Genomic DNA, 288,358 nt, shown 5'->3' with positions numbered 1-288,358 from the left:
ACTATGTAATGATCGAGTCGCCCGCCAGACGCACACAAACTCTACCATAAATGCACATACCACGCGCCTGAGCGCACGACCGTGGAGGCGCCGTCACGCAACTGCGAATATGTGCACGCACGGGAGAGAATGTGCACGTGCAGCGGGCAAGCGCATGGGGTTAGTACAAGGCATCATAGGTCGCTATATTTTTCGACTTTGACAGTCCACCCTTTGGCAGTCACCAATAACTGCCACTTCCTAAACAGTTCAAACAGAAAAATATATGTCATCATGTAAATACCTTTTTATGATTGGGTAAAGGGAGGAGAGGAGAAGGTGGGAAAAGTATGACCTAGTGAGACAGTAAAAGCATCTGTGTATGAAATCCATGTTTGAGGGGTCATGTATCATCGTGCCGTACGTGTTTTAAATCAAGCTTCGAGGTATTGCGAAGTATACATTTGAATCCTTCTTATCCCGTATTACGGGTCTGTGGATGGGCTGTCAAACTCTACCGAGCTCTTATCGGCTTTTGGTTGTAACAAATGGGGTGCACATTAGTTGATGATACATGAAGGGGGAGAATATGTGGATGCTAATATGTGAGAATCACCTGTCGACTTTGTGAGATACTACCTGGAGGTTGTAGAGATGAAGATAAGAAACAATCGTTATAAATGCAGTCGTAAACTATGTGAGTTTAAATAAACAGTCGCCGATTGAGGTCTTGTCTGATGTCTTGTCTGATGTACATGTTGTCTGATGTCTCTCGGTGCTTTTGTTGTAAATGGCGAACAAAAGTTGTTCCATTGTCCATAAAATTACAGTCTCTAAAGTATTGGGCTTTCGTAAAAAGTTAAAGTCACTAGGGATATTGGGGCTTGTGGCATAGTTCATCAATGGTCTGTATAAAAGAGGTTGTCAAATTCTTCTTCCAAGCGGATGTCTTTGTACCTTGGAGGAAAACAAAGGAGAAACGGGTGAAAGAAACGGACCGTGGAATCACATTTTCATCACAACATTGTCTCTATCGTTGGGTCATAAATCAAATTAGTTGTTGTTTTTACAGTGTCCTCGCTCCTCAGACTCATCACTCTAGTACTACCTTTATACTTTGTTAAAGGCCGAATGCATCTAAATATCAGTCCAACCAATATGACGACTCCCAGAATACACAAGAGAAATTTCCCTACATCCATTATAATACCTTGGGCCCATTCCCCTAAACCGGAGAACCAATTTCGTGGGTTCAACCATGACACCCAACTGGTCAGCCCATTACCCACAGCAGCGAGTGTGAGATTGTGTTTCCTTCGAAACTCCCACTTCAATTGCAAAATGTCATCCATCTTTTGGTCTATGACCTCGGCCGGGTCCTCAGTGCTGTTTGTAATATACGTGCAGCACTTTACTCCATATTGAGTTGCTAGGGTGACACAATACCCGCCTGTCACTGCTGTGAGATAATTGAGAATCATCCTATGCTTAACCAGCTCTGTTTTGTAGGCTTGTAACTCTTTCCCAGTGTACCTGAACGTGTCGTCATACATTTCGGTGATATTGTCTAACAAGTTTGCTAGCGCAGATATATATCTATAATTTATCACTCCTCTAGCGGTACGAGTGATATCTAACGCGAGTAGGAATTGAATCCCGGTGGATTCATGGATCAGATCAGAGGCCAGATGCTCTGTCCTCTCAATCAGGTGCCGTTTAACGACGTGCTCGTAATGAGTGTGAGTATAAGGAGCTTGGGCACCGCGGTGAATGTCTTTCATTTTGATATGGGATACAGTCATTACTTCAGGCAGTACTTTTCCAATGCAACACAATCCCTCTGAGTTTGGGGCAAGGAACCTATACGCCTTCCTCCCACATATGAAATATGAATAATCGGGGAGAACATATGGGACGGAGTATGACATAACCATGTTACAAATTTTCCATGTGAAATCTCCTAACCCTAACTCTCCCATCTGTCTAGTACACGTATCTGGTTGTACGATATGTGCACAGTATCCTGGTGATACTTCTCCAACTCGCATGGTCCTACTTCCTAGAGTGTACCTATACTGGAAATATTTTCCACTGTCGGCTATCTGGCGTATAAGCTCTGTGTCTATAGGCATTCTATCGGCTCTGTATGAAAATGTCATGGTTTGATTACTCCATGACACTTCCCAATTTCCCGGCTTTCGGGGATTGGAAATGTTAAAGCATACTAAGGACTTATCCACATGATACTGGTGGAGCTTCAAACTAGGAGGACTAGAGATATTAAACCTCTTGTCCACCGGCCTCCCACCACTTAACTCAAGTACCTCTCCTACAGTTAAAGGGAATGGTACTAGTCCTGATTTGCTATGACCTTGAGGTACTTGAGAGCATACCCAACAGTCTGTCTGGTTTAACACTTTACCCACTAAGGAGTGATAGTCACTCAATGGATGCCGGTCCATGTGGATATTAAAACTGGACTGACATTTCTTCTTTCTACAGATGCAGTTCTCTTCAGCTAACAATCCTTCACAATTCCTTCTATTGTCAATGCTACCAGATCGTTTTCTGATACTCGCCTTTACTCTGTGATTATGTTGCTCTTGGAAAACTACGCCTCCATCCTGGTCATCAGAACCCATTCCAGATCCTTTCTCGACCTCCATGGTACTCTCACCGAAAACAGACTGCTCTGGTCAACATCATGGTCAACAGGAAAATCCGGATCACAGTCTCTTGGGGCAAGTCCATCTTATAGGAGGAAAAGGAGAAATTTGTAATGGGGGTACAAAAAAATAATTTTAGGGGAAAGAAAAATGTTACGATGCTTTTGTCCTCTAGTCTTGTTGTTCTTCTTGCTCTGTTGTCATCTCAAAGGTGCTGTCTCTCAGTCTTCCAAACGAACATTCTGGTGATACAATATTCCTTCCAAATCTGCGATCTTTCTGTAAGGAGCAAAAATCTTGCATTGCCATTTGTCTAACTGATGTGTGACATACCATCTGTAAAGCATGAGAACATGAGAGAGAAGAGGGAAAAAACAAACAAACGAGAGAGAGAACAATTCATATATATGTTACCTAAAACAACAAACAAACAAAAACATTGTCAGATCTTCCGCTCACCATCAGGCTGTCACACCATCACATCCATTGGTATCTTTGCGCAGTCTCCCCCACCAGTATTTCCACACTGCACCCTTTTGTGCCTGGCCAGGACACACCGATGTCGGTAGGTCACACTGGGGTTAGGTAGACTTCTGCAAAGACCAAGTAGCTATGTGATGTTTGAGTTCTGCCGATGAACGTCAGAGATGGGGAAAAAGAAACATTTACAGATAAATTACAAAGTTTACCCGGCCATTCCTGTGTCTACAAGGAACTGACCTCCCAATATCATTAGCTGTAACCTCAGGCTTACTATCAAGGCTACTGATTTACTGGCTGCAAATTACAGGTGCGGCCCAAAATTCTTCTTATATGATCCCTGATTACAATTTCGTGTATCATGACTCTGCTCATGTTCTTGTCTAGGGGGTCTGACTTTATGTGGGCTGTTACAGTTGCTGGCATAATGCTCTTCTCTTTTACAAAGATAACAAACCCTTGGCTTCCTCCATGTGCCAGGGGCCTGGGGTTTTGGTCAATTTGATGCCTCCTCTAGTGCTTGGATGCTCATCACCATCAACCGCTCTCCCTGTGCTTCCCTGGTTCTTTGGACATTACGGTCATGCTCGATAGCGGACTCTCTTAATGCAGCCACCGAGATACCTCTCCAGTTAGGTAGAGAGGTCTGTACCCTGATTCTTAGTGTGTCTTTTAAGCCGTCCATTAATACGGACACAGCTACCTCCCTATGATGTACATTTGTTTTGATGTCCGTGATCCCAGTGTATCTAGATATTTCCTGCAGTGCTCGATGGAAATATTCTGCTGCCATTTCACCTTCTTTTTGTCTAATGGAGAAAATTTTGTTCCACTCGACAATAGTTGGGAAATATACTCCTAATTGCAGATTGATTCTTTTCACATTATCTTGGTTGTACACATCCGTAAGGGGTACCTCTTCGTCTAATTTACAGTCAGCGATAAATTTCACTGAGTCGACATTGGAGGGTAAACATGCCCTCAGCAATGTCCGCCAATCTTTGTTTGTGGGTTCTGCGGCGTTACCTAATTCTTTAATAAACCTCTGACATGTGGCTAGATCTCTCCTGGGATCAGGAAATTCAGACATAATTGTCCTCAATTCCATCCGGGACCAGGGACAATGCATAGCAATGTCTCTGACGGGAGTGACTCCCTGAGCGTCAGTCTGTCCATTTGGGACTGTGATCACCCTGACAGGGTTAAGTTCAACTACATCATCTTGTGTTGGCTCTACAATATGAGGTACATTTGTTTGTGCGTGATATATAACACCGTACGTACCTGTGGACACGACCTCACCTGACCCTCCGTTAGGGGGTTCGACTACTGCCTTTACCGATTGGGTCGCGTCCACCTGGATGTCTTGTATGATGGCTGCTGGAAAAGGTGCCGACATCGTGCTGGGCTCACTTTCTTGCTTGTAATCCTGAGGGAAGTTTAACATGGGGTGGAACTTGCACGGGTTAACAGTTGTACATTTAACAGTTTTACTTTTATCATTATTACATTTGTTACAATTATTCTTATCATCAATACAGTTGCTAAGTGCATGTTTATCATACACCAGTGTGCCATTCTCTATAACCACTTTCTCTCTTGTTGCCATATTTTTCTTACCAAAGTGAGAGTCAGCTGTGTAAGCTAATTCCCTTTGTATCTCACCTTCTTGTTGCCATATCTGTAAACAATCATAATGTCTAATCCGTTGCTTCCCGGATTTTATGAGACAGATCCTTCTCCTTAAATTATGCAATACCTCTGAGTCAAAACTACCTATCCCAGGAAATGGTGCTTTATCCCCCACAGTCATTCGTGTCCATTCATCACAAAAGGTCTCAGTGTGGGGACCATACTTCCCCCACATTACTAACCGAGCAGACCCTCGGGGTCTGCAAGCCTCTTCAGTCTGAACCCTGACTGCTAAACGTCCCTGTGTTGTGCACTTGGCTTCCATTGTGGACCTTTTTAACACAGAAAAGCTTCCTAAAATGCACCAAACACAGAAGTCTACGATGGAAGTTTTCCAAGCTCTTCCACCAGCTTCTTCTGCTCCGAGTACAACGAATCCGCCCCTTTTAGCAGACCCACGTAATCGTTGCAGGCCCTACCAGCAAAAATTCCTTACCTTTATATTTTACACAAATCACGCTTGCATGTGCTTCCTACAACACGCATGAGGGCAATTTAAATATACGACCTCATATCACGTTGCGTTATTGGTCACACATACAACCGTGCGGTCCAATCGTACCACTTATAGACACTTGTTGCCTATAAATGGTAGGATCATTGGAGTCTCCCTATTGTGCTCCAAAACAGCCGGAGCGTAATACCACGAATACTTTATCACACTTCGTCGCACTTGTTCACCAAGACCGTGCACGCACGTTTTCACCTAGACCGTGCTCATCACGTATTCACCTAGACCGTGATTCACCAAGACTTACTTCACCAAGATTTACTTCACCAAGATTTACTTCACCAAGACTTACTTCACCAAGACTTCACCAAGATTTCACCAAGACTTCACCAAGAGGAGTTCAATACACTCATACCGTTTTCAACCCACTATCATTCTATAGTTTTCTGATCAGAAAAAAAAAAAATTTCCCGTAATCTGATAGCTCTCCCCAGAGGTATTACAGTAAAGTAAGGTATTTAAACTAAATTTTGGAAACTGAAATCAATTTGTGCTATTATCGTGTTGCTTCCGTATCGCCTACTAAAACAATACTATTGTGTGATTTGTGTTATGTGGGCGTACCCATACGCTCCGTTGCGTAATATACGCTACGTGTGTAAGCCCTTGCGTCGCGTACGCTTGTCCCACCCCTTGTTAGGGACACGTGTACACAGGCCAGGCACGTCCACAGTAACACAAGTAACACGTTTATATCAATGCAAATTATTTTTAACTGTAATCATCTACCGAGCACCACACAGCCCTCCCTTGTATCTTAGACAAAGCCATGTGCGTGTTTTACAAATTACTCCCTTACGTATTATTTTTACTTTTAACTACCAATAGCAACAAATCTTTCTCAGCACGTTATCAATTATAAATGGCAAACAGGAAAGTGAGATATGTGAAAATACACAGATGAAAATGCAATTCTAAATTAATCTATTAACATACATTGATGTAAGCACGCACATATAGATATTACATCTATGAGACCCTATTCAGTGCTTCTAATTTGCATATGAATGTGCTTTTTAACTATCTGTGAAGGCGATTTCTTTCACTGCTGGGAGAGAGAAAAAAACCAAAACCCAGTTACACAGGTTCATTTGTATTTCAATGGCCCATCTCACAAGTAGCAGAGTTAAACAGGCTCTTGAAGGGAGAAAGAGAAAAAAAAAAAAACAACAACTTTGTTTTATTTGTGTATTTCCTAAATCAAATATTCATTTTACTATTAACTTATATTAAACTCTATCTGAACCACTTATGATTGACTATGATATGGATTAAATAAATGCATTAAAAACTCATTAAATGGTGATTTCTTTTTGACAGTGGATGGCTGATTATTTCCCGAGTCAACTGAAAATCAGCCTTTCAGAATTTTTTTTGACCTTCCCAAAATGGCCGCTGCTCCTCCCCCTTCCACATCCATGAGGTTTACACAAAATGGAGGACAGACCATGCGGCTTCTTTTGTCACAAAGAAAATCATCATGCCAGCCCCTAAAGTTATTCTAGGCCTGAGCTAAAAATAAAACTATCAAGCCATGCAGAGCGACCAAAAATACTTTTAAACCTATTTAAACAGACAAGCAATCCAATCTGCGTGTGCAGTTGGCACCAAATAGAAATTAAAACCAGATTTAAAAAGACAATAGCTTATTGTTCTTACCTTCTTCGGATTCCACCAGCATCCCTACAAACCAAGAGAATCAGACGCAGACTCTCATCTGATCAGCACTACAAGACACTACCTACCCACCCTTTGGTGATCGATAAAGTCTGCGTTTTTTTCCGCCTGACTGCGGATATGAGGTGGACCGGACTATGAGCCCCCAATTGATAGAGTCATTTTTCTACCTTTTAACATTAGCTATATACTAATACCGTGTAGCCGTAATGGCCGCTAAACCTCGTGCACGTGCTACTCACTCCGTACGCTATTTGCGTATGAAGACCTCACACGTGGTACGCAAGTAACGTACACACTGCGCTGGGTGTATGGAATACACACAGCGAGCGTACACACAGACAGTACTTTTATAAACTTTAAACACAGAGCCTGATTATACTGTAAGTCTTAGTATTGAGATACTGCAATGATATACCACTGGTTAACCTGGATATTTAAGCAAGCTGTTTGAGTGATTGAGATACTCAGAAACCCTTTGTACTAGCTAAAGAAACACAGACACCCTGCTGAGGTTCCAACACCTTTACTAACGAGATTTAGCTATGTGAAAAGGGAAAAATAGAGTTTACAGCTTATACACTACAGCACTAACATGAAACACCTAAGCAGGATAACTAGACATAAATATACAATAGCGTCTTAATCCTATATAATAACAGAGAGAGAGAGAGACTATGGCAAATACAAACAGAGAATTAGTTGGTTACAGAGAAAAACTTACACACTGGGGAATGATCGCTGCGCAGTCCTGGTCACCAGCTCTCAAGTTAGTCAGTGATGAAAACCTTTTGTGGAGAGTAAACTGAGCTGGTCCAGCCTGGCTGTTTCTTATATACACAACATACAGTACACTACAAAGGGCCCTACAATCTCATTGTTCATTGGACACAGGAATCTGTCTTCACATTATAACAAAAGGTCATAGGTTTGTTTGAACAGGTGGGCTGTGACTATTCCAGACTGCTCAGGTGGGAGGGAATCTCAGGTTTCCCCCCACATGTGTAATAAAACAGCAAATACTTTTAAAGTCCATAAACTTCTTTTAAACATAACTATTCGCTGGAGCGACCGATCTTTTTCAAACCAACACCGGAATGTTACTAATAAAATACTCTTCGGTTAGGTACTAAACACCACTGTTCAGACCCTGTCTGACCCTTCGTATCATGCAAAGAGGAATTCCTTTGTTCATGAACCAGTTACACTAAACATACTTACAGATATTATTAAAGGGACCATAACCTATAAAATATACTATTTGGATTAACTATGTAATGATCGAGTCGCCCGCCAGACGCACACAAACTCTACCATAAATGCACATAGCACGCGCCTGAGCGCACGACCGTGGAGGCGCCGTCACGCAACTGCGAATATGTGCACGCACGGGAGAGAATGTGCACGTGCAGCGGGCAAGCGCATGGGGTTAGTACAAGGCATCATAGGTCGCTATATTTTTCGACTTTGACACCATGGCCCCTAGATTTTGATGCCTGGCTACCAGATTTTGGAGGGAGGAAGCAGATCCTCTTTAACCCCAACAGCCCCAACGTAGATTTTTGGAGGCATGCCTGTATTGCGGTGGCCATTTCTTGCACAGGAGTGAAAGAAATAGGGCTAGGAATCTCTATATGCACTTAGGTCAAGAATTGGTTAGTTAATAGAGAGCAGCGCGTTCTGGTTAATGGATCTCTTTCAAATTGGACTGAAGTTTTAAGTGGTGTGCCACAAGGCTCGGTATTAGGACCGCTATTGTTCAACATTTTCATTAATGACCTAACAGAAGGTCTAGAGAGCATGGTGTCAATTTTTGCAGATGATACCAAATTGTGTAGGACTATAAATACAAAGGAGGATGCTGAGTCTCTTCAGAACGACTTAGTTAAATCAGAAGCATGGGCCGCCAAATGGAGAATGCGCTTCAACACAGACAAGTGTAAGGTAATGCACTGTGGTAGCAAGAACAAAAATAACACCTACATACTGAATGGGGTAAAATTAGGGGATACTGTACTGGAAAAAGACTTAGGTGTTCTCATAGATAGCAAACTAAGCAGCAGTTCCCAAAGTAGGATGGCAGTAAAGAAGGCTAATAAGATACTAGCATGCATAAAACGGAGAATTGATGCAAGGGACGAGAGTATTATACTCCCATTATATAAATCACTAGTGAGGCCACATCTTGAATACTGTGTACAATTCTGGGCACCGTAGTACAAAAAGGATATCCTGGAGCTAGAAAAGGTTCAGAGGAGGGCAACCAAACTAATTAAGGGCATGGAGAGGATGGAATACAATGAAAGGCTTGAAAGACTAGGAATGTTTACATTAGAAAAGAGGAGACAGAGAGGGGACATGATCAACATCTACAAATATATAAGGGGACAATACACAGAGCTAGCGTGGGACCTGTTTTTGGCCAGATCAACACATAGGACTCGTGGACATCCGCTCAGGCTAGAAGAGAGGAGATTCCGCACAATACGTCGTTAAGGCTTTTTCACGGTAAGGACAAAACGTGTTTGGAATTCCCTGCCTGAGGGAGTTGTAATGGCGGACTCTGTCAACACCTTTAAGAATGGGTTAGATAAATTCCTCATGGATAAGGATATCCAGGGTTATGGTGCATAGTCACGCACTATAGTTACTATAAAAAGGGATAAAATCAGCATCAGTCATAATTTTAGACAAATCATCGTGCATAGGAGACCACAAATAGGTTGAACTCGATGGACAAATGTCTTTTTTCAACCTCAGATACTATGTTACTATGTTACTATGTGCTGAGTTTCTGTCCCGGCCTGCACTGACTGCTGTGCTTGTCTGTCCCATCCTGCTCTGTCTTCTGTCTCCAAACTCTAGCTGCATGGTGATCTTTACCTGGACAGGAATAGCGGCTTCGTGGGGGGGGGGGGGGGGTAGTGATGAGGCCACAGGGCAGGAGGGATTGTTTGCCCGGGGAGAGACTGCGGAGTTCTTGTTTGCCTGGAGGTACCCCTTTATTTGTGTGGCCGTGGGGGTTGCTTGCCTGTGGGGTTAGCAGCTCATTATTGTGGCCGTGGGGAGGGGGGTCGGGGGGGGGGATAGCTGCACTGCAGTGTGGATGGAGAGGGCTGTTATGCCAAGGGGTATCCCCTTGGTTGTGTTGCCGTGGGGTTTTGCTTGTTTGAGGGTTGACGGGAGAAGCTGCTTAGTAATGTGGCTGCGGTGGGGGGAGTATCAATTAGGGTTTTTTTTTTTGAGGGGGGTGTAGGTCGTCTGGTTACTACACTTTCTTACTGGCTCCTAGATTTTAGATACATTTGTCAAGCCCTGTCATAGAGTGATAGAGTAACAACCATTATTATGGTTCTTTTTAGACCAGTCAGCAGCTAGAGGCTTGGAGCACTAGACTTTTTGGTCTGGAAAGAAGGAATGGCACAGGGAGGATCTTCAATTTAGTTCGAGTCTTGTTCTTGTTGAAAAGTTTTATCATATAAACTTGACTTGAAAAGAGAACCCCAATGATATTTGAATAATTTTGGTTAAGAATTCTAGTAATGAATCTCTGTTGCCACGGACAAAGGTCCTATCCAGCAGGGGAGATTTCCCTCTCATTTATCTAATTCCCTGAAGTTTTGCAATATGTTGAAATCGTCCTGGACTGAATATAAGAACAACAACTTAGATTATACAACTGCTCAACTATCATTGTTTTGTCAGGCTGCAAAGCCTGTCATAAGGGGTCAAATTATTTCATATTGCAAGCATAATGATAAAAAAATCAGGGGCACCTTACTTGGAGGTGCAAAGGAAACTTACAGAGGTTTTTCAGGAATTTAAATGTCATCCTACTAGTGCCACCAAAGCAGCTTATTACCAGCAAAAAGGCCTAGTTGATAATGTAATGTCTAACATGGACGCTAAATATACCTATTATAAGAACGCTATGTTCCATAGGCATGGCAACAAATCCAGTAAGATTTTATCCAATGTACTGAGGGTCTGTTGGTCTCCTATTGCAATTCAGGCTCTACGTACTGATAATGGTAGTCTCGGTCCAATAAGTGCGTTACTGATACTTTTAGGTCTTTTTATTTCCAATTGTACTCTAAACTAGTCATAGATGAGTAGAAGAAGGCGGATTTCTGGTCTAAAATCCAGCTACCACAACCGTCTGAGGATCAGGCTACCTCCTTACTATCTCCCAAAACAGCCAAGGAAGTGGGAGCTCTCATTTCAAAACTAAAGTGTAATAAAGCTCTGAGCCTGGACGATTTTTCCAATAAATCCTATTCTCTACCATCAGTGACTCTTTACTGCCGTGTTTAATATCATTCTCACTGGAGGCCCTCCCCCACAACATTTAAATTCTGCTATCATAAGAGCTTTACCTAAGCTGGGACGTGATCCTGAATTCCCTAGCTCCTATCGTCCTATCTCACTTCTGAATACGGACTATAAAATATTTACTAAAATACTGTCCCATAGATTAAAAGTGCTTTTGCCTCATATCATACATCCTGATCAATCAGGCTTTATTTACGGCCGACAGTCCGTGGTTAACATTAGAAAAGTTTTCTCAATAATGCAATATATTTTAATCCAGCCACACAAATTATAGGTAATGATAATCTATGCCCGCCTTTTTACATCCAAAGTGGCACTCGTCAGGGATGCCCTCTATCTCCATTACTTTTTGCAATAGCATTAGAGCCCCTGGCGATAGCCCTCAGGGATTTCCCTTTATACATTTTGGCACACAGGTAGGCAGATTGGAAGCGAGCTTGCGTTGTTCACCTATAACATGTTATTATTTGTGTCCAATCCTGGAATTTCTATCCCAGCCATAGTTGATTTGATTGATCAATTTGGCTCCTTCACAGGTTTTCAGGTGAATTATTCTAAATCAGAACTACTGCCTTTCACTGGCAATATTTAACAATATAGTACCCATCCCATTTGACACAATTTCCCTTAGTATCGTCACCACTCAAATATTTGGGAATTAAGATCCCTAGAACATTGAATAAGTTATATAAGATTAACTTTGAACCGGTATTTACCTACATCTCTAAACTTCTGCTGTGTTGGATGAATTTACTTTTTTCTTTGACTTGTACAGCTGCTTTAATCAAAAGCATTGTTTTTCCTAAACTCTCATATTTACTGCAAATTCTTCCAATGGGTCTTTTGAAGAAAGACATTCAGCAAGTAAACTCTCTATTCTCCAAATTTCTCTGGGCTGGTTAAAAACCTAATATAACCTACCCCAAATTGCAATTACCATGCTCAGAGGGTGGTCTGAATATGCCTTTAATAGATCCGTCTTTTTCAGATACATCATTGACTGCTTTTGGGGCCGTTCCAACCTTGTGAATTTGTAATTAGAAGTGGAGTTGATGGCTTCCTTTTCCCCTCGCGCATTACTACATTCCCCAAAAAAAGATATACCCGTTAACATATTGTCCAATGTTTTATTTAAGGAAATGTATACTGCTTGGTTGTTTACAAATAAAAAACTGAAGAGGAACCCGCGCTCTTCACAATTCACTACTTTCTGGGGTAAACCAGCATTTACGCCTAGTCTAGACAACCCAGGGATTCAATTGTGAAGAGAACTGGGAATCGCCTCCATTCGAGACGTTTTTGACCCAGGGGGCACCTTGATGTCCTTCTCGAAACTGAAAAATAAATGTAGTATACATGATAAACAATTTTATATGTATCTCTAGGCTCATCACTTCATTCAAACATTGCAGGAGGCTATAACCTCCGGGGAGACGCTTGATCCATTATGCTCTCTTTTCTTATTTACACGTACTAATCTATACCGATAGAAATTTTATAATCCTGATCTCAAGGTCAACAATAATAGTAAGATGTGGTAGCATTCTTTGCATTGCTAGAGGAATGATCTTATAGATATATGTTGGCACATATACCAATGTTATACAAACATCACCATTCTGCCTCTTTACAAGAGGCCTATTTTAAAATGATACATAGAGCCTATGTTTCGCCTGCTCTGAGGCGTCATATGTCATATGTTACCCGATAATGCTGGACAATATCCAAAATGTATTATTCATGGCGCTACCTTTTTTCATAGTGTTTTTGCTAACTGCAAACCATGGAAAAATAACAAAGTTCGGTCTCTGTTAAGAGCCCAGGACATTGCATTTAAATCTGGGGACATCGATACCTATAGAAATGCCAGGTCTAGGCTACGATCTGGTATTAGGAGGGCTTAGGCTGTATATTCAGCTAGGATTGAGGCAGAATGTTACCAATTGAGGAATCCAAGGTGGATGTGGCAGTGGATAAAAGAGGCCACTGGTTGCTGCTCTAATTCTGATGCAATGATGGCTAATACTCCTGAGTTAGTGGAAAATCTAAATTTGTTTTACTGCAGGTTTGATAGGGACAATAGAGAACTGTCTAACCTTTTAATTACGGGCTCTGATGATCCCACCTTAGTGCTTACAGAAGGTGAAGTTTTAGATTGTCTACGACGAGTGGATTCAAAGACATCTGCTGGTCCAGACGGGATCCCTGGTAAGGTCCTTAGGGGATGCGCTAACCAGTTAAGATGGATACTGATGTTATTATTTAATCTCTCTCTGACAAATTGTAGTGTCCCTACGTGTTTAAAACCCATCACAATTGTCCCTATTCCCAAGAAAGGTCCAGCGAAATGCTGTAATGATTATCCTCCCATTGTGCTAACCTCTCATTATGAAATGTTTCAAACGTCTCGTACTGAAGCATATGAAGTCCCTTATCCCTAGAACATTCGACCCCTTTCAATCTGCTTATCGAGAAAACCGATGTACTGAGGATGCAGTTCTTACAGTTTTACTCTCATCTCTCAGTCATTTGGAGTGGTGAGGGTGTTATATAAGGTAGAGATGAGCGCCTGAAATTTTTCGGGTTTTGTGTTTTGGTTTTGGGTTCGGTTCCGCGGCCGTGTTTTGGGTTCGAACGCGTTTTGGCAAAACCTCACCGAATTTTTTTTGTCGGATTCGGGTGTGTTTTGGATTCGGGTGTTTTTTTCAAAAAACACTAAAAAACAGCTTAAATCATAGAATTTGGGGGTCATTTTGATCCCAAAGTATTATTAACCTCAAAAACCATAATTTACACTCATTTTCAGTCTATTCTGAATACCTCACACCTCACAATATTATTTTTAGTCCTAAAATTTGCACCGAGGTCGCTGTGTGAGTAAGATAAGCGACCCTAGTGGCCGACACAAACACCGGGCCCATCTAGGAGTGGCACTGCAGTGTCACGCAGGATGTCCCTTCCAAAAAACCCTCCCCAAACAGCACATGACGCAAAGAAAAAAAGAGGCGCAATGAGGTAGCTGTGTGAGTAAGATTAGCGACCCTAGTGGCCGACACAAACACCGGGCCCATCTAGGAGTGGCACTGCAGTGTCACGCAGGATGGCCCTTCCAAAAAACCCTCCCCAAACAGCACATGACGCAAAGAAAAAAAGAGGCGCAATGAGGTAGCTGTGTGAGTAAGATTAGCGACCCTAGTGGCCGACACAAACACCGGGCCCATCTAGGAGTGGCACTGCAGTGTCACGCAGGATGTCCCTTCCAAAAAACCCTCCCCAAACAGCACATGACGCAAAGAAAAAAAGAGGCGCAATGAGGTAGCTGTGTGAGTAAGATTAGCGACCCTAGTGGCCGACACAAACACCGGGCCCATCTAGGAGTGGCACTGCAGTGTCACGCAGGATGTCCCTTCCAAAAAACCCTCCCCAAACAGCACATGACGCAAAGAAAAAAAGAGGCGCAATGTGGTAGCTGACTGTGTGAGTAAGATTAGCGACCCTAGTGGCCGACACAAACACCGGGCCCATCTAGGAGTGGCACTGCAGTGTCACGCAGGATGTCCCTTCCAAAAAACCCTCCCCAATCAGCACATGATGCAAAGAAAAAGAAAAGAAAAAAGAGGTGCAAGATGGAATTGTCCTTGGGCCCTCCCACCCACCCTTATGTTGTATAAACAAAACAGGACATGCACACTTTAACCAACCCATCATTTCAGTGACAGGGTCTGCCACACGACTGTGACTGATATGACGGGTTGGTTTGGACCCCCCCCAAAAAAGAAGCAATTAATCTCTCCTTGCACAAACTGGCTCTACAGAGGCAAGATGTCCACCTCATCTTCACCCTCTGATATATCACCGTGTACATCCCCCTCCTCACAGATTATCAATTCGTCCCCACTGGAATCCACCATCTCAGCTCCCTGTGTACTTTGTGGAGGCAATTGCTGCTGGTCAATGTCTCCGCGGAGGAATTGATTATAATTCATTTTAATGAACATCATCTTCTCCACATTTTCTGGATGTAACCTCGTACGCCGATTGCTGACAAGGTGAGCGGCGGCACTAAACACTCTTTCGGAGTACACACTTGTGGGAGGGCAACTTAGGTAGAATAAAGCCAGTTTGTGCAAGGGCCTCCAAATTGCCTCTTTTTCCTGCCAGTATAAGTACGGACTGTGTGACGTGCCTACTTGGATGCGGTCACTCATATAATCCTCCACCATTCTATCAATGTTGAGAGAATCATATGCAGTGACAGTAGACGACATGTCCGTAATCGTTGTCAGGTCCTTCAGTCCGGACCAGATGTCAGCATCAGCAGTCGCTCTAGACTGCCCTGCATCACCGCCAGCGGGTGGGCTCGGAATTCTGAGCCTTTTCCTCGCACCCCCAGTTGCGGGAGAATGTGAAGGAGGAGATGTTGACAGGTCGCGTTCCGCTTGACTTGACAATTTTGTCACCAGCAGGTCTTTCAACCCCAGCAGACTTGTGTCTGCCGGAAAGAGAGATCCAAGGTAGGCTTTAAATCTAGGATCGAGCACGGTGGCCAAAATGTAGTGCTCTGATTTCAACAGATTGACCACCCGTGAATCCTTGTTAAGCGAATTAAGGGCTGCATCCACAAGTCCCACATGCCTAGCGGAATCGCTCCCTTTTAGCTCCTTCTTCAATGCCTCCAGCTTCTTCTGCAAAAGCCTGATGAGGGGAATGACCTGACTCAGGCTGGCAGTGTCTGAACTGACTTCACGTGTGGCAAGTTCAAAGGGCATCAGAACCTTGCACAACGTTGAAATCATTCTCCACTGCACTTGAGACAGGTGCATTCCACCTCCTATATCGTGCTCAATTGTATAGGCTTGAATGGCCTTTTGCTGCTCCTCCAACCTCTGAAGCATATAGAGGGTTGAATTCCACCTCGTTACCACTTCTTGCTTCAGATGATGGCAGGGCAGGTTCAGTAGTTTTTGGTGGTGCTCCAGTCTTCTGTACATGGTGCCTGTACGCCGAAAGTGTCCCGCAATTCTTCTGCCACCGACAGCATCTCTTGCACGCCCCTGTAGTTTTTTAAAAAATTCTGCACCACCAAATTCAAGGTATGTGCAAAACATGGGACGTGCTGGAATTTGCCCATATTTAATGCACACACAATATTGCTGGCGTTGTCCGATGCCACAAATCCACAGGAGAGTCCAATTGGGGTAAGCCATTCCGCGATGATCTTCCTCAGTTGCCGTAAGAGGTTTTCAGCTGTGTGCGTATTCTGGAAAGCGGTGATACAAAGCGTAGCCTGCCTAGGAAAGAGTTGGCGTTTGCGAGATGCTGCTACTGGTGCCGCCGCTGCTGTTCTTGCGGCGGGAGTCCATACATCTACCCAGTGGGCTGTCACAGTCATATAGTCCTGACCCTGCCCTGCTCCACTTGTCCACATGTCCGTGGTTAAGTGGACATTGGGTACAACTGCATTTTTTAGGACACTGGTGAGTCTTTTTCTGACGTCCGTGTACATTCTCGGTATCGCCTGCCTAGAGAAGTGGAACCTAGATGGTATTTGGTAACGGGGGCACACTGCCTCAATAAATTGTCTAGTTCCCTGTGAACTAACGGCGGATACCGGACGCACGTCTAACACCAACATAGTTGTCAAGGCCTCAGTTATCCGCTTTGCAGTAGGATGACTGCTGTGATATTTCATCTTCCTCGCAAAGGACTGTTGAACAGTCAATTGCTTACTGGAAGTAGTACAAGTGGGCTTACGACATCCCCTCTGGGATGACCATCGACTCCCAGCGGCAACAACAGCAGCGCCAGCAGCAGTAGGCGTTACACGCAAGGATGCATCGGAGGAATCCCAGGCAGGAGAGGACTCGTCAGAATTGCCAGTGACATGGCCTGCAGGACTATTGGCATTCCTGGGGAAGGAGGAAATTGACACTGAGGGAGTTGGTGGGGTGGTTTGCGTGAGCTTGGTTACAAGAGGAAGGGATTTACTGGTCAGTGGACTGCTTCCGCTGTCACCCAAAGTTTTTGAACTTGTCACTGACTTATTATGAATGCGCTGCAGGTGACGTATAAGGGAGGATGTTCCGAGGTGGTTAACGTCCTTACCCCTACTTATTACAGCTTGACAAAGGGAACACACGGCTTGACACCTGTTGTCCGCATTTCTGGTGAAATACCTCCACACCGAAGAGCTGATTTTTTTGGTATTTTCACCTGGCATGTCAACGGCCATATTCCTCCCACGGACAACAGGTGTCTCCCCGGGTGCCTGACTTAAACAAACCACCTCACCATCAGAATCCTCCTGGTCAATTTCCTCCCCAGCGCCAGCAACACCCATATCCTCCTCATCCTGGTGTACTTCAACACTGACATCTTCAATCTGACTATCAGGAACTGGACTGCGGGTGCTCCTTCCAGCACTTGCAGGGGGCGTGCAAATGGTGGAAGGCGCATGCTCTTCACGTCCAGTGTTGGGAAGGTCAGGCATCGCAACCGACACAATTGGACTCTCCTTGTGGATTTGGGATTTCGAAGAATGCACAGTTCTTTGCTGTGCTGCTTTTGCCAGCTTGAGTCTTTTCATTTTTCTAGCGAGAGGCTGAGTGCTTCCATCCTCATGTGAAGCTGAACCACTAGCCATGAACATAGGCCAGGGCCTCAGCCGTTCCTTGCCACTCCGTGTGGTAAATGGCATATTGGCAAGTTTACGCTTCTCCTCCGACAATTTTATTTTAGGTTTTGGAGTCCTTTTTTTTCTGATATTTGGTGTTTTGGATTTGACATGCTCTGTACTATGACATTGGGCATCGGCCTTGGCAGACGACGTTGCTGGCATTTCATCGTCTCGGCCATGACTAGTGGCAGCAGCTTCAGCACGAGGTGGAAGTGGATCTTGATCTTTCCCTAATTTTGGAACCTCAACATTTTTGTTCTCCATATTTTAATAGGCACAACTAAAAGGCACCTCAGGTAAACAATGGAGATGGATACTAGTATACAATTATGGACTGCCTGCCGACTGCAGACACAGAGGTAGCCACAGCCGTGAACTACCGTACTGTACTGTGTCTGCAGCTAATATAGACTGGTTGATAAAGAGAAGATGTCTATGTAACTATGTATGTATAAAGAAGACTGAAAAAAATCCACGGTTAGGTGGTATACAATTATGGACGGACTGCCTGCCGAGTGCAGACACAGAGGTAGCCACAGCCGTGAACTACCGTACTGTACTGTGTCTGCAGCTAATATAGACTGGTTGATAAAGAGAAGATGTCTATGTAACTATGTATGTATAAAGAAGAATGAAAAAAAACCACGGTTAGGTGGTATACAATTATGGACGGACTGCCTGCCGAGTGCAGACACAGAGGTAGCCACAGCCGTGAACTACCGTACTGTACTGTGTCTGCAGCTAATATAGACTGGTTGATAAAGAGAAGAGGTCTATGTAACTATGTATGTATAAAGAAGAATGAAAAAAATCCACGGTTAGGTGGTATTACAATTATGGACGGACTGCCTGCCGAGTGCAGAGACACAGAGGTAGCCACAGCCGTGAACTACCGTACTGTGTCTGCTGCGACTGGATGATAAATGATATAAAAAATATATATATATCACTACTGCAGCCGGACAGGTATATATTATATAATGACGGACCTGCTGGACACTGTCTGTCAGCAGAATGAGTTTTATTTTTATAGAATAAAAAAAAAAAAAACACACAAGTGAAGTCACACGACGAGTGTTTAACTTTTTCAGGCAATCACAATATAAGTATACTACTAACTATACTGGTGGTCAGTGTGGTCAGGTCACTGGTCAGTCACACTGGCAGTGGCACTCCTGCAGCAAAAGTGTGCACTGTTTAATTTTAATATAATATGTACTCCTGGCTCCTGCTATAACCTATAACTGGCACTGCAGTAGTGCTCCCCAGTCTCCCCCACAATTATAAGCTGTGTGAGCTGAGCAGTCAGACAGATATATAATATATATAGATGATGCAGCACACTGGCCTGAGCCTGAGCAGTGCACACAGATATGGTATGTGACTGACTGAGTCACTGTGTGTATCGCTTTTTTCAGGCAGAGAACGGATATATTAAATAAACTGCACTGTGTGTCTGGTGGTCACTCACTATATAATATATTATGTACTCCTGGCTCCTGCTATAACCTATAACTGGCACTGCAGTAGTGCTCCCCAGTCTCCCCCACAATTATAAGCTGTGTGAGCTGAGCAGTCAGACAGATATATATAATATTATATATAGATAATAGATGATGCAGCACACTGGCCTGAGCCTGAGCAGTGCACACAGATATGGTATGTGACTGACTGAGTCACTGTGTGTATCGCTTTTTTCAGGCAGAGAACGGATATATTAAATAAACTGCACTGTGTGTCTGGTGGTCACTCACTATATAATATATTATGTACTCCTGGCTCCTGCTATAACCTATAACTGGCACTGCAGTAGTGCTCCCCAGTCTCCCCCACAATTATAAGCTGTGTGAGCTGAGCAGTCAGACAGATATATATAATATTATATATAGATAATAGATGATGCAGCACACTGGCCTGAGCCTGAGCAGTGCACACAGATATGGTATGTGACTGAGTCACTGTGTGCTGTGTATCGCTTTTTTCAGGCAGAGAACGGATTATAAAGTAAACTGCACTGTCCTCACTAGTAAACTCTCTCCACTCAGTCTCTACACTTCTACAGTAACAGTACTCCTCCTAGTCAGCTCCAGTAAATCTCTCTCAGTCTCTTATAATCTAAATGGAGAGGACGCCAGCCACGTCCTCTCCCTATCAATCTCAATGCACGTGTGAAAATGGCGGCGACGCGCGGCTCCTTATATAGAATCCGAGTCTCGCGATAGAATCCGAGCCTCGCGAGAATCCGACAGCGTCATGATGACGTTCGGGCGCGCTCGGGTTAACCGAGCAAGGCGGGAAGATCCGAGTCGCTCGGACCCGTGAAAAAAAACATGAAGTTCTGGCGGGTTCGGATTCAGAGAAACCGAACCCGCTCATCTCTAATATAAGGATTCTTATTATTGATTTTAGCCCAGCTGTTAATACTGTAATTCCCCGGTCGCTTATAGGTAAGCTATCTGATTTAGGTATTGGCACACCCACTTGCAATTGGTTACTAGATTTTTTATCAAAAAGACCTCAGCAGGTAAAATTAGGTAGCCTTTTGTCTAAGATTGTAACTATTAGTACAGGAGTCCCACAAGGTTGTGTTCTAAGCCCTCTTCTTTACTCGCTATTTACCCATGATTGCGTGTCTTCCTCTGATAGTGTGCAAATTATTAAATTTGCAGATGACATAGCAGTAATTGGATTACCTTCTGGCGAGAATGAGGCGAGTTATGGTAGGGAAATTGAGAGTTTGGTGGCCTGGAGTGAGGTTAATCACCTTCTGTTAAATGTGGGTAAAACCAAGGAACTAGTGATGGATGTTAGTCGTAGTAGTGACTTTTCACTACTCCCAGTATCTATAAACGGGTAAAATATTGGCAAAACCTGCCTCTTTCTCTTCTGGGTAGAGTGGAGGTCATTAGGTCCATGATATTACCAAAACTCCCTTTCGAGTATTACTGAAGCCACAACATTGTTTAGGAAGTTTATCTGACAAACCAAAAAACCCAGAATTTCGAAGATTAGACTTTAACTACCCAGATGTGAGGGTGGATTGAGTTTTCCAGATCTCTTAAAATATTCCTGAGCACTCCTCTTCCGATATATTACGGATTGGTTCATGGAGAGTAGTGTTTTTACAATGTACAATATAGATTGCACCTTATTTTATCCCTATGTGCCGAGTGCGCTGTTACACACCCCTAAATCCTACCTTCCAGTAAACCTTTACCTCCATACTTTTCTCAGATACCTATGATACATGGTGGGCAGTAAAGAAATCCCTCCATCGAGACCCGACCTATTCGGCCTGGTTACCCCTGTGGGGCAACCCTATGTTCACACCTAGCTTAGAGAACTCTTTTTTATATAGACTTCAACATAAAGGTCTCAGAAAAGTGACACAAGTATTTGACCTGGGAGGTTTGATACTGTCTTTTCAGATTTTGAAGGATACTTATGATCTCTCCCATCAATACTTCTTCACCTATCTTCATCGAGAGCTGACTCAATCTCAGATCCTCTGTCACCTTTGTTTAATTGTTTATCCAGGTCCTCTATTAAAGGCTAGGACTCTTTATAGTTTGCTTATAAAATCTCAGACATTGAGTACGTGGCAATCGATCACCCTAATGTGGCAGAAGGATATACCTACCGATATCCGGTCTCTAGGTCGACAAGACTTAGGTCAACAGTGTCTAGATCAACCACTATTGGTCGACAGTAACTAGGTTGACTGGGTTTCTAGGTCGACAGGGTCTCTAGGTTGACATGTTCTAGGTTGACAGGTCAAGAGGTCAACATGAGTTTTTTACATTTTTTTATTTTTTTCATACTTTATGATCCACGTGGACTACGATTGGAAATGGTAACCAGCCCGAAGCATGGCGACAGAAGCGAGCCATGCGAGGAGATGCGGTGTACTAATTGGGGTTCTCGGTCACTGTACAGTGAAAATTACACCAAAAAAGATTAAAAATCTAATGTCGACCTTTTGACCTGTCGACCTAGACAATGTCGACCTAGAGACCCTGTCGACCTAGAATCCATGTTGACCTAGTTACTGTAGACCAATAGTGGTCGACCTAGACACTGTCGACCTAGACACTGTCGACCTTAGTGTGGTCGACCTTCAATACCACACCCATACCTACTTTACTATTTGATAACACACTGAATATTTTGAGAAGATAATGAGAAAGGTTAGATCAACTGCATTGCAAGAGGTCCATTTCAAACCACTTACAGGGCTTACATTTCTCAAAAATAAAGAAGCTTCTATGTGCCTGACGAATCTGAATTATGTTTGAAATGTTCGCATTCTTCAGCTACTGTTTCATAATTTCTGGTCGTGTAGATATGTACAACATTTCTGGAACAAAATACTTGTATTTATAAATGTATCCTTCTCCCTCAGAGTTCCCTTGGACCCTGTTCCCCTTCTGTTTGCAGATTTTGATAATTGGCAGATTCCCCAGTCACACTGCCCTTTACTCCCCTTTTTAACAAATCTTGTGACAGTTGCCAAAAAGGTTATCTTACAGTCATGGACCCCCAAATCTTCTCCCACCCTTTCTAAGGTACATGGTTTACTAATGAAAAACATATACTTTGATCGATTTTCAACTTTGCCAAATGCACAAGAAGGGGGTACGAAGTTTTTTAGAAAATGGGGACCATATATTGCTACTAGACCTTATTCACAGCAATTGCAAACTGAAACTATGTTCACATGAGGACTCTTTCCCACTTCTGATGTACCCTTTCATAGGGTGTAGTATGGTATGCCGGCGGCCGGGAGCCCGACCGCCGGCATACCGACAGCGTGGCGAGCGCAAATGAGCTCCACGCTATTTTATTCTCCCTCCAGGGGGGTCGTGTACCCCCACGAGGGAGAAAAAGTGTCAGTATGTCGGCTGTCGGGATTCCGGCACCGGTTTACGGTGCGCCGGGATCCCGACAGTCGGCATACTGAAGACCACCCCTATTATATACACGCAGTAAATGTTATATGATTGTAGAGTTCCACTACGCTATAGCAGATTATCGCCTACCTTGGGCCATGCATGTCTACTGCCCCGATGCTAGATGTTCTTTATTATTATTCTTTTTACCCAATTTGATATTTCCGAGTTGTCTATTCAAACAAATACTTGATGTCAGAATGTCTCCCCCCTCCCTCCCCGCTCCCTCACTTCTCTTCACTTTACTGTTTTTGACTTGTGTTTATGTTTGATTTTGACTTGTATTATATTGGCTGGTCTGTTGTTGTAACGACTTGCCTTTCTTCAATTGTCACATGTCACACTCGACTCAGTTTCATGGCTCAAAATGTTTTATTAATGTGTGAAATTCCATGATATACACTGCTCAAAAAAAGAAAGGGAACACTTAAACAACACATCCTAGATCTGAATGAATGAAATATTCTTATTCAATACTTTGTTCTTTACATAGTTGAATGGCTGACAACAAAATCACACAAAAATTATCAATGGAAATCAAATTTATTAACCCATGAAGGTCTGGATTTGGAGTCACACTCAAAATTAAAGTGGAAAAACACACTACAGGCTGATCCAACTTTGATGTAATGTCCTTAAAACAAGTCAAAATGAGGCTCAGTACTGTGTGTGGCCTCCACGTGCCTCTATGACCTCCCTACAACGCCTGGGCATGCTCCTGATGAGGTGGCGGATGGTCTCCTGAGGGATCTCCTCACAGACCTGGACTAATGCATCCACCAACTTCTGGACAATCTGTGGTGTAACGTGGCGTTGGTGGATGGAGCGAGACATGATGTCCCAGATGTGCTCAATTGGATTCAGGTCTGGGGAACGGGCGGGCCAGTCCATAGCATCAATGCCTTCATCTTGCAGGAACTGCTGACACACTCCTGCCACATGAGGTCTAGCATTGTCCTGCATTAGGAGGAACCCAGGGCCAACCGCACCAGCATATGGTCTCACAAGGGGTCTGAGGATCTCATCTCGGTATCTAATGGCCATCAGGATACCTCTGGTGAGCACATGGAGGGCTGTGCGGCCCCCCAAAGAAATGCCACCCCATACCATTACTGACCCACTGCCAAACCGGTCATGCTGGAGGATGTTGCAGGCAGCAGAACGTGCTCCTTGACGTCTCCAGACTCTGTCACGTCTGTCACATGTGCTCAGTGAGAACCTGCTTTCATCTGTGAAGAGCACAGGGCGCCAGTGGCAAATTTGCCAATCTTGGTGTTCTCTTGCAAATGCCAAACATCCTGCATGGTATTGAGCTGTAAGCACAACCCCCACCTGTGGACGTTGGGGCCTCATACCACCCTCATGGAGTCTGTTTCTGATCGTTTGAGTAGACACATGCACATTCGTGGCTTGCTGGAGGTCATTTTGCAGGGCTCTTGCAGTGCTCCTCCTGTTCCTCCTTGCACAAAGGCAGAGGTAGCGGTCCTGCTGCTGGGTTGTTGCCCTCCTACGGCCTCCTCCACGTCTCCTGATGTACTGGCCTGTCTCCTGGTAGCGCCTCCATGCTCTGGACACTACGCTGACAGACATAGCAAACCTTCTTGCCACAGCTCGCATTGATGTGCCATCCTGGATGAGCTGCACTACCTGAGCCACTTGTGTGGGTTGTAGACTCCGTCTCATGCTACCACTAGAGTGAAAGCACCGCCAGCTTTCAAAGTGACCAAAACATCAGCCAGAAAGCATAGGAGCTGAGAAGTGGTCTGTGGTCACCACCTGCAGAACACCTCCTTTATTGGGGTGTCTTGATAATTGCCTATAATTTCCACCTGTTGTCTATTCCATTTGCACAATAGCATGTGAAATTGATTGTCAATCAGTGTTGCTTCCTAAGTGGACAGTTTGATTTCACAGAAGTGTGATTGACTTGGAGATACATTGTGTTGTTTAAGTGTTCCCTTTATTTTTTTTGAGCAGTGTATGTCATCTACCATTATTAATGACGTTTGACACTTTCGTCTTTTGGAAATTCATCTCATGGTAGCGATTGATTTCTTATACTTGCCTTTATATGTACGCATGTACACCTGCTGTGTTTTTTCACAATGCCATTTCCTTTTGTAAAAATTCTGGAAATCTTCAATAAATATATATATTTTTTAAAACAAATGGATTAAATATTGAGGCTGTTCATTACTTTAAATTCTCAAATCCATGTTCCTCCAGTTTATCGTGGGTGGTTAATACTCAGGCAATAGTTAAAAAGATACACCAACGCTTATTTTTCCTTCGCCATATTAAGATTTTAGGTGTGGGCGTTGGTACGGTAATTAATTTTTATAGATGCGCTATTGAGAGTGTTTTAACTTATGGAATTATAGTGTGGTATGAAAATTGTATCATCTGTGAGCAAGGAGAGTTTAGAGCGCTTGGTTCACAAAGCTGGTAACATTTTTGGGGTCCAGCTGCAGAATGTTAAAGATCTCTTTGCAGCAAGATTGATAAATAGAGCTAGGAGTATACTGTCTGATTCTAGCTTATCTTTTTACTAAGTTACCCTCTGGTAAGCGTTTTAGATCATTGAAGGCACGCACAAATCGTCTACGAAACAGCTTCTTTCCAGCTGCTGTGCGCATGCTAAACACTCATTGTGAATAATGTGTCATCTTTCTAATGGGTGTTATTGTATGCTCTTTTATACCCATGTCCTACTTTTTTATCATCGCTTGGTGTGTTGTACAAATTGAATTTCGTTGTCAACTGTTGTTTGATAATGACAATAAATGTATCATATCGTAATTGCTGTGGCGAAAAAAATAATTTTAAAATACTGGATTAAATGTACTTCCCCTTCTCGGACAGAAGCCAAAAATCTGCTCCTTCGTATTACTGTATATATTTTGAGGGAAGAGCAACCCTCCCTGATAATGAAAAGGGAGTTCTCTGGGGTTTTTTTAATTGAAGCCTATATTTTGAAATGTAGCCTACACTATGTTTTGGGACTACACGTTACAGTCAGGCTATATTATATATATTGTCTTTCCCTCTCCTGTCTGCGTCTAATGTTTGTCCCCTTTGTGTCTGCTGTACTCTTCATCCCTCCTTAATCTGCTTATTTTTTCCATCCATTTAGAAGGTTATCGGTGTGGTCAGTGCGTTTCTCAGAAGTAATATAGTCCGAGTCTATATTGTGATTATACTATACTGTATATTATTACTGTATACCTACTCAGACATGTAATTCATTTGTTAACTCCTCACTATTGTAAATACCTTTTCGCACTTAAGGGGTGATTCAGAAAAGATCACTGCTGTGCGTTTTTGCATACCGGGCGATCAGGTACTAACTGCGCATGCTTATGTACCGCATTGTGCACGTGCGTCAGAATGCAACGAAGGGCATCTCTGGTAAGCGACGAGATGGACTTGTTCGCACGGGCGTTCGATAAGGTGATTTACAGGAGCAAGCCTCTAGTAATAGGTTACAGTGTATATAGCTCAACACTTCTGTATAACTAAGTAGCCAGGTCTTGATAAATGTAAAGTTGCACATCTCTGAACTCAATCATGGTGAAACCCCTGTTAAAAAGTATATGCTTTTTTTTTTTGGATCTTTTAAAACTGGAGCCTTAAAATTAGTGATGTGCACCGGAAATTTTTCGCGTTTTGTGTTTTGGTTTTGGGTTCGGTTCCGCGGCCGTGTTTTGGATTCGGACGCGTTTTGGCAAAACCTCACCGAAAATTTTTTGTCGGATTCGGGTGTGTTTTGGATTCGGGTGTTTTTTTTCAAAAAACCCTAAAAAACAGCTTAAATCATAGAATTTGGGGGTCATTTTGATCCCATAGTATTATTGACCTCAATAACCATAATTTCCACTCATTTCCAGTCTATTCTGAACACCTCACACCTCACAATATTATTTTTAGTCCTAAAATTTGCACCAAGGTCGCTGGATGGCTAAGCTAAGCGACACAAGTGGCCGACACAAACACCTGGCCCATCTAGCAGTGGCACTGCAGTATCGGGCAGGATGGCCCTTCAAAAAAATAGTCCCCAAACAGCACATGATGCAAAGAAAAAAAGAGGCGCACCAAGGTGGCTGTGTGACTAAGCTAAGCGACACAAGTGGCCGACACAAACACCTGGCCCATCTAGGAGTGGCACTGCAGTGTCAATCAAGACAGGATGGCCCTTCCAAAAAATTGTCCCCAAACAGCACATGATGCAAAGAAAAAAAGAGGCGCACCAAGGTGGCTGTGTGACTAAGCTAAGCGACACAAGTGGCCGATACAAACACCTGGCCCATCTAGGAGTGGCACTGCAGTGTCAATCAAGACAGGATGGCCCTTCCAAAAAATTGTCCCCAACCAGCACATGATGCAAAGAAAAAAAGAGGCGCACCAAGGTGGCTGTGTGACTAAGCTAAGCGACACAAGTGGCCGACACAAACACCTGGCCCATCTAGGAGTGGCACTGCAGTGTCAATCAAGACAGGATGGCCCTTCCAAAAAATTGTCCCCAAACAGCACATGATGCAAAGAAAAAAAGAGGCGCACCAAGGTGGCTGTGTGACTAAGCTAAGCGACACAAGTGGCCGACACAAACACCTGGCCCATCTAGGAGTGGCACTGCAGTGTCAGGCAGGATGGCCCTTCCAAAAAATTGTCCCCAAACAGCACATGATGCAAAGAAAAATGGAAGAAAAAAGAGGTGCAAGATGGAATTGTCCTTGGGCCCTCCCACCCACCCTTATGTTGTATAAACAGGACATGCACACTTTAACGAACCCATCATTTCAGCAACAGGGTCTGCCACATGACTGTGACTGAAATGACTGGTTGGTTTGGGCCCCCACCAAAAAAGAAGCAATCAATCTCTCCTTGCACAAACTGGCTCTACAGAGGCAAGATGTCCACCTCATCATCATCCTCCGATTCCTCACCCCTTTCACTGTGTACATCCCCCTCCTCACAGATTATTAATTCGTCCCCACTGGAATCCACCATCTCAGGTCCCTGTGTACATTCTGGAGGCAATTGCTGCTGGTGAATGTCTCCACGGAGGAATTGATTATAATTCATTTTAATGAACATCATCTTCTCCACATTTTCTGGAAGTAACCTTGTACGCCGATTGCTGACAAGGTGAGCGGCTGCACTAAACACTCTTTCGGAGTACACACTGGAGGGAGGGCAACTTAGGTAGAATAAAGCCAGTTTCTGCAAGGGCCTCCAAATTGCCTCTTTTTCCTGCCAGTATACGTACGGACTGTCTGACGTGCCTACTTGGATGCGGTCACTCATATAATCCTTCACCATTCTTTCAATGGTGAGAGAATCATATGCAGTGACAGTAGACGACATGTCAGTAATCGTTGCCAGGTCCTTCAGTCCGGACCAGATGTCAGCACTCGCTCCAGACTGCCCTGCATCACCGCCAGTGGGTGGGCTTGGAATTCTTAGCCTTTTCCTCGCACCCCCAGTTGCGGGAGAATGTGAAGGAGGAGATGGTGACGGGTCACGTTCCGCTTGACTTGACAATTTTCTCACCAGCAGGTCTTTGAACCTCTGCAGACTTGTGTCTGCCGGAAAGAGAGATACAACGTAGGTTTTAAATCTAGGATTGAGCACGGTGGCCAAAATGTAGTGCTCTGATTTCAACAGATTGACCACTCGTGAATCCTGGTTAAGCGAATTAAGGGCTCCATCCACAAGTCCCACATGCCTAGCGGAATCGCTCTGTTTTAGCTCCTCCTTCAATGTCTCCAGCTTCTTCTGCAAAAGCCTGATGAGGGGAATGACTTGACTCAGGCTGGCAGTGTCTGAACTGACTTCACGTGTGGCAATTTCAAAGGGTTGCAGAACCTTGCACAACGTTGAAATCATTCTCCACTGCGCTTGAGTCAGGTGCATTCCACCTCCTTTGCCTATATCGTGGCCAGATGTATAGGCTTGAATGGCCTTTTGCTGCTCCTCCATCCTCTGAAGCATATAGAGGGTTGAATTCCACCTCGTTACCACCTCTTGCTTCAGATGATGGCAGGGTAGGTTCAGGAATGTTTGGTGGTGCTCCAGTCTTCTGTACGCGGTGCCTGAATGCCGAAAGTGGCCCGCAATTCTTCTGGCCACCGACAGCATCTCTTGCACGCCCCTGTCGTTTTTTAAATAATTCTGCACCACCAAATTCAAGGTATGTGCAAAACATGGGACGTGATGGAATTTGCCCATATGTAATGCACGCACAATATTGCTGGCGTTGTCCGATGTCACAAATCCCCAGGAGAGTCCAATTGGGGTAAGCCATTCTGCGATGATGTTCCTCAGTTGCCGTAAGAGGTTTTCAGCTGTGTGTCTATTCTGGAAAGCGGTGATACAAAGCGTAGCCTGCCTAGGAACGAGTTGGCGTTTGCGAGATGCTGCTACTGGTGCCGCCGCTGCTGTTCTTGCTGCGGGAGGCATGCTGTTCTTGCTGCGGGAGGCAATACATCTACCCAGTGGGCTGTCACAGTCATATAGTCCTGAGTCTGCCCTGCTCCACTTGTCCACATGTCCGTGGTTAAATGGACATTGGGTACAACTGCATTTTTTAGGACACTGGTGAGTCTTTTTCTGAGGTCTGTGTACATTTTCGGTATCGCCTGCCTAGAGAAATGGAACCTAGATGGTATTTGGTACCGGGGACACAGTACCTCAATCAAGTCTATAGTTGCCTCTGAATTAACGATGGATACCGGAACCACGTGTCTCACCGCCCAGGCTGCCAAGGCCTCAGTTATCCGCTTTGCAGCAGGATGACTGCTGTGATATTTCATCTTCCTCGCAAAGGACTGTTGGACAGTCAATTGCTTACTGGAAGTAGTACAAGTGGTCTTCCGACTTCCCCTCTGGGATGACGATCGACGTTACACTCAAGGATGCATCGGAGGAATCCCAGGCAGGAGAGGACTCGTCAGACTTGACAGTGACATGGCCTGCAGGACTATTGGCTTTCTTGGGTAAGGAGGAAATTGACACTGAGGGAGTTGGTAGTGTGGTTTGCAGGAGCTTGGTTACAAGAGGAAGGGATTTAGTGGTCAGTGGACTGCTTCCGCTGTCACCCAAAGTTTTTGAACTTGTCACTGACTTATGATTAATGCGCTGCAGGTGACGTATAAGGGAGGATGTTCCGAGGTGGTTAACGTCCTTACCCCTACTTATTACAGCTTGACAAAGGCAACACACGGCTTGACACCTGTTGTCCGCATTTGTGTTGAAATAATTCCACACCGAAGAGCTGATTTTTTTTGTATTTTGACCAGGCATGTCAAGGGCCATATTCCTCCCACGGACAACAGGTGTCTCCCCGGGTGCCTGACTTAAACAAACCACCTAACCATCAGAATCCTCCTTGTCAATTTCCTCCCCAGCGCCAGCAACACCCATATCCTCATCCTGGTGTACTTCAACAGTGACATCTTCAATTTGACTATCAGGAACTGGACTGCGGGTGCTCCTTCCAGCACTTGCAGGGGGCGTGCAAATGGTGGAAGGCGCAAGCTCTTCCCGTCCAGTGTTGGGAAGGTCAGGCATCGCAACCGACACAATTGGACTCTCCTTGGGGATTTGTGATTTTGAAGAACGCACAGTTCTTTGCTGTGCTTTAGCCAGCTTAAGTCTTTTCATTTTTCTAGCGAGAGGATGCGTGCTTCCATCCTCATTTGAAGCTGAACCACTAGCCATGAACATAGGCCAGGGCCTCAGCCGTTCCTTGCCACTCCGTGTCGTAAATGGCATATTGGCAAGTTTACGCTTCTCCTCAGACGCTTTTAATTTTGATTTTTGGGTCATTTTACTGAACTTTTGTGTTTTGGATTTTACATGCTCTCTACTATGACATTGGGCATCGGCCTTGACAGACAACGTTGATGGCATTTCATCATCTCGGCCATGACTAGTGGCAGCAGCTTCAGCACGAGGTGGAAGTGGATCTTGATCTTTCCCTTTAACCTCCACATTTTTGTTCTCCATTTTTTAATGTGTGGAATTATATGCCAGTATCAATAGCAATGGCCTACTACTATATTTACTGCGCAAAACTAAAATGCACCACAGGTATAGAATGTAGATGGATAGTATACTTAATGGATGACGAGTGACGACACAGAGGTAGGTACACAGCAGTGGCCTACCGTACTGCTATATATAGTATACTGGTGGACACTGTCAGCAAACTGCAAAACTGTCTAAAATGCACCACAGGTATAGAATGTAGATGGATAGTATACTTAATGGATGACGAGTGACGACACAGAGGTAGGTACACAGCAGTGGCCTACCGTACTGCTATATATAGTATACTGGTGGACACTGTCAGCAAACTGCAAAACTTTCTAAAATGCACCACAGGTATAGAATGTAGATGGATAGTATACTTAATGGATGACGAGTGACGACACAGAGGTAGGTACACAGCAGTGGCCTACCGTACTGCTATATATAGTATACTGGTGGACACTGTCAGCAAACTGCAAAACTGTCTAAAATGCACCACAGGTATACAATGTAGATGGATAGTATACTTAATGGATGACGAGTGACAACACAGAGGTAGGTACACAGCAGTGGCCTACCGTACTGCTATATATAGTATACTGGTGGACACTGTCAGCAAACTGCTAAACTAGTCTAAAATGCACCACAGGTATACAATGTAGATGGATAGTATACTTAATGGATGACGAGTGACGACGCAGAGGTAGGTACAGCAGTGGCCTACCGTACTGCTATATATAGTATACTGGTGGACACTGTCAGCAAACTGCTAAACTAGTCTAAAATGCACCACAGGTATACAATGTAGATGGATAGTATACTTAATGGATGACGAGTGACGACACAGAGGTAGGTACAGCAGTGGCCTACCGTACTGCTATATATAGTATACTGGTGGACACTGTCAGCAAACTGCTAAACTAGTCTAAAATGCACCACAGGTATACAATGTAGATGGATAGTATACTTAATGGATGACGAGTGACGACACAGAGGTAGGTACAGCAGTGCACTCTGCACTGTACTACTCCTATATAATATTAATTATATTGGTGGTCCCCAGTCCCCACAATAAAGCAGCACACTGTGAGCACAGATATGGAGTGTTTTTCAGGCAGACAACGTATACAAAACTCTGCACTGTACTCCTGCTATAGCTGCTCCCCAGTCCCCACAATTAAGCAGTGTGAGCACTCAGCACAGATATATCATGCAGCACACTGAGCACAGATATGGTATGGAGCGTTTTTTTCAGGCAGAGAACGGATAAAAACTGGTGGTCACTTATCAGCAAAACTCTGCACTGTACTCCTCCTAACAGCTGTTCCCCAATCCTCCCCACAAATAAGAAATAAAGTAAACCAATCAACTTCTACAATAAACGGAGAGGACGCCAGCCACGTCCTCTCCCTATCATTTCCAATGCACGAGTGAAAATGGCGGCGACGCGCGGCTGCTTATATAGAATCCGAATCTCGCGAGAATCCGACAGCGGGATGATGACGTTCGGGCGCGCTCGGGTTAGCCGAGCAAGGCGGGAAGGTTCTAACCTGCCTCGGACCCGTGTGAAAAAGGTGAAGTTCGGGGGGGTTCGGTTTCGGAGAAACCGAACCCGCTCATAACTACTTAAAATGACATCTCTGGGGTTTTGATCAGTGACCATCCTTGCTCTAAGGACACAGTGGGCTCTATATATTAGCAACTCACTGTCCGTCAAGTTTGGTAAAATGTGTTTGAAGAGGTTATGGAGGAAAGGCTACAGGGTAGAACCTGAGATAGACTCTTGGATATTTTGGATCCAGAGTTAGTTTCTGCAGGATCTGTTCTCCTAACCCTCTTACGTCCCCTTAATGGTGTCAATCATGGATCGATAAATAGACTGTTCTCTAACCAGGGTACTTTTTGAGCAACAGAGATCATCAGCTTTGGACTTTTGTGAGTTGTTTCTGGCACCCAGCAAGGAAAACTCTGTTTTAAATTTGTTGACTGCTTTTTTGAGTTACATAGAAACATCAGAAACATAGAATTTGATGGCAGATAAGAGCCACTTGGCCCATCCTTTAGACAATCTCAACCATTTTTGAACCTTAGTTCTCCATAAGGATATTTATATGCCTATCCCAAGCATGTTTAACTTGCTCTACTGTCTTAGCCTCTACCACCTCTAATGGGAGGCTATTCCACTTATCCACTACCCTTTCTGTGAAGTAATTTTTCTTACATTCCCCCTGAACCTACCTCCCTCCATTTTCAGTGTATGTCCTCGAATTCTAATACTTATCTTCCTTTGAAGAATGTTTCCCTCCTGTACTTTGTTAAAACCCTTGGTATATTTGAAAGTTTCTATCATGTCCCCCCTTTCCCTTCTCTGCTCCAAACTATACATGTTAAGATCTTTTAGTCTTTCCAGGTAAGTTTTGTGATGTAGGCCATGCACCATTTTAGTTGCCCTTCTTTGTACACTATCTAATGTATTTATATCCTTCTGAAGATATGGCCTCCAGAGCTGGACACAGTATTTCAGATGAGGCCGTACCAATGACCTACAGTGCATCCGGAAAGTATTCACAGCGCTTCACTTTTTCCACATTTTGTTATGTTGCAGCCTTATTCCAAAATGGAATGCATTAATTTTTTCCCTCAAAATTCTACAAACAATACCCCATAATGACAACGTGGAAAAAGTTTTTTTGAGATTTTTGCAAATTTATTAAGAATAAAAAACTAACAAATCACATGTACATAAGTATTCACAGCCTTTTCCGTGAAGCTCAAAATTGAGCTCAGGTGCATCCTGTTTCCACTGATCATCCATGAGATGTTCCTACAGCTTAATTAGAGTCCACCTGTGATAAATTCAGTTGATTGGACATGATTTGGAAAGGCACACACCTGTCTATATAAGGCCCCACACTTGACACTGCATGTCTGAGCACAAACCAAGCATAAAGTCAAAGGAATTGTCTGTAGACCTCCGAGACAGGATTGTCTCGAGGCACAAATCTGGGGAAGGGTACAGAAAAATATCTGCTGCTTTGAAGGCCCCAATGAGCACAGTGGCCTCCATCATCCATAAATGGAAGAAGTTCGGAATCACCAGGACTCTTCCTAGAGATGGCTGGCCGTCTAAACTGAGTAATCAGGGAAGACGGGCTCTAGTCAGGGAGGTGACCAAGAACCCAATGGTCACTCTGTCAGAGCTACAGCATTCCTCTTTGAAGAGAGGAGAACCTTCCAGAAGGACAACTATCTTTGCAGCAATCCACCAATCAGGCCTGTATAGTAGAGTGGCAAGACGGAAGCCACTCCCAAGTAGAAAGCACATGGCAGCCCACCTGGAGTTTGTCAAAATGCACCTGAAGGACTCTCAGACCATAAGAAACGAAATTCTCTGGTCTAATGAGACAAAGATTGAACTCTTTGGTGTGAATGCCTGGAGTCATGTTTGGAGCAAACCAGGCACCGCTCATCACCAGGCCAAGACCATCCCTACAGTGAAGCATGGTGGTGGCAGCATCATGCTGTGGGGATGTTTTTCAGCAGCAGGAACTGGGAGACTAGTCAGGATAGAAGGAAAGATGAATGCAACAATGTACAGAGACACCCTGGATGAAAACCTGCTCCAGAGCTCTCTTGACCGCAGACTGGGGCGACAGTTCATCTTTCAGCAGGATAACGACCCTAAGCAAACAGCCAAGATATCAAAGGACTGGCTTAAGGACAACTCTGTGAATTCCTTGAGTGGCCCAGCCAGAGCCCAGACTTGAATGCACATTGAACACCTCTGGAGACATCTGAAAATGGCTGTGCACCGACGCACCCCATCCAACTTGATGGAGCTTGAGAGGTACTGCAAAGAGGAAATGGTGAAACTTCCCAAAGATAGGCGTGCCAAGCTTGTGGCATCATATTCAAAAAGACTTGAGGCTGTAATTGCTGCCAAAGGTGCATCAACAAAGTATTGAGCAAAGGCTGCAAATACTTATGTACATGTGATGTCTTAGTTTTTTATTTTTAAAAAATTAGCAAAAATCTCAAAAACACTTTTTTTCATGTTGTCATTGAATTTATTCTAGTTTGGAATAAGGCTGTAACATAACAAAATGTGGAAAAAGTAAAGTGCTGTGAATACTTTCAAGATGCACTGCATACAGTGGCATTATTCTTTTTTTCTGCTACTGATTCCTCTTCATATACAACCAAACATCTGACTTGCCTTCCTCACTGCTTTGTCACATTGTTTTCCTGCCTTTAACCCATTTGAAATACTGACTCCTAAAGCCTTTTCCTCTTCAGTAGTTTCCAATATTGTACTCTTGATACTATATTGAGCCTTTGGGTTTTTGAGACCCAAGTGCATGATTTTGAATTTTTTTGCATTAAACTGTAGTTGCAGTGTTTTTGACCATTTCTCAAGTCTACCTAGATCATCAATCATTTGTTTTAACCCTCCTGGTGTGTCTACCCTGTTGCATATCTTTGTGTAATCTCAAAAAGGCATTCTTTCCCTTCAATACCATTTACAATGTCACCAACAAAGATATTAAAGAGCACTGGTCCAAGTACAGATCCCTGGGGTACTCCACTGTTAACATTTCCCTTGATAGAATGCACTCCATTTACTACAACTGTTTGTTTCCTATCTTGCAACTAGGTTCTTATCCAGTTAACTGTTTTATAATCCAATCCCACAATCTCTTGTTTATTTAGCAGTCTGTGTTGTGGGACAGTGTCAAATGCCTTACTAATGTCTAGATATGCTATATCTACAGTCCCTTCTTGATCTATTATTTTGGTCATGGAGTCAAAAAAGTCAATAATATTTATTCGACATGCTCTCCCTGCAGTAAATCCATGCTGTTTTGGATCCTGCTAGGTGTTTAATATAAGATATTCCACTAATCTTTCTTTTAATAGTGTTTCCCTTACTTTCCTTACTACTGTTGTAAGGCTTACTGGTCTGTAGATACTTGCACCTTCCTTGCTTCCACCTTTGTGCAGTGGAACTACATTCGCTCTTTTCCAATCCTCTGGAATTGCACGTGTATCTAGTGACTGGTTTAATAAATCTGTTAATTGCACTACCAGCACACCTTTTAGGTCTTTTACTATCCTTGGATGTATCCCATCTGGCTCCATTGATTTATCCACTTTCAGTTTTCAGAGTTCTGTTAGGACTTTCTCCTCTGTAAATGTACTTTCATCTACCTTATTTTTATGAATATCCTTGCAACTTATCTGTGGCCCCACCCCTACTCCTTCTGTAGTGAATACAGAGCAAAAATAATTATTTAGATGATCTGGTATTGCCTTGTTCCCACCAAATTTGCACTCTTTGTCCTAAGTCTTTTTCGTTTGCCGGGGGGATACCGGGGGGGGGGGGGGGGGGCACCCCCTCTCTTTCTGCTGTTTGATTGTGACCACTACACCTTTCTAGCACCTGATATATAATTATCTCCAGGAAAGATTGAGCAACTGCCACTGTTTGTCTGTATGTGTGAGAAGGCATTGAATGGGAGCAGCCTTTGGAAGGCATGCTGTTCCTTGTAGTGCTAATGGGAGATCCTGGTGGTGGCTCCCAGGTAAGTTAGCCATCTCTCTGGATGCATTTTAGTATGAGCCTTTATCATGAGGCCTTACTGTAGACAAATCACATGGCCCTATGTGGGCACTGCGCTTCCCTCATCCCAGCATTCACAGCGGCGGCGGCCAGCCAATGCGGAAGGAGAGGGACAGCTGCAGCGACACTGCCGGCAATTACAGTGCACTGCTGCGCCTCCCTCCCCCTTCCTCCTCTTCCTTCTCCCTCCTCTTCCTTCTCCCCTGCCCCCGAAGCTGCCAGCACCGAGGAGCCTGACTGACTGAGACAGCGGAGAACTGGTAAGTATAATCTATTCTATCTATCTATCTATCTATCTAATGTGTAAAAGGGGGACCACGTCTGCCATAATGTGTGAAAAGGAGACATTGTCTGCCGTAATGTGTAAAAAGGGGGACTCTGTTTGCCGTAATATGTAAATAGGGGACGCTGTCTGCCATAATGTACAAAAGGGGGACTCTGTCTGCCGTAATGTGTAAAAAGGGGACACTGTCTGCCGTAATGTGTAAATAGGGGACGATGTCTGCCATAATGTGTAAAAAGGGTATGCTGTCTGCCATAATGTGTAAAAAGGGGACGCTGTCTGCCGTAATGTGTAAATAGGGGACGATATCTGCCATAATCTGTAAAAAGGGGATTCTGTCTGCCATAATGTGTAAAAAGGGGATGCTGTCTACCATAATTTGTAAAAAGGGGGACTGTCTGCTGTAATGTGTAAAAAGGGGACACTGTCTGCCGTAATGTGTAAGAAGGGGACGCTGTCTGCCGTAATATGTAAAAAGGGGATACTGTCTGCCGTAATGTGTAAAAGGGTCTCTACCTGGTGTAGTGGTGCTACTGTGCGGTGTAATTTGAATAATGGAGACTAGCGTGCACCATAATATGAATTGGTATCATTTTGTGGCCACACCCCCTTCCCCATGAAGCCATGCCACTATATTTTTTGTGTGCGCCTAAGGTATGCACTGCCCCTATTTTACATAAAGGGGGGGCGCCGATGCCCTATCTTGTACACAGCGCTAAAATGTCTAGTTACGGCATTGGCGGTGGGCATTGGGGGCCGGCATAGTGGTTACGAAAGGGGGTTGAAGCTTTTTTGGGGTGACTACGTGACATCACATGCGCCCACTGCAGCCCAAAAATTGGCAGTGCACCGACTGCATACGCAGCCTAGCTACATCTCCAGGGGGTCATCCTTAGTTTCTGCTTCAGCGATGGGATCTCAATTATTTAGCGATCGCATCGCTGGATGCCAATTAGCATGCTGGATGGCCCCCACCATGCTACAGAAATTATTGCAGATTCTGCTTTTTAGCAGAATATGCAAACCAACCTGAATAGGGTCCTATGTCACTACTATTGCCATTGCATTCAGTGATATACAGGAATTATGATTTACAAGTAAAACTAGTACGAAAACATTACTAAGGATTCCGTGTGGTGTGATATGGGAGGAGGTCCATGGGGGGGTGACACCATGAGTTACCACACCGGGTGACACCAACCCTAGTGACGCCTCTGATGAGTACTGTATTAATACAATTTTTGTTTTCCCTCAGGAAAGTGGTTCCCAAACCGTGTGTCATACCAAAGGTGACAGGGGTGAACCAGCCCCAAATCAACTGATTTGGGCCAGCATGTTTGTAGGCTGAATCCCATGCTGCCTCTCTAAGGCTCAACAGGAAGTGCAGGGCTCAGTCAAACAAACATGCTGGTGACCACCCTCCACTTATTTATGTTTCCCCCCCCTACTCCACAGGTACGCACTCCTGTTCTGACCACGCAGCCAATATCCTCCAGCACCCATGGCCTGCTGCATATGACAGGCAAGCTCTTCCTGGCGGTGGACTTTTCTAGGTGGCTGGACACAATGGAAGGACGCTCGGATGCTACGGACTCAGTGAGTATGAGTTCTACAGTAGATCTGATTAGTAATTTAATAAGACTGAAGCCACCTTAATTCCATAGCTGCAAGCATGTAGCCAACAAGTGTTAATCTGTGCTGTTTTTCTTTACATGGGCTCTTGTAGTGTATGTATAGTGAAATAAAATACTGGATAACTTGTTGAAAGAGGTGTGTGCTACTGCGCAAAATCCAGTCTCCCTGTTCACCATGGAGGCTTCATGCCTTATTATTCACATTATTATTAACAGTTTGTTATGTAGCACAGCAAATTCCATTGCGCTTTACAATTGGAAACTATAGTGATAGAACAAAATGGGTAATAACAGTCAGAGGTAGGAAGACCCTGGTCGCAAGCTTAGTCTATAGGGCATTGATAAGAATAGGTGCTATAGCATAATGGTTCATCTCAATGTAAAGTTTCTTGGTGGGCTTTATGATATAGTCACATAGCAATGTTGGCCAGTGGTCAGGAGGATGTGATAGTGAAGTAAGAGAATATATGTGAGGATATGTACAGAGGGGATGTAATTGGATTGGAAAGTTTATGAGGGATGGGTGGATTCAGAATTTGATAAGCTTGCCTGATGTGAGTTTTCAGGATGGCCAAGATATCACAAGATGTCCTCCGAGTTCACTGCTGAGCATGTGCAGGGGACATCTTTTTCTTTACGATGTATAGTGACATAATGGGAGACAGAAGTCTCCCGCTTAGCTCCTATAAAAGACCTGGTTAATACCTGATGCTGTTCCAGCATTCCGCACTGCTATCCGTTTGCAGCGTACACACAGCGGTATGGAATTCCGCTCCACTCCATCACCAGTGTATATGTGACATCTGCTATGTGAGTACATCTGTATCTGCTGTCTATCAACAAAGCGGTGTGGTATACAAGTTAGACATTTAAAAGATAGACAGTCATTAGGTCAACACCATACGGTCGTCAGACAAAAGTCCGACAGGGTCAAAATTCTGACAGTCAAAAGTCTGACAGGGTCAAAAGGTCGTCACAAAAAAGTTGTGTGTAGTTAAACATTTTTTTCCAAAATTGTTGAAATTCGGCTGCCTGCCACGCTTTGGGCTCGGTAGCTCGCTCCGCTTCGCTCGCCACAAGGTTACTAAAGGTAATAGTTTGTGACATGGATAGTAAATGAAAAAAAAAAGAAGTTGTAAAAGCATGTAAACCCCCTTCCCCCCCAAAACAAAGTGTCAACCTTTTGACCCTGTTGATTCTTTGACTGTCGGACTTTTGACCCTATCGACTTTTTGACTGTCAGACTTTTGACCCCGTCGACCTTTTGAGTGTTGGACTTTTGATCCTGTCGGATGTTTGACTCGACCAAATGGTGTCGACCTAATGGCTGTCTATCTGTTAAATGTCTATATATCAATCGCATCCCCAATAAACCAACACCGCTGGATAAGTAATATCGACATCTGCACATACATAATTTCCGACATCATTGTCAGCCTAACTCGCTGACCCATAGCACACCATCTGCTATGATCCTGTCACACTAATGAGTGGAGGAGGGATTCATCTCAGTATAGTATATTTATTATACAATCTTGCCTGAAACAAATGCATGAAAGATGTTTTTCCTGCCAGATGACCAGCATCCCCCCTAAATGACTATTCCCCCGGCCTAGGGTTGCTGCAAATAAAGTAGTTAAGGCCATACTAGCAACATGCAGTGGTTTAGGAAGTACTGTTTAGTGAAGTGGTTCTCAAACTTTTTGGAATCACTGCGCCCTAGAGTATCAGAATTTTTTTTCACGCACCCCTAGGCCAAAAGTATGTTTTTGAGAAATTTAGAAAAATATTTAATTAAGTAAATTATGTTTATGTCATCCTTAGGTTTAATTGTGTGGTGAGAGACAGGATTTGCTTCTGTTTGTCCACATATTCTATGATTGACCGTCACTAGCACATATTTTGCCTATTACATTGACCATAAATAATTTTAATTGTTCCTGGAGCACCAATCCAGGGCTTCCCTGCACGTGTCCTGAGGAACCCCAGGGTGCCACGGCACACAGTTTGAGAACCACTGCTTTAGCGCATTAAATTGTATAATAGTTAATACAGAGTAGCCTTTATGTTTAATCTTTAACCAGCCACTAGATGCCACTATTGCTCTTTTCACAAATATTTTGCAGCAAATATTTTTGCAACTTTCCAGATATATTATTTCTTACATCTCATTCTTTATCCTAGGAAACCAGTAATTCACTCATGTGTTTCTTTTGACTTTTATGGTTATTTCTGTAAAATGCCATTATGCACTGGTTTGTGATTATATTCTGGAGTATAGCCTGAGATGGACAGTAGTTTACCAAAATACATAGAGGTGAAACTCAGAAAATTAGGATATCATGCAAAAGTTCATTTATTTCAGTAATTAAACTTAAAAGGTGAAACTAATATATTATATAGACTCATTACATGCAAAGTGAGATATTTCAAGCCTTTATTTGTTATAATTTTGATGATTATGGTTTACAGTTTAAGAAAACCCCAAATCCAAAATCTCAGGAAATTAAATTATTACATAAAATCAATAAAAAAAGGATTTTAAATACAGAAATGTCGGCCCTCTGAAAAGTATAATCATGCACATGTACTCAGCCCCTTTTGCATGAATTACTGCCTCAATGCGGCGTGGCATGGATTCTATCAGCCTGTGGCACTGCTGAGGTGTTATGGAAGACCAGAATGCTTCAGTAGTGGCCTTCAGCTCTTCTGCATTGTTCAGTCTCATGTCTCTCAGCTTTCTTTTGGCAATGGGGGTCATTCCGAGTTGTTCGCTCTGTATTTTTTTCTCGCAACGGAGCGATTAGTCGCTAATGCGCATGCGTAATGTCCGCAGTGCGACTGCGCCAAGTAAATTTGCTATGCAGTTAGGAATTTTACTCACGGCATTACGAGGTTTTTTCTTCGTTCTGGTGATCGGAGTGTGATTGACAGGAAGTGGGTGTTTCTGGGCGGAAACAGGCCGTTTTATGGGAGTGTGCGAAAAAACGCTACCGTTTCCGGGAAAAACGCGGGAGTGGCTGGAGAAACGGGGGAGTGTCTGGGCGAACGCTGGGTGTGTTTGTGACATCAAACCAGGAACGACAAGCACTGAACTGATCGCAGTTGCCGAGTAAGTCTGAAGCTACTCAGAAACTGCTAAGAAGTGTCTTTTCGCAATTCTGCTAATCTTTCGTTCGCAATTTTGATATGCTAAGATTCACTCCCAGTAGGCGGCGGCTTAGCGTGTGCAAAGCTGCTAAAAGCAGCTTGCGAGCGAACAACTCGGAATGACCCCCAATACCCCATAGATGAGCAGCAATCACATGGCTAATGCTTACTGAGATGCTAGTCTTTGTCTGGTTCAGTAAAGCTGGGTACACATTAGTTGATAATGTATACCCAGCGAGATCGGGAGCGGGGGACACGGCAGAGGTTCTGGCATCGGCAAATGCATACACATTGCCAATGCGGGGGGATGGGGGGCATGTTGCATTTGGCACTTTATTCCATTTTTACGAAAGGATGATCTTAGTTTGTAAATTAGGGGATTCCTAGTGAAATTCCCAGTTAACTTTTTTATAGTTAACAATTGTTTTAAGCATCATAATTGTTATTTTTTGTCTTCAAACTTCCTTTCTTGTGTAGTGTACTCAGCACCTTAGTGGGTCTCCCTCAGCGTACAGGACCCAGGAGGAGCAAGCTCGTCGGTGGGGGCATGCATTCATGTAGTTGGGTATCTCCCTAGGCACTTCAAGCTGGACTAATGGGCCATTGGTGCAGCAACCCTGCCATCCCTGGACCTTGGCACCGGCTGAAGATTCTTCATTACTGCTCTGAGTGTTTTTATGAGAAATTTTTGGTTGTTATTATATTCTGCACCATATTACAAGATGATGACCCCACCTATTTTCCTGTACAACAGTAAGCACAGCTGTCATTGTGGTTGTCATTCCTCTTCCTGCATTGGTTATCTCCTCTGCCTCCTTGATGACAGAAGCTGCTGCCAGATACAAGATACTTTTGTCATGGCTCTGTGCCCAGCAGTGAGCATGATGCCCAACAAAAATACAGATGTGATCTAAATATCATAATATACTACATCGAAAGTTGTATGAGTATAAAGCAATACAAAAAATACAAAAAACATGGTTACAACATGGAGCAGGCATTGGCATGCTATTTTGACTCAAACAAAATATTGAAAACTACACAAACAAAAAGGAACTTTAAACCTGGCACTACTAGAGAAGTTGGTAAGCTGTTGTTCAAGGACATACAAGGACATCAGAAGGACAACTGTCCAGTGTAGCACCATTGTGCTACACTGGACAGTTGTCCTTCTGATGTCCTTGTATGATGACCTGAAGAAGGTCATGTGATGACCGAAACGTTGACACACCGTCAATATGTCATTGTGAGTTATCATTAAAAAAATACCTGTTGGAATTTATTGGTGAGTGCCTGCATTTCCAAATTATATATATATATATATATATATATATATATATATATATATATATACATATATTGTATATATATATATATATATATATATATTTCTATTTATATATATATATATATATATATATATATATATATATTTTAATCCAGCATGTCCGGCACTCCTAATATTCAAAATCAACTTGACCCAGTGCCCTCACCAAATGGGGTTACATACAGTTTGGTAGGTGGGTGCGGCACTCAATCAACGTTTCAGTCTGTAATGATTGTCTTCAGGTATCCTGAAGACAATTCTTACAGATTGAAACGTTGATTGAGACTGTGGTGGTCTATGTGATTTATTGCATCATCCGTCAGCCGCGAGTGCTGCACCCACCTACCAAACTGTATATATATAAGGACCCTGACGAATCGGTCGAAATAAATGATCCTGAAACGTTGAAATAATCCAGAGTGGTGTTTTAAATACTTGAAGAAGTCGTCGCTGAGTGCTGCTATTGCGAACAGTACATGATTTATCCTTTAGGGGATTAGGGGATTAGATTTCACCTGGACGCAATTATCAAATTAACAGAGGAGTGCTGGTCTATTGAACATAATATATATATATATATATATATATATACACGGTCAAATCACATTATTGTTATGACCACCAGCTAGGTTCAGTGACCATCCATTTGCTTCGGAGTCCCATAAGCAGCAGGGTTTGCTGAACTGTCATTAAAGACACTCGTCTGGTAGCTCCCAGGGTTATTTTAACAGTGAGCTGCTCCACCGTAGCATTTTGGTCGGCCCTCACGCACTTTCGTAGCAGACGTTCACCTCTCACATCAATGGCACATGGTGCTCTGCAGTTTCCACGTCAATGGTGCCATTTGTCAAGGTACAATATACCTTCACCACAGCAGCATGCGAACAGTTCACAAGCTGCTCTGTTGAAGAAATACTACAACCCTTGGCCCGAAAGTCGATAATCATCCCTTTTTGCAACACTGATAAATCAGAATGCAGATGGCCTATCGCACACCACATACCTACCAAGCCAGCACATGACACGTGATGTACTTTATGGGCTATGCGCTGCCAACGTCAAAATTAGTAGTTTGTCAAAATAATGTGACTAAACCGTTTGTGTGTGTGTGTGTGTGTGTGTGTGTGTGTGTGTGTATATATATGTTGAAAAAACGTGACATCTTGACAACGGGGCTAGATACCCCGAAACGTTGGTGTTTTATTTTGTGATGTAAATACATTTTAACTATTTCACAAGACCCTGAGTGCCGCAGCCGTTTTTTCAACATGTCCATTTTTCCTGAGGGCACCGGGGCAGGTACTTATTAGGAGGAGTGCCGGGCTATTCTTTTGATATATATATATATATATATTAGAGATGTGCACCGGAAATTTTTCGGGTTTTGTGTTTTTTGGTTTTTGATTCGGTCCCGCGGCCGTGTTTTGGATTCGGACACGTTTTGGCAAAACCTCCCTGAAATTTTTTTGTCGGATTCAGGTGTGTTTTGGATTCGGGTGTTTTTTTTTCAAAAACCCCTCAAAAACAGCGTAAATCATAGAATTTGGGGGTAATTTTGATCCTATAGTATTATTAACCTCAATAACCATAATTTCCACTCATTTCCAGTCTATTCTGAACACCTCACACCTCACAATATTATTTTTAGTCCTAAAATTTGCACCAAGGTCGCTGGATGACTAAGCTAAGTGACCCAAGAGGGCGGCACAAACACCTGGCCCATCTAGGAGTGGCACTGCAGTGTCAGACAGGATGGCACTGTGGACATTTGTGGAACGCTATCCCTGACGATGGGGCTAGCCCCCGAAACGACGTAGGATGCATTAAACAAGACATTTTTTCATTATAACAGTCTGTGGAGTGCCGCTGATTTCCCGCTGTCTATATATATATATATATATATATATATATATATAAAATTTGAAACTGTAGGCTTGCAGATAGGTGAAGCAGCAATATAATCAGATTGCATACGGGACTGCACATGAGTCCACTATTACAAGAAATACTAATGACAAGAGACACTGGTGGAACTGCCACCTAAATAGAGAGTTTTCATAATAGCTGAATAAAGCTGACAATTTATCAGGTCATGATAGTTTAGGCCCCCATCCACTAGTGAGACTTATCTTAACTGAAAGTCTGATCCGATTTTTCCCTGACTTTAAGGGCCCCATACACTAGAACGATAATGGGCGATTTCATCCAATTTTTACCTTTCAGGCCGATAAATCAGATGAAAAGTGGCAAATTGGATGTGTTTTACATCCAATCTGATGCGCGTTCCCGTGTGCATCGTATTGGAGCCCCTAGATCGTTAATGCTGCACTCGTGATATGTCGGGTTGACGGTCGTTAGGTCGACACAACTTAGGTCGACACTCATTAGGTCGACCACTGAAGGTCGACAATGCCATTAGGTCGACATGCATTAGGTAGACATGTACTAGGTCGACAGGTCAAAAGGTTGAGTTTTTCACTTTTTGTCTTAATTTTTTGGATTTTTTTCATACTTAACGATACACGTGGACTACGATTGGAACGGTAATCTGTGCCGAGTGAAGCGGTAGCAGAGAGAGGCACCTTGCCTGAAGCAAGGGGACACGGCGCACTAATTTGGGTTCCTCGTCACTTTACGGAGAAAACGACACCAAAAACAGTCAAAAACCTCATGTCGACCTTTTGACCTGTCAACCTAGTACATGTCGACCTAACGCCCATGTCAACCTAATGCATTTCGACCTAATGGCAATGTCGACCTAATGAGTGTCGACCTAAGTTGGGTCGACCCAATGACCCATACCCGATATGTCGTATCCCTCAGGCAGTGCCGGCGTTACCCACTCAGCGAAGGGATGCGAAGCAGGTAGGCGCCAGGACTGGAGAGGCGCTCTCCCTGCTCTGCATACCCGCTGAGTGACGCGCTTTGAAAACAGTGCCCGGTCCCTGAAACAGCACATAAGCGCGTGCATTTAGTTAGGCGGAGAGCCTCAGACTGCAGCGCTGGGAAGCGATGCCTGCGCCCTAACAAGTTACATAGGACAAGTCTCCCACTCTCCTTCCAGAGTTTACAGCCGCAGCACTGCCAGCTATCAAGCAAGGAGGGGTTGGGCACAGAGCCAGTTAATTCCCAGGTGGGTTGTACTGCTGCTTTAAAAGCCACGCCCCTTTCTGTGAGGGGGCAGGGCGTAGCGGGCCACGATCGTGTGGGGATGCACCACAGCCAAAGGTGAAAGACTCACCACTGTTACTCCCCTGATCCCCGGCCTGAGTCCTCTCCTCCTATTGGTGTGTGTCACTGACACTAGGCTATGAGAGTCTCACACCCAGCAGCCTGAGCCAGCACGTTAGACACTCGCAGCCAGCCAGTGAGGAGCAGCTCAGAGTGAAGACAGGAAACGTAAAGAGCAGTAGGTAACAAGAGATTGGGGGGAGGGGGTGTTGATTCTGTGCTATTTGTTGGAGGATGAGGACTGTACTACATATTTGAACATTGAGGCTGTAATATTATCTGTATACGGTCACATATTAGATAATTTATTATAGTATGGGGACTTCAGGGTCAGGTTATAGGTGGGTGAAAGGGGTGGTTGTTGTCCAGGGGTCTCCACACATTGAGTGCCCCCACACTGCTTCAAACATTGCCCCAACTGGCGCGCTCTGCACATGCCGCTGTGCCAATCGATTGCAGGCAGCCACAGGGACAGCTAAGGTATAATGGCTCAGTATCATCTGGAACAGGTGGCAGCAGAGAGAGCAGTCTCTTATACGTGCTGGGGAGCAGCAGCAGAGCACAGTCTCTGTGCTACCCGCCATCCACTCCTCACTCTGTATACAGGAAGTGGGGGAGTTTTGTTTAGCAACTTGGGTGGCATCGCTTCTCCCACCTGTGACTGGTGTGTGTGTGTGTGTGTGTGTGTGTGTGTGTGTGTGTGTGTGTGTGTTGGTTGATGTGTGTAGCCAAGGCGGCAGCTTCTGTCCCAGTATCGGTCTCATGGTGAGTTTTACGGTACCTGGCATCTTCTAATAGCGATTATCATTACCGTGCACATTATCCCTTCATGTAGAAATGGGAGAGAAGGCGCAAATTTATAGTTTGCAGGGAGGCGCCGAACACCCCAACACCGGCCCTGCCCTCAAGCATGGCTGGGATTGCATACGATACATTGTATGCAAAAGGACTGCATATGATGTATCGTATGTGATCCTGCCGCCCGGGAAGCAGCCGGGCGGTTCAAGGGAAATCGTATGCAACATGAGGGTCCGACTTGTCGCTGTAGTGTATGGGGCCCTTTCCCGGCAGTTTCCCGGGAGTCTTGCGATTACGATTTACAACTAAGTGTTTTTTTTTACATCTGATGTATTGCATCCGATTTATCAAGCGGGAAACTATCTGATGCGATATATCTGAAGGGACATTTTTAAGTAACATACGATTTACCCATCAGATTTATCTGGTGGGATGGGCTAAATAAGCACATGTAATAAGCAGCCATTTCTAACTCTGGGCACACTCTGCTTTGTGATTAGTGAGGCTGGTTTACCTACTGAGCGTTTCACATTGCAACCGTGCACTGCTTTGTTTGGCTTGTCTCAACAAAGTGCTATTCTGTGATAGATCCCTTTCGCTATAAACTCCTGCTAGCCTATGGATTTCTGAAGGGGAGATGTGACAGGGCTCAGAAAAGGAGGAGGGTAATGTCCTGCTGGACAAAGGACTGGCTGAAGAAGAGGGACACTCTCTCTCCACATTACAATAAAAAATGACAGAGAATATCACACCTCAGGCGCTAGAGCTGCTGAACTGCAGTACCCACTAGGAAGCTTCACCCAGCTTCATAAGATAAACAGATAACAAACACAAGGAAGTGGATACATTCAAGTCACAAGCACTAAACACATAGAACTTCCCTCTTGAGTGGTGGAAGTAATGTCTTTCTTAACTCTTTGTTACATGTCTCTCCTGACTGAAATTTAGGAGAACAACCCAGAGGAATATCGTAACTATTGTACTTGCGTATGGATGACGCTACCTTCCATGAGTTATTGGTTCTGGTGACTCCCTATATTCAGAGGTAGGATACCAAGATGCGGAGGGCCATATCGCCTGAGGAGACACTGGTGGCTACCTTGAAGTATCTGGCTACCGGACGTTCACTGGAAGATCTAAAGTTTGGGACCCTCATCTCTGCCCAAACTTTGGGGTGGATCATTCCTGACACCTGCAAGGCCATCGTGAAGGTGCTGCAGAACCAGTATTTAAAGGTAAAAGAACAACATGACAACTTGTTTACTTACAGTAAGTAGTAAACATTTTTTTATCGTATGATAAAACATTTAAGTACAGTATTTGTTTTTAAGTCAAAACCGAAAAAGTGCAGTTTTTTGCCAACATATATTTTCAGTGTTGCCAACATGGCTTAAGTAGTTAAAAAGTATGCGACAACTGCGCTGTATGTGACTTAAAGCTGCTCAGTTTAAAAATAATGCTAATAAGAACATGTAACGAGTGCTAACATATCTATAATCTGAGGTTTAAAATTAGTAATTATGTGTAAAAAGTGGCACCTGTGGAAAAGAGTTTTTGGTTATTTAGGCAGTATGTTTACAACTCCTTTATGGAGTAAATGGTTTAGAGCTCAGTCCGTGCCAATTCACAAAGTGTTTTGTGAATTTACTAACTGTCCCTACCTCCTAGTCGATCCCGTACACAAGTTGATGTTAAAGTTCTCCAGTCTCACTCCGCTGCGTCCAGCGGTAAAGGATCGCGGCATGATGTCGGGTCGTAAATCGATGACATCACACTGCGGCTAGGCGTCGGGAAGTTCGCGCCGGAAAGATGGTGTGCTGTAGCTCTATGCCTCCAACGCGTTTTGTGCATCTCCGCGTACTTAATCATCGCGGAGACGCACAAAACACGTTGGCGGCATAGAGCTACAATAACCAAAAAATCTTTTTCCACAGGTGCCACTTTTTACACATAATTACTAATTTTAAACCTCAGATAAATTATAGATATGTTAGCGCTCGTTACATGTTCTTCTTAATGGCTTAAGTAGTAAAAATTTTTGCTAAAGTAGCATACAACAATTTTAAGCGAAAAAGTGCAGTTTTTTTGCCAACATGGCATATATTTTCAATGTAGCCCAATTGGCTTTCAACAAGCATAAATACACCCTTATAAACAGTATAAAATACTAAAAGTTTAATATTTGTGGGATTGGGTAAAAGCCAGAACCGTCCGGAGCCCCCAATGCCACACCAAACCGGATCCCTGCACCAATCCCAGGAATTTTGAAGATAATACTGCGCAACCCCATATGTCCCGGTCTATGGGGTCTCCAGCCCGGTGGCGTGTATATGTCAGTGGTCATTGCGGAACACGGAGAGATTACAGCATCTCTGTTCGGTCTAGGTTGTTCCGGTCTTTAAGAACACCCCCTAGATCATGCAGAACAGCTGTAATCTCTCCCTCCTATTCTTCCTGATAACTGCTGTCACATAAACATCCCAGGCCAAGACACCCCCCTGCAGTACTTTTTCCAAAAAGTTGCCAAGATTAGTGTGGGGATTCAGTACGGTCCGGCATTCGGGGATCTGGCCCTGTCTGGTTTTACCCAGTCCTTCTAATTCACAATAAATATGGTGCGGTATGTATATTAGGAGGGATATATGGTGTTTTGGCTGCAGATTTGAACAGGAGAATTTACACATGCTGTAAAGTGCAGAACCAATGGTCCGGGCCCCATGCACTTGCAGCATGTATGTATCCTTCCCAAAAGTTTGCATCCAAAGCACAATGTAGCACCATACAGTGCCATATTCATTGTGAATTAAAAAGTAATAATATGAAAGATATCTAAAAGTCAGAATAATTGGGCACATCATCATCTTCTGCCTCCAGCATAGCCGTTTAAATAGCTGAAGAATAGGTGTGTGGGGGTGTAGGCTGGGCTTGGGTGTGAGGAATAGCCTGGGGTTCGGTGTGAGGAATAGGCTGGAGTTGAGTGGGAGAAATAGGCTGGAGTTGGGTGGCATAAGCAGATAGGATAGAAGAACGGCGACCAATCACCATGTCATCATCTAAACGGCCTCTCCTCAGCATAAAGAGCATTTCATTGGCCAGTCTCTCAAAGTGGTCCACTTGATCAAGAGGGGAAGGGTGTATAGTCATGGCAATGTATGCCCCAAACTGGTCAAACCGGTCAGGGGGATTTGACAATGCCCTTTTCACCTGTTGAAAGCACAGGGCCTCCTCCTCCTCGTCCTGGGTATGCTTTCTCTTCCTGCCTCTCTCCCGTGAGCTTGGGGAAGAGTTGCTGGAGGCACAGGTGCAGTGCTTTCTTGCAGTGTTGAAGTCACTTGAGATGAGTCTTCAGGGTCTGCAAGAAAGCTGTGGTCTGAGGTGTAAGTCACATCGTGCTCAGAGGTGGAAATCTGTGGGTCAAAAACACAAACATTTAACACGTGTTAATAATTTTTTTTCTATTTTTTTTTCCGTTTCCTGCAAGTGTGGAAGAGTGGCAAGCCATTGCAGAGGAGTTTGAAACCAGGTGGCATTTCCCTAATTGCGGTGGAGCCATTGATGGTTAACAAATCCGCATTAACACCTGTCAACAGCGGTTTGTTGTATTACAACTACAAGGAGTACTTCAGCATTGTTCTGATGGCGGTGGTCAGTACCAACTACAAGTTTATCTTTATAGATGTTGGGAAAAATGGTTGGGCCTCGGATGGTGGCTCCCTGAAGAATAATGCCTTCTATAAAAGACTCACTACAAACACTATGGGGTAAATTTACTAAGATTCGTATTTTCCCGTTTCAGGTCAAAGTTCAATCACGAATGACATCGAAAGTGTAAAACTGCAACTTTTTGAATTGATTACGACTAATTTACTAAGCTGTCGTATTCGGGTTTTTCTTTTGTTCCGATGTCGATGTCATTCGTGGTTTTTTTTCTATTTTTACGGCAGTGATTAGCAAAACACTGCCGACTTTTTTACAATGAATCTCGGCCGGATCTGTGTGATCCGTGCTGGGGTTCATTTTTTTTGTTTTTTTTAAATTAAACACTGTCAAATATTTAAATAAAAATTGCGTGGGGTCCCCCCTCCTAAGCATAACCAGCCTCGGGCTCTTTGAGCCGATCCTGGTTGCCGAAATATGGGGAAAAAAATGACAGGGGTTCCCCCATATTTAAGCAACCAGCATCGGGCTCTGCGCCTGGTCCTGGTTCCAAAAATACGGGGGACAAAAAGAGTAGGGGTCCCCCGTATTTTTAAAACCAGCACCGGGCTCCACTAGCTGGACAGATAATGCCACAGCCGGGGGTCACTTTTATATAGTGCCCTGCGGCCGTGGCATCAAAAATCCAACTAGTCACCCCTGGCCGGGGTACCCTGGGGGAGTGGGGACCCCTTCAATCAAGGGGTCCCCCCCCAGCCACCCAAGGGCCAGGGGTGAAGCCCGAGGCTGTCCCCCCCCATCCAATGGGCTGCGGATGGGGGGGCTGATAGCCTTTGTTGTAAAAGAAAAGATATTGTTTTTAGTAGCAGTACTACAAGTCCCAGCAAGCCTCCCACGCATGCTGGTACTTGGAGAACCACAAGTACCAGCATGCGGCGAAAAAACGGGCCCGCTGGTACCTGTAGTACTACTACTAAAAAAATACCCAAAAAAACACAAGACACACACACCGTGAAAGTATAATTTTATTACATACATACACACATACATACATACTTACCTTATGTTCCCACGCAGGTCGGTCCTCTTCTCCAGTAGAATCCAAGGGGTACCTGTTGAAGAAATTATACTCACGAGATCCAGGGGTCCAGGGTCCTCGGGGAATCCAGGTGTAATCCACGTACTTGAAAAAAATAACAAAACGGACACCCGAGCCACGCACTAAAAGGGGACCCATGTTTGCACATGGATCCCCTTTTCCCGACTGCCAGAAACCCACTCTGACTGATGTCTAAGTGGGTTTCTTCAGCCAATCAGGGAGTGCCACGTTGTAGCACTCTCCTGATCGGCTGTGTGCTCCTGTACTGAGTGACAGGCGGCACACGGCAGTGTTACAATGTAGCGCCTATGCGCTCCATTGTAACCAATGCTGGGAACTTTCTGCCCTGCGGTTGACCTAAAGTGACGTCACCGCTGAGCAGAAAGTTCCCAGCATTGGTTACAATGGAGCGCATAGGCGCAACATTGTAACACTGCCGTGTGCCGCCTGTCACTCAGTACAGGAGCACACAGCCGATCAGGAGAGTGCTACAACGTGGCACTCCCTGATTGGCTGAAGAAACCCACTTAGACATCAGTCAGAGTGGGTTTCTGGCAGTCGGGAAAAGGGGATCCATGTGCAAACATGGGTCCCCTTTTAGTGCGTGGCTCGGGTGTCCGTTTTGTTATTTTTTTCAAGTACGTGGATTACACCTGGATTCCCCGAGGACCCTGGACCCCTGGATCTCGTGAGTATAATTTCTTCAACAGGTACCCCTTGGATTCTACTGGAGAAGAGGACCGACCTGCGTGGGAACATAAGGTAAGTATGTATGTATGTGTGTATGTATGTAATAAAATTATACTTTCACGGTGTGTGTGTCTTGTGTTTTTTTGGGTATTTTTTTAGTAGTAGTACGACAGGTACCAGCGGGCCCGTTTTTTCGCCGCATGCTGGTACTTGTGGTTCTCCAAGTACCAGCATGCGGGGGAGGCTTGCTGGGACTTGTAGTACTGCTACTAAAAACAATATCTTTTCTTTTACAACAAAGGCTATCAGCCCCCCCATCCGCAGCCCATTGGATGGGGGGGGACAGCCTCGGGCTTCACACCTGGCCCTTGGGTGGCTGGGGGGGGGGGACCCCTTGATTGAAGGGGTCCCCACTCCCCCAGGGTACCCCGGCCAGGGGTGACTAGTTGGATTTTTGATGCCACGGCCGCAGGGCACTATATAAAAGTGACCCCCGGCTGTGGCATTATCTGTCCAGCTAGTGGAGCCCGGTGCTGGTTTTAAAAATACGGGGGACCCCTACTCTTTTTGTCCCCCGTATTTTTGGAACCAGGACCAGGCGCAGAGCCCGATGCTGGTTGCTTAAATATGGGGGAACCCCTGTCAATTTTTTCCCCATATTTCTGCAACCAGGATCGGCTCAAAGAGCCCGAGGCTGGTTATGCTTAGGAGGGGGGACCCCACGCAATTTTTTTTAATAAAATAACAACTTTCCCACCCCTTCCCACTGATATACATGCACGGATCTCATGGATCCCTGCATGCCTATCCAATCACGGAAAAAAAAGCAGGTCTGTTTTTTTTTAGCACTTTTTTACGAGTTGTAATTTTTCACGGCAGTGTTATTTTTTTTTTTGCTTTGCACTTCTTAGTAAATGACCGAGATTCATACTTAAACAGCCACGTTTTGACCGATGGTGTATTCATTCGTAATTTTTTTCTTGGACTTGCAAAAAATTACGAATGCCCTCATCACTGCCGTGATTATTGCTTAGTAAATTACCGAGATGACACTTTGATGAAAAAACGCCATCTCGGTCAAAATCGGGAGCTTAGTAAATTTCCCCCTATGCATTTGCCTTCGACGGGGGAAATGAGGAATGAGCTAAATTTTGTTTTCGTGGCGGATGAAGCCTTCGCACTTCAAGAAAACATAATGAAACCCTATCCGCAAAGAAGGCTATCAAAGGAGAGGAGGATTTACAATTACAGTCTATCCAGGGCACGCCGTATTGTGGAAAACGCTTTTGGGATACTGTCCAACCACTTGCGCATTTTCTTTATGGCTATCAACCTCCTTGTAGAAAAAATAGACTAGGTGGTGACTGCATGCTGTGTCCTCCATAACTTTTTGCACAGGAAAGCCAGCCAGCATAGGACATTGGGCACAGCAGCACCGGAGGAGCCAGACCAACTGGAGGAGGTTACACATTGTTGTCCCTGCAAGTACCTCCTCTCCACGGGGACTGCACACGCAAACCAGGTCAGGGTGGAGTACCTGGCCTATTTTAATGGAGTAGGTGCGGTCCCGTGGCAGGAGAATACCATTATTTAAAGTGGAGTTGAGTGTGAGTGAAGCGGACTGGTGTGGACTGTGGGACATTTAAAAAAAATTAAAATGACAAAGACAATATACTTACAGATGTAGCCTGCAACACTTCACCCACTTCAGGCTCTGCTGCATCAGGCCATGGGAGGGAGGAGAATCCACCTCTTGCTGGTTCTTTTTCGACAAGGAAGGTCATCATGTTAAAATACAATAGACTAGGCTTGTACACCTCGTCTGTGTCTGCACCGGACCACTTTGAGTCCTCCATCTTTTTGTGCTCTTTAATGAACACGGGTTCTGATACTTCTTTTTCACCCACTCAACATTGGCGGCCGCACAAAAAGGCTTATAATACTCGACCAGCTCTTCATTGGCCGCAAGATGCTTGTTCTTGTTTGCATAGTCCTTGGACTTTGCCTTCCAAAGACACTCCTTGGACTGGAAGAGTTCAATTAAGCCTCTAATAAAATCAAGGTTCTTATCTAAAGACATATCTAAGGACAAAACAAAGGATAAAAAAAGTAAAATGTATTGTTTTAGTTATGGTTAAATGTTTTTATTTATGTTAATTAACCACTTAACTGATGATTTATTTTGCCAAAAACTGCTCAGAAATTGTTGTTTTTTTTATGAGTGAATTAGGTGAAGAACATGAATTTAACCCTAGCCAAAATGATTTTAGTTAAAAAAATAAAAATAAAAATATTTTTTATTTTGTTTTTAATATTTTTCAAACATCGAAACATTGCGACCATCGGAAACATCGTGACAATTGCGGCTTTCATTTTGAAAGTTGGGACAGTCTCCAGGTATACAGGGGGGTCTGGGGGTGGCTTGGGAGGGTTAATTTACACTCACCAGCGGCTGCCATTGTCTGCAGCCGCTGTAGGGGGGGGATCCTGCTGTGCTGACCGATCAGCAGTGATCGGCAGTACGGCAATCAGTAAGGGAGAGTGCAAGGAGGCAGAGGGACCTTCCGGTCCCTCTGACAACAGCAGCGGAGGGAAGTTTCTCTTCCCTGCCGCTGCTAACACTGTTTATCTGACTGGTCGCATCCTGTGCACCAGGTCAGATAGAGTACTTGCAGGCATGGTCGCATCTGATGCCACCATTCCAGGCAAGTGATTAAGTTAGATGTTATATGTTTTAATTTATGTTTGATTAGTGTTGTTTTATTAGGGTTCTAAAATGTTTTTTAGGGTCGAAAATTTTTAAAGAAATATATTTGGTTTGGAAAGCAATGTGTCATCATGAAGCATCAATAGGTTAAACCCACTTTGGGACAGCAGTAAGCAATGGGACGCAATAGGGGTACGGTGGTGGGTAGTCAAGATGGGCATCAACAGGTTAAACCCACTTTGGGACAGCAGTAAGCAATGGGACACAATAGGTGTACGGTGGTGGGTAATCAAGAAGGGCATCAACAGGTTAAACCCACTTTGTGAAAGCAGTGAGGGATATGGGTGGTGGAGGGCAGAGTGCAGTGATATAAACATGGTGGACAGTGTGTTACATTGGTGGGCAGTGTTTTAAAACATGTACATGCAGCTAATATGTATATGGTTGTGATGTGTGCTAGTACCTACTTGTAATCCGATTTGCACAAATGCAGAAATACAAGCCGCCGATGGGTGCTGCGCTGCTGCTGCTGATCCTCTGCTGCTGATGCTGCTGGGCATGTGGATGGGTGTGTCCAGGTACCAGTCAAGTGATTCCTCTGAGTTATCACCTGCGATAGGATCGCAGGTGTACAAATGCATTCCGATGTGCACCTTTTTACCTCCGATTGCGATAAATAATCATGGCAGCCATGACGATCCGCGACTCCAATCTGAGTAGCACGGGAACACACCTCGGATCGGAGTCGGAGGAAAATGACATGCAATGTGACACTTTTCATCCGAACCATCAAACAGAAAGCTCAGAATCGGATGAAAATTGGTCATATTGCACTAGTGGATGGGGGCCTATAGATATATCCAGTCAACTGCCCAGGAATGAAATTCATGGTGTTCAGAATCCTAACCAGGGTAATATGGGGGGGGGGGGGGGGGGAATCTTTATCTAATAGGATAACCCTGATTTTATATTCCGATGATCACAAGAAGGTCCAAATGAAATGCATGACAATTTGTAATAGGTCTAAATGGACAACCTCTAAGGATTTGATTAATACAAAGTTAGATCATTGGGTTAATCTAATGGTGATAAATATTTAATCAATGTGCTACTAAATTGTGAGTGAAAGTGAGTTTGAGTTTATCAATAACCTATCTGATCATGAGTGGGGTTTAAAAAGAGAAATCTATATTGAGAAGAAATTGATTCCGGAACTAAAGTTACAGAAGATTGGCCATGTTGAAACTCATCATTTCCAGTAAACTGAAGAAACAGTGAGTGATGTCTGTTGAGATTATATTTAGCATACAAAACATGGCAAATGTTCCAAGAGACATCAATAAAGTATTCTCAAGAACTTCAGTGGGAAGTTCTTGTTTATATGCATAAATACACTACTATTACACTAATACTTTCTTAGAAATAGTTTTTCCAAAGAAGTATTGGCATAATTATCTCTAGCATTTTAAAAGTCTCTTTTGAGTCTTAGGGGCCTATTAATTATAGGGAGCGGCATATCCCCTGATGATTCGATATCCAACTTGCCATGAGGCAGCGTATACTAAAGTACTGGAGCAATTCAATATTGCTCCTGTGCAGGGACAGCTGTTTCGTAAAGCAGCTTATCCCCTTGATCAGTATCACTGCTACAGAAGTCTTTATCTTGACAAAGAAACCTTATTGGTTTTGAAACGCGTTGGTGAGGAGGAATGGGGACCCAGTGGACTCTTGCTGTGACACTTACCATCTATTCCGTGTACGCCTGTGGATTATCAATTGTGTGTTTTTTGTCTGCTTGCATGTAGACAAAAACCTTTGGTCTGGCTGAACATTGGTGGATATCGAGGCTGGCATTGACCGCCCCTTTATGAATGCGTTAAAGTCTACATTTATGGTAGACCACTTTTGAGGGTAAGAGTCAATATATCTGGATTATGTGAATTAAACAAAGGTGGAGATTACAGGGTTACACTATTGGACTGTTTCCTTCTCTTGTATGACACATTGGAATCACATTGGCGGACCGTAGTTGGATCAAATTGGAATCGGCAGTGTCCGTCCCCATATAATTGAATAGTCTACGTTTGGTAGAAATCCTAGTGGTAAGAGTCCAAGAGTAGACATCTATTCTGATAAAAAAAAGGACTAAACATAACTACACTATGATGTTTTTTTTAATGTATTTATGTCTTTGAATTAGAGAATTACTCCGTTGGGATTCCTAAATTGTATAGCGCCTGAAGTACTTAGTGTCTTTGTTTGTCAAAAGTTTCTTGGAGGTAAAAGGTGATACCTATTCACTGGGTGTGGCTGCTTAAATACACTAGCGCTATTGGTTCTAACTAAACATCTCTCTATAATGGAGAAGAGTACCAAAACCAAAAATAAATCCGGGTCTATATCAGAGAATATGGGAACAAGCATTAGAACAAAATGGTGTAAGTGGTCATTTAAACAGTGATTCATCTAAAGAACAATGTACCCACTGTTGCAATGAAAGGGAAAACACTGATTGATGTGCCGACTGGTAAGAAACCTGACATATGTCGTTAAAGAGTACTGTATTTGGTTGTAAAGCTTATGTACATATTACAAAAGAAAGAAGATACAGGTTGGACTACAAATAACAAGACTTTATTTTTCTTGGATATTATCTTGAGAGCAAGGAATATAGACATTGGGACATTAGTAACAAAAAACTTGTTAAAGCCTATGATGTCATATTTCATGAGTGAAATTGTAAAGTGCCTTAGAAATGTGTAATGCTTGAACTACCTGTGAATACCAATATTTTTAACCAATACTTTGAACCTAGAAAGCCAACAGCAAACAAGAATCTCAACAATCCTGTCACTGTTATTGGAGCGTCACATTGCTGTAGGACTGGGGCCTTAATTCAGCCCTGGCAATCCGGGGGTGTGGACTCGCGGCACGCCCCCATTTCCATGGAGACGATGGAACCAGAGAGCCGGAGGCTGTGATGTGCGCGGCCTTCCCGGCTCTCTGAGTGACCGATTCGGCCCACCTGCCCATCGGCCCTTCTGGCATTTGCCAGAAGTGCCAGATGGCCAGTCCGGCCATGTGTACGGCTGTACAATACTTAGGACCCTATTCAGGTTGGATCGCAAAACTTGAGAAACGCAATCCGGCTGATTATCGAACGACTGCGCATGCGCACCCGCGATTAGCAATTGTTTCTGAGAACGCATTGTTCTTCAATGCAATTACATTTTGATTTACAGTAAGCCAGCGTTTAAGAGAGGAAACATGGCATTACGTGGGTGTGTTTGTAAATACACAGGCGTGACAAGGCATTTTTTAGGTGTGTCTCTGACATCAGCAATGACCACTTCCAGCCTCTTGCGTATGCTAAATTGTGGACAACCATGCATGGCGTAGATGGAAAAACTCTTTGATGTTCCGGTATTTGCATATGGTTATGCATTCACATCGTGCATTGCAATGTGTTCACAATTTTTGAAATGGGCGGTTTTTCTCTATTTCTGGGTGGCAAGTGTTAACTATTTGATCGCAGCAACTGCTTCTTAACCCAGGAAATATTGATACCATGTCATATTGACTGCTGTTTATCTTTTATCACCTGTGTCCTGTTATTTTCAATAAAATCTACTCTGGAGTCAACTTGCGGACTGTCCTCCTTGCTCACACCTGCTAGGCAACTACCAACTTGTAGGTAGGTGCATAGAAAAAAACAGTCACATATACAGCAAAAAGTAAAGGTGTTCCAAAGAAGGGCACCCGGTGATGGTCATATTAAAAATATCCAAATTCACTAGAATAATCTTTACATATGTAAAGATGGTAAAACATACTTTTTATTAGGTATTAAAATAATTTATGTGAACTGTGTATGTTAACGCACTGAAAAATGAAAACAAATACTGTACTATGTAAAAGTGGGTATACACTAGGCGATGTGCTCTATGAGAAACGTCGCCTAGTGTTTCTCCTCTTGGGCCGGGCTGCCCAACGATGGGCATAGACACTGTGCGATATCATTAATGATTAATGATATCGCACAGTGACATCATGCCACGGCCGTCCGGTGCCTACAGTTATGGCTGATGAGTCCAAATTGAGCTGCATGCACGGCCGACACCGAGGGTCATTAATAACCCACGGGGCCGTGCATCTCTCGGCAGCGGCGGCCTATATACTTAGCGATAAAGTAAACGGCATCACTCAGGAAGAGTCAAAATGAGCAACGTCGTTTCATTTATCACTGGCGCTTTTAAAATATCAAAGCCTGTTTCCAATGTCACGCTCATATATTGTATAAAGTCCAAAACACTTCTCTTTTCTTCTCCCTACTATTCTGTTAACCAACATGTGAATTCTTCAGTATATGAATACTACCCACCTAAGGTCCTTTTTATACCACAATCTTTTTATACCGCTATTTTTAAGTGACTTTGCTTCACCTCTTCTCTGGTCTAATGCCTTAAGAGTTAACATGCTGAGCCACGGTGTCAGACTCAGACTAGTTATTTGTGCCATAGCCATTACCAAAACTAGAGGTTCCAATCCTCTCATTTTTGCTTGTATTCCTATAAATATATTTGTGATGCCTGCAATACCTATAAATGGGCAATGATATAATGTGGACCATAAATCCTGTAAGGACACCAGTGGCGGCTCCAGAGAAGGGGCTGCAGGTCAGTTCAAATTTCAAATAGGGGAGCCACACCAACTGCCTACAACTGTCATTTGAAAGTGGATCCCTGGCAGTTGGTGTGGCTCCCCTATTTGAATTTTGAACTGACCTGCAGTCCCACCTCTGGAGCTGCCCCTGAAGGACACCATTCATCATCCCCTACAGACAAGCCTTTTGCCTCAGACCCTAAATAATCTCTACTCACTATGGACTCCATTGCATCTGTTCCATCAGTCAGGACACCCCATATGATGCAAGGAACCCTGTATCTTATGCTGAGGTGGTACATGCTCTTATCTTAATGAACCTATGGAACTATTATGTAAGATCAATTTAATTAAAACAAGATACTAAGTTGCCAAATAATTATAAGAGAATTGGCAATAACATGTACATTGTTGAACAGTGCAGCAAAATACACCTTCTTACTAAAGTCACATCTTTATTTCTAAGCAAGATACTGTAGATGATTTGGAGATACACTGCCTCCATAATAATCTCTGTTTAGCACAGTATGATTACTGGAACTCATTAAAGGATCAGGCCTTAGAAAAATTCTCATGGCTGACCTTCCTGCAGTACTGAGAGTTCTGAAGCACCAAAACATTTTGGAAAGTGAAAGAGCCCATAATAGATAGTGGCCCATACAAGATGTCTCCACTGCCCTACCATGCACTGGGATCTTAATTTATCTAATTACTCACATAAACTTATCCAGTGGACAGTGGCATAAAAACATGGAAAGACTGACAAACAACTTCTCTTCCAAGATTATTCCATGGAAATATGATGCTGGCATATTTCCTTTCTGTAAGGGGTATTCATTTTCTGCTCTCTTGCAGCATGAGCCGAGTCACTGTCAGACAACCTTGAGGTGGGGAGCCGGTGTGCTGTGGAAGAGGAGAGACTGTGATGTCCGGGCAGCTGCCAGTGAGAGCTGTGAGGGGACAGAGGTGGCGGGGCCTTCCTGCAACTCTCTACTAGGCCTCCAAATACTAAATAACTTTTAACAATGAAAACAAGGTTTCAGAGTTTATTTTGGTCAAAAAAAATATGTAAGAGTTGTATAAACCTGGTTTGGCTACAATTTCTATGGCTGAGTAAATGTAGTTTGCTACTATGTGAGGACCTTAAATCTCAAGGTACAATAATACTGGCTGCTTTCACGTTGAACACAGCATAAATTCTTGTTTCTTATTTGCGAGCATTGAAAGAGCAGAAACCCTGCATGAGGAAATGCCATTGATTCCTTGCTAAAAATAGGTTTTTCAATAAATGTAGATGTGTAGCCCAGGGGATAATATCTGCAGCACCCTTTGTGACATTATGTCATTGTAAAATATTTATATAGATCTTTGGGCCTGTTCACGTAATCCTAACTGTCATGGGGTACTTTACTGTTTTGTGGTTTATGGGCATCGTAACAACACATTATTATTTTTTATTATCTGTCTGTTATTATATAGATCTATCACCTATTTTTTAAATGGATCCACAAGAGTTCTATAACCTACACATAAGATACAACAAGGTTATAAGAGTATAGAACTAACAGTAAAATTAATGTGAACAATAATTTGACATAACTACGAGCAGAAACTATAGCATCCATGTTTATTCTGCAATCAAATATTATTAATAATGAGCAATGAATAGACAGCAAAGAAAACTGAAAATCATAGAATATATTACCAGAAAAAAAGGAATGCTGCCAGTTTTAAGACGTAAGCAAGAAAATGACAGAAAAGGTTAAGGCAAACAAAGGCCATAACAATGGCAAAAATTACAAAGAAGAAAAGAGAAAAAGAAATAAACAAAGCAGCTAAAGATTGACTGAGGAAATGTAGACCTGCTATGAAGTTTGGATAATAATTTGTCATAGTTATCAGGTGTGTCTTTATCTTCTCCCACTACTTGTACTCTCTGACTTCACTCTATAGAATTCCACAAATTGTTGGTAAGGCAATAAAGAAAACTTTGAAAGACCCCAGAATATCAACCCCCCATAATATGGGCAAACAAGAGAGAGTAGGATTAGGGGGAAATGGGAGAGAGAGGAGTAGGCGAGGGGGAGACGGGAAAGAGATGTCATGACTGTGGTTTTGTGAACCCGGTGTTAGTGAAGTCTGTGCGGGCGACTGGAGGACTATGTGAATACTTTCACTGACCTGGTTTGGGAGTGTTGTGGGCTCGGGGTTTCTTCCGGTGACCGGGAAGAGGAACCGCAGCAGAAATGGCCGAATCTAGGTTTTCCTCATGCAGGATTTGGTCGGCAGACAGGAAGCACGTATGGATGCTGGAGGTCTCCTGAAAGACAGGACTTGAAAAGGTGCTGAGGAATGAATTAAGGAGTACCGGATGCTGGAGACACCAACTACGCTTGTGAGCACTGGGTGTTTGGAGGCACTGAGGTGCTTGGAGGCACTGAGGTGCTTGTAGGTGCAGAAGTGCCTGGAGACACGGAGGTGTTTGGAGGCACTGAGGTGCTTGTAGGTGCAGAAGTGCCTGGAGACACTGAGGTGCTTGGAGGCACGGAGGTGCTGAGGCACGGAGATGCTGAGGCATGGAGGTGCTGAGGCGCGGAGGTGCTGAGGCGTGGGGGTGCTGAGGCATGGAGATGCTGAGGCACGGAGGTGCTGAGGCACGGTGGTGCTGAGGCACGGTGGTGCTGAGGCACAGAGATGCTGAGGCACGGAGGTGCTGAGGCACGGAGGTGCTGAGGCACGGAGGTGCTTAGGCACGGAGATGCTGAGGCACGGAGGTGCTTGGAGGCACGGAAGCCACAGGGATACGGGAGCTCTGGAGATCACAACTACAACAGCAGTAAAGATGAAACACGGCAGCTGTGGTTTTCAGTTGAGACTATGGAATACAGTACTGTGCCTTTAAGATGAACCACTGCAGCTGTGCCTTTACATTGAGACTCGTGGAAATAGTGAATATCAGTGGCAACACAAAAATAAACCAAACGGGGTAACAAGGGAACAGAGTTTCCACAGGAACTAAAGTACAAAGGTTACCTTAAGGGAGCTCAGCTTTAAGACTCACACAGAGCTGTGTGTGACACGAGGAACTGGCCCAGTTTCCAACTCAGCCTCCCGACTTATACTTCCTGGTCCTTGGTGATTGGTGAGCAAGATTAGGTGATGCAGAGAGTCTCAGGCTGGCAGAGGATTGGACAACTCTGGGTCAGGTGAACAGTCACTGTCATGTGAGTACTCTAGACTAGGCTGTGATGTAGAATGAGGCCTAGCAGGCCGAGAGAACACTGAAGCCTGAACTTCTGCAAAACATAGGATGCTTGCTTTTAGGCCTAAACTTCAGATTACTGAATTCAGCCTCACACAGAAGATCACCACAGGTGGAGCTAATTAACTATTACCTTTCAGGCAGAGAACTCAGGAAAACTCATAGTGCTGACAAGCTGTTTAACTCAGTGAGTAAAAAGACACAGGATCCGGGACAGATGGCAGGGGTAAATCACCAAATAAGAAACCTACAGTCAGGATTGTGACAGTACCCCCCTCTTCAAGGGTGGACTCCGGACACCCATCTTGAATCTTAGAGGAACTTGAGAAATTCATACAGAAGAATTTAGGACCTACGTTGATGCCTCTTCTTCTTATGGGAACATTTGGTTTTGACCAAGGAGAGCGGAATCTCCTGTAAAGAAAAACCTTCTTTAGAAAACATGGGACCTCCCATGAAAGGAGTAGCATCATGAACTGGATCAAATTCAGAGTCTGAGTCCAAGTCTAATGGAAGATATGAATCCCCCTTAGATACACAGTTTGCAGATGAAAAGGAGGTGCACTGGAGTTTTAAATTCTCTTGGCTAGGAGAGACTCCTACATGAGCAATTTTAATGGTCAGATTCTCACCGAAGGAGATTCTTAGATTATCCCTGGGAGGACAGCACAAACTTCCTTCTGCATTCCCTTTAGAGCATGATTCTTTTACCGAGTCAGATTCCAAAGGTTTAGGACTAAATTCTTTAACCACAGCATTACTAAAAGTCTGTAAATCATGGAACACAGGATTATTACTCTCAAAAAGCATGTTGGCCCACTCCAAAGCTCTTCCTCTGAATGCCAGGAACAGATATTGAGTAACGTTGGAAGGAGTTACTGCACCTGAAGGATCAGACTCCATCAGAGAGAGAAATTGTTCAACCAGAGCGGCATAATGCAATAAATCTCCATCAAAGTAAATAGGTGGTAAACCATCAGACGAAAGCTTAGAGGCTGAAACTGGAGAAATCTTTGGCTGGACGAGTAGGACTGGATTGGATCCGAGGATACTTGAATTGGCTGGAGCCAACGGAGACTGACCAGGCTGGTCCTGGAGTATCGCTGGACCGGATGGAACCGGGACGGACTGACCAGGCAGAGCCTGGAATATTGCTGGACCGGCAGGAGCCCCCTCTTCACGGGGCTGGGCTGAGGCAAGAGCCCCCTCTTCACGGGGCTGGGCTGAGGCAAGAGCCCCCTCTTCATGGGGCTGGGCTGAGGCAAGAGCCCCCTCTTCACGGGGCTGGGCTGAGGCAAGAGCCCCCTCTTCACGGGGCTGGGCTGAGGCAAGAGCCCCCTCTTCACGGGGCTGGGCTGAGGCAGGAGCCCCCACTTCACGGGGCTGGGCTGAGGCAAGAGCCCCCACTTCACGGGGCTGGGCTGAGGCAAGATCCCCCACTTCACGGGGCTGGGCTGAGGCAAGAGCCCCCACTTCACGGGGCTGGGCTGAGGCAAGAGCCCCCACTTCACGGGGCTGGGCTGAGGCAAGAGCCCCCACTTCACGGGGCTGGGCTGAGGCAAGAGCCCCCACTTCACGGGGCTGGGCTGAGGCAAGAGCCCCCACTTCACGGGGCTGGGCTGCACTCTGTAGACTCTCTGGCTGGGCAGCACTCTGTAGACTCTCTGGCTGGGCAGCACTGTGTAGACTCTCTGGCTGGGCAGCACTGTGTAGACTCTCTGGCTGGGCAGCGCTCTGTAGACTCTCTGGCTGGGCAGCGCTCTGTAGACTCTCTGGCTGGGCAGCGCTCTGTAGACTCTCTGGCTGGGCAGCGCTCTGTAGTCTCTCTGGCTGGGCAGCGCTCTGAAGACTCTCTGGCTCTGGACACTCTGAAGAACCCCCTCCTGGGGCTGGACACTCTGAAGAACCCCCTCCTGGGGCTGGACACTCTGAAGAACCCCCTCCTGGGGCTGGACACTCTGAAGACCTCACTGGGGCTGAAGACACAGACGCCCCTCCTTGGGCTGTAGACACGGACGCCCCTCCTTGGGCTGTAGACACGGACGCCCCTCCTTGAGCTGTAGACACGGACGCCCCTCCTTGGGCTGTAGACACGGACGCCCCTCCTTGGGCTGTAGACACGGACTCCTCTGTGACTCTAAATGGCTTGAACATTCTTCTCTGGACACCCAACTTGGGATAAGGTCTTTTAATCACCGGACCCCAGTCATAAATTTGAGTCTCTTTTAGAGTAGCCTTCTTGATACCCCCGTCAGCAGTAGCAGGATCGGCTACTGTGAACGGCTTGTAGACATGAGCACCATGATACTGAGATTTGTCACCATTCCCTGGCTTGCGAAGAATGCAGTCTTTAACAAAATGACCGGAATTTCCACAGTAAAAACAGAGGTGTAGCTCCCTACACCGCTGACGTTCAGCTTCAGAGAGCTTGGGCCGTGGATAGCTCTGATGAACAACTTTTCCTTGCACAGAGAAAGAGACTTTATTAACTGGATGGGACAAAACAGGTTCAACAACGTTGGTAGTATTCCTGAAGAGATCAGGCATCACAGAAAGAATACTAGACAAAAGTTCTTGTAACTGTAATAACATCTGGTAGAAAACCTGCAGTTGGTCAGGAGTCTTAGTGCAGAAGGTCTGAGAAACTCTGGAGAACGAATTCCGCTGCAGACACTGTGCCAATTGATGCTGAGTCGACTCCAAACCCTCCAAGCGTCCTGCAATATTGCTTAGGAGGTCCTGCGTTAGACAAACACTTTCGGCCGGGTCCATGTGGCCAGTTCCTACTGTCATGACTGTGGTTTTGTGAACCCGGTGTTAGTGAAGTCTGTGCGGGCGACTGGAGGACTATGTGAATACTTTCACTGACCTGGTTTGGGAGTGTTGTGGGCTCGGGGTTTCTTCCGGTGACCGGGAAGAGGAACCGCAGCAGAGATGGCCGAATCTAGGTTTTCCTCATGCAGGATTTGGTCGGCAGACAGGAAGCACGTATGGATGCTGGAGGTCTCCTGAAAGACAGAACTTGAAAAGGTGCTGAGGAATGAATTAAGGAGTACCGGATGCTGGAGACACCAACTATGCTTGTGAGCATTGGGTGTTTGGAGGCACTGAGGTGCTTGGAGGCACTGAGGTGCTTGTAGGTGCAGAAGTGCCTGGAGACACTGAGGTGCTTGGAGGCATGGAAGTGCTGAGGCATGGAGATGCTGAGGCATGGAGGTGCTGAGGCATGGAGGTGCTGAGGCACGGTGGTGCTGAGGCACGGAGGTGCTGAGGCACGGAGATGCTGAGGCACGGAGGTGCTGAGGCACGGAGGTGCTTAGGCACGGAGGTGCTTAGGCACGGAGGTGCTTGGAGGCACGGAAGCCACAGGGATACGGAGCTCTGGAGATCACAACTACAACAGCAGTAAAGATGAAACACGGCAGCTGTGGTTTTCAGTTGAGACTATGGAATACAGTACTGTGCCTTTAAGATGAACCACTGCAGCTGTGCCTTTACATTGAGACTCGTGGAAATAGTGAATATCAGTGGCAACACAAAAATAAACCAAACGGGGTAACAAGGGAACAGAGTTTCCACAGGAACTAAAGAACAAAGGTTACCTTAAGGGAGCTCAGCTTTAAGACTCATACAGAGCTGTGTGTGACACGAGGAACTGGCCCAGTTTCCAACTCAGCCTCCCGACTTATACTTCCTGGTCCTTGGTGATTGGTGAGCAAGATTAGGTGATGCAGAGAGTCTCAGGCTGGCAGAGGATTGGACAACTCTGGGTCAGGTGAACAGTCACTGTCATGTGAGTACTCTAGACTAGGCTGTGATGTAGAATGAGGCCTAGCAGGCCAAAAGAACACTGAAGCCTGAACTTCTGCAAAACATAGGATGCTGGCTTTTAGGCCTAAACTTCAGATTACTGAATTCAGCCTCACACAGAAGATCACCACAGGTGGAGCTAATTAACTATTACCTTTCAGGCAGAGAACTCAGGAAAACTCATAGTGCTGACAAGCTGTTTAACTCAGTGAGTAAAAAGACACAGGATCCGGGACAGATGGCAGGGGTAAGTCACCAAATAAGAAACCTACAGTCAGGATTGTGACAAGAGAGAGAGGAAGAATAGGGGCAGACGGGAGTGAGAGGAGGAATAGGGGCAGATGTGACAGAAGAGAGAGCAGGAGGAATAGGGGCAGACAGAAGAGAGAGAGGAGGAATAGGGGCAGACAGAAGAGAGAGAGGAGAAATAGGGGCAGACAGAAGAGAGAGAGGAGAAATAGGGACAGACAGAAGAGAGAGGGGAGGAATAGGGGCAGAATGGAGAGCAACAAAGGAGGAATATGGGCAGATGAGAAAGAAAGAAAGAAGAGAGAGAGAGAGAGAGAGAGAGAGAGAGAGAGAAAGAAAGAAAGAAAGAAAGAAAGAAAGAAAGAAAGAAAGAAAGAAAGAAAGAAAGAAAGAAAGAAAGAAAGAAAGAGAAAGAAAAAGAAAGGAGGAACAGTGGCAGATGGGAATCAAAGGAAGAATAGGGGAGATGGAAGAGAGAGGAGGAATAGGGGCAGATCGGAGAGAGAGAGGAAGAATAGGAGCAAATTGGAGAGAAAGAAAGGAGGAATAGGGGCAGAAGGGAAAGAAAGGAGGAACAGGGGCAGATGGAAAAGAGAAAGAAAGAGAGAAGGAATAGGGGCAGATCGGAGAGAGAGGAGGAATAGGCAAACATGGGAGGGAGAGAGAAAGGGAGAGGAGGAATAAGGGAAGATGGGAATGAGAAAAGAGAAATAGAGGCAGCTGGGAGAGAGATAGAGGGACTAAAGAGATATTAGATTACCCCCCCCCCCCAATATGTCACATAGATAGGGCCACCACCAGGCCTAGTACAAATGGATCATGCAGGACCCCCCTTCCAAGTTCCAACCTAAACTCCCAAGGCACGGAGGATGCAAAAGTGTAATGTGGAGAGGCACATATGGGAAGTGGAGCAGGGTTCAGAGGCACACATGGGGGATAGAAGGGCACAGAGGCACATATGACAAGTGGAAAGGTGCAATAACACATATGGGAAGTGAAGGAGGGGCAATAACTAGAGCTGTGCGGCTGGCACTTTTCGTGTTTTGGTTCTAATTCCACTTTCGTGTTTTGGTTTTGGCTCGGTTTTGCCAAAACCACACTTTTGGGTTTTGGTTTTTGGTATTGGATCTGGATGATTTTTGAAAAAAACCCCTAAAAACAGCTAAAATCACAGAATTTGGGGGTAATTTTGCTCCTACGGTATTATTAACCTCAATAACAATAATTTCCACTCATTTCCAGTCTATTCTGAACACCTCATAATATTGTTTTTAGGCCAAAAGGTTGCACCGAGTTTGCTGGATGACTAAGCTAAGCGACACAAGTGGACAACACAAACACCTGGCCCATCTAGGAGTGGCACTGCAGTGGCAGACAGGAGGGCAGATATATAAAAAAAGGCCCCAAACAGCACATCATGCAAAGAAGAAAAATAATTTCAATGAGGTAGTTATATGACTAAGCCAAGTGACACACACAATTGGCCCATCTAGGCATGGCACTGCAGTGGCAGACAGGAGGGCAGATATCAAAAAAGGCCCCTAACAGCACATGATGTAAAGAAGAAAAAAGGTACACCATGGTAGCTGTATGACTAAGCTAAGCGACACAACCACCTGGCCAATCTAGTAGTGTCATGCAGTGGCTGAATGTCGAGAGTGGGCCACAATTGTTCAGTCCACTGACAGCATCTCCAGCACGTTCCAGTCATTTAAAAAGAAGAAATCTGCAATTGGTGGACTTATACAGCAGTACCCCAGGACTAATACAGCAGTACCCCTGGACTCATACGGCAGTGTCAGACAGGATGGCACTTTTCAAAAACTAGGCCCCAAACAGCACCTCATGCAAAGATGTCGACGAGGTGCAATGAGGTAGCTGTATGACTAAGCCAAGCGACACAAACAATTCCAACTGGAATTATACGTCCAAATCACTGGAATTAATTGGCAAAATCACTGGAATTATACGTCCAAATCACTGGAATTAATTGGCAAGATCACTGTAATTATATGTCCAAATCACTGGAATTAATTGGCAAGATCACTGTAATTAATAATTATACGTCCAAATCACTGGAATTATACTGCAAAATCACTGTAATTATACGTCCAAATCACTGTAATTAATTGGTAAAATCACTGTAATTAATAATTATATGTCCAAATCACTGGAATTATACTGCAAAATCACTGTAATTATACGTCCCAATCACTGGAATTAATTGGCAAAATCACTGTAATTAATAATTATACGTCCAAATCACTGGAATTAAATGGCAAAATATTGGTATCGCCTACCTAGTGAAGTGGAATCTAGATGGGATTGGTACTGGGGACACAATACCTCCATCAATTGTCTAAATCCCACTGCACTAATGGCGGATACCGGACGCACGTCTAACACCAACATAAGTGTCACTGCCTCAGTTATGAGGGCTTCCATCGTCAGGTGAAGCTGAACCACTAATCATGAACATAGGCCAGGGCCTCAGCCGTTCCTTGCCACTCCGTGTCATAAATGGCATATTGGCAAGATTACGTTTCTCCTCAGACCATTTAGATTTCTTTTTTTGGGTCTTTTTACTGAACTTTGGCTTTTTGGCTTTTACATGTCCTCTACTATCACATTGGACATCGGCCTTGGTAGACGACTATGGCATTTCATCGTCTGTGTCATGGCTAGTGGCAGCAGCTTCAGCACTAGGAGGAAGTGGTTCTTGATCTTTCCCTATTTTATCCTCAAATTTTTGTTCTCCATTATGTTTCTGGAGTTATATAACACAATATGCGGCACAGGAATGACTGATGGCTGATGGCCAGGACACTACCACTGGTCTGATGCAGCACAACACAGCAACACTGTAAGGGACTTGTTATTATTATTATACGGCAGCAGTGGACATATAGCAGCAGCGTATACCACTGTGACTGCCTGGTCACTGGAATGACTGATGGCCAGGACACTACCACTGGTCTGATGAAGCACAACACAGCAATACTGTGAGGGACTTGTGGTTGTTATTATTATTATTATTATTATTATTATTATTATTATTCTGTAGCAGTGGACATATAGCAGCAGCATTTACCACTGTGACTGCCTGGTAACTGCAATGACTGATGGCCAGGACACTACCACTGGTCTGATGCAGGACAACACAGCACCACTGAAAGGGACTTATACAGCTACACTAGATATATGGCAGCAAGGACACCACCACTGTGACTGGTCACTGGACCGATTCTGCACAAGACACTACCCCTGGTCTGATGCAAGACAACACAGCAAAAATGCAAGGGACTTATACAGCAGCCAGCAGCACTAGGGACAAATAACAGCAGAGGACACCAACACTGACTGGCTGGACTGATGCAGCACAATACACTGCCTACACTGGACTGGACTGAGCAGCACAACACAGCACAAGACTCGCCACCCCACTTTCCCGCCCCCACACAGACACTGAGGACGGAGACACATCCTCTCACTACACTCCCGAGACTGGCGTGAAAATGGGCGCGACGCGCGGCTCCTTATATGGAATCCAAATCCCGTGAGAATCCGACAGCGGGGTGATGACGTTTTGCCTTGTTCGGTTTTCTGAGTCAGGCGGGAAAACCTGAGCCAGGCTCGGAACCAGACTCGAATGGTGAAGTTCGGTACGGTTTGGTTCTCTGAGAACCGAACCCGCTCATCTCTAGCAATAACACACATGAGGTGTGCACTGAGAGGCAGAGTCAATCATGGTGAGGGAAAGATGCAAAGTAGAAATGGGAAGGGAAAGGGGGCAGAGGCAATCATGAGGAGGGGAGAGAGGCAGATGCACTAATGTAGAGGGGAGGGGCAGGTGGCTCTCATGGGAAGGGAATGATTCAGAGGCACTCCTAGGGAGAGGAGGAGGTCAGAGACAATCTTGAGGAGGGGAGGGGGTAAAAGGCACACATGAGAAGTGGAAGAGCGACAGAGGTACACATGGAGTGTGGAATGGGATGCAGAGGCACATGTTGTGGGGGGAGGTGGACAGAGGCACTCAAGGGGAGTGTCTCACACCTCATGGAGGTGTAAAGCAGAATGTGGAGGCAGGGGAAAACATAGGATATGTAAAGATGGGAATCCAGATATATATATATATATATATATATATATATATATATTTATTTATTTATTTATTGTAACAGGAGACTTGCTAGAATGTGCTCTGCTACAAAAATCCACTAACGACCGACTCCAGGCTTGTGCAAAAACAATGAATACCTTTTACTCAGGTAGCTCAAAACAAAGATATACATAAAACAAAGGTCACTGTCTTTAGTATAAACTACCAGGGAGGTTAGGCCCTGCCTCACTCCCACTTACTTAATAAGGAGCCCTCCAAGTCTCGGCATCCTAACACCATACTTGCCTACCTGACCCTCTCCATGAGGGAGAAAATGCTCTGTTCCTGGACTTTCCTGATAATGTATGATTGCCATCACCTCTGGTGAAACACCTTTCTTATCAATTAACTAGCTCACCACAGGTGATGGCAATCATACATTACCAGGAAAGTCCAGGAACAGAGCATTTTCTCCCTCATGGAGAGGGTCAGGTAGGCAAGTATGCCTAACACTAGTGCCCAGCCCTCCGGATCCCACTGTCCCTAGCAGGCCTATCACCTGGACAACTAACTGCCTTCAGGAGCCCTGAATCATGGGAGAGACTCTGCTTTAAAGCCAGCAGCCAGGTGCTGGCTGATGAAGCAGCTTCTTGGGCTAAGAAGCCTATAAGACCTGGTCTGGGACAAATGGATGGGAACCTGGTCCATCCACACTTCCCATCCACCCCCAGGACCCTGTGTGTAGCTTACAGGTGGCAAAGTACCTCTCCTGCCACAATATATATATATATATATATATATATATATATATATATATATATACTGCTCAAAAAAATAATGGGAAGACTAAAATAACACATCCTAGATCTGAATGAATGAAATATTCTTATTAAATACTTTGTTCTTTTACATAGTTGAATGTGATGACAACAAAATCACACAAAAATTATCAATGGAAATCAAATTTATTAACCCATGGAGGTCTGGATTTGGAATCACACTCAAAATGAAAGTGGAAAAACACACTACAGGCTTATCCAACTTTGATGTAATGTCCTTAAAACAAGTCAAAATGAGGCTCAGTAGTGTGTGTGGCCTCCACGTGCCTGTATGACCTCCCTACAACGCCTGGGCATGCTCCAGATGAGGTGGCGGATGGTCTTCTGAGGGATCTCCTCCCAGACCTGGACTAAAGCATCCGCCAACTCCTGGACAGTCTGTGGGGCAACGTGGCATTGGTGGATGGAGCGAGACATGATGTCCCAGATGTGCTCAATTGGATTCAGGTCTGTGGAATGGGCGGGCCAGTCCATAGCATCAATGCCTTCGTCTTGCAGGAACTGCTGACACACTCCAGCCACATGAGGTCTAGCATTGTCTTGCATTAGGAGGAACCCAGGGCCAACCGCACCAGCATATGGTCTCACAAGGGGTCTGAGGATCTCATCTCGGTACCTAATGGCAGTCAGGCTACCTCTGGTGAGCACATGGATGGCTGTGCGGCCCCCCCCAGAGAAATGCCACCCCAAACCATTACTGACCCACTGCCAAACCGGTCATGCTGGAGGATGTTGCAGGCAGCAGAACGTTCTCCTTGGCGTCTCCAGACTCTGTCACGTCTGTCACATGTGCTCAGTGAGAACCTGCTTTCATCTGTGAAGAGCACAGGGCGCCAGTGGCGAATTTGCCAATCTTAATGTTCTCTGGCAAATGCCAAACATCCTGCACGGTGTTGGGCTGTAAGCACAACCCCCACCTGTGGACGTCGGGCCCTCATACCACCCTCATGGAGTCTGTTTCTGATTGTTTGAGTAGACACATGCACATTTGTGGCTTGCTGGAGGTCATTTTGTAGGGCTCTGGCAGTGCTCCTCCTGTTCCTCCTTGCACAAAGGCGGAGGTAGCGGTCCTGCTGCTGTGTTGTTGCCCTCCTACGGCCTCCTCCACGTCTCTAGATGTACTGACCTATCTCCTGGTAGCGCCTCCATGCTCTGGACACTACGCTGACAGACACAGCAAACCTTCTTGCCACAGCTCGCATTGATGTGCCATCCTGGATGAGCTGCACTACCTGAGCCACTTGTGTGGGTTGTAGACTCCGTCTCATGCTACCACTAGTGTGAAAAGTGACCAAAACATCAGCCAGAAAGCATAGGAGCTGAGAAGTGGTCTGTGGTCACCACCTGCTGAACAACTCCTTTATTGGGGGTGTCTTGCTAATTGCCTATAATTTCCACCTGTTGTCTATTCCATTTGCACAACAGCATGTGAAATTGATTGTCAATCAGTGTTGCTTCCTAAGTGGACAGTTTGATTGCACAGAAGTGTGATTGACTTGGAGTTACATTGTGTTGTTTAATTGTTCTCTTTATTTTTTTGAAGAGTGTATATATATATATATATATATATATATATATAAATATATATATATATATATATGAATCTATATCAGTAATGGCACTTGGACTTGACATGATGCAAATAAGATATGTATAAGACAAGTGTTTTCAGGGCATACATCCTGTCATCAGGACAGCACAAATAACAATTGTTTCCTTATTTTCATCATGATGACTCCAAGTGTCGTTACTGATATCGATTCATGTTGGTTATGCTTTCTGTGCACCGGAGCAAGTTGGACTATTGAGGAGTGCCAGCATACTGTGGACAGATCTCTCTCTCTCTCTCTCTCTCTCTATCTATCTATCTCTATCATATATTTCTGTGTATATATACAGATATAGTATATATAGATATAAAATATATAGAACAGGAGGGAGCAGGTAACCTGATGTCAGCGCCGCTGCTGCAAGGGTCTCCTGATCTGCACAGCCTCCATTGAGCCGGAGAGCCTGGCCCTTGAAGTCCTGTAAAGAGAATACTGAAAAAGGAGGTGGAACTGGGAGCACAGCAGAGTGTAGAAGTCGGCACCGGTGAGGAGAGGGTAAAGCCAGACTAGCAGCAGACAGTCCAGAGTGCAATGCTGTGAAATGCATGGCCCTCCTGCCGCTTCCGAGTGACAAAACTCCCCGCAGCCATCTCCTGTGCATTTCAAAGCACAGAGAGCTTTGTTGAGCAGCTCCGATCATGGTTGCAAGTGTCACCGAGGAGACGGAGACAGAGGTGTCTCTGTCTCCCCCCAAAAAATCAGGGTCGGGTTCTGGGTATACAGAAACCCCCCTGCATGCACCCCTAGTGGGTGGACAGAGACAAAGACAGGGGTAAGACTGGGGCAGACATTCAAGCAGTTAGGCAGGGAACATAAAGCTATAGACATAGGAGGTGAGTTCCGTGGCTGTGTGTGTCTGACCTCCAGGCTCCAGCATTGATTTGGGAATCCAGCATCTCACAGTGCTAGCTCTGTGTGCTGTGGAAGCATAAAGATTTAACTGCCCCTCAGCTGCCCGGGCCAGTACTGACTGTACCCCTTGATGGTGGCCCTGACTATGGGCCACTTTTCCATTCAGCCATAGTAGTCTACATACTTCCTTATGCTAATGCGAGAAACTGCCCGTAAATGCAGAAGATCTATGCGCCTACACATCAAGGCCTATCCCACCATTTTCACGTCTGCAGGTGCAAGCATCATGTTTACTATATAGACTTGTACCCACCTTATGCTAATTGCAAAAGATACGTCTAAACAGGCATCACATCTCTGTCCGCATAGTGCAATCGATCTTGAATTAGTGAAAACAAGTTTCTTGCTCTAAAAATGAATCATTTTGATTTAAAGAATGCCTAATGAAACCACACAATAAAAACGCAAAAACATGCTCGCTCCCAGTAATCACCCAGAAACGCCCTTTTCACAGAACGCCAGGTCAAACTTTTTCACTATTTTCCTGCTATAAATGCATTGTTTAAGCAAATCCATTTCAGTTTGTCTTTTATCTTGTTGACATCATATAACATCTTCTCGGCATTACCTCTCATAGAAAGTTTATTTTTCCTGCCTGAGGCAAATTCTGGAAACTCTCTAATCCGGACCTGGCCACCCAGTGACTGCATTTTATTATAAACACAAGAACATAAATCAAATGTTGTGTTTAAAAGATCTATCCTCTATCTGATTTGCTGAAAGCGTGTATCTTCAAATCTAGTCTGGGACTTTGAGAGACCCTGGGCATTATAGTTATGTGATGTTTGGTAACAATTGATGAGGGGATGCATTTCTATATTTACAGTAGGCTTAAAAAAGTCAAGTGTTCTTCCAGAGGTAAAAAAAGGCATCAGTAAGCTGGTACACTAGTTCACTGACAAACCTACAGTATACTGTTTTACCTATTTAAGGCAAAAATGATCAACCTGAATATGGTTGATAATATTAGCATCATAGTGGTGAAAAAACACATTTATTTTCTTATACACGTTCAGCAGCAGCCTATACAAACAACCCTGCTAAGGGGTATATTCAATTGCTGTCAGGTTCTTTCCGACGGAAAGGACCCGACAGCTCTCTATTCAATGCCAGGTCAAACCCGTCAGGTTTGGCCCGTTCCCGACAGTGTCAATCCGACTTGTTTTAAAGTCAGATTGACATTGTCGGAAACTGTAGGAAAAAAGAAAAAAGAAGAAAAATACTCTGCGCTTGAAACAATGTATCTAAAAGGTATATGTGCAGTCCGACACAGGAGAAAGATTGACTCAGTGAGGCTTGGATGTATTATAAAACAATTTATATAGTATCTCTTAAGAAAAACATTTATAACACACAATTCAACAGACAATTAATGACAATTAATATGTTCTCTCACACATACTGTAATGAATGAGAATTAGGATAGCATGCAACATGCAATAAAAATAATTAATATAAACTCTTTCAAGTGGTGATAATAAAAGTCAGAACACTGGCGTCCCAGTGTGTTATTATATATTTGTAGCTCCCGCAATGAAATTTTCACAGTCTCAATTTTTATATGAATAACTGAAGAAAGGATGCAACCTGTAATCAATGCTCCCGTGCTGGTTCCTGTGTTAGTATGCAATCAGGGTCCTTTATAAAGGTAGAATACACGTGGAGCAGAAATATATCATTCAGTCACTGTTTTAGTAACAACGGATGACTGCCACCTTTCCCAGAGTAACATTCGTTGGTTTGAATGCAAATAGCACTGTTCATAGACGGTAAGTGTAGCCGCCGTAAGAGTGGCTCCTGGTAACAGGTGTTAGGCCCCACAGCGGGGGTCAGACGGAACTCACCCGACCAGTATTGAAGAGACGTGCGGCAATGTTGGATCCGACGTGCGGCAATGGGCTGCGGCTAAGGCAGTCACGGCTGTGCTGAGCCGTAAACTGTGTCAGTACAGCGGGTATCACCAAATGGAGATCGTAGCAGAGAGTGGGCGTCAACGCGTTTCGTTTCCTATCAACCGGAGACTTCCTCAAGACGAATACTTCCCCTCTCCATACTCACGAATATATACCTGTCTAATGACTCTCAGACCAATCAGTTGTGACCTATTTATAATTAATAGTATTCTAACCATTTAAACTCAAAAATAAACATACTAACAATATTATAAGTTAAATAATATATGAATAAAACAATCTTTTAATGCGCAAACCATATACACTGAGTCAATCTTATATGATATAATAAAATGTAGACATAATAATTTAATTGATATCAATTTGGACTTAATATGTAGAAACCCTCCTAGGTATTTTCCTCACTTAGTATCTAGATACTTTGTATCTCTAACATTAATCCACGGCTTGTATTTAACTGCTTGTTATATAATCGTACAAATGCTACCTAATGATTTTATTTTAAATAAGACAGCGGCCACAATTAGATCTAATCCAATGGACCAAACGTGAGTTAGTATAGTGAGTAGTAAACGTATATATAGGTATATATCCATAAATATTCAAAGAATATGCATAGATACATAAGAGTATATACAAGAAAAAAAATATATGAACAATATATATATATTAATTAATACTGAACCTAAAACAATATAAATAAAATACATAAACTATCTAATTCCCTATAGGTTATTTTCAGGGACATAGTATATAAAAATAAAATGCAAATAAGAAAGAGATAATATTGAATAAAATTCGAAAAATATATAAAGTAACAAAGAAAAAGAAAAAGAAATAGTATGTAAAATAATAATGCTAAAAAAATAATAACAGAGAAGTTTGTATCTGGCGCCCTGCTTGTCTGGATATCTTTTGTGGCAGCAAGGTTGTGAAAGAGGTAAACCCACACCTCTAAGGGTATACACAATAGAAATAAACAACCGCGCCTGACTAAGTTACGAGATGCATACCCAAATACTTATCATAAATATATTGTCAATTCTGAATATTTAGTATATAGCCCAGTTGTCAATGAAATGATATCTTACACAATGTGTTCTTTATGGGGATTTTAATCAGAAATTATGTATTAAAATCTTTTTGGTTATTGCATACATATAAAAGTATGATGCAAAGTATAAGAGAGAAGAAGGGGGGGGGGAATGGAGGAGGGAGACAAACACGGGAAACGAATAACTGAGAGGATGAAAACAGTTGCTGCAGTGTTCAGGGGGAGAGAAATCTAGATGTTCTGATTTGTTTGGGAAAATTATAAACACTGCAGTGATCAGTCTGTGATGCACTCAGAACGGTGGCGTCCCACCTCTGTAGTACTAATGTCCTTCTGGATGTCTTGTGAGCTCAGTGCCGATGAAGTAGTGTGTACAAGTGTCCTTTTGAGGTTGCAGAATATGGGGTACCCCTGGTGACCTGCTGGCAATTTGGGATAAGATTGGGGCTGGTACTATGGTAATTAGGACTCCGGACGCACCGTTATCCCTTGCGCCCCGATCAGCCGCGGTGTCGCTCTGAAAAGCGCACCGTGGTTCTCAGGGCAGCTGGGATGCAGTCACCGTCTTGGAGAGAGAGAGAAGGGAAATGCTTCCAGCCCTGTTGGTCTGTCCGCCTTGCCTTCTCCTCTCCTACGGGGTCCCTTACCTCGTTCCCTCAGCTCCGTCTGTCCTCTTCTTGCCCGCAGCGTCTCGCTTCTCCTTGGTAACCTCTCTTCCTTCCGGGTCGGTCCGGTCACGTGACCACAGCAGCGGCTCTCTCGGTATGCTGTCCCCTCGCTCGTTCTCTGCTTCCTTTCCTTCTCCACGGCTGTCTGTGAATAGTGATTGATATGGGATGTGATACAATTTGAATGCACAGTCTGCTCCTACGCGTGTCGACCCTTCTGGGTCTTCCTCAGGGACTCCCTGAGGAAGACCCAGAAGGGTCGACACGCGTAGGAGCAGACTGTGCATTCAAATTGTATCACATCCCATATCAATCACTATTCACAGACAGCCGTGGAGAAGGAAAGGAAGCAGAGAACGAGCGAGGGGACAGCATACCGAGAGAGCCGCTGCTGTGGTCACGTGACCGGACCGACCCGGAAGGAAGAGAGGTTACCAAGGAGAAGCGAGACGCTGCGGGCAAGAAGAGGACAGACGGAGCTGAGGGAACGAGGTAAGGGACCCCGTAGGAGAGGAGAAGGCAAGGCGGACAGACCAACAGGGCTGGAAGCATTTCCCTTCTCTCTCTCTCCAAGACGGTGACTGCATCCCAGCTGCCCTGAGAACCACGGTGCGCTTTTCAGAGCGACACCGCGGCTGATCGGGGCGCAAGGGATAACGGTGCGTCCGGAGTCCTAATTACCATAGTACCAGCCCCAATCTTATCCCAAATTGCCAGCAGGTCACCAGGGGTACCCCATATTCTGCAACCTCAAAAGGACACTTGTACACACTACTTCATCGGCACTGAGCTCACAAGACATCCAGAAGGACATTAGTACTACAGAGGTGGGACGCCACCGTTCTGAGTGCATCACAGACTGATCACTGCAGTGTTTATAATTTTCCCAAACAAATCAGAACATCTAGATTTCTCTCCCCCTGAACACTGCAGCAACTGTTTTCATCCTCTCAGTTATTCGTTTCCCGTGTTTGTCTCCCTCCTCCATTCCCCCCCCCCCCCCCCTTCTTCTCTCTTATACTTTGCATCATACTTTTATATGTATGCAATAACCAAAAAGATTTTAATACATAATTTTTCTGATTAAAATCCCCATAAAGAACACATTGTGTAAGATATAATTTCATTGACAACTGGGCTATATACTAAATATTCAGAATTGACAATATATTTATGATAAGTATTTGGGTATGCATCTCGTAACTTAGTCAGGCGTGGTTGTTTATTTCTATTGTAAAAAAATAATAAAACAAACACAAGACCAGATAACCAGCATCTATCTAAGGATTATCTAACTTTAATATTCTAAAGGCATTCTATATTACTTAAACTATAATAAATTTCTCAGGACAGACAAGCTGGTCTATTTTATTTATAATGTATAGATACATATGGTATAATTTGTTTTTTATTTGTTGTAAATAAACATGCACTGATCTCTATACTATTAGAACTAAAAGCAGACCTTTCTGTAGATTTAATCCAGGCAAGAATAATCTAAAGCTTCGTTAAAGCCGTTTGGATAAAGAGTGTCCAATTTAAAAATCCACGAGGATTCCCTCAAGCAGAGTTTCCGAAACCTGCCCCCCCCCTCTTTTTGTACTAACAAACTGTTCTAACCCAAGAATAGAGGGGGATGATGGATCACCATTGTGTACTCTAGAGAAATGACGGGACACACTATGAGTCTGGAGTTTTTTAATGATATTAAGCCTATGTTCTCTGAATCTCGATTTAATCGATCTAGTGGTTCTCCCCACATACTGGAGAGAACATGAACATTGTAATAAGTACACACAATATTCTGAGTCACAGTTAATAAATTGTTTAATCTGAAATGTGGTACCATTAGTTTTGGAGGTTACACATGATACTTTATTATTCATATATTTACATGTTAGACACACTTTTTATTACATCGAAAACTGCCTAACGGTTTCTTTGATAACCAAGTGGGATTTATGTCCGTATCTATTGGTCTCAGGTAGATAGGAGCCAGCAACTCTTTTAAATTAGTGTTTCTTCTAAAGATAATCAATGGTTTATCCGATAGATTTTTATTCAGGATTGGATCTTGTTTAACTATCTCATAATTATTTTGTATTATCTTTTTTATGGCACTTGATTTGTGGTTAAATTTAGAGATGAATTTAACAGAGTCTCCTGTCGAAAAACTACTCAATTTACTCTTAGATTTTCTTGTTTCATAAATGAAATTCTGAGAATTATCTGACAAATCAGGACTGACCTTCAGAAGTGAATTGGCAAACACCTGTGAATCCTCTAGGAGATGAGGTGGATAGCCTCTTTCGCCAAACTGTTCCAAGAGAACTTTAACTTGAGAGAGAAATGCAGAATCCTCAGAACAATTTCGTCTTATTCTAGTAATTTGTTTTTTTGGAATATTTTTTATCCATGGTTTATAATGACTACTTGAGTAGTGAAGATAATTACCTGTACCTACCGGTTTAATGTAATTGGTGGATATAATTTTGTTATTATCAATTGAAAACGTGATATCCAGAAAGTGAGTAGTAAGTAAATCAAAATTATAAGTGAACTTTAAATTATAAGTGTTATCATTCAAAAAATTTTACAAAATTAAGTGCTTGTTGGTGTCCCCCATTCCAAATAATAAACAGGTCGTCTATGTAACGGCCATAGAGGACCAGGTTCTCTCTATATGGGCCGCTCCAGATGTACTCCTCCTCGAAGCGGCCCATATAGAGGTTGGCAAAACTAGGTGCAAACCTGGTCCCCATGGCCGTCCCAAGGCGCTGTAAATAATAACGGGTGTCAAACAAAAAATAATTGTGAGTTAAAATAAAAAGAATGGCTTCCAGTACAAAGTCACGTCGACCTGGTTTAATGGTAGGGTCTCTGTCTAAATAGTATTTGACTGCATTGATCCCTTTTTGATGAGGTATGTTGGTGTAAAGAGATTGGACATCTAGGGTTAAAAAACCCCAGTCAGTAGTCCAACTTTTTCCTACTGTTTGTTGTAATATCTGTTGGGCTAAAACCTGTCGGGTTTGGCCTCGCTCCCGACAATACACGTGGCTCGGCGGCTGAAGCTGCCAATCCACGAGTATTCCGACAGCATTCCGACAAGCCGGAAAAACTGAGCCCGGATTGAATAGGTCGGAATCCCTTCGACCTATTCCAGTCAGAAACTGACGTCTTTCCAACAAGACAGCAGTTTCCGACTCTAATTGAATATACCCCCAGATAGTAAAAGTACATGCTACAGAATAGGCCTGGCCAACCTGTGGCTCTCCAGCTGTTGTTCAACTACTAGTCCCAGCATGCTCTGGCACAGTTTTGCTATTAGGGAATAGTACAACTGTGGTATAGCATGCTGGGATGTGTAGTTTCACAACAGCTGGAGAGCCACAGGTTGGCCAGACCTGCTATAGAAAATAGATCAGGAAAATATATAAGCAACCAGGGGTGTAACTAAAACTTTGTGGGTCCCATAGCAAAATCTTGAAAGGGAGCTTCCCCCCACATTGGCACCAAGAGATAAAAGAAAACACATATTGGCCCTCACAAGAATAAAACACACACATTGGCCCCCACAGGCAAAAAAATACATATCTTGGCTACCACATGTACTGTAAATAGTGATGTGCACCGGAAATTTTTCGGGTTTTCTGTTTTGGTTTTGAATTCGGTTCCGCGGCTGTGTTTTGGATTCGGACGCGTTTTGGCAAAACCTCCCTGAAATTTTTTTGTCGGATTCGGGTGTTTTTTTTACAAAAAACCCTCAAAAACAGCTTAAATCATAGAATTTGGGGGTCATTTTGATCCCATAGTATTATTAACCTCAATAACCATAATTTCCACTCAATTTCAGTCTATTCTGAACACCTCACACCTCACAATATTATTTTTAGTCCTAAAATTTGCACCGAGGTCGCTGGATGGCTAAGCTAAGCGACCCAAGTGGCCGACACAAACACCTGGCCCATCTAGGAGTGGCACTGCAGTGTCAGACAGGATGGCACTTCAAAAAAATAGTCCCCAAACAGCACATGATGCAAAGAAATAAAGAGGCGCACCAAGGTCGCTGTGTGACTAAGCTAAGCGACACAAGTGGCCGACACAAACACCTGGCCCATCTAGGAGTGGCACTGCAGTGTCAGACAGGATGGCACTTCCAAAAAATTGTCCCCAAACAGCACATGATGCAAAGAAAAAAAGAGGCGCACCAAGGTCGCTGTGTGACTAAGCTAAGCGACACAAGTGGCCGACACAAACACCTGGCCCATCTAGGAGTGGCACTGCAGTGTCAGGCAGGATGGCACTTCAAAAAAATTGTCCCCAAACAGCACATGATGCAAAGAAAAATGAAAGAAAAAAGAGGTGCAAGATGGAATTGTCCTTGGGCCCTCCCACCAACCCTTATGTTGTATAAACAGGACATGCACACTTTAACGAACCCATCATTTCAGCGACAGGGTCTGCCACATGACTGTGACTGAAATGACTGGTTGGTTTGGGCCCCCACCAAAAAAGAAGCAATCAAACTGGCTCTACAGAGGCAAGATGTCCACCTCATCATCATCCTCCGATTCCTCACCCCTTTCACTGTGTACATCCCCCTCCTCACAGATTATTGATTCGTCCCCACTGGAATCCACCATCTCAGGTCCCTGTGTACTTTCAGGAGGCAATTGCTGGTGAATGTCTCCACGGAGGAATTGATTATAATTCATTTTGATGAACATCATCTTCGCCACATTTTCTGGAAGTAACCTCGTACGCCGATTGCTGACAAGGTGAGCGGCTGCACTAAACACTCTTTCGGAGTAAACACTGGAGGGTGGGCAACTTAGGTAAAATACAGCCAGTTTGTGCAAGGGCCTCCAAATTGCCTCTTTTTCCTGCCAGTATACGTACAGATTGTTTGACGTGCCTAATTGGATGCGGTCACTCATATAATCCTCCACCATTCTTTCAATGGTGACAGAATCATATGCAGTGACAGTAGACGATATGTCAGTAATCGTTGGCAGGTCCTTCAGTCCGGACCAGATGTCAGCACTCACTCCAGACTGCCTTGCATCACCGCCAGCGGGTGGGCTCGGAATTCTTAGCCTTTTCCTCGCACCCCCAGTTGCGGGAGAATGTGAAGGAGGACCTGTTGACGGGTCACGTTCCGCTTGACTTGACAATTTTCTCACCAGCAGGTCTTTGAACCTCTGCAGACTTGTGTCTGCCGGAAAGAGAGATCCAACATAGGTTTTAAATCTAGGATCGAGCACGGTGGCCAAAACATAGTGCTCTGATTTCAACAGATTGACCACCCGTGAATCCTGGTTAAGCGAATGAAGGGCTCCATCCACAAGTCCCACATGCCTAGTGGAATCGCTCTGTTTTAGCTCCTCCTTCAATGTCTCCAGCTTCTTCTGCAAAAGCCTGATGAGGGGAATGACCTGACTCAGGCTGGCAGTGTCTGAACTGACTTCACATGTGGCAAGTTCAAAGGGTTGCAGAACCTTGCACAACGTTGAAATCATTCTCCACTGCGCTTGAGTCAGGTGCATTCCCCCTCCTTTGCCTATATCGTGGGCAGATGTATAGGCTTGAATGGCCTTTTGCTGCTCCTCCATCCTCTGAAGCATATAGAGGGTTGAATTCCACCTCGTTACCACCTCTTGCTTCAGATGATGGCAGGGCAGGTTCAGGAGTGTTTGGTGGTGCTCCAGTCTTCTGTACGCGGTGGCTGAATGCCGAAAGTGGCCCGCAATTCTTTGGGCCACCGACAGCATCTCTTGCACGCCCCTGTCGTTTTTTTAAATAATTCTGCACCACCAAATTCAATGTATGTGCAAAACATGGGACGTGCTGGAATTTGCCCAGATGTAATGCACGCACAATATTGCTGGCGTTGTCCGATGTCACAAATCCCCAGGAGAGTCCATTTGGGGTAAGCCATTCTGCGATGATGTTCCTCAGTTTCCGTAAGAGGTTGTCAGCTGTGTGCCTCTTCTGGAAAGCGGTGATACAAAGCGTAGCCTGCCTAGGAACGAGTTGGTGTTTGCGAGATGCTGCTACTGGTGCCGCCGCTGCTGTTCTTGCTGCGGGAGGCAATACATCTACCCAGTGGGCTGTCACAGTCATATAGTCCTGAGTCTGCCCTGCTCCACTTGTCCACATGTCCGTGGTTAAGTGGACATTGGGTACAACTGCATTTTTTAGGACACTGGTGACTCTTTTTCAGACGTCTGTGTACATTTTCGGTATCGCCTGCCTAGAGAAATGGAACCTAGATGATATTTGGTACCGGGGACACAGTACCTCAATCAAGTCTCTAGTTGCCTCTGAATTAACGGTGGATACCGGAACCACGTTTCTCACCACCCAGGCTGCCAAGACCTGAGTTATCCGCTTTGCAGCAGGATGACTGCTGTGATATTTCATCTTCCTCGCAAAGGACTGTTGGACAGTCAATTGCTTACTGGAAGTAGTAAAAGTGGTCTTCCGACTTCCCCTCTGGGATGACGATCGACTCCCAGCAGCAACAACAGCAGCGCCAGCAGAAGTAGGCGTTACACTCAAGGATGCATCGGAGGAATCCCAGGCAGGAGAGGACTCGCCAGAATTGACAGTGACATGGCCTGCAGGACTATTGGCTTTCCTGTGTAAGGTGGAAATTGACACTGAGGGAGTTGGTGGTGTGGTTTGCAGGAGCTTGGTTACAAGAGGAAGGGATTTAGTGGTCAGTGTACTGCTTCTGCTGTCATCCAAAGTTTTTGAACTTGTCACTGACTTCTGATGAATGCGGACCAGGTGACGTATAAGGGAGGATGTTCCTAGGTGGTTAACGTCCTTACCCCTACTTATTACAGCTTGACAAAGGTAACACACGGCTTGACACCTGTTGTCCGCATTTGTGTTGAAATAATTCCACACCGAAGAGGTGATTTTTTTTGTATTTTGACCAGGCATGTCAATGGCCATATTCGTCCCACGGACAACAGGTGTCTCCCCGGGTGCCTGACTTAAACAAACCACCTCACCATCAGAATCCTGCTTGTCAATTTCCTCCCCAGCGCCAGCAACACCCATATCCTCATCCTGGTGTACTTCAACAGTGACATCTTCAATTTGACTATCAGGAACTGGACTGCGGGTGCTCCTTCCAGCACTTGCAGGGGGCGTGCAAATGGTGGAAGGCGCAAGCTCTTCCTGTCCAGTTTTGGGAAGGTCAGGTATCGCAACCGACACAATTGGACTCTCCTTGGGGATTTGTGATTTAGAAGAACGCACAGTTCTTTGCTGTGCTTTTGCCAGCTTAAGTCTTTTCATTTTTCTAGCGAGAGGATGAGTGCTTCCATCCTCATGTGAATCTGAACCACTAGCCATGAACATAGGCCAGGGCCTCAGCCGTTCCTTGCCACTCCGTGTCGTAAATGGCATATTGGCAAGTTTACGCTTCTCATCAGATGCTTTCAATTTTGATTTTTGGGTCATTTTACTGAACTTTTGTTTTTTGGATTTTACATGCTCTCTACTATGACATTGGGCATCGGCCTTGGCAGACGACGTTGATGGCATTTCATCGTCTCGGCCATGACTAGTGGCAGCAGCTTCAGCACGAGGTGGAAGTGGATCTTGATCTTATTTTCCCTATTTTAACCTCCACATTTTTGTTCTCCATGTTTTAATGTGTGGAATTATATGCCAGTATCAATAGCAATGGCCTACTACTATATATACTGCGCACAACTGAAATGCACCACAGGTATGGATGGATAGTATACTTGACGACACAGAGGTAGGTAGAGCAGTGGCCTTCCGTACCGTACTGCTATATATACTGGTGGTCACTGTCAACAAATCTCTGCACTGTACTCCTCCTATATAATATACTGGTGGTCCCCAGTGCCCACAATAAAGCAGTGTGAGCACAGATATATGCAGCACACTGAGCACAGATATGGAGTGTTTTTAAGGCAGACAACGTATACTGGTGGTCACTGGTCAGCAAAACTCTGCACTGTACTCCTCCTATATAATATACTGGTGGTCCCCAGTGCCCACAGTAAAGCAGTGTGAGCACAGATATATGCAGCACACTGAGCACAGATATGGAGTGTTTTTCAGGCAGACAACGTATACTGGTAGTCACTGTCAGCAAAACTCTGCACTGTACTCCTCCTATATAATACAGCTGCTCCCCAGTCCCCACAATTAAGCAGTGTGAGCACAGATATATGCAGCACACTGAGCACAGATATGGAGTGTTTTTCAGGCAGACAACGTATACTGGTGGTCACTGGTCAGCAAAACTCTGCACTGTACTCCTCCTATACAATATACTGGTGGTCCCCAGTGCCCACAATAAAGCAGTGTGAGCACAGATATATGCAGCACACTGAGCACAGATATGGAGTGTTTTTCAGGCAGACAACGTATACTGGTGGTCACTGTCAGCAAAACTCTGCACTGTACTCCTATATAATACAGCTGCTCCCCAGTCCCCACAATTAAGCAGTGTGAGCACAGATATATGCAGCACACTGAGCACAGATATGGAGTGTTTTTCAGGCAGACAACGTATACTGGTGGTCACTGGTCAGCAAAACTCTGCACTGTACTCCTCCTATATAATATACTGGTGGTCCCCAGTGCCCACAATAAAGCAGTGTGAGCACAGATATATGCAGCACACTGAGCACAGATATGGAGTGTTTTTCAGGCAGACAACGTATACTGGTGGTCACTGTCAGCAAAACTCTGCACTGTACTCCTCCTATATAATACAGCTGCTCCCCAGTCCCCACAAGTAAGCTCAAATATTATTAATAAACGGAGAGGACGCCAGCCACGTCCTCTCCCTAACATTTCCAATGCACGAGTGAAAATGGCGGCGACGCGCGGCTGCTTATATAGAATCCGAATCTCGCGAGAATCCGACAGCGGGATGATGACGTTCGGGCGCGCTCGGGTTAACCGAGCCATACGGGAGAATCCGAGTATGCCTTGGACCCGTGTTAAATGGGTGAAGTTGGGGGGGGTTCGGTTTCCGAGGAACCAAACCCGCTCATCACTAACTGTAAATAAAAGAAATTGAAACAATGTCCCCGACAGGATAAAAAAATACACACACATATTGTACACAGGCGGAAAATAAAACACACTAATCAATGGTTGCAGGAAGAGAAAAAAAAACACAGTTTATTGGCCCTCATTCCGAGTTGATCGCTCGCTAGCAGTTTTTAGCAGCCGTGCAAACACATAGTCGCCGCCCACGGGGGAGTGTATTTTTGCTTTGCAGGAGTGCGACCGCCTGTGCAGCAGAGCGCCTGCAAACACATTTTGTGCAAAACAAGACCAGCCTTGTAGTTACTTATCCTGTGCGATGATTGCTGCGACGAGTGACACGGTAATGACATCAGATACCTGCCCAGCAAACGCCCCGGCCACGCTTGCGTTTTTCCAAACACTTCCAGAAAACGGTCAGTTGACACCCATAAATGCCGTCTTTCTGTCAATCTCCTTGCATTCGGCTGTGCGATTGGAATCATCGCTAGAACCAGTGCAAAACCACAATGGACTTGGTACCCGTACGACGCGCGTGCGCATTGCGGTGCATAAGCATGCTCAGATTAGCCTTTTTTTCACTGATCACTATGCAGCGAACAACGGCAGCTAGCGATCAACTCGGAATGATCCCCATTGACCCCACAACAAGGAAAAAATGAAACCACATTGATTTATTTCCAACACCTTAGCACCTGTTCAGCCACTCACCCAGAGACATCACTGCAGACAGAGTATTCACTTCAGCCTGCCCTGCATCAGTGTTAGTGTCATGTGGATATGTGACCTATGATATCCGGTCACGACACCACATCACTGTGTGTAGAGTCATGCCCTTTCTATGTATCGCAAAGTTACAAGGAATTGCTATGCAGCATGGTGGGTTTGGATTCTGACAGACACACTGCACCCACTATGAAATGGCACCCTTCTGTGACCACTCTGCTGGCCGTGCCTCAAGTCGGCCCTGCATTGTAGTCTGAGGATTTGCAGTACTCTTTGCAAGGGTTGCAGTGATCTTTGCAGTGTGCTACTGTATGCAGGGAATACACCTGCCTGCCCTGTGCTATGCTGGCAGAGTACACTGGATGAGCTTGAGCACATCTTCTGCTTCAAAATCCCAACTTGCTACTATACGTTACACAACTAGGCACTTGTGGTGCACGGAGGGTAGTCCCCAATCTCCACCCCAAAATCTTACCTCCATTGCCACTGGGGGATACGGTCGTTAGGTAGAACCAACTTAGGTCGACACTCATTAGGTCGACATTGCCATTAGGTCGACATGCATTAGGTCGACATGGCCTTTAGGTCGACAAGTACTAGGTCATCAGGTCAAAGGTTCAACATGAGTTTTTCACTTTTTTTTACATTTTTGGATTTTTTTCATACTTAACGATCCACGTGGACTACAATTGGGAACGGTAACCTGTGCCGAGCGCAGCAGTAGCGGAGCAAGGCACCTTACCCAAAGCATGGCAAGCGAAACTAAGCAGTAGTACCCAAAGTAGGATTGCAGCAAAGAAGGCTAATAAGATAATAGCATGCATAAAACGGGGAATTGATGCTAGGGATGAGAGTGTTATACTCCCAAATCACTAGTGAGGCCATACCTTGAATACTGTGTACAATTCTGGGCACCATACTACAAAAAGGAGGTAGAAAAGGTTCAGAGGCGGGAGACCAAACTAATTAAGGGCATGGAGACGCTGGAATATGGGGAAAGGCTTGCAAGACTAGGCATGTTTACACTGGAAAAGAGGAGACTAAGACGGGACATGATCAACATCTACAAATATGTAGGGGGACAATACACAGATCTTGCGCAGGACCTGTTTATGGTTAGATCAACACAGAGAACTCGTGGATACTCGCTCAGATTAGAGGAGAGGAGATTCTGCACAATACGGCGTAAAGGCTTTTTCACGGTAAGGACGATATGTGTTTGGAATTCCCTGCCTGAGGGAGTTATAATGGCGAACTCAGTCAACACCTTTAAGAATGGGTCAGATAAATTCCTAATGGATAAGGATATCCAGGGTTATGGTGCATAGTCACGCACTATAGTTATTATAAAAAGAGGGATAAAACGGCTGACATCAGCATCAGTCAAAATCTTAGACCAAATAATCCTGCATAGGAGACCACAAATAGGTTGAACTCGATGGACAATTGTCTTTTTTCAACCTTAGATACTACAGTATGTTACTATGTTACTGTGAAACGAGCCATGCGAGGGGACACGGTGCACTAATTCGGGTTCCCCGTCACTTTACGGAGAAAATTACACAAAAAAACAGTCAAAAAACTCATGTTGACCTTTTGACCTGTCGACCTAGTACATGTCAACCCAACGCCCATGTCGACCTAATGGCAATGTCGGCCTTCAGTGGTCGACCTAATGAGTGTCCCATACCCACTGCAGGACCTGTGCTAGCCTAGCTCCAGCATCAGTGTCAGCCCGAAACTTTTTGCTGGGGACTCACTGTCACTGGCACTGCTCCTTGGAAGTAGGTCCTAAGGTCAGCCTCCATGTAATACCTCACACGTCTGATGTTGTACCTCACATGTCTGCATAAGGTTTCTCCTATTTTCAGAAAACCAACACTATGCTGAATCAGCCAGGGGAATAATGCCATAATAGGGGAACATTCATTGTGGGGCCCTCCTGCCATCACATTAACCAGCCCCAAAACTGGACATCCCAGGGATGGCATTCCTCTAAAAGCGGGATCCTTAAAAATAAAATGGGGTTTTCCTTCTGAGAAACAACAAGTCCTAGGCTGAAACCCTAGGGCTATCACCGTAACCCTAGTGGGTGCAGGGTTCATAGTATGTTAATATTGCTCATCTCTATCTATGGCCATCAGCCTCTAGTAGTACGATGAGCACTCCATCAATACTTACATTTTAGCTGTATTATGTCTTGAGAACGTGTGGTGCTCTATTTTACCTGTACTCTCTTCCTGTTATTTATTTACTGTAATGCTATGTTTGTCTCCCTGTACTGTCCTTTGTACGGCGCTGCGAAACACATGTGGCGCCTTATAAATAAAATGTAATAATAATAATAATAATAATAATAATAATAATATTGTTCTTTACAGGCTGCCTACAGGTCCCAGCAAGGCACCCCTGGGTTGTCAGGTATGTCTAAGTGGTTGAGAGATGTAGAACAGGTGTTGGGTGGCTATGTAACGGACCTTTCCCCTGAAATGTTGCTCCCCGTACCTTGTCCTGCAATACCGTGTTTAGAGAGGTAGGATAGATTGATACAAAAAAGGAGTGAGTCAGCAATTCCAACAAGGTGTCTTTTATTGAGCTGCAATGAACTCTGGATTTAAGATGATGATGAAATGATGCCCCATCCCCCCCCCACCCCCCACCCCCCCACACACACACACACATACACATACATATGTAAAAAAGAAAAAAAAGGCGCTCCCTCTAAAAAAAGGGTTTGGTCAACCAGGGAGGGGGTGTGGTTTCAAAATGGCAGAGCCTCATAATAGCATCAGTCCACCTCCACACCTGCCACATGAAAGAGCGTGATGGGAGAGGGAGACAGGGAAAGGCAGTGGGTGACAGGGAGAGGGCAACAGCAGTGGGTGATGCCAGGAAAAGGGTGACAGCAGTGGGTGACAGGGAGATGGTGATACCAGGGAGAGGGTGACAGCAGGTAGAGAGTGACAGGGAGAGGGTGACACCAGGGAGAGGGTGACAGCAGTGGGTGACAGGGAGAGGGTCACACCAGGTAGAGAGTGACAGGAAGAGGGTGACACCAGGGAGAGGATGATAGCAGTTGGTAACGTCAGGGAGAGGGTGATGCCAGGGAGAGGCTGACTGCAGTGGTTGACACCAGGGAGAGGGTGACAACTGTGGGTGATGCTAGGGAGAGGGTGAGGTAGTGATGGCCAGGGAGAGGGTGACAGCAGTGCATTACACCAAGGAGAGGCTGACAGTGGCGGGTGACAGGGAGAGGTTGACAGTGGTGAGGGTGACAATGGTGGGTGACGCCAAGGACAGGGTGACAACAGTAGCACTCTGTGACAGGGAGAGGGTGACATCAGGGAAAGAATGACAGTAGTGGGTGACGCCAGGGAGGGGGTGACAGCAGTAGCACTGGTTCTGATCTCCCTGAGGGATGGACAACAGTGGATCCAGTTTTACTTTTATTTTTCAAACACATGACAGTTAGGAGCTGATTAGTTGTAGCACCAATTAAGTTTGTAACTAGTAATAACAAGTATATCACTCGTTAAATTTGCCCCTATGTTTCCTTTATTATATTGTCAGCCAGCTGACTATGGGGGTCATTCCGAGTTGTTCGCTCGCAAGCTGCTTTTAGCAGCTTTGCACACGCTAAGCCGCCGCCTACTGGGAGTGAATCTTAGCTTATCAAAATTGCGAACGAAAGATTAGCAGAATTGCGAATAGACACTTACTTACTCGGCATCTGCGATCAGTTCAGTCAGTTTCGTTCCTGGTTTGACGTCACAAACACACCCAGCGTTCGCCCAGACACTCCTCCGTTTCTCCAGCCACTCCCGCGTTTTTCCCAGAAACGGTAGCGTTTTTTCACACACACCCATAAAACAGCCAGTTTCCGCCCAGAAACACCCACTTCCTGTCAATCACATTACGATCACCAGAACGAAGAAAAAACCTCGTAATGCCGTGAGTAAAAAACCTAACTGCATAGCAAATTTACTTGGCGCAGTCGCACTGCGGACATTGCGCATGCGCATTAGCGACTAATCGCTCCGTTGCGAGAAAAAAATAATGAGCGAACAACTCGGAATGACCCCCTATATCCAAAAACAAACTACAATTTGTGCAGTATGGCAGTGTACAAGTTACAAATAGTGACTGTAGATGATAGAACATATATCTATATTTATATTTATATCTACACTGTTCTGTAGTTTTTTAATTCAGTGACTTTTCAAAGTAATACTCCCTCACTACTACTTCTGCAACCTCTGTGTAATTCGGTGGCAGGATTTTCTCTGTTCACTATGTTACTATGGTAGCAGATGGGTGTATCTCCAGGTTATCGGCTGGTTAACAAATGTAATTAAACAAGAATTGGCTCAGCATGTTACTTGATCCAGTTTGGCTCATTATATTTTCACACTTCATCTGGGGGTGTAATTACTTTTATCAGCTTTCCAATGCAATATAGAGCTGCTTAGTTTTTTTGGCACTGTGAAAAACAAAAACATTTTAATTGACCTCAGCTAAGGCAGCGTGTTTGTTACAAGCTAGTTTCCTAAAAGAAAGTCAGCATTAAATGAAACATAAACTTTATATTACCTAAGGGCAGTATATAACAGAGTTGCCAATATTCACCTTCACTGTCTCATATATGGGGCAAAATGTTCTGTAAGAGAGCAAATGCGCGGGAGGTGGTGGATAGACAGTCAAAAGGTCAACACCATAAAGTCAACAGTCAAAACAGGCTTGAGAGGTCGACAGTCAAATTGACGACAGGGTCAAAAGGATGACATATGGTCGACACATGTTTTTAGGGTTGCTACACATTTTTACAACTTTTGCTGCATTTACTATCCATGTTACAAACTATAACCTTTAGTAACCTTGTGGTGAGCAAAGCTAGCCAAAAAGCCTGAAGCATGGCGAGCAAAGCGAGCCCGTGAGGGGACGTATTTCATAAAATTTACTATCCATGTCACAAATTATTACCATTAGAAACCTTGCGGTGAGCGTAGTGGAGCGGAGTGAGCCACCGAGCCTGAAGCGTGGTGAGTGAAGCGAGCCCGCCATGGGACGCATTTCAACAAATTGGGGTAAAATATGTTTAAAACCACAAAATAACAGCCTAAAATTTTTTAGTATATGTTGACCTTTTGACCCTACTGACTATCTTTTTAATCTTCTGTATCATACCCCAAATGCACACCTACTCGCTGCCATCCATTGCTCCCCAAAAGTCACTTGAGTTGAACCTCACAGGCACTATATAAGTTCCACTTCCGCGAGTGGAGGTTTTGCTAGTGAGAGAGTAAGCTGTTTTTTTGCTTCCAGCATTGGGGGTAATTCCAAGTTGATCGCAGCAGGATATTTTGTAGCAGTTGATATATAACATGTGCAGAGAGAGTTAGATTTGGGTGGGTTATTTTGTTTCTGTGCAGGGTAAATACTGGCTGCTTTATTTTTACACTGCAAATTAGATTGCAGATTGAACTCACCACACCCAAATCTCTCTCTCTTTCTGCACATGTTATATCTGCCTCATGGTTTTGCCCAACTGCTAAAAAATTTCCTGCTGCGATCAACTTGGAATTACCCCCATTATCTCTGAGTTGGTGGTTAGCAGAGCCAGGGGGAGGAGGTGTTTGACACCCAACCTGATACTGTGAAAGAGGAGGGTGGTGAGGAGCAGGAGCAACCGGAGGAGGATGCATACTGGCAGGAATGTGAGCTTCTCATATGAGATGAATTGTGCACTGATGCACGCAATGGTGCCAGTGTTTGGTTGTCTCCTTGGACCACAGTCACAGTGAAACATCCAGGCCTGCAAGAAGGCATTGTGGTAGACTGGCACTGATGCCGTGAATGCTGTCAACTCCTGCCAGAGCTGTGTAGGAGAATGTATAGAAGCACTTCAATGACATGAAGCGCGTTTTTAAGGCCAAGATGGCGGAGGAGCTGACTGAGCCTCAGAGGACAGGGGATAATCATGCAGCACCCATCCACTCAACAGCTTATGAGGAGTATTTGAAGTGGATTATCCTGCCCTAAATCCTCCCCGGAACCCACATTGAAGTTAAGGACTGGCCTCCATCCTAAAGCCATGCTGGTGAGTAACCAAACAGATGTTTCCCTTTAACTGTACCAATGTAATTCAGTCTGAACTTCGTGTTAGACCTTTTTTTTTTTAGTTTGATAAACTACTACTGATTAAACACCACTAAATGTAATCCCAAAATCCTGATGAGTGCGAGGCACCCTACCAGAGGAAATGCCATTTGCAGATATGTACAATGTTCACCTTTTTTTACATTCTTTAGCTGCACAACAGAAAAGGCCTGAGTTAGGGCTCTGCATAGTAGCGCACTGCATAGAGCAGGCATTCCCAACCACGGTCCTCAAGGCACACTAACAGTGCAGGTTTTAGTGATATCCAGGCTTCAGCACAGGTGACATAATTAGTAGCTCAGTTATTTTGATTTAACCATCTGTGCTGCAGCCTGGATATCACTAAAACCTGCACTGTTGGTGTGCCTTGAGAACCGTGGTTGGGAATGCCTGGCATAGAAGATACTGTAGCTGCATATAGGACCAGGTGCTGTTCTCTGTCTATAAGGGGTTGTGTACTGCAGTACACTACTGCTATATATCCTCTGTGTGTGATCCAGACTCAGAGCAAAAAAAAAGTTTCTATTGGTGCATCACTCTACCAGTACTGTGGCTGCTGTACACTACTGCTATGTATCTGTGCGTGATCCAAAGCAAAAAATATATTTCTTTTGGTGCGTCACTCTGACTACTAGTACTGCGGCTGCTGTACACTACTGCTATATATGATATATCCTCTGTGTTTTGATCCAGAGCAAAAAATATATTTCTATTGGTGCATCACTCAGTGACTACTAGTACTGCAGCTGCTGTACACTACTGCTATATATGATATAGCATCCAAATAGGCATGTCAGACAGTCTGTTTCAATACTGGCAGGAAAAAGAGGCAATTTGGAGGCCCTTACACAAACTGGCTTTGTTTTACTTAAGTTGCTCACCCTCCAGTGTGTACTCCGAAAGAGTTTTTAGCACAGCCGGGAACCTTGTCAGCGATCGGTGTAGGAAGTTACTTCCCCAAAATGTGGAAAAGATGATGTACATCAAAATGAATTACAAATTCCACAAGGAAGACCTTTACCAGCAATTACCTCCAAAAGTACAGTGGGACCTGTGATGGTGGATTCCAGAGGGGACGATTTACAGTCTGTGAAGAGGATGTACACAGTGATGGGGGTGAGGAATCGGATGCTTATGATGACATTGTTCCTATTTCAATGACTAAAGCCAGTTTGTGCACTGCCAATTGCCAGCTTGTTTGTGGGGGTCCATACAAACTAATAATTTCAGCCACAAGTGACAGTCCCTGTTGAATAAATGATTGGTTTGTTAGACTATGCATGTCCTGTTTAATATATAAAACATAAGGGTGGGTGGGAGGGCCCAAGGACAATTCCATCTTGCACCTCTTTTCTTTGCATTATGTGCTCTTTGGAGCATTATTTTTGCATAGCTTCTAAAATTGCCATCCTATCTGCCACTGTAGTGCCACTCCTAGATGTGCCACATGTTTGTGCCACCCACTACTGTCGCTTAGCTTAGTCATCCAGCTACCTCGGTGCAACCATTTGGCCTAAAAACAATATGTGGTGTTCAGAATAGACTGGAAATGAGTGGAAATGAATGTTATTGAGGTTAATAATACTGTAGGAACAAAAACACCCCAAAATTCTGTAATTTTAGCTGTTTTAATGATTTTTTCGAAAAAAAATACAGATCCAAAACCCGCAAGGGTGTTTTTGGCAAAACCAATCCAGATCCAAAACACAAAGGAGATCTAGATCCAAAACACAAAACTCGAAAAATGGCTTGGGGCCTAATGAGGACAATACTGACTCCACCGGTGCACGAGCATTCAATATTCTCAAGGCAGGCATTGTTATTGGGGACAGGTTTTTTCATTTTCAAAGTATGAAAACGTACCATTATTTTCCACTTTTCATGTCCTTCTCGTGAGGCTACCCGAAGACCGGTGGTGACTGGGGAGTATACTGACCAGGAGGAAATAATCTTCGAACCAGTGTTGCCACCAGAGGACACTGCAGCAGGCTTAGCCATGGAGTCTGAAGAACACCAGCAGGCTCTGCCACCGCCCACAACCACACCTCAACCTACATCAACTGTGGAAGAAATGGCCCAGTGTCTGGAGAGTTTCTGTGAAATACAGGTTAACTTTATAGCCACTCAGAACCAACAGATGAATGCCATCAGCAAATACAATATTTTTAGTTAGTGTACCAATCTGGCGCAAAGCAGCTTGGATATAACAGGATTCAAAAAAAGTCACCACATTTAGATATTTGAACAGAATACAAAAAAGTGAAAACCGTATTTTATCACAAGCTCTAAAGGCTATCAATAATATCACCAATACATCCCTTTGGGTACGGTTGAATACTTCAGAAGCTGGATCTTTGTTTCAGTTATGTGTATCCGATGTACATGTTCCAGCATCAAAAAAACAAATAAAAAAAAGACGACTAATGTGTAGTAAATTTTGTTAAACAGCAGGTAAGCAAAGGGTAAAGAAAAGAGCAGGGTTTTCCCGTGCCAAATATGGTGCATGTAACCACTTCAAAAAAGTGGTTATATGCACATCAAGGTTACTTTTAAATCGAGACTTCTCACACTCATGCGGACCTGACGTGGTGTTTAGTAGTGATGAGCGGGTTCGGTTTCTCGGAAACCGAACCCCCCCGAACTTCACGCTTTTTACACGGGTCCGAGGCAGACTCGGATCTTCCCGCCTTGCTCGGTTAACCCGAGTGCGCCCGAACGTCATCATCCCGCTGTCGGATTCTCGTGAAGCTCGGATTCTATCGCGAGACTCGGATTCTATATAAGGAGCCGCGCGTCGCCGCCATTTTCACACGTGCATTGAGATTGATAGGGAGAGGACGTGGCTGGCGTCCTCTCCGTTTAGAATAGAAATAGATAGTGAGAGTGAGACACTTGATTTACTGGAGCTTAGGAGTACTCAGAGAGTGCAGAGTTTATTAGTGACTGACCAGTGACCACCAGTGCAGTTTTATTATTATTTAATATAATCCGTTCTCTGCCTGAAAAAAAACGATACACAGTGACACAGTATACCATATCTGTGCTCAGCCTCAGTGTGCTGCATCATCTATGTATATCTGACTGTGCTGAGTGCTCACTGCTCACACAGCTTAATTGTGGGGGAGACTGGGGAGCAGTTATAGCAGGAGTACATATATTTAACAGTGCACACTTTTGCTGCCAGAGTGCCACTGCCAGTGTGACTGACCAGTGACCAGTGACCACCAGTATATTGTGATTGTCTGCCTGAAAAAGTTAAACACTCGTCGTGTGGTGTTTTTATTCTATAAACGCATTCTGCTGACAGTGTCCAGCAGGTCCGTCATTATATAATATATATCTGTCCTGCAGTAGTGATATATATATATTTTTTATATCATTATCATCCAGTCTATACTAGCAGCAGACGCAGTATGGTAGTCCACGGCTGTAGCTACCTCTGTGTTGGCAGTCGCTCGTCCATCCATAATTGTATACCACCTACCTGTTGTGTTTTTTTTTTTTTTCTATCTTCTTGATACTAGTAGCTTACTTTAGGAGTCTGCAGTGCTGACAGTGTCCAGCAGGTCCGTCATTATATAATATATACCTGTCCAGCTGCAGTAGTGATATATATATATATTTTTTATATCATTACCATCCAGTCTATATTAGCAGCAGACGCAGTACGGTAGTCCACGGCTGTAGCTACCTCTGTGTCGGCAGTCGCTCGTCCATCCATAAGTATACTAGTATCCATCCATCTCCATTGTTTACCTGAGGTGCCTTTTAGTTGTGCCTATTAAAATATGGAGAACAAAAATGTTGAGGTTCCAAAAATAGGGAAAGATTAAGATCGACTTCCACCTCGTGCTGAAGCTGCTGCCACTAGTCATGGCCGAGACGATGAAATGCCAGCAACGTCGTCTGCCAAGGCCGATGCCCAATGTCATAGTACAGAGCATGTAAAATCCAAAACACCAAATATCAGTAAAAAAAGGACTCAAAAATCTAAAGTAAAATTGTTGGAGGAGAAGCGTAAACTTGCCAATATGCCATTTACCACACGGAGTGGCAAGGAACGGCTGAGGCCCTGGCCTATGTTCATGGCTAGTGGTTCAGCTTCACATGAGGATGGAAGCACTCAGCCTCTCGCTAGAAAAATGAAAAGACTCAAGCTGGCAAAAGCACAGCAAAGAACTGTGCGTTCTTCGAAATCACAAATCCACAAGAGAGTCCAATTGTGTCGTTTGCGATGCCTGACCTTCCCAACACTGGATGTGAAGAGCATGCGCCTTCCGCCATTTGCACGCCCCCTGCAAGTGCTGGAAGGAGCACCCGCAGTCCAGTTCCTGATAGTCAGATTGAAGATGTCAGTGTTGAAGTACACAAGGATGAGGAGGATATGGGTGTTGCTGGCGCTGGGGAGGAAATTGACTAGGAGGATTCTAATGGTGAGGTGGTTTGTTTAAGTCAGGCACCTGGGGAAACACCTGTTGTCCGTGGGAGGAATAGGGCCATTGACATGCCTGGTGAAAATACCTAAAAAATCAGCTCTTCGGTGTGGAAGTATTTCAACAGAAATGCGGACAACATTTGTCAAGCCGTGTGTTGCCTTTGTCAAGCTGTAATAAGTAGGGGTAAGGACGTTAACCACCTCGGAACATCCTCCCTTATACGTCACCTGCAGCGCATGCATCATAAGTCAGTGACCAGTTCAAAAACTTTGGGCGACAGCGGAAGCAGTCCACTGACCAGTAAATCCCTTCCTCTTGTAACCAAGCTCACGCAAACCACCCCACCAACTCCCTCAGTGTCAATTTCCTCCTTCCCCAGGAATGCCAATAGTCCTGCAGGCCATGTCACTGGCAATTTTGACGAGTCCTCTCCTGCCTGGGATTCCTCCGATGCATCCTTGCGTGTAACGCCTACTGCTGCTGGCGCTGCTGTTGTTGCTGCTGGGAGTCGATGGTCATCCCAGAGGGGAAGTCGTACTCGTAAGACCACTTTTACTACTTCCACCAAGCAATTGACTGTCCAACAGTCCTTTGCGAGGAAGATGAAATATCACAGCAGTCATCCTGCTGCAAAGCGGATAACTGAGGCCTTGGCATCCTGGGCGGTGAGAAACGTGGTTCCGGTATCCATCATTACTGCAGAGCCAACTAGAGACTTGTTGGAGGTACTGTGTCCCCGGTACCAAATACCATCTAGGTTCCATTTCTCTAGGCAGGCGATACCGAAAATGTACACAGACCTCAGAAAAAGACTCACCAGTGTCCTAAAAAATGCAGTTGTACCCAATGTCCACTTAACCACGGACATGTGGACAAGTGGAGCAGGGCAGGCTCAGGACTATATGACTGTGACAGCCCACTGGGTAGATGTATGGACTCCCGCCGCAAGAACAGCAGCGGCGGCACCAGTAGCAGCATCTCGCAAACGCCAACTCTTTCCTAGGCAGGCTACGCTTTGTATCACCGCTTTCCAGAATACGCACACAGCTAAAAACCTCTTACGGCAACTGAGGAAGATCATCGCAGAATGGCTTACCCCAATTGGACTCTCCTGTGGATTTGTGGCATTGGACAACGCCAGCCAATATTGTGTGTGCATTAAATCTGGGCAAATTCCAGCACGTCCCATGTTTTGCACATACCTTGAATTTGGTGGTGCAGAATTATTTAAAAAACGACAGGGGCGTGCAAGAGATGCTGTCGGTGGCCAGAAGAATTGCGGGACACTTTCGGCGTACAGGCACCACGTACAGAAGACTGGAGCACCACCAAAAACGCCTGAACCTGCCCTGCCATCATCTGAAGCAAGAAGTGGTAACGAGGTGGAATTCAACCCTCTATATGCTTCAGAGGTTGGAGGAGCAGCAAAAGGCCATTCAAGCCTATACAACTGAGCACGATATAGGAGGTGGAATGCACCTGTCTCAAGCGCAGTGGAGAATGATTTCAACGTTGTGCAAGATTCTGCAACCTTTTGAACTTGCCACACGTGAAGTCAGTTCAGACACTGCCAGCCTGAGTCAGGTCATTCCCCTCATCAGGCTTTTGCAGAAGAAGCTGGAGACATTGAAGGAGGAGCTAACACAGAGCGATTCCGCTAGGCATGTGGGACTTGTGGATGGAGCCCTTAATTCGCTTAACAAGGATTCACGGGTGGTCAATCTGTTGAAATCAGAGCACTACATTTTGGCCACCGTGCTCGTTCCTAGATTTAAAACCTACCTTGGATCTCTCTTTCCGGCAGACACAAGTCTGCTGGGGTTCAAAGAACTGCTGGTGACAAAATTGGCAAGTCAAGCGGAACGCGACCTGTCAACATCTCCTCCTTCACATTCTCCCGCAACTGGGGGTGCGAGGAAAAGGCTCAGAATTCCGAGCCCACCCGCTGGCGGTGATGCAGGGCAGTCTGGAGCGACTGCTGATGCTGACATCTGGTCCGGACTGAAGGACCTGACAACGATTACGGACATGTCGTCTACTGTCACTGCATATGATTCTCTCCCCATTGAAAGAATGGTGGAGGATTATATGAGTGACCGCATCCAAGTAGGCACATCAGACAGTCCGTACTTATACTGGCAGGAAAAAGAGGCAATTTGGAGGCCCTTGCACAAACTGGCTTTATTCTACCTAAGTTGCCCTCCCACAAGTGTGTACTCCGAAAGAGTGTTTAGTGCCGCCGCTCACCTTGTCAGCAATCGGCGTACGAGGTTACATCCAGAAAATGTGGAGAAGATGATGTTCATTAAAATGAATTATAATCAATTCCTCCGTGGAGACATTGACCAGCAGCAATTGCCTCCATAAAGTACACAGGGAGCTGAGATGGTGGATTCCAGTGGGGACGAATTGATAATCTGTGAGGAGGGGAATGTACACGGTGATATATCGGAGGATGATGATGAGGTGGACATCTTGTCTCTGTAGAGCCAGTTTGTGCAAGGAGAGATTAATTGCTTCTTTTTTGGTGGGGGTCCAAACCAACCCGTCATTTCAGTCACAGTCGTGTGGCAGACCCTGTCACTGAAATGATGGGTTAATTAAAGTGTGCATGTCCTGTTTATACAACATAAGGGTGGGTGGGAGGGCCCAAGGACAATTCCATCTTGCACCTCTTTTTTCTTTCATTTTTCTTTGCGTCATGTGCTGTTTGGGGGGTGTTTTTTGGAAGGGCCATCCTGCGTGACACTGCAGTGCCACTCCTAGATGGGCCAGGTGTTTGTGTCGGCCACTTGGGTCGCTTATCTTAGTCACACAGCTACCTTATTGCGCCTCTTTTTTTCTTTGCGTCATGTGCTGTTTGGGGGGTGTTTTTTGGAAGGGCCATCCTGTGTGACACTGCAGTGCCACTCCTAGTTGGGCCAGGTGTCTGTGTCGGCCCTTGGGTCGCTTATCTTAGTCACACAGCTACCTCATTGCGCCTCTTTTTTTTTCTTCTTTGCGTCATGTGCTGTTTGGGGAGTAGTTTTTTGAAGGGCCATCCTGCATGACACTGCAGTGCCACTCCTAGATGGGCCAGGTGTTTGTGTCGGCCACTTGGGTCGCTGAGCTTAGTCATCCAGCGACCTCGGTGCAAATTTTAGGACTAAAAATAATATTGTGAGGTGTTCAGAATAGACTGAAAATGAGTGGAAATTATGCTTATTGAGGTTAATAATACTTTGGGATCAAAATGAACCCCAAATTCTATGATTTAAGCTGTTTTTTAGGGTTTTTTAAAAAAAACACCCGAATCCAAAACACACCCGAATCCGACAAAAAATTCGGTGAGGTTTTGCCAAAACGCGTTCGAACCCAAAACACGGCCGCGGAACCGAACCCAAAACCAAAACACAAAACCCGAAAAATTTCCGGTGCTCATCACTAGTGTTTAGTGGTCTCTACACAAAGATGGAAATGTGTGTCGAGGTTCTAGATAGACAGATTGGAGCATACCCTGAAACTCACAGGAGTAAAAAGGGTGATAAGCACATCAAGGTTTCTTTACTGATGTCGTGATAAACAACTGCAGCGTACCCCAACTCACAATTCAAAGTGTTGTGAGACTCCCATAAAGGTATCTTTCGGTGAAACCCAGTAGGTATAATCCCCGCGGTAAATTCATGGAGACATCAATTGTACTCATGTCCACAGTAAAAATTTTCAAATTTATTCAAATAGACAGGGAGCCACAGTTCAACAGCATCAGACACAATGTCCACAGAATTAAACCGATGAAAGGGATTCCACAGTCCAAAAAAGGTTAAAATAGAGAAGAAGAAAAAAGAACAAACAGTGGGGATTATACCCAGGGGTGGATCTAGGGGTCGGAGTACTCCTGGCAAAGTAAGGGACTGGCTCCTCTTCCCCCCCCCCCCCACACATTTTGATATAGGTAAGGCGCGAGTAACTATGTGTGTACATATACACTGTGTGTATGTATGTATACATACATACATACATACATACATACATACATACACTCATGCTGGGCATTGGATGGATATATACACACACACACACACACACACACTGTGCCCCTTTCACATTATACCACACAGAATGAGCCGAAATTCACCTTATAGCACACAGTATGAGCCGAAATTCACATTATATCACACAGAATGAGCCAAAATTTACATTATAGCACACAGAATGAGCCGAAATGAACATTATAGCTCACAGAATGAGATGAAATTCACATTATACCACACAGAATGAGACGAAATTCACATTATAGCACACGGTATGAGCCAAAATTCACATTATAGCACACGGTATGAGCCGAAATTCACATTATAGCTCACAGAATGAGATGAAATTCACATTATAGCTTACAGAATGAGCCGAAATTCACATTATGCCACATGGAATGAGACAAAATTCAGGGAGAGTGACAGCAGGGACCTAGGGAGAGGGACAAGGAAACTGACAGCAGGGACATAGGGACAGGGAGAGTGACAGAGGGACAGGGATAGTGACAACAGGGACATAGGGACAGGGAGAGTGACAGAGGGACAGGGAAAGTGACAGCAGGGACATAGGGACAGGGAGAGTGACAGAGAGAGGGACAGCAAGGGCATACAGTAGGGACTAGAGGGAGAGAGAAAGGCAGCAGGGTAAAATTACCTATTTAGCAGCAGCGGTGCTGAGGATGCTGTGGTCTGCAGTGCGGTGGATGAGGAGGCTGTGGTCAGCATGGTGCGGAGGTGCAGAGAAGGACTGAGGGCAGCAGCGGTGTAGCAGTGGAAGAGGCGGAGGGCGGTGGCGGTGCAAGGAGGAGGAGGCTGTGGTCAGCGGCACTGCGGCTCCTATGACCGCGGCGCTACTATTTCATATCTGCGACCGCTCCTGGCAGATTTGAAATAGTAGCGCCGCAGTCATAGGAGCGAGAGCTCGATGCAGCGGCGGGAGTCTTCAGACTCCGTGCTCGAAGAAGTGCCGGTATGTCATACCATTGTATACCGGCCACTCTGAGCACGGTATATATAAATATGTACATATATGTATGTATGTATGTATGTATGTATGTATATGTGTGTATGTGTATGTATGTATATATATATATATATATATATATATAGTTGTAGAGGCAGCATCTTTGTTTCCTCTTCACCTGGCAGTTCCTCAACCATGGCGGGCAGCAGCTAGAGCCACTGTAAGCTACCGGGGATCAGCAACGTGCCACATTACAATAAAGAAACGCTGCATAAGCTATAGCTCCCAGCAGCCCTTGCTTCTGTGAGCTCCGGCAGCAAGGGATGCTGGGAGCTTTAATTTATGCAGCATTTTCTTTATTGTAAAGTGGTGCGGCGCTGGACCCAGCAGCCCTTGCTTCTGTGAGCTCCGGCAGCAAGGGATGCTGGGAGCTTTAATTTATGCAGCGCTTTCTTTATTGTAAAGTGGTGTGGCGCTGGACCGCGTCGCCTTACAGTGGCTCCAGCTGCTGCCTGCCATGATTGATGCCAGAGTGGGTGAGGAACTGTCAGGGGAAAGGGGAAGAGAGGTGCGCAGTGTATTTACCTCCTGGCCGCGGTTGGCACCGTCGGGTGGTGCCCCTCCTCAGCTGGCACCCCTGGCGAGTGCCATCCTGGCCAATAGGTAGATACGCCTCTGATTATACCTACTGGGATTCACCGAAGGATACCTCTAAACACCACGTCAGGTACGCATGAGTGTGAAATGTCTCGATTTAAAAGAAACCTTGATGTGCATGTAACCACTTTTTTTTAAGTGTGAGTGGGGTACGCTCTACAACCATATTTTCTTTACCCTTTGCCTACCTGCTGTTTAACAAAATTTACTACACATGTGGCTCCCTGTCTATTTGAATAAATTTGAATTTTTTTACTGTGGACATGGGTACAATTGATGTCTCCATAAATTTACCGTGGGGATTGTACCTACTGGGTTTCACCGAAAGATACCTTTATGGGAGTCTCACAACACTTTGAACTGTGAGTTGGGGTACGCTGCAGTTGTTTATCACGACATCAGTAAAGATACCTTGATGTGCTTATCACCCTGTGAGTTTCAGGGTATGCTCCAATCTGTCTATCTAGAACCTTGACACATATTTCCATCTTTGTGTAGAGACCACTAAACACCACGTCAGGTCCGCATAAGTGTGAGAAGTCTCGATTTAAAAGAAACTTTGATGTGTATGTAACCACTTTTTTAAAGTGGTTACATGCACCATATTTGGAACGGGAAAACCATGCTCTTTTCTTTACCCTTTGCTTACCTGCTGTTTAACAAAATTTACTACACATTGGTTGTTTTTTTGTTTTTTTGATGCTGGAACATGTACATCGGATATACATAACTGAAGCAAAGATCCAGCCACTGTAGTATTCAACCGTACCTAAAGGGACGTATTGGTGATATAATTGATTGTTTATGTGTAGCCTTTAGCGCTTGTGATAAAACACAGAATGCCATCAGCAGTCAGCTGTGAAAATTGACAAATGTGTGGCACAGGGCACAAGATCCCAAATGGCCCACAACATTGACATGCACCTCTGTTAGGATCTCCTGCTCTGTGCTGCCACGTCGCCATGGCAACCGGGAGGCAAGTGTTAGCGAAGTAACCTGAGCGCAGCTGATACTCCGGTCCGGGTTTTTACTGTGTAGTGGTTACAGGCTCTGTGCACGGCAGGGAATCCGGCGCTGGTTTTGTGCTCACAGTCTGTGAGGTCTGAGTGGGGCGTGGACAGCACCTGCTATATAAACCATCCTCTCAGGCTAGGCAAATGCTGCTGAATCTTTGTTTGTTAGTCAGTTCCAGAGAGTTAGCTAGTACTGTGTGACTTTGTATTTACTTGTTGCTTACTGCGAATAGGCTTTGGGATTCGGTACTTCATTCTGCCAATCCGGACCTAGCAGTAAGACTGGAGTCAGTTGTTTGACCTGCTGGGGTTCTTTTGCTATTCTGTGAACCCAGCAGGTTTGCGGCTGTACTCTCAGACCGGCTTGCTTAATCCTCCCTCACTGTGCAGGGCGTCCAGGTGTCAGTTTAGTGGCAGTAAGCTGAACCTGTGCCCTGCAAGTCTGGGTTAGGATTGTGGATACTCTCCTTGTGTCTATATTTCTATCTCTGACCAAGGAGTTTATTCCCACACCCGTTGGTAACCCTTTGGGGTTTTTTCTGTTGCTCTTAGCAACATCATTTCAGGTGCTCCACATGTTAAATCACTACACCTCGCTTCATTGTCCGCTCTATTCCATCTGAGCATTCCTGACACTAGGGAGACACCCAATTCCTGAGCCTTTGGGCTTCTCCGTTCACTTTGTATTTATTAGTTATTCCATCACCTCCTGTGTATGTTATGTTATACTGTCTGTGAGTTCGTTTGCTTCGCTCCCCTCTCTGTTCATACACCGGTATACTCCTGTTAGCACTGGTGTGCGTAACATATTCAGCAGCCCTACTCCTGTTGAAATTTTGTGGGAATATGGAGCATACCCCTAAAAATACTTTGCAACAGGTGGTCGATCAGGTCCTGACTCGACAATTTAATGAGATGTCCATTAAAATGAACACCCCGCAGGCCGCTAGCGGAGCTCCCGCAGCAGCAGCGGCAAGTTCAGGGGTTAAGGAGCCGAAAGTAAATCTCCCGGATCGTTTTTCTGGAGATCGCTCGCAGTTCTTTTGTTTCAAGGAGAGCTGTAAGCTATATTTCAGGCTTAGGCCCCAGTCTTCTGGGTCGGAGATTCAGCGGGTGGGCATGGTGATTTCCTTGCTACAAGGAGACCCACAGGTCTGGGCATATGGGTTACAGCCTGACTGTCCGTCGCTTAAAAGTGTTGATGCCTTTTTTACGGCACTGGGCATTTTGTATGATGACCCTGACAAGATGGCTTCAGCCGAGGCTCAGATTACGGTTCTTAAGCAAGGGCGACGGCCAGCTGAGGTTTATAGTATGGAGTTTCGGAGGTTGGCTCATGATACCCAGTGGAATGACCCAGCCCTGAGAAACCAGTACCGAAGGGGCCTTTCTGACCAGATAAAGGACCAACTGGTACAATATCCCTCGCCTGATAGCTTAGATCAGCTCATGCAGTTATCCATCCGGGTGGATAGACGGCTGAGAGAGCGTAGGCTTGAAAGGGAGACCGCAGTTTCCTTTTTTCCCAAGGGAACCTCAGATTCTGAGGAATATTCCGAGGAGCCTATGCAGATTGGGGCTACCCGCCTCTCCTCGCGTGAGAAGATGCGGAGGAGACAGCAGGGTTTGTGTTTGTACTGTGGGAATAAAGGTCATGTTGTAGTATCATGCCCAGAAAAACCGGAAAACTTCAGGGCCTGAGGGTGATGGGAAATATCCTGTCAGGCCAGAAGTCAGAATTTCCCAAAAAGACTTTTCTCATTCCGGTGACCTTGGAGATCCTCGGTCAAACTGTCAAGACTGAGGCCTTTGTTGACAGTGGGGCCGATGGGGTTTTCATGGACCATCAATTCGCCCTGGAACACTCTGTTCCCTCAGTACCTTTGGCATCAGAGATTGAGATCTGTGGGTTAAACGGGGAACCATTGTCCCAGGGTCAAATTACCTCTTGCACCAGCCAAATTCCTTTGTTTATTGGAGCCACACACTCTGAAAAATTGTCTTTTTATGTGACGGTCTGTTCTTTTGCCCCATTGGTTTTGGGGTTACCCTGGTTAAGGGCCCATAACCCTCAATTTGACTGGGTCTCTGGGGAGATTCTTAGTTGGGGTAGTGATTGTTTCAGGAGTTGCTTGAGCCTTCCAGTCAGGCTCTCGCAGCTAAGTTTGCCAGGATTGCCAGGATGTTATGCAGATTTTGCGGATGTGTTCTCCAAAAAAGTTGCGGAGGTACTACCTCCCCATCGCCCCTATGACTGTGCCATTGATTTGTTGCCGGATGCTAAGCTTCCCAAGAGCAGGTTGTACTCCCTGTCACGTCCTGAGACTCAGGCTATGGCAGAGTACATTCAGGAGAACTTGGCTAAGGGATTTATCAGACCCTCACAGTCCCCAGTTGGGTCGGGGTTCTTCTTCGTGGGTAAAAAGGACGGTTTGTTGCGACCCTGCATCGACTTCAGGGAATTGAACCGTATCACGATTAAAAACTCGTACCCACTGCCTCTCATTTCGGTTTTGTTTGACCAGCTTCGTACTGCCACCATTTTTTCTAAGATTGACCTACGCGGTGCTTACAATCTAATCCGAATAAGAGAGGGGGATGAATGGAAGACTGCCTTTTAATACCCACTCAGGGCATTATGAATATTTGGTGATGCCTTTTGGGCTCTCTAATGCCCCGGCAGTCTTCCAGGAATTCATGAACGATGTGCTCAGGGAATATTTGGATAGATTCTTAGTTGTTTATCTAGATGACATCCTAATCTTCTCTCATTCCCTGGAGGAACATCGGAAGCATGTACGCTTAGTCCTCCAGAAACTCAGAGACCACCAGCTTGGGGCGAAGCTGGAGAAGTGCGAGTTTGAAGTCCAGCAAATCGCATTTCTAGGGTATATTATCTCCTCAGAAGGTTTCCAAATGGAGGGTTCTAAGGTACAGGCAGTTCTGGATTGGGTGCAGCCCACTAGTTTGAAGGCGCTTCAGCGTTTTCTGGGCTTTGCGAATTTTTATAGACTGTTTATCGCTGGATTTTCGTCAATAGTGGCCCCCTTGGTGGCACTCACTAAGAAAGGGGCGGATGTTGCTCACTGGTCTTGTGAGGCCAAAGCGGCTTTTGCCCGTCTCAAAAGGGCATTTGTCTCGGCCAAGGTGCTGCGACACCCAGATCTAGAGCGTCCTTTTGTGGTAGAAGTGGATGCCTCTGAGATAGGTATTGGGGCAGTGCTCTCTCAGATGGGGGTGTCTGATAATCGCCTTCATCCCTGTGCTTACTTTTCCCGTAAATTTTCGTCTGCCGAGATGAATTATGATGTGGGTAACCGGGAATTGTTGGCTATAAAGGATGCACTCGGGGAGTGGAGACACTGGCTTGAGGGGGCTAAGTTTGTGGTCTCAATTCTCACCGACCATAAGAATCTGGCATATTTAGAGTCAGCGAAGCGGCTCAATGCCAGGCAGGCACGATGGGCTTTGTTTTTTGCTCGCTTTAATTTTTTGATAACATATCGCCCTGGGTCAAAAAACATCAAGGCTGATGCGCTCTCGCTGAGTTTTGCTCCAGTTCAAGAGACCACCGAGGAGCCATTGCCCATTGTGTCCCCATCATGTATTAAAGTGGGCATTACCCAGGACCTCTTCTCATTAGTCCTTAGAGCACAGGAGCAGGCTCCTCGAGACCTTCCGGTAGGTCTCTTGTTTGTGCCTCCTAGGTTAAGACAGCGAGTGTTCCTGGAATTCCATGCCAAGAGGTCGGCAGGGCATCCGGGTATTGCCAGAACTCGGGAGTTGCTGTCTAGGGTGGTGTGGTGGCCCTCGGTGGCTAGGGATGTGGATCAGTGGGTTCGGGCATGTGACGTTTGTGCCCGAAATAAAACTCCTAGAGGGGTTCCTGTCGGCCCATTACATCCACTCTCTATTCCGTCTAAGCCATGGACCCACATTTCCATGGATTTTGTGGTGGACTTGCCCAAATCCTCGGGGATGACAGCCATTTGAGTTGTCGTTGACAGGTTTTCGAAGATGGCGCATTTCGTTCCACTGGTTGGGTTGCCATCGGCCAGACGCCTGTCTGAGTTATTTATGCAGCATGTTGTGCGCCTCCACGGGTTGCCACTTGATGTGGTCTCTGACCGTGGATCCCAGTTTGTGGCCAAATTCTGGAGGGCATTTTGTTCTGATCTCCAGATTTCTGTGAGCTTGTCGTCAGGCTACCATCCACAGTCTAATGGGCAGACTGAGAGGGTGAACCAGTCCTTGGAGCAGTTCCTCAGGTGTTATGTCTCCAAGTGTCATACTGACTGGGTTGCTCATCTGTCCATGGCGGAGTTTGCCTATAACAACGCGGCTCACTCTGATACAGGGATCTCTCCCTTCCTTTGTGTGTATGGGCATCATCCTAAGGCCAATTCTTTTGACCCCCTGGATTCCACGCCTGGTGGTTCCTCTGTTGTTTCGGTCCTTAGGGGTATTTGGAGGAAAGTGAAGAAAGCCCTTGTGTCTGTGTCATTAGTGACCAAAAGGGTTTTTGATAAGCAGAGAAGACCCTGCAGCTTCAAATTAGGAGACTTCGTCTGGTTGTCCACCAAGAATTTGAAGTTGAGACAGCCATCTCATAAGTTAGGCCCCCGGTTCATCAGCCCTTATAAGATCACCAGGGTTATCAATCCGGTGGCATTTCAGTTAGATCTGCCCCGTTCATTGGGTATCAATAAAACATTTCATTGTTCCCTTTTAAAACTGGCGGTTAGTAATCCTTCTTCCAGTGGAAGACCTTCTCCTCTTCTGATACGAGGTCAGAGGGAGTTTGTGGCTGAAAGGGTTCTTGACTCCAAGATGGTTCGGGGTCGGCTGTCATTTTTGGTGCACTGGAAGGGGTATGGCCCGGAGGAGCGGTCGTGGGTGCGCAGTTGTGATCTTCATGCCCCCAGACTGATACGCTCTTTCTTCTCGCAGTTCCCCGATGAACCCGGTGGTAGGGGTTCTTTGACCCCTCGTCAGAGGGGGGGTACTGTTAGGATCTCCTGCTCTGTGCTGCCACGTCGCCATGGCAACCGGGAGGCAAGTGTTAGCGAAGTAACCTGAGCGCAGCTGATACTCCGGTCCGGGTTTTTACTGTGTAGTGGTTACAGGCTCTGTGCACGGCAGGGAATCCGGCGCTGGTTTTGTGCTCACAGTCTGTGAGGTCTGAGTGGGGCGTGGACAGCACCTGCTATATAAACCATCCTCTCAGGCTAGGCAAATGCTGCTGAATCTTTGTTTGTTAGTCAGTTCCAGAGAGTTAGCTAGTACTGTGTGACTTTGTATTTACTTGTTGCTTACTGCGAATAGGCCTTGGGATTCGGTACTTCATTCTGAAAATCCGGACCTAGCAGTAAGACTAGAGTCAGTTGTTTGACGTGCTGGGGTTCTTTTGCTATTCTGTGAACCCAGCAGGTTTGCGGCTGTACTCTCAGACCTGCTTGCTTAATCCTCCCTCACTGTGTAGGGCGTCCAGGTGTCAGTTTAGTGGCAGTAAGCTGAACCTGTACCCTGCAAGTGGGGGTTAGGATTGTGGATACTCTCCTTGTGTCTATATTTCTGTCTCTGACCAAGGAGTTTATTCCCACACCCGTTGGTAACCCTTTGGGGTTTTTTCTGTTGCTCTTAGCAACATCATTTCAGGTGCTCCACATGTTAAATCACTACACCTCGCTTCATTGTCCGCTCTATTCCATCTGAGCATTCCTGACACTAGGGAGACACACAATTCCTGAGCCTTTGGGCTTCTCCGTCCACTTTGTGTTTATTAGTTATTCCATCACCTCCTGTGTATGTTATGTTATACTGTCTGTGAGTTCGTTTGCTTCGCTCCCCTCTCTTTTCATACACCGGTATACTCCTGTTAGCACTGGTGTGCATAACAACCTCCTAGAGGTCAGTCAGGCTATTCGATCAAACAGAGGCTCTTATTAGCCTGAAAAGTCAGATTGCAGGCCAAAGGGCAACATTAGAAGCTCCCAATGTCTCTTCTGTAAGCAGCCAGGCAACCACCCCACAAACCACATAACCAACCAGTCCCCCAAGGCGCAGTGTACGCACAAGTGGTGGTGTGGATAAAGGGGCAGGTAGGGACCGTGGTAGCCCAGGCCCAAATTAAAATGTGTTTATTGCTGCTTCAATTTTCATATACTTGTTAGATTTGTGTTTAATTTTCTGTGTTCAGTAACGGTATCGGTCTCTAGGTCGACTACACTTAGGTCGACAGTCATTGGGTCGACCTCTATTGGTCAACATGCATTAGGTCAACAGGGTTTATAGGTCGACATGGTGACTAGGTTGACATGTTCTATGTCGACATGACAAAAGGTCGACATGAGTTTTTCACAATTTTTTTCCATTTTTTTGAACTTTTTCATACTTTACGATCCACGTGGCCTACAATTGGGAATGGTAACCTGTGCCGAGTGCAGCGAAGCACCTTGCCCGATACATGGCGAGCGGACACGGTGCACTAATTGGGGTTCCGGGTAACTCTACGAAGAAAACAACACAATTTTTTTTTAAACCTGATGTCGACCTTTTGTCATGTCGACCTTGCACATGTCGACCTAATGCTTGTGTTGACCTATTTTGGGTGTCGACTTAGGTCGACAGTGTCTAGGTCGACAGTAACTAAGTGTGGTCGAGCCTATGAACCACACCCGTTCAGTAACATGTCGAAGCAAAATCACTTGTGTCTGTCATTTGTTTTTTTAAAGTATGATAAGTTATACTGTATGTGTATTTTGGGGTTTAATTAGTGTTTATGGGTTTTATAACTTAAATGTGTGTACAGTACTGTACATATGGGTTTTAGTAGTGCCAACGGGTTTCAAAACATGTATGTGTGTACAGTACAGTATATAGGCCCTCATTCCGAGTTTTTCGCTCGCTAGCAGATTTTAGCAGCATTGCACACGCTAGGCCGCCGCCCTCTGGGAGTGTATCTTAGCAGAATTGCGAACGAAAGATTAGCAGAATTGCGAATAGAAATTTCTTAGCAGTTTCTGAGTAGCTCGAGACATACTCCTACACTGCGATCAGCTCAGCCCATTTTGTTCCTGGTTTGACGTCCCAAACACGCCCTGCGTTCGGCCGGCCACTCCCCCTTTTCTCCAGACACTCCCGCGTTTTATCCTGGCACGCCTGCGTTTTTCCGCACACTCCCAGAAAACGGTCAGTTTCCGCCCAGAAACACCCACTTCCTGTCAATCACACTCCGATCACTTCAACGATGAAAATTCTTCGTTCGGACGTGAGTAAATCTACTAAGTTTTGTGCTAAAATACTTAAAGTAACATGCGCATGCGCATTTTTGCCTTAATCGCTCAATTGCGAAAATCTGCAACGAGCGAACAACTCGGAATGACCCCCATAGGGGTTTAATTAGTGGGAATGGGTTTCATAGTTTATATGTGTATGTAGAGGTGTTTAATTAGTGCTAATTGCCTTCGTCAGTAAGGAGTCACATTGGACTAGCCTACCTGAAGCTAGTGATGAGCAGGTTCGGTTCGTCGGAATCCGAACCCCCCCCGAACTTCACCTTTTTTTTACACGTTCCGAGCAGACTATGATCCTCCCACCTTGCTCGGTTAACCCGAGCGCGCCCGAACATCATCATCCCGCGGTCGGATTCTCGCAAGATTCGTATTCTATATAAGGAGCCGCGCATCGCCGCCGCCATTTTTCACTCGTGCATTGGAGAGGATTGTGAGAGGACGTGGCTGGCGTCCTCTCAGTTTCTATGTTCAGTGTGCTGCAAATATCTGTGCTCAGTGTGCTGCAAATATCTGTGCTCAGTGTGCTGCAAGTGCAAATATCTACGTTCTCTGCCTGAAAAATGCTCCATATCTGTGCTCAGTGTGCTGCAAATATCTGTGCTCAGTGTGCTAATTGCTTTATTGTGGGGACTGGGGACCAGCAGTATTATATAGTAGGAGGACAGTGCAGAGTTTTGCTGACCAGTGACCACCAGTTTTATACGTTCTCTGCCTGAAAAACGCTCCATATCTGTGCTGCATTGTAGTATATAGTAGGAGGACAGTGCAGAATTTTGCTGACCATCAGTATAACTATATATATATATATATATATATATATATATATATATATATATATATATATATATATATATATATACACATACATACATACATACATAGCAGTACGGTACAGTAGGCCACTGCTCTACCTACCTCTGTGTCGTCAAGTATACTATCCATCCATACCTGTGGTGCATTTAAGTTTTTGTGCGCAGTATATATAGTAGTAGGCCATTGCTATTGATAAATATATTACTGGCATATAATTCCACACATTAAAAAATGGAGATCAAAAATGTGGAGGGTAAAATAGGGAAAGATCAAGATCCACTTCCACCTCATGCTGAAGCTGCTGCCACTAGTCATGGCCGAGACGATGAAATGCCATCAACATCGTCTGCCAAGGCCGATGCCCAATGTCATAGTAGAGAGCATGTAAAATCCAAAAAACAAAAGTTCAGTAAAATGACCGAAAAATCAAAATTAAAATCGTCTGAGTAGAAGCGTAAACTTGCCAATATGCCATTTACGACACGGAGTGGCAAGGAATGGCTGAGGCCCTCTCCTACGTTCCTCATGACTAGTGGGTTAGCTTCACATGAGCATGGAAGCACTCATCCTCTCGCTAGAAAAATTAAGAGACTTAAGCTGGCAAAAGCACAGCAAAGAACTGTGCGTTCTTCTAAATCACAAATCCCCAAGGAGAGTCCAATTGTGTCGGTTGCGATGCCTGACCTTCCCAACACTGGACGGGAAGAGGTGGCGCCTTCCACCATTTGCACGCCCCCTGCAAGTGCTGGAAGGAGCACCCGCAGTCCAGTTCCTGATAGTCAAATTGAAGATGTCACTGTTGAAGTACACCAGGATGAGGATATGGGTGTTGCTAGCGCTGAGGAGGAAATTGACAAGGAGGATTCTGATGGTGAGGTGGTTTGTTTAAGTCAGGCACCCGGGGAGACACCTGTTGTCCATGGGACGAATATGGCCATTGACATGCCTGGTCAAATTACAAAAAAAATCACCTCATCGGTGTGGAATTATTTTAACAGAAATGCGGACAACATTTGTCAAGCCGTGTGTTGCCTTTGTCAAGCTGTAATAAGTAGGGGTAAGGACATTAACCACCTAGGAACATCCTCCCTTATACGTCACCTGGAGCGCATTCATCAGAAGTCATCGACAAGTTCAAAAACTTTGGGTGACAGCGGAAGCAGTCCACTGACAACTAAATCCCTTCCTCTTGTAACCAAGCTCCTGCAAACCACACCACCAACTCCCTCAGTGTCAATTTCCTCCTTAGACAGGAACGCCAGTAGTCCTGCAGGCCATGTCACTGTCAAGTCTGACGAGTCCTCTCCTGCCTGGGATTCCTCCGATGCATCCTTGAGTGTAACGCCTACTGCTGCTGGCGCTGCTGCTGTTGCTGCTGGGAGTCGATCGTCATCCCAGAGGGGAAGTCGGAAGACCACTTGTACTACTTCCAGTAAGCAACTGACTGTCCAACAGTCCTTTGCGAGGAAGATGAAATATCACAGCAGTCATCCTGCTGCAAAGCGGATAACTCAGGCCTTGGCAGCCTGGGTGGTGAGAAACGTGTTTCCGGTATCCACCGTTAATTCACAGGGAACTAGAGAATTGATTGAGGTACTGTGTCCCCGGTACCAAATACCATCTAGGTTCCATTTCTCTAGGCAGGCGATACCGAAAATGTACACAGACGTCAGAAAAAGACTCACCAGTGTCCTACAAAATGCGGTTGTACCCAATGTCCACTTAACCACGGACATGTGGACCAGGGCAGACTCAGGACTATATGACTGTGACAGCCCACTGGGTAGATGTATTGCCTCCCGCAGCAAGAACAGCAGCGGCGGCACCAGTAGCAGCATCTCGCAAACGCCAACTCGTTCCTAGGCAGGCTACGCTTTGTATCACCGCTTTCCATAAAAGGCACACAGCTGACAAACTCTTACGGAAACTGAGGAAGATCATCGCAGAATGGCTTACCCCAATTGGACTCTCCTGGGGATTTGTGACATCGGACAACGCCACCAATATTGTGCGTGCATTACATCTGGGCAAATTCCACCACGTCCCATGTTTTGCATATACATTGAATTTGGTGGTGCAGAATTATTTAAAAAACGACAGGGGCGTGCAAGAGATGCTGTCGGTGGCCCGAAGAATTGCAGGCCACTTTCGGCATTCAGCCACCGCGTGCCGAAGACTGGAGCACCAGCAAACACTCCTGAACCTGCCCTGCCATCTGAAGCAAGAGGTGGTAACGAGGTGGAATTCAACCCTCTATATGCTTCAGAGGATGGAGGAGCAGCAAAAGGCCATTCAAGCCTATACAGCTACCTACGATATAGGCCAAGTAGGGGGAATGCACCTGACTCAAGCGCAGTGTAGAATAATTTCAACTTTGTTCAAGGTTCTGCAACCCTTTAAACTTGCCACACGTGAAGTCAGTTCAGACACTGCCAGCCCCTCATCAGGCTTTAGCAGAAGAAGCTGGAGAGATTGAAGGAGGAGCTAAAACAGAGCGATTCCGCTAGGCATGTGGGACTTGTGGATGGAGCCCTTAATTCGCTTAACCAGGATTCACGGGTGGTCAATCTGTTGAAATCAGAGCACTACATTTTGGCCACCGTGCTCAATCCTAGATTTAAAACCTACGTTGTATCTCTCTTTCCGGCAGACACAAGTCTGCAGAGGTTCAAAGACCTGCTGGCGAGAAAATTGTCAAGTCAAGCGGAACGTGACCCGTCAACAGCTCCTCCTTCACACTCTAACGCAACTGGGGCTGCAAGGAAAAGGCTAAGAATTACGAGCCCACCCGCTGGCGGTGATGCAGGGCAGTCTGGAGCGAGTGCTGACATCTGGTCTGGACTGAAGGACCTGCCAACGATTACTGACATGTCGTCTACTGTCTCTGCATATGATTCTCTCACCATTGAAAGAATGGTGGAGGATTATATGAGTGACCGCATCTAAGTAGGCACGTCAGACAGTCCGTACGTATACTGGCAGGAAAAAGAGGCAATTTGGAGGCCCTTGCACAAACTGGCTTTATTTTACCTAAGTTGCCCCCCCTCCAGTGTGTACTCTGAAAGAGTGTTTAGTGCAGCCGCTCACCTTGTCCGCAATCGGCGTACGAGGTTACTTCCAGAAAATGTGGAGAAGATGATGTTCATCAAAATGAATTATAATCAATTCCTCCATGGAGACATTCACCAGCAATTGCCTCCTGAAAGTACACAGGGACCTGAGATGGTGGATTCCAGTGGGGACGAATTAATAATCTGTGAGGAGGGGGATGTACACAGTGAAAGGGGTGAGGAATCGGACGATGAGGAGGAGGTGGACATCTTGCCTCTGTAGAGCCAGTTTGTGCAAGGAGAGATTGATTGATTGCTTCTTTTTTGGTGGGGGCCCAAACCAACCAGTCATTTCAGTCAGTTGTGTGGCAGACCCCGTCACTGAAATGATGGGATTGTTAAAGTGTGCATATCCTGTTTATACAACATAAGGGTGGGTGGGAGGGCCCAAGGACAATTCCATCTTGCACCTCTTTTTTTTTTCTTTCATTTTTCTTTGCATCATGTGCTGTTTGGGGACTATTTTTTGAAGTGCCATCCTGTCTGACACTGCAGTGCCACTCCTAGATGGGCCAGGTGTCTGTGACGGCCACTTGGGTCGCTTAACTTAGTCATCCAGCGACCTCGGTGCAAATTTTAGGACTAAAAATAATATTGTGAGGTTTGAGGTGTTCAGAATAGACTGGAAATGAGTGTAAATGATGGTTATTGAGGTTAATAATACTATGGGATCAAAATGACCCCTAAATTCTAGGATTTAAGCTGTTTTTGTGGGTTTTTTGTAAAAAAACACCCGAATCCAAAACACACCCGAATCCGACAAAAAAATTTCAGGGAGGTTTTGCCAAAACGCATCCGAATCCAAAACACGGCCGCGGAAACCGAATCCAAAACCAAAACACAAAACCCGAAAAATTTCCGGTGCACATCACTACCTGAAGCAGGTCTATTTTTTCACATTTTTTTGTTTTTACTAGTTCTGTGCGAGCTTACAACTAGCACCCTATTATATTGTGCGTAGGTTTTTAGTGGGAAAACATCTGGATGTGACTTTGGGGCATGAAAGAAGTGGAAATGAAAGAATAGTGCGAGTTTGCATGTTATCGCAGCCTATTACATGTGCGAGTTAACAAAATGTGTGAGTTTAATAGTAAACTTGCACCTTTTGGAAACTCGCACCCTATAACATTACGTCCATAGATTATTGCCTCTGGCCCCAGCACCTCAATACTCACTGGCCCTCATTCCGAGTTGTTCGCTCGGTATTTTTCATCGCATCGCAGTGAGAATTCTCTTAGTGCGCATGCGTAATGTTCGCACTGCGCATGCGTCAAGTAACTTTACTAAGAAGAAAGTAATTTTACTCACGGCTTTTTCGTCGCTCCGGAGAACGCATTGTGATTGACAGGAAATGGGTGTTACTGGGCGGATGTACGGCGTTTTAGGGGCGTGTGGCTGGAAACGCTACCGTTTCCGGAAAAAACGCAGGCGTGTCTGGAGAAACGGTGGGAGTGCTTGGGCGAACGCTGGGTGTGTTTATGACGTCAGCCGGGACCGAAAAGCACTGAATTGATCGCACAGGCAGAGTAAGTCTGGAGTTACTCAGAAACTGCTAACTCGGTTTTGATCGCAATATTGCGAATACATCGGTCGCACATTTAAGATGTTTAGATTCACTCCCAGTAGGCGGCGGCTTAGCGTGTGTAACTCTGCTATAATCGCCTTGCGAGCGAACAACTCGGAATGAGGGCCTCTGTACATTAATGTGCACAAACAAGTAGAGCAATGTGCAGTTTAAAGTACAATTTGTCATCTTAAAGTCAACTTTTTCAACAGACCAGATTATGGGTGCATTCCGAGTTGATCGCTCGCTAGCTAGTTTTAGCAGCCTGGCAAACTCTATGCCGCCGCCCACTGGGAGTTTATTTTAGCTTAGCAGAAGTGCGAACGGTTGTATCGCAGAGCGCCTGCAAAAATTTTTTGTGTAGTTTCAGAGTAGCTCAAAACCTACTCGGCGCTTGCGATCACTTCAGGCTATTCAGTTCCGGATTTGACGTCACAAACCCGCATAGTGTTCGCCCAACCACGACTGCGTTATTCCTGGCACGCCTGCATTTTTCCGCACACTCCCTGGAAACGGTCAGTTGCCACCCAAAAACAGCCACTTCATGTCAATCACTCTGCGACAAGCAGTGCGACTGAAATGCATCGCTAGACCCTGTGCAAAACTACATCGTTCGTTGTGCCCGTACGTCGTGCGTGCGCATTGCGCCGTATACGCATGCGCAGAACTGCCATTTTTTTAGCCTGATCGCTGCGAACAAATTTAGCTAGCGAACAACTCGGAATGACCCCCTATAATTTAACCCAGAGACAAATGAGAATAGTAAATCTACTGTATCTGCTGATGTGTAGTCAGTTCTACTTACTGTAACATACACAAAAAACATTGTATTACTACAACATGGATGGGAATATACTACTCATAATATACAGTAATTGCAAATATCAAAAAAAGAGAAATATAATTCCACTGCCACTAAAACCCAGGTTCTTGATGTGATAACCCGGGTTGCAGCTCAGCGGAAAAGGATCCCTCCAAAAAAGCCCCAGGTCCATTGACCCAGCAATCATTCCCACGTAGCTGCCAGGGTTGGTCCTGAGGAGGACCCGAGTAAGTTTTTGCTGGTGGGTGCTCGGCGGGAGGCGGCAGCAGAAATGAACAGATGGCTGCGGCAGTGACTAATGCCCATTACACATTATGCAACACACTGTAATGCCCATTACACATTATGCAACACACTGTAATGCCCATTACACATTATGCAACACACAGTAATGCCCATTACACATTATGCAACACACTGTAATGCCCATTACACATTATGCAGCACACCGTAATGCCTATTACATATTATGCCACACACCATAATGCCCATTACACATTATGCAACACACTGTAATGCCCATTACACATTATGCAGCACACCGTAATGCCTATTACATATTATGCCACACACCATAATGCCCATTACACATTATGCCACGCACCGTAATGCCTTTTACGCATTTTGCCACGCACCGTAATGCCTATTACACATTGGGGGTCATTCCAAGTTGATCGCTCGCTAGCTACTTTTAGCAGCCATGCATAGTCACCGCCCACGGGGGAGTGAATTTTCGCTTTGCAAGTGTGCATGTGCAACCGAGCGGGACGAAAGTTTTTTGCAGTTTCTGAGTAGCTCTAGACTTACTCAGCTGCTGCGATCACTTCCGTCTTTTTGGTCCTAGAATTGACATCAGAGACCCGCACTGCAAACGCCTGGACATGCCTGCATTTTTCCAAACACTCCCTGAAAATGGTCAGTTGACACCCATAAATGCCTTCTTCCTGTCAACCTTTGTACGATCAGCTGTGTGAATGGATTCTTCGTTAAATCCAGCACCCGGCAATGATTCGCTTTGTACCCGTACGACGCGCATGCGCATTGCGGTGCATATGCATGCGCAGTAGTAACCTGTTCGCTGCGTTGGGAAAAACAGCAGCGGGCGATCAACTCGAATGACCCCCTTTATAACACACACATAATGTCTATTACACGTTATGCTACACACTGTAACACCCATTATGCGTTATGCGACACACTGTAACGTCCTTTACATATTATGCCACACACAGTTATGGCCCTGACACCATTTTATGCCCCACACACAATAATGCCCCTTACAAATGATGCCACACAGTAAGGCCTCTAATTACTTTTACATTACCTGCCTAACAAGAAAAGGAATTATTTCCCCTCACAGCGCTGGTAATCAGCTGCTCAACTCCACTCCCAGGTATACACCAACACCTGTGATTAGTACTGACAAAAATAAGAATTTGGAGAGGAGTGTACCTGCCTGTTGTCAGGGGTCTCATGCTTGTTGCCAAGGGTTTCATGCATGTTGTCAGGGGTTGCATGCTCTGGGTTCCATGCTAGCTGGGGTCTCCTGCGCATTGCCAGGGGTCTCCAGCATGTTACCAGGGGTTTCATGCGCGTTGTCGGGTCTCCTGCGTATTGCCAGGGGTTTCATGCACATTGCCAGGTGTTTAATGTGCATTTCCAGGGGTCTCCTGCGCAACCCAGTACCTCAGTACCCAGTAAAGTATGGGAGGGCGGGTGCAGGCATAATTAAGTATACTCAGTGCTGGATTAAGGGGGGTGCTTAAGGGCTAAGTACCCCGGGCCCCCCAATCTCAAGGGGTCCCCGGCCAGAGCTGTTGTCCACGGACGATTCTGCCCGTTTCCAGGCTCCACTGCCAGCAGCAGCACTCTCAGCAGCAGCTGCTGGGAGAGCTGCTGCCCACGGCGGAACCTAGTGAGAAGTAGAATCATCATCGACACCTGCCCTGTGCCCTTGCCTCTGCCTGCATGCTTGCTTTCCTACGACTGCAGCAGCGCTGATGTCGAGAAGATGGCACTGCGCAAAAGACACCGGGGGTTGAGACATCATAAGTCTTGACCTTCATGAAGGCAGCGAGGAGTAGGACTTGGATGGCTGCTGGACTCTGAAGCGTAAGTATATAAAAATATGGGGGGAATCTCTAAAAATATTTGACATGGTGGGGGATCATTATATATATATATATATATATATATATATATATATATATATATATATATGGTCTGGGGGGGGTCACTGAGTATATTATGTAAGAGGTGGAGATAAAACAGTTAAGGGAAGGAGTGGGGACATTTACCACTATATATATATATATATATATCTCCTGCCACAGCCAGGGGTGACCTCTAGCGTCGGTCTCCCCCTTGGTGGCAGACATTTTTGGTGGGTGGTTTTTACATTGCAATGTACGGAAGCGCTTCCGCAGCCCCCAGCGTGTCTCAATCTAGTGCAGGGGTTGCGGTGGCTAGCTTACTGGGGTAGCAGTTGGTTCCGTGGGTGCTCCTCGTTGTACGTGGGTGCTCGGGCCCGGGAGCACCCACAGAATCAGCGCCTATGCATCCCATCAGAAGAGAGACTGCACATGTGTGCAGTGTGAATGGCACCGACCCGTGCTCCAAATCTCCAGATCTGGGATTTTGGTGAAAAAGGGGTATAAATGTAGAGATGTGCCCTGTGTCACAGGGCACATCAGAAGTGCAGCGGCGGGTGTCTGGTGTAGGGACCGGTTGTTTCCCTGCACCAGACTTACAGCAGCGACGGGGAGCGCAGCGGCGCATCAAACTTGGCACCGTTCTGAACGGCAATTTGAAGCGCCTGCGGCGGGATTTGAAATCCGGCGCCGTCTGCGAGCCAATCAGAGGCAGGCGCGGCGAGCCAATCGGCGCTCGCCGCATCATAGGCCCCGCCCCCGGCGTCTGAGGATGGGACCCCGTGCAGGAGCGCAGAAGAGGACACCGCCAGGACCGCGCAGAGGAAGGAGGCTGCGTGGAAGAGCGGCGAAGAGCGGATCGGAAGGAAGAAGCGGCAGAGGAAGAAAAGACGGCGGCCATGGCAAGAAGAGCTCTGGTGGCCGCTGAAGAGGCCGGAAGACGCCGGCAACCAGGAGGCAGATGTCCAGCAGCGGCTGGATGCGGAACGACGGCGCCGCTGGCCAGGACGGGCCAGCAGCCGAAGAGGGCGCCGGAGATCCTTGGAGCGGGTGAGGCCTCCTGTGAGGCTGATTTTCCCCCCCCACCCCCCTTCCTCCCTAGACCACCAGAGACGGGCATTAGGGCCGGGGGCACAGTTCAGGCACTAAACCTGTGGCGCAGTCAGAAGTTTCGGCCGCACTTGATTTGGTGGTTTGGGCGTTAGGCCCAAGCCACGTTATTGGCACTGTAGGCGGGCATTAGGCCCGAGGGCACGTAGTGGGCATTAGGCCCAAGTTTAGCCAGAGCCCCCCAAATAAGAGTGATCTGGGCATTAGGCCCAGATTACTCCAACGGCCCCACGTTACGCGGTCATTAGGCCTGTGGGCACAGACAGGCATTAGGCCTGGGCCACATTAGGGGGCATTAGGCCCTAGTTCATTTGCGGCCGTTAGGGATATAAGGTGACCCTGGGCATTAGGCCCAGGTCACCCAACGGGCACCAAGTTAGGCGGGCGCTAGGACCGAGGGTAAGGTCAGGCCTCTGGCCTGCGTGCAGATAGGGGGCATTAGGCCCAAGTAAGCGTGCGGGAAGTGGGTAGGCTGTACGGCGCCCACTCCCTGGTGATCTGAAGCAGATGGGAACGTTAAGGGACAGCACCGTTGTAAATACTTGGATTGCACTGTGTTTTGTGATGAATGTTTCCGTGCAGGGCCAAGTTTGCTAAAGTTTGTGTCTAGTTTGTTGCACCACACTCAGAGCTAGTTTGAGGGCTCTGCCGTTTTAGTTAGTGTAGTGGTGTTACACTAGGTTAGAGTTAGGCCCTGCACGGCTGTTGTCTGTTTGCCTCCTTACAGGGACCTGTAAGTGGAGAAGATGTTCGCAGTGCGGAACTAACAATGGTGAGTAACACCTCTGTCTTTGTGTCCCTTTCAATGTGTGTTTGTCCCTATCTGTCTCCCTTCCTTCAGGGCTAACGGTGAACCTTGCATGCCGGTGCAAGGTCGAATTTACACCTGGTGCGAGAGTACCGATAGGTGAAATTCGGGCTCTGAGGCTGTGTGCCCTGGATGACCTTCACCTAGCCCGAAAGCTCTATTTGTCTGTTCGGAGGGTGTTTCGGTCCACAGTTAGGAGGGACGGAACTCAGCAATCTCCTTCCCCCTAGGTCATCGTGTCCGGGTCCAATCCGAAGGTCCCAGGTCCGTCAAAGAATCCGTGACCTGAAGGTGAGAGAATGTGGCGCCTGGTAAGTGGTGAACCTACACCTGCACGTCAGCAGGCACTACACCGCACCGCCACCGTCTTACATCAATCATAAACAATGTATGGCCCACATCAATGGTTTATGACTATTAGCAATAGTTTAAGCAATGTAAATAATTACTAAATGATGATAAGCACTCACTCTGGTGTAAGATGAATAGTACCACTAATACACTTTAAAGTGCTGCAGCAATTGTAGGCAGTTCAAAGTTCAAAACCCACAATAGATATGGTACTATTAGGTTCTCTGTGCCAATATTACCTTATTGGCTGGCATATGTAGTTCCCCAAATGTAGAAATGAAAAGAAGTTTAATTTATTTTATCTATACAGCTGTATAAGGAATACATATGTGTTACCGGTGGCCAGGATCCCGGCTGTCATGATCCTGACAGCGTGATCCTGGCCACTAGTATGCCGCCTGCGCTCGCCACGCTGAAAGATCGGTGCCACAGGTTCTATTCTCCCTCTATGGGTGTTGTGGACACCCACAGAGTGGCAATCACCTACCTCGCCAGTATACCGGCGGCGGTAAGGTGCCCCAGTCGGGATCCCGGCATCGGTATTGTGACAGCCAGGATCCCGTCGAGCGGTATGCTGGCCGCATACCCTGTAAATATTAGTCCCCTAGGAGAATTAATAAGACAACATATATCTTGTGATAATAAATCAGAAAAACACATGTGATGTCACTTAGCTAGTGCTAACAGTGTACCAACCTGAGGGGTTCCCCTAGAACTGCAGTCCTGGAATGTTTATAAAAGAAGCCAAAAGCACTGGCCACATTCCAGTAGCTACTTCTAGTAAAGTATATTTAGGATGTGTTATAAAGGCTGGCTCGTAAACATGTCTGTGTGTGCCATCTAATACTGTATGTATTGTTGTCAGGGTCTAGAGGTCAAACTTTTTGCCTGGTATAGATTTCTGCAGCTCACAGTAACGGTTTATGTAAATACCGTTGCTAGTTGCTACTATTAATAACAAATTCCCAGCATAAGACTATATTTAATTTGCAGTAGCAATGTCACTGCTCATATTTATATTATAGAACTTAAAGTATGTCTGTCACCTCAACATTTTTATGAAGAGTAGCCTATAAATAACCCATACTGTATGTATTACTATTATTTTCAGGGATGCTTGATATAACAATAGCAATTTACAGTATACAAATTTCAGGGCACTCAGTACCCTGGACACTAAAAATGCATACTGTATTCCAATTATTACCTATACCTTCTATGGAATATCACCTCACGTTATTAATAAATGTTAATAAATAATACATGAACCAGCATATTTTCCACCTACACTGTCAAACTGTCTCGTCTGAGCTTCTTAGGTTCCAGTACATCCGCTTCATAGTGTAACCGTTACACTATGAAACAGATGTAGGAACTTAGGGCTGTATTCACAAAAACTTGCTATGTCACTGTGAAATCTTTTCACATCTCTAGCCTCACGGCGACAGATTAACGATGACTAATAACAATATTTTTTAACACATATTAAGGCTTTCTCCGTCAATAATGCCTTCACATGAGTGTTAATATTTTATTAATTGAATGCACAATATTCAAGATTAGTAAATTTATTAAAAGCTGATATATTATTGCTTATATCTGTACACACACATGCTTTCCAACCAGTTCTTCACTGTGCATTGGTATGCCTCAAATACAACATTGCATTAACGCTTAGTGTAATTTGTGCACAAACAGGACTGCCATAAGAAATTGTGGGGCCCGGGACTGGCAAAAAATTCAAACCCCCCCCCCCCCCCCCTTTCCCCCCGAAAAAAATATGTATTAAAAAAGTTAAATAAACATAAATATATATTTTACAAAAATAAAATTTCTGTGCAAACACAGAACAACACCATGTTATGCCCCTTGCACAATATTAAGTCCCCACAGTAATGCCCCGTGACCATATTATGCCCCACACAGTTATGCTCCTGCCACCATATTATGCTTAACACAGTAATGCCCCTGACATCATATTATGCTCCCACATTAATGCCCTTGTCACCATATTATGGCCACACAATAATTATGCAAGTACCTGCTCGTTGTCAGGAGATTCCTTCTCCCCCCCCCCCCCCCCCCCTCCCCCAGTCGCTGGCGCTGAGGGTCTGCCGTCTGCCGCCTTCCTGCTTCTTGCTTCAATCTGTTGAAATCGTCCCTCACAAAATGGCCACTGCCTCAAAGGAAACAGTTATTAAAGATAATAGATGGCTCCTCTAGTATCTTGAATAACTGTTTCCTCTGTGGCGGTGGCCATTTTGGGAGGGGCATTTTCAATCCCTATAGATTGTAAACTTGCGAGCAGGGCCTTCCTACCTATATGACTGTTTGTTTATTACCCAGTTTTGTTTTATCATTGTGTCCAATTGTAAAGCGCAACGGAATTTGCTGCGCTATAAAAGAAACTTAATAAATAAAATAATATTAGATGGCTCCTCTAGTATCTTGAATAACTGGTGGCAGTGGCCATTTTTGGGAGGGACATTTTCAATACAGAGCTGCGGGAGGACAGTGGCGGAGTGGCTGGGGGCGGGTAGCCAGTGGCATCAGCAGCCTAGGCACTCCCCTCTCTGTCAGAGAGGCCTAGCCCAAGACAGCTGTGCCCCCAGTACCCCCCTGATGGTGGCTCAGGGCACGAATATACTTAGAGAAGACACATGCAAGAAAAATCATATTTGTATATATTGAGCCAAACAGATCTCAATGTCAGACAGATCTCAATGTCAGACAAAACAGGAGCATTTGCACTAGACAGGGTGGTATCTGTATCCCGGCACTTGCGAAGCCGGCAGTCAGAAGACTTACAGCGTCATCCCAACATGCAGAATCTTGACACCTGCTAGGTGAGTATAATAGCCTTCCACCTCTACACCCCAACCCTAACCCGCTCTCCCCACAGGCTAACCATAACCCTCTCCTCCCACAGCCTAAGACTAATCCTTCCTACTTATAGCCTAACCTTAACCCTCCCTTCCCGCAGACTAACCCTAACCCTCCCTTATTAGTGTTTAACCCTAACCCTCCCTTCCCGCAGCCTAAATTGGAGGATTGTTATTGGCTTCTTTAGCATCCCATCGAAACTGTCTTCATTCCGAGAATTCCTCTGATCCCATCAGACTACCATTTCCAGTTCAAACGGCTGCAGTTCCCGGTAAAGGTCTTCTACGCCATGACCATTAAGAGAGCACAGGGGCAGAATATGAAAGTGGCTGGTGTGAATCTGAGGAGTGACTGCTTCTCCCATGGCCAGTTGTATGTTGCCTGCTCCAGAGTCAGCTCCTCTGACAGCCTGGCCATTCTCCAGCCTAAAGGAAGGACAAAAAATGTAGTTTACCAGGAAGTCCTCCAAAATGAAAGTAACATGCACGGAAATACTGGAAATTCCATAGCGAAGCACGGGTATTCAGATAGTACTTAATGTAATGGAGTGTCATATACACAAGACTGAATAAAGTCTTCAGTTATTAATAAATGCAAAAGTCATAATTTCTAAATAAAATGCACCAAATGCTGTTTACCTTTTTTGAAAATCCAAAGGTCTCTTCCTCCATGCATCCGTGCCAATGGAAATGTGTATACTGTATAAGCATTGCAATAAGAATAGATAGCTGCAACTTCATTGCTGTATGACCATATCATACAGCCCACCAAGAATCTTTGCAATCTGGTGGACAACTATGCAATAGATAGCACCTTTCCTTGTGTATCCATGCCTATTTCTGTATAGATTGTAAGCTTGCGACCAGGGCCTTCCTACCTCTATCTCTGTTTGTTATTACCCAGTTTTGTTATATCATTGTTATTTCCAATTGTAAAGCGCAACGGAATTTGCTGCGCTATATAAGAAACTGTTAATAAATAAAATAATAAATAAATATAGCAACAATGTTAATGATTTTGCATTCAGTCAATCAGATTCAGTTACATTTGCTTGATAGTTATGATCATTGCTGTGTATTCTGGAACCAGCCCTCCAGTATCCATAAGATTTCTTATGGATACTGGAGAGCTGGTATATGAAAGGCATATCAATTGATGCGTCCAGGGTTTATTATGTTGCAACTAGCCCTTATTGCACTTAGTCTATGCTTTCAGACCCATGCTCACCCACATTCTACCAAGTCAGGCATAAGGAAACCAACACCATCAATATGCAAACATCTACAGTATATGTAATAAGCTTGCTATAATATCCCTTTAAACTAGTGATGTGCAGCGGACATTTTTCGGGTTTTGTGTTTTGGATTCGGTTCCGCGGCCGTGTTTTGTATTCGGACGCATTTTGGCAAAACCTCCCTGAAATTTTTTTTTTTCGGATTCGGGTATGTTTTGGATTCGGGTATGTTTTGGATTTAGGTGTTTTTTAAATCATAGAATTTGGGGGTCATTTTGATTAGAGATGAGCGCCTGAAATTTTTCGGGTTTTGTGTTTTGGTTTTGGGTTCGGTTCCGCGGCCGTGTTTTGGGTTCGAACGCGTTTTGGCAAAACCTCACCGAATTTTTTTTGTCGGATTCGGGTGTGTTTTGGATTCGGGTGTTTTTTTCAAAAAACACTAAAAAACAGCTTAAATCATAGAATTTGGGGGTCATTTTGATCCCAAAGTATTATTAACCTCAAAAACCATAATTTACACTCATTTTCAGTCTATTCTGAATACCTCACACCTCACAATATTATTTTTAGTCCTAAAATTTGCACCGAGGTCGCTGTGTGAGTAAGATAAGCGACCCTAGTGGCCGACACAAACACCGGGCCCATCTAGGAGTGGCACTGCAGTGTCACGCAGGATGTCCCTTCCAAAAAACCCTCCCCAAACAGCACATGACGCAAAGAAAAAAAGAGGCGCAATGAGGTAGCTGTGTGAGTAAGATTAGCGACCCTAGTGGCCGACACAAACACCGGGCCCATCTAGGAGTGGCACTGCAGTGTCACGCAGGATGGCCCTTCCAAAAAACCCTCCCCAAACAGCACATGACGCAAAGAAAAAAAGAGGCGCAATGAGGTAGCTGTGTGAGTAAGATTAGCGACCCTAGTGGCCGACACAAACACCGGGCCCATCTAGGAGTGGCACTGCAGTGTCACGCAGGATGTCCCTTCCAAAAAACCCTCCCCAAACAGCACATGACGCAAAGAAAAAAAGAGGCGCAATGAGGTAGCTGTGTGAGTAAGATTAGCGACCCTAGTGGCCGACACAAACACCGGGCCCATCTAGGAGTTGCACTGCAGTGTCACGCAGGATGTCCCTTCCAAAAAACCCTCCCCAAACAGCACATGACGCAAAGAAAAAAAGAGGCGCAATGAGGTAGCTGACTGTGTGAGTAAGATTAGCGACCCTAGTGGCCGACACAAACACCGGGCCCATCTAGGAGTGGCACTGCAGTGTCACGCAGGATGTCCCTTCCAAAAAACCCTCCCCAATCAGCACATGATGCAAAGAAAAAGAAAAGAAAAAAGAGGTGCAAGATGGAATTGTCCTTGGGCCCTCCCACCCACCCTTATGTTGTATAAACAAAACAGGACATGCACACTTTAACCAACCCATCATTTCAGTGACAGGGTCTGCCACACGACTGTGACTGATATGACGGGTTGGTTTGGACCCCCCCCAAAAAAGAAGCAATTAATCTCTCCTTGCACAAACTGGCTCTACAGAGGCAAGATGTCCACCTCATCTTCACCCTCCGATATATCACCGTGTACATCCCCCTCCTCACAGATTATCAATTCGTCCCCACTGGAATCCACCATCTCAGCTCCCTGTGTACTTTGTGGAGGCAATTGCTGCTGGTCAATGTCTCCGCGGAGGAATTGATTATAATTCATTTTAATGAACATCATCTTCTCCACATTTTCTGGATGTAACCTCGTACGCCGATTGCTGACAAGGTGAGCGGCGGCACTAAACACTCTTTCGGAGTACACACTTGTGGGAGGGCAACTTAGGTAGAATAAAGCCAGTTTGTGCAAGGGCCTCCAAATTGCCTCTTTTTCCTGCCAGTATAAGTACGGACTGTGTGACGTGCCTACTTGGATGCGGTCACTCATATAATCCTCCACCATTCTATCAATGTTGAGAGAATCATATGCAGTGACAGTAGACGACATGTCCGTAATCGTTGTCAGGTCCTTCAGTCCGGACCAGATGTCCGCATCAGCAGTCGCTCCAGACTGCCCTGCATCACCGCCAGCGGGTGGGCTCGGAATTCTGAGCCTTTTCCTCGCACCCCCAGTTGCGGGAGAATGTGAAGGAGGAGATGTTGACAGGTCGCGTTCCGCTTGACTTGACAATTTTGTCACCAGCAGGTCTTTCAACCCCAGCAGACTTGTGTCTGCCGGAAAGAGAGATCCAAGGTAGGCTTTAAATCTAGGATCGAGCACGGTGGCCAAAATGTAGTGCTCTGATTTCAACAGATTGACCACCCGTGAATCCTTGTTAAGCGAATTAAGGGCTGCATCCACAAGTCCCACATGCCTAGCGGAATCGCTCCCTTTTAGCTCCTTCTTCAATGCCTCCAGCTTCTTCTGCAAAAGCCTGATGAGGGGAATGACCTGACTCAGGCTGGCAGTGTCTGAACTGACTTCACGTGTGGCAAGTTCAAAGGGCATCAGAACCTTGCACAACGTTGAAATCATTCTCCACTGCACTTGAGACAGGTGCATTCCACCTCCTATATCGTGCTCAATTGTATAGGCTTGAATGGCCTTTTGCTGCTCCTCCAACCTCTGAAGCATATAGAGGGTTGAATTCCACCTCGTTACCACTTCTTGCTTCAGATGATGGCAGGGCAGGTTCAGTAGTTTTTGGTGGTGCTCCAGTCTTCTGTACGTGGTGCCTGTACGCCGAAAGTGTCCCGCAATTCTTCTGGCCACCGACAGCATCTCTTGCACGCCCCTGTCGTTTTTTTAAAAAATTCTGCACCACCAAATTCAAGGTATGTGCAAAACATGGGACGTGCTGGAATTTGCCCATATTTAATGCACACACAATATTGCTGGCGTTGTCCGATGCCACAAATCCACAGGAGAGTCCAATTGGGGTAAGCCATTCCGCGATGATCTTCCTCAGTTGCCGTAAGAGGTTTTCAGCTGTGTGCGTATTCTGGAAAGCGGTGATACAAAGCGTAGCCTGCCTAGGAAAGAGTTGGCGTTTGCGAGATGCTGCTACTGGTGCCGCCGCTGCTGTTCTTGCGGCGGGAGTCCATACATCTACCCAGTGGGCTGTCACAGTCATATAGTCCTGACCCTGCCCTGCTCCACTTGTCCACATGTCCGTGGTTAAGTGGACATTGGGTACAACTGCATTTTTTAGGACACTGGTGAGTCTTTTTCTGACGTCCGTGTACATTCTCGGTATCGCCTGCCTAGAGAAGTGGAACCTAGATGGTATTTGGTAACGGGGGCACACTGCCTCAATAAATTGTCTAGTTCCCTGTGAACTAACGGCGGATACCGGACGCACGTCTAACACCAACATAGTTGTCAAGGCCTCAGTTATCCGCTTTGCAGTAGGATGACTGCTGTGATATTTCATCTTCCTCGCAAAGGACTGTTGAACAGTCAATTGCTTACTGGAAGTAGTACAAGTGGGCTTACGACTTCCCCTCTGGGATGACCATCGACTCCCAGCGGCAACAACAGCAGCGCCAGCAGCAGTAGGCGTTACACGCAAGGATGCATCGGAGGAATCCCAGGCAGGAGAGGACTCGTCAGAATTGCCAGTGACATGGCCTGCAGGACTATTGGCATTCCTGGGGAAGGAGGAAATTGACACTGAGGGAGTTGGTGGGGTGGTTTGCGTGAGCTTGGTTACAAGAGGAAGGGATTTACTGGTCAGTGGACTGCTTCCGCTGTCACCCAAAGTTTTTGAACTTGTCACTGACTTATTATGAATGCGCTGCAGGTGACGTATAAGGGAGGATGTTCCGAGGTGGTTAACGTCCTTACCCCTACTTATTACAGCTTGACAAAGGGAACACACGGCTTGACACCTGTTGTCCGCATTTCTGGTGAAATACCTCCACACCGAAGAGCTGATTTTTTTGGTATTTTCACCTGGCATGTCAACGGCCCTATTCCTCCCATGGACAACAGGTGTCTCCCCGGGTGCCTGACTTAAACAAACCACCTCACCATCAGAATCCTCCTGGTCAATTTCCTCCCCAGCGCCAGCAACACCCATATCCTCCTCATCCTGGTGTACTTCAACACTGACATCTTCAATCTGACTATCAGGAACTGGACTGCGGGTGCTCCTTCCAGCACTTGCAGGGGGCGTGCAAATGGTGGAAGGCGCATGCTCTTCACGTCCAGTGTTGGGAAGGTCAGGCATCGCAACCGACACAATTGGACTCTCCTTGTGGATTTGGGATTTCGAAGAATGCACAGTTCTTTGCTGTGCTGCTTTTGCCAGCTTGAGTCTTTTCATTTTTCTAGCGAGAGGCTGAGTGCTTCCATCCTCATGTGAAGCTGAACCACTAGCCATGAACATAGGCCAGGGCCTCAGCCGTTCCTTGCCACTCCGTGTGGTAAATGGCATATTGGCAAGTTTACGCTTCTCCTCCGACAATTTTATTTTAGGTTTTGGAGTCCTTTTTTTTCTGATATTTGGTGTTTTGGATTTGACATGCTCTGTACTATGACATTGGGCATCGGCCTTGGCAGACGACGTTGCTGGCATTTCATCGTCTCGGCCATGACTAGTGGCAGCAGCTTCAGCACGAGGTGGAAGTGGATCTTGATCTTTCCCTAATTTTGGAACCTCAACATTTTTGTTCTCCATATTTTAATAGGCACAACTAAAAGGCACCTCAGGTAAACAATGGAGATGGATACTAGTATACAATTATGGACTGCCTGCCGACTGCAGACACAGAGGTAGCCACAGCCGTGAACTACCGTACTGTACTGTGTCTGCAGCTAATATAGACTGGTTGATAAAGAGAAGATGTCTATGTAACTATGGATGTATAAAGAAGAATGAAAAAAAACCACGGTTAGGTGGTATACAATTATGGACGGACTGCCTGCCGAGTGCAGACACAGAGGTAGCCACAGCCGTGAACTACCGTACTGTACTGTGTCTGCAGCTAATATAGACTGGTTGATAAAGAGAAGATGTCTATGTAACTATGTATGTATAAAGAAGAATGAAAAAAATCCACGGTTAGGTGGTATTACAATTATGGACGGACTGCCTGCCGAGTGCAGAGACACAGAGGTAGCCACAGCCGTGAACTACCGTACTGTGTCTGCTGCGACTGGATGATAAATGATATAAAAAATATATATATATCACTACTGCAGCCGGACAGGTATATATTATATATTATATAATGACGGACCTGCTGGACACTGTCTGTCAGCAGAATGAGTTTTATTTTTATAGAATAAAAAAAAAAAAACCACACAAGTGAAGTCACACGACGAGTGTTTAACTTTTTCAGGCAATCACAATATAAGTATACTACTAACTATACTGGTGGTCAGTGTGGTCAGGTCACTGGTCAGTCACACTGGCAGTGGCACTCCTGCAGCAAAAGTGTGCACTGTTTAATTTTAATATAATATGTACTCCTGGCTCCTGCTATAACCTATAACTGGCACTGCAGTAGTGCTCCCCAGTCTCCCCCACAATTATAAGCTGTGTGAGCTGAGCAGTCAGACAGATATATAATATATATAGTAGAGATGAGCGGGTTCGGTTTCTCTGAATCCGAACCCGCCAGAACTTCATGTTTTTTTTCACGGGTCCGAGCGACTCGGATCTTCCCGCCTTGCTCGGTTAACCCGAGCGCGCCCGAACGTCATCATGACGCTGTCGGATTCTCGCGAGGCTCGGATTCTATCGCGAGACTCGGATTCTATATAAGGAGCCGCGCGTCGCCGCCATTTTCACACGTGCATTGAGATTGATAGGGAGAGGACGTGGCTGGCGTCCTCTCCGTTTAGAATTAGAATAGATTAGAGAGACACTTGATTTACTAATTTTGGGGAGCATTAGGAGTACTCAGTAGTGTACAGTGCAGAGTTTTGCTGATAGTGACCAGTGACCACCACTTTTATTTATAATCCGTTCTCTGCCTGAAAAAAGCGATACACAGCACACAGTGACTCAGTCACATACCATATCTGTGTGCACTGCTCAGGCTCAGGCCAGTGTGCTGCATCATCTATTATCTATATATAATATTATATATATCTGTCTGACTGCTCAGCTCACACAGCTTATAATTGTGGGGGAGACTGGGGAGCACTACTGCAGTGCCAGTTATAGGTTATAGCAGGAGCCAGGAGTACATAATATAATCCGTTCTCTGCCTGAAAAAAGCGATACACAGCACACAGTGACTCAGTCACATACCATATCTGTGTGCACTGCTCAGGCTCAGGCCAGTGTGCTGCATCATCTATTATCTATATATAATATTATATATATCTGTCTGACTGCTCAGCTCACACAGCTTATAATTGTGGGGGAGACTGGGGAGCACTACTGCAGTGCCAGTTATAGGTTATAGCAGGAGCCAGGAGTACATAATATATTATATAGTGAGTGACCACCAGACACACAGTGCAGTTTATTTAATATATCCGTTCTCTGCCTGAAAAAAGCGATACACACAGTGACTCAGTCAGTCACATACCATATCTGTGTGCACTGCTCAGGCTCAGGCCAGTGTGCTGCATCATCTATATATTAGAGATGAGCGCCTGAAATTTTTCGGGTTTTGTGTTTTGGTTTTGGGTTCGGTTCCGCGGCCGTGTTTTGGGTTCGAACGCGTTTTGGCAAAACCTCACCGAATTATTTTTGTCGGATTCGGGTGTGTTTTGGATTCGGGTGTTTTTTTCCAAAAACACTAAAAAACAGCTTAAATCATAGAATTTGGGGGTCATTTTGATCCCAAAGTATTATTAACCTCAAAAACCATAATTTACACATTTTCAGTCTATTCTGAATACCTCACACCTCACAATATTATTTTTAGTCCTAAAATTTGCACCGAGGTCGCTGTGTGAGTAAGATAAGCGACCCTAGTGGCCGACACAAACACCGGGCCCATCTAGGAGTGGCACTGCAGTGTCACGCAGGATGTCCCTTCCAAAAAACCCTCCCCAAACAGCACATGACGCAAAGAAAAAAAGAGGCGCAATGAGGTAGCTGTGTGAGTAAGATTAGCGACCCTAGTGGCCGACACAAACACCGGGCCCATCTAGGAGTGGCACTGCAGTGTCACGCAGGATGGCCCTTCCAAAAAACCCTCCCCAAACAGCACATGACGCAAAGAAAAAAAGAGGCGCAATGAGGTAGCTGACTGTGTGAGTAAGATTAGCGACCCTAGTGGCCGACACAAACACCGGGCACATCTAGGAGTGGCACTGCAGTGTCACGCAGGATGTCCCTTCCAAAAAACCCTCCCCAAACAGCACATGACGCAAAGAAAAAAAGAGGCGCAATGAGGTAGCTGTGTGAGTAAGATTAGCGACCCTAGTGGCCGACACAAACACCGGGCCCATCTAGGAGTGGCACTGCAGTGTCACGCAGGATGTCCCTTCCAAAAAACCCTCCCCAATCAGCACATGATAAAAAGAAAAGAAAAAAGAGGTGCAAGATGGAATTATCCTTGGGCCCTCCCACCCACCCTTATGTTGTATAAACAAAACAGGACATGCACACTTTAACCAACCCATCATTTCAGTGACAGGGTCTGCCACACGACTGTGACTGATATGACGGGTTGGTTTGGACCCCCCCCAAAAAAGAAGCAATTAATCTCTCCTTGCACAAACTGGCTCTACAGAGGCAAGATGTCCACCTCATCTTCACCCTCCGATATATCACCGTGTACATCCCCCTCCTCACAGATTATCAATTCGTCCCCACTGGAATCCACCATCTCAGCTCCCTGTGTACTTTGTGGAGGCAATTGCTGCTGGTCAATGTCTCCGCGGAGGAATTGATTATAATTCATTTTAATGAACATCATCTTCTCCACATTTTCTGGATGTAACCTCGTACGCCGATTGCTGACAAGGTGAGCGGCGGCACTGAACACTCTTTCGGAGTACACACTTGTGGGAGGGCAACTTAGGTAGAATAAAGCCAGTTTGTGCAAGGGCCTCCAAATTGCCTCTTTTTCCTGCCAGTATAAGTACGGACTGTGTGACGTGCCTACTTGGATGCGGTCACTCATATAATCCTCCACCATTCTATCAATGTTGAGAGAATCATATGCAGTGACAGTAGACGACATGTCCGTAATCGTTGTCAGGTCCTTCAGTCCGGACCAGATGTCAGCATCAGCAGTCGCTCCAGACTGCCCTGCATCACCGCCAGCGGGTGGGCTCGGAATTCTGAGCCTTTTCCTCGCACCCCCAGTTGCGGGAGAATGTGAAGGAGGAGATGTTGACAGGTCGCGTTCCGCTTGACTTGACAATTTTGTCACCAGCAGGTCTTTCAACCCCAGCAGACCTGTGTCTGCCGGAAAGAGAGATCCAAGGTAGGCTTTAAATCTAGGATCGAGCACGGTGGCCAAAATGTAGTGCTCTGATTTCAACAGATTGACCACCCGTGAATCCTTGTTAAGCGAATTAAGGGCTGCATCCACAAGTCCCACATGCCTAGCGGAATCGCTCCGTGTTAGCTCCTCCTTCAATGCCTCCAGCTTCTTCTGCAAAAGCCTGATGAGGGGAATGACCTGACTCAGGCTGGCAGTGTCTGAACTGACTTCACGTGTGGCAAGTTCAAAGGGCATCAGAACCTTGCACAACGTTGAAATCATTCTCCACTGCACTTGAGACAGGTGCATTCCACCTACTATATCGTGCTCAATTGTATAGGCATGAATGGCCTTTTGCTGCTCCTCCAACCTCTGAAGCATATAGAGGGTTGAATTCCACCTCGTTACCACTTCTTGCTTCAGATGATGGCAGGGCAGGTTCAGTAGTTTTTGGTGGTGCTCCAGTTTTCTGTACGTGGTGCCTGTACGCCGAAAGTGTCCCGCAATTCTTCTGGCCACCGACAGCATCTCTTGCACGCCCCTGTCGTTTTTTAAAAAATTCTGCACCACCAAATTCAAGGTATGTGCAAAACATGGGACGTGCTGGAATTGGCCCAGATTTAATGCACACACAATATTGCTGGCGTTGTCCGATGCCACAAATCCACAGGAGAGTCCAATTGGGGTAAGCCATTCCGCGATGATCTTCCTCAGTTGCCGTAAGAGGTTTTCAGCTGTGTGCGTATTCTGGAAAGCGGTGATACAAAGCGTAGCCTGCCTAGGAAAGAGTTGGCGTTTGCGAGATGCTGCTACTGGTGCCGCCGCTGCTGTTCTTGTGGCGGGAGTCCATACATCTACCCAGTGGGCTGTCACAGTCATATAGTCCTGACCCTGCCCTGCTCCACTTGTCCACATGTCCGTGGTTAAGTGGACATTGGGTACAGCTGCATTTTTTAGGACACTGGTGACTCTTTTTCTGAGGTCTGTGTACATTTTCGGTATCGCCTGCCTAGAGAAATGGAACCTAGATGGTATTTGGTACCGGGGACACAGTACCTCCAACAAGTCTCTAGTTGGCTCTGCAGTAATGATGGATACCGGAACCACGTTTCTCACCACCCAGGATGCCAAGGCCTCAGTTATCCGCTTTGCAGTAGGATGACTGCTGTGATATTTCATCTTCCTCGCAAAGGACTGTTGAACAGTCAATTGCTTACTGGAAGTAGTACAAGTGGGCTTACGACTTCCCCTCTGGGATGACCATCGACTCCCAGCGGCAACAACAGCAGCGCCAGCAGCAGTAGGCGTTACACGCAAGGATGCATCGGAGGAATCCCAGGCAGGAGAGGACTCGTCAGACTTGCCAGTGACATGGCCTGCAGGACTATTGGCATTCCTGGGGAAGGAGGAAATTGACACTGAGGGAGTTGGTGGGGTGGTTTGCGTGAGCTTGGTTACAAGAGGAAGGGATTTACTGGTCAGTGGACTGCTTCCGCTGTCACCCAAAGTTTTTGAACTTGTCACTGACTTATTATGAATGCGCTGCAGGTGACGTATAAGGGAGGATGTTCCGAGGTGGTTAACGTCCTTACCCCTACTTATTACAGCTTGACAAAGGGAACACACGGCTTGACACCTGTTGTCCGCATTTCTGGTGAAATACCTCCACACCGAAGAGCTGATTTTTTTGGTATTTTCACCTGGCATGTCAACGGCCATATTCCTCCCACGGACAACAGGTGTCTCCCCGGGTGCCTGACTTAAACAAACCACCTCACCATCAGAATCCTTCTGGTCAATTTCCTCCCCAGCGCCAGCAACACCCATATCCTCCTCATCCTGGTGTACTTCAACACTGACATCTTCAATCTGACTATCAGGAACTGGACTGCGGGTGCTCCTTCCAGCACTTGCAGGGGGCATGCAAATAGTGGAAGGCGCATGCTCTTCACGTCCAGTGTTGGGAAGGTCAGGCATCGCAAACGACACAATTGGACTCTCCTTGTGGATTTGGGATTTCAAAGAACGCACAGTTCTTTGCGGTGCTTTTGCCAGCTTGAGTCTTTTCAGTTTTCTAGCGAGAGGCTGAGTGCTTCCATCCTCATGTGAAGCTGAACCACTAGCCATGAACATAGGCCAGGGCCTCAGCCGTTCCTTGCCACTCCGTGTGGTAAATGGCATATTGGCAAGTTTACGCTTCTCCTCCGACAATTTTATTTTAGGTTTTGGAGTCCTTTTTTTTCTGATATTTGGTGTTTTGGATTTGACATGCTCTGTACTATGACATTGGGCATCGGCCTTGGCAGACGACGTTGCTGGCATTTCATCGTCTCGGCCATGACTAGTGGCAGCAGCTTCAGCACGAGGTGGAAGTGGATCTTGATCTTTCCCTAATTTTGGAACCTCAACTTTTTTGTTCTCCATATTTTATAGGCAGAACTAAAAGGCACCTCAGGTAAACAATGGAGATGGATGGATTGGATACTAGTATACAATTATGGACGGACTGCCACGGTTAGGTGGTATAAAAAAACCACGGTTAGGTGGTATATATTGTAATACAATTATGGATGGACGGACTGCCTGCCGAGTGCCGACACAGAGGTAGCCACAGCCGTGAACTACCGCACTGTACACTGGTTGATAAAGAGATAGTAGTATACTCGTAACAACTAGTATGACTGACTATGACGGTATAAAGAATGAAAAAAAAACCACGGTTAGGTGGTATATATTATAATACAATTATGGATGGACGGACTGCCTGCCGACTGCCGACACAGAGGTAGCCACAGCCGTGAACTACCGCACTGTACACTGGTTGATAAAGAGATAGTAGTATACTCGTAACAACTAGTATGACACTATGACGGTATAAAGAATGAAAAAAAAACCACGGTTAGGTGGTATATATTATAATTAGAGATGAGCGCCTGAAATTTTTCGGGTTTTGTGTTTTGGTTTTGGGTTCGGTTCCGCGGCCGTGTTTTGGGTTCGACCGCGTTTTGGCAAAACCTCACCGAATTTTTTTTGTCGGATTCGGGTGTGTTTTGGATTCGGGTGGTTTTTTCAAAAAACCCTAAAAAACATCTTAAAACATTGAATTTGGGGGTCATTTTGATCCCATAGTATTATTAACCTCAATAACCATAATTAACACTCATTTTCAGTCTATTCTGAACACCTTACACCTCACAATATTATTTTTAGTCCTAAAATTTGCACCGAGGTCGCTGGATGACTAAGCTCAGCGACCCTAGTGGCCGACACAAACACCGGGCCCATCTAGGAGTGGCACTGCAGTGTCACGCAGGATGTCCCTTCCAAAAAACCCTCCCCAAACAGCACATGACGCAAAGAAAAAAAGAGGCGCAATGAGGTAGCTGTGTGAGTAAGATTAGCGACCCTAGTGGCCGACACAAACACCGGGCCCATCTAGGAGTGGCACTGCAGTGTCACGCAGGATGTCCCTTCCAAAAAACCCTCCCCAAACAGCACATGATGCAAAGAAAAAAAGAGGCGCAATGAGGTAGCTGTGTGAGTAAGATTAGCGACCCTAGTGGCCGACACAAACACCTGGCCCATCTAGGAGTGGCACTGCAGTGTCACGCAGGATGTCCCTTCCAAAAAACCCTCCCCAAACAGCACATGACGCAAAGAAAAAAAGAGGCGCAATGAGGTAGCTGACTGTGTGAGAAAGATAAGCGACCCTAGTGGCCGACACAAACACCGGGCCCATCTAGGAGTGGCACTGCAGTGTCACGCAGGATGTCCCTTCCAAAAAACCCTCCCCAAACAGCACATGACGCAAAGAAAAATAAAAGAAAAAAGAGGTGCAAGATGGAATTGTCCTTGGGCCCTTCCCACCCACCCTTATGTTGTATAAACAAAACAGGACATGCACACTTTAACCAACCCATCATTTCAGTGACAGGGTCTGCCACACGACTGTGACTGAAATGACGGGTTGGTTTGGACCCCCACCAAAAAAGAAGCAATTAATCTCTCCTTGCACAAACTGGCTCTACAGAGGCAAGATGTCCACCTCATCATCATCCTCCGATATATCACCGTGTACATCCCCCTCCTCACAGATTATCAATTCGTCCCCACTGGAATTCACCATGTCAGCTCCCTGTGTACTTTGTGGAGGCAATTGCTGCTGGTCAATGTCTCCGCGGAGGAATTGATTATAATTCATTTTAATGAACATCATCTTCTCCACATTTTCTGGATGTAACCTCGTACGCCGATTGCTGACAAGGTGAGCGGCGGCACTAAACACTCTTTCGGAGTACACACTTGTGGGAGGGCAACTTAGGTAGAATAAAGCCAGTTTGTGCAAGGGCCTCCAAATTGCCTCTTTTTCCTGCCAGTATAAGTACGGACTGTGTGACGTGCCTACTTGGATGCGGTCACTCATATAATCCTCCACCATTCTATCAATGGTGAGAGAATCATATGCAGTGACAGACGACATGTCCGTAATGGTTGTCAGGTCCTTCAGTCCGGACCAGATGTCAGCATCAGCAGTCGCTCCAGACTGCCCTGCATCACCGCCAGCGGGTGGGCTCGGAATTCGGATTTGGGATTTCGAAGAATGCACAGTTCTTTGCTGTGCTGCTTTTGCCAGCTTGAGTCTTTTCATTTTTCTAGCGAGAGGCTGAGTGCTTCCATCCTCATGTGAAGCTGAACCACTAGCCATGAACATAGGCCAGGGCCTCAGCCGTTCCTTGCCACTCCGTGTGGTAAATGGCATATTGGCAAGTTTACGCTTCTCCTCCGACAATTTTATTTTAGGTTTTGGAGTCCTTTTTTTTCTGATATTTGGTGTTTTGGATTTGACATGCTCTGTACTATGACATTGGGCATCGGCCTTGGCAGACGACGTTGCTGGCATTTCATCGTCTCGGCCATGACTAGTGGCAGCAGCTTCAGCACGAGGTGGAAGTGGATCTTGATCTTTCCCTAATTTTGGAACCTCAACTTTTTTGTTCTCCATATTTTATAGGCAGAACTAAAAGGCACCTCAGGTAAACAATGGAGATGGATGGATTGGATACTAGTATACAATTATGGACGGACTGCCACGGTTAGGTGGTATAAAAAAACCACGGTTAGGTGGTATATAATACAATTATGGATGGACGGACTGCCTGCCGAGTTCCGACACAGAGGTAGCCACAGCCGTGAACTACCGCACTGTACACTGGTTGATAAAGAGATAGTAGTATACTCGTAACAACTAGTATGACACTATGACGACGGTATAAAGAATGGAAAAAAAAACACGGTTAGGTGGTATATATTATAATAATAATACAATTATGGATGGACGGACTGCCTGCCGACTGCCGACACAGAGGTAGCCACAGCCGTGAACTACCGCACTGTACACTGGTTGATAAAGAGATAGTAGTATACTCGTAACAACTAGTATGACACTATGACGACGGTATAAAGAATGAAAAAAAAACCACGGTTAGGTGGTATATATTATAATAATAATACAATTATGGATGGACGGACTGCCTGCCGACTGCCGACACAGAGGTAGCCACAGCCGTGAACTACCGCACTGTACACTGGTTGATAAAGAGATAGTAGTATACTCGTAACAACTAGTATGACACTATGACGACGGTATAAAGAATGAAAAAAAAACCACGGTTAGGTGGTATATATTATAATAATAATACAATTATGGATGGACTGACTGCCTGCCGACTGCCGACACAGAGGTAGCCACAGCCGTGAACTACCGCACTGTACACTGGTTGATAAAGAGATAGTAGTATACTCGTAACAACTAGTATGACACTATGACGACGGTATAAAGAATGAAAAAAAAACCACGGTTAGGTGGTATATATTATAATAATAATACAATTATGGATGGACGGACTGCCTGCCGACTGCCGACACAGAGGTAGCCACAGCCGTGAACTACCGCACTGTACACTGGTTGATAAAGAGATAGTAGTATACTCGTAACAACTAGTATGACACTATGACGACGGTATAAAGAATGAAAAAAAAACCACGGTTAGGTGGTATATATTATAATAATAATACAATTATGGATGGACGGACTGCCTGCCGACTGCCGACACAGAGGTAGCCACAGCCGTGAACTACCGCACTGTACACTGGTTGATAAAGAGATAGTAGTATACTCGTAACAACTAGTATGACACTATGACGACGGTATAAAGAAAGAAAAAAAAATACCACAGTTAGGTGGTATATATTATAATAATAATACAATTATGGATGGACGGACTGCCTGCCGACTGCCGACACAGAGGTAGCCACAGCCGTGAACTACCGCACTGTACACTGGTTGATAAAGAGATAGTAGTATACTCGTAACAACTAGTATGACACTATGACGACGGTATAAAGAATGAAAAAAAAACCACGGTTAGGTGGTATATATTATAATAATAATACAATTATGGATGGACGGACTGCCTGCCGACTGCCGACACAGAGGTAGCCACAGCCGTGAACTACCGCACTGTACACTGGTTGATAAAGAGATAGTAGTATACTCGTAACAAGTATGACACTATGACGACGGTATAAAGAAAGAAAAAAAAATACCACGGTTAGGTGGTATATATTGTAATACAATTATGGATGGACGGACTGCCTGCCGAGTTCCGACTGCCGACACAGAGGTAGCCACAGCCGTGAACTACCGCACTGTACTGTGTCTGCTGCTAATATAGACTGGTTGATAAAGAGATAGTATACAATACATACAACAATATACTACTATACTGGTGGTCAGGCACTGGTCACCACTAGTCACACTGGCAGTGGCACTCCTGCAGCAAAAGTGTGCACTGTTTAATTTTAAATTAATATAATATTATGTACTCCTGGGGGCTCCTGCTATAACAACCTGCAGTGCTCCCCAGTCTCCCCCACAATTATTATAAGCTTTGCCTTTTATACATTGATGTGCAGCACACTGGGCTGAGCTGAGTGCACACAGACTGAGTCACACTGTGTGACTGGCTGCTGCTGTGTATCGTTTTTTTTCAGGCAGAGAACGGATATAGCAGAGAACGGATATATTATATTAAAATAAATAAAAGTTAACTAACAACAACTGCACTGGTCACTGTGGTAAACTCTGTCTGACTCTGCACAATCTCTCTCTCTCTTCTAATCTAATTTCTAATGGAGAGGACGCCAGCCACGTCCTCTCCCTATCAATCTCAATGCACGTGTGAAAATGGCGGCGACGCGCGGCTCCTTATATAGAATCCGAGTCTCGCGAGAATCCGACAGCGTCATGATGACGTTCGGGCGCGCTCGGGTTAACCGAGCAAGGCGGGAGGATCCGAGTCTGCTCGGACCCGTGAAAAAACATGAAGTTCGTGCGGGTTCGGTTTCAGAGAAACCGAACCCGCTCATCTCTAATTATAATAATACAATTATGGATGGACGGACTGCCTGCCGAGTTCCGACACAGAGGTAGCCACAGCCGTGAACTACCGCACTGTACACTGGTTGATAAAGAGATAGTAGTATACTCGTAACAACTAGTATGACTGACTATGACGGTATAAAGAATGAAAAAAAAACCACGGTTAGGTGGTATATATTGTAATACAATTATGGATGGACGGACTGCCTGCCGAGTTCCGACACAGAGGTAGCCACAGCCGTGAACTACCGCACTGTACACTGGTTGATAAAGAGATAGTAGTATACTCGTAACAACTAGTATGACTGACTATGACGGTATAAAGAATGAAAAAAAAACCACGGTTAGGTGGTATATATTGTAATACAATTATGGATGGACGGACTGCCTGCCGAGTTCCGACACAGAGGTAGCCACAGCCGTGAACTACCGCACTGTACACTGGTTGATAAAGAGATAGTAGTATACTCGTAACAACTAGTATGACTGACTATGACGGTATAAAGAATGAAAAAAAAACCACGGTTAGGTGGTATATATTATAATACAATTATGGATGGACGGACTGCCTGCCGACTGCCGACACAGAGGTAGCCACAGCCGTGAACTACCGCACTGTACACTGGTTGATAAAGAGATAGTAGTATACTCGTAACAACTAGTATGACACTATGACGACGGTATAAAGAAAGAAAAAAAAACCACGGTTAGGTGGTATATATTATAATACAATTATGGATGGACGGACTGCCTGCCGACTGCCGACACAGAGGTAGCCACAGCCGTGAACTACCGCACTGTACACTGGTTGATAAAGAGATAGTAGTATACTCGTAACAACTAGTATGACACTATGACGGTATAAAGAAAGAAAAAAAAACCACGGTTAGGTGGTATATATTATAATACAATTATGGATGGACGGACTGCCTGCCGAGTGCCGACACAGAGGTAGCCACAGCCGTGAACTACCGCACTGTACACTGGTTGATAAAGAGATAGTAGTATACTCGTAACAACTAGTATGACTGACTATGACGGTATAAAGAATGAAAAAAAAACCACGGTTAGGTGGTATATATTATAATACAATTATGGATGGACGGACTGCCTGCCGACTGCCGACACAGAGGTAGCCACAGCCGTGAACTACCGCACTGTACACTGGTTGATAAAGAGATAGTAGTATACTCGTAACAACTAGTATGACACTATGACGGTATAAAGAATGAAAAAAAAACCACGGTTAGGTGGTATATATTATAATACAATTATGGATGGACGGACTGCCTGCCGACTGCCGACACAGAGGTAGCCACAGCCGTGAACTACCGCACTGTACACTGGTTGATAAAGAGATAGTAGTATACTCGTAACAACTAGTATGACTATGACGACGGTATAAAGAAAGAAAAAAAAATACCACGGTTAGGTGGTATATAATTATACAATTATGGATGGACGGACTGCCTGCCGAGTGCCGACTGCCGACACAGAGGTAGCCACAGCCGTGAACTACCGCACTGTACTGTGTCTGCTGCTAATATAGACTGGTTGATAAAGAGATAGTATACAATACATACAACAATATACTACTATACTGGTGGTCAGGCACTGGTCACCACTAGTCACACTGGCAGTGGCACTCCTGCAGCAAAAGTGTGCACTGTTTAATTTTAAATTAATATAATATTATGTACTCCTGGCTCCTGCTATAACAACCTGCAGTGCTCCCCAGTCTCCCCCACAATTATTATAAGCTTTTATACATTGATGTGCAGCACACTGGGCTGAGCTGAGTGCACACAGACTGAGTCACACTGTGTGACTGCTGTGTATCGTTTTTTTCAGGCAGAGAACGGATATAGCAGAGAACGGATATATTAAATAAAAGTTAACTTAACAACAACTGCACTGGTCACTGTGGTAAACTCTGTCTGCACAATCTCTCTCTCTCTCTTCTAATCTATTCTAATGGAGAGGACGCCAGCCACGTCCTCTCCCTATCAATCTCAATGCACGTGTGAAAATGGCGGCGACGCGCGGCTCCTTATATAGAATCCGAGTCTCGCGAGAATCCGACAGCGTCATGATGACGTTCGGGCGCGCTCGGGTTAACCGAGCAAGGCGGGAAGATCCGAGTCGCTCGGACCCGTGAAAAAAAAAGTGAAGTTCGTGCGGGTTCGGATTCAAAGAAACCGAACCCGCTCATCTCTACTATATATATTATATATCTGTCTGACTGCTCAGCTCACACAGCTTATAATTGTGGGGGAGACTGGGGAGCACTACTGCAGTGCCAGTTATAGGTTATAGCAGGAGCCAGGAGTACATAATATTATATTAAAATTAAACAGTGCACACTTTTGCTGCAGGAGTGCCACTGCCAGTGTGACTAGTGACCAGTGACCTGACCACCAGTATATAATATTAGTAGTATACTATCTCTTTATCAACCAGTCTATATTAGCAGCAGACACAGTACAGTGCGGTAGTTCACGGCTGTGGCTACCTCTGTGTCGGCACTCGGCAGCCCGTCCATAATTGTATATACCACCTAACCGTGGTTTTTTTTTCTTTCTTTATACATACATACATACATACTAGTTACGAGTATACTATCTCTTTATCAACCAGTCTATATATTAGCAGCAGACACAGTACAGTGCGGTAGTTCACGGCTGTGGCTACCTCTGTGTCGGCACTCGGCAGCCCGTCCATAATTGTATATACCACCTAACCGTGGTTTTTTTTTCTTTCTTTATACATACATACTAGTTACGAGTATACTATCTCTTTATCAACCAGTCTATATATTAGCAGCAGACACAGTACAGTGCGGTAGTTCACGGCTGTGGCTACCTCTGTGTCGGCACTCGGCAGCCCGTCCATAATTGTATATACCACCTAACCGTGGTTTTTTTTTCTTTCTTTATACATACATACTAGTTACGAGTATACTATCTCTTTATCAACCAGTCTATATATTAGCAGCAGACACAGTACAGTGCGGTAGTTCACGGCTGTGGCTACCTCTGTGTCGGCACTCGGCAGCCCGTCCATAATTGTATATACCACCTAACCGTGGTTTTTTTTTCATTCTTTATACATACATACTAGTTACGAGTATACTATCTCTTTATCAACCAGTCTATATTAGCAGCAGACACAGTACAGTGCGGTAGTTCACGGCTGTGGCTACCTCTGTGTCGGCACTCGGCAGCCCGTCCATAATTGTATATACCACCTAACCGTGGTTTTTTTTTCTTTCTTTATACATACATACTAGTTACGAGTATACTATCTCTTTATCAACCAGTCTATATATTAGCAGCAGACACAGTACAGTGCGGTAGTTCACGGCTGTGGCTACCTCTGTGTCGGCACTCGGCAGCCCGTCCATAATTGTATATACCACCTAACCGTGGTTTTTTTTTCTTTCTTTATACATACATACTAGTTACGAGTATACTATCTCTTTATCAACCAGTCTATATATTAGCAGCAGACACAGTACAGTGCGGTAGTTCACGGCTGTGGCTACCTCTGTGTCGGCACTCGGCAGCCCGTCCATAATTGTATATACCACCTAACCGTGGTTTTTTTTTCTTTCTTTATACATACATACTAGTTACGAGTATACTATCTCTTTATCAACCAGTCTATATATTAGCAGCAGACACAGTACAGTGCGGTAGTTCACGGCTGTGGCTACCTCTGTGTCGGCACTCGGCAGCCCGTCCATAATTGTATATACCACCTAACCGTGTTTTTTTTTCTTTCTTTATACATACATACTAGTTACGAGTATACTATCTCTTTATCAACCAGTCTATATATTAGCAGCAGACACAGTACAGTGCGGTAGTTAACGGCTGTGGCTACCTCTGTGTCGGCACTCGGCAGCCCGTCCATAATTGTATATACCACCTAACCGTGGTTTTTTTTTCTTTCTTTATACATACATACTAGTTACGAGTATACTATCTCTTTATCAACCAGTCTATATATTAGCAGCAGACACAGTACAGTGCGGTAGTTCACGGCTGTGGCTACCTCTGTGTCGGCACTCGGCAGCCCGTCCATAATTGTATATACCACCTAACCGTGGTTTTTTTTTCTTTCTTTATACATACATACTGTCACGATCCGGGTATCTGGACGCCATTTCTTACCCATCAGATGCCTCCTAAGGCTGGCTCAGCGCTCCAGGACCGGATCCCATCTGTTATCCTAATGTTCACATTCCTGCATCCTCTCCTGTCTCTCTGAGACGCTGTCACAGTAACGCCTTATTACATCTGGCATGGCGTCTCCCGCGGCCTCCGCCGCCGTCCCTGAGCTTCTGCATGCAGAGTGTCAGAGTGGCGATTACGTCAGCCGCGGCCTCCGCTGTGTCCGCGTGGTTGGATGTGCACTTGTCAGCCTGGCGTCTCCTGTCTCCAGTGGCCGGCGCCGCCATTACTGTTTTCATTACCACATGGATTACAAACCAAACTTCCCTCCAAGTGTCTGCATGGGCGCAGCCATCTTGGATTCTGTCAGCTGATCATTTCCTCCAATCTGTTGTCAGTATTGTTAATCTGCATAATTGCCTAGCCAATCCCTTCCTTGCTGCAGGTATAAATACACTGTGCCTGAGAAAGGAAGGCGTCAGTGCTTTGGTTGTCAAACCTAGTTCCTGTTTGTCTCTCTCCTGTGATTGTCTTCCAGGTTCCAGCTCCTGTCTCAAGACTTCCACCATAGAGACCCGCACCAGCATTCCACCTGCGGTGTAGCCTGACTCTCCAATCCATTGTGGATTCATCTGTTTCCAGCTACAACATTACCTGCTTCCAGCTCAGCTTCCAGCAGAGTACAGCTTCCCTTAAAGGGCCGGTGTCCTTTCTACACTTTACCACTCTCCACCGGTATTATTATTTCTCCGCTCTCAAGTTCTACATTTCAGTTCATATTTCATCGCTCCCAAGTTCATTTATTATTTAACTGGTTCCAGCCAGTATCCACTCCGTGCTAACAACAGTCTGGTTCCAGCCAGTATCCACAGCAGCTGTTTTACCTTCAGCAACCCAGCTTTTCCTGGAACACCAGCTGGCACAATCCTGGGTTATCTCCATTGCTACAGTCGGGCCTGGTAAGGACTTTCCATCTAGAAGATCATAAGAACTATCTCACACTACCAGTGCCCTGTGGCTCCTGCCATCCTGTAGTACCCAGGAACTGTATTTGTTATTTGCTGACTTTTACGTTTTCTTTTACTGCTACTGTGTTGCGGAGTTGTCATAATAAACATCATTGACTTTTATCTAAGTTGTCGTGGTCACGCCTTCGGGCAGTTATTATTCATGTTACTTACATGTCCAGGGGTCTGATACAACCTCCCAGGTTCCGGTACATCTCAGCCCCTACAACTGAGGCTGCCTCCCGTCAGCTCAGGCCCTCAGTTGTGACAGTAAGCACTGACCTAATGAATCCAGCCGGAGACCAGGATCAAGCGGCCAGGCCGATGCAAGAACTGGCAGCCCGACTAGAACATCAGGCGGCTGCACAGGGCCACATCATCCGCTGTCTCCAGGATCTCTCTACTCGGCTGGATGGGATTCAGACAACTCTCCGTGGATCAGGCGCATCTGGTGCGTCAACCACAGTGACTCCAGCTATAACCCCACCCACCTTACCCATTTCTGCTCCACGTCTTCATCTTCCAACGCCAGCAAAATTTGACGGATCTCCAAGATTCTGCAGGGGATTTCTCAACCAGTGTGAGATTCAGTTTGAGCTACAACCTGGCAATTTTCCCAGTGACCGTACAAAAATTGCCTACATCATCTCTCTTCTCAGTGGCTCCGCCCTTGACTGGGCATCACCGTTATGGGAGAGGTCCGACACCCTGCTATCTTCTTACACTGCATTCGTGTCAACATTCAGGCGCATCTTCGACGAGCCAGGCCGGGTAACCTCAGCTTCATCCGAGATTCTCCGTTTACGCCAGGGGTCACGTACTGTAGGACAATATCTGATACAGTTCCAGATCCTGGCATCCGAACTGGCATGGAACGACGAGGCCCTGTATGCTGCATTCTGGCATGGCTTATCTGAGCTTATTAAAGATGAGTTAGCTACCAGAGACTTACCTTCTAAGTTAGATGAGCTAATCTCACTCTGCACGAAAGTTGATTTACGTTTCAGAGAGAGAGCAACTGAGCGTGGAAGATCATCTGCTCCAAAATCTTCTGCTCCTCCTCCTCGTCAACTGTCACCATCTAAAGATGAGCCCATGCAAATTGGCCGTTCCCGTTTAACTCCTGCTGAGCGCCAAAGACGTCTCTCTGAGTCTCTTTGTCTTTACTGTGCAGCTCCGTCTCACACCATCAATGCTTGTCCCGAACGTCCGGGAAAACTCCAAACCCTAGCTCGCCCAGGAGAGGGCCGGCTAGGAGTAATGATCTCCTCTCCATCTCCTCATGATTGTAATCTCCCAGTCTCGCTTCAAGTTGCTCAACGTTATCGGAACGTCATTGCTCTCCTTGATTCCGGAGCAGCTGGGAACTTTATTACTGAAGCCTATGTTAAACGGTGGTCCCTACCCACCGAGAGACTTCCTTCCTCCTTTTCCTTAACTGCCGTGGATGGCAGTAAAATTTTTGATACTGTTATTGCTCTAAGGACTCTACCAGTTCGTCTGAGAGTGGGAGTTCTTCATTCCGAACTTATTTCACTTTTAGTGATTCCAAGAGCCACACATCCTGTGGTCCTGGGCCTTCCATGGCTCCGTCTTCACAATCCTACAATTGATTGGACGACTACGCAAATCCTGGCATGGGGTTCCTCCTGTGCAGAGACATGTTTGTTTAAAGTATTGCCTGTCTGTTCTTCCTCCCCCAGGTCGTCTGATGTTCCACCTCCTCCATATCAAGATTTCACGGATGTGTTCAGTAAAGCTTCTGCTGATATCCTTCCTCCTCATAGAGAATGGGACTGCCCGATTGATCTCGTTCCAGGGAAGGTTCCACCTCGAGGCCGAACTTATCCGTTGTCTCTGCCTGAGACGCATTCTATGGAGGAATACATTAAAGAGAACCTAGCAAAGGGGTTCATTCGACCTTCTTCTTCCCCAGCCGGCGCAGGCTTTTTTTTTGTAAAAAAGAAAGATGGTGGTCTGCGGCCGTGCATCGACTACAGAGGTTTGAACGACATTACCATCAAGAACCGTTATCCTTTACCCCTGATTACTGAGCTCTTTGACAGAGTTAGCGGAGCTACCATCTTTACAAAGCTGGACTTGCGAGGTGCATACAATCTCATCCGGATCCGTGAGGGTGACGAGTGGAAGACCGCCTTTAACACCCGTGACGGACATTATGAGTACCTCGTCATGCCCTTCGGATTGAGCAATGCTCCAGCTGTCTTCCAGCATTTTGTCAATGAGATTTTCAGAGACATTCTATACCGTCATGTCGTGGTCTATCTAGACGATATCCTCATTTTTGCCAACGATTTAGAGGAACATCGTTTTTGGGTTAAAGAGGTTCTGTCCCGTCTCCGTGTCAATCATCTCTATTGCAAATTAGAAAAATGCGTCTTTGAAGTCAAGTCCATTCCGTTTCTAGGGTACATTGTGTCCGGTTCCGGACTAGAGATGGATCCTGAGAAACTACAAGCAATTCAGAATTGGCCGGTACCCTTAACCCTCAAAGGGGTCCAGAGGTTCTTAGGGTTCGCCAATTATTACCGAAAGTTTATACGAGACTTTTCCACCATTGTGGCGCCTATTACTGCTTTCACCAAGAAGGGTGCTAACCCGTCCAAGTGGTCTGAAGAAGCCGTGCAAGCTTTTCATCTTTTAAAACAGAGGTTCATCTCTGCGCCTGTCCTGAAACAGCCTGACATCGACTCTCCTTTCATCCTAGAGGTGGATGCCTCCTCCGTTGGAGTAGGAGCGGTGTTATCTCAGAGGGCTAAAGATGGCCATTTACATCCTTGCAGTTTCTTCTCCCGGAAGTTCTCCCCAGCTGAGCGCAACTATGCCATTGGCGACCAGGAGTTGCTAGCCATCAAGCTCGCTCTAGAAGAGTGGAGGTATCTGTTGGAGGGAGCTTCTCATTTAATCACCATACTTACAGACCACAAGAACCTTTTATACCTGAAGGGCGCACAATGTCTCAACCCTCGTCAGGCCAGATGGGCACTTTTCTTTTCCAGGTTCGACTTTAAACTCCAGTTCTGTCCGGGCTCTCAGAATCGCAAGGCCGATGCCCTTTCCCGCTCATGGGAGCAAGAAAATGAGTCAGAGTCTTCAGACAAGCATCCTATTATAAATCCGTTGGCATTCTCCATGGTAGGGATGGACTCTACGCCCCCATCAGGGAAAAGTTTTGTGAAGCCGATGCTAAGGAAGAAGCTCATGCATTGGGCCCATGCTTCCCGTTTTGCCGGACATACAGGTATCCAAAAAACCCTGGAGTTTATCTCTAGGTCCTATTGGTGGCCAACTCTGAAAAAGGACGTCTTGGAGTTTATTGCATCTTGCCCAAAGTGTGCCCAACATAAAGTATCCCACCAGTCGCCTGCGGGGCAACTGGTTCCACTATCCGTTCCCCGTCGACCATGGACCCACTTGTCGATGGATTTCATTACAGACTTACCCATGTGCAACAAGTTCAATACCATCTGGGTGGTAGTTGACCGGTTCACCAAGATGGCACACTTCATTCCTCTCACCGGTCTTCCGTCAGCTTCCAAGTTGGCTCAAGTATTCATACAAGAGATCTTCCGACTCCACGGTCTTCCTGAAGAAATTATCTCAGATCGAGGAGTTCAATTCACAGCCAAATTCTGGCGAAGTTTATGTCAAGTCCTCCAAGTCAAGCTAAAGTTTTCCACGGCTTACCATCCTCAGACCAATGGTCAAACCGAGAGGGTGAATCAGGACTTGGAGGCCTTCCTCCGCATCTATGTGTCCTCCTCTCAAGATGACTGGGTTCAATTACTTCCCTGGGCCGAGTTCTGTCATAACAACCAGTATCATTCTTCATCTGCTTCAACACCATTCTTCACTAACTTTGGATTCCACCCTAAAGTTCCTGAGTTCCAACCGCTTCCAGCAACTTCTGTTCCCGCAGTGGATATCACCTTGCCAATATCTGGAAGAGCGTACGATCAGCACTGCTCAAGGCATCGTTCAGGTACAAGAAGTTTGCGGATAAGAAGCGTCGAGCAGTTCCTGCTCTCAAGGTGGGTGATCGGGTATGGTTATCCACGAAGAATTTGAGGTTAAGAGTTCCCAGTATGAAGTTTGCACCTCGCTATATCGGTCCTTTCAAGATTGAACAAGTCATCAATCCTGTTGCTTACAGACTCCAGTTGCCTCCCTTCTTAAAAATACCCAGGACATTCCATGTTTCCCTGTTGAAACCGCTGATCTTGAATCGGTTTCATTCCTCACTTCCTCCAACTCCGAAAGTCCAAACTCAACGAGGCGTTGAGTATGAAGTGGCCAAGATCCTGGACTCACGTCACCGTTACGGTCAACTACAATATCTTATTGACTGGAAGGGTTATGGTCCTGAGGAACGTTCATGGACCAATGCTTCTGATGTCCATGCTCCTGCCTTGGTCCGGAGATTCCATTCCAAGTTTCCTCAAAAGCCAAAGAAGTGTCCGGGGGCCACTCCTAAAGGGGGGGGTGCTGTCACGATCCGGGTATCTGGACGCCATTTCTTACCCATCAGATGCCTCCTAAGGCTGGCTCAGCGCTCCAGGACCGGATCCCATCTGTTATCCTAATGTTCACATTCCTGCATCCTCTCCTGTCTCTCTGAGACGCTGTCACAGTAACGCCTTATTACATCTGGCATGGCGTCTCCCGCGGCCTCCGCCGCCGTCCCTGAGCTTCTGCATGCAGAGTGTCTGAGTGGCGATTACGTCAGCCGCGGCCTCCGCTGTGTCCGCGTGGTTGGATGTGCACTTGTCAGCCTGGCGTCTCCTGTCTCCAGTGGCCGGCGCCGCCATTACTGTTTTCATTACCACATGGATTACAAACCAAACTTCCCTCCAAGTGTCTGCATGGGCGCAGCCATCTTGGATTCTGTCAGCTGATCATTTCCTCCAATCTGTTGTCAGTATTGTTAATCTGCATAATTGCCTAGCCAATCCCTTCCTTGCTGCAGGTATAAATACACTGTGCCTGAGCAAGGAAGGCGTCAGTGCTTTGGTTGTCAAACCTAGTTCCTGTTTGTCTCTCTCCTGTGATTGTCTTCCAGGTTCCAGCTCCTGTCTCAAGACTTCCACCATAGAGACCCGCACCAGCATTCCACCTGCGGTGTAGCCTGACTCTCCAATCCATTGTGGATTCATCTGTTTCCAGCTACAACATTACCTGCTTCCAGCTCAGCTTCCAGCAGAGTACAGCTTCCCTTAAAGGGCCGGTGTCCTTTCTACACTTTACCACTCTCCACCGGTATTATTATTTCTCCGCTCTCAAGTTCTACATTTCAGTTCATATTTCATCGCTCCCAAGTTCATTTATTATTTAACTGGTTCCAGCCAGTATCCACTCCGTGCTAACAACAGTCTGGTTCCAGCCAGTATCCACAGCAGCTGTTTTACCTTCAGCAACCCAGCTTTTCCTGGAACACCAGCTGGCACAATCCTGGGTTATCTCCATTGCTACAGTCGGGCCTGGTAAGGACTTTCCATCTAGAAGATCATAAGAACTATCTCACACTACCAGTGCCCTGTGGCTCCTGCCATCCTGTAGTACCCAGGAACTGTATTTGTTATTTGCTGACTTTTACGTTTTCTTTTACTGCTGCTGTGTTGCGGAGTTGTCATAATAAACATCATTGACTTTTATCTAAGTTGTCGTGGTCACGCCTTCGGGCAGTTATTATTCATGTTACTTACATGTCCAGGGGTCTGATACAACCTCCCAGGTTCCGGTACATCTCAGCCCCTACAACTGAGGCTGCCTCCCGTCAGCTCAGGCCCTCAGTTGTGACACATACTAGTTACGAGTATACTATCTCTTTATCAACCAGTCTATATATTAGCAGCAGACACAGTACAGTGCGGTAGTTCACGGCTGTGGCTACCTCTGTGTCGGCACTCGGCAGCCCGTCCATAATTGTATATACCACCTAACCGTGGTTTTTTTTTCTTTCTTTATACATACATACTAGTTACGAGTATACTATCTCTTTATCAACCAGTCTATATATTAGCAGCAGACACAGTACAGTGCGGTAGTTCACGGCTGTGGCTACCTCTGTGTCGGCACTCGGCAGCCCGTCCATAATTGTATATACCACCTAACCGTGGTTTTTTTTTCTTTCTTTATACATACATACTAGTTACGAGTATACTATCTCTTTATCAACCAGTCTATATATTAGCAGCAGACACAGTACAGTGCGGTAGTTCACGGCTGTGGCTACCTCTGTGTCGGCACTCGGCAGCCCGTCCATAATTGTATATACCACCTAACCGTGGTTTTTTTTTCTTTCTTTATACATACATACTAGTTACGAGTATACTATCTCTTTATCAACCAGTCTATATATTAGCAGCAGACACAGTACAGTGCGGTAGTTCACGGCTGTGGCTACCTCTGTGTCGGCACTCGGCAGCCCGTCCATAATTGTATATACCACCTAACCGTGGTTTTTTTTTCTTTCTTTATACATACATACTAGTTACGAGTATACTATCTCTTTATCAACCAGTCTATATATTAGCAGCAGACACAGTACAGTGCGGTAGTTCACGGCTGTGGCTACCTCTGTGTCGGCACTCGGCAGCCCGTCCATAATTGTATACTAGTATCCAATCCATCCATCTCCATTGTTTACCTGAGGTGCCTTTTAGTTGTGCCTATTAAAATATGGAGAACAAAAATGTTGAGGTTCCAAAATTAGGGAAAGATCAAGATCCACTTCCACCTCGTGCTGAAGCTGCTGCCACTAGTCATGGCCGAGACGATGAAATGCCAGCAACGTCGTCTGCCAAGGCCGATGCCCAATGGCATAGTACAGAGCATGTCAAAACCAAAACACCAAATATCAGTAAAAAAAGGACTCCAAAACCTAAAATAAAATTGTCGGAGGAGAAGCGTAAACTTGCCAATATGCCATTTACCACACGGAGTGGCAAGGAACGGCTGAGGCCCTGGCCTATGTTCATGGCTAGTGGTTCAGCTTCACATGAGGATGGAAGCACTCAGCCTCTCGCTAGAAAACTGAAAAGACTCAAGCTGGCAAAAGCACCGCAAAGAACTGTGCGTTCTTTGAAATCCCAAATCCACAAGGAGAGTCCAATTGTGTCGGTTGCGATGCCTGACCTTCCCAACACTGGACGTGAAGAGCATGCGCCTTCCACCATTTGCACGCCCCCTGCAAGTGCTGGAAGGAGCACCCGCAGTCCAGTTCCTGATAGTCAGATTGAAGATGTCAGTGTTGAAGTACACCAGGATGAGGAGGATATGGGTGTTGCTGGCGCTGGGGAGGAAATTGACCAGGAGGATTCTGATGGTGAGGTGGTTTGTTTAAGTCAGGCACCCGGGGAGACACCTGTTGTCCGTGGGAGGAATATGGCCGTTGACATGCCAGGTGAAAATACCAAAAAAATCAGCTCTTCGGTGTGGAGGTATTTCACCAGAAATGCGGACAACAGGTGTCAAGCCGTGTGTTCCCTTTGTCAAGCTGTAATAAGTAGGGGTAAGGACGTTAACCACCTCGGAACATCCTCCCTTATACGTCACCTGCAGCGCATTCATAATAAGTCAGTGACAAGTTCAAAAACTTTGGGTGACAGCGGAAGCAGTCCACTGACCAGTAAATCCCTTCCTCTTGTAACCAAGCTCACGCAAACCACCCCACCAACTCCCTCAGTGTCAATTTCCTCCTTCCCCAGGAATGCCAATAGTCCTGCAGGCCATGTCACTGGCAATTCTGACGAGTCCTCTCCTGCCTGGGATTCCTCCGATGCATCCTTGCGTGTAACGCCTACTGCTGCTGGCGCTGCTGTTGTTGCCGCTGGGAGTCGATGGTCATCCCAGAGGGGAAGTCGTAAGCCCACTTGTACTACTTCCAGTAAGCAATTGACTGTTCAACAGTCCTTTGCGAGGAAGATGAAATATCACAGCAGTCATCCTACTGCAAAGCGGATAACTGAGTCCTTGACAACTATGTTGGTGTTAGACGTGCGTCCGGTATCCGCCGTTAGTTCACAGGGAACTAGACAATTTATTGAGGCAGTGTGCCCCCGTTACCAAATACCATCTAGGTTCCACTTCTCTAGGCAGGCGATACCGAGAATGTACACGGACGTCAGAAAAAGACTCACCAGTGTCCTAAAAAATGCAGTTGTACCCAATGTCCACTTAACCACGGACATGTGGACAAGTGGAGCAGGGCAGGGTCAGGACTATATGACTGTGACAGCCCACTGGGTAGATGTATGGACTCCCGCCGCAAGAACAGCAGCGGCGGCACCAGTAGCAGCATCTCGCAAACGCCAACTCTTTCCTAGGCAGGCTACGCTTTGTATCACCGCTTTCCAGAATACGCACACAGCTGAAAACCTCTTACGGCAACTGAGGAAGATCATCGCGGAATGGCTTACCCCAATTGGACTCTCCTGTGGATTTGTGGCATCGGACAACGCCAGCAATATTGTGGGTGCATTAAATATGGGCAAATTCCAGCACGTCCCATGTTTTGCACATACCTTGAATTTGGTGGTGCAGAATTTTTTAAAAAACGACAGGGGCGTGCAAGAGATGCTGTCGGTGGCCAGAAAAATTGCGGGACACTTTCGGCGTACAGGCACCACGTACAGAAGACTGGAGCACCACCAAAAACTACTGAACCTGCCCTGCCATCATCTGAAGCAAGAAGTGGTAACGAGGTGGAATTCAACCCTCTATATGCTTCAGAGGTTGGAGGAGCAGCAAAAGGCCATTCAAGCCTATACAATTGAGCACGATATAGTAGGTGGAATGCACCTGTCTCAAGTGCAGTGGAGAATGATTTCAACGTTGTGCAAGGTTCTGATGCCCTTTGAACTTGCCACACGTGAAGTCAGTTCAGACACTGCCAGCCTGAGTCAGGTCATTCCCCTCATCAGGCTTTTGCAGAAGAAGCTGGAGGCATTGAAGAAGGAGCTAAAAGGGAGCGATTCCGCTAGGCATGTGGGACTTGTGGATGCAGCCCTTAATTCGCTTAACAAGGATTCACGGGTGGTCAATCTGTTGAAATCAGAGCACTACATTTTGGCCACCGTGCTCGATCCTAGATTTAAAGCCTACCTTGGATCTCTCTTTCCGGCAGACACAGGTCTGCTGGGGTTGAAAGACCTGCTGGTGACAAAATTGTCAAGTCAAGCGGAACGCGACCTGTCAACATCTCCTCCTTCACATTCTCCCGCAACTGGGGGTGCGAGGAAAAGGCTCAGAATTCCGAGCCCACCCGCTGGCGGTGATGCAGGGCAGTCTGGAGCGACTGCTGATGCTGACATCTGGTCCGGACTGAAGGACCTGACAACGATTACGGACATGTCGTCTACTGTCACTGCATATGATTCTCTCAACATTGATAGAATGGTGGAGGATTATATGAGTGACCGCATCCAAGTAGGCACGTCACACAGTCCGTACTTATACTGGCAGGAAAAAGAGGCAATTTGGAGGCCCTTGCACAAACTGGCTTTATTCTACCTAAGTTGCCCTCCCACAAGTGTGTACTCCGAAAGAGTGTTTAGTGCCGCCGCTCACCTTGTCAGCAATCGGCGTACGAGGTTACATCCAGAAAATGTGGAGAAGATGATGTTCATTAAAATGAATTATAATCAATTCCTCCGCGGAGACATTGACCAGCAGCAATTGCCTCCACAAAGTACACAGGGAGCTGAGATGGTGGATTCCAGTGGGGACGAATTGATAATCTGTGAGGAGGGGGATGTACACGGTGATATATCGGAGGGTGAAGATGAGGTGGACATCTTGCCTCTGTAGAGCCAGTTTGTGCAAGGAGAGATTAATTGCTTCTTTTTTGGGGGGGGTCCAAACCAACCTTGTCATATCAGTCACAGTCGTGTGGCAGACCCTGTCACTGAAATGATGGGTTGGTTAAAGTGTGCATGTCCTGTTTTGTTTATACAACATAAGGGTGGGTGGGAGGGCCCAAGGACAATTCCATCTTGCACCTCTTTTTTCTTTTCTTTTTCTTTGCATCATGTGCTGATTGGGGAGGGTTTTTTGGAAGGGACATCCTGCGTGACACTGCAGTGCCACTCCTAGATGGGCCCGGTGTTTGTGTCGGCCACTAGGGTCGCTAATCTTACTCACACAGTCAGCTACCTCATTGCGCCTCTTTTTTTCTTTGCGTCATGTGCTGTTTGGGGAGGGTTTTTTGGAAGGGACATCTTGCGTGACACTGCAGTGCCACTCCTAGATGGGCCCGGTGTTTGTGTCGGCCACTAGGGTCGCTAATCTTACTCACACAGTCAGCTACCTCATTGCGCCTCTTTTTTTCTTTGCGTCATGTGCTGTTTGGGGAGGGTTTTTTGGAAGGGACATCCTGCGTGACACTGCAGTGCCACTCCTAGATGGGCCCGGTGTTTGTGTCGGCCACTAGGGTCGCTAATCTTACTCACACAGCTACCTCATTGCGCCTCTTTTTTTCTTTGCGTCATGTGCTGTTTGGGGAGGGTTTTTTGGAAGGGACATCCTGCGTGACACTGCAGTGCCACTCCTAGATGGGCCCGGTGTTTGTGTCGGCCACTAGGGTCGCTAATCTTACTCACACAGTCAGCTACCTCATTGCGCCTCTTTTTTTCTTTGCGTCATGTGCTGTTTGGGGAGGGTTTTTTGGAAGGGCCATCCTGCGTGACACTGCAGTGCCACTCCTAGATGGGCCCGGTGTTTGTGTCGGCCACTAGGGTCGCTAATCTTACTCACACAGCTACCTCATTGCGCCTCTTTTTTTCTTTGCGTCATGTGCTGTTTGGGGAGGGTTTTTTGGAAGGGCCATCCTGCGTGACACTGCAGTGCCACTCCTAGATGGGCCCGGTGTTTGTGTCGGCCACTAGGGTCGCTAATCTTACTCACACAGCTACCTCATTGCGCCTCTTTTTTTCTTTGCGTCATGTGCTGTTTGGGGAGGGTTTTTTGGAAGGGACATCCTGCGTGACACTGCAGTGCCACTCCTAGATGGGCCCGGTGTTTGTGTCGGCCACTAGGGTCGCTTATCTTACTCACACAGCGACCTCGGTGCAAATTTTAGGACTAAAAATAATATTGTGAGGTGTGAGGTATTCAGAATAGACTGAAAATGAGTGTAAATTATGGTTTTTGAGGTTAATAATACTTTGGGATCAAAATGACCCCCAAATTCTATGATTTAAGCTGTTTTTTAGTGTTTTTGGAAAAAAACACCCGAATCCAAAACACACCCGAATCCGACAAAAAAAATTCGGTGAGGTTTTGCCAAAACGCGTTCGAACCCAAAACACGGCCGCGGAACCGAACCCAAAACCAAAACACAAAACCCGAAAAATTTCAGGCGCTCATCTCTATATAGATGATGCAGCACACTGGCCTGAGCCTGAGCAGTGCACACAGATATGGTATGTGACTGACTGAGTCACTGTGTGTATCGCTTTTTTCAGGCAGAGAACGGATATATTAAATAAACTGCACTGTGTGTCTGGTGGTCACTCACTATATAATATATTATGTACTCCTGGCTCCTGCTATAACCTATAACTGGCACTGCAGTAGTGCTCCCCAGTCTCCCCCACAATTATAAGCTGTGTGAGCTGAGCAGTCAGACAGATATATATAATATTATATATAGATAATAGATGATGCAGCACACTGGCCTGAGCCTGAGCAGTGCACACAGATATGGTATGTGACTGACTGAGTCACTGTGTGTATCGCTTTTTTCAGGCAGAGAACGGATATATTAAATAAACTGCACTGTGTGTCTGGTGGTCACTCACTATATAATATATTATGTACTCCTGGCTCCTGCTATAACCTATAACTGGCACTGCAGTAGTGCTCCCCAGTCTCCCCCACAATTATAAGCTCTGTGAGCTGAGCAGTCAGACAGATATATATAATATTATATATAGATAATAGATGATGCAGCACACTGGCCTGAGCCTGAGCAGTGCACACAGATATGGTATGTGACCAGGGACGTGCAGTCAGGGGAGGCAGGGGAGGCAGTGCCTCCCTTGTCATTAATTAATAAAATAATACAAAGTAGATACTTATGACACATATTCTGTGTCATAAGTATCTGCTTTAGGCTGTGTATTATTTTAATAGTTTTTGCCCTATGAAAAAATGCTTTAAATTAGTTTTAGAGGCACCGTTCTCGGTGCCTCCCGCAGTCTGTATGAAAGGGCCGGAAGCGGGGGGCGGGGCCAAGCACTTGACAGTGATAGCCCGTTAACAAAAGCAGCAGAAGCGGCACCTAACAGAGGTGCCGCTTTGACAGGGGCGTGCTCTCAGTCCTTCCCCTGTCACTGGGGAAGATGTTATTGGGCAGTGGGCAGGCAGGGCCGGTCCGATCATTACTCCAGGACCTGATCCAGGCTGCCGCTGCGTACGGCGCTGGCACAACATTCAGGAGGACACCGCTGCCAACCTTACCCTGCCGCAGTAAGTATAGGCGTGCGCACGGGGGTGCCCTGGTGCGCACAGGCACCCCCTCTCACACGCCTGCTACGGTGCTGCCAATAATTAATGTGTGTGTCCCCCCCCCCCCCCCGCACTGCGCACGGACTCCTCGAGTCCTTCCTCAGCCTCCAAGCTCCCCCCTGCGACCCGTCCCTGGTGTGAGGCAGCTAGAACAGAGGAGAGCTGCTTGTGATCGTCATGAGCCGGCGGAGCGGGACACACGCGAGAGCTCTGCTTGGCATACTGAATCCGCTTACCAGTCTTGGCGGCTCCTGTGTATGTGGCTCCTGTGTATGGCCGCTGCCAGTCCAGGGAGGGAGCAACGGCGGCCAGGACTCGGGAGCTGTAGGAAGCAGGTGACATTAAAGTTTAACTGCCGGCTTCTTCCTAGCGCTGCTCCCATCCTGCCCCCCCTCCCGCTCAGCACCACTGCCCCCATCCTGCCCCCCCCACTCAGCACCACTGCTGTCATCCTGCCCCCCCTCAGCACCACTGCTTCCATCCTGCCCCCCCTCACGCTCAGCACCACTGCCTCCATCCTGCCCCCCCACTCAGCACCACTGCTGCCATTCTGCCCCCCCCCCTCAGCACCACTGCTTCCATCCTGCCCCCTAGCTCTGCACCACTGCTCCCATCCTGCCCTGCACCAATGCTCCCATGCTGCCCCCCCAGCTCTGCACCAATGCTTCAATCCTGCCCCCCCTGCCCTGCACCAATGATTTCATCCTGCCCCCCCCTGTCCTGCACCAATGCTTCCATTCTGCCCCCCCCAGCTTCTCACCACTACTACCATCCTGCACCCCCTGCTCCACGCCACTACTCTCCCATCCTACCCTCCCTGTCCCACTCCACTGCTCCAATTCTGCCGCCCTGCCCTGCACCACTACTCTTCCTATTGTGCTCCATCACCACTACTCCTCTTATCGTGCCCCGCACCACTACTCCTCTTATCGTTCCCCGCACCACTACTCCTCCTATCGTGCCCCGCACCACTACTCCTCCTATCGTGCCCCGCACCACTACTCCTCCTATTGTGCCCCGCACCACTACTCCTCCTATCATTCCCTGCACCACTACTCCTCCTATCATTCCCCGTACCACTACTCCTCCTATCATTCCCCGCACCACTACTCCTCCTATCGTGCCCCGCACCACTACTCCTCCTATCGTGCCCGCACCACTTCTCCTCCTATCGTGCCCCGCACCACTACTCCTCCTATCATTCCCTGCACCACTACTCCTCCTATCATTCCCCATACCACTACTCCTATCATTCCCCGCACCACTAGTCCTCCTATCGTGCCCCGCACCACTAGTCCTCCTATCGTTCCCCGCCTCACTACTCCTCCTATCGTGCCCCGTACCACTACTCCTCCTATTGTGCCCCGCACCACTCCTCCTCCTACCATGCTCCGCACCACTATTCCTCCTATCGTTCCCTGCACCACTACTCATCCTATTGTGCCACGCACCACTACTCCTCCTATCCTGCCCCCTTGCCCCACACTACTCCTCCTCCTCCTATCTTACCCCCCTGAGCCACATTACTATTCCTCCTATCCTGCCCCCTTCCCTGCACTACTCCTCCTATCCTGCCCCATTGCTCCACACTACTCCTCCTACTCAGCAGTATTCCTCCTCCTCCTAAACTGCCCCTTTGCCCCACACTAATGTTCCTCCTATCTTACCCCCCTGCTCTGCATTACTCCCCCTCCTATCCTGCCCCCTGTTTTGCACTACTCCTCCTATCCTGCCCTCGTGCTCCGCACTACTCCTCCCATCCTGCCCCCTGATCCACACTACTACTCCGCCTCAATGTACTGTGCGATGTGACCCAATGACGTCACACCACGCGAACGGCCGCCCACCTGCCCGTGTTCTTCTCCTGTGCCCACAAACTCCACTGAGGAGGTGGAGGTGCTTCATACAGTGTTCCTGTCAGTGGGAGTGAGCCATAAACTACTGCAGCCTGCAGGGAATGGGGGGGGGGGGGGGGGGGGGATATAATATAACTAGTAATAAATTGTTAATAATACAGTGAAGGGAGTGGAGAATGAAGGGAGGTGGAGGCTGAAAGACACAGAGTGAATGGGGTGGGGCAGGCTGAGAGACAGTGAAGAATGGGCGACTGAGAGGCACAGACAGAAGGGTGGGAGACTCAGAGGCACAGAGTGAAGGGGGAAGGATGAGAGACAAAGTGAGGGGTATTGCGAGAGATTCAGATGGGATATGATGGCGTGGTTGAGAGACGACGCAGGGAGGAGATGATGATGTGGCTGAGAGACGATGCAGGGCGGAGATGATGTTGTGGCTGAGAGATGCAGAGAAGGGGTGATGGTGTGGCTGAGAGACGCAAGGGGCAGGAGGTGAACCTCTGTTGTATGATGATGATCACATTGGTTATATTCCTACACAGGCATCTTCCGGATCATGTGATCTCCTACATGAATAGTGATTACCGACTGAAGACGCTGTCTGCCCAGGAAGGATACATTTCTTCAGAGGTTCCCTGTTATGAGAAACCACCAAATAGGTAAGGTGCATATTGAATAGAAAAGAATGCCAATAGGCAGTGCTAGACATGCCCAGTAGGTGGTACTAGCCGCGCCTATACGACGGTGCACCCCCTAATAAAATGTGCTGCGAACGCCTATGGCAGTAAGTCATTCTGCTCCCCACCTGCCTCAGAAATGGTCTCTGACAGACTCAGAGACCCCTGTGTTCCCCCGTACAACTTTCCGCGTGTGTCTCCCGCTGTCCCTGCAGCTGGCTGGGTCAGGTCACATGGTGTCTGCCGGCACTGTCAGCAGTGGGTTAGAGAGTTATTTGCTACTTGTCTATGAGTCCCCTGTGTCCCTGCACCCTACCTGGATCCTCCCTGTACACTGCATCACCAGCGGGTGTCCAAGTGAGCGCTGGTCGGGTTCCCAGGTGAGCAGGGAGTGCCATGGAGGGGAGGATAACGGATCCATGAGAGGATTCTCTGGTAGTGGGGATCACTACAGGCGCTGGGAGCCCAAGGGGGTGAGAGGGCTCCCTCGCAGGGAGGGATCACAGCAACTGCAAACCTCTCCTGCTCGGCCTGGCCGTCAGCGTGAGAAAGGTTCTCTGTGAGGGGGCATGTCTACAACCACAGTTGTGGTATGGGTCATCAGTGGGACTCAGTGAACATTATGACTGCAGTGCCTCACCAGCCACAGACCTCACCGCACGCCACTGTATGTGACTGACTGAGTCACTGTGTGTATCGCTTTTTTCAGGCAGAGAACGGATATATTAAATAAACTGCACTGTGTGTCTGGTGGTCACTCACTATATAATATATTATGTACTCCTGGCTCCTGCTATAACCTATAACTGGCACTGCAGTAGTGCTCCCCAGTCTCCCCCACAATTATAAGCTGTGTGAGCTGAGCAGTCAGACAGATATATATAATATTATATATAGATAATAGATGATGCAGCACACTGGCCTGAGCCTGAGCAGTGCACACAGATATGGTATGTGACTGACTGAGTCACTGTGTGTATCGCTTTTTTCAGGCAGAGAACGGATATATTAAATAAACTGCACTGTGTGTCTGGTGGTCACTCACTATATAATATATTATGTACTCCTGGCTCCTGCTATAACCTATAACTGGCACTGCAGTAGTGCTCCCCAGTCTCCCCCACAATTATAAGCTGTGTGAGCTGAGCAGTCAGACAGATATATATAATATTATATATAGATAATAGATGATGCAGCACACTGGCCTGAGCCTGAGCAGTGCACACAGATATGGTATGTGACTGACTGAGTCACTGTGTGTATCGCTTTTTTCAGGCAGAGAACGGATATATTAAATAAACTGCACTGTGTGTCTGGTGGTCACTCACTATATAATATATTATGTACTCCTGGCTCCTGCTATAACCTATAACTGGCACTGCAGTAGTGCTCCCCAGTCTCCCCCACAATTATAAGCTGTGTGAGCTGAGCAGTCAGACAGATATATATAATATTATATATAGATAATAGATGATGCAGCACACTGGCCTGAGCCTGAGCAGTGCACACAGATATGGTATGTGACTGAGTCACTGTGTGCTGTGTATCGCTTTTTTCAGGCAGAGAACGGATTATAAAGTAAACTGCACTGTCCTCACTAGTAAACTCTCTCCACTCAGTCTCTACACTTCTACAGTAACAGTACTCCTCCTAGTCAGCTCCAGTAAATCTCTCTCAGTCTCTTATAATCTAAATGGAGAGGACGCCAGCCACGTCCTCTCCCTATCAATCTCAATGCACGTGTGAAAATGGCGGCGACGCGCGGCTCCTTATATAGAATCCGAGTCTCGCGATAGAATCCGAGCCTCGCGAGAATCCGACAGCGTCATGATGACGTTCGGGCGCGCTCGGGTTAACCGAGCAAGGCGGGAAGATCCGAGTCGCTCGGACCCGTGAAAAAAAACATGAAGTTCTGGCGGGTTCGGATTCAGAGAAACCGAACCCGCTCATCTCTAATTTTGATCCCATAGTACTATTAACCTCAATAACCATAATTTCCACTCATTTTCAGTCTATTCTGAACACCTCACACCTCACAATATTATTTTTAGTCCTAAAATTTGCACCGAGGTCGCTGGATGACTAAGCTAAGCGACCCAAGTGGCCGACACAAACACCTGGCCCATCTAGGAGTGGCACTGCAGTGTCAGGCAGGATGGCACTTCAAAAAAATAGTCCCCAAACAGCACATGATGCAAAGAAAAAAAGAGGTGCACCAAGGTCGCTGGATGGCTAAGCTAAGCGACCCAAGTGGCCGACACAAACACCTGGCCCATCTAGGAGTGGCACTGCAGTGTCAGGCAGGATGGCACTTCAAAAAAAATAGTCCCCAAACAGCACATGATGCAAAGAAAAATGAAAGAAAGAGGTGCAAGATGGAATTGTCCTAGGGCCCTCCCACCCACCCTTATGTTGTATAAACAGGACATGCACACTTTAACAAACCCATCATTTCAGCGACAGGGTCTGCCACACAACTGTGACTGAAATGACTGGTTGGTTTGGGCCCCCACCAAAAAAGAAGCAATCAATCTCTCCTTGCACAAACTGGCTCTACAGAGGCAAGATGTCCACCTCCTCCTCATCATCGTCCGATTCCTCACCCCTTTCACTGTGTACATCCCCCTCCTCACAGATTATTAATTCGTTCCCACTGGAATCCACCATCTCAGGTCCCTGTGTACTTTCTGGAGGCAATTGCTGGTGAATGTCTCCACGGAGGAATTGATTATAATTCATTTTGATGAACATCATCTTCTGCAGTGACAGTAGACGACATGTCAGTAATCGTTGGCAGGTCCTTCAGTCTGGACCAGATGTCAGCTCTCGCTCCAGACTGCCCTGCATCATCGCCAGCGGGTGGGCTCGGAATTCTTAGCCTTTTCGTTGCACCCCCAGTTGCGGGAGAATGTGAAGGAGGAGCTGTTGACGGGTCACGTTCCGCTTGACCTGACAATTTTCTCACCAGCAGGTCTTTGAACCTCTGCAGACTTGTGTCTGCCGGAAAGAGAGATACAACGTAGATTTTAAATCTAGGATCGAGCACGGTGGCCAAAATGTAGTGCTCTGATTTCAACAGATTGACCACCCGTGAATCCTGGTTAAGCGAATTAAGGGCTCCATCCACAAGTCCCACATGCCTAGCGGAATAGTTCTGTTTTAGCTCCTCCTTCAATGTCTCCAGCTTCATCTGCAAAAGCCTGATGAGGGGAATGACCTGACTCAGGCTGGCAGTGTCTGAACTGACTTCACGTGTGGCAAGTTCAAAGGGTTGCAGAACCTTGCACAATGTTGAATCATTCTCCACTGCGCTTGAGTCAGGTGCATTCCCCCTCCTTTGCCTATATCGTAGGCAGATGTATAGGCTTGAATGGCCTTTTGCTGCTCCTCCATCCTCTGAAGCATATAGAGGGTTGAATTCCACCTCGTTACCACCTCTTGCTTCAGATGATGGCAGGGCAGGTTCAGGACTGTTTGCTGGTGCTCCAATCTTCGTCACGCGGTGGCTGAATGCCGAAAGTGGCCCGCAATTCTTCGGGCCACCGACAGCATCTCTTGCACGCCCCTGTCGTTTTTTAAATAATTCTGCACCACCAAATTCAATGTATGTGCCAAACATGGGACGTGCTGGAATTTGCCCAGATGTAATGCACGCACAATATTGCTGGCGTTGTCCGATGTCACAAATCCCCAGGAGAGTCCATTTGGGGTAAGCCATTCTGCGATGATGTTCCTCAGTTTCCATAAGAGGTTGTCAGCTGTGTGCCTCTTCTGGAAAGTGGTGATACAAAGCGTAGCCTGCCTAGGAACGAGTTGGCGTTTGCGAGATGCTGCTACTGGTGCCGCCGCTGGTGTTCTTGCTGCGGGAGGCAATACATCTACCCAGTGGGCTGTCACAGTCATATAGTCCTGAGTCTGCCCTGCTCCACTTGTCCACATGTCCGTGGTTAAGTGGACATTGGGTACAACTGCATTTTTTAGGACACTGGTGACTTTTTCTGAGGTCTGTGTACATTTTCGGTATCGCCTGCCTAGAGAAATGGAACCTAGATGATATTTGGTACCGGGGACACAGTACCTCAATCAAGTCTGTAGTTGCCTGTGAATTAACGGTGGATAACGGAAACACGTTTCTCACCGCCCAGGCTTCCAAGGCCTGAGTTATCCGCTTTGCAGCAGGATGACTGCTGTGATATTTCATCTTCCTTGCAAAGGACTGTTGGACAGTCAATTGCTTACTGGAAGTAGTACAAGTGGTCTTCCGACTTCCCCTCTGGGATGACGATCGACTCCCAGCAGCAACAACAGCAGCGCCAGCAGCAGTAGGCGTTACACTCAAGGATGCATCGGAGGAATCCCAGGCAGGAGTGGACTTGTCAGACTTGACAGTGACATGGCCTGCAGGACTATTGGCTTTCCTGTTTAAGGAGGAAATTGACACTGAGGGAGTTGGTGGTGTGGTTTGCAAGAGCTTGGTTACAAGAGGAAGGGATTTAGTGGTCAGTGGACTGCTTGCGCTGTCATCCAAAGTTTTTGAACTTGTCACTGACTTCTGATGAATGCGCTGCAGGTGACGTATAAGGGAGGATGTTCCGAGGTGGTTAACGTCCTTACCCCTACTTATTACAGCTTGACAAAGGCAACACACGGCTTGACACCTGTTGTCCGCATTTGTGTTAAAATAATTCCACACCGAAGAGGTGATTTTTTTTGTAATTTGACCAGGCATGTCATTGGCCATATTCATCCCATGGACAACAGGTGTCTCCCCGGGTGCCTGACTTAAACAAACCACCTCACCATCCGAATCCTCCTTGTCAATTTCCTCCTCAGCGCCAGCAACACCCATATCCTCATCCTGGTGTACTTCAACAGTGACATCTTCAATTTGACTATCAGGAACTGGACTGCGGGTGCTCCTTCCAGCACTTGCAGGGGGCGTGCAAATGGTGGAAGGTGCCACCTCTTCCCGTCCAGTGTTGGGAAGGTCAGGCATCGCAGCCAACACAATTGGACTCTCCTTGGGGATTTGTGATTTAGAAAAACGCACAGTTCTTTGCTGTGCTTTTGCCAGCTTAAGTCTATTTATTTTTCTAGCGAGAGGATGAGTGCTTCCATCCTCATGTGAATCTGAACCACTAGCCATGAACATAGGCCAGGGCCTCAGCCGTTCCTTGCCACTCCGTGTCATAAATGGCATATTGGCAAGTTTACGCTTCTCCTCAGACGCTTTTAATTTAGATTTTTGGGTCATTTTACTGAACTTTTGTGTTTTGGATTTTACATGCTCTCTACTATGACATTGGGCATCGGCCTTGGCAGACGACGTTGATGGCATTTCATCGTCTCGGCCATGACTAGTGGCAGCAGCTTCAGCACGAGGTGGAAGTGGATCTTGATCTTTCCCTATTTTACCCTCCACATTTTTGTTCTCCATTTTTTAATGTGTGGAATTATATGCCAGTATCAATAGCAATGGCCTACTACTATATATACTGCGCACAACTGAAATGCACCACAGGTATGGATGGATAGTATACTTGACGACACAGAGGTAGGTGGAGCAGTGGCCTAATGTACCGTACTGCTATATATTATATACTGGTGGTCAGCAAACTGTGCAAAACTGAAATGCACCACAGGTATGGATGGATAGTATACTTGACGACACAGAGGTAGGTAGAGCAGTGGCCTTCTGTACCGTACTCCTATATATTATATACTGGTGGTCAGCAAAATTATGCACTGTACTCCTACTATATACTACAATGCAGCACAGATATGGAGCATTTTTCAGGCAGAGAACGTGTAATACTGGTGGTCACTGGTCAGCAAAACTCTGCACTGTACTCCTCCTATATAATACTGCTGGTCCCCAGTCCCCACAATAAAGCAGTGTGAGCACAGATATATGCAGCACACTGAGCACAGATATGGAGCGTTTTTCAGGCAGAGGACGTATAATACTGGTGGTCACTGGTCAGCAAAACTCTGCACTGTACTCCTCCTATATAATACTGCTGGTCCCCAGTCCCCACAATAAAGCAGTGTGAGCACAGATATATGCAGCACACTGAGCACAGATATGGAGCGTTTTTCAGGCAGAGAACGTATAATACTGGTGGTCACTGGTCAGCAAAACTCTGCACTGTACTCCTCCTATATAATACTGCTGGTCCCCAGTCCCCACAATAAAGCAGTGTGAGCACAGATATATGCAGCACACTGAGCACAGATATGGAGCGTTTTTCAGGCAGAGAACGTATAATACTGGTGGTCACTGGTCAGCAAAACTATGCACTGTACTCCTCCTATATAATACTGCTGGTCCCCAGTCCCCACAATAAAGCAGTGTGAGCACAGATATATGCAGCACACTGAGCACAGATATGGAGCGTTTTTCAGGCAGAGAACGTATAATACTGGTGGTCACTGGTCAGCAAAACTATGCACTGTACTCCTCCTATATAATACTGCTGGTCCCCAGTCCCCACAATAAAGCAGTGTGAGCACAGATATATGCAGCACACTGAGCACAGATATGGAGCGTTTTTCAGGCAGAGAACGTATAATACTGGTGGTCACTGGTAAGCAAAACTCTGCACTGTACTCCTCCTATAATACTGCTGGTCCCCAGAATAAAGATATTTGCAGCCCCCTGAAAGTTCTGAAACAAAGTGAGAGGACGCCAGCCACGTCCTCTCACTATCATTTCGAATGCACGAGTGAAAAATGGCGGCGACGCGCGGCTCCTTATATAGAATCCGAATCTTGCGAGAATCCGACTGCGGGATGATGACGTTCGGGCGCGCTCAGGTTAACCGAGCAATACTGGAGTATCCGAGTATGCCTCGGACCCGTGTAAAATGGTGAAGTTCGGGGGGGTTCGGATTCCGAGGAACCGAACCCGCTTATCACTACTTTAAACCTGGACACTTATGATTTACACAGGTTCTGTGGCTGGCTACATTCAAGCCTGCATTTCACCTGATTTTAATCAGCCACAAAGCCTGTGGAAATCATAGGTGTCCTGGATTAAAGGGATATTATGGCAAGCTTATGTGTAGGGATTTAGGGCAATATTCAATTCTAGTCGGAACTGCTGTCTTGTCAGAAAGACGGCAGTTTCTGACTTTTTAAGGTCGAATCATGATTTGGCCTATTCAATCCTCCTGCCATTTTTCCAACAAGTCGGCAATTCCATCTTGTCGAAAAACACATGGATCGGCAGACTAGCCGGGGATCCACGTGTTTTGTCTGAATCTCCGCCAAATCCGACAGATTTTAGCCCCGTTACGGACATTGTCAATACAACTTTTATTAAGTCGGATTGGCATTGTCCAGAATGACCAAAACCTGTCGGAATTGGCCACTAATTGAATACTGAAATGTCGGATCCTTTCCGTCGGAAAGGATCCGACATCAATTGAATACACCCCATAGTTGGGATCCCAGTGTTCGGGTCCCGGCACTGAGAATCCAGGTGCCGGAATCCCAACAAATGTCAGAATACCAACACCAGAATCCAGTCATCCAGAATCCCGAACATAAGGATACCGGGGAGGTTATGGTTAGGCTGTGGTTGGCTAGGGGTTATGGTTAGGCTGCTGTCTAGGCTGCGGGGAAGGGAGGTTAGGGATAGGCTGGGGGAAGGGAGGGTTAGGGATACTTACCTCTACTGCCCCTGTCAGGATGCCCTGCCGAGGTTGGCACCCTGACCGCCGGCATCCTAGATTCAACCCTATGTATGCATAGACATATTTGGTTTGGGAATGCATACCTTCTGCAAAAATATTGCCACTGTACTGTACATCCAACTGTAAATGGTGCATTAAGATGTACAATAGGGTTTCTTTGAGAACCAACTTGACTACATTTTAAATTTGAAGCATTAATAAAGTATAGTTTTGTGCACACCCTTAACAGTCTTTGCTTTACATGCAGTTACATTACCACAAACCATGATAATTCAGTCACGTCAGGAGACTGAAGTCTAGAGGGGAGCAGAAGATTTCAACTTGGGATATTGGGGCACAAGGGACACATGATAAATGGGTATTTAAAAAAGCTGCTTAGAAATGATGATGTATCGTGAAAATGTTAAGGTGTTAAGATTAGAGAAGATTGGTGAGGGAACAAGACAGATATACAGGAATGAACTCTATTGCATCATAGGACTCTATGGAATTTCAATGCTGCACATGTTCCTACTTATCCATTATTTGTTGGTATTTAACAATTCTACGCAGTATCTAGGGTATCAAAGCAATCAAGACAATAAAAAAAAAAACACAATACCACATGGTCTCATCTAGCACATTACTTTTCCAAAAGACTGCACTATATTACTATAATGTTTTCAGGAGTGATTAACTATCAGTGATGTGCAGAAAAAAGACTTGTGCTCGAAATGTTAATATTTAACTTTTTTTTAATCTTTATTATAATGTTTCTTGCTTTTTTGGATTTGTTTCTTTATGCGGAATTGTCCATAAAGGTAAAAACAAGCTCTGCTATTACTGTACCACACAGACATTTTTTATGACACAAAACGGGAAGACAAATTTGATATTCAGCCTCTAGTCTTTATTGATAATGTAAAATAACACGACAGTAATGATCTCACTGTGTTTGCTTCAGGCTCTTAACTTTGAAAAGAAATAGGTCACTTGCGTTACATGGCTTGACATGCTTAGTCCAACGTTTTTATTTTGTCAAATAAGCTTTTGTTATGTAATGATTTTTTTTTTGTAGATTGTTTAATAGGCTCTCCAGTGTATATAAGCCTTATATGTTTACAAATCCTCTAAAATGATCACAGCTCTAATCACAAAAGAACAAGCTCTTTTAAAACTAATAATAGCTCATTTGAACAGGTTCAATGTATCTTGTTATATATTATTTGTCATTATATATTAATTTATTCATAAGGCAGAACTTTGTTCTTCATGTGAATCTTCATAAGTCTACAATTTTTCTAACACACTGTTAGGATGGGGACTGGGGGAGCGGTAGCCCAATTAGCTTTTATTATGCATTAGGTGGTTGGCAGGTCTACAGGAAAATATCACAGATGTAATTTTCCCAGCTAAGTGCGCAAGAGCAAAACACCTGAAAAATGGCCACCATACTATTTTCCCAGAGACCTGCCCACAACCTAGTTCTCAGAGTCACTGCTGCTGTATTCAGAAGAGGTAGATATTGATAAAATGGGTGTATTAGGCCCTACACATTGGCCGATCCGCCGCCGAGCTGCCCGACGGCGGATACGGCCGACGGGCGACCCGGCGGCGGGGGGGCAGTGACGGGGGTAGTGAAGTTTTTTCACTCCCCCCGTCACGCGGCTCCATTGAAGTGCAGGCAAATATGGACGAGTTCGTCCATATTGGCCTGCATGCACAGCCGACGGGGGACCAGCGATGAACGAGCGCGGGGCCGCACATCGTTCATCGCTGGAGTCTCCACACTGAAAGATATGAACGAGTTCTCGTTCATTTATGAACGAGATCGTTCATATCTTTAACACAAATCGGCCAGTGTGTAGGGCCCTTATGGATCAATTGATCTGCAGATATATCCAAAGCTGAATCGGGCAGTGTGTTGTATGCGCCCACCGATGCACCAATAGATCTGCATCATGTGTGCTGCAGACGGCGTTAACAAACATATCGTTGGTACAAAAATTAGAATTTAAAAGAAAGAATGAGTTGATGGCGCTGTTGGATATCCCTCTTCTCCTTCTGAAACAATGTATATAATGATATAGGACTGCTGCTTCCTAAAACTGAGGAGCTGACCCTCACACAAAAAACCTTTTGAAAGGGGGGCGTGTCCTAGCTAGCAACTGAGACAAACGCATCTCTGTAGAGCTCCTGGCTAGTGCTTTACCACTATCTAAACTGAGCCCTACTTCAGCCTCCTATTGTCTCCCACTCACCTTGCTGACTGTCTGCAGCCCCAGCGCCCCTGTTGTGTGTGGTTTCAGAGCTGGTGGAGGCTTTATGTCTCCTTGCAGGTTGAGGCCCTCACAAGTGGCAGGCGCTTGGGACTAGCCGTGGATCGGGGATTGCGGACGGCTTCCGGAGCACGGCACCCTCACCTATACACCTGATGGTCCTCCTGCCACCGGTTCATTCTTCACCCCAGAGGTCTCTGAGCGGCTGTGGGAGTTCCGGACCCAGCTGTCTTCCCTGTGCCACTCTACACATACCACCCGCCGAGCGGACACCTGCATTCTCTGCCCATGTTGCTCTGGACGGACGCCAGGCGCCTGTAGCCTTTTAGACCTCCTGAGCACTCCCTGGATTAGGGGGACAAAGTGCCCTGTAGTCTCCTACAGATTTTCCTGCTGCGGGTGAGTCGGGGCTGACTCTACAATAAGGTGCACTCCCTGACTGGAGCATTGTCTGTGCTGCAAACAGGGATCAGCTCTGCACTGGATGATTGATTTATTACAAGTTTCTGCCCTCTGTGTATTTGTGCACAGCACTTTTATTAGCTCACGGACATTAGCTTGCTCAATAATATTATAGCATAATACAGTGTACTGCATTAGAGTGATCTGCATCACCAGCTATATCATTTATACAGTGAGGGATGCTACTGGCCAGGTCTCACTACTTCTCTATCATGCTCTCTCTCTGGGGACTGTAACACTGCTGGCTTATGCTTCAGTTCTGTGGTCAATTCCTCTCATTTCAGCACGTTACACTATATTGGATTTATGATACTGTACAGCTGCTCCCAAGGTACTGATTGCTAATTATTCCGATTATATTCCCACCGGCACTCAGACTTTGTCCCCGGGAATTCAATATGTTTGATTTCATGTGACTGTTTTCTCTGCTAAATACGAGACATATGGGCATGACCTGATATCCACTCCTTATCCCCAGCTGAATCACCGTTCCTGTCTGAGAAAGGAGCAGTGAGAGATGGTAACAGGGTGTGTATTATGCACACTTAGGCTTCTATTTTAACTTCGGGGGACATATTCACACATCACGTTCAAAAGGCCAAAGGGAGAACGGAAATACAATAAAAAAAACCCCAGAAAACGCACAAATATTAAAGTTCACTTTTCACGGTGACCCTGGACATGGCCAATAGAAATCGCAAGGCCCCCCCAGGTTACTCAACTTTCTTTTTCTGCCCTAAACGTGGAAAAAATACGAATCAACATCCTGTGTCTCCAGGACCTCCTCAGGAACTATATAAGTAAATTAGTCTCTGCCTAAGTCTTCCCCTACTCCGCTCACAGATGCTGATCCCTACGACTCCCTAGTGCAATGAATTGCGACTATATTCAGGGTGGAACTGCAAGCTGTCATACAAGATCTTAAAGCTGAGATCTCCTCCTTACTGTAGGTTCTCGTACGAATACTTTGGAACAGAAAACGGATGAGATATGTAACTAACAAGATGTCCTCACCCATGAGGTCTCAGACCTGTGTACGGAAGTTGAGTTTCTTCACAAACATATATTTAGGATTTCAAAAATCGTTTGTGTCAGAACAACCTATGTATAAGAAATGTTCCTAAGTCTGTTGATAATGCTGCTCTTCCACATTATCTGAACGGCTTGTTCCACCAACTTCTGCCGGATTTCACTGATGAACAGTTCTTGCTGGACAGAGCTCATCTTGCTCTTCGTGCAAAACCTCCGTCAGACCAACCTCCGAGAGACATTATCCCTAGGATGCATTTTTTCCATGTTAAATAAAAAAATCTAGCGGCCTCTCGGGGAGTTCCGACCATTCCCTATAGAGGTTCTCACCTCCTAATGTTTCAAGATCTTGCCCCTTCTACCTTGAAAAAATGAAGAGACATGTTGCCCGTCACTAAAGCTCTTTGCAACCGTAAGATTCTGTACAGATGGGGTTCTCCGACCTCTCTTCAGTTCTCCTTCAATGGCTGTAATCACACTGTAAAGACTCCTGACGACGGTCTTGACACCATTAGAAGATTGGATCTGTTGTCGGTTCCTCCTTCAACAGTCTCTCCTGAAGTTCCAAGTCAAAATCCCCTCCGCAAGCTGAATGGTCGACTTCGTGAACCGGCCCTGTCTGGTTCTTCAGGTTTCTTACAATGACTTAAGTCTTTTTCCCTTTCCAGGTTACAGAAGTAGAGATTATAGTTATCCTGCAACTTCTCCTGAAAATTTATATGCAGGGATTGATTTTGTCTGCATTATCTCTGCTCCCTGGTCGGAGGTTGGGGTTTATTGCCTGCATTGTCGGGGACCCTCTGTTATTAATGCTTGATAATTATTTAGATCTGTCACTATTTGCAGAGTTCTCTCATGCCTCCGTTCAGATGTGCATTGATATTTACATTTTCCTCTGATAATTGTGTTCTGTATGCTGCTGACAACTTTCCTCCCTACTTGTTTATACTCATTTCTTGTTCTGTGATGCCGATGCTTGTTAGTTTCTGTTGCAACATCTGGATTAGTTTATGCATCACTTGATAAGGTTTATTGACCTGGGGACTGTTATGGAACTAGCGTATTTAGTACTCTATGTCCATATTGTTTGGGTAGCCCTGCCTTGTTCACATCCTCTAGAATAAGTTAGCTACTTTAACAGCCTCCCCCCCCCCCCCCACCCCACCCCCACACACAACACTTTAAACCCTCCTGAGTGGGACTGGGGTTTAAACTGCTGTTGTTTGTCGTGTCCATGAGACTGCGACCTTTTCCAGGGTAATCATTGAACCATCTTTTCTTTTGTATTTCCCCATTGTACTTCCCCGTTCCCCTGGCCTTTATTTGTGCAGTATCATATGATACTACTGAATATCAGGTTCCTTTACAGCTGATCATGTCAATGGCATCCCCCATGACTCTGAACATTCTGACATTAAATGTGAATGGCCTGAACTCACCACATAAGCGAACCGTGGTCATTAAGTTTAAAAAAACAAACAAAAGGCTGACAATCCTTTTACAGGAAACGCACTTTAAAACTATTCACCCTTCACTAGCCTTTCCTCAAGTTTTTTTTCTACCACGCCCCCCAAAAAGAAAGGTACTGCCATTCTTCTCCCCAATACTCTCACGTATACCATTGAAAATTCCTTCTCTGACACCAAAGGTAGATTTAATATAGTTGCCTTGCATCTCTGTCATTCGCACTTAACTATAGCTTCTGTTTATGCCCCCAATATGGAGCAAAGTACCTTTCATAATAATTTTTCCCACCCATATTGACAAATTGGTTAAGGGGAGGGTGGTCATAGGACGTGACTTTAATGCAGTCTCTGATCTTCACTGGGATCTGTCCCAATCTAGTACTCCGAGCTCTTTGAGGATTATATAGTTTAAGCGACTAGCGGATTCTATAGCCTCACATGGTTATTTTGATGCTTGAAGGATTTTACATCACTCAGAATGCACATACACCCATTACTTAATACCCCATACTTTACATTCTAGGATTGACCTTTTTTTGATAGACGCTAACTCAGTGCCAGATTTATCCAGTGCCAGGGTTACTACAGTCATATGGTCTGACCATTTAGCTATCTCCCTAGAGATTTCCTCCACCCAATCAGTATCTCCAACTTTTCGCTGGAGGTTAAATTCTTCCCTACTGTTGAAAAAAGACTATATCGCCCAAACTGATGAGATGCTGGAGGAGTTCTTCGTGCTAAATATGACTGAAGAGATATCCCCAGCTATAATATGGAAAGCACATAAAGCCTCCATCCGGGGGCACTTTATATCTTTAGCTAAGGCCCAAAGATTAAAAGATAAACAAGAGATAGCGGATCTGGAACTACAGATAGCTGAACTGACGATTAAACATCAGCAGTCCCCTAAACGATCAATCTAAAGTAAACTTTTAGCGCTGAAGGGACAATTGTATCAAATCCTCTCTGCTAAGGCGGCTAAGTCCATGAGATGGCTTCAGCATAAATTTTATTCTAAAGGGGTTAAGGCGAATTCTCTCTTAGCTGCTCGCCTCCCCGCCCGTAAACAGAGAAATAGAATTCTTTCACTAAAGGACTCGCTACATAAACTAACGTATGATCCCCATCAAATAGCTCAATGTTTTAAAGAGTTCTATCATTCCCTTTATAACTTGCCTAATACGGAAGATAATATAGGTCTACAAGAACATATAGATGACTTTCTTTCTAGTTGCTCTCTTCCAGTTCTGTCCGACTCTCAAGCTCAGTCTTTGAATATAGATATTACTGATGAGGAGATTGAGCTTACGATTAAGTCACTTAAAAATACGTCAGCGCCAGGCCCTGACGGTCTCCCCACCATTTATTATAAGAAGTTTAATAGGATTTTAATACCTACCTGTAAATACTTTTCTCTTAGTCTGTAGAGGATGCTGGGGTCACATCAAGAACCATGGGGTAAAGACTGTATCCGCAGGAGACATGGGCACTTTAAGACTTTGAATGGGTGTGAACTGGCTCCACCCTCCATGCCCCTCCTCCAGACTCCAGTTATAGGAACTGTGCCCAGGGAGACGGACATTACGAGGAAAGGATTTATTGTTGCACCACGGTGAGCCTCTTGCCAGCTCACACCTCAAGTACGCCGCCGAACGTGGCATTCAACAGAATACAAGCCAACGGCATGAACAATTGCACACCAGGCTGACAAGAAACGTAACACAACATGTGTGTAACCACAAAGAATTACTACAGATACAGTACACACTGGGATGGGCGCCCAGCATCCTCTACGGACTAAGAGAAAAGGATTTACCGGTAGGCATTAAAATCCTATTTTCTCATACGTCCTAGAGGATGCTGGGGTCACATCAAGAACCATGGGGTTATACCAAAGCTCTAGAATGGGCGGGAGAGTGCGGACGACTCTGCAGTACCGAATGACCAAATGTGAGGTCAACCTCGGCTAAGGTAATAAACCTGTAAAACTTAGCCAAATTGCTTGCTAAATAGCTGCTCGGCAAAGTTGCAATGCCGAGACTCCCCCCGTCAACCGCCCCGGACGAGCCCACCTTTCTAGTAGATTTTCACCTATTTCACCTATTTCGGTAATGGCAATCCTGCCGTGAGATGAGCATGCTGAATCGTACCACAGATCCAGCGTGCAACGGTCTGCTTGGAAGCAGGACACCCAATCTTGTTGGGAGCAAACAGGACAACAGAGCCTGTGTTCCTAAATGGAGCCATCCTGGCGACATAAATTTTCAAAAACTCTGACCACATGCAGAGACTTTGACTCAGCGAAGGCGTCGGTAGTCACAGGCACCACAATAGGTTGGTACATGTGGAAAGAAGAAACCACCTTCGGTAGAAATTGTTGACGAGCTTCCAACTCTGCTCTATCTTCATGGAAGATCAAATAAGGTCTCTTGTGAGACCAGGCCGCTAACTCAGACACTCGCCTTGCGCATGCCAAGGCCAACCTGACGACCACTTCCCAAGTGATGAATGTCAACTCCACCTTCTGTAAAGGTTCAAATCAAGATGAGTGAAGGAACTGCAACACCACGTTAAGATCCCATGGTGCCACTGGGGCACAAATGGAGGTTGGATGTGCAACACGCCCTTCACGACAGTCTGAACTTCTGGAAGGGAGTCCAATTTATTCTGAAAGAAACCCGATAAGGCCGATTATAATTGAGCCCAAGGTTAGGCCCGCATCCACACCGGCATGTGGAAAATGGAGAAAACATCCTACCTGACAAGTCTGCCGTAGGAGTCTTCTTGGATTCACACCAAGAAATGTATTTTCTCCAACTACGGTAGTAATGTTTAGACGTTCACCCTTTTTTCCAGCCCAAATAAGCGTGGAGAACAAATACCGTGGGAATACCCTTACGGACTAGGATTTGGCGGTCAACCGCCATGTTGTCAAATGTAGCCGCGGTAAGTGCTAATACACGCACGGCCCCTGCCACAACAGGTCCTCGCGCAAAGGAAAAAGCCAGGGATCTCCTATGAGTAATTCCTGAGATCTGGATACCAAGCTCTTCTTGGCCAGTCTGAGACCACGAGGCTCGCTCGAATTTCCTTTTTATGATCCCAGAACTTTAGGAACGAGAGAAAACATATGGAATACATATACCGACTGAAAACACCCACGGTGTCACCAGTGCATTCACTGTTCCTGTTTGAGGGTCCCTTGATGTGGAATTCTGAAGCTTCTTGTTGAGACGAGATTCCATCATTCCTACTTGAGGAAATCCCACCGACATGCCACTTCTCCGAAGATTACTTGGAGGAGGTTTCCCCTCTCCTGGATGGAGATCATGTCTGCTGAGGAAGTCTGCTTCCCAGTTGTCCACTCTTGGAACGACATCACCGACAGAGCGCTTGTATGTTATTCCGCCCAGAGGAAAATCCTTGTGGTCTCTGCCATTGCCGTTCTGCTTTTCGTTTGTAGAAAACCGTTGTAAACGGCCCTTAACTCTAGACCGTTTATGTGGTTTTCTAACTTGACCATCTTCCTTGGAAGTTTTTCCCCCCTGTGTGACTGTCGTCCCCCCCCCCCCCCCCCCCGCCTCGGAGGCTTGCATCCGTGGTTACTAGGATCCAGTCCTGGATCTCGAACCTGCGCCCCTCTAGGAGGTGAGAACTGCGCAGCCACCACAGGAGTGAGATTCTGGACTTGGAAGACAGGATTATCCTCCGGTGTATGTGTAGGTGGGAACCGGACTCCTTGTCCAACAGGTCCCACTGGAACAACCTGGCATGAAACCTGCCAAACAGAGTGGCCTCGTAGGCTGCAACCATCTTTTCCAGCAACCGAATGTATTGATGAATTGACACTCTTGCTGGTCTCGGAATTTGTTTTACCAGACTCTGGCTCTCCAGAGCCTTTTCCACTGGAAGAAAAAACTCTCTGTAGGTCTGTGTCTAGTATTATTCCCAAAACTGACAACCACGTCGATGGGACCATCAGTGAATCTGGTCAATTCAGGAGCCAACCCTGTTGTTGAAGAACTTTCAGGGAGAGTGCAACGTTTTGCACCCACTGGTTTCTTGATCTCACCGTTATCAGGAGACCGTCCCAGCACGGGATAAATGTGACTCCGTACTAGAGAAGGAGAACCATCATTACCGCCAACACCCTGGTGAAATTGGTAATGACCATCCTGAACAGCAAACCTCAGGTAAATCTAATGCGGAGGAAAATGTAAGTTGACCTCCTGTATACTTTTTTCCAGATTGGAGATCACTGCCCTGAGAGATTCCATCTTGGATTTGAATTTTTTAAGTAGAAATTGAGTGATTTCAGATTTAGGATTGGTCTGACCGAGCCGTCTGGCTTCGGGACCACAAGAGGCTTGAATAAAAGCCTTCTCCCTGTAGTGATAGGGGAAACCAGGCCAATAACCTGATCCTGACACAACTCTTGTGTTGCGTCGAATACTACCTCCCCGTCTGGAGGAGAATCGGTTTAGTTGAAAAATTGGTGAGGGGAAACGTCTGGAAACTCCAGTATGTGCCCTTGGGACACTATTCGTAAAACCCCTGGGTCCAGGTCCGTTCCATGACTGACTGAAGAGTTTTAGACGTGGCCCCACCGGTGTGGGCTCCCGCAAGAGAGTCACAGCATCATGCGGTGGATGTGGCAGAACAGAGGATGATGTCTGCTCCTGTGATCTTGAAAAGGTTGCGGACCTCTTCCCTTTTCTCCTTCCTCTACCTGCAAAGAAAAGTGAATCTGTATCAATTGGTCCTCAATGACTGCATCCGACAATGATGTGTCATCATCCGTTGTGAGGGAACACAGGGCAAGAAGGTAGACTGCCGAGATCAAAATAACTAGGCCGTCACCAAATCAGGCTTCACCTTCCTAGGGAAGAGACTCCATTTCTTCTCGGAGTCAGCCTCAGCATTCCGTTGGTGAATCCACCACGCCCTCCTAGCCGAGACCACCATGGAATAGGGTCGCGAACCCAAGAGTCCCATATCCCCTGGAGTCGCACGAAAGTATGCTGCAGCGTCCTTGATATGACCCAATGTACGGAGTATCTCATCTCTCCCCAGGGTATCTATAACGGATGACCAGGTAACCGACCATTTTTGAATACTACTACTCCCCCATGCACATGCAATGGCAGGTCTACCTGACGTATGCGTGGACACATAACTAGAATATACCGTAGCTTCCTACATATGATCCACTGGCTTTGTGACAGTGCCCCGTGCAGAACAGGTGGTGACTCCCACTTTATTCTATCCGCGGCGGGAAAAGAATAAACAATCGGAATCCTCCTGAGGATTTGAAACCATCATGTCAGGGCAGACCCAGACCTTCTCCACAGAGCGTTCAGCACATAAAAATGAGGAATGTTACTTAAGCTGTATTATAAATTTATATGTACGTGTATGCATGTGCACAACACACACACATATATATATACATATATATATATATATACAGAGCTGGATTAAGGCATTGGGGGGCCCGGGGTTCTTAAGACCTAAGGTCTAAAATTATATATATATATATATATATATATAAAACGACAATGTGTCCAGCACTCCTATAATGTGGGTTACCTTTACCCGGTGCCCTCGCAAGTTACAGGATGCAGGCGACGGCGCGGTACTCAGGGCTTGGAGAAAGCAAACAACCAGCGACAACCAAGTCTGCAACAACATTTCAATCAATAGATTTTCATCAGGTTATCGTGTCGTGATTCCGGTGTCTGTATTTCGAATGCTGGGATCCCGACTGCCAGGATCCCCACCCTGCTCATATATATATATATATATATATATATATATATATATATATTTATTACAGAATAAACAGTGGCACTCAGAGTCTTCTGTGTCCAAAAAAACTGTATTGAACAAGTCACATACAACTGACGTTTCGAGGCTCGCAGACCTTCTTTCCCCTTATTCACACCTTGAAAAAGGGTCTGCGAGCCTCGAAACGTCAGTTGTATGTGACTTGTTCAATACAGTTTTTTTGCACACAGAAGACCTTGAGTGCCACTGTTTATTCTGTACTATACCTCCACCCCACATTGTAGCACACTGAATGAGCCGAAATTCACATTGTAGCACACTGAATGAGCCGAAATTCACATTGTAGCACACTGAATGAGCCGAAATTCACACTGTAGCACACTGAATGAGCCGAAATTCACATTATAGCACACTGAATGAGCCGAAATTCACATTATAGCACACTGAATGAGCCGAAATTCACATTGTAGCACACTGAATGAGCCGAAATTCACATTATAGCACACTGAATGAGCCGAAATTCACATTATAGCACACTGAATTATCTGAAATTCACATTGTAGCACACTGTATGAGCCGAAATTCACATTATAGCACACTGAATGAGCTGAAATTGTGACAGCGGGGACAGCCAGAGTGACAATAGGGAGAGAGAGAGTGACGACAGGGAGAGAGAGAGTGACGACAGTGACAACAGGGAGAGAGAGTGACGACAGTGAAGACAGGGAGAGAGAGTGACGACAGGGAGAGAGAGTGACGACAGTGATGACGGAGAGACAGTGATGACGGAGAGAGAGTGATGACAGAGAGAGAGAGTGATGACAGGGAGAGAGTGACGACAGGGTGAGAGAGTGACGATAGTGACGACAGGGAGAGAGAGTGACGACAATGAGAGAAACTGACGACAGTGACGAAAGGGAGAGAGAGTGACAACAGGGAGAGAGAGTGACGACAGGGAGATTGAGTGACAGTGACGACAGGGAGAGAGAGTAACGACAGGGAGAGAAAGTGACGACTGTGACAGCAGGGAGAGAGAGAGTGACAGTGGGGACGGTAACGACAGGGAGAGAGGTGACAGCAGGGGAACGTTACTTCATTTGTTGCTGGTGGCTGGCGGCGGTGGGCGGCGGGTGGCTGGCGGCAGTGAGCGGCTGGCGGCGGTGAGCGGCTGTGAGCTAGTACAGCGCTCTACACAGCCGCCGCGCAGGGCCTCCTGCTGCACTTTTAGTTCCTCATTTCCGGGTCAGTGGAAGAAGTGGTGGTATACCATACCGCCGTATACCGCCCCACTTCGACCACTGTATATATATATATATATATATAAAACAATCTGTCACTCCCTCGTATGCCACAGAAATAACCTGCCAGTGTGCCCTCCTAGGGACCAGCAAAGCCCATCCATTATGCAAACAACAGAGGCGGTACTCCCGGACATTTAGTACTTGGTGAAAGATAATGTGCTTTGCTGCAACGTTTTGAGGTAATCCCCCCCCCCCGTCATCGGGACACACTTGTCCTGATGACGGGGGGGGAAGTATCCCGAAATGTCGAAGTAAAGCACTTTATCTTTCACCAAGTACTAAATGTCCGGGAGTATCGCCTCTGCTGTGTGTGTGTGTGTGTGTGTGTGTGTGTGTGTGTGTGTGTGTGTGTGTGTGTGTGTGTGTGTGTGTATATATATATATATATATATATGTCCAATTGTAAAGAAGGCACTCACCAGACTGATATTGAAATGCAAAAAGACGTTTATCGAATCTCACATAAGCGACTTAATCATGGTTGGTCGACGTTTCGGTCCCAAGCCGGACCTTTTTCCAGACCAGTGTGTACAATCGTCAGAATCACAGAACCAAATGACCCTCAGTGTGGAACTCTAAATACCCCACCAGAGCCCGCCCATCAGTGCAATCACCAATCATGGTCATTTAAATTAGATATGGTTACATGCTCATTCCACACACATGGATCACATCATTGTGCATATCTGCACATCACTCACAAAAGTGTCACATATGTATAATATATGAATACTGTATAAATACTATCACACCGCTCACCTCTTACCAGCAAAGAACACAGCTGCGGGTGGAGCGCACGCCGTCGGTGACCCGCATAGGACTTCCGCCCTCATTCAGTCAAAGATAGTAACTTCCGGCCCCGTGGTTCAACACTGAATACTCAGTGGAACGCACGTCGCGGGTGAACCGCAAGATGCTTCCGCCTCCAAAGATAATGTCATTAAGGGGAGTCAAGACAGATACCGGAGCGTAGCTCAAAAGAGCTAAAACGTAACAAAAACTGGCATCATTGATAAATATAAGTCAAAATGAAAATAACATGAGCATGATGACGTGTGTGGTTGTATATTAGTGGCATGAACCCTGAAAATTTTTTTTTCAAGTAGGGCAGCTTAGGTAGGTATAAGGAGCTCCACACCGGACAAGTACTGCATAATAGAAACCCGATATTCCACAAACATACATATAAAGACGGTATCTATAGAGACTTACTATAGAAAACTTAACAAATAACATAATTAAAACCTAATGCTTAGACTGAAGCGCTGGAACGCCATGTTGGACACCCAAAAATGCAAATTATGCAAAAAGTGCAAAAAAGTGCAAAAAAGGGGGGCTGTATCCACAATATATAATGTTTAAAGAAAAACACTTAGATGGTTCTGTTCATTCAGCCCTCTTGGAGATACTGTTCCCAAATAGTGTATCCAATAAGCCTCTCTTTTTAGTAATAATACACCTCTGTCGCCCCCCCGTAGGGGTGGTGGAATCCAATCAATGATCATATGCCGCAATGTCACTACTTGGTGTTTCATCTGCATAAAATGAAGTGCCACTGGTTTATCAGTCTTGCCACTGGTGAGTGCCAACTGTATTGAGGATCTATGTTGGTTGATCCGTTCGCGGTAAGTCCTGATGGTTTTCCCCACATACATTTTTCCACAGGGGCATGTGAGATAGTAGACGACATGATCCATCAGACATGTTAAATGGTGTCGTAGCTCAATTTTGGTGCCATACAGTGGGTGATTAAAGATCCGTCCAGTTATCATTGCTCTGCAGGTCATGCATTTTAGGCACTTGAAGCATCCTGGGTTTATATATTTAACCAGGTAGTACCAGATGTCATCGATGGTCGCATGGTTGGTCTCATCAGCATGTCCTTCAAGTTGGCACCTCTTTGCACGCTTAATAGAGGAGGTCGACTGCCGACTTTTTTGAATTTGGGATCAGTGCTGATCATAGACCAGTTTTTCTTTATTGTTCTCTCCACAGTGTGTAGGCCAGTATTGCAACTGGTCTTGAATATAATACGATCACGGTTCTTGATTTTGCTGTTAGACTTGTTCATATGTAGTCTCCGTGCTTTAACCAGACATCTATCCACCACTGTGGCTGTGTACCCACGTTCAATAAAGCGCTGTCTGCATTCACGTAGTTGTATGTCGGCATTGGTGCCATTGGAGTTGTTTCTTAATACCCTAAGGAATTGAGAGACGGGTAAATTCGACTTTAGCCTATCTGGATGATGGCTAGAGGCCCATAGTAGGGTGTTCCGGTCTGTGGACTTACGGTATAGGGTGTATTCCAAGACAGATGGTAAAGACGGATCCTTGTAAATAGTAACGTCCAAAAAATTAATACTGGACTCACTCAATGTGGCCGTTAATTTAATTGGACTATTGAGAGCATTCAGGGTGTCCACCATGGCATAAAACAATTCGGCGGAGCCCCGCCAGACAATAAAGAGATCATCGATACATCTCTTATAGCATACAATATGCTCGGCATAATTGCACAAAATATTTTCATGTTCATACTTTGCCATGTACAGATTGGCGAACCCCGGGGCCAAATTCGAGCCCATAGCGGTGCCCGCCAACTGCACATAGTAATAATAGTAGTATTAAGCGTGCAAAGAGGTGCCAACTTGAAGGACATGCTGATGAGACCAACCATGCGACCATCGATGACATCTGGCACTACCTGGTTAAATATATAAACCCAGGATGCTTCAAGTGCCTAAAATGCATGACCTGCAGAGCAATGATAACTGGACGGTTCTTTAATCACCCACTGTATGGCACCAAAATTGAGCTACGACACCATTTAACATGTCTGATGGATCATGTCGTCTACTATCTCACATGCCCCTGTGGAAAAATGTACGTGGGGAAAACCATCAGGACTTACCGCGAACGGATCAACCAACATAGATCCTCAATACAGTTGGCACTCACCAGTGGCAAGACTGATAAACCAGTGGCACTTCATTTTATGCAGATGAAACACCAAGTAGTGACATTGCGGCATATGATCATTGATTGGATTCCACCACCCCTACGGGGGGGCGACAGAGGTGTATTATTACTAAAAAGAGAGGCTTATTGGATACACTATTTGGGAACAGTATCTCCAAGAGGGCTGAATGAACAGAACCATCTAAGTGTTTTTCTTTAAACATTATATATTGTGGATACAGCCCCCCTTTTTTGCACTTTTTTGCACTTTTTGCACTTTTTGCATAATTTGCATTTTTGGGTGTCCAACATGGCGTTCCAGTGCTTCAGTCTAAGCATTAGGTTTTAATTATGTTATTTGTTAAGTTTTCTATAGTAAGTCTCTATAGATACCGTCTTTATATGTATGTTTGTGGAATATCGGGTTTCTATTATGCAGTACTTGTCCGGTGTGGAGCTCCTTATACCTACCTAAGCTGCCCTACTTGAAAAAAAAATTTTCAGGGTTCATGCCACTAATATACAACCACACACGTCATCATGCTCATGTTATTTTCATTTTGACTTATATTTATCAATGATGCCAGTTTTTGTTACGTTTTAGCTCTTTTGAGCTACGCTCCGGTATCTGTCTTGACTCCCCTTAATGACATCATCTTTGGAGGCGGAAGCATCTTGCGGTTCACCCGCGACGTGCGTTCCACTGAGTATTCAGTGTTGAACCACGGGGCCGGAAGTTACTATCTTTGACTGAATGAGGGCGGAAGTCCTATGCGGGTCACCGACGGCGTGCGCTCCACCCGCAGCTGTGTTCTTTGCTGGTAAGAGGTGAGCGGTGTGATAGTATTTATACAGTATTCATATATTATACATATGTGACACTTTTGTGAGTGATATGCAGATATGCACAATGATGTGATCCATGTGTGTGGAATGAGCATGTAACCATATCTAATTTAAATGACCATGATTGGTGATTGCACTGATGGGCGGGCTCTGGTGGGGTATTTAGAGTTCCACACTGAGGGTCATTTGGTTCTGTGATTCTGACGATTGTACACACTGGTCTGGAAAAAGGTCCGGCTTGGGACCGAAACGTCGACCAACCATGATTAAGTCGCTTATGTGAGATTCGATAAACGTCTTTTTGCATTTCAATATCAGTCTGGTGAGTGCCTTCTTTACAATTGGATATAATATGGGACCTTGTGGACACAAGTTTTTCCCTGGAACTGCGACACCCCAGCAGATGACATTTATTGTATAGTGAGTGCCACTTCACTTACCTTGGAATATTTGATGATATCAATACGATATACCTCTAAGTGAGCACCCTCCATTAATGTTATGGACAATTATTGTCTTTCTCTCGTTTTTTGATGACTCTATATCAATTTTTTCTCTAAAGGAAATTTTTGTTAGTGATTATTTTTATGCAATTTGTCAGGTATCCTCTTCTATTTGACCATATTTTTTGGTTATTTTAATTGTCTATGCTTATGTGTTGACTGAACCGCTGGATGCTAGTGTTCATACTTTCACCTGGTTTAGAATGTCTCTGAATGTAGGCATATTGGATGAAAATTCTTTAAGTGAGGCGGAGAATGCATTTGTTAGTTATACCGATGACGATATTGAAAAAGTTTTATTTAATCAGACAGACTTTGATCAGTTACCAGCTCGGACACCGTTAGATCTTTTCCACAAACTTAACAAACTGAAAAAGAGGGAAATTGATTTGACCCTCCACGGACAGTTTTTGTCCGAATACTATCGGAAGAAAAGAATCCCTAGAGGATTTAGAATTGCCAATACTCCCACCATTGGTAGAAAAAATCCCTCCTTCTGTGTGAAATGGTGTGGAATATTGAACAAATGTTCATCTGACTTGCTTATACTTGTGGTAGAGGAAGTAGGGACTGAGCTTAAAAAAGTAAAGAGCGATATCGATACCTTTGAACGGGAATACACCTCTAGTTTGAAGGCTGACAAGTCAGAGAACTGGTTAGACAAAATCAAGTCACAAATTGATAAATACCGTACTGACTTGTTAGCATTCAAGAGAAAAAAATGGGAGACTGTGGAAGCTGATTATCAGCAACATTCGGTATACAAGTGGTTATCTGGTGATGATCAATCCACCAGGTGGCGACGTAACCGACAGAACAGATACAATCATAGACAGCAGAGGTTTAGTCATCCACAGGGATATTCCTCTTCTGACTCTGAATTTACTGATAGCATACCACCATCCGGGACGGGGGCTTCATCCTCTTTTTTAGGACCAGGCACCAGAGCTCGGAGAGCCAAAGTCGCCACAGGCGACCCCACCCGCGGAGGGGGAGGATCAAAAACACGGGGACGAGGAGGGAGAGGTTCCCGAACTTAATATTTAATTTATCCTCGCATATACTATCTGAGGCTGAAACCTCACTATTGAGCAAGGGGCTTTCTTTTGTCCCGACCTGTAACTTCAAGTCATTTAATTGGTCCATTGAAAGATACAGGATGGGACGCCAATTACGTCTCAGGGAATTCTTTGATAATAAATTTATCAATAACCAGCCGCAGCCTGAAATAAGGCCGCTTGCGATGTTTAGAAACACCAGTAAATTTGACCCGGTTTCCAACAACGCCAGTTTAAAAACCTTTTTACAGGTAATTGACAGCGAGGTACTACAACACAACAGGTGCAGCGGAGGCTACTCTAATTTATCTAAGTCTGAATGGCAAGCATTAAGACACTTGAAACAAAACACTAATTTGGTAATTAGGAATGCAGATAAGGGTGGAGCGGTAGTCCTTCAGGACTTCACTGACTATGATTCTGAAATTAAAACACAATTATCTGACATTAACACCTATGCTAAGATCGCCCACAATCCGACTCCCCGATTCAAAAAGGAGGTTGATGACCTACTGGTTCAGGCACTACAATATGCATGGATCAATGATGATGTCTATGATTACCTATCGGTGTCTCACCCCATCTGTCCCATCATCTATACCCTGCCCAAGGTGCATAAATCCCTGACAAGACCCCCAGGGAGACCTATAATATCGGCACAAGGATCCCTGTTACAACCACTGGCACGATTTGTTGACCATTTCCTTCAACCTTGTGTGAGGGTGATGGACAGCTATATTCGTGATACCAGCGATCTCTTGGGAGTGTTGGCTCTCATTACTGATGATGTAACCTCTTGTTTGCTAGCTACTCTTGACGTAACATCATTGTACACTGTTATTCCCCATGAGGAGGGGATTGCTGCCGTAAGGGAAGCACTGATTAAGGGTCCTTACGAGGGTCCTCCTATTGAATTCATTTTGAGTCTGATTAAACTAGTACTTACTGATAACTACTTCCAATACCAGGATGATTACTATGTGCAGTTGGCGGGCACCGCTATGGGCTCGAATTTGGCCCCGGGGTTCGCCAATCTGTACATGGCAAAGTATGAACATGAAAATATTTTGTGCAATTATGCCGAGCATATTGTATGCTATAAGAGATATATCGATGATCTCTTTATTGTCTGGCGGGGCTCCGCCGAATTGTTTTATGCCATGGTGGACACCCTGAATGCTCTCAATAGTCCAATTAAATTAACGGCCACATTGAGTGAGTCCAGTATTAATTTTTTGGACGTTACTATTTACAAGGATCCGTCTTTACCATCTGTCTTGGAATACACCCTATACCGTAAGTCCACAGACCGGAACACCCTACTATGGGCCTCTAGCCATCATCCAGATAGGCTAAAGTCGAATTTACCCGTCTCTCAATTCCTTAGGGTATTAAGAAACAACTCCAATGGCACCAATGCCGACATACAACTACGTGAATGCAGACAGCGCTTTATTGAACGTGGGTACACAGCCACAGTGGTGGATAGATGTCTGGTTAAAGCACGGAGACTACATATGAACAAGTCTAACAGCAAAATCAAGAACCGTGATCGTATTATATTCAAGACCAGTTGCAATACTGGCCTACACACTGTGGAGAGAACAATAAAGAAAAACTGGTCTATGATCAGCACTGATCCCAAATTCAAAAAAGTCGGCAGTCGACCTCCTCTATTAAGCGTGCAAAGAGGTGCCAACTTGAAGGACATGCTGATGAGACCAACCATGCGACCATCGATGACATCTGGCACTACCTGGTTGAATATAAACCCAGGATGCTTCAAGTGCCTAAAATGCATGACCTGCAGAGCAATGATAACTGGACGGTTCTTTAATCACCCACTGTATGGCACCAAAATTGAGCTACGACACCATTTAACATGTCTGATGGATCATGTCGTCTACTATCTCACATGCCCCTGTGGAAAAATGTACGTGGGGAAAACCATCAGGACTTACCGCGAACGGATCAACCAACATAGATCCTCAATACAGTTGGCACTCACCAGTGGCAAGACTGATAAACCAGTGGCACTTCATTTTATGCAGATGAAACACCAAGTAGTGACATTGCGGCATATGATCATTGATTGGATTCCACCACCCCTACGGGGGGGCGACAGAGGTGTATTATTACTAAAAAGAGAGGCTTATTGGATACACTATTTGGGAACAGTATCTCCAAGAGGGCTGAATGAACAGAACCATCTAAGTGTTTTTCTTTAAACATTATATATTGTGGATACAGCCTCCCTTTTTTGCACTTTTTTGCACTTTTTGCACTTTTTGCATAATTTGCATTTTTGGGTGTCCAACATGGCGTTCCAGCGCTTCAGTCTAAGCATTAGGTTTTAATTATGTTATTTGTTAAGTTTTCTATAGTAAGTCTCTATAGATACCGTCTTTATATGTATGTTTGTGGAATATCGGGTTTCTATTATGCAGTACTTGTCCGGTGTGGAGCTCCTTATACCTACCTAAGCTGCCCTACTTGAAAAAATTTTTTTCAGGGTTCATGCCACTAATATACAACCACACACGTCATCATGCTCATGTTATTTTCATTTTGACTTATATTTATCAATGATGCCAGTTTTTGTTACGTTTTAGCTCTTTTGAGCTACGCTCCGGTATCTGTCTTGACTCCCCTTAATGACATCATCTTTGGAGGCGGAAGCATCTTGCGGTTCACCCGCGACGTGCGTTCCACTGAGTATTCAGTGTTGAACCACGGGGCCGGAAGTTACTATCTTTGACTGAATGAGGGCGGAAGTCCTATGCGGGTCACCGACGGCGTGCGCTCCACCCGCAGCTGTGTTCTTTGCTGGTAAGAGGTGAGCGGTGTGATAGTATTTATACAGTATTCATATATTATACATATGTGACACTTTTGTGAGTGATGTGCAGATATGCACAATGATGTGATCCATGTGTGTGGAATGAGCATGTAACCATATCTAATTTAAATGACCATGATTGGTGATTGCACTGATGGGCGGGCTCTGGTGGGGTATTTAGAGTTCCACACTGAGGGTCATTTGGTTCTGTGATTCTGACGATTGTACACACTGGTCTGGAAAAAGGTCCGGCTTGGGACCGAAACGTCGACCAACCATGATTAAGTCGCTTATGTGAGATTCGATAAACGTCTTTTTGCATTTCAATATCAGTCTGGTGAGTGCCTTCTTTACAATTGGATATAATATGGGACCTTGTGGACACAAGTTTTTCCCTGGAACTGCGACACCCCAGCAGATGACATTTATTGTATAGTGAGTGCCACTTCACTTACCTTGGTATATATATATATATACATATACATATACATATACATATATATATATATATATTTTATATATATATATATATATATAGTCCCAAGGATGAACCCGCACTCGATTGCTGATATTATAAATTCAAAAGAGGGTGCCCTCAGCAGATATAGTTGCACACAAAAAGAGAAAGAAGGCTGCGGCACTCCATAAGCAAAAGATGAATGTATTGAGTTTAAAAAGTCATAACAGCAGTGTAAACGTCAGCAACGTTTCGGTACACGCAGGTACCGTTTTCAAGCTGTATACTGCTGCAAGGTATAGTCAGAATAAACAAGAATAATGAGAATATACTTACTTAAATAGCCCCCCGCTGCTGAGAGAAGCCGGTGTACGGCGGCGTCCCGCATGGAGTCCATCCACGGTGGGCGCTTGCCGATGACGTCACTCCGCACAGCGCCGGGAGGTTCCAGGGGAGCGTACTGCGTTGCCTGGAGACCAGACGCTGGGGATTGAGTTCTCTCACCGGCCTCCCGCAGCAGCTGAAGGAGACACAAAGCTGCACATATTAGTTATAGAAATGATACATGTATAAACAGTAAATAAGCATGAAAAAATATAAAGATTAAACATCAGATGTACAATCCCGTGAGGGCACAGGTAATATGTCTGAGCACTCACTGCTGGGAGCAGCAGAGAGCTATAATGGTACTGGAAACAAAACGGCATGGCCTGGACAAAATTGCATAAAACTACAACAAAACTATGGGGAAAAGAAGCCATGCTTACGGGGCCTAGATATTTTAGTGCTAGCATAGGCCGCCCGTAATGAATGAAAAAAAGAAGGGAGGGTAAACTCCTGGCCCATAATTCTACATTAATAGTAAATAAGCTGCATATAAATGCAGCATATAATAAGGATTAAGGATACTAGATATTACTATATAGTAGGATGGCTTGTTACAAAAAAGTGTTCCAGTTATAGCGTTCGTTCAATCCAGCTGGTGATACTGTATTAAGACGGTGTATCCACGACATCTCACACTTCAGAAGCTTTCCATCACGATCACCACCACGGAGTGATGGCGGAATGTGATCAATCAACATATGTTTCAACGAAGATAACGGATGCCCAAACTGTAGAAAATGTCGGGCAACAGGTTGATCAGAGCTTCCACTGGCAATGGCTTTTCCAATGGAAGATCTGTGAAGTGCCATACGTTCTCGTGCTGTACGAATAGTTTTGCCCACATAATACAGATTACATGGGCAAATGATGATGTAGATCACATGGGTGGAAAGACATGACAAGATATGCTTCAAGAATATATTTTTAGAAGTGTGAGGATGTTGAAATGATGGACCAGTAAGCATATGTGAGCAGGTGGTGCAACGTGGGCATCTGTAGCAGCCTGGTGATTTTGTCATGAAGTGAGGCACCGGAGGCGGTCTATCAAAGCCCGTGATGTCCGTGTGGACAACCATGTCCTTAATATTTCGTCCTCTTGTGAAACACGCCATGGGCCTTTTAGACTTGAAACAAGGTAGAGCTTCATCGGATGCTACAATGGGCCACAAGGCACGACTCGCTCTCTGTACCACTTGACTGGATGTGGAATATTCCATCTTCCAAGGAATTGTTGCTTGGGTGTCCTTCACTTTGGGAATTAGCAATTGGGACCGGTCCAGTGCTAGGATTTCCATTTTTAATTTCTTTAACTCAGTGAAATTGTATCCTCTGGCCACAAATTTATCGATGATGGCATCGATGCTGTTGGCTGCTATTGTTTTGTCACTTGCTATCCTTGCTACCCGCATCATTTGTGATTTGGGCAGGCCTCTTTTAAGAGGTTTGGGATGAAAACTGGAGGCTGATAGCAAAGTGTTCCGGTCGGTAGGTTTGGAGAACACCTCTGTCCGTAATTTGTGGTCGGTGATGGACACTTGGACATCCAAATAGTGGATTGAAGCTGTGCTATAGTTAGCCGTGATCCTGATGGTGGATGGTCGGGAATTAATGGTTTCTATAAGATTCAGCAGGGTTTTTTCATCACCCAGCCATAACATGAATAGATCATCGATGTAGCGCATGTATATCGAAATATAGCATGCACTTTCTGGGGCAGTAAAGAACATGGACTCTTCCTCAGCAAACATAAATATGTTGGCGTAGCTGGGTGCTACGTTACTGCCCATGGCACATCCTGCCAGTTGGCGATAGAATGTGCCATTGTAGATGAAATAATTGCGTGTTAATGTAAGTTCAAGCAACTGCATAAATACATCGATGTCGAGATCTATAATATTTTCTTCTATGTAGAACGCTCTAACTGCTGCAAGACCCTGTGCATGGGGAATTGAAGTGTAAAGACTATTGATATCCATAGTAACTAAGAAGGTATTTGTTGGGATATCAGTGATGGCTTCCAATCGGTTGAGGAAACTTGTGGTATCCTTGATTAATCTTGCATGTCGAATCACATGGGGTTGTAAAATCTGATCGAGATACATCGCTATAGGCTGGTACAAGGAGTCACGAGCCGAGATGATTGGACGTCCCGGAGGAGACACAGGGTCCTTGTGAATCTTGGGGACAGTGTAAATTATCGGACTCACTGGGAATGGTTGTTGTAAAGCCTGTAAGAGAGAATCATCCAGTTGGCCATTGGCTTTGGCCTGCTGTAGGATACCTGTAAGTTCAACTTGATACTGATAAGTCGGATCGCCATCGAGCTTCTGATATACAGCTGGATCAGCTAGTTGTCGTTCGATTTCCACCATGTAGGCCCCCAGGTCCTGGACCACAATGGCGCCCCCCTTATCTGCTGGGCGTATTACAATGTCTCTGTAGTCAGACAGATTTTTGAGGGCAAGTTGTTCTTCCCTACTTAAATTCTGATGTGGTCGAGGTTGAGCGTTCACAAATTTTTGTACCGAAGAATCCATCAATCGGGAAAACGTTTGTATGGAAGCATTCTGTGAAACGGGGTCAAACTTAGAGCGGCTTCTCTTCCTTAAGAATTGTTGAGTGGGTGTTGTGATGGAGACTTCCGTAGAATTTTGGAAGTGCTCCTTTAATCGGAGCGATCTAGAGAATCTGTAAAGATCAATATTCCAGGTGAGGTCGTGATGTTTGTTGGTCGGCACAAAGGAGAGGCCCTTGTTGAGGACTTTCTCCTCTGTCTCGGTGAGCACGCGGGAGGAAAGATTATAGATCATTTTTTCTTCAGGGAGGGAGCTTCTTTTTTGCCTCGAGTTTTGACCCCCGCGGCGGGTGGCTTTGACTTTACAGCCTGGTCTTTTGTTATTTTCTTGGTCTGACCGCTTGGGGGCAGAGAGGTCCCTTCTAAAGGGTCATCAGAGTCCCGTACTTGGAAGTCACTGTCGCTGTTAGAGGTGGCAGTGCCTCGTGCCCTGTCCTCACGGCGTTGCCGCCAACCTTGGCGAGATCCTCCCTTATGTGATCGCGTAGGGGGGCGATCGCCACCCATTAGCCAATGATAGACTCTGTTGGTCTCATAGTCTTGTACAACTGTGTCGTATTTTTTAAGCTTAAATTTGGACAATTCCTTCTGATAGGTCTCAATGGTTGATTTAATTTTGGAAAGCCAATCGGTGCCCATGTCAGCAGATAGAATGGGGGCATTGGTCATTTGAAATTCATTAATCTTCTTTCTCACCAAGTGGAGTTCTTTATCTGATTCTTTAATCACAAGTAGCATGAGATCAAGTCCACATTTGTTGACAATCCCTATCCACTGCTGACAAAATTCCGGGCTATATCGACCGATGGTCGGTGCATTGCGGCAGCGGAAGCCGCGTGGTATCATCTTCTCCTTATAGTATTTGGTCAACGTGACTCCATGCATGAGATAGTCAGTTTCACGTTTTTTTAATTTAACTAACTGCTGAAACACTTCTTCAGCTGAAAGCTCTGATGCAAAGGAAGGCCATAATTCTTTGGATAAGATACCTTCTGCTTCCTCGTCAGTAAAACTGCATAGTAATCCTTTAGTTCGAGGCATACTACGGCAACCTGCCGCAAAGCCACCACCGTCGTCTGACTGGGTTTCCATGATGGAATGTGTCTATGTTCCAAGAGGAGTGAAAAACAATAAAGCTGATGGTGCAGGGTTCCGTGCGGAGTCAGATGACTCACAGAAAGACAGTCCCAAGGATGAACCCGCACTCGATTGCTGATATTATAAATTCAAAAGAGGGTGCCCTCAGCAGATATAGTTGCACACAAAAAGAGAAAGAAGGCTGCGGCACTCCATAAGCAAAAGATGAATGTATTGAGTTTAAAAAGTCATAACAGCAGTGTAAACGTCAGCAACGTTTCGGTACACGCAGGTACCGTTTTCAAGCTGTATACTGCTGCAAGGTATAGTCAGAATAAACAAGAATAATGAGAATATACTTACTTAAATAGCCCCCCGCTGCTGAGAGAAGCCGGTGTACGGCGGCGTCCCGCATGGAGTCCATCCACGGTGGGCGCTTGCCGATGACGTTACTCCGCACAGCGCCGGGAGGTTCCAGGGGAGCGTACTGCGTTGCCTGGAGACCAGACGCTGGGGATTGAGTTCTCTCACCGGCCTCCCGCAGCAGCTGAGGCCGGTGATAAATTTGTGGCCAGAGGATACAATTTCACTGAGTTAAAGAAATTAAAAATGGAAATCCTAGCACTGGACCGGTCCCAATTGCTAATTCCCAAAGTGAAGGACACCCAAGCAACAATTCCTTGGAAGATGGAATATTCCACATCCAGTCAAGTGGTACAGAGAGCGAGTCGTGCCTTGTGGCCCATTGTAGCATCCGATGAAGCTCTACCTTGTTTCAAGTCTAAAAGGCCCATGGCGTGTTTCACAAGAGGACGAAATATTAAGGACATGGTTGTCCACACGGACATCACGGGCTTTGATAGACCGCCTCCGGTGCCTCACTTCATGACAAAATCACCAGGCTGCTACAGATGCCCACGTTGCACCACCTGCTCACATATGCTTACTGGTCCATCATTTCAACATCCTCACACTTCTAAAAATATATTCTTGAAGCATATCTTGTCATGTCTTTCCACCCATGTGATCTACATCATCATTTGCCCATGTAATCTGTATTATGTGGGCAAAACTATTCGTACAGCACGAGAACGTATGGCACTTCACAGATCTTCCATTGGAAAAGCCATTGCCAGTGGAAGCTCTGATCAACCTGTTGCCCGACATTTTCTACAGTTTGGGCATCCGTTATCTTCGTTGAAACATATGTTGATTGATCACATTCCGCCATCACTCCGTGGTGGTGATCGTGATGGAAAGCTTCTGAAGTGTGAGATGTCGTGGATACACCGTCTTAATACAGTATCACCAGCTGGATTGAACGAACGCTATAACTGGAACACTTTTTTGTAACAAGCCATCCCACTATATAGTAATATCTAGTATCCTTAATCCTTATTATATGCTGCATTTATATGCAGCTTATTTACTATTAATGTAGAATTATGGGCCAGGAGTTTACCCTCCCTTCTTTTTTTCATTCATTACGGGCGGCCTATGCTAGCACTAAAATATCTAGGCCCCGTAAGCATGGCTTCTTTTCCCCATAGTTTTGTTGTAGTTTTATGCAATTTTATCCAGGCCATGCCGTTTTGTTTCCAGTACCATTATAGCTCTCTGCTGCTCCCAGCAGTGAGTGCTCAGACATATTACCTGTGCCCTCACGGGATTGTACATCTGATGTTTAATCTTTATATTTTTTCATGCTTATTTACTGTTTATACATGTATCATTTCTATAACTAATATGTGCAGCTTTGTGTCTCCTTCAGCTGCTGCGGGAGGCCGGTGAGAGAACTCAATCCCCAGCGTCTGGTCTCCAGGCAACGCAGTACGCTCCCCTGGAACCTCCCGGCGCTGTGCGGAGTGACGTCATCGGCAAGCGCCCACCGTGGATGGACTCCATGCGGGACGCCGCCGTACACCGGCTTCTCTCAGCAGCGGGGGGCTATTTAAGTAAGTATATTCTCATTATTCTTGTTTATTCTGACTATACCTTGCAGCAGTATACAGCTTGAAAACGGTACCTGCGTGTACCGAAACGTTGCTGACGTTTACACTGCTGTTATGACTTTTTAAACTCAATACATTCATCTTTTGCTTATGGAGTGCCGCAGCCTTCTTTCTCTTTTTGTGTGCAACTATATCTGCTGAGGGCACCCTCTTTTGAATTTATAATATCAGCAATCGAGTGCGGGTTCATCCTTGGGACTGTCTTTCTGTGAGTCATCTGACTCCGCACGGAACCCTGCACCATCAGCTTTATTGTTTTTCACTCCTCTTGGAACATAGACACATTCCATCATGGAAACCCAGTCAGACGACGGTGGTGGCTTTGCGGCAGGTTGCCGTAGTATGCCTCGAACTAAAGGATTACTATGCAGTTTTACTGACGAGGAAGCAGAAGGTATCTTATCCAAAGAATTATGGCCTTCCTTTGCATCAGAGCTTTCAGCTGAAGAAGTGTTTCAGCAGTTAGTTAAATTAAAAAAACGTGAAACTGACTATCTCATGCATGGAGTCACGTTGACCAAATACTATAAGGAGAAGATGATACCACGCGGCTTCCGCTGCCGCAATGCACCGACCATCGGTCGATATAGCCCGGAATTTTGTCAGCAGTGGATAGGGATTGTCAACAAATGTGGACTTGATCTCATGCTACTTGTGATTAAAGAATCAGATAAAGAACTCCACTTGGTGAGAAAGAAGATTAATGAATTTCAAATGACCAATGCCCCCATTCTATCTGCTGACATGGGCACCGATTGGCTTTCCAAAATTAAATCAACCATTGAGACCTATCAGAAGGAATTGTCCAAATTTAAGCTTAAAAAATACGACACAGTTGTACAAGACTATGAGACCAACAGAGTCTATCATTGGCTAATGGGTGGCGATCGCCCCCCTACGCGATCACATAAGGGAGGATCTCGCCAAGGTTGGCGGCAACGCCGTGAGGACAGGGCACGAGGAACTGCCACCTCTAACAGCGACAGTGACTTCCAAGTACGGGACTCTGATGACCCTTTAGAAGGGACCTCTCTGCCCCCAAGCGGTCAGACCAAGAAAATAACAAAAGACCAGGCTGTAAAGTCAAAGCCACCCGCCGCGGGGGTCAAAACTCGAGGCAAAAAAGAAGCTCCCTCCCTGAAGAAAAAATGATCTATAATCTTTCCTCCCGCGTGCTCACCGAGACAGAGGAGAAAGTCCTCAACAAGGGCCTCTCCTTTGTGCCGACCAACAAACATCACGACCTCACCTGGAATATTGATCTTTACAGATTCTCTAGATCGCTCCGATTAAAGGAGCACTTCCAAAATTCTACGGAAGTCTCCATCACAACACCCACTCAACAATTCTTAAGGAAGAGAAGCCGCTCTAAGTTTGACCCCGTTTCACAGAATGCTTCCATACAAACGTTTTCCCGATTGATGGATTCTTCGGTACAAAAATTTGTGAACGCTCAACCTCGACCACATCAGAATTTAAGTAGGGAAGAACAACTTGCCCTCAAAAATCTGTCTGACTACAGAGACATTGTAATACGCCCAGCAGATAAGGGGGGCGCCATTGTGGTCCAGGACCTGGGGGCCTACATGGTGGAAATCGAACGACAACTAGCTGATCCAGCTGTATATCAGAAGCTCGATGGCGATCCGACTTATCAGTATCAAGTTGAACTTACAGGTATCCTACAGCAGGCCAAAGCCAATGGCCAACTGGATGATTCTCTCTTACAGGCTTTACAACAACCATTCCCAGTGAGTCCGATAATTTACACTGTCCCCAAGATTCACAAGGACCCTGTGTCTCCTCCGGGACGTCCAATCATCTCGGCTCGTGACTCCTTGTACCAGCCTATAGCGATGTATCTCGATCAGATTTTACAACCCCATGTGATTCGACATGCAAGATTAATCAAGGATACCACAAGTTTCCTCAACCGATTGGAAGCCATCACTGATATCCCAACAAATACCTTCTTAGTTACTATGGATATCAATAGTCTTTACACTTCGATTCCCCATGCACAGGGTCTTGCAGCAGTTAGAGCGTTCTACATAGAAGAAAATATTATAGATCTCGACATCGATGTATTTATGCAGTTGCTTGAACTTACATTAACACGCAATTATTTCATCTACAATGGCACATTCTATCGCCAACTGGCAGGATGTGCCATGGGCAGTAACGTAGCACCCAGCTACGCCAACATATTTATGTTTGCTGAGGAAGAGTCCATGTTCTTTACTGCCCCAGAAAGTGCATGCTATATTTCGATATACATGCGCTACATCGATGATCTATTCATGTTATGGCTGGGTGATGAAAAAACCCTGCTGAATCTTATAGAAACCATTAATTCCCGACCATCCACCATCAGGATCACGGCTAACTATAGCACAGCTTCAATCCACTATTTGGATGTCCAAGTGTCCATCACCGACCACAAATTACGGACAGAGGTGTTCTCCAAACCTACCGACCGGAACACTTTGCTATCAGCCTCCAGTTTTCATCCCAAACCTCTTAAAAGAGGCCTGCCCAAATCACAAATGATGCGGGTAGCAAGGATAGCAAGTGACAAAACAATAGCAGCCAACAGCATCGATGCCATCATCGATAAATTTGTGGCCAGAGGATACAATTTCACTGAGTTAAAGAAATTAAAAATGGAAATCCTAGCACTGGACCGGTCCCAATTGCTAATTCCCAAAGTGAAGGACACCCAAGCAACAATTCCTTGGAAGATGGAATATTCCACATCCAGTCAAGTGGTACAGAGAGCGAGTCGTGCCTTGTGGCCCATTGTAGCATCCGATGAAGCTCTACCTTGTTTCAAGTCTAAAAGGCCCATGGCGTGTTTCACAAGAGGACGAAATATTAAGGACATGGTTGTCCACACGGACATCACGGGCTTTGATAGACCGCCTCCGGTGCCTCACTTCATGACAAAATCACCAGGCTGCTACAGATGCCCACGTTGCACCACCTGCTCACATATGCTTACTGGTCCATCATTTCAACATCCTCACACTTCTAAAAATATATTCTTGAAGCATATCTTGTCATGTCTTTCCACCCATGTGATCTACATCATCATTTGCCCATGTAATCTGTATTATGTGGGCAAAACTATTCGTACAGCACGAGAACGTATGGCACTTCACAGATCTTCCATTGGAAAAGCCATTGCCAGTGGAAGCTCTGATCAACCTGTTGCCCGACATTTTCTACAGTTTGGGCATCCGTTATCTTCGTTGAAACATATGTTGATTGATCACATTCCGCCATCACTCCGTGGTGGTGATCGTGATGGAAAGCTTCTGAAGTGTGAGATGTCGTGGATACACCGTCTTAATACAGTATCACCAGCTGGATTGAACGAACGCTATAACTGGAACACTTTTTTGTAACAAGCCATCCTACTATATAGTAATATCTAGTATCCTTAATCCTTATTATATGCTGCATTTATATGCAGCTTATTTACTATTAATGTAGAATTATGGGCCAGGAGTTTACCCTCCCTTCTTTTTTTCATTCATTACGGGCGGCCTATGCTAGCACTAAAATATCTAGGCCCCGTAAGCATGGCTTCTTTTCCCCATAGTTTTGTTGTAGTTTTATGCAATTTTGTCCAGGCCATGCCGTTTTGTTTCCAGTACCATTATAGCTCTCTGCTGCTCCCAGCAGTGAGTGCTCAGACATATTACCTGTGCCCTCACGGGATTGTACATCTGATGTTTAATCTTTATATTTTTTCATGCTTATTTACTGTTTATACATGTATCATTTCTATAACTAATATGTGCAGCTTTGTGTCTCCTTCAGCTGCTGCGGGAGGCCGGTGAGAGAACTCAATCCCCAGCGTCTGGTCTCCAGGCAACGCAGTACGCTCCCCTGGAACCTCCCGGCGCTGTGCGGAGTGACGTCATCGGCAAGCGCCCACCGTGGATGGACTCCATGCGGGACGCCGCCGTACACCGGCTTCTCTCAGCAGCGGGGGGCTATTTAAGTAAGTATATTCTCATTATTCTTGTTTATTCTGACTATACCTTGCAGCAGTATACAGCTTGAAAACGGTACCTGCGTGTACCGAAACGTTGCTGACGTTTACACTGCTGTTATGACTTTTTAAACTCAATACATTCATCTTTTGCTTATGGAGTGCCGCAGCCTTCTTTCTCTTTTTGTATATATATATATATATATATATATCCTGTGTGTGTATGTATATGTGTGTATGTGTATATGTATATATATATATATATATATATATATATATATATACACATGCATATACACACACAACCCAGAGCCTACGTTTAAATTTAATACATAACTTTAAAAAAGATTAAACAACCCATCCTGACCTTACATCAAGGATGGAGCCTGTCTCTAGTCTTCACCCGGCCAGTACACACGCGCTGGCAGGGAGCTTCTTTTTTTCCTGCAGCCTGTGTGCTCAGCCAGTCGCTGAGCAGCAGGCTTGCAGGGTGACACACTATTGGGCAGCTGAGTCGTCACTCAGTAAGCAGCCCAGGAAGCGCTCAGCGGCGCCGGCGGCTCTGTGAGCGACGGCTGCTGCTGGGCTGATAGTGGGGAGGGGAGCGCAGTGCAGTGCCGCGGATCGGATTACAGATCCGATCTGTGGCGCGCGAAGGGGGGACTTTTCAGACAGGGGGGCCCGGGGTACTTAACCCCGGAGCCCCCTTCCTTAATCCGGCTCTGTATATATACACACACACATACACACACATAGACCCCTCTGTTCGGAACAGCATGGTCCTCAGTGACGTTAATACGTCCTCCTCATACACTAATCATGCACTAAACGCTCCTTCTTCTTTTTTTTGGATCTCCTCAGGAAACATTATTGTCGACATAGGAAGCCGCATCTGTGTCGGTATTAGAGAGTACTCACTGGACAAAATAAAATTTTTGCGACCCCAAGGGGTCTGAGGGAAATATCCTCCACAGATATTTCTATGTCTTGTGACACGATTTATGCAACCTTACTATATATATTTATATATATATATATATATAGAAAGACAATTGTACCGGCACTCACTTACTGTCCAGGAACACGTACTGCTCAGGTGCCATCCATGAGACCAAATTGACTCAAATAATACACAATCCAATTGGCGGCACTCCCAAGGCTTAATGTTATGAAATAAACAGACGAACTGCGTCTCAGTGTCCAACGTTTCAGTCTGACGACTTTTATCAAGAACATGTTCTTGATAAAAGTCGTCAGACTGAAACGTTGGACACTGAGACGCAGTTCGTCTGTTTATTTCATAACATTAAGCCTTGGGAGTGCCGCCAATTGGATTGTGTATATATATATATATATATATATATATACATAAAGTCACATGCCAAACACTCGGGGTGAGGTTTAAGACAGAACCAGCACTCTGCGTAGTTTTCAAGACAAGTTTTACATATATAGCCTTTTCTGATATGCATCACATTCACTTGCAATTCTTTTGTCCAGTCAGATATTGGTGGTGCCGACAGGGCCACCCACACACGCCTGTGTCCCTAATATACTTTTCTCTTAGGAAAAACATTCATCCCCCGACCTGTTGACACACTTGTACCAAGTACCATAAGGAGTCGGCGGTGCCGACAGGGTCCCTCCCACAGCCGTTTGTGGGAAGCACTCCGCCACCGACATGCCACACACGTGTACTAAACACCGACATATAGGGGACAGACTCACAGTAAATTCTGTCAGAGAGACACAGAAAGAGTTTGCCAGCTCATAACGGTTTTGAACATTATAGAATGCCCCAAACCTGCAGCAGTTTATATTAAACACATATTTCACCACCTTTACTGCGCCCCTCCCCCCCCCCCCCCCCCCGTTTTTCACCCTGATACTTTCAGCAGTTTGAGGGAGGACCAGCGTTTTTACAAGAGAAAATGGCGCTGGCTGTGTGAGCTGTGAGGGCTAAGCCCCGCCCCCTTATGAGGGCTGTGAGGGCTTCAGCCCCACTATTTTTTACTATAATGACACTGGCGGGGGTTAAGATTTAGTGCCTATTATCCACATTGCCAGCCTTAATGAGGATTTTTATGCTGCCCAGGGTGCCCCCCCTGCGCCTTGCACCCTGTAGTGCCGCTGTGTGTGTGGGAACATGGCGCACAGTGCGATCGCTGTGCGGTACCTCAGAAGCCGTCACTGAAGTCTTCTTTTCTTCTTCTACTCACCTGTCTTCTGACTTCTGGCTCTGCAAGGGGGGTGACGGCGTGCTCTGGGAGTGAACCCCTAGGCGTACTTAGTGTTCCAAACCCTCAGGAGCTAATTAAGGTCCTGTAGCCAAGAAGCAGAGCCTTTAAACTCATTAGAAGTAGGTTTGACTTCTCTCCCCTAAGTCCCACAATGCAGGGAAATTGTTGCCAGCAATCTCCCTGAAAATAAAAAACCTAACATAAAGTCTTTTCCGAGAAACTCAGTAGAGCTCCTCAGTGTGCATCCAGTCTGCCTGGACACGGATCTAAACTGGAGTCTGGAGGAGGGGCATGGAGGGAGGAGCCAGTTCACACCCATTCAAAGTCTTAAAGTGCCCATGTCTCCTGCGGATCCCGTCTATACTCCATGGTTCTTGATGTGACCCCAGCATCCTCTAGGACGTATGAGAAAGTAGATTACTGATCCCAGTACTGAAAAATGTCTTTAATGCAGTTTTGAAGGGCACGCCTTTCGATAGTGCTACTAGGAGAGCGGAAATCATAGTTATTCTGAAACCTGGTCGTGATCCCACGGTGTGTGGTAGCTACCGCCCGATATCTCTATTGAACTCGGACTAAATTGTTCGCAAAAATATTGGCTAATAGACTTGCTGGGGTGATATCCTCTCTGGTCCACCCAGATCAGGTCGGATTCATCCCTGGGAGACAAGCCTTTGAGAATATTAGACGGGTGGTGTATACCATTCACTTTTCTGACTCCTTAAAAATTCCTACTCTGGTTATGGGCTTAGAAACAGAAAAAGCGTTTGATCGCGTATCGTGGCTTTATATGTATCAAACTCTGCAACACTTTGGTCTTGTAGATCTCTTCCTCACAGGTAATAAGTCCCTTTATGATTCTTCAACTGCGTGTGTCTTAGTGAATGGATTAGTGTCACAACCTTTTCCAATACAGAACGGTACGAGACAGGGCTGTCCATTATCGCCCCTGATATTCGCTCTGATGATCGAGCCCCTGGCCTCTAAGATTCGTGAATGTTCTGATATTTCAGGTATTACTATTGGCTCCGTAGAATTTAAAATCTCTATGTGGACGACATTTTACTTACTCTTTCAAATCCTCTTATTTCCCGTCCCAATCTTTTTAAGATTTTACATGATTTGGGTGTGTATCAAATTTTAAAATGAATTCCTCTAAAAGTGAGGTCTTAGACTTTCACCTCAAGTCCTCATTAAAGCTCTCCCTAACAAACAGCTTTCAATTTGACTGGAAAAAGTCCCGTTTGGAATATCTTGGCATTTATCTAAAAAGGAAATATTCACAGCTCTACGCAGCTAATTATCCTAGTTTAATACTGTTTCTGCGGACATCCATAAATGGTCAGACCAATTTATTTCATGGACAGGTCGGGGCTAATGCTCTAAAGATTAATATTTTACCACGTCTTCTATACCTCTTCCAAGCTCTCCCTGTAATGATACCTTCACATATTTTCCTAAATTTGCAGAGAAAATTCTCCTGCTTTCTTTGGTCACGTAAATGTCCTCGGATGTGTCTCCAGACTCTACATAGTGGATCCAAGGAAGGGGGATTGGGGGTCCCAATTATTAAATTATATTTCTATGCGTCCCATCTTTCTCAAGCTGTTCTATGGCAATCAAATACATCCGCACATCGGTGGGTTCAATTAGAGAAGTGGTTCACATGCTTTCTATTTCCTCTCTTCTCTGGATTCCCCCTGACCGGAGACCTCTGGGCTGGTCTACCTTCCCGACTATTGCCTTCACCGTATCGTTATGGGATAGATTACCTAGAACTTCTAAATTAGTTCCCCCCTTCCCGCTCTCTTGCCTTTGTGGGTCAACCCGGCCTTCCCTGAGGGTAGAGACAGGAGGCACACGTTCAAACACTGGTCTTGTACACATTTTTTGTTCATAACTGATATTGCTCCTTTGCGTACATTCCCGTCGTTTGCAGATCTAACGGAGAGATATAATCTACCCACTTCGTGCTTTTTCCAATTCCTACAGCTTCGTAGTTTTCAGTTAGCCTCACTCCATGAACACGGACCCACAGTAAAAACCACTATAGAATCACTATGCTACCTTCGCTCTTCCTCTAAAGGTCTTATATCGACAATTTATCATCTCCTCCTTAGTTATAACCTACCCTCATTGGTTTCCCACAAAATATCTTGGAAAACTGACTTACAGGATCCATTGGGGCCTGATATTTTGGATCACATAAGGCAGAATTTGGTTTCCTCGGCCACCCCAATTAGGCATAGAGAAAACTCATTCAAAATTTTTGTACATTGGTATTTAGTCCCAACTCGTCTACATTGGGTATTTCCCGCATCTTCTGACCTTTGCTGGAGAGGTTGTGGATTGAGAGGCACTCTGATCCATATATTTTGGGATTGTCCTAAATTGGTTGTTATCTGGAAAGCCGTCCATAGACTGATATTGTGAGATACTGAGGCGGTCATGCCATTCTCCCCCTTTTATTTTGTATTTTGCTAAAACTCCACAATAAACAGTCTTTAAAAAAAACAAAAAATCCTTTTGAAAGAAATATATAGAAGCGCTACCCAATCTCAGTGTACATATAACAAATTAGTATTTATTTAATCTAATGAAACACAAGGCTGAGAAATGCGTCATTGAGCTCCGCCCCCTAGAGTGACATCAGTGGGACTTGCCTTACACCAGCAAGGGTTCTGATCAGTCATCTTGGGCCCGTAGCACCGCCTATATCCGTGGACACCCAGGCCGGCCGGCTATACACATGAGCAGGTGATTTGCATCCAGGAGATGGGCTAAAAAGGGAGAGGAAAGAATACACCCTCAATCTTGCGCTACACAAAGGTCCGTATATCTATGAACAATTCTTATGGGTGAGTAAATGGTTAAATAATAGCCCATGTGATGCGAATGTCCATATAAATCCTACGGTTCAGCGATAAGTAATCCACTTCCGGACACGTTGCGTTCCAGAAAATGGAAAAAACAGCATTATTAAGGGACCGGAGTGCTGCTCACGTGACCGTGGAGAGGCTGGGCCCTTTCCATTTCTGGACGTTGGAATGGACTGGTCGTATGTGTGGACCAGTTGCATTCCAGCAGACGGTATGGACATCATCGTTATGTGCCCAAGGTGCTGCTCACGTGACCGGGGAAAGGAGGAAGTCCGGACATCTGCCGGATGTTGGAGGTCATTCCGAGTTCGCTCATTATTAGTCGCGATTAGTCGCTAATGCGCATGCGCAATGTCCGCAGTGCGACTGCGCCAAGTAAATTTGCTATGCAGTTAGGTATTTTACTCACGGCATTACGAGGTTTTGTCTTCGTTCTGGTGATCGTAATGTGATTGACAGGAAGTGGGTGTTTCTGGGCGGAAACAGGCCGTTTTATGCATGTGTGCGAAAAAAACGCTACAGTTTCTGGGAAAAACGCGGGAGTGGCTGGAGAAATGGAGGAGTGTCTGGCCGAACGCTGGGTGTGTTTGTGACGTCAAACCAGGAACGAAACTGACTGAACTGATCGCAGATGCCGAGTAAGTGTGGAGCTACTCAGAAACTGCTAAGAAGTGTGTATTCGCAATTTTGCTAATCTTTCGTTCGCAATTTTGATAAGCTAAGATTCACTCCCAGTAGGCGGCGGCTTAGCGTGTGCAAAGCTGCTAAAAGCAGCTTGCGAGCGAACAACTCGGAATGAGGGCCGTAGTTTGCATTCTGGGGCTGGAACGCATACATTAATTAATTCTCTGTATCCACGCCATTGCCCTTAGGGGTACCCCAAGAGTAGATTATAGTCTCTTGGCCAGGAAAGGTTTACCCCATGATGGTATCAGTTCCATTGTACAGCACGGAATCATTAAATTATGAACTTATTATATTTAGCCCGCCCCTAAAGGGGGTGGACCAACTTTTGGACGGTATATAAACCAGTTCAGTCAGCAGCTTTTTATACCTTGACAAAGACATTAAGTTGAAACGCGTTGGTTTTATAGGAGGGTCGCATCAACACTTAAGGGCTCAGTCTGAGGAGTGCGGCAGTCTGGACTTCACCACACTCAAGGTCTGTGTTTCGCTTACATCTTTCTCCTTGGTTGGAGCCTTCCCTCTTTTTAATATAGCTGCATTTTATGTAACTTTTTGCACAATAAATGGATATACTTTTATAAGCCCCTTTCTTTTTCCGGGAATTTTGGAATCACAACCATCATAAGGGCGGAATAAGGAGGAGGAGAGGAGAAACGTGAAAGAAACCTTGATGTGCATGTCCTACATCTTCCGAACGTGAGTTGGGGTAGGCCTCATCCTTTGGCAGTTTCTGTCTATAAGATTTACCCATAAAAGATACCTTTATAAGAATTGTCCCACACGTACCTACGTAAGTACGGTACGTTTTGTGCTCCCAATGGCAGCTTAAAAACAATCCTCGGGGGGAATTGTGTTACCTGAACGTTCTACACCATTGGTTCTTTTCTTCTCTCCTCCCCTTCTTTTTGTCTCATAAGGACTAGTTCAAGGTGAAGAAAACTTCCATCACGAACTTTCAGGACCATTGGTAAAAAGACACCTTTCTGAGCATTCCACACGTATTGTACATGTAAGTATGGTATGTACCATTGGAAGTCGATTACTTGTTGCTGAACCGTAGGATTTATATGGACATTTGCATCACATGGGACATTATTTAACCATTTACTCACCCATAAGAATTGTTCATAGATATACGGATCTTTGTATAGCGCAAGATTGAGGGTGTATTCGTTTCTCTTTTTTTATCCAGTATTTTTGGAGATAGAGTAACTTCTCTTTATACACCTTCTTTGCAGCTATTCACTAGCACAGTTATTCTTTCCCACCCATCCTCTTGCACATTTAAAAAGGCAGAAGACTGCCGGAGGTTAGCACGCTACCCACAGATGAGACCAATACCGTGAGTGGGAAATCCCTTGCTGGGCTGCATCCCTCAGTTAAAATTACTGCATACCTTTTGGTAAATAAAGAACTCCCAGTTATACGCGATACGCTAAGGCAGGGGCGGATTGGCCATCGGCCCAACAGGAAAGATCCCTGGTGGGCCGATGTGTATGTGGGGCCTGTTTTGTTTGTTGACATGTGAGGGGTGTTGCTGCTGCCATGGTTAAACGATATACCTCTGGTGCTATCCATGTGAGTCCACTTTTACAATTTTTTCCATGGCCACTTTCAGTTCCCAATCCGCTCTGCCCAACTGTGAAAGAAAGTGCAATGGAATATGCTAGCGCTACATAACTGTCAAATAAATGAATATACCGTATATACTCGAGTATAAGCCGACTTTTTCAGCACTTTTTTTTGTGCTGAAAAAGCCACCTCGGCTTATACTCGAGTCAGTGCAGGCAGAGGCAGAGCAGTGTGAAGGAGGGACATGGAGCGCACAGCGCGCGGCGCTCCTGTGTCCCTCCTGCATCTCCGGCGGCAGCAGCGGCGGTTCTATTACAGGAAATACCCGTTCGTGACCTCTGATCACGAACCGGCACTTCCTATAATAGACCCGCCGCGGCCGCCGAAGATGCAGGAGGGACACAGGAGAGCCGCGCACGCTGTGTGCTTCGTGTCCCTCCAGAAGACAGCGCGGGATCGACGGAGGGGTAAGTAACAGCACTGTGGGGCATACCTGGCACTTGGGGAGGGAACGTATCTGGCAGCACTGTGGGGGCATATCTGGCAGCACTGTGGGGGCATATCTGGCAGCACTGTGGGGGCATAACTGGCAGCACTGTGGGGGCATAACTGGCAGCACTGTGGGGGCATATCTGGCAGCACTGTGGGGGCATATCTGGCAGCACTGTGGGGGCATAACTGGCAGCACTGTGGGGGCATATCTGGCAGCACTGTGGGGGCATATCTGGCAGCACTGTGGGGGCATATCTGGCAGCACTGTGGGGGCATATCTGGCAGCACTGTGGGGGCATATCTGGCAGCACTGTGGGGGCATATCTGGCAGCACTGTGGGGGCATAACTGGCAGCACTGTGGGGGCATATCTGGCAGCACTGTGGGGGCATATCTGGCAGCACTGTGGGGGCATATCTGGCACTATGAGGGCATATCTGGCACTGAGGGCTGTGTACGGCTAGAGCTGCATTTCCCACCCTAGGCTTATACTCGAGTCAATAAGTTTTCCCAGGTTTTTGTGGTAGAATTAGGTGCCTCGGCTTATATTCGGGTCGACTTATACTCGAGTATATACGGTATAGATGTCACAGCCAAGAATTATAAAACCACTTGGTGTCACTGGGCCTTTCAAACAGCACTGAAAATTTGAAACAAATTTTAATACCAAAAGCTATATTATACATTTATTTATTTTTCCCTGTGGGGGCCAAACTGTTTCATTGTTTTCTGCGGGGGCCAATGTGTGTGTTTTTTCCGGTGGAGGCCAATGTGTTTTTTTTTTTCATGCCATGTTCTTCATCTGTGCTTGCGCCTGAGTTGCACCTTGCATGCATGCACCGTGATGGTATTCGTAAAGAGTTGTAGTGCAGAGTCAGACACATGCACCAAGAAGTGTATTATGTGTTGGCATTCCTGTGTGGTTACAGGGGGTTAGCTAATAAGATGCAGCTATTACATAGTGTGGGTGTGTTGCTTAAAGTTGTTACGTATAGAGACATTGAATTGCTCACATTGGAGGCCATACACGGACGGATGATCTGCACCTAGCATAGGGCTGGTGAAAGTGACAACGGTGAAAAGTTACAATGGTGCAACTGATGGTGGTGGCTAAAGATGCACAAAGCATGATTGCAGTGTCTGTAGACATTGAAAGTGGGCATCTCTGTCCTTGCATATTTGGATGCACGGATGTATACAGAGAAGGGCATTGTAGCATCATTAACATTGAGTCACAGATGAAAATTATGCAAAAGATGCAAGGAAAGCCTCAACTGCACACAACTCAGAATCAGACCCTGTGAGGAATTCCACCCCCTCAAGAGACTACACCCCCACAACAGACCCCGCCCTATTAGGACTGCTTCCGTAAATTTCCAGGGCTGGTTTTCCATCCCAATCCGCCCCTGCGCTAAGGGATATTTTCAAATCTCACCCAGCTATTATGCTTAAAGTGCTTTGCCTTTACTGCATATATAAACAAGCTAATTGGACATGGCAATTTACTAACCGCTGACTGCTGCTATTGTTTGGATTAACACTGACTATTCTAATATTAACAATTAAATCCACAAAATCACGGTTTTAAGTGTTGCTAAAATAGAAAAAGGACTGTTTTATTACAGGTATCCACAACACTAACCAGATCACTGGGTTTTTTATGTGTATTATTTTATGTGGAAGTTTCTATTCAGCTGATGTCAGTATATAAGTTTATGAATATTTTTATGTGTACATTTTGGATTAATGTGTAATAAATACTAATTTGTTATATGTACATTGAGATTGGACAGCGCTTCCTATATATTTATTTAATTTCGTTGGTACACACTGGGCGATGGGCCAGCGATATATCGGCCATTCAGTAGAACAGCTGATATATTGGGCAGTGTATACCCAGCATTACAGAGCACAGATGTAGAGCTGACTTCACACTGGGCCTGATTCCTATGTGTAATGCATTCGCCGCCACCTTGATGCTGTGATTTGCCGGCAGCCTGGCAAATCACAGCATCAGTGTATACAGAATGTACCCAGCATCGGTCGCAGATCATTCAGTACTCCCTGAGTAACACTATGATCACGCAGAATGTGCATGGGAATAGAGATGCTATCGCCATGTTTTCTGCATATGAGATCGCAGATGTAGGCTGAGAGACTCACCGAACACGGTAGTGACATGTCTGTGATTTTGTCACCACTCCCCATTACCTCCCCCAAACATTCCTTGAATGTCAATCACTCTGCAAATAAATCATCACTGTGAGCGGCATTGCTAAGGTACCTTGGCGCGTTCGCAGTGTGACCGTGACACATGCGCAGGTGGGGGGGGGGACCCATTTATTGGGGAAGCCCGGCCAGGGGTGACTAGTTGGGGGGTAATGCCATGGCTGCTGGAACCAGTATAAATGTGTCCCCCGGCTGTGGCATTATCTCCTTCACTAGTGGAGCCCGGTGCTGGTTTCAAAAACACAAGGAACCCCTACGTCAATTTTCCCCTGTATTTTTGGAACCAGGAAAGGTCCAAGAGCCCGGTGCTGGTGTTTAAAGTACAGGGAGACCCTACGCATTTCCCCCCCGGTATTTTAAGCATGAAGACTGGCTCAAAGAGCCTGGGCTAGTTACAGTATGTTCAGGAGGAGGGACCCTACACAATTTTATTTTTTTATTTTTAATTATTTAAATACTTTACACATTGAAGCCCTGCAGGGAACTCATTGATCCGGCTGGGCTTCATTGTGTCATGACCGGCAGTGTTTTACTAATCTCTCCCGTAAAAAACTGCCCGACAATACGAAGAACATCGACAAAGTCGAATTGAAAGAACATGGTAGTTTACTAAATGACCATGTTTTGTTCTAAAAAAAATGCAATCCCAAGCTGCCGATGTCAGCAACACGTATATTAGTAAATTTACCCCACATAGTATTTCAATATATTTTTCAATATATAATTGTGATCCCAAACCCCTTTTGTGGTTGAAGTGGAGGTGATTAAAATGGTATCCGTATAACAGATAGTGTCTAGTCAGACAGTCAATAGGTTGACTTCATATGGTTGATATGCATTAGGTCGACAGGTACAAAAGATCGACAGAAGAAAGATCAACAGTGAATAAGGTCGACAGGTACAAAAAAATAACAATGATGTGTTTTTGGGGTATTTTACATGTTTTCCCAACATTTGCTTGATTTGCTATCAATGTGGACTATGCGTGGGAACAGTAACCTGTGGTGAGCATGGTGAAGTGAGCCCATGAGGGTATACATTTTTACTGATTGTGGTTACATGTTACTATACTTCTATACCACACCATCAATATGACATATATATCTCTATCTATCTATCTATCTATCTATATATATATATATATATATATATATATACTGATAAATATAGAAACTTTACCCTGAAGAAATATTATACATTTTGAAATTACAGACCCTTTGTTCTGATAGTTTCCAAAAGGTGCTGGAATTTAATGATTGATTCCTTAAATACAGTATGAGTCCCTTATAGGATGTATATATACAAATAAATGAAAATATAAAATGAAAATTATTAGAAAAAAATATATCTATCTATATATATATATATATTGTAGGTTAATGGGGGTATTTTCAAAAATTCACCTTCAGACCATAGGCTTCCAGTTATTTTGTGCCAACCAACACAATCAAAGGCTATAGTATATCATACATGGTTGAGACACATTATTATGACCACCTCCTACATTTGACATCGGCAGCGCGTAGCCCATGAAGTACGTCACGTGTCATGCACTGGCTTGGTAGGTATATAAGGTGTTCAATAGGTCCACACACATCTGCACACATATCAATCATTGTCATGGGCAAAAGGGGTGATTTATCCAAGTTGCAAAAGGGATGATTATCGGCTTTCGGGCCAAGGAACGGGACCGATGGGGAGAGAAACCTCTTTATGTGATCATTATGTTCCCATTTATTAAGTATTCAATTAATATTGGAATATATTAGAGTTTAACTACATACTAGGCACTACGCTGTTGGATCTCTTATTCAAGTAACATACAGATCCTATTCTGTTGAATACTAATAAATGCTTCAGGACTTTACATCTTTATTACGAACACTAAATAATAAGTGTGTTTTTCATTCAAAGCACTAATCTGCCTGTTATTGCTCTCTGTAGATCTAATTTTCAGTCAAGCTCTTTCATGTTCTGGTTCATGCTATTTTTTAATACGTAGTGATATGTGAGACATTTTAATGTAATAAATTATTATTATTATTATTATTATTTTAGAAGAAATGTGTTGTTTGCGTGCTGTTGCAATAGATATCTGCTGTTCACAGAGATAATCATAGGCATAGCTATATTGGTTGCAGGAGTGTCATTGAACAGAGGCTTAGGGGACCCCAGAACCAGCTCATATAGTGGTCTACAAAGTTCCAAGAATTAGCTATTATGGAATAATTGAATAAAGGGGTCTATTTACTAAGACTTGGAGAGAGATAAAGTGGATGGAGATAAACTACCAACCAACCAGCTCCTAACTATCATGTTACAGGCTGGGTTTGAAAAATGACAGTAAGGAGCTGGTTGGCTGGTACTTTATCTCCGTCCACTTTATCTCTCTCCAAGGCTTAGTACATAGACCGCTAAGTCTGGCCTGTGCCCAGCCTGAAAATAGGGACTCATCAGTCCTCATATAGGTGGAGTTCTCTGTCCCTGCCTCTCAGTAAGGCCCCAGACTAATACATTATGATCCATGACAAAACCAGCCAAGAGAGAGGATGGAAGAAATAATGCATTTGTTGCAGGTGCATATAGAGGGTGGGACAGGTTTGCAGGATTTGAAAAAAAGAAAAGAGATCAGGTCATAAAAACATGTAACACTTCCTTATGGAGGTGTTGCCTCCTTTTGTGGGAGGGCCAGGATCTCTATCTTCCAACAAAGATTTCTTGACCGCTTGGCAGGAGATGGGTCACTCAGTTTGCCAATAGTGTTGCAAGTGATCTGATACTGCGTCCTCGGATGCAGCACTGGATCACAAATGCATGCAGGAGGCATCCATTTATTTCTGCTGCCTACTGCTGCATTAGCATATTTACGCATTGCTACTGCTTTCAAGGAAGCACAGCGATGCTCCCTCCAACCACAACTGGAGCCAGCCCCCGATTAGCATGGCCTCTTAAAATAAGGACTTCTTGACCAACACTGAATCCCTCACACTTTGACTCCAAGAGCTTGAATCCTAACATAAACTGTTACCTGATCCCTCCCATCTAGAAGAGCTTACCACTGTCCGTCTCCCTCGCTTTCCTTTTCTACCAACATACTACTAAATGCTTCAAATGCTTTTAACAAACCTTCTATGTCTTATAGATTGTAAACTTGCGAGCAGGGCCTTCTTATCTCTATGACTGCTTGTTATTACCCCGTTTTGTTATATCATTGTTATTTCCAATTGTAAAGTGCAACGGAATTTGCTGCGCTATATAAGAAACTGTTAATAAATAAATAATAAATATAGTAGACCAAGCTGACAGATTCATGGCTTTCAGGCTTAGAATGGTGCATGTGCATAAAAATAGTCTCATGATTAAAAACTCCCAAGAACCATCTTCTCCATGATCCCGCTGCTATTCACACTGAATTTCAATATTTATATAGCAATCTTTACAACTTGCACGCTCCCTCCTCCTACTCCCTTGCCACTGATTTGGTGATTCAGGAATTTCTTTCTGCTGCTCATCTCCCCCAATTGTCCCGTGAGGCATTAGATAGTTTAAGCAGAGATATTTCTGTTGGAAAAAATTGAAGCTGCAAAAGTCTGGTAAGTCCCCTAGCCCTGACGGCTTTATATCTGCATATTATTAGAAATTGATGGGCCATCTTGTTCCCCACCTGTACTCTCTTTTAATAATGTCCTCCAAGGTGGGTCCTTTCCTGCTGAAATGTTTGAGATCTTGGTGGTACCAGAGGAGGAGGGTAAGGACCAACACAATTGTTTTAGTTATAGGCCTATTTCTTTTCTCAGTTTTGATGTTAAAATGTATACTAAAAGTCCAGCTAATAGGTTAAACCAGGTTATTCAGTGACAAAAGAAAGAAGTACACACTGTTAAAACTAAGAGCTGACAATCAGAACTATTATAATAAACTCTGCAATTTAACATAGATTTTTTGACCCAACAATTTGGACCCACCTACCACGGCCAGGTGACCTCATGAGTTGGGTCCCTAACATTCCTAAGGTTCAGGTTCTGAACATGGGACCCCCGGGCTGAGCTTAAAGTATGGAAAACATTAAAGTGTATTATTTTCAGGTTTATTTTTATATTTCTATCTTTATAGCAAAAAGGTAAAACCTAACGCCATATGCTACAGAACCAAAACTTTGTTAAGCTGAAGAACGGCTGGTGTTATGGTTAGCATTACTGCCTCACAGCACTAAGGTCTTGAGTTCCACACCTCTGTGCTAGTGTGGGTTTCCTTTGGGTATTCCAGTTTCCTCCCACACTCCAAATATATATTGATAAGTTAATTGGTTCCTAAACTTTATTGTGCATGTGTGTACATTGTTAGGATCTCCTGCTCTGTGCTGCCACGTCGCCATGGCAACCGGGAGGCAAGTGTTAGCGAAGTAACCTGAGCGCAGCTGATACTCCGGTCCGGGTTTTTACTGTGTGGTGGTTACAGGCTCTGTGCACGGCAGGGAATCTGGCGCTGGTTTTGTGCTCACAGTCTGTGAGGTCTGAGTGGGGCGTGGACAGCACCTGCTATATAAACCATCCTCTCAGGCTAGGCAAATGCTGCTGAATCTTTGTTTGTTAGTCAGTTCCAGAGAGTTAGCTAGTACTGTGTGACTTTGTATTTACTTGTTGCTTACTGCGAATAGGCCTTGGGATTCGGTACTTCATTCTGCCAATCCGGACCTAGCAGTAAGACTGGAGTCAGTTGTTTGACCTGCTGGGGTTCTTTTGCTATTCTGTGAACCCAGCAGGTTTGCGGCTGTACTCTCAGACCTGCTTGCTTAATCCTCCCTCACTGTGCAGGGCGTCCAGGTGTCAGTTTAGTGGCAGTAAGCTGAACCTGTGCCCTGCAAGTGGGGGTTAGGATTGTGGATACTCTCCTTGTGTCTATATTTCTATCTCTGACCAAGGAGTTTATTCCCACACCCGTTGGTAACCCTTTGGGGTTTTTTCTGTTGCTCTTAGCAACATCATTTCAGGTGCTCCACATGTTAAATCACTACACATCGCTTCATTGTCCGCTCTATTCCATCTGAGCATTCCTGACACTAGGGAGACACCCAATTCCTGAGCCTTTGGGCTTCTCCGTTCACTTTGTGTTTATTAGTTATTCCATCACCTCCTGTGTATGTTATGTTATACTGTCTGTGAGTTCGTTTGCTTCGCTTCCCTCTCTGTTCATACACCGGTATACTCCTGTTAGCACTGGTGTGCGTAACATACATGCAGTAGGGAACATAGATTGTAAGCTCCACTGGGGCAATGACTTAATATTATCTCTATAGTGCAGTGGAATATGTGTTCACTTTGAAAACAACTACTAATAAATGGTAATAAAAATCATGCTTATGTTTTACACTTTTTCCCCCTTCAAATTACAGTACTTTTTTGAGCTTTTTACTTACTGTATGTGTAAATTGGTACTTTCCTGAAGGCAATTTTCACAATAAAACCCTCCTTCTTTTCATCTGGATAATATATATCAAAGTTATTACCAAATATATACTATACCTATGTATGATCAGAAACGTTAATAATGCAGAATATTAGGATGAAAATGTTGTTGAAATATGATGCTCTGACTATTGCAAACCATTATTTTTAATAGAGCTACTTTACAACCTGTGAAGTTTTCATTTCACACTAGGGGAAAATGATTTGATTGCCAGAGCAAAGGTTTTTTTGTACTTGCATAAAAAAGGACATTACACCACTGAAAAGTATTTAACACTTGAGAAGTAGATAAAAAAAAATTAAACGAGATTTGTCATTTTTTACTGATCTTTGCTTTTTCTAAAGAGTTTCTCTCTTTAAATCAATAGCTAACAAAATAAAATTAAAATGTCACACTGTTAATTTACTATCTTGATCCTCGTGAGAGGTCTTGTTATATGAAATTGAATTACTGATTATACAGTATGTAGCGGTTTTTAATTCTGTGTTATTATTTAAAAAATATTTGACTATTCTGTACTACACTATGATTGGCCTCTTGCCTTCTTGTGTTTGTTTCTTTGGTGATAGGATGTTCCAGGTCTGAAGGGATTGAGAAACAATCTAATGGGAACTTAGCCAATATTCAAGAGAAGTTTTTTATGTACACATACTGTATATATTTTTCATTTTATTCCAAATGATATTGGTCTTAGGGTCTGATTATGATTTGTATGGAATTGCAGAGCTGCAGGGAAGCAGTGATGCAATACCATACAAATAATATGCAGCAGGATGAGTCTGTAGGAGATAGTCACCTCCTGTATGCATTTGCAAGATCCAAGTGCTGTGTCTGAATACTAATGGAAGGCTGTGAGTGATATTTCTAAAGCCATTCTGGCCATGTCTAGGTCGACATTCATTAGGTCAACATGGACAAAAGGTCGACCTATGAATGGTCGGCATGGACAAGAGCTCGACAAGCTGAAAACATTGTCATGACAATAGTCACAAAAATGATCTACACACTTTTTTTGCATTTTTGGGGTTAGTGTGGATAGTTTTCTCATCTGGGACCACTATTTGTATAAACGCGGCACCTCGCGGGCTGGCTTCGCTTGCCATGCTTCGCGCACGGTGTCTTGCTTTGCTCGATATAAGGTTACTAAAGGTTATGATTTGTTAAATGGATAGTCAAGGATGGAAAAAGTACAAAAATATGAAACCCCCCCAAAAACATGTGTCGACCATTTGAAACTAGTGACCTTTTATCCATGTTGACCTTTTCCAGTGTCGACCTTTCATTGGTCGACCTTTTGTCAATGTCGATCATATGGGGTCGACCTATTGACTGACGACTTATAGTCTGGATCCCATTTATTGTATAGGAAAGGTTCTGCTACTTTTTCTGAATGCTATTTTGCTTGATTTACTTTGTATCAAATAGTAGTAGTAATGTAGTATTTACTTCAAGTGTTAGATACATGTGGTGTGTATCAAACATGAGGGAGCACCCAAGAGTAAATCGGGTCATTCTGCTGACTAAGAAACTAAAAGTGTGTACAGGTCACTCATTAACACCAATGTTTGTAATATCATAGCATACATAGGGGCTGTTTCAGAGTTGCGGACGAAAGCCCGCCACAAGCACTGCTGTATTGAGCCCCGTTTGGAGAAAGGGCGCTATATAAATAAAATTATTATTATTATTGCATACATGGAAAACTAATCTACGTGTCCACACTGCCCTAATCCATGCACATGTTGAAGTACTGCCATCACTATCAGCATACACTTGCTCTGTATCTAGTGAAAGAGATTTATCCAAAATGCATTCACAGTGCTAAATATTCCAAGATCTGCATGCAGAATAGTCTTAGGTGCAACTATGAGTCAACACCTCAGTGTCAAAGTGTAAGATGCCACCTGGAAGCCTCCCCACTGAAGTGGCATTAGTAAGAGCTTACCAGGAGGAGAGATGATGCTGGGAGGAGGTCACCAGAAGCTGTCCAAGAGAAGCTGTCATAGCTGGAGCATATTGATATGAGTTTGTGACATTTCCTGACATTGATTGATCCATTTAAAAATGTTCAAATTCAGAATGGACTGTGGCAAGTCTATTGCAGCTCACGATGTTATGCCCTGTAAACTTGTGACCGTCATATATTTTGCAACTCCTAGCAGGGGCACCAGTTTGTTGGTAAGAAAGAAGCAGAAAATAGCTCTCGAAGAAAGAAGCAGGATGCCAACCCACTAGAAAAGAGGAGGTACTGGTTTCAAGAAAGAAGACCTCTCCTCTTCACAGTAGAGGCCACCTGGTGACAAATAAAGGGGCTAGTGATGTGTTTGGAGTCTGAATAGGCTCATTATTGGGCAAGGGCATGGAACTGCCCTGCACTCCTATAGGTGCTTCAGAGGACTCATTGTCCATAATGATAGGTGTTCTGACACCCTTAGCCGGTGTCAGGTGAGGTGGAGGTGTTGGCTCACACACCCCTAGTAGGTGAAGCCTGTAGCGCTAATCCAAAACACCATTATACTGCAAAGCATAGCTTTTAGGCCTATTGGAAGATCCCTGCACAGTCCCGACTCTGATAAACCTGACAGAGGTCTGGATGCGGATGGTTTGCCTAGGGCACAATGTTCTTAGGTGATGAGATGCTTTATTACGAGTGGCTTTGAGCCACAACCTGGAGTTCTACACGTTATTCTCAACTTCTGGTCCAAGTTTGAACTTGGTGTTGGGAATAATGGTGTGGGTGTGCCTGGACAGAAGGTGTTGGGCAGGAGAGGGAAGTCCATGGGTATTTTTCACAATAATCTCACAAGGGTATCCCTCGAAGAGATACAAAAAGCAATGGTGGAATAACTCACCGCCAATGCCCACAGGTGTCATGAACATGGTGAGTAAAGATGATTCCTTGTCAAATGTTATCTGCCAGAATCCACATTTAGCATCCAGAAGGGTAAATATCTTTGCATTTGGCATATCAACTATTACTTGCTCTACAGTTGTGAGGAGGTGATGTGGTCTCTTCAGAGTTTTGTTCAGATGCACAGGGTCAATGCAGAAGTGTACCGAACCATCTCTTTCACTGCAGCATTTGTAGCTGTCACCCACGGGGAAGCTTCTACCACTGGAGCAATGATGACCAATCCTATCGCTTTGTCCTTCATGGCCAGAGGCACATGTCTGGGAGCACATACTGTGGGAGAAACAGTATAATCTAAATAAAAGCAGAAAGTGTATGCAAGGTTTTCAGCGCTGGGACCAATGCATTTGGGCTATAATTCAACACATATGTAGCTTCAGATATTGTTAAATCTGCGACAAATGCAGATGATATAGTGTCCACTGGGGAAAAACAGTTCGAATTCACGAAAATGTAATCCTGGATATTTAAAAAATGGCGTCACTTCGAGCATAGTTGTCACATATTCCGTTTCCACATTGATATAACAACAGTGCTTGCACCATAAATTTCCACTTATGCAGGTATATCCCGGGATATCAATATCAACTGCAGACATTCACTATTTCCCACTGTTGTTCCTGATGGTCTATGTTGGTGAATGAGTGAGCCAGCAATTTCAACTCTGCTTTTATGGGAATGGATGCAGCTCTTGTATAACAGGGTCCTCGATACTCGTGTTCTCCAGACGACCATTTCCACCCCTCAAAAGGGACCCTGTTATTATACAAGAGCTGCATTGAGGCAGAGCAGAGCGCGCTTCTCTAACGCTCTTTTTCGTGGATTTTAATATAATCAGCACGTGCCATATTGTGCAGTACAAGGACAAATGTAATGATTCAATTATTAGTCATTGTACAGGTTATTTTCAGCACAAACAGAACTAAAATAATGCAATGGTTGTTCTTTTGTCATACATGTAAAACTGACATAACATGTCAGTCACTCACACACCTAATGATGGTGTTCCTGCAAAGATGAACTTATTAATGGAGAAAATTCCGCACAGCACATAATCTGGGTGCCTATATGTAACTGTATAAAACGGGATGCATTCAGGATCCCAGCAGTCGGGATCCCAGCAGTCAGAATTCAGACAGCGGGATCTCTGCGGTCAGAATCATCACGGATCCTGAAGGTAAGTACAGGGGTTAGGCACCAGGGGAGGGTTAGTGTTAGGCTGCGGGAGGGGACGGTTAGGGATAGGTTGCAGGATGAGTGGGATAGGGTTAAAATACTTACCGGGATCTGTTGGGATTTTGACCATTGGGATGTCATTGTCGGCATCCTGACTGAATAGTGACTGCTGGGATTTCGTACCCAATCTGTAAAAAATATGTAAGCAGTAGTACTACAATGAAAGTCTTTACTGACAAGTTACAAACAAAGTAAACACACATTTCTCTCAACAAGTGGTGTAACAGCAGATAATTAATTATACATCAGCCGGGTGGTAGTCAAAAGTCAACGTTCATAATGCTGACGCCACAATGTTGACAGTTATTATGTCAATACTGTTAAAATGTAAAAATGTCAACATTAGGGTTGGGCTGCAGGCAGGAGAATTAAGGACAGGCTGGGGTGTGGGGGGGAGTTTAGGCACTAGAGGGAGGTTTATGGTTAGGGATAGTGGAAGAGTACTTACCTGAACACTGAGCCATCAGGGGTCTGATCCATCAGTACATGGAGGCAGCACTGGAACCACAGGCGGCAGTCAAGAGTATGCAAGTCACCTGTACGTCTGGAAATTGTGCAACTTTAAACACAACCCTCCCAAAAATTTAATTTACACAGTTATGAAATCAGCATCCCAGAGCACGTTTCAAGTCAGTTTCCAGTGGCCCAGCTTGGATGGTACAGTGATTTACAGTAGTTGCACAGCTATTTTTGTCTTGATCAGTCGGAAAACCTCTGGAAAGGAGAAGCATTATTTCCTTAGCCACCTCTTTGTAACTTTCTGTGTCATTCTCACCTCTGTTATTCTCTATATCATACATTATGTTTCATTATTTTAATTAACTCTTTACTGTTTTATTTCCGCTTTTATGTATGCTTTCTCTCTTTTTTTAAAGTTCAAGCAGCAGCACAGAAGTATTGAAGTAAAAGAACAGTAGAACATCAAAGAGAGATGTTAATTTTGAAACTGCTTCTTTACTACAAATATGATTGTTAAAGGAACATTTTCCAGCCCGCTGCGTTAATGCGCAAAGACAGAATTTTGGCTGTGGCACAATCGTCCCTCTGTTAGGAAAGTTACCACAGGATATTTCACTTCCACCTGGTCAAGATGGAAAATTGGAAATACGCAGATGTTGGTTCGATGCTGTACAACATTGACTCCAGAACATTCTACGTTGTACCGTCATCTGTGAGCAGGCCTGCTGGTAGATGGAGCATGTCCAGGTTCCCCGGCTGAGTTTGAACCTGTTACTGTCATCCAGAGAGCCAAACTCCTATTCATGGAGCCAGTACAAACACAGAGAATGAAAAAAAAAATTATAATGAGAAAAACAAGGACACGTTAAGTGGAAAAAGTGAGGCCATTTAAAATGCACAAAGACACATTGATTTTTTTTAAACTAAAAAATGCAAAGCTGGGTCAACGTGTCAACAGTGCAAAAATCATTACATTTCCTTGTAAACACCAGATGAGATTACCAATTTCAAACAGTTCCAGAAGACTTGTCATATCTTTAGATTCTTTCATTTCTACTTTTAGGAAAATAATATTCCGCAATACAGTATACAGTATGATAAAACATCTTCAAATTTATAAGTAACAACAGCTGAAACCTACATTCTATGCCCTACTGTATATCCCTAAGACTATACCTCTAAGACTCTAACATGCACACTATAGTCATTCATAAATTATGCTCATTTGACCACTTGTGGATACAAGTGGTCAAATGAGCATCATTAATTAATGACTATAGTGTGCATGTTATAGGCCCTACACACTGGCCAATCCGCCGCCGAGCTACCCGCCGGTGGATACGGCCGACGGGCGACCCGCCGGCGGGGGGGCAGTGACGGGGGGGAGTGAAGTTTCTTCACACCCCCCGTCACCCGGCTGCATTGAAGTGCAGGCAAATATGGACGAGATCGTTCATATTGGCCTGCATGTACAGCCGACGGGGGACCAGCGATGAACGAGCGTGGGGCCGCGCATCGTTCATCGCTGGTGCCTCCACACTGCACGATATGAACGTTATCTCGTTCATTAATGAACGAGATCGTTCATATCGTGCAGTCATGTCGGCCAGTGTGTAGGGCTCATTAGAGTCTTAGGGGTATATTTACTAAAGTGTGAGATTTTAAAAGTGGAGATGTTGCCCAGAGCAACCAATCAGACTCTAGAGATGAGCGGGTTCGGTTCCTCGGAATCCGAACCCGCCCGAACTTCAGTTTTTTTTACACGGGTCCGAGCGACTCGGATCTTCCCGCCTTGCTCGGTTAACCCGAGCGCGCCCGAACGTCATCATCACGCTGTCGGATTCTCGCGAGGCTCGGATTCTATCGCGAGACTCGGATTCTATATAAGGAGCCGCGCGTCGCCGCCATTTTCACACGTGCATTGAGATTCATAGGGAGAGGACGTGGCTGGCGTCCTCTCCGTTTATAGAGATTCGAGAAGAGAGTGAGACAGAGAGAGACACAGTAGTAATTTTGGGGAGCATTAGGAGGAGTACTACTACTACTAGTACTTGCTGAAGTGATAGAGATAGTGTGACTGTATTATCTGACTTGTGGGGGAGACACTGACAGTGGGGAGCAGTTAGAGTCTGAGAGCAGGACTCAGGACTCAGGAGTACATATAACGTACAGTGCACACTTTTGCTGCCAGAGTGCCACACTGCCATTGTTTGTGACCACACTGACCACCAGTATAATATATATTGTGATTGTCTGCTTAGGACTCAGGAGTACTACTTGCAAGTTGCTGATAGTGTGACCAGTGACCTGACCACCAGTTTAATAATCACCACCAGTTTATGAGTTTAATATATATATATATATATATATATAATTGTATATAATATATATATATAATATTGTATACCACCTAGCACCTACCCGTGTTTTTTTTTTTCTTTCTTCTTTATACATACTACTATAGTAGCTTACTGTAGCAGTCTGCCGTGCTGCCGAGCTGACAGTGTCCAGCTGGTCCGTCATCAGCCATTACATAATAAATATATATACCTGTCCGGCTGCAGTACTAGTGATATTATATAATTATATTTATATATATATTGATTTCATCTCATTATCATCCAGTCTATATTATCAGCAGACACAGTACGTTAGTCCACGGCTGTAGCTACCTCTGTGTCGGCACTCGGCAGTCCATCCATAATTGTATACCACCTACCCGTGTTTTTTTCTTTTTCTTTCTTCTTTATACATACTACTATAGTAGCTTACTGTAGCAGTCTGCGGTGCTGCTGAGCTGACAGTGTCCAGCAGGTCCGTCATCAGTCATTACATAATAAATATATATACCTGTCCGGCTGCAGTACTAGTGATATTATATAATTATATATATATATATTGATTTCATCTCATTATCATCCAGTCTATATTATCAGCAGACACAGTACGTTAGTCCACGGCTGTAGCTACCTCTGTGTCGGCACTCGGCAGTCCATCCATAATTGTATACCACCTAACCGTGGTTTTTTTTTTCTTTCTTCTTTATACATACTACTATAGTAGCTTACTGTAGCAGTCTGCGGTGCTGCTGAGATGACAGTGTCCAGCAGGTCCGTCATCAGTCATTACATAATAAATATATATACCTGTCCGGCTGCAGTACTAGTGATATTATATATACATATATATATTGATTTCATCTCATTATCATCCAGTCTATATTATCAGCAGACACAGTACGTTAGTCCACGGCTGTAGCTACCTCTGTGTCGGCACTCGGCAGTCCATCCATAATTGTATACCACCTACCCGTGGTTTTTTTTTCTTTCTTCTTTATACATACTACTATAGTAGCTTACTGTAGCAGTCTGCGGTGCTGCTGAGCTGACAGTGTCCAGCAGGTCCGTCATCAGTCATTACATAATAAATATATATACCTGTCCGGCTGCAGTACTAGTGATATTATATATACATATATATTGATTTCATCTCATTATCATCCAGTCTATATTATCAGCAGACACAGTACGGTAGTCCACGGCTATAGCTACCTCTGTGTCGGCACTCGGCAGTCCATCCATAATTGTATACCACCTACCCGTGGTTTTTTTTTTCTTTCTTCTTTATACATACTACTATAGTAGCTTACTGTAGCAGTCTGCGGTGCTGCTGAGCTGACAGTGTCCAGCAGGTCCGTCATCAGTCATTACATAATAAATATATATACCTGTCCGGCTGCAGTACTAGTGATATTATATATATATATTGATTTCATCTCATTATCATCCAGTCTATATTAGCAGCAGACACAGTACGGTAGTCCACGGCTGTAGCTACCTCTGTGTCGGCAGTCGCTCGTCCATCCATAATTGTATACCACCTACCCGTGTTTTTTTTTTTTCTTTCTTCTTTATACATACTACTATAGTAGCTTACTGTAGCAGTCTGCGGTGCTGCTGAGCTGACAGTGTCCAGCAGGTCCGTCATCAGTCATTACATAATAAATATATCTACCTGTCCGGCTGCAGTACTAGTGATATTATATATATATATATATATATATATATATATATTGATTTCATCTCATTATCATCCAGTCTATATTAGCAGCAGACACAGTACGGTAGTCCACGGCTGTAGCTACCTCTGTGTCGGCAGTCGCTCGTCCATCCATAAGTATACTAGTATCCATCCATCTCCATTGTTTACCTGAGGTGCCTTTTAGTTGTGCCTATTAAAATATGGAAAACAAAAATGTTGAGGTTCCAAAATTAGGGAAAGATCAAGATCCACTTCCACCTCGTGCTGAAGCTGCTGCCACTAGTCATGGCCGAGACGATGAAATGCCAGCAACGTCGTCTGCCAAGGCCGATGCCCAATGTCATAGTACAGAGCATGTAAAATCCAAAACACCAAATATCAGTAAAAAAAGGACTCCAAAATCTAAAATAAAATTGTCGGAGGAGAAGCGTAAACTTGCCAATATGCCATTTACCACACGGAGTGGCAAGGAACGGCTGAGGCCCTGGCCTATGTTCATGGCTAGTGGTTCAGCTTTACATGAGGATGGAAGCACTCAGCCTCTCGCTAGAAAAATGAAAAGACTCAAGCTGGCAAAAGCACCGCAAAGAATTGTGCGTTCTTCGAAATCCCAAATCCACAAGGAGCGTCCAATTGTGTCGGTTGCGATGCCTGACCTTCCCAACACTGGACGTGAAGAGCATGCGCCTTCCACCATTTGCACGCCCCCTGCAAGTGCTGGAAGGAGCACCCGCAGTCCAGTTCCTGATAGTCAGATTGAAGATGTCAGTGTTGAAGTACACCAGGATGAGGAGGATATGGGTGTTGCTGGCGCTGGGGAGGAAATTGACAAGGAGGATTCTGATGGTGAGGTGGTTTGTTTAAGTCAGGCACCCGGGGAGACACCTGTTGTCCGTGGGAGGAATATGGCCGTTGCCATGCCTGGTGAAAATACCAAAAAAATCAGCTCTTCGGTGTGGAAGTATTTCAACAGAAATGCGGACAACATTTGTCAAGCCGTGTGTTGCCTTTGTCAAGCTGTAATAAGTAGGGGTAAGGACGTTAACCACCTCGGAACATCCTCCCTTATACGTCACCTGCAGCGCATTCATAATAAGTCAGTGACAAGTTCAAAAACTTTGGGCGACAGCGGAAGCAGTCCACTGACCAGTAAATCCCTTCCTCTTGTAACCAAGCTCACGCAAACCACCCCACCAACTCCCTCAGTGTCAATTTCCTCCTTCCCCAGGAATGCCAATAGTCCTGCAGGCCATGTCACTGGCAATTCTGATGATTCCTCTCCTGCCTGGGATTCCTCCGATGCATCCTTGCGTGTAACGCCTACTGCTGCTGGCGCTGCTGTTGTTGCTGCTGGGAGTCGATGGTCATCCCAGAGGGGAAATCGTAAGACCACTTTTACTACTTCCACCAAGCAATTGACTGTCCAACAGTCCTTTGCGAGGAAGATGAAATATCACAGCAGTCATCCTGCTGCAAAGCGGATAACTGAGGCCTTGGCATCCTGGGTGGTGAGAAACGTGGTTCCGGTATCCATCATTACTGCAGAGCCAACTAGAGACTTGTTGGAGGTACTGTGTCCCCGGTACCACATACCATCTAGGTTCCATTTCTCTAGGCAGGCGATACCGAAAATGTACACAGACCTCAGAAAAAGAGTCACCAGTGTCCTAAAAAATGCAGCTGTACCCAATGTCCACTTAACCACGGACATGTGGACAAGTGGAGCAGGGCAGGGTCAGGACTATATGACTGTGACAGCCCACTGGGTAGATGTATGGACTCCCGCCGCAAGAACAGCAGCGGTGGCACCAGTAGCAGCATCTCGCAAACGCCAACTCTTTCCTAGGCAGGCTACGCTTTGTATCACCGGTTTCCAGAATACGCACACAGCTGAAAACCTCTTACGGCAACTGAGGAAGATCATCGCGGAATGGCTTACCCCAATTGGACTCTCCTGTGGATTTGTGGCATCGGACAACGCCAGCAATATTGTGTGTGCATTAAATCTGGGCAAATTCCAGCACGTCCCATGTTTTGCACATACCTTGAATTTGGTGGTGCAGAATTTTTTAAAAAACGACAGGGGCGTGCAAGAGATGCTGTCGGTGGCCAGAAGAATTGCGGGACACTTTCGGCGTACAGGCACCACGTACAGAAGACTGGAGCAACACCAAAAACGCCTGAACCTGCCCTGCCATCATCTGAAGCAAGAAGTGGTAACGAGGTGGAATTCAACCCTATATATGCTTCAGAGGTTGGAGGAGCAGCAAAAGGCCATTCAAGCCTATACAATTCAGCACGATATAGGAGGTGGAATGCACCTGTCTCAAGCGCAGTGGAGAATGATTTCAACGTTGTGCAAGGTTCTGCTGCCCTTTGAACTTGCCACACGTGAAGTCAGTTCAGACACTGCCAGCCTGAGTCAGGTCATTCCCCTCATCAGGCTTTTGCAGAAGAAGCTGGAGACATTGAAGGAGGAGCTAACACGGAGCGATTCCGCTAGGCATGTGGGACTTGTGGATGGAGCCCTTAATTCGCTTAACAAGGATTCACGGGTGGTCAATCTGTTGAAATCAGAGCACTACATTTTGGCCACCGTGCTCGATCCTAGATTTAAAACCTACCTTGGATCTTTCTTTCCGGCAGACACAAGTCTGCTGGGGTTCAACAACCTGCTGGTGAGAAAATTGTCAAGTCAAGCGGAACGCGACCTGTCAACATCTCCTCCTTCACATTCTCCCGCAACTGGGGGTGCGAGGAAAAGGCTCAGAATTCCGAGCCCACCCGCTGGCGGTGATGCAGGGCAGTCTGGAGCGACTGCTGATGCTGACATCTGGTCCGGACTGAAGGACCTGTCAACGATTACGGACATGTCGTCTACTGTCACTGCATATGATTCTCTCCCCATTGAAAGAATGGTGGAGGATTATATGAGTGACCGCATCCAAGTAGGCACGTCACACAGTCCGTACTTATACTGGCAGGAAAAAGAGGCAATTTGGAGGCCCTTGCACAAACTGGCTTTATTCTACCTAAGTTGCCCTCCCACAAGTGTGTACTCCGAAAGAGTGTTTAGTGCCGCCGCTCACCTTGTCAGCAATCGGCGTACGAGGTTACTTCCAGAAAACGTGGAGAAGATGATGTTCATTAAAATGAATTATAATCAATTCCTCCGTGGAGACATTCACCAGCAGCAATTGCCTCAAGAAAGTACACGGGGACCTGAGATGGTGGATTCCAGTGGGGACGAATTAATAATCTGTGAGGAGGGGGCTGTACACAGTGAAAGGGGTGATGAATCGGACGATGATGATGAGGTGGACATCTTGCCTCTGTAGAGCCAGTTTGTGCAAGGAGAGATTGATTGCTTCTTTTTTGGTGGGGGCCCAAACCAACCAGTCATTTCAGTCACAGTCATGTGGCAGACCCTGTCACTGAAATGATGGGTTGGTTAAAGTGTGCATGTCCTGTTTATACAACATAAGGGTTGGTGGGAGGGCCCAAGGACAATTCCATCTTGCACCTCTTTTTTCTTTCATTTTTCTTTGCGTCATGTGCTGTTTGGGGAGTGTTTTTTGGAAGGGCCATCCTGCGTGACACTGCAGTGCCACTCCTAGATGGGCCCGGTGTTTGCGTCGGCCACTAGGGTCGCTTATCTTACTCACACAGCTACCTCATTGCGCCTCTTTTTTTCTTTGCGTCATGTGCTGTTTGGGGAGTGTTTTTTGGAAGGGCCATCCTGCGTGACACTGCAGTGCCACTACTAGATGGGCCCGGTGTTTGTGTCGGCCACTAGGGTCGCTTAGCTTACTCACACAGCTACCTCATTGCGCCTCTTTTTTTCTTTGCGTCATGTGCTGTTTGGGGAGTGTTTTTTGGAAGGGCCATCCTGCATGACACTGCAGTGCCACTCCTAGATGGGCCCGGTGTTTGTGTCGGCCACTAGGGTCGCTTATCTTACTCACACAGCTACCTCATTGCGCCTCTTTTTTTCTTTGCGTCATGTGCTGTTTGGGGAGTGTTTTTTGGAAGGGCCATCCTGCGTGACACTGCAGTGCCACTCCTAGATGGGCCCGGTGTTTGTGTCGGCCACTAGGGTAGCTTATCTTACTCACACAGCTACCTCATTGCGCCTCTTTTTTTCTTTGCGTCATGTGCTGTTTGGGGAGTGTTTTTTGGAAGGGCCATCCTGCGTGACACTGCAGTGCCACTCCTAGATGGGCCCGGTGTTTGTGTCGGCCACTAGGGTCGCTTAGCTTACTCACACAGCTACCTCATTGCGCCTCTTTTTTTCTTTGCGTCATGTGCTGTTTGGGGAGTGTTTTTTGGAAGGGCCATCCTGCGTGACACTGCAGTGCCACTCCTAGATGGGCCCGGTGTTTGTGTCGGCCACTAGGGTCGCTTAGCTTACTCACACAGCTACCTCATTGCGCCTCTTTTTTTTTCTTTGCGTCATGTGCTGTTTGGGGAGTGTTTTTTGGAAGGGCCATCCTGCGTGACACTGCAGTGCCACTCCTAGATGGGCCCGGTGTTTGTGTCGGCCACTAGGGTCGCTTATCTTACTCACACAGCTACCTCATTGCGCCTCTTTTTTTCTTTGCGTCATGTGCTGTTTGGGGAGTGTTTTTTGGAAGGGCCATCCTGCGTGACACTGCAGTGCCACTCCTAGATGGGCCCGGTGTTTGTGTCGGCCACTATGGTCGCTTATCTTACTCACACAGCTACCTCATTGCGCCTCTTTTTTTCTTTGCGTCATGTGCTGTTTGGGGAGTGTTTTTTGGAAGGGCCATCCTGCGTGACACTGCAGTGCCACTCCTAGATGGGCCCGGTGTTTGTGTCGGCCACTAGGGTCGCTTATCTTACTCACACAGCTACCTCGGTGCAAATTTTAGGACTAAAAATAATATTGTGAGGTGTGAGGTATTCAGAATAGACTGAAAATGAGTGGAAATTATGGTTTTTGAGGTTAATAATACTTTGGGATCAAAATGACCCCCAAATTCTATGATTTAAGCTGTTTTTTAGGGTTTTTTGAAAAAAACACCCGAATCCAAAACACACCCGAATCCGACAAAAAAAATTTGGTGAGGCTTTGCCAAAACGCGGTCGAACCCAAAACACGGCCGCGGAACCGAACCCAAAACCAAAACACAAAACCCGAAAAATTTCAAGTGCACATCTCTATCAGACTCTAGATATTATCTTCCAGAATTTCCAAGATAAACGATAAGTTGGAGTATATTTACTAAGGTGCAGGTTTTTAGAAGTGGAGATGTTGCCCATAGCAACCAATCAGATTCTACTTATCATTTATCTAGCACCTTCTAGTAGATAATAGCCAGTGTTGAATTTCCTATTAGGCACGTGCCTATGGGCAGCTTGTGTTGGGTGGCGGCACTTGGATGCTTGCGTAGGTAATGTCAGCCCATAATGTACCAGTAACTGCAAAATACTTCCATTGTACTGTACCATATGCCACCTTGAATGGAGTGTAGATGGCGAGGACATGCACAGACTGCCCCTGTAAGCTGTACTACATAGTAATATGTATACATACAGTAATTAAAAATATATATTTTTTAATAGTGGCTTATTTATTATTCTATTAAATTATCTATCATCAAATGATGACTTGTAACCAATCAATGAAAACAATAAGGGGGGAGGCTGTCACTGTTGTACCTAGGGGCGCCCTCACCCCTAAATACGCCCCTGATAATAGTTTGAATCTGATTAGTTGCTACGGGCAACATCTCCAGTTCAGAATCCCGCACTTTGGTAAATATACCCCTAAAACACAAGCATGCACACTATGGTGAATTGCCAACTGTTCATGCAGGTTTGTATGCAGTTCAGGGCTAGCAGTCCGCCTCTCTGAGACATGTTGATGTGCTCCTGTCATGACCTGGTTCCAGCTATGCATTATCCAGTCCTACTCCTCTACCTTAGTACCAGAAATATCCCAATTGAGGAAGAATACTCTTTTTTTTATTTATTTAGGAGCTGTCTTCCCACACTCCTTCCCCATAGAAAATTCAGCCAGGAGAAGAAGCCTATCTTTATTATTATTTTTGTCTTCATGACATTGCTCAGTCCCGTCTCTCTACCTGGGCTTGCCTCCCTGTCAGGTCCCGCGTTCCTGCCAGGCCTTGCTGTGACAGGCGTGCGTGAGATTAGATATTGTGCACATGGAGTGTAGCATATAGCATTAGATTTGAGAACTTGGCTTTTTGTCAATTTGCAGACTATATTATTCAATTAAGTGTTGTTGTTTTTTAATATTAACCATATGTAATCTTTATGACTATCATTTAATGGTGGATCTGTATAAGAACTATTTACAAGTATATTTGAATATATAATTTGCTATTTACAACTTTTTCATAGGTCCTTATGAGGTAACAAGACCTTTCACGTGTGGAATGTTCTCTATTTCACTCTAATTTTATGCCAGCCCAGGGCAGGTAGACCGCTGCTTCCCTTCACAGCCATTAGACTGCCCCTAATATCAGTCATACTATCTCAACATCAGGTGTAAGATGGCAGGTCTGATGGATATATGGTCAAACATTGAGGTGCGTAGTATGATCAGATTTCTGTGTCTAAAGGGCACATCATCAGCAGCTGAAAATCATTGCCAACTTGTTGAGGTGTACATCATGCCATGGAAAAAGGTTTGGCTTTGGTGCACTGTCTTTGATAACAGCAGTACATACATTCAAGATGAGCAGCATTCTGGCTGGCCAAGTACCTGCACCACAGGCAGTGCACCAAACCCAAAACTGTTTTCCTGGCATGACGTTATAACTGTACACTATATTTTTCTGCACTGTTGTTCTTGTGATGGATGTATTTTGGTGTAGCAAGAAACCTCATAATATCAGATGTGAGATTACATAGCATATTTACTTTCTATAGTGATGCCAGCCTCTCACATGGATGAACTCCGCTCCAATGTACTGCTCCGGAGAGGATACAGAGGTGACAAAAACTAGGCAGAATACAAGCTGTAAGGTAGGTGATTTTCAACTGCTGCCGCTTTTATTGGTGCATCTGGCTCTTTTGTGTAGTGAAACTACATGTTTTGCTGGAGGGCAAGCATGAACCTAAAATTCCAAAAAATGCTGGTGCGCCATAGGTTTTGGTCCAGCCAGGAACACTTAAAGTGGGACTTCCGCCATATTCATGGTACCTCAAATAACTTTAAAGGATGGGTGCTGCTCATCCAATACGTATGTACTTGCACCCATTTTAATTAAAATATGATAGTCTGTCACTAGGGGGTGGAACCAAGGCACTGTATTAAATGCTGCCTGCAAACACCATGCCCTACCTGGGCTGGTCACATGCCCTCTGGTAATGACTCTTCAGCGTGGCACTTCTGCTTCACACTTGAACTCTTTTTTCACACTATTTTCATAGGTACCCTCACATACCCCAGTGGACTCTTTATGCTTTGGTTTAACACTATTCCTGCATGTCATGGTACCAGCATGATGTTTCAAAGACACTGCTATGGGACTATTTACTTCTATATACATGTGAGTGCATTTGATACTTTATACATACTGTATTTGGGGGTTGGTCCAAACAGTATTACAGTATTGGTTGCTTTCTACATTCTGTGTTATTCTTGAGGATTTTTGGAAATCTAGAAGTTCTTGAATGCATGGATGTTTTGATAAAGGTCTGTTTTGACCGAAACACGTTGACCATTGCACTGGGTAGTATTGCATCCAAGGACGACTGCACTAAAGATACCTTGATGTGATCCGACACTCTACGTCTCATGTGAGTTGGGGTACGCATTTTGATGATCCATACTTGTGATAAAGATACCTTTATGAGAGTTTCCAGCTGAATCCCTGTGTGAGTGTCGGGTATGCTAAATTATTCGAACAAATTATCCTAGAATTTGAAGATACAGTTGATGTAGCCAAAAATCGAGTGTATGAAGAATTTTTCATCCAAAGATACCTTTATGTGTTTATACTGCATTCAATTTGTGTGAGTGGGGTATGCCTTCCTTTGTTGGATATATCAAGGTTCTTTTGCCTTCATCTTCTTTGAAGCCGATCTACACATATGTTGTTCTCTGTGTTTTTCCCTTTTTGTATAAGCCTGGAAAAGTCATCTTAAACGGTTTGAAAACTAAATCTACATTGAACTTTTTCATTTGGATTGAAGAACAGCAAGATTTATCAGTCATCTTCTACATAGGGATGTATTTGATTCTCTTTTTTTCAAGTATTTGTTTGCATGTAGTGATATTCATGTTATAGCACCCTGGACACGGATGAATATCTTCACCCTTTTTTCTGTAATTCTTAAATGCAATCCCTCTATCCTGAGATGGGATCTGATCAGCATCCCAGTGTTCAGGATGCCAGCAGTGGGATTTCTGTTGCTGGAATACCAACACTGGTCACAAGACCAATGCCGGTATCACAACATCAACCACAATGCCTGCGCTGGAATCCTGACTGCTAGCATCCCGATTGTAAGTATGCCGGGAAGGGTTCGGAATGGGCTGCTGGGGTGTGGGGGGTTAGGTTTAGGCTGCGGGGGGAGTGTAAGGCTGCGGAGGGGGAAAGTTAGGGTTAGGATGCGGGGAGAGAGGGTTATGTTTAGGCACTACGAATGGGAGGGTTTGAGGTTAGGCATTAAGCGGGGAGGGTTAGACTACATGGAGTGAGAGTTAGGGTTAGACACCACTGGGGAGGGTTAGGATTAGGCTGCCTGTTACACTGCTTATCTACCAGGTGACTGGATTCTATGCATCAGGATGCTGCTGTCTGTCTTATGACTGCCCCATCCCAAGTGCTGGGATCCCGATACCATCCCCCTGATACATCATATAGTCTTTTACAAAAAACAATTTGGGTCCTATTTACATGTGAGTGTATTGTTTTTTATCTTTTATATTGAACCCATTTGGGGTTAACAAAATCACACTTTTCTTTTTTCTTTTCCATTGCAAATTTTCTCTTTACTATGTCTGTGGGGGTTCCATAAAAGAACTCAAAGTTATCCTTGATATTACAACAAACAAACAAACGCTTGATATTCTTTGTCTATGGTTTCATCTGGCCTCTACAAGCAGCACACTTCAGTGCTGGGGAGGGGGCTCCCTGGCATGCTTTTGCTTCCAACGCCGCAGTTCAACTCTATACCACTAAGCATGGGACCTACCTATTATGAAGTCAATCAGCACTAGCTTGTTCAGCAAGGGTCTGAATTATCTAGGGAACTAGTTATTCTTGAAACCTAAAGACAGTCAGCTGCTGGCAACCATGACTGTCCTCCACGCTCCACCATTTATGTAAAGTACCCTCCTTTCACTCAGGACCTGGAGAAGACTCTCACTTTTGGTTACTTGCCAGCTGTGAGCATCTGTATGTCTGGTATCATAGTTTGGGGTTATCGCTGATAAACAGAGCAAAGGCTATTTGTGGCTGCAGCTGCTGCCATCATGGAGGTCAGGAGGAACAAAGATGGCAGCAACATTGGCATTTGAAATATCTGGGTCCAGCCTCAGAGCTGAGATGGTATTCCAATAGATCTGTAAACAATTTGGTCTAATGGGGGTGATGACACTCTTCAGTGGCAACTTCTAATGTCCTACTGCCTTCACACATTTGGAACTGTTCTATATTTGTATGAAATAGTTATGTGTGTGGTGAAGCAGACAGCTTGTATATAATGCAGGCATCTCTTACTGCCTCACTGGAGAGGTAGGCATGATCTGGGAGAGTGAGCAAGTATGCACTATGGTCAATGTGGCATTGTTGATAATGATGACAAATAAAGTATGTGGCGGTAACATTGATGCAGGAAAACTATGTTTAATGGCACATACGGATCCAGTATGATATGCTGACAGCTGGGATGCCGGCTGTCCGTATAGCGACAGCGGCATTCCGCCTGCCAGAATCCCGACAGTGAGGTAGTGAGTCCCCTCATGGGCTCACTGCGCTCACCGCGCTTCGGGCCCAGTGGCAAGCTTTGCTCACCACTGGTTCTCTTCCCACTCGGCTGGTGGCGTGGACCTACCAACCAAGTGGGAGAACAGGGTGGGTGTCGGGTTTCCGGCTGTCTGTAAAATGCTGGCTGTTGGGATTGCGGCATTGGTATCCTAAACATCGGGATCCCGACAGTGTGAATTTTAACTGCATTCCACACATACTATATATATAGATATGTGCAACTGCAAATAACACAATTTTGCAGCCCACTTTTAACATGTACATTTGGGACCAATATTACACTCAATTCTAATGAAAGAAGCCCTGTATTTCTACTATTTCTAAGTAATTTATTGACCATCAGCAAAGCACACAAACACAAGATACAAACAACCCAGCTGAAAAAGGAAGAGAACGTATCTAGAGGTAGCACACACAGCTAGCTTTTGATATGAAAAACATGAGGAGCTAGCATCTGTCACATAGAGACTTATCACTTCCTGCACAGGCAGTGTACTCACTTCTCTTTCAAGCAGTGCTGTTATTGATATCTGGTTATGTTACAGAATGTTACCCTTTAGGAATAAAGGAAGGAAGAATTGTACATCTTCATACTAAGCAAGTAATAGTAAACATGGCTAATTTAGAGTTGGCTGCATTTGTGTTCCAATTGTACAAATGTGACACTGTTATCTTGCAAATAAGCAGCAGCAAATGCAACTTGATTGCCATGAATAGTGTGCGGGCATGTGTGTATGCATCCATAGGGAAGCATGGGCTTATGCACTCTGCGACTAGTTGCGGCACAGTGCACATAATCACTGCCACGATGCGTATGCATGCAGCAGACGATTATGTAAGATAAACAGTCACATTGGCATACTATACATAAGAATACTGCTCAAAAACAATAGTATTTCTATGAGTTGTACACAGAGCTGGATTAAGGCATTGGGGGCCTGGGGTTCTTAAGACGGGGGGGCCCTAAGGTCTAAAATTATATATATATATATATATATATATATATATATATATATATATATATTCAGAAAGTGAAGAAAAGGGCGCCTACTAGTGTCTAGTAAAATTATAGAGCTGGTGTGATTGAGAACAGGATACTACTTATCTGGCATAAACAGACTTTTGCTTCAGTCATAGGACCAGTACAGGTACATGAAAAAAGAAGAACAAAATAACATAGCGCGTACTGTTTTTACGCAATCACAATCTACAGATCATATAAACCAATTGTGTGTTAAAAACTTTCTGGGTAAAGGTAAATCCCAAAATTTAAAATCCACAGCCAGGGATTTTGTTTTAAAAGTTTTTCACAATAATAAAACACACATAAAACATAAAAGTAGAAGTATAAGATATACAGTTTTCAATCTACAGATCAAATGAACCAATTATGTGTTTAAAACTTTCTCGGTATAGGCAAATCCCAAAAATTGAAATCCACAGCCAGGGATTTTTTAAAAGTTTTTCACAAAATTTAATAAAACACATAAAACATAAAAGGTAGAAGTAATGCGAGCGTACAAGATAAAATTGAATGACAAGCTTATCTGTCCATATTAGGAATGGGATACATCAGATTTTTCGTAAGCATCCAAGATAAATAGTAAAAATTCAAACGTACAAAAAGTATGTATTAAAACAGCTTATCTGCCCATAAGGGAAGTTCAGGTGCATCAGTCAGGGACTGATGTTTAAATAGACACACTTACAGGTCTCCAGATTGTTCTGCTGCCTCCCAGCGTGCGCTCCCGGCGTCCGCGTCTCACTTCCGGTCCCGGATGTGACGTCCCACCCGGAAGTGACGTCCACTGGGTCACTGCACCAGGGGCTGCCCAGGTTGCCATGGTGATGCTGCTGAAGCCGCAGCAGCACCATGGGACCTGTAAATAAATAACAAAACGCGGACGCCGGGAGCGCACGCTGGGAGGCAGCAGAACAATCTGGAGACCTGTAAGTGTGTCTATTTAAGCACTGTTTGTTTCACAGTTATTGATGTGTGTGTGTGTCCTGATGACGGGGGGCAGTACCCCGACACGTTGAATAAATCACCGCATTTGATTCACTAATTCTGCAGTCCGGGAGTGCCTCTATGCATTGCTTGTTGTGTATATATATATATATATATATATACACATTTATTACAGAATAAACAGTGGCACTCAGAGTCTTCTGTGTCCAAAAAAACTGTATTGAACAAGTCACATGCAACTGACTTTTCGAGGCTCGCAGACCTTCTTTCCCCTTATTCACACCTTGAAAAAGAGTCTGCAAGCCTCGAAACGTCGGTTGTATGTGACTTGTTCAATACAGTTTTTTGGCACACAGAAGACCCTGAGTGCCACTGTTTATTCTGTACTATACCTCCACCCCACATTGTAGCACACTGAATGAGCCGAAATTCACATTGTAGCACACTGAATGAGCCGAAATTCACATTGTAGCACACTGAATGAGCCAAAATTCACATTGTAGCACACTGAATGAGCCGAAATTCACATTATAGCACACTGAATGAGCCGAAATTCACATTATAGCTCACTGAATGAGCCGAAATTCACATTATAGCACACTGAATGAGCTGAAATTCACATTATAGCACACTGAATGAGACGAAATTCACATTATAGCACACTGAATGAGTCGAAATTCACATTATAGCACACTGAATGAGCCGAAATTCACATTATAGCATACTGAGTGAGCCGAAATTCACATTATAGCACACTGAATGAGCCGAAATTCACATTATAGCACACTGAATGAGCTGGAATTGTGACAGCGGGGACAGCCAGAGTGACAATAGGGAGAGAGAGAAACTGACGACAGTGACGAAAGGGAGAGAGAGTGACGACAGGGAGAGAAAGTGATGACAGGGAGAGAGAGTGATGACAGGGAGAGAGAGTGACGACAGGGAGAGAGAGTAACGACAGGGAGAGAGAATAACGACTGTGACAGCAGGGAGAGAGTGACAGTGGGGACGGTAACGACAGGGAGAGAGGTGACAGCAGGGGAACGTTACTTCATTTGTTGCTGGTGGCGGTGAGCGGCGGGCGGCTGGTGGCTGGCGGCAGTGAGCGGCTGGCGGTGGTGAGCGGCTGTGAGCTAGTACAGCGCTCTACACAGCCGCCGCGCAGGGACGGGGAGCACCATGTGCAGCAGGATGGCCACTTCCCTCGCCTCCTGCTGCACTTTTAGTTCCTCATTTCCGGGTCAGTGGAAGAAGTGGCGGTATACCATACTGCCATATACCGCCCCACTTCGACCACTGTATATATATAAAACAATCCGGCACTCCCTCGTATGCCACAATAAAAAATAACCTGCCAGTGTGCCCTCCTAGGGACCAGCAAAGCCCATCCATTATGCAAACAACAGAGGCGGTACTCCCGGACATTTAGTACTTGGTGAAAGATAAAGTGCTTTACTGCAACGTTTTGAGGTAATCCCCCCCGTCATCAGGACACACTTGTCCTGATGACAGGGGGGAAGTATCCCGAAACGTCGAAGTAAAGCACTTTATCTTTCACCAAGTACTAAATGTCCGGGAGTACCGCCTCTGCTGTGTGTGTGTGTGTGTGTGTGTGTGTGTGTGTGTGTGTGTGTATATATATATAGATATATATAGATATATATATATATATAGATAGATAGATATAATGTGTGTATATATATATATATATATCTTTTTTTATATATATATATATATATATATATAAATTATATATATCCTGTGTGTGTGTGTGTGTGTGTGTGTGTGTGTGTGTGTGTGTGTGTATATATATATATATATATATATATACACAGATGCATATACACACACAACCCAGAGCCTACGTTTAAATTTGATACATAACTTTAAAAAAAATTATACAACCCATCCTGACCTTACATCAAGGATGGAGCCTGTCTCTGGTCTTTACCTGGCCAGTACACACGCGCTGGCAGGGAGCTTCCTTTTTTCCTGCAGCCTGTGTGCTCAGCCAGTCGCTGAGCAGCAGGCTTGCAGGGTGACACACTATTGGGCAGCTGAGTCGTCACTCAGCAAGCAGCCCAGGAAGCGCTCAGCAGCGCCGGCGGCTCTGTGAGCGACGGCTGCTGCTGGGCTGATAGTGGGGAGGGGAGCGCAGTGCAGTGCCGCGGATCGGATCAGATTACAGATCCGATCTGTGGCGCGCGAAGGGGGACCCTTTCAGACAGGGGGGCCCGGGGGTACTTAACCCCGGAGCCCCCCCCCCTTAATCCGGCTCTGGTTGTACAGCGTATATAGGGGGTATAGGGGGTAATTCAGACCTGATCGATCGCTTCGGTTTTTTTGCAGTCCTGCGTTCGCATAGTCGCCGCCTACAGGGGAGTGCATTTTAGCTGTGCAAGTGTGCAATCGCATGTGTAGCAGAGCTGTACAAACTGATTTTGTGCAGTCTCTGAGTAACCCAGGACTTACTCAGTCGCTGCGATCACTTCTTTCTGTCCAGGACCCGAATTGACATCCGACACCCGCCCTGCAAACGCTTAAGAACGCCTGCGTTTTTCCAGACACTCCCGGAAAATGGTCAGTTGCCACCCACAAACGCCTTCTTCATGTCAATCTCCTTGTGATCGCCAGTGCAATAGGATTTTTTGCACCATCCCGTCGCTGCCCGACGCTCCCCATCACTGTGGACAGACGCACCTACACATTGCGGTGCATACGCATGCGCAGTTCAGACCTGATCACAGGCTGTGCGAAAATGCAGTCTACAGATCAGGTCTGAATTACCACCATATTACATGCATTACATAAGTGTACTTATGCCTCATTATAGAGATAGCATAGAGCTATGGGATGACACCATTTAGATGTAAATTATAATATTCCATTAATATATTTGTGCACAATATAACAATGTAAAGTTTCATATACATAAGAGAGAAAATTGTCTTAACAGTTATTCATGCATGTGCGCAGGATCTCGGTAAAAGGTTTGTAAAACTCACAACCTCCAAGTGGCTGTGAGAAAAAAACACAGAGTGTGCACAACTGAGCGTAGTTAGCAGCTTAGAGCATTGGTGGAAGGATCAGTCTGACAGGAAGCCTTCATTAGACAACCTATGTGGAGGGTGTGTGAGTGGCAGCACATGATAAGGAAAGAGATGGTAAGGTAACAGTGTATAAGTCTTTAACTATTAAAATATTAAATGAACATGTGTGGTCATTATTAGATCATGACCGTGTTCAAATATAGACACTCATAATTGTACCTTAAAATGAATACTTGCTGCAAAAAATGTTCTAGAAATATACAGTGATCTCTGACATGTAAAAAGTATGGATAATACAGATATGTCCACTTACATCTTGCCTTCCTGCATGTTAAACAGGCCTTATAGTCACACCATGCCGTAGCGTATCTTGGTAACGCTGAGCATCTTTTAGTGTAACCTTTTCATTAAAATGTTTCCTATTCGCAAAATTATGTGAATAGGATATACATGCAGATTTTGCTGATTAAAATAATAGAGGTAATTCTGAGTTGATCGCAGCAGGATTTTTGTTAGCAGTTGGGCAAAACCATGTGTACTGCAGGGGAGGCAGATATAACATGTGCAGAGAGAGTTAGATTTGGGTGTGGTGTGTTCAATCTGCAATCTAATTTGCAGTGTAAAAATAAAGCAGCCAGTATTTACCCTGCACAGAAATCAAATAACCGACCCAAATCTAACTCTTTCTGCACATGTTATATCTGCCTCCCCTACTGCGCACATGGTTTTGCCCAACTGCTAAAAAATTTCCTGCTGCGATCAACTTGGAATTACCCCCAATATGCGGCATGTCTGTATCCTGTGTGCTACTGCGGTTGTACGAAATGCTATGTTACAGTGTTTTCTGTTGACTGTTTTGCATAAAATGCTTCTTAGTTGCAACGCATGAGCAAACCGTTAATTGATTTGATATATGACACTTGTATATCTGTTTGCGACTAAGTCTCTGAATCTGTACACAAAGGGCCTAATTCAGAGATGGACGCAGCCACGCGGTCGTCCGCCGCTTCCACGCCCATGGTGCGCATGCATGACCTTATACATTTCGGCCACATGCACTGTGATTGATAGTGGTAACCATCAGAGGGGCGTCATCGCGGTGTTGGTGGGGCGGAGCTTACCAAACGGGGGATGTTGGGAGTGTTTTCAGGGCAGCTGCATGACATCACATGCAGACGCTCCGAAAAAAAATGTCCGCCAACCGCCTGACAGCACAGCCAGGTTGCGCTGCCAGGGGTCATCCTTAGATCCAATGCGTCCATAATCTAAGTGCGGATGCATCGAAGGGCGGCCTCACACATGCTGGGTGGCCTCGCCCTGTGCTGGGCGGCACCCAGCATGTGCAGAGATGAATGCAGGTATGGCTGCGTATGCGTTCATCTCTGAATAACCTCCAAGTTCTGCAATGTAGCAGCTGCAGTTTTCTTCCAATACAAGTTCTGTTCTGCTGCGTATACAGACTCAGTCACACACAATATATGTGTGATATATCAAATTAACCAGTCTCCTCGGGCATCCCAGCTGAATTGCGTTATGCCTAAAATCCATTTTCGGCAACAAAAAAAAATCACCCGATGTTAGCAGAGTTGCACGGGACCGGGCGGCTCACTCACACCAGCTATCTCACGACGCTGCATGGCGTATTGAGGTTAAATATACAAGGACACATCTGTAGATCATTTGAAATTAAGAATCTGTTTACGGGTGAAGGGTGCGAGTTGCCATTGCAGTGGCATTGAAACACCAGCAATGGCACAGCATCTCGCCACCTTTGTGGCCCGCTCTTCCCCTGAAAGCGCACAATTTTGTACGCCGCCAGTTGGATATGCCCTTAATTATTCTTTGTCCAAGGACTATACACATTCAGGCCATATGTATAAATAGCTAATTATCCTGATCCAAAAAGTTTAATACACTCTTAGTGAGGAATTCAGTTGTGGCCAAAGTGTGCGAATTGTTGTTGCTGTGACATTTAAACACCAGTAACTACATCGCATCTCGCACCCTTCGCCCGCCCAGCCGAATCCTGAATTTGCACAAAAGTGCTCCTTACCTTATAAGGGCAGATGTCTTCACCTGCAGTTTAATTCCCCTAATAGTAGTAAATCATCCAGAAGCTGCTAATCTAAATGTGTTTTTTAGAGAATCTAAGAAATTAATACTGTTGTTAAGATAATTAGTAACAAACTAAACAGATCAATACAGTTGCAATCACATTAGTAACGTTCAAGAAGCATGGCAGCGGTCCATAAAAAAATATATGTACACAATTAACCAAGGTTATCTACCGTATATACTCGAGTATAAGTCGACCCGAATATAAGCCGAGGCACCTAATTCTACCACAAAAACCTGGGAAAACTTATTGACTCGAGTATAAGCCTAGGGTGGGAAATGCAGCTCTAGCCGTACACAGCCCTCAGTGCCAGATATGCCCTCATAGTGCCAGATATGCCCCCACAGTGCTGCCAGATATGCCCCCACAGTGCTGCCAGATATGCCCCCACAGTGCTGCCAGATATGCCCCCACAGTGCTGCCAGATATGCCCCCACAGTGCTGCCAGATATGCCCCCACAGTGCTGCCAGATATGCCCCCACAGTGCTGCCAGATATGCCCCCACAGTGCTGCCAGTTATGCCCCCACAGTGCTGCCAGATATGCCCCCACAGTGCTGCCAGATATGCCCCCACAGTGCTGCCAGATATGCCCCCACAGTGCTGCTAGATATGCCCCCACAGTGCTGCCAGTTATGCCCCCACAGTGCTGCCAGATATGCCCCCACAGTGCTGCCAGTTATGCCCCCACAGTGCTGCCAGATATGCCCCCACAGTGCTGCCAGATATGCCCCCACAGTGCTGCCAGATACGTTCCCTCCCCAAGTGCCAGGTATGCCCCACAGTGCTGTTACTTACCCCTCCGTCGATCCCGCGCTGTCTTCTGGAGGGACACGAAGCACACAGCGTGCGCGGCTCTCCTGTGTCCCTCCTGCATCTTCGGCGGCCGCGGCGGGTCTATTATAGGAAGTGCCGGTTCGTGATCAGAGGTCACGAACGGGTATTTCCTGTAATAGAACCGCCGCTGCTGCCGCCGGAGATGCAGGAGGGACACAGGAGCGCCGCGCGCTGTGCGCTCCATGTCCCTCCTTCACACTGCTCTGCCTCTGCCTGCACTGACTCGAGTATAAGCCGAGGTGGCTTTTTCAGCACAAAAAAAAGTGCTGAAAAAGTCGGCTTATACTCGAGTATATACGGTAATTAGTTGTACGATGCTATTGAGAAATAATGTATACATTTATACATTCAGCTGTATGGTTCAGTTGCAGCATGATCTAAGAAGTCATATTCTATTTCTATTAGTACCTTTTTAAACAGCACTGTGGCTATCTATAGGGAAGCACATAAACCAGTGGTTCCCAAACGTTTTTGAATCACAGCGCCCTATAGTATCAGATATTTTTTTCACGGCACCCCTAGACTATAAGGTTCTTATTGTGAAATTCAGAAAAACATATTACATTAAGTAAATTGAGTTAATATGTCAACTGTAGGTTCAGTTTTGGACAGGATTCACTTCTGTTTGTTCACAAATTTCATGAAAGGAAGCCACAAGTATTGTTTTTGCCTATTACATTGACATAAATTATTTTAATTGGTCCTGGACCACAATCCAGGGCACTCCTGTAAGTAACCAATATTTGCTAATTAAATTATGCAGTGTTTCTTGAGAATAATATATGCATTCACCTGCCTAGTTTTTTGTCAGATATATTATTATTATTATTATTATTATTATTATTATTATTATTATTAACAGTTTCTTATATAGCGCAGCAAATGCCGTTGTGCTTTATAATTGGAAATAACAATGATATAACAAAACAATGATATAACAAAACTGGGTAATAACATACAGTCATAGAGGTAGGAAGGCCCTGCTCGCAAGCTTACAATCTATAGAAATATACAACAATAATTAAACATGTTAAATGCACATTGATACAGTAGGCTAATCTTGAGGATGACTGTCACCCAAAAATAGTTTTTATATATAAAAAATCATCAGTGCATCGGGGGTTAAATTACCTTCTCATAATCATTCAAGCAAAGATAAAAGCAATATATCACATAAGGGTTCTCTTACTTCTGAATTGCAGATGTCATGAAGAACCAAAGTAGTGTTCGTATGTTGTATAAAGAGATAGCACCAGTGAGATGCAGGAAGTGCTTCTACTGTCAGCCATCTTACCTGGGCATAGCGTGGCTTAGAGAGCATCCACCGCTGATGTTCCTAGAAAGTAAATATTATATGGACGAATCCACTGCCCACTGGTAAAAGTTAGGTGAGTCCTGTTACTAAACAAGCATTGCAGGGCTTCCGGGGTCAGGTGGACCAGTCCATGAGAATAAGTGAAAATGGAGAAACTACATTAGAAGATTGCGCCGATGATGGCTGCCACAGTGCTGTTGGGTTGTATGATGCACCTCGTGTTGGTGTGCCTGGTGTTGGTGTGTCTGATGTCCACTCTCATCACCTACTCACGAGTGGAGCTACAGCACATCCTGATGTTAGCCTCTCAGTCGGAGGTGGTGGGCTTGCTGGCTGGCAATGCGGCGGCTCTATCATTCTTGTGCAGGGAAGGTGAGCTTGTGGAGGCCAGAGATGGGGCTGGAAGCGGTAGTGTAGCAGTTCCCTGGCCACGTGGTCACCCGGAAGAGCTTGTGGAGGCCGGGGCCGGAGACAGAGTTGCCTAAATATAGGCAACATGTCAAGTGTCCGACGAGGGATGTTAATACCCTGGATCACTGTTATACCATCTTGAAGGACACTTACCGGGCTGTTCCTAGGGCAGCATTAGGTCTTTTAGACCACTGTTTGATTCAACTGCTACCCACTTACAGGCAAAAGATGAGATCTGTTAAGCCTATGGTTAGGACTGTTCGGAAGTGATTCAACGAGGCAAAGGCGGACTTTCAGGCCTGTTTTGATTGCGTGGACTGGGGTGTCTTTGAAGCTGCAGCCATTGATTTGAATGACTTAACTGACACTGTGACCTTGTACATTAGTTTTTGTGAGAGTTTGTGTGTTCCATCCAAGGCCAATATTTAGTAAGAATTCGAGTTTGTCCGTTTTGTGTTTTTTTTTCTAAGTCCCAATCCGGGAATTTACTAAGCACCAATCTCGGCAGTGTTTGGACTATTTGTAATGGTTTGATTTGCAAAGTTCTGAAATATGAATGAATAGACCATCGGTCAAACGCGGCTGTTATTTCATACAATACGGGAATTCACTATTCATTCGTATTTGGGTGTTAGTTTCTGAGTGCTCAATTGCGGTCGTATTTTTTGGCGAATCGGTAAAAAAAGCGGCAGAAAAATAGACCTGCTTTTTTCAATCGTGTTTACATGTGTTGCAACTCAAAAATCAATCACACCTGAATAAGGATGCCTATAAAAGGATGTTAGGCCCATTTCAATACACCTACACTCAGAAATGGCAGCAGGACTGTGGGCCAGTGATCTTTTGTGTGCTGTGGGATTCCTCAGACTCAGACATCAGCCTGTAAGTACCCAGGGCCAAGAAACTGAACATGGTCAGCAGGTTGTCCAGGTTCCGCGGAGGCTGCGCAGGCCTCGTTTTTTTAGGGGGCGTTTAAACTTGAACGCATTGTCCGATGATAAGGTCATACAGATGTTCCGTCTAAATCGTAACAACATTTTCCATCTGTATGACCTTGACAAACTGGGCCTAGACCCTGAGACAGCACGCTCTCGCTCTGTCTCAGGCCTGCACAAACTCCTGGCTGTGTTGCACTTTCTGGCTACTGGCAGCTTTCAGGCTGTGTCTGGGGATGTCATAGGAATCTCACAGCCCTCATTTTCCAGAATCTTAACACAGGTGATGTATACCTAACTACCTCTTCTATTTTTTGTTTGTTTTAATTTCTCGGTGGCCAGTTCTGTCCTAAAATCTCATGTTTATTGTTCATTAAAATATACACACAGGTGTTGGCTGTTTTACAGCCCCACATTGAGGCCTCAATCTGCTTCCCTACCCAGGAGTCTCAGTGGCATGCCGTCAGGGTAGATTTCTATGAGCTGGCTGGCATGCCCAATGTGCTTGGAGCCATAGATTGCACACACATTCAGCTGAGACCACCTAGGGGCAGGCAGCACATATATACTAATCGCCATTTCGAACACTCCACAAATGTGCAGGTGGTTTGTGATGCAAATCTCAAAATAATGAGTGTTGTTGCTGGTTACCCTGGGGGCTGCCATGACTCCTTCATCCTCAGTCAGTCATTCCTCTTTGATAAGTTTGAGGTTGGACAAATGCCAGATGGATGGCTGCTGGGTATGTAATTTGATATGTGTAGGCCTGCGTATACTTTGTTCAAATACAGGTGCAGATGTATTAACCTATAGAAGGCATAAGGAAGTGAGAAACCAGTGATCAGTGCAAGGTGATAAAGGCACCAGCCAATCAGCTCCAATATGTAAATGAACATTTAAGAACAGATTGTCTGCTGCCTTTATTACCTTGCACATATCACTGGTTTATCACTTCCTTATGCCTTCTACAGGTTAATACATCTGCCCCAAAGTGTGTTACTTATGTGTTGCTGTATCTTAACATGAATCACGTTACTATATCTGTCTTTTAGGTGATGGAGGATATGGCTGTTTCTCTTGGCTTCTAACTCCAATGTCCCGACCTGATACCCCTGCTGAACACAATTACAATCATGCACATAAGTCCACGCGGAATATGATAGAAAGATGTTTTGGTGTGCTGAAATCTAGGTTTCGGTGTCTGGATAAGTCTGGTGGTCTTTTGTTGTATAGTCCCTCCAAGGTAACTCAAATTGTGTTCTGCTGCTGCTCTCTTCATAACATGTGTTTGCAACAACATCTGCCACATGTTGAGGAGGAGGAAGAAAGCAGCCAGCAAGCAGAGGAATTAGAGACATCTGGTGATACTTGGAGTACAGATGTAGGGAGGCAGGTTAGGCAAGAGATCATCACTCGCTATTTCTAAGGTAAGTTTGGTTTGCTTATTTCATTTGTTGTGTAATCATAAATAGATGTTTTGCCATTTTTATTGGCAAAACCATTACTCAGAATGTGTCTGTCTCCTTGACACATACAAACATACCCTCGCTTTATGCAAAACAAATGTCGCATGTGTATTGTGTGTATTTTTAAACTCAAATCAACAAATTATGAGTGGCATGCATTAAGTCTGGATAAGTGATCGTAAACTTGCAGTGCTAATTTATTACAAGCCCACATAATCCATTTAGTATTTCACTTTATCATTGTGTGTAACGTCCTAATGCACAGGTTCACAAACTCGGCCCTCAGGACCACACACAGTGCATGTTTTTCACGTAACCCAGTAGAAGCACAGGTGTATGAATTACTCACAGACATATGTTAAAAGGTTCACAGGTGGAGCTAATTATGTCACTTGTGATTCTGTGAGTAGACCTGCAAAACATGCACTGTGTGGGGTCCTGAGGGCCGAGTTTGAGAACCTGTGTTCCTAAAAAACACTCCTCAACATATAATATGTTAGCCTTGAGGAATACATGTGTCCCTATGTGTGATGCTCCATCATATTTAAGAGACACAAACTTACTGTAATCAGGAATAATTTATTTCCTAATGTTTGATGCAGTAAACTTGATGATGTGTAAGTAAATACACAGTTTGGCACATATATACATTATTATACACATTCTTTGTTTTTTGGTTAAAAAGTTCTTATTTGTTGGTTTCTGCATCATGTGTAATAACATTCTTACTAATTTTTAACACACACAAACATGTCCCAACAATACTGACATTCATTTTGTCAACGTTTTTTGAAAAATTCAATGCCAACATATTAAAAGCTTTTTACGCAACTCAATTGTGTTCTTCCTGTAATGTTGTATAGAGAAGAAAGGTAAAATAGTTATCAATAACATTGTAATTTGGATTGCCTGCAGGAAAAGAGAATGATTGGAATCTAAAAAGAGTAATGATTAGAAAAAAATCAAGTGGTCAGTTTACTTCCTGCTAAAGACATTCTGCCTGGCTGCCAATTATTGTGTCTGCAGGAAAAGAGAATGATTGGAATCTAGAAAGAGTAATGATTAGAAAAAAATCAAGTGGTCAGTTTACTTCCTGCTAACATGTATGTGCGGCTCCATCAACATTTCCCTCCTCCAATACAAAAAAAAATGGTAAAGAATAAATGTGCGTACAAATTTTATGTTGTTGTTTGTACCACTTATAATTTATGATGTTGTAAAAATTGTCAAGGAGCTAAGTGTTATATATTTTTTGCCAAACATACACTTACTAACTATTTTAAGTTACTTATCACAAATGTCTAACTTGTATTATTTTCACGTTTTTTTTGGTGGCTGCTTGTCCTGCCCTTTGCCTTTAGCACTGTCATGTTGTTGTGCTCTGGTGGAGCGTCTTGGTGGTGATGAGACTGGCGTGATATTTGGAGTAGTCGTACTAGAACTGCTGCTTGTTTGCTGTTGGTGCATGCATCTGAGTGTTTCATTCAGGTTAGTGAGGGTGGCATTGAGTTCACGTGTAGCAGCATTTTGATTGTCTACAATTCGGAATAAACTTTCAAGAATCTTTTGATTGTTTTGAAAAATGTTCATATAACTTTGCTGTTGTCTGTGCTGTTCTTCCATTAGTCTGTGCTGTTCTTCCATTAGTCTGTGCTGTTCTTCCATTATGCGCTGTAAGTTGCCCATGACCTGTGTAATGTCTGTACGCATGAGTTCCATGGTATTGCCTATTCTGGTTGTTTGTTCATTTTGTCTACTCAGATTTCTTGATATTCTTCTGAGGTGAGATGGTAGGCCTGCAAACATTTGTGTCTGCCTACGCAGGCAATCTTCATTAGTGGCCTGCTGTCTAGCCCAAATGGACCAAAACACCTGATCAGGGCCTTGTGTTACTGGTGTTGTTGGGCTGTGTTGTGGTGGTGGTGTGCTTTGCTGTGGTGGTGTACTCACAGGTGCTGGGGGCTCATTCCTTGCCTTAATGGCTGCATTTCTAAGATGTTTGTCTCCTCCATGTCACTGTGTTGCTGTTGTTGCGGAGGGATGCTGTTCCCAGGACTAGAAGCTGAAATGTTAAACAAATCTCCGTTAGCTATCCATATGTTTGAGAAATGTAAACAAATCACTACACATGGAACACATGTCATTCACTGTTGCTTTCAACTATTCTGCCTAGCAACATCATCACTCATAACTTAAATACATACATATGCCTGTTTGTGGCAAATGTGTCTGGTTACTTAATTGTGAAAGCAAACACTTTAGTTTTATTGTAGCTCACACATACTCCACCATAAAAACACATTGGAATCCATAATGTGTTACCTTATAGTTTTGATCAAACAAACATAGTAATGTTTTTATATGTATTTTGCAATGTTACCTCAAACACACATGTGAAATTTGGAAAAACAACCTTACTTTTTTTTAAAAAAAACATGCTTTTTTGTTGCAGCATCTTACACACAATGTCATACTGTATGGCTCAAGTGGACATACATATCTTTACTGGATGTGGACAAGGCCATTTAGCTTGGATTCCATTTCAGCTTTTACTTACTGCGGTAAGTATCTAAGTTTTTGATGTGTTTTGCCTTAATGCGGTAATGATAAATTTTTATTACGTTCTGAAATTTATAACATTTATTTCAGTTTGATACTCACAATCAAGATGAGGGGAGTGTGGATGACATCTTTGAGGTGTGTCCAAAATTTGGAGTGGGGGGACAGAACATACAGACGATAATCTTCGTGGCGGGGTAGCCTGCTGTGGCTGGCCCGGGACATACGACCTTGCTTTCTTTTCAGCCACAGGTTTTTTGTGGTGATGTCTTACAGAAGTGCCACTTCTGCTGCTCCACACTTCTTTTGATGGACCTTTTAATGAAAGTGCAATTTTGTTATGGCCATTCCTTTACAAACATACCCTATACTACAATGGACACTTTACCTGCTTCCGCACCGTCATCATCATCAGATGTGATAGGAGTTACTGGCCGATGAGTAGTACTGCTTTTTTCAAACACTGTATAAAATAAAAAAAACAATTATTCATGCTATTGTGGATACATCCACCCATTATGCTTATAAACATTTATTCTTTAAGAAATGCTTGGTTTAAAAAAAAAAAAAAAACATAAGGACCGGAAACAAAAAAAAAAACAATAAACATTGTCCAATAGACATATGCACTATGTCAAAATCAACACAGGAAAACATGTACAGGACACTGACATAGGCCACAAGTAAAAAAAAAAAAAAAACATTACCAACCAAAAACACACACATCTTCATTTTATATTGAAAGTATAAATATTACAGATGCAATATATAAATTGCTCTGTGATGTGGCACTCCAAACACACATTACCACTATATGAGCCAAACCAAAATGTAGCAATATTTTAAAAATTACACTGCAGTGTAGTGTCACGGTACAAATACAAACGAAAAATTATCAATGAAATAGTGTGATTTTGTTTATAAATTTTGCATTATCTAATAATGACATTACACATGTAAGTGGTTTCCAAACCACTTTCCACTACTCCAGCCTCTAACATGACAACCACTGTTTTTTAAACATTGCACATGGATCACATAAATAACAAACATCACAATTTTTAAATAAAAAACGCCCAAAAGGAAAACATTATTGCAGGGCAATTCAGAGACACACCAAGTCCAAACTACACATGCAAAATATCTTTCATAAAAACACGACATACAATAAAGTAAGATGTTACATTGGCTTTTGTATAAAACATTAACCAAAACAATGTATTTGCTGACACACACTTGAAGATGGGAGTAATATGCAACGTCACATGACACAAATTTAAAAATAAATAAATCATAGAATGTAAATGCAAATACACATGCTCACCATTCTTCCTGGGCCTATCTGAATCCCGGACATGGGTTGCAGAGACTACTTCAGGAGGTATTACACTCCGCATGGGCTCCTCATACTCCAGATATCTTGCAATATAGGGCTGCCCACCACCGGTTTTCCGAGCCGACTTGGCCTCCTTGGCCATTTTGGACTTGACACGTCGCTTTATGTCATAGTACCGTTTGCGGCACGTGTCCTCCGTCAGCTTGACCACCCCCTCACTATTGACAGCAGCAACAACTTTCGCCCACAACACCGTCTTCCTCCGTGTTGGCACCTTGGCGGACTCAGGGCCAAATAGCTGCCTCTGATACTTCATCAGCTCACGCACCAATGCCACATTTTCAGCAAAACTAAACTTTACATTCCGCCCAGTCTTAGTAGTGGTGCGTGGCTGCGGAGCACTCTGACTGTCACTATCACTTGAGGCTGCTGCAGCAACCTCACCCACCTCCTCCACCTCACTAACCTCACTAACACTCACCTCCTCCACCTGACCAACCTCCTCCCCCTCACTCACACCCTCCACCTCACCCACCTCTGAGTCACACATAATTGTGTGTCTAAACAGTTAACACAGAAAAAAAAAGACAAACAACACACTCCTCCACTACCACTACACAACTCACACACACACACACACACACACACACACACACACACACACACACACACACAACACTGACAAGGGACTATAAAGAAAAATAACTTGGACTAAAAATGAAACAAAACCACAAAATACAAGACAACAAGAATGACAAGACGACTTTCAAACACAATGCCACACTCAGAAATCGCTACCACCAAAAAACTCGGTTTTACTCGGTTTTACTCGGTTCTCAAAACCGAATCTTATTGACTCACTGATGTCACGTGTTTTGGATAGCCAATAAGATTCGGTTTTGAGAACCGAGTAAAACCGAATCCGCTCATCACTAGTATTTATATGGTTGCGCACAGACACTCCTACCATCAGAAACACAACCAATCACGAACGGGGATAAAAATCGAAACTGAAAGTGAAAATGCGGCCGCTGGAAAATAAAAACCCTGCCACGTTTAACTTAGGAAAAAAAACAGCAAATACAACAAAAACACGTACGCAAACGACAATGACGGCCGTAAATGTGCCAAAAAAAAATGACTGGCATCGACATCGGAAAACACGTAAACCATAAAGTCGACTGCTTCGTAACTTGGCGTATATGGATTCAAAACGTTGCATGAAAATGCACCCGATACAAAACGAGTTTAAACACTACACAAACCGACTCAAACACGAATATTAGTAAATATTGCCCCAAGTCTATTCTAATTTTTAATAATAACAAGCCGTGGTTTAGTTACAAGCTTAGGAAGTTGCGTCGTGCTAAGGAGGAGGCCTATAGCAGTGGGGATAGGGTGCTATATAGACAGCCCAAAAACACCTTGAACAGGGAAATTAAGGTTGCCAAGAGGTGTTTTACCGGCAAATTGGTGAATAATTTCTTGGCAAATGACCATGTATCTGTGTGGAGAGGATTGCAGGCTATTACTAATTATAAAAAAAACACACATGCATACTGTTATGGGCCGGAAGTTGGTCAGCGAGCTCAATGCCTTTTATTGCAGGTTCGAAAGGCCAGAGGGTACAGACAACAGGCCAACATCTATTTTGTCTAAGGCAAGTAGTCAGGGTTGTAGTCTTCCTGGTAGATCCAGGCCTGATAGATCCAGCCAGGTAGATCAGGCAAAGTTATTTTGACTGCTTAAGTCCAGGAAGGCTCAGGGTCCAGATGGTGTATCGCCGTCGGTCTAGAAGACCTGTGCCAAGCAGCTGGCACCTGTTTTCTCAAATCTTTGGAATCACATGTGGTTCCTACCTGTTTTAACTGATCCACCATCATCCCGGTACCTAAGAAATCTGGCATTACAGGTTTAAATGACTAAAGGTCTATTGCTCTTATATCAGTAGTCATGAAAACCCTAGAATGTCTGGTGCAGAATCAACTGAGACAGGTGGTCCTCGCTTGGATTCCCTGCAGTTTGCCTACAGAGCAAATTGGTCTGTGGAAGATACGGTCAACATGGGGCTTCATTATTTCTTGCAACATGTTGACCTGCCTGGGTCCTATGTGAGGATTCTGTTCATTGATTTCAGTTCAGCATTTAACACGATTGTTCCAGGGCTTCTGTTCTCCAAGTTGTTAAACTGTTGGGTTCCATTATCCACCCGTAATTGGATTGTTGATTTCTTAACAAACAGGAAATAGTATGTGAAAGCTGGGGAAATCACTTTGAGGGTATGTACGACTAGTACGGGTGCACCCCAGGGGTGAGTTTTATCCCCCATGATTTTTTCACTGTATACTAATGACAGTATCGTGGGTGAGTCATCCATGAAGTTCATGAAATTTGCAGATGACACCACTGTCATTGGCCTAATTAGGGATGGGATGAGTCAGCTTACCGGAGAGAGGTGGACCAGTTGGCCCTTTGGTGTTGTAAGAACAACCTAGAGCTTAATCCATTTAAGACAGTAGAGATGGTTGTGGATTTTAGACGGGGTACAGTTCCTGTTCCTCCACTTACAATAGCTGGCAATATTGTGTCTATCATGGGCTCCTTTAAGTTCTTGGGGTCAATAATCCCACGGGACCTTAAGTGGGGGGTCCAACATTGATGCTATTGTAAAAAAATGTAGCCTCCCACGTGACTTGCTGATTCTATTCTATTCGGCCATAATCTAGTCTGTGATATGCACGTCGGTCGTGGTATGGTTTGGTTCAGCAACTGAACGTGACAGGCTTACACTCCAGAGAATAGTGAGAACTGCAGAAAGGATAATTGGGGTGGGTTTGCCATCTGTTCAGGAATTGTATTTAGCTAGGGTGGAGAAGCAAGCTAGAAATATTGTAAAGAATGAGACACATCTGGGCTGGTCTCTGTTTCAGTTGCTTCCATCAGGTAGGCACTATACAGCGCACCCTATAAAAACTGTTAGACACAAAAACAGCTTCTGAATTATGTAATTCTTCTTTTTAAAACATCGCTGCCTTAGCTCTGTTGGTTCCATTGATTGTATGCTGACTCTTTTTAGTTGATGTTTGTATGTTGAATATTTGTTGAATATCTGTGATTTTTTTTTTGGTGTGCAGTTGACTGGAGACAAATTCCAGGTGTACTGATGTATAACTGGTCAATAAATTTGATTCTGATTCTGAGAACTCGTCTCTGTGTGGCACAGTCAAGTCAAGACATTACATTCGCTTTCAGCCTCTGACATGTGAACAGGCTTAGAACGAGTGAAACATACGTCATACCTCAATACATAACGCCATCTCTGTAGAGCTCTATGGGGCTCATTTATCAATGACTGATAAAACTCGTTGTGAAGGATAAAACTTTGTGCATATGATAAATGGTGTTCCAGCCATCAGCTCCTGTCATGTGTTTGAAAAATGACAGTTGGGAGCTGATTGGGGGCGGGATGTACTATAAGACATTGCCGCCCCTCGCTGCCTACCGCAGCGATACTAATCGCATATGTACTAACATATGCAATTAGTATCGCAATGCGGTATAGGAGCCCCCCCGCAATGATGTCTGCCAGGGTCTGCGGGGGTCAGCGGGGATCTCTATCACCTCCCAGACTCGGGAGGTGACGTGCGCAGGGAGTCCCCAGGCTCCTCCTCCTCCCCCCTGCAGCCGGAAGGAGACAAGGCTGTGATGCGGGGGAGGAGGAGGAGGGGGGGCCGCACCAGCAGCGGCTCAGGTATGCCGGGGGGAAGGGGGGATTGTTGTGAGCGGTGTGGGGCGGCAGCGGGATGCGGCGGCGGCGGTAAGAGTCCCATAGGCTTCTAAAGGGTATCGACATAAAAAGATGGCGATACCCTATGGTGCGAGAATGCGGCGCTCGGGAGTTAGTACATATGAAAGTGCGGTAAAACAGAGGTTTTACCGCATTTTCCCTTTAGTAAATCCCGCCCTGGAGCACTATTTATCAAATGCAACAAGTTTTATCAATCACGAGTTTTATCACTAGTTGATAAATGGGCCCCCACTGTATGTTTGTTTGCACCGGAGAAAAGATAGTTCTCTTCACACTTTCTCTCACAATGCAGTGACTTTGAGGCTCCCTCAAACCACTCAGCATATGCACATGCACACAGATACAAACACCACCTGTGAGTTCTCTCATCGCCAGGACAGGTCTTCCTCGCTCCCTGGCAGGTACTTTAATATAAATATGGCAGTCTGGCGAATGCAAGATACAGCAAACATTTTCTACAGGATTGTGCATATTTACTAAATAGACCCCGTAATCACTTACATAATAGTGCCACACTGTAAATAGGTTAGCTAGAGTTCTTTTCTGCTGAAACGCTAGATTTATGTAAGCACACAACATCTTCAGTACTGTATTATGAATATGAGACATCCCACATAATTATGAAATGTACTTAAAGGGTTTACCATATTACATATGCTGCATAATCTGCTTAAAAAGAAAACCTGTTATATTGAAGAATTATGCTTTATATATTGTTATATACCATCACATTTCCTTATTCAAATAAATGTTATTGTGTTAATCATTTTTTTCTTCACGTAAAGTATGTTTGGTCAACAGTAAGCTCTCCAGAGACAGACTGGTGCTCGTGAAGGTGTAGTGAAGGCAGGAAACTTAAACAGAGCTGGCAGAACAATAGGAAAATGTGAGTCCCTGAACATACAATGTCACGTTCACTTTGTCAGTGAGTTCTTGTTTAGCTTGCAAGCGCATTTCACGATCAGACAGTTTATTTTAACGGTAATACTGTAAAATATGAATATAAATATGATTTTATAAACTGACTGCAGATGTGAGGTCTACATTCCACTGAACTCTTTGTGAAAATATGTTCTATTAACAAAGAAAAGTAAAATCATTCTATTAAATAGATTATATAATGTAGTAAGTCATAAATCATCATTTATTATGGGTAAAACAATATTTCTTGCACTCTGGACTCAATAAACCTATGTTATTGGATAAGCAATGCTCATTCTGTTAAATTAGCACAGGTAACATTGTACAAGAAAATAATAATAATAATAATAATAATAATAATAATAATAATAATACAACTGGTGATATAGTTATACCAGATATAGTTATTCCAGATAACTAGTTTTTTGGCAAACTTCGCCCACTTATATTCCCACTCGGGTGGTGGTGTTGACCCACTACCCAAGTGGGAATTCCAAGCTGCAGTCGGGATTCCGGCTTATACTGAATACCGGGTGGTATAATAAGTGCATCCCTTTCAGACAAGTCACCGTCACATTTGTTCTCTACAGCAGGTACAAAAGATGTGCACATTTGTAATTGTTATGAATAGTTCCCGAGAAGTGATAAGACCTATAGAACCAATAACAGCTGTTTTATCTATAGCAGTCATCTTCCCATTAAAGCTGAACATGCTTACAAATTCTCAGATGCCCCATGTAGCAGAGCAAATACTCCAGCACTATGTAGCAGAGCTTTATCACTAGTAAGGAATGATTTTAGGTTTTATAGAGAACAACACACAAACCAGGTATGAAATTATTGCCCTTATTTATCAATGAGTGATAAATTTCACTGTGAGTGATACATTTCACCACCCAATCCGCTCCTGCCATTTTACAAACCCAGCCTGTGACATGGAAGTTAGGAGCTGATTGGCTGGTGCAATTTATTACTCACAGTGAAATTTATCACTCATTGATAAATAAGGGTATGTGTTCTTAGATGAACCAGCTCAATGTTCACACAGACAGATAATACAGAGTTAACAAGTGACCTTATTGCAATATATATTAATATTCTCTCTTGAGAACACATGTTGCTGTGCAGTAGCCAGTGTCAACCACAGTAAAGTAATCAGTGATTGTATGCATGATCGTATGTGTAACACAGGCATTCCCAACCACGGTCCTCAAGGCACACTAACAGTCCTGGTCTTAGTGATATCCAGCCTTCAGCACAGGTGACGTAATTAGTAGCTCAGTTATTTTGATTTAACCATCTGTGCTGCAGCCTGGATATCACTAAAACCTGCACTGTTGGTGTGCCTTGAGGACCGTGGTTGGGAATGCCTGGTGTAACAGTATAACTTTTTCTGACAACTTCTTGCTTAACTTCTATGACTCCACAAATACATGATACAATTATCAGTGGCGGAACGGGTTGGGAATGGAATCCCAGCGGCTGGGATCCCGGAGGTCTGTATACCCACACTGGGATCCCAGCCGTCAGAAAGCCGGCAGCGGGGCGGGCGCTAGAAAGCCCCTTGCGGGCTTGCTGTGCTCGCCATGCTGCAGTCTCGGTGGCTTGCTACGATCGCCTCCGGTTCTAGTCCCACTCTGTGTGTTGTGGACACCCACAAGTTGTAATAGCCCTGGCAAGGCTGTTGGAATTCTCGGCTGTGGGGATTCCGGTGTCGGGATCCTAGCAGCCGGGATATTAACTACATCCCAGTGGGACCATGTGCAAAAATATGTTTTGGGGCCCCCACACCATGGAATGAAAAAACAATTATAACAAAACTACTGTATGAGGATGATTATAATCACTACAGATTTTCCAACCGCTATGGTATAATCACTAAGGGGCCTATTTATCAAAAAATATTTGTGGTTATTTCCCCGAAAATGCCCATGAATGTATGTATGAGGGACCACAGTAGATATCTCATATAGCTGCTGCAATCCTTCCATTCACACTGCATCCATCATAAGTTTCTAAGAGGGATACTGTCAGGAATCGACTCACCACTGCCACATCTGTCCGTCGGTGCGGACTCCGTCCGGGGTCCCTACGTTCTGCTGTCGTCCGCCCCTCTGCCGCCAGACGTCATCCTGGGCCTAGGAACGCTCCTGTAACAGCGGGCGTGTGAGCACGCCGCATTCCCGCCGGGCCGCGGCATGGGCGCCGCCATGACAGTCTCCATCGGTCAGAGTATGGCGGCCAATCCGGAGCTTGGCCGCACCTCCTTTTCCCACTCCAACCAATGTCTGAAAACCAGGGGGTATATCAGGAGCTGCAGGGTGAGCCTGTGGTTGTCCTGAACTTTGTGTCACTCCTGCGACCCATGTGCCTGGATTCCTCCGTGTTCCTGGTTACCTTCCTGGATCCTCCGTGTTCCTGGTTACCTACCTGTTCCTCCGTGTTCCTGGTTACCTTCCTACATCTCCGTGGAACTACAAGCATCAGCAACCCCTGCATCTGTATTTGGCTCCACACCTAACTACAACCGCAGTGTGCTTCAGCCTCTGCAGTAGAGACTCTCTCCAGGTGCATTCCATCACCTCACCTGTGAAGCAGCTTGCTAGCTGCCTGAGCTTAACGAACTGCTCTGTGAACTTCCACCTGAGTCTCCTGCATCTGCTACCAGGTTTGCTACACATTTATTACCATCTCTGCTGGCTCCACGTTTTAAACCATTCTGGTTCTCACACCAGTGAACTTATCCATCATTACCATTTCCTCCATAGACTCTCAGCTTCCAAGCTGCACCATTTCCATTGCATACTTTTTATTGTTTATTCCTGCACGTTATTCTGCTGCCTTATTGTGTGAACTTTTATGTTAATAAAACACCATTGCACTGATGCGCAGAAACCCAATCCAGCCTCCTCACTTCTTCCATCCTACCTCCACTGACCCACTAGCGCCCCCTCCGGGGACACAAGCAAAACCAAACCTGACAGTAAGTTCAGGACCGATGGACTCGGACGGTGGTCAGAGTGTGGGGTCAGGGGCCTTACAAAATCTGGTCTCCCGCTTGGATGGTCAAGAGGCTGTGCAGCAGCAGATGTTCCAGTTTCTGCAAGGGATGTCCTCCCGGATTGATACACTACAGCAAACCCTGCCTAGTGTACTTGCTACTCCAGTTCCAGTTACCCCAGCACCTGCAAGTGCTGTGAGTTCTTCTACGCCGGCTGCATCAGCTCCAGTGTCACGCTTGCACCTGCCTGTGCCTAGCAAATATGATGGCAGTCCGAAGCTATGTCGCGTTTTTTTTAACCAATGTGAAATCCAGTTTGAATTATTATCACACAATTTCCCCACGTCAAGATCCAAGGTTGCCTACATTATCTCACTGCTCTCTGGTTCTGCCTTGAGTTGGGTGTCTCCTCTGTGGGAACGTGCTGACCCTCTGATGAACAACTACGCTGAATTCGTGTCAACCTTCAGACGTATCTTTGACGAGCCAGGTCGTGCAACATCAGCCTCTGCAGACCTTATTCAGCTTCGTCAAGGTACCCGGAGTATGGGACAATATGTCATCCAGTTCCAGACGTTAGCCGCAGAGATTCAGTGGAATAATCAAGCCCTGGTAGCAGCCTTCTGGCATGGACTTTCAGATCGGATCAAGGATGAACTGGCAACCCGCGATGTCCCTGAGCAATTGCCTGAACTGATTTCTCTATGCATCAAGTTGGACTCTCGCATCCGCGAACGCAACAGTGAGCGTGCTCGTAGTGAGCCGCGCAAGTCAAGAATGGTACCTTCTGTACAATTTCAGCCTCCACCTTCTGATGAGCCTATGCAAGTTAATAGGTCCCGCTTAACTCCTGAGGAGCGGTCAAGAAGACTCCGTGAGAGACTGTGTCTTTATTGTGCGGCTGCAGGTCACCAGATCAATTCTTGTACAGTGCGTTCGGGAAACGCCAGATCCTGACTTGTAAAGGAGGAGTCAAGTTGGGATCTTCTAGACAAGCTCCTTCAAACCAAGACCTCATTCTTCCTGTGACTTTAGAGACTACAGATGGTCTTCAGTCTGCATCTGCGTTAGTGGACTGTGGAGCCGCAGGAAACTTCATCACTCAAGCTGCGGTAGATAAGTTTCGTTTGCCTATCTGCGAACTCTCATATCCAGTCTACATCACTGCAGTAGATGGTAGCCGAATCTCCAAGGGGAATATCTCTCACCAAACCAGACCAGTGGTTTTGGGAGTCGGGTTCCTGCATTCTGAATTAATAAAGTTTTTAGTTATTCCTCAGGCAACCCAGGAGATCGTGTTGGGAATGCCCTGGCTCCAACTACATAATCCGCAGATTGATTGGTCTACGTTACAACTCACTTCCTGGGGTTCACATTGTCGCCAGTCCTGCTTAGCCCAAGTTTGTCCTATCAAGTCTTCTAAAGTCAAAACCCAGTCAAATCTTCCTGCGGCTTACCAAGATTTCTCTGACGTCTTCAGTGAAAAGGCCGCTGATGTTCTGCCGCCCCATAGAGAGTGGGATTGCCCCATTGACCTCATTCCCGGCAAGAAACCACCAAGGGGGCGTACCTATCCATTATCCGTTCCTGAAACTGAGGCGATGAGCGACTACATCAGGGAGAACTTACAGAAAGGATTTATCCGTCCCTCATCTTCACCCGCTGGTGCGGGCTTCTTCTTTGTTAAAAAAAAGGATGGAGGATTACGTCCATGCATTGACTACCGGGGTCTCAATGACATTACCATCAAGAACAGTTATCCATTACCACTCATCACTGAATTGTTTGATAGAGTTAAGGGAGCCCGCATCTTCACCAAGTTAGATCTCTGCGGTGCCTACAACCTCATCAGAATCCGTAGTGGTGACGAATGGAAGACAGCTTTTAATACTCGAGATGGTCATTACGAGTACCTGGTAATGCCATTCGGGTTGAGCAATGCCCCAGCAGTGTTCCAGCACTTTGTTAACGAAACTTCCGTGACGTTCTGTACAAATACCTCGTAGTTTACCTGGATGATATCCTCATCTTCTCCCAAGATCTCTCTTCTCATCGTCTGCAAGTCCGTGAGGTCCTCCGACGTCTTTGTGAGAATCGTCTCTACGGCAAATTATCCAAGTGTACCTTCGAAGTTCCCTCCATACCCTTCTTGGGGTATATAATTTCCGGATCGGATCTCCAGATGGACCCGACAAAGTTGGAAGCCATTGCCAATTGGTCCATTCCAAGTAGTCTTAAGTCTATTTAGCGATTCCTGGGATTCGCCAATTATTATAGGAAGTTTATTCGAGGATTTTCAACTCTCATCGCTCCTATTACCAACTTAACTCGGAAAGGGGCAGATCATTCCAACTGGCCAGAAGAAGCTTTAGCGGCATTTCAAAAGATCAAGCTGGCCTTTATGTCTGCTCCAGTTCTGTCTCAACCGGATGTAAACAAGCCATTCGAGTTGGAGGTGGATGCTTCCACAGTAGGAGTTGGAGCTGTTCTCTCCCAGAAGGGAACTGATGGGAAGATTCACCCTTGTGGATTTTATTCTCGTAAATTCCTTCCTGCAGAAGCTAACTATTCCATTGGAGATCAAGAACTACTAGCGATCAAGCTGGCCCTTGAGGAATGGAGGTATCTCCTGGAAGGGGCCAAATTTCCGTTCAACATCTATACGGATCATAAAAATCTGCTTTATTTGAAGGCAGCCCAGTGCCTCAATCCTCGCCAGTCCCGGTGGGCTATGTTCTTCTCTCGTTTTAACTTTAAGCTTAATTTCCGCCCAGGTTCTCAGAATATCAAGGCAGACGCTTTATCTCGATCTATGGAGTCCGAAGAGGAGACCTCCGACTCGGTTCCGCATTCCATCCTGAGTCCAGTGGTATTTGCTGCGTCTCAAGTTTCTCCTGCTCCACCTCCTGGTAAGACTTTTGTTTCCCCAGAACTCCGTTCCAAGTTGCTGTCTTGGGCTCATCAGTCCAAATTCACTGGGCATCCTGGTGTCCTGAAAACTTTCAAGTTCCTCTCTGAGACATACTGGTGGCCGAAGATGAAAGTTGACATCAAAGATTTTGTGGCATCCTGCCCGAAGTGTGCGCAGCACAAGACTCCTCGACAATCTCCAGCAGGTCAGTTACAACCATTATCTGTTCCCAACCGTCCCTGGTCACACTTGTCCATGGATTTCATCTCTGACCTTCCCTCTTCTCAAGGATTCAATACCATCTGGGTTGTGGTTGACAGGTTTACCAAAATGGCCCATTTTGTACCACTCCAGGGTCTTCCTTCCGCACCAAAGCTTGCCCAAATCTTCCTACGGGAGATTTTCCGCTTACATGGACTACCCACTGAAATTATATCTGACCGTGGAGTTCAGTTTGTGGCAAGATTTTGGAGAGCCCTTTGTTCTGCCATGCAAGTCAACCTCAAGTTTTCGTCAGCCTACCACCCTCAGACGAATGGGCAGACGGAGAGGGTAAACCAAGAGTTAGAAACCTTTTTAAGACTTTATGTTTCGTCTTCTCAAGATGACTGGTTGGACCTGCTCCCATGGGCTGAATTTGCCCACAATTTCCGCTACCATACTGCTACAGAAACAACTCCGTTCTTTGCTGTATATGGACAACATCCCCGTGTTCCAGATTTTCAAGAACTTCCTCACATTGATGTTCCTGCTGCCACTGCTGTCTTGAGTCAGTTCTCTTCAACCTGGAGGAAGATTCATGCTTCTCTCAAGAAGGCTTCTAGCCGGTATAAGTTCTTTGCTGACCGCAAAAGACGTGCAGTTCCTAGCCTGAAACCTGGTGACAAGGTTTGGCTTTCCACCCGAAACCTCCGTCTTAGAGTCCCGTCGATGAAATTTGCACCACGTTTCATCGGTCCCTTTTCCATCGAAAGAGTCATCAGTCCTGTGGCCTACAAGCTCAAGTTACCACCTTCTCTACGAATCCCTAATGCCTTTCATGTCTCTCTCCTCAGACCGTTAGTCCTGAATCACTTCCAAAGAGCTCTTCCAGTCGGCCCCAAAGTGCGAACTCAGCGGGGCGTGGAGTTCGAGATAGAGAAGATTCTGGATTCCCGTTGCCGGTACGGTCGTCTACAATACCTTATCGACTGGTCCGGTTATGGTCCTGAGGAGAGAAGTTGGGTGAATTCGTCAGATGTCCATGCTCCAAGGTTGGTCCGTGTCTTCCACAGAACTCATCCTTCCAAGCCACGTGGGTGTTCAGTGCCCACCCATAAAGGAGGGGGTACTGTCAGGAATCGACTCACCACTGCCACATCTGTCCGTCGGTGCGGACTCCGTCCGGGGTCCCTACGTTCTGCTGTCGTCCGCCCCTCTGCCGCCAGACGTCATCCTGGGCCTAGGAACGCTCCTGTAACAGCGGGCGTGTGAGCACGCCGCATTCCCGCTGGGCCGCGGCATGGGCGCCGCCATGACAGTCTCCATCGGTCAGAGTACGGCGGCCAATCCGGAGCTTGGCCGCACCTCCTTTTCCCACTCCAACCAATGTCTGCACACCAGGGGGTATATCAGGAGCTGCAGGGTGAGCCTGTGGTTGTCCTGAACTTTGTGTCACTCCTGCGACCCATGTGCCTGGATTCCTCCGTGTTCCTGGTTACCTTCCTGGATCCTCCGTGTTCCTGGTTACCTACCTGTTCCTCCGTGTTCCTGGTTACCTTCCTACATCTCCGTGGAACTACAAGCATCAGCAACCCCTGCATCTGTATTTGGCTCCACACCTAACTACAACCGCAGTGTGCTTCAGCCTCTGCAGTAGAGACTCTCTCCAGGTGCATTCCATCACCTCACCTGTGAAGCAGCTTGCTAGCTGCCTGAGCTTAACGAACTGCTCTGTGAACTTCCACCTGAGTCTCCTGCATCTGCTACCAGGTTTGCTACACATTTATTACCATCTCTGCTGGCTCCACGTTTTAAACCATTCTGGTTCTCACACCAGTGAACTTATCCATCATTACCATTTCCTCCATAGACTCTCAGCTTCCAAGCTGCACCATTTCCATTGCATACTTTTTATTGTTTATTCCTGCACGTTATTCTGCTGCCTTATTGTGTGAACTTTTATGTTAATAAAACACCATTGCGCTGATGCGCAGAAACCCAATCCAGCCTCCTCACTTCTTCCATCCTACCTCCACTGACCCACTAGCGCCCCCTCCGGGGACACAAGCAAAACCGAACCTGACAGATACACACTGCAAACTCTCCCCGACAGAGGGTTCCCAGAAATGGCCTCTGTGCATGTGAGGTCAGTGGGACCACGAATGCACATTAGTCACACAGAGAACATAGTAACATATATAGTAACATAGTATTTGAGGTTGAATAGAGGCAAATTGCTCATCGTGTTCAATCTGTTTTAAGTTGTGATGATTCTACATACTTGCTGACCAATGTTTTATGACTAATTAGCTACTATAACTCGTTACCCCCGGATTAACCACGTTGATATTTTAAGTATTATAACCTTGGATATCATTTTCATTCAGAAATGTATCCATTCTGAATGAAAATGATAGGCGTTCCCCATTTAATATGTAGGATGCAAGTTTGTTTTTAGTCCCAAAATGCATAACCTTGCATTTGTCTGTATTGAACCTCATTTTCCATTTAGACGCCCAGAAATCAAGTTTAGATAGATCATTCTGCAAGGACTCCACATCCAATTCAGAAATAATTACCTTACACAGTTTAGTATCATCTGCAAAGATTGACACTGTGCTTTCCAGGCCTATTTCTAGGTCATTGATAAATATTTTAAACAGTAGTGGTCTGAGTACGGACCCTTGTGCTATTCCGCTGACTACTGGGGACCAGGTTGAGGACTTCCGGTTGACCACTACTCGCTGTACCCTGCTATCCAACCAGCTGCTTATCCATGTGCAAATAGTTTTTCCTAGGCCAAGCTCCTTTAATTTGATCATCAGTCTCCTCTGAGGAACTGTAGCGAAGGCTTTTGCAAAATCAAGGAAGACCACATCCACTGCTTTTCCTTAATCAAGAACATTGCAGGGATGTCCTTCTCTACTGACAGTCTGACAGGGCAGCATTCAGCATCGTCACTGCCTGATGACAACCTGTCCATGGCATTGCTCAGGGGAGCCGGGGACAGAACAGAATAGAGGGGAGCCGGGGACAGGACAAGACAAGAAACACAGGGGAGCCAGGGTGCGCCGCTTGCATATTATCCTTTGCTGCGGACTCCTGGCATTATATTGTAGTTCAGGAGCTGCAGAGGATCATCGGCTGGGGCGGCACCACTTGCCCCTCTATGGCCCTGAGAGGAGGGGTGGGGAGAAGAGTGGAGAGGACAGCCCTTCTCCAGCCAGACCACCTCCTCCTCCTTCTTTATGGCCTGAGCACAGCAACAGCCAACTATAAGGAGTCAGTCTGGCCCATTATTAGTACTGCTGGTGATCTCGCCGGCTGCGGACCCCTTCATTGCGGCTAATACAATAACAAAATAAAAGCATATGCAACATTTTTAATTAATATAAACCTAACTAGTTTGTCATTTTATTAATGCTTCATGACACTTACAGTAAGCTAAGGGAACTTTAATAAATATATTCTTAGTAAAATAAGAGAACTTTAAATGTTGCTTGCAAGTCTTTTCAGTTCTGACATTCATTCCAGTAATATGCAACTAAAAGGTTAAACGTAGGAGAACAGACAACACATAGGCACAGAAGCAGGACAGAGGATCAAATGCTGTCTATTATCTCTGCAACTCCCTGAGGTCAGAAATTGGAGGAAGACCAAAAAGCATGTGTTTCTGAGCATCTCAACAGATGTTTTCTGTTGTAGGATTATCTGATACTTCCTTCAAAATAACACAAACGTAAACAAATTAAAATACACTATTCACTATTAAAACAAAAATCTGTTCAATATTTCTATCTTTCAAGGTGTAAATGACTGACCATTGTGGGTGCAACCAGGTGCAAAACCAGAACTTTGTGGGACCCATTGCAACATATTGAAGGAGCCCCCATCCCAATGCTTCTTGAGAGACACCTCTCCACAGCAGTTGTTCATTGTATGTGTAAGAGGTGCGGCTGCGTGTGGTGGTGCCTGCTGCCGTGCAGGTGTAGAGTCGGTACTCACCAGGCGCCGCTCTCTCTCACCTTCAGGTACCGGAACCTTCAACGGACCTGGCAATCTTCAATCGGATCCGGACACGGCGATTCCCTCTCGGAGCTGACCGACGACCGAGCTGAGGAGAGAATAGGTTACCTCAAGGGGGGTATCAACCCTTCTTCCACCGGAAAAGGGGATACCCCAGGGGTGATGGCGACCTTCACCGGTTGGGTGAAAGGTCATCACAGGCACAAAGCCTCAGCCACCCAGAATTCACACACTCGCACTCACGCGCGTAGTGTGATGAAGGGGATTCTCACGTCCGTGAGCAATCCCTATTCCGGCGCTCGGGGACAGACAAAGGGACAAACGTACACGGATGCTACTCACCGTCTCAAGTCTTGCACTCCGATCTTCTCCACTTACAGGTCCCTGTAAGGAGGCAAACAAACAAACAGCCGTGCAGGGCCTAAAACTACCCTAGTGTGCGTCCGCTACACTAGCTACATAGACAGAGCCCTCAAACTAGCTCGTGTGAGTGGTGCAACACAACTATGCACAAACTCTATAACAACATTTTGCCCTGCACGGTAACAACACACACATCGGAGTACAACATAAAACGGTACTGTCCCTTTAAATCCCTACCGCTGGAAAGGGGGTGGGCGCCACACAGCCTGCCCACCTCCTGTGCACTTCCTTCTTGCAGGCTCAGGTCAAACGGACCGGTCTACCTACCACCTCAGCGTGGCCTGGGCCTAGTGCCCGGTGCACCTTTATTCCCCCCGGGGCAATTATTCACTGGGCCTAGTGCCCCCTATTTGCGTATGGACCCGAGGCCCGACTGTACCCACGGGCCTAATGCCCGCCTAACTCGTCTGTCGTGGGGTGACCTGGGCCTGGTGCCCAGGGTCACCTTATATCCCTAACTGGCCAAAATACCCTAGGGCCTAATGCCCTCTAACGTCTCATAGGCTTATTGCCTGATGTGCCCCCGGGCCTAGTGCCCGCCTACTGCGCTGGGAGAGGGTGGCTTGGGCCTAACGCCCGAACCCCCTAATTAATGTGGTCGGGTCTGGGTGCTTGGGCCACGGGCCGGGGAGAACCCCGACTGCGCGTGGCCTTGGACCCAGAGAGCCCGACTCACTTGTGCCCACGGGCCGGGAGGGCCCGACTGTATGCCCACAGGCCGGAAGGGTCTGACTCTGCCCACGGGCCTAATGCCCGAACACCTGGTGGTCTAGGGAGGAGAGGGGGGTACAGGGGCCTCTGATAAGGGCCTAGCTGACCCGGTGGGAGAGGCACCAGGGGGGAGCTTCGTCAGCTCTCTTCCTTCCCACCCCTGGTGGCCTCTCCGGCGCTCCCCTTCACTCTTCGGCTGCTGGCCCGTCCTGGCCAGCGGTGCCGCCGTCGCCTCGCCGCGTCCAGCCGGCGCTGGACATCTTCTTCCTGCAGGCCGACGTCTTCTGGCCTCTTCCGCGGCCTCAGGACCTCCTCACCGCTCTTCGGCGCGGCCCGGCGACTTTTACCGGCGTCCTCTCTCTTCGCGCTCCTGCGCGCGGTCTTATCTTCAGGCTCCCGCCCGGCGTCTGACGTCAGACGCCGGGGGCGGGGCCTATGACGCGACGAGCGCCGATTGGCTCGCCGCGCCCCTCTCCGATTGGCTGCCGCCCCTGAAGCCTCTGGTCCGGTGCAGGGAAAAGGGTAATCCCTGCACCGGACACCCGCCGCCGCCACACACTGACAGGCGCTGGGGACAGACAAGCTGTCCCAGCGCTGTCAGAGACATTGTCCCGCAGGGGACACAGGCTCCCTGGCTGCTGCAGCTGGAATGTGTCCTGTAAGACAGACACATTCCCACATATGCCCCATAATAGTGTCCTAGTTAATTTTCTGACCCATAGAAGTGTCCTATTTAATATTATGCCCCATAGTAGTGCCCTAGTTTATTTTATGAACCAAAGCAATTTTCTAGATTGCATAATAACATATTGGGGGTAATTCAGACTGGATCGCTGCAGCGGCAGCCACTGGTGCGATCGCCTCTGCCTGACTGACAGGCAGAGGCTGTCGCGGGATGGGAGGTGGCATGCCAATGGCATTAGAACACCATTGGCTTGGTGCGGTCCAGACAACGGAGGCATATCCGGACCATTGGGTGGGGCGGTCTGTGGCGGCTGCGTGACGTCACACGCAGCCGATGCGATCCAGGATGTGGTGAGTAGTGGCCTGCCTGTGCACAGTAGCTGTGCTGGCAGGGAGCTACTCATCATGAACAGAAGCATCACCGCTGTGCGATGCTTTTGTACCTGTGCAGGGGGGGAGCAGAGCCAGACATGCATTGCGGACTAGCCCTGTGCTGGGCGTCCCCCCGCTTGTGTGTGAAACTGATCGTAGATCTGCTAAATTTAGCACATCTACGAGCACATCTACAATCAGGTTTGAATTACCCCCATTGTTAGGCTGCCAGTACACATTGTGCCAAACAGTTTCCCTAATTCACATTATAACATACAGTTTCTCCAGTTCATATTATGCCTCATTAAAGTGCCCCCTGTTTTTACTGTATCACATTAGTGTCCTCAAGTTCAAAATATGCCACATTACAGTTTCCCAGTTCATATTATGCCACACTATAGTGACTCCATTTCATATTGTGCCACATTACAGTGTCCCAGTTCTAATTAAGTAACATTATAGTTCCCTCATAGAAACATAGATTTTGATGGCAGATAAGAACCACTTGGCTTATCTCTGGAATTCACCCAAGGGTTCTCATGGAACTACACTCCGAACTAGCAAGACCTCTATATTTGATTTTCAATGACTCACTTACATCAGGCATGGTTCCCAAAGATTAGCAGAAGTAGTGCCGATATTCAAAAAGGGAAGTAAATCTAAACCGGGTGACTATAGACCAGTTAGTTTTACATCTATAGAAGGGAAATTACTGGAAGGTATTTTAAGGGAGAGTATACAGACGTTCCTTGAAGCCAATAAGATTATTAATAGGAACCAACATGGAATAGTGAAGGATAGATCATGTCAAACAAACTTACTAGGCTTTTATGAAACAGTTAGTGTGAACCTAGATCAGGGTAAGGAGGTGAATGTAATCTTTTTAGACTTTGCTAAAGCTTTCGACACAGTACCGCACATGAGACTTATTTACAATTTACAAGAACTGGAGCTAGGGAGCACAATATGCACTTGGGTGAGAAATTGGTTATATAATAGGGAGCAGTGCATTGTGGTAAATGGAACTCTTTCAAATTGGACTGAGGTACTAAGTGGTGTGCTACAAGGGTCTATACTTGGACCACTATTATTTAACATTTTCATAAATGTTCTAGCAGTAGGTCTAGAGAGCATGGTGTCTAGTTTTGCAGATGATACCAAACTGTGTAAGGTTATAAATTCGGTGGGGGATGCTGAGAATGATTTATTTAATCTGAAAGCATGGGCAGCAAAATGGAGAATGAGGTTCAATACAGACAAGTGTAAGGTAATGCACTTTGGTAGCAAAAACAAAAATAACACCTACATACTAAATGGGGTAAAATTATCAGATTGTGTATTGGAAAAAGACTTAGGTATTCACATAGATAACAAACTAAGCAGCAGTACCCAAAAATTGCAGCAAAGAAGGCAAACAAGGTATTAGCATGCATAAAGCGGGGAATTGATGCAAGGGATGAGAATGTTATACTCCCATTATATAAATGCCTAGCGAGGCCACATCTTGAAGACTGTGCACAATTTTGGGCTCCATACTACAAAAAGGATCTCCTGGAACTAGAAAAGGTTCAGAGACGGGTGCCCAAACTGATTAAGTGGTTGGAGACGCTGGAATACGAGGAAAGGCTTGCTAGGCTAGGCATGTTTACTCTGGAAAAGAGGTGACTAAGAGGGGACATGATCAACATTTACAAATATATAAGGGGACAATACACAGAGCTTGCGAGGGATCTGTATTTGATAAGATCGACACAGAGGACACGTGGAGACCTGCTTAGGTTAGAGGAGAGGAGATTTCGCACACAGAGGTGAAAAGGTTTATTCATTGTAAGGACAATACATGTTTGGAATTCTCTTCCTGAGAGAGTAGAAGTGGCAGACTCAGTCAATACTTTTAAAAATGTGCTAGACAAATTCCTTATGGATAAGGGTATACAGTGTTATGGTGGGTAGATCACGCACTAGGGAAAAAAAGGGAATATACATAATGGCTGACATTCACAACAGATAAAATTAGTTGTAAAAATAATACAGTGTAAGAGTCCACAAACAGGTTGAACTCTATGGACAAATTGTCTTTTTTCAACCTCAGAAACTATGTTACTATGTTACTATCTAGTCTGTCCCTTTTTTTATCCTTTAAGTAATCTCAACATTACCATGAAGATATCAGATTACGACACATTACAGTGCCCTCCACTCCATACTGTGTCACATTACAGTGCCCCCTTACTGTTACGACATCCACTACACATTCCTCTCACTGAAAATGTAATGTCACACAATTCAGGCTGGGCAATGGATCAGACTCAATTGCTTAGAAGGCAAATCTGGGAATTTGGTACGAACCTTTATAACCTGGGATCAGGCCCCCCTAAGCCTCTGGGCCCCAGAACAAAGGCACCCTTGCAGCCAATGCAGTTATTCCCGTGGGTGCAATCTTAGGGTGTTGGAATTTATCGCTCTCAAAGGTTAGATACATCTTCCCCCCATCTAGTATCGGCAACATAAATTGCATGGTATGCAGGAATATCAAATATGTGTTGAAAATATAATAATTTATTTAAATAGCATTTATAGGGTGATTCTCCAGAAAGTAAACATAAAGTCCCGTGTATCACACGCTTTTCTTTTTTTTTCTTTTAAACTGGTCCATTAATTGTTGTAATCTGAAAATGTATTTGCTTAGTAGCAGTGCCTTTCCCTATAACTTTAGAACCACTAAAATCTTGGTATTTTGGAGAAGTACTGTATGTCATTTGAATTTGTGTAGATTTGTACAGCTGTCTGTGCATCACGGAGAATCACCCTATATATTTCTCCCGTCGCCCCCCTATACACAATGCAGGAATCAGAAGGCAGAGCTCTGGAGTGAGCTCCAGCATCTGGCTGCAGGGTAGGAGCACCTGCTGGTAACAAAATGTCAGCAGGCGCCCAGCAAATAGAGATGGCAGCTGCAGGTGGTACGGCATACCGGCGCCCAAGTTCTTAATGCTAAACCATACCTGACCATAACACTATACTTGCAGCGCTGTACATACATACAGTACATACAGCAGGCAGGCACATATACTGTAGACATATACATAAATACTTACATACATATAGGTAATGTCACGCATAGACAAATGCGCAGGCAGGTTCTAGGCAGATAGACTGAGGTGACTGTCATCTTAAAGTGTAGCTTACTGCAGCACCTCCCCTCTCTTCCATGGCCATGATGCCAGGCAGAAGTCAGGACAGAAGATCTTAAACATGGCCATGTCAGGTGTGCTGGCCTCCACCAATCCAGGCTCAGCACATGCTCCTCTGACCCCACTGTCTCAGCAGTAGGAAGGACTAAGGAGGATGTGCTGGTGCTGCCCTGTGTAGTGTTGTCCGTCTCTGAGGGAAGGGGAGACCAGGCTCAGGGTGATTGGCACTGAAGTGCTCCTGCCTTGCCTTAGCTTGCCGCTGACTGTCATACAGTTTGACAGACACAGCAAGCAGTTGAGCGGGGAGAGCGCCTCTCCAGCCTCACGCCTTCATGCATTGCGCATTATGCTAGCCCTGGGCACTAGACCCAAACCACTGAGCACACTAGGCCTTATAGGATATTGTGACTGGCGCAGGAAGACATTAGACCTGAGATGATCAGGGCACAAGGCCCTACCTAGTCCGTCCTTGGCCCCTGGTTAGGCTGGCCTTATGACCTAAGGTAATTATGGGTAGGCCCCAGTAATATGATGTTCCCCATGATAGTTAATCTTGTCTTTTGGTGGCTATAATCCTCTAAATCAGGCCCCCGTTAAAGGCACGCAGTTGGTAAGGTATCTTTTGGTGTTTTTTGCCTAGTTTGTTTTTGTGATTTCTATATTTGTTTTTACAACAGCATTGTCTGCATAATAGCATTGTTGGAGAGACTCAAGAGTAGTGTGATAGGGAGTGCCCTACACCAGCCTGTGATTGCTGTTTTCCACAGGTTCACTGAGAGTTAGGGCCTGATATGTGAAGGCTAATCCAGGACATAGTGGGTGGTATACACTAGTAAAAAGAGGTCAGTCTAGTACAGCCATGTGGGTGGTGTCTTTTGTTATTTGCAGGTGCTGAGATCAGGACCATTCATACACAAGAGTGTATTCGGTGAGTGCAATTTGGGTTTTGTGTGTTGATCCCACTCTCCTTCCTTTGGGTGTTTTTATTTCGGTTGCACTCCAGTGCTTGGCACTGAGTTGTAACCAGTCTCAGGCCAAAAGTGCCAATGATGACAATCCTCTGATCCCAGTGGAGGTCATCCAGTCTCGCGTTGTCTTCCTTTACAGGGCGCCGGAAAGTCTCCGTCCACATCCAACCTGCATTCCAGGACCATTGGCTGGTGCTTCATTGACAGACTGAGAGTAGCACAAGGTTAGTGTCTGACAACACCTGGATTACACCATCCCCTTAACCCCAGACACCACTCATACCTGCAGATACTGAACAGCCTGGAAACAGAAGCTAGCACAATGTCCATAATTATCAACTGTCTGCAACCATGAATTAGCACTTTACCTTCAATTTCCAAATATATGGAGCATAAAAGTTGCACAGTGCAATAACCGAAATAACTACCTAGAGCCAGAAAGTAGCACAAAGTACACAAGATGCCTCCTGCAGCATTAGCTTGTTTATACACAACAACTGTGTTCACTTCAGAATCAGACACATTGCTTTATACATTTCTCTAAGCAAACATAGGATAACACCAAAATTATTCTTATTGCAATTATTGTTCAAAACATCCAACATTTTTATATTTAAAAAAAAAAAAATGTCACTTAAAAGAAATGTGAACTAATACAATCCATCTCCTTGAACGTTTCTTTTTTTCTACTGGTATTTGCAGTCTCATTTCTGTCTAAATTAGTCCTGAGAGTTAGGCAACAATGAGACTGGTTTTGTTATAGCTGTCACTTTTATGTATTTGACTATTTTTATGCGGATGTGTTTAAGATGCTGGTTGTCAGGATCCTGGATGTCGGAATCCCAACACCGGCATCCCAACATCTGTCAGAATGTCAATGGCAGAATGCCGTCTGGGTCAGGAAACCAACGACGGAATCCCAACAGACGGCATCCCGACTATAAGCACAGCGTCCGGGTTAGGGGTAGGGCCGCGGGGGGGGGGGGGGGTGTATCTTAGGTTTAGGTGCTTTCCGGGGGGTTAGGCTGTGAGGAGTGGGTTAGGTTTAGGCATTACCAGGGGAGGTTAGGGTTAGGCCATAAGGGGGAGGTTAGCATTAGGCTACGGGAAAGGAGGGTTAGGCTGTAGAGGAGAGGGGGAACATGCTTACCTCACCCCAGTCGGGATTTCACACTTTGGGATTCCGGCGTCATTATTATTATCCCGTCCTGCGGTCAATCATACTGATCTCTTTATATGGATGTTTATTCGCTTATAGATACCTTTATTAGATTGCACTGAAAAAAAGTACCCATTGAAAGTATAGGATTACTTCAATTACAACTTGTGCACCCCAACAAATTAACCCTTTTGTGATAAAGAGAGACTTTTGCCTACCTGTAAACAAAAAAATGATCATGAATCTTAGCTAAGTATCTGTCACAGTGCTAGTTGTTCCTTCCCAGTTAGTCCTAAGATGATAGGTCAAGAAAGACAAATCTTCATACCTCCCAATATTGTGTAGTGCAAAGTTGGGACCCCTGTGTGTACCACAAGCACCAGTTCATACAAATATTGGTAGAAGCGGAGCACCATCACATGGGTAAAGGAGGTACATCTGTAAGGGGCCCAGACTTACAAGGGGGCCTGCCAATACCTTACACTTAAATTTAATTATTGCTGCTTCACAAAATAATATTAGGGGCCTGAGCTGGTGCATATTCTGGTGGGTGCATTCTGGGTTGCACCTTACGCTGATAGTAGCCCATGCTGCCACAAACACAAAGAGACTCAAGCCACTGAGAAACTCAGGCTGCAGTCCCTGTATAATGATATAGTGCAATTCTATTAGATATAATAGACAACATCATTGTTTACATAGCATTGCAGGAGCAGAAAGGGTGAGAGGTTCAGATGGCCATAGGTGGTACCATTGGTGTTTAACCTCGATGTTATGAAACCAGTGATACAGGAACCAGCGATGGTTTCACCCACCGATGGTTATCTATGCTCTATTAGACACCAGGTACCAGGCATTGATGGCAGATCAGCGGGCTTTGTGCCATCAATGGCAGAGAACCAATGGATCTCCACCATTAATGGTAAAACAAATTACTATCAGCAGTTAACCATCAATGGTACAGTACATAGCCATCCCTAGTAGAGGGAAAGGATCATTTGTAAACGTAAGTGACATGTTTCTGTGCATGTATTTTATATGCTAGAGCCCATAAGAGTACATTAGAATAAATTACCTTTGCTAGTGGATAGTCGAAAGCAGGTAAGTAGAGGGAAAGAGAGAAGGTAAGGAAAGGAGAGGGGCTAAAAAAGTGGGTGGTAAATGGGAGGGGTTAAAAGGGGGTGAAGAATAGGGGGTCTGGCAGAGAGTGGTGTGTTTACCTTCAAAGGGATACAGTGGTTGTTCTATGTTTATATTTTTTATACTAAGTGAAATAAAAACGTTGTTATTGTAGTTCCTGTTATATTTTTATATTAGGCTTCTAGTCTAAACATAAATGTGGAAAACACAACTACTGTACTCTCTATTTACCATGCTGGCTGTTTCTAAGTTATTTCAGCATGGGAGATATCATCCAGGCAAACAAACTGACCGCATATTATTGCTACAGTATGTGCCAATAATAGCCCACACCCAGGACATAAAAAATAAAATGTAAACATTGTGACTTGCATGATTATATCAAATTCTATTTTAAATTAATTGGTAGAAAATAAGTTAATTAAAACTGATATATGGGAAACTCATGGAACTTTTTTTTAGATTAGTACAAATATGGATAGTTTTATACAGTATTTTCAGAGGTTGTTCACATCCCTAAAATCATTGAAATAGAGAAATTCCAAAAAGCACAGACATTAATCCATATCATTGTTTGCAGTAAGTATGGTTCCTTTGGATTATGGGAAGGTACCCAGGTATCACATTTTTAAAGTGGAATGCTGGTCATTTTATAATTATCTGACTATTGAGGCTTGTTAGATAACGCAACTACTAATTTTGATATGGATTAACGTCAGTGCTTTTTGGAATTTCTCTATTCCAAAGATTTATTATTTATTTATTATTTATTTATTACCAGTTATTTATATAGCGCAGAGGCGGAACTACCGCCAGTGCAACCAGTGCGTTGTACTGGGGCCCGCCTCTGTCCAGGGGCCCAAAGCATGTAATGAGTCAAACTGACTCATTACATGCCGCTGCGGAGAGGAGAGGAGCAGCGGTACGGGGTAAGGAGGAGGAGGGAGGTGGAGGAGGGAGCCGCAGCAGCGATTTGTTACTGGTGGAGGCGCTGCTGCTGCTGCCCCTCTGCTTCACTATAGGCTGTCTTCCGAGAACAGCCTATAGTGAAGCAGAGGGGCAGCAGCAGCGCCTCCACCAATAACACAGCGCTGCTGCGGCTCCCTCCTCCACCTCCCTCCTCCTCCTTCTCTACTGCCCGGGAATCGTCAAAAGCTGCACCGAGGAGCCTGAGCCAGCGGAGAGGGTAAGTATAATTCTTCTTTCTTTATTTCTTTCTTTCTTTCTTTCTTTCTTTCTTTCTTTCTTTCTTTCTTTCTTTCTTTCTTTCTTTCTTTCTGTCTTTGTTGGGACTGCCTGCCGCAATGTGTAACAATGGGGGACTGCCTGCCGCAATGTGTAAAAAGGGGGAATCTGCTTGCCGCTATGTGTAAAAATGGGGGACTGCCTGCCGCTATGTGTAAAAAGGGGGAATCTGCCTGCCGCAATGTGTAAAAATGGGGGACTGCCTGCCGCAATGTGTAAAAAGTGGGAATCTGCTTGCTGCTATGTGTAAAAATGGGGAATCTGCCTGCCGCTATGTGTAAAAAGGGGGAATCTGCCTGCCGCAATGTGTAAAAATGGGGAATCTGCCTGCCGCAATGTGTAAAAATGGGGAATCTGCCTGCCGCTATGTGTAAAAATGGGGATTCTGCCTGCCGCAATGTGTAAAAATGGGGAATCTGCCTACCGCAATGTGCAAAAATGGGGAATCTGCCTGCCGCTATATGCACAAATGGGGCATCTGCCTGCCGCAATGTGTAAAAATGGGGAATCTGCCTGCCACAATGTGTAAATAGGGGGAATCTGCCTGCCGCAATGTGTAAAAAGGGGGAATCTGCCTGCCGTAATGTGTAAAAAGGGGGACGCTGTCTGCCGTAATGTGTAATAAGGGCACGCTGTCTGACGTGATGTGTAAAAGGGGACGCTGTCTGCCGTTATGTGTAAAAAGTGTACGCTGTCTGCCGTAATGTGTAAAAAGGGGACGCTGTCTGCCGTAATGTGTAAAAAGGGTGACGCTGTCTGCCGTTATGTGTAAAAAGTGTACGCTGTCTGCCGCTATGTTTAACAAGGGCACGCTGTCTGCCGTTATGTGTAAAAAGTGTACGCTGTCTGCCGCTATGTGTAAAAAGGGGACGCTGTCTGCCGTTATGTGTAAAAAGGGGACGCTGTCTGCCGTAATGTGTAAAAAGGGGAACGCTGTCTGCCGTAATGTGTAAAAAGGGGATGCTGTCTGCCGTAATGTGTAAAAAGAGGAATCTGTCCGCTGTAAGGTGTAAAAGGGTCTCTACCTGGTGTAGTGGTTCTACTGTGCGGCGTAATTTGAACAATGGAGACTACTGTGCACCGTTTTATAAATTGGTATTATTTTGTAGCCACACCCCTTTCCCACAAAGCCACGCCACTATGTATTTTTGCGCGCGACTACGGCGCGCACTGCCCCTGTTTTGCATGCAGGGGTGGGGCTCTGATGCCGTTTCTTGCAAACAGTGCTAAAATGTCTAGTTACGGCACTGTTGCTAGGTATCCATTTCTCTGGCCCTGAGCAGGTCCCCCTCACCAGATCCTCTCCAGGGGTGAGGGGGTGGACTTGGAAAGCATTTTGTCGCACCTGGGCCCACCGCTCGCTAGTTCCACCACTGATATAGCGCACACATATTCCGCAGCGCTTTACAGGGAATATTTGCCCATTCACATCAGTCCCTGCCCCAGTGGCGCTTACAATCTATGGTGGTCATTCCGAGTTGATCGCTAGCTGTATTTGTTCGCAGAGCAGCGATCAGGCTAAAAAATGGCAGTACTGCGTATGCGGCGCAATGCGCACGCGTGACGTACGGGCACAATGAACTATGTCGTTTTGCACAGGGTCTAGCAATGCATTTCAGTTGCACTGGTGTCCGCAGAATGATTGACATTAAGTGGGCGTTTCTGGATGGCAACTGACCATTTTCAAGGAGTGTTCGGAAAAACGCAGGCGTGCCCGGGAAAATGCAGGCGTGGCTGGGCGAACACTGGGCGGGTGTGTGATGTCAAATCCAGAACTGAATAGTCTGAAGTGATCGCAAGCGCTGAGTAGATTTTGAGCTACTCTGAAACTACACAAAAAAAATTGGCAGGCGCTCTGCGATACAACCATTCCCACTTCTGCTAAGCTAAAATACACTCCCAGTGGGCGGCGGCATAGTGTTTGCACGGCTGCGAAAACTTGCTAGCGAGCGATCAACTCGGAATGACCCCCAATATTCCCTGTCACATGTACACACATTCACACTAGGGTTAATATTGTTGGGAGCCAATTAACCTACCAGTTTATGTTTGGATTGTGGGAGGAAACCGGAGTACCCGGAGGAAACCCACGCAAGTACGGGGAGAATATACAAACTCCGCACAGTTAGGGCCATGGTGGGAATTGAACACATGACTTCAGTGCTGTGAGGCAGTAATGCAAACCATTACACCATCCGTACTGCCCACAAGATTTATAAACAGTTGTAGCTGCTTACTTCAATGAAATCCGGGGAGTGCTGCCCTTCATTGTTTTATATATACAATCACATATCTGGAAACCTCCCTCTATAAATCCTGCATGTGCCCCTACCACATAATTATTTGTTCTGTTGATTTCTCAGTAAAGTCACTGGTTGCAAGGGATTTAACAAGTTGCACTTTTGTAAATACTGAAGATTCCCATAAATTTTCTACCTACATGTAGGAATATATGTATATGGGCAACCGGTTATTAATGTTAAAAGAGAGTGTTACATTATGTCGATATTCAGTATGTTGACAGCATAATGTCAACATGTTCAGTATGTCAGCATATAACAACATGACATAATGTCAACAATGCCAGGTTTAAGTAAAATCTAACTTTAAGCCTAGGCCAACCCTAATTGCAGCATAAACCTAACATCATGAGTCAACATTCAGGCTGTCCACATTAACAAAGTTGACACTATATTAATGTTAAATGCCGACATTCTGAACATGTCAACATCTTGAATATCAACATAATTACTAGTACATTTTTTTTTTTAAAATAGCATAGATTTCCAGAGCAGTTTAAAGGTTAATCCCCGACTAATGTTACAATATGATTTGTTGCTTATTTCCGTAGGCTCAACCTTTCCAAAGCGCTGTCCCCTGCTGAACATATGCCGCCTATTAATATTAAAAATGCATAAATAACAATCTAACAATGACAAATAGGAGAAAAATTGCAGTCAAAGCTGTAGTCAATTATTTTTATAGTAAAAAAGCCCAATTATCATTATATTACAAAGAAAATTAGTACAGGTTGAGTCTCCCTTATCCAAAATGCTTGGGACCAGAGGTACTTTGGATATCGGATTTTTCCATATTTTGGAATAATTGCATACCATAGTGAGATATCATGGTGATGGGACCTAAATCTAAGCACAGAATGCATTTATGTTACATATACACCTTATACACACAGCCTGAAGGTCATTTTAGCCAATATTTTTTTATAACTTTGTGCATTAAACAAAGTGTGTCTACATTCACACAATTCATTTATGTTTCATATACACCTTATACACACAACCTGAAGGTCATTTTAGCCAATATTTTTTATAACTTTGTGCATTAAACAAAGTGTGTCTACATTCACACAATTCATTTATGTTTCATATACACCTTATACACACAGCCTGAAGGTCATTTAATACAATATTTTTAATAACTTTGTGTATTAAACAAAGTTTGTGTACATTGAGACATCAAAAAACAAAGGTTTCACTATCTCACTCTCACTCAAAAAAGTCCGTATTTCGGAATATTCCGTATTTCGGAATATATGGATATGGGATACTCAACCTGTATTATTATACACAGTCCTGACAATGTTTGTGAAAATCTGACATAGCCAATTTTAAACCAAAAAAAGAGATTATTTTGATTATAACATTTTTGTGGCTTTTGTAAGGTCTAATAATACAAATAAGCAGACACACGCAAGTATATACGCACACATACATGCAAAACAAATGTAAACATGAACTAGATATCAGAATTTGCGGACAAGTTGGGCCAGGTTTTCCTTTTCTGTCATCAATTTTAGTTTAGAATCTACATAAGAAATCAGAAGAGGAACGTAAAATGTAGCATGGGAAAAGAAACACTGCATGGAAATGCAATTGTCTCTTTTACAGAAGAATATTTACCTATCTCAACTACATTGTTGCAGTGCACTTAAAGGGGATCACGTTCTCTCTCTCGCCATGTGCTCATTCATGATCAGTGACTAAATTATCATAATAATAATAATAATATTGATCAATAAAGTGCTAATATCTCTTTTAGTCCTATAGAGCAAAACATACATACAGGGTATTATAGCAGTGACATAATGTGAACATATACATAAACATGAGATACTGTACTGTGGTAATAAGAATTTACAATCTAATTGACTAAGAGGAAGAAACGAGGAACATGTAAGGTGAGGTAAAGTGTATATTATGTGAAACAATGGATTTGTCATCAGACGAGTGAAGTCAGAATGGAACAGGCACTTTTTGCCGTAGTCGCATCTGTGACTATTCTAATGCTAGTATCAGCCCTTCCACTAGTGTACAAGTGTGTGTCTGAGTGTGCAAGGACTTGGACAGCCACTTTCAGGCTCTCAATATGCTGTAATAACACTTTGTGCAACTGATGGTGGCTTCCATAGATGCACCATCTAAACTTGCACAAGCCCTGTGGTTGGTGCAAAATTTGTATCTGAGTATGGCCTCCAATGTGAGCTGTCAAGCATCTGTGTACACAACCACTGCAGCAACACAACCATAACATGGCCATATTTATTATTTAGTTATTTATTACCAGTTATTTATATAGTGCACGCATATTCCGCAGCGCTTTAAAGAGAATATTTGGCCATTCACATCAGTCCCTGCCCCAGTGGAGCTTACAATCTATATTCCCTACAACATGCACACACATTCACACTAGGGTTAATTTTGTTGGGAGCCAATTAACCTACCCAGTATATTTTGGGATTGTGGGAGGAACCCAGAAAACCCGTAGGACACCCACGCAAGCACGGGGGGGGGGGGGGGGGATATACAAACTCCACACAGTTAGGGCCATGGTGGGTATCAAATCCATGACTTCAGTGCTGTGTTGCAGTTTTGGACCATCTCCGTTTGTCTGAATAGTCAACTCCCAGTAACTGTCCAAAAAGGCTCAGCACATTTCCAATGTATTTCTGATACCATGTGTTTCAATCACACAGTGTAGCACATGCACCATAAAAGTTCTCAGGGTTTCTGTGCTTTCATGCAGTATCACAAAATCGCTGAACTCTGTCAACATCAGCATTGTGTGAGATGCAGAATTAGTCCGTGTCAGTGTTAGGGAGTTGATGAAGAGAGTTCCAGAGTATAGGTGCAATGTGAGAGAAAGCCCAAAGGTTTCAATTAGAACAGGTGACCAGACAGGAGAATATATAAGGCAGTATGAGGTTAAGAGCTTTGTAGTATTAGACTTGAAATTTGGCCTACATCCTGTGCCAGGGCGGTTTAAGAAAGCAGAGGGCCCATGTGCAGTGTCCGTGTGACAAATTTTGAGGGGACCCTATGCATTTTATCTCCATACTTTTCCCAATAGCAGTCTACTCTAGACTGAATCACTAGTACTTGTTTTACAGCTGAAGGAAAAGGACCCTATGCTGTTTAAAAAAGAAATGTTTTTCAAGTTACATATTTTCACATATTAAATTAAAAAAAATTACTGCATTTTAACAGATTTGTGGCGGCAAGAGCAACTGCAGGATTTCTATAGGAGGGTTATCAAATGCTTGATTTTAGAGTGAATGTGTGGCCAGTGATCACATTAAGCTGTTGATGCAGCGGTTCGGCCAGTCCATCTGACGTGAATATCTTTTGTTTCAGATTTGGGCACCAGTTCACAAACCAAGTCCTCTGCTCTGCAGAGCAGTGGAGCAAAACTGTGAGTCTTGGGGAGCGGCAGAAGAACTTAGCACCGTCCCTTGATAAAGAGCAGTGTTATGTCCGAAATGTTGGTGATATATTTGTCTATGCCTTAAGCCTTATAAACACATTGCTGTTTTTCTATAACGTTGGCGTGCCCAGGGCCGGTGCTAGGGTGTTCAGCGCCCCCCTGCAAATTATAAATTTGTGCCCTCACATACTTTACAAAAGGTGCACATTATGGTCCCTGTAGCAGTGACACTTATACACACAATGCTCCCTGTAGTAGTGCCGGTATGCGGTCAGCATACTGATCGTCAGGATCCCGTCTGTCACAATACCTACACTGGGATCCCGCTTGGTTAACCATATCGCCACCGGTATACTGGTGAGGTAGGTTATTCCCTCTCTATGGGTGTCAATGACACCCATAGGGGGAGAATAGAATCTGTGACGGGCATAGCTCACCACCGAGCCCGCAGCATGGCGAGAGCAGTGAGCCCACAAGGGGCTCTGATATGCTCTCCCTCCTGCCAGCATTCTACCACCCGGGATGCCGATGTCGGTATACTGACATTCAGCATCCCATGCGGCGGGATATCATACCGATCCCGTAGTGCCATTTACACACAATGCCCTCTAGGTTATGTGCCGCTTCTACACACAATGAACCTTGTAGTAGTGCCGCTGCACACAACTTATAGTATTGACGCGTACACACGTAATGCCCCCTGTAGCAGTGAGACTTACACATGTTACACCCCCTGTAGCAGTGACACACGTAATGCATCCTGTAGCAGTGATGCTTACACATGTAACGCCTCCTGTAGCAGTAACGCTTACACACGTAATGCCACCGTAGCAGTGACGCTTACACATATTATTCCCATGCAGCTCCACCCCTTTTGTGCCCCGCACACTGGCTGTCACCAGGGGGAGGGGAGGAGGCTTCATGCCGCAGAGTGTGATACACACAGCAGTCGGCAGCAGCAGGGACATCAGCTCAGTACAGGGATGTAGAGCAGGGAGAGCGCCTATCCAGCATCCAGCCTGGCACCTCCCTGCACTGCATCCCTTTGCTGAGTGGCTAGCGCCGGGCCTGGGCGTGCCATACATCTTTATAAAATATACTACAGACTTTTCCGGCACCCTAAATTGAGTATTAAAATTAAAATTAGAGTATTAAAACTTAGCACTTTTGACGATCTGTAGCAATGATTCCTAAATAAAGTCCTCAAGAAGCTATGTTTTGTGGATTTATGTCTGTGGAAAGAATTGGGATAATTACTCACCCAGCTAAATAGATCAATTCACCTGTGCATCATTAAGGGAATACACAAAACATAACCTGTTGTTGGTATTTGAGGAATGGAAGTGGAACTGGTGGTCTATAACAGTGGTTCTCGGACTCAATAGCTCACGTTTTCCATGTCTCCCAGCTGGGGCACAGAGGTAGTCATTACTTACTGATAGATTTTAAAAGATGCACAGGTGGAGCTAATTACTTCACTTGTGATTATGTGAGTAGATCTGGAAAACATGCACTGTTTGGGATCCTGAGGACTGAGATTGAGAACCTATGGTCTATAATATAGGCTAAAAAAAATTAAAAACATTTACTTTCTGTATAAAACATAAGTGATCAGGAAAAGAGTAAACCTCCTATAATAAATATACATACATAATATAATCAGTAGGAAACAGAGCTGAGATTTCTAAGTACACATTCTTTCAACTCAGATCGAGGTGCCGTGCCAGGTTCTGAAAGGGGCACGGCCAATGCGGGGGTGGTGTGGCCATCCCCCTCCTTAAGAAATATTAAAAGAATAGCTTCTGTGCAGATGTGAAGCAGCCATGTGCGCCGCACAGGTGGGCGCCGGGTGAGGACCAATGGGCGGTGATGACAGTCGCTGATGTGGGGGTGTGGCAAGTGAGATCGCTCAACCTCCACACATCACACAGGGAGAGAGAGGACACTGCTTCTGGGCAGCGTGTGCCCAGTAGCAGTTTTAGGTGCATGTTAGCAGAGTGGCCGCCGGGGACCGCTGCCTTAGAGCGCAGCCGCCCACTGCTGCCATAGCGATGGCCGCATCCCGCTGGCTGCTCCCTAAAGGGCCTTAACTAGGGCAGAACCACCAGCATCCACCAGCATCCACCAGAACCTGCCAGCAGCCAAGGTCAGCAGTGATAGTGGAGCGGCCGGGAGCTCTGGCCTCTGGGCAGCAATCAGGAGATGGGGTCTATTCATGTAGCAGAGAAAAGCCCTGTTTTGCATTAAACAGGGCTTTTCTCTGCTTACCGCACTTCACAGAGTGGGTTACCATGGAGAAGTCCGTGAGTTCTCCAGCGGCACCCCTGTTCTGTGCCTGAATCGCATCACCATATATATGTATGGGGATCGTGCAGAGCCGGCTCTAACCAATATGATGCCCTAGGCAAGATTTTGGCTGGTGCCCCCTAGCACTGCCGCTAGTTCTGCAGGAGATGCCTGGCATGAGTCAGCTGGCAGCTCTGCTAATGTCGGGCGCCTTTTGTTTATGAAAATGCATCTTATTTGCATTACTATGTGGCTAGGATACACAAGCAGCTTCTGCTGATTAAAATGATATGCAGCATGCCTGTATTCTGTGAGTGACTGCGGCTGTATCTGCATACGAAATGCTACATTACAGTGATTTCCAGGAATACACTGCAATGTAGCATTTCGTATGCAGATACAGCCGCAGTCACACACAGAATATAGGCATGCCGCATATCATTTTAAACAGCAGAAGCTGCTGGTGCCCCTAAGCATATCAAATGCCCTAGGCATTTGCCTAGTTTGCCTATGCCTAAGGCCGGCTCTGGGAGTGTGATTCATGAAGAAATGGAAAGCCCAGCTTTCTGGTTCTCCATGGAGTTCATGTTCACCATCTCCTGAACTGTGGTGCGGCAACTGCAGGGAAACTCAATGCTTCCCTGCTCTCTGTCCAGCACCTATTTTGGCTCCGCCCCCTGACCTCTCAGCGGCCTGCCGGGAGGTCAGTCAGAGAAGATGTCACTGCTGGACCACTGGATTCCGCAGTGCATCGCCGGATAGGTGAGAATACATGAATTGCTACTTATTACAGCTACAGTATACATCACATTGAAGGGGGGTGGTAGGCGGCATGAGCGGTGCTGCGGGATGCGGGTGAGGAGGTTAGTGCAGTGTCAGCCAGGGATGGTCGGGACCATGTTTGGGGCTGCAGGGTGCCGAGTGCACAACACTGAAGTTGGACTGGTGCAGTGCAGTGCTCTAAGGGGCCTCTCCCTGGGAATCATTTTAAAGTCCAGGAGATTAAATTCCTGACTTCAGGAGAGAGCCCCCATCACATCCACACAGGCCAGTCAAGTGCAGGGCTGGGCCGGGGGGTAGAGTGACAAGCTGGGCCAGTACAATTCTAAGTACCGGATTCCACTCAACTTGTGCAGCCTGGTACTGCAGTCACACCTCACTGCAGGCTGCTAGGGAGGTTGGTAGGGTACAGCTGGAGTGATTAGCAGTGGCCGCCACAGAAGCTATTCCAGCCTACTTATACAAATTCTGTAACAATTAAAACTAATGCCAGGCGCCAGCTGTTGATACGATTGTAGGGATGGCCATCGACCATCGATGATTCCAAATCATCAATAGTCTATTACCGATGTTGAATACTTTTACCATTGATGGGGGAGAACCAGATGGTTTCCTGCCATCGATGGTTCAGTGGTACCAAATTTTTATTTTTTTCTCAAAGTGTCAGCCCACGGAGCTTAGTCACGCCCCCTGACACGTTATCTGATTGATCTGCATTTCATTGTTCAGTAATGCAGTGGTGACCATTGATCGTATTGATGGTAAAACCATCGACATGGCATGATGTCTCATCTCCCAAGAAGCAAAGAAGCACACCGCAGGAAATTGAGGCCACATTAGTAGGAGGAGGGTGAGTTTTTTTTATTGGGCCGCCCCCCATAGAACTGAGGTCTCACTGCAAATTCTGGTAATAATTATAATTGAGCAGGTTGTTAGGTCTAAGGGGGGTGGGGGGGGGGGGTGATAAGTGCAATTGTGGGATGTGATTTGGAGAACGTGGTGGGTTGCCAAGTCAGGGGAAGGAGGGGGGGAGTTATCAGTAGTGGCAAAACTCCCCAAGACAATAGAGTCAGTCACATCTTCCATTGTCCCCTGTCCATGCTTTTCCAGCTGTGTGCTGTAATAGAAGAGCCACCAAATGGAGCTGAGTGCCAATCAGTATTAGTGCTCCTCCTCAACTCCTCTGTCACCTAAACTTTGTGCTATGGTTGTGTTGCGAGCGTCATGCGACATCCAACGTGCAATCCTGTACCTGACTGAGGAGCTGGACAGGAGACAGTGCAGGGAGTACTGTGTGGCATGCTGTGTGTAAGGCTCACTACTGTGGCATAGCATGAATGTAAGGGGCACTACCTGGCGTAACATGTGTAAGGGGCGCTATCTGGCGTAACTTGTGTAAGGGGTTCTATGTGGTGTAACGTGTGTTAGGGGCTCTACCTTGCATTACGAGCATAAAAGGGGCTTTACCTGGTGTAATGTGTAGAAGGAGTTTTACCTGGCGTAATGTGTAAAGGGTCTCTGCTCTATTGGGTGTAATGTGTGTAAGGGGCGCAAACATGGCATTTTGTGTATAAGGGATACTACTGTGTGGTGTAATGTGATTGATGGACACTACTCTGCGGTGTAATGTGAATTGGCACTACTCCGGTGTGCACTGTCCCTGTTTTAAACGGGGGAGGGGTGGCAAAGAAGATGTTCGCCCTGGGTGCCACAAGGTCTAGAACTGGCCCTGCGTGTGCCATGTGCTGGGCTGTGGAGAGAGGCTGCTGCAGCAGTCAGTCCTCTCTCTACCTGCAACCAAGAGCCACTGTCTATGACGGGGAAGAAGACAGCGGGACCCAGGCCCCTGCAGGGCCACTCCAACAACTCCAGGCCTGGGTAAAGAGTACCTGCCCCCCCCCCCCTCTCGGGATTCGCTTGCACTGAGACGAGGAGGTGGAGCTGATTACCGGGAAGCAGGTAGTTGCAGGGACCGGTGTGTTGAGCTCGGCACAGGGAGGCAGAGACCAGCGTGTTGAGCGCGGCGGGCAACATGTCAGAACCGGCGGTAGAGGATCGGCGTGTGAGCACAGCAGGCAGCAGGGGAAAGCCCTGCCACTGATGCTGAGTAACTGAACTGCCACTGAACTATTAAGCGAGGAGAGGGGGGAACCACTGGGTGACTGTGTGACTGCATACTGCAGTAAGAGTCAGCCAAGCAGCGGAGCGGAGCCGGACAGTGAGGGTACTGCAGCTCCAGTTGTGAGTGAAAAGAGGGCTGAGCAGTACCTACAGGCAGCAGCAGGCAACAGTGGGAGCCAACAGCTAATCATTGGTGAAGCGATGCCACAGGAGAGTGCCCCAAGGATGGTGTGAGGACAGTCTCATCACAGATAAGTATTAGCTTACCTGACTGTTTTTTTGTTTTTGTTTTT

The sequence above is a fragment of the Pseudophryne corroboree genome, chromosome 1 (assembly GCF_028390025.1).
Source record: "Pseudophryne corroboree isolate aPseCor3 chromosome 1, aPseCor3.hap2, whole genome shotgun sequence".
NCBI classification, from domain to species: Eukaryota; Metazoa; Chordata; class Amphibia; order Anura; family Myobatrachidae; genus Pseudophryne; species Pseudophryne corroboree.
This window is presented reverse-complemented; position numbering follows the sequence as displayed.